Source organism: Drosophila eugracilis, unplaced genomic scaffold (genome assembly GCF_018153835.1).
Source record: "Drosophila eugracilis isolate 14026-0451.02 unplaced genomic scaffold, ASM1815383v1 contig_2154, whole genome shotgun sequence".
Classification (NCBI taxonomy): domain Eukaryota; kingdom Metazoa; phylum Arthropoda; class Insecta; order Diptera; family Drosophilidae; genus Drosophila; species Drosophila eugracilis.
Window position 1 is genome coordinate 6544806 of NW_024573038.1, and position 284869 is coordinate 6829674.

Below are 284869 nucleotides of genomic sequence, written 5' to 3' on the forward strand. Positions count from 1 at the left end.
ATTAATAGAAAAATACGTAACTCTTAATATACAAACTAATATTATTATGGGAAATAGAAAAATACGCGATCATTTTGTAATATTATTCTAGTTTTTATTATATTCCTTAAAGAAAGTTTATTTGCTTTCCTTAATTTTCCATGTGCATTGGACGGTCCCCTTCCCTCTTTCTCAGCAGGTTGCTGGGCATTCCTTGGAGACACCATTTGGCATTTGCATTTTCTGATAATTGAATTGTTTTTCAGTTGGCTTGAATGCAACATTTATGTGGCATGAGTGGCCAATCCCGCACCCGTGCAGCCCAAAAATGACAATTCCCAACAATCAGCAATAAAAATAAAAGGAACGCAAAGTGTCTCCTGATCGTAAGGGGGCATGTGTGGGTTATGCGGGGCAGCCCAGTCAGGCAGTTGGCCAACATGCAAAGCACATCCACAGAGAGATGCCAAAATATTTAAAAAGAAAAACCGGGCAGCAGCAGCAGCTGGATTGCATGTGAGGGCGCCGTAGGCAGATCAGAAAAAAAGGAGTAGGACAGATGTATGGAAAGTTTATAGACTTGGAGATACCTTAGAATTGTTAAGCTATTTGATGGTAGATTGAATATTGTTTAATAATGGGACAATTCTAAATTTAAACTTTGCTTTTAAGAGCATTTGGCTTCGCTTTTCCTATTACAAATAGATTCTAAATGATATACCGAATTTTGAAATATATAAAAACAATTGTTAAAATCCTTTAACTCATTGTACATACCCGATTTGCTACCCTGTTCATCATTTCGCATAGAAAAGCAATCAAAACATAGAAAAAAAGAAGTACGAAAAAAAAACGGCAGCCAGGAGACAAGACAAACGCAACAGACGTAACAGCAGTTGGCGTTGCACAGTTGCGCGATTAGTCGCGTGGGCAGACTGGGAGTCGGGCAGCTATATAGCCACCGATTCAGATTCAGACTGACTATGGGACTAGCATTCAGATGCAGATGCAGTTGCTGTTGGAGGCGCAGGCGCAGGCGCAACATGACGGCCAACACACAGCGACATATGCCGTTCGAGATTCAGATTTCAGAGACCAAGGCGGACAGGCAGACAGATCCGATCCGTTCCGTTTCGATCCCAGAGCAATACCAATCCTAACCATAGCGATCCCAACATTTTGTTGTTGTTTTCTCCTGGCTAGCTGGCCTAAACGATCGCCGTCCTACGGCTTCCAAAAACGACTGGCAACTTGCGCGGGCTTTTGTGATTGGATTTATGTTAATTTCTGACGAGATTTGTGCAATGCAGTTGCTGTTGCCGTTGTCACTGTCACTTGAATGTTGCTGCTGCAAGTTGCAACTTTAAACTGTTTTGTGTGCGTAATTAAATGGTGACATTTTCCGATTGTAAAGTGTTGTCTTGCATAATGCCATTGAGTACGATTGCCCAGGAAGACTTATTCATTGATAAGTTAATACTGTTGGTGGCGCTCAAGTAGTAGTAAATAGTTTAAAAAATAGTAAAGATTTATTTTATTAAATTAAGGATTTATCTGTTTAAGTTGTGAGGCGAACCTGAAGTCCTCACAAACATTTGATCTTTTTATATTTCATTTAGCTATAATTAAGTCAATACATTGAAGTCTGGCAGCACTTAAGTTCTCGATAAGTAGTTATAAGTCGATAGTTAGTCGATAAGCTACCAGCGCGGACATCGCTGACACCAACTCACCACACAAAACAAAACAAAGGAAGGGAAAACGAGACGCAGGCTCACACAAGAAAGCGAGAGGGATAGCGAGTGCCAGTAAGGAAAAAAGGAAAGAAAGGAAGAAAAATACGGGACCTTAATCGGCAGCGGCAAAAAGAGACGGGGACCTCTCTCTACACGGAGGCCGATTTGGAGACCTTTGTAGGCCAAAGATGAGAAAGGTGAGTAAAAAGTAATCCACGAATATGTACATTTTTCATCAAGTTTATGTTAACATATTTTAACCCCAGTTTTTCCACAAAAAAATGCCTTACTCCTTTTACAATACATTAATCTAAATGTTAACCGCAAATATGCAACTCCATTCCCATTGGCAGCATTTATTTTGTTGTAAAATTTATAAATAGCCCGCAAGCTGACAACGGCAATTAACAAGCCTGAGAATTTTTGTGCGGCATTGGCATGTCAGTGTCGGATCTAGTTTTGGCTTTTATTTTATTTTCAATTTTTTGTGATAATTTTTTTTTACTGAGCGGCACAGCTGCCTTCATGGAAATGGAACTGCTCCAATTTGCCAAAAAATCTCAGACCGCCGCTTTAAAATTCCTTGCTTGGCCGAGACATAATTGAACCGGATCGTATATATCTATATCTATACATATATGAGTGTACTCCGAATTAATTATCGTCTCAGCTGCAGAAACTTAAGTGACTGCCGAAAGCCCAGAAAAGCATACAAACAACAATAACAACAACAACAACAACAAGAAAAAATAGCATAAAACAGCGAGAAAAGTCAAAGACTCAAGGCATTTTCCAGCTTGCACCTGGCAACGGTCGCGACAGGTCAGGCTATGAAAACCCCCCGAAAATCGTAAAAAGAAAAATCAAACAGCAGAAAAACCGCTTCGCAATATTGCACAAAACTTGCAGTCACTTGTGAAAAATTAACTACAAGTGATCATTGTTGCTGTTGCTTTTGTTTGCAGCTGCAAGTGTTTGGCGGCACTTGCATTGCCACACAGACTCAAAAATGTCTCTCAAAAGTCCAAAAAAAAGAAAAAAAAAAAAATATATATATCTCTGAAAACTCAAAGACCCGACTATGCTGCGGTTTCTCCTGCTGGCAAAGACACGGCTGGAAAATTATATGAAAATTTATGATACATTTGCCTGCACTTGGTTGTCAACGTTTTGGCCTGTGGGCTGAAGATTGTCATGGTTTCCAACATTTTTTCGTATTTTTTGTTTTATTTTTATTTTTTCTTCTACTGCTCGCCTAATGATCGCAGTGGGGTTTGGGTTTGTGCCACTTTGACCCAGTTGGCTCCCTAAGCGGGCTAATGGGGAAAGGTGTAGCCAAACAAGCTGGCTACTAGCCACTGCCATTGTTGCTGCCTGTTTCTCAGATGCCGTAGTAGTTGATGCCGAAGTTTCAGTAGTTGAGTAGTAGTCGTAGCAGTAGCTCTAAGCTGGGGGCCAAACACAAAAAAATGGTAAAAAAAACACTGACAGAGACACCTTTTGTTTGCTCTGGCATTTCGGAGCTGGCTTATTAAGATTGGTGTGTGCTGATGAAAGGAAGGACTCAAAGGGAAGGGAACTAATTGCATTTTGGGGGAAAAGGTTTGGAGGGAAAACCATTCACTATTAATTTTGACATTAGTTTTTGTGCTATATATTTTGAATTGAATTGTAATACTAATTAAAATGTTTCGTTATAGTAATTAAATTCCCCAAATCTGACTTAAAATCCCTAATTTTCATGATATACCAGCTCAGCATTACGGCCCCCACAAAGTCACAGCCTTCAGCGTATTATTTATGCATTTCCCTTCTCAATATTTTTTGATTTACCAAATCGGAAACCAGCGGGCCATGCGTGAGTGCCGCAACTTTGTAGATGCCGTGTGGCCCACATTTTGCTGGGCCAATTCACACCGCAGACGGCAACAAACAAAAAAAAAAAAACAAACAGCAACAAACAAACAACAAACAAATAATAAAACAGCTGGCAAGTCGGCCAAGCCCGCACCACCGCCCACATCCGCCACCCGCTTGCCACTTTGCATAACAAACGACTTTATTAATTTTCAAATTACCGAAAGTCAGAGGCCGGCTGAGCTTTTGTGGCCTTTTTGTGGCACTCCGCGGTTACAAAAAAAAAAAAATATCTAGCTTATGAGCTCAAACTCTGCTGGCGGTGGGCGTTGTGAGAAAAATCTTTGCGCCAAATGCCAAAAAAATGCTGCAACGAATCGCCAAAGGGGGCCCGCTTTACAGATAAGAAATAAATTCCGTCTTATGCTAATATTGGCTAAAAGCAAAATGTCGCTTCGTGCCTTGCTGGCTGGCTAATAAATCAGCGAATTATCAAAATGCCCAAACGATTGATGAGCATTAACGATCTGACAAGTTGTCTCGGCGATCGAGGAGCGGGCAAATATATAAATCTCTAGTATGTATAAATAAAATGTTAATTTCTCAATTAACATTAACATAACGCGAAATGCTTTTGTGCAATGCCATAAATCATACAATTAAAAACTAATCAAGCGGTGACACAAGGCTTAAAAAATACAAATCACAAAATGCACAATTGCATTGCCAACTGCAACACTTGCCTCAACCATTATTTTTGTTTCTGTCGGTTCCACTTCAAAGACAAATTTATGTATTGTCAGGGCAGCGAAATACAAAGAAGTGCAAGCTGAAAGAAAAGGCAACCCTGCAAACTGCATAATTCCAGAATTATTAGAGCCATTAGAGGGGAAAAGGCAGGAACCAAGCCCTTAGGCATTTCCCTTTGGTCTGTAAGTTATGCTAAGTTATTTCTTGATTATCAAAGGACAATTGCAGTTTTTTAAGCTTCAAAAATGTTCATGAAGGTACAGCTATTAATTTGGAATGTTATCATAATGCATTTACTAAGATCTTCTTAGCATGTAAAATATTTTTTAGATTTAACAATTTAAATAGCATTTTCTTGCCAAACTAACCATAATTTATTATCCATTTTATTATTGTCATATTTTTTCGCAACGATTCCCATAAATATTTAGAACAAACATAAATCATTCTCAAACCGAAATATTTCAATCTCGCTGGAAAATAAATCGTTGGAGTGGCATTTGTTTGTTTCTGTTTTCAACACCTCCCCATCAGCTTGTATGGTGGGTGGCAACTGTTGGCTGTTGGATTGTAACATTGTTGGATTGCTGATACATTGTTAGTTGGCAGTTTCGTTTGGCAAAATTAAAAGCCGCCAACAGAAAATTGCTGGCTAATTAATGCCAATTGGCCGATGGCAAACACAGACACTTGAACACTCCAAATACAAAAACCAACGGCAAGAAATGTGGGCGCAACGTTAACTTTTATGCACGGTATTTATTATTAACTATTATTATTATTTCAGGCGGTGGCATTTGCATGTGACATAAAAGTGATTGGAGTAATTGATAATTGTTCAGAGACACGAAAACGATGCAATGGACCAAACGACCAATTATGGCCAACAGACGGAAGAGTTTTCTTGGTTCTCAGGCAAGTTCGTTGTTGAAGTTTTTTGTTTCTGATTTTTGTTTAATTTTTGAAGGTTTATATTTCTTACAGGGTAACGAGTGATTAGGAAATACATTAAACGAAAGGAAACGAATGCTAAAAATATTTAATAATCAACAACAATACTTTATAATTCATTAGTCAATATAAAAAGCAAATTACTTCCAATTAACTGAAACAACGAATGTTAATAAAAATGAAACTCATATATTTTTGTACTAAACAACCGATAGTGATTTATTATCTTGACTGAGCTTTAAAAATACTGATGTAAAAAAACCAATTACAAATGCAAATTGAATTAGCCAAGAGCAATGGAAACCAAACAATAATCCCCCAAACATTTTTCATTAAAATAAAACAGCCAGAAAGTATATTTACCGAAACGAGAAAAATAATATAAAAAAAAACACATTTATTGGGGGGAAATGCATTTGAAAAATGTATCTACAATTGCCGGGGCTAGTTGCTATTTTGCTGGCCAATCTCTTGCCATAAATCAAGCGGTAGAAATGACCGCAGGCGCCTTGTAAGCGAGTCCCAGTCACCGACTCTTTTATTTTCAGTCACAGTCACAGTGACTGACAGCCGTACGAGCCGAGATCTTGACCAGTCGAAATGGCCAGAAAGACAACCAAACAGCCAGCCGGACAGACAGACGGATCGATGTTGGCCCACGCCAGGCCTTAGCAAATCAAATACAAATTCAAAATCTAGCTAATTTCCAAAAGTCATTTAACTGGCCCCGAGTGGGACAACGGCAAAAAAAAGTATATCTAACCGCAAAGTTAATTTTATTTTCCACCTACTGGCAAAATCAATTTGCTTCGTGTGGCACGTGCGCCAAATAGAATGAAACAGTTTTTTTTTTTTGGGGGGGGGAGGTTGAGGGGGCGTTGGTGGTCCGTCAGTCGGTCATGTCGTGTGCGTCACTCCAAGAGAGAGAGAAAGAGATCTCGGACATTGGTCGTGCCAAGATTGGGCCACAACGGTAGCCAAGAGCCAAAGCGACCGACATCGACTTCTTGACCAACAAACCAACCGGCGAGCCATTTAAAAAGCAACATTTTGCAATGCCAACAATTACAATTACGAATTTTCGGTTCAATTGCTCTGGGCCAAAAAGAAATTCTACACTTTGAGATGAAATTTATAGAACTTACCCTTTATTTTGGTGTATTTTCGTATTTTTGATTGATCTACCAATAATCTGTGGTATTAATATTTGGATTTATCTTTTAACATAATAATATTTATTAAATTCGAAATAAATAGTTTATTTTTTATTGATTTAAAATGAAATTAATATAAGTATTCTAAAGAAAACATTGTCTGTAAAACGAACTTTCTTGTCGAACTTTTTTAGCCAAGTTCGTTGCCTAAGTCTTTCGGTTTTTTCATGTGTCAAACTTTTCTGTATATAAAAATCTATTAAGTGTGCTTTTTACTTACAAATCTCTGGCTTATTTACCTGTTATAGCACCAATTTCCCTTAGTGTATCGAAACTAAAAAGCCAACCCCGACGGACTAAATAAAAAATTACTCAATTGAATAATGGACAAGGCTACGCCTGCTCTCGGTTCGTTTTTAGCTCTCGGTTAAGTTATCCATTCCAACTTGCGACACATAACAAATGCGTATTTAATGTGTCGAGAAGGGGGTTAGGGGGGTGTAACGTCACTGGTAACCCCCAGGGGGAGGTAATTGCAAAGGAGACAGGGGTAGGCAGGGAGTAAAAATTCCCCACTTCGATTTCCATTTAACGCGCCCCAAGTAATTCGCTTAGTTTATGGGTGGTCAGCGCGATCGGCGAGCGTTGAAAGCCCTCCGGGGCCTTTTGCTTGCATTTTTAATTCGTTTTTAATCAACGTTGTTGCCGCCACCGCCGCAACCGGCGGTTCACATTGATATATGTAACCAGATTATAGAGCTGCGATGCCTCGGTCCGGGTAATTTGGAATTCAACACTTCGGACTCCGAAAAGCGGGCCCAGAAAATGGCCAATTGCAAAATGCTGGGTTGTCATTCCACGGCAGTTTATCGCTGCCAGAGATGGTCACTGGAAAATTGCCAATGACAAATTCTGGCCGGCAGCTAAATTGTATCAGAAATAAATTGGGATTTTCCCAAGACTGAGCTGAGCAAAAATCATGGTCGCCACAGTGGTGAATGTTAACTAAAATTTTATGGAACAAATAAAGACTTAGAAAGGAATAAAGATATAGCTTTAGTTTTTAATTAAAAAAAATACCGTAGCCTCATAAAAAATGTAAATTTAACCGCCTATAATGAATAGATCATAAAACATACTTAATAATTACACCAATAACTTGATAATTGGCCCACATTTAATACCTTTTATATGCATTTTGATTTTCATAATCCTATACTTGCGGTCAGCCTTAAGAAATTTATGACCCATTGCTTTTGATTTAATGAAGTGCACGAATATAGATATAAAATAATATCTTTTTAAATGTCAATCCCCTTGACAAAAACCATTATAATTTTAATTGAGTTAACGAGAGACCACTGTTCTTTGAAATTCTTAGAAAATAACAAACATAAATCGTGATATTTCCGAAATCAGGGTCGAACATTTCTGGTACTTTGGATGGAATTGTAAATTGCAACTTAATGAGCAATTTTTGTGCAGGAAAATCAACTTCAATTATATAATTTAAGCGTGAATTAGCAGCAGCAGCGATTGCAATAGAGCAATAGAGTTAGGGGAATTGAACAACAGCAACAACAAGAACAACAACTGGGCAACTGGATTGTGTAAGAACAAGAAAACATGTTAAGTGCAGTCGCATTATGTTGCAAAATGTCACTTTTAATTGGGCAACCTTGAAACATCAATGTGAAAAACGAGCGAAAGAACAAGCTAACAGCAATAGTATGGTAACAACACCAACAACATGCTTGCTGAAGGCCAAACACCAGCGGGCCAACAACAATGACAAAACGCTTAGCGATTCGAGCGGGCATCAAAAGACCAGGCCACGAATGCAGGAAAGGGACAGAAATTCGCACAGACGGGGCGAAAACTATAAAGTTTTCATTAAATTATAGTTTCTTAGATAAAAACTATAAATATTTGCATCGATTTAAGTGTTCTAATATAATCTTAGATAATAGTTACTAGTTGCTAGATTTTTATACGAGGAAATGGGCCTAAGCCGGAAATTTAAGGCATTCCTTAGCTTTTTTTTAAATAACTTTTACTTGTCAAATTATTTTTAGTAACTTTAGTACCTTTTCTCAAATTTGTTATATAGATTATTATTATTTTTTAAATCTTTTAAAAATTAAATAAAACTCCTTCTATATATTAAAGGCAAAACTGTAACCTTTTTACCTATCATAAAATTTTAAAAAATATAAATTTGACCTCAACTGTTATTACCTTAAAGAAGTGGTAGAAAAGATACCGAGAGGGAGGCCGACCGTTATGTGTTACAATTAGCAAATTGCACATTTATGCTCACACATGTGACCAAAAGCCCCCTTGGAATTGATATTCCCTCGGAAACCCCTCCTCCGTTCAGCTGACAATATAAATCAATCATTGGGCATTTGGCTCAGAGCCGGCGTTCTTATTGGAAAGGCAACCTTGAAAGCTGCCGACAAGAGAGCTTTTCGACTGGCTATAGATTGGCAAACAACATAAAAAATGAAAAATAATAAAAATAACATATAACATATGAAAAGCTTGGCAGCAAATTGCAAAATATTACTTGCATACGCTGCCAGACGTTCGCATTATATCTTAACAATAATATATGGCACATCATTTATAATTTCCGCTCAAAATCAACTTCAAATTCAAATTCGAGATTCAATTATTGTGCATTTCCTGTTGCCGTCATCGCTGATCACCAGTTTTACAGGAAATCCATGGCACTTCACTTGTTGAGCAATTTCTTCGATGCGTTTCGCTTCGGGCATCTCGAAGTGCATTTAGCACTATTTTTTATTTTTTATTTTTAATACTGCCATATCTACTTTGGTCAGTTGGTTTTTATGAACGGTGTATCTTTAGTATATTCGCATGCGGTTTCAATAATTGTTTTATTTACACTTTTTACAACACTTAAATTAAACTAATTTTATTTTTATGGTCCTCTAAAATGTTAATTCCTTTTCTTACAGAAAGGCCAAGATAAAGACAGGCTTTTATTGGCGCATTTTCTCATTTACACAAGTTTTTCCGCCGATTAGGAATTGTGCTATAAAAGAGTGCTGGGTTATGCTTCAAGAAATGCTTTTAATTGGCTTAGAAAACTGTTCCTAATTAAGTTCGTTTTTTATGATTTTTCAACACGATTTTTGAAGGTCCGTTAAAATAAATCCAAAGAAAGAGCGTAAAATATTTTGTTTCCTTGTTTTAATAGTAATTAATTATTATTAAAAACCTAAAATACTTCTCTTTGTTCTTGGCATTTTTCCATTTCATTCTTACAACTAAAATATTCAACTCTTTCAGAGCTAATATTTATCACCAATTAATTCCCGAAGAACCCATTAACATTCCTGTGGGTACACTTTCCAGTACCTATATCCAACTTCACCCCCTGGAATTCCCCCCACAACAATCACTGCCGAAATACCTGAGCAACAGCAACTATTTAGTGTGATTTGCAATATGTATTTTAATTATGGGCCACATGTGTGCGGCAGAATGGACCAGAAGACAGCAGCTGGCTGGGATGGAGGAACTTTCGATGGAGTGGCGGAGTCCACCTGGACGAGAGGCTGCGGTTGGTAATGCTGTGGTTGCCCTGTGGTTTAGTAAGGCACTGAACACAAATTTCTAAAATTTTAAAGTATTTTTTTTAACACTTTTGAGTCCCTAAACCAATTGTCTTAATAAAACTTTAAACTTTTTAAACTTTAGATCATACATTTAACTTGATAATTAATAAAGAAATTTTGTTTTAAATATTTTTCAAAAAAGACGTAAGCTAAACATGAAAATTATTTTCAGTGTGATGGCCAACCGTCAGCATCAAAGTTTCGCTCTTGTCATAAAAAATGCGCGAAATGCAACAATTTAAAAATGCTAAATATGCGCGTATGTGCGGAATGATTACTGCCAGAGCTTGAGACTCTGAATCTGGTACTGGATCTGGGACTATGGCTCAGATCGGCATATAGCAAAGGCTATGAGCTCTAGGTAGGGCGGGGGGAGGGGATTAAAAAGCCGCAGTTACTCACCGACTGACTGCGTTTAGTAATTATGCGCGCAACACGTTCAATGCGGCAGACCATTGCAACATGTTGCCATTGTTGCTGCTGCAGTTGCAGTTACTACTACTACTGCTGCTGCTGTTGCTACTACTGATGTGGTGACTGTTGCCGGTCATTGCGTAAGCTCCTTTGGAAAATTGCATTAGAAAATCCACTTGGCGGCAACAGCAGCAGCGGCGGCAGCGGCAACAATTAAAGCCGCAGCAGCTCGCATGTTTTGCGGCAAGTCGCCTGGGAACCACAAAAGCCAAAAAGTCTCGCTGCCAATTGGGCACCACCGTTAAGGCACTTTAACCGTCTTTGCGACGTTCTAAAAGAGGTTTATGATTGGGCTTTGAAAGGGGGCACAAAGCAAGCGGAATTCTGAGAAGCCAAGGAGGCGGGGGAAAGATGTGTTAACTGTTTTTTCCTGAATGAAAAGAAAATATTTCATTTAAATAAACTCAATATTATTACCAATATAAATCAATGAACCTATGAAATAAGATATCACAAATTATATAATAACCAATTAACCTTTTAATCTTAAATATATCTTTGTATAAATTTCGATTTTAAGCCATTAAGCGAACATGAGTTTAACTCTCAAAAACAGTGCCTCGTAAAAGTATGCATCGCATGGGAGTTGTGGCCCCTGATCCCTTCAACTTATAGCCAACCTCTTGGCCAATGGCTCACCTCGCCATAATGTGCACAATTTATTGGCATTGCGAATCTTTGGGGCGATGTTAATCGCCTTCGAGTGAGTTGGTAGTAAAAACCAAAAACAAAATAGAAAACCAACTTAGCCATGGTCAGAAAGGCAGGCAAGGTGGCTACCTGGCAAACCCTTTGGGGCAAAAAAAAAAAAAAAAAAACGCCGACACCGAGAGCGTGGAAAATCTTTGCTATTTTTCACCAATTAAAAATGGATTCTGCGCAATTTTCCATGCCATATGCAACTTGTAGTTAAGTGAAAAATGCCTAAGAAAATATTTCTCGCGTAGGACTCTATTTATGTGGCCCAAAAAGTAAGAAGAAAAACATAACCCAAAGTTTATTTATCACATTTAAAATGCAATAAAACAACATTTCTGTGGGCCAGGGCATAAATTAAGTTTATGCATTTTAGTTATGCATTTGCACAGGCCCTAAGTGTCAAAATAATTCATTATAATTGCCCACAGATCATTTTTGTGAACGTTATTTTTTGTTTCTGCTTTGTTTGCATGGCGCGTATTGCGTGCGTTTTCCTAGCGATTTTTTTGTCTTATTTTATTTTATATTTTTTTTTATTTCTTTATTTTCTTTTTTTTTTTGTTGGCATGTCGTCGCGTTTTGGCCCGAAAGAGCAACAAGCGAGTGAATGAGTGAGTGAATAATTGCAGGCATGCCATGTTGTTTATACTAAATTTAATTAATGATGACTTTTATTTATGAATGCGTGGCCAGGCGTCGGGCATTCGGTCACATAAATCGGCTCTTGGGCCACTCCCACAAACTGGCGATAAAAGGGGCAAGGGGATAGAGTTTATTCTTGAAGTGGTAAAATCTTCGGTTAGCCAAGGGCTAGGATTAAATTAAATTGATTAGCGGTGTCCTCATCTTAATTGAGATCTCTACTTCATTTATCATAATTTCATAAGCAATAAATTCTAATTAGGAGTTGGGAGACTAATGCGATTTTCTTCCTGTGCTTCTTTTGATTTTATTTTAGTTTTTAGAGCGGTGAAGATGGTTTTTGATAATTATTTTTGGGTTGTTTGATCAATTTTGATGTTTGTTTTTGATATTAAAGAAACTATCAAACACCAATCGAGAAACTATCAGTATAAATATATTTATAAATAAAAAAATATATATTATAATTTTATTTAGATTTTTAAGAATCATTTTGTAATATTTAAGTATTACTCCATTTAAAAAAACTCCAAAAAACTTGTAAAACATATTTCTTTGTAATACCCCTTCTACCCCCTTTTAATATTTTTCTTAATTTTTTAGTAATTTGGCCATAATTGTTTTTACAACGTTCAGCAATTTTAATTAGTTTTGTGCGGCTCAATGTATCTGTAAATTTATCTGCAACTTGCCCTGGCCCCTGGAGCGTTCCACTTAGCCCCCTTGGAAACGGCGGCAATTGGCTTTGCCCCCATATATGGACGGACGACGAGACCGCAAAATATTATTGCGCTGAACAAATTTTTAGTTTATTTTGTTGTGGGCCATAAAAATGTTAACATCATTATAAGACTTTAACACCTGCAACAGCTGGCCAGAGCATTTTTTCGCATCTCGCATTTATCGCTAATCGAATTGAGTTTGGCTGCCACAAAATGCGGCAGCGACAAAATGCAGCCTCTCCATGTCTCTAGGATCTAGAAAATGTTGTCGCTTCCACAACCCGCTTTGCATTTGCGATCGTTGGCGGCGCGTTTTCTCACGCTCCTTATTGGATTGGTAACGCAAAAGGGGTGTGGAAGGGGGACAGGCGGGGGGCACAGAGGTCGAATGGATGCTAGGGGAGGGGGTATTGGGGCACTGGAGATCGGAGACCAATGAACAGTACCATCCAGATGCCGGCTTTTTGCGTGCCCGACCGCAGGGCGAATGTTTTGACTATGCCACCGACGCGGCCTGCCGCCTGTGGACCGTCTCTTTGGCTTAACCCATTAAAAGTCACTCCCAAACCCCATAAACATAAATCGTACAAAAATCGAGAAGAAGTATGATTGTTTAGCAAATATTTGTAAACGACGTAAAATAGTGCCTTTCTTAAGAATAATTATAAATTTTGAAATTAAGTTGACTGCAAAGTAACTAAAAAACGCACCACTACCAAATTTTTATGTAAATCTAAAATATACTATAACTTAATATTAATAATAATAAATAAAGTAAATAAGATATTTAAATAAAAATGTTTTAGTACATACATTTTATGTGATTTTCCAGGCAGTTTCGACTTCCAGTGGACGATTTTCGATAAACCTTAATTAATGGGTTAACACCTTTTGAGCCAGTTGCAATCAATGCAAAGTGAGCGGCGGCCGTGCAACAATGTAGCCTGCTGCTGCGGCTGCCACACAGCTGATGTCTGTTGCCCGATGGTCGATGCCGATCCCACTGACTATATGATTTATGTCCCGGCACTCAGTTGGCGCCGCTTCTTTACCTTCATCCGCCTGAACGAAACGAAGGAAAATGTTTGTTTTCCCATCTCTTAGATAAATCATTGCCTGTGATTAAAGGGTCTTAACTTTCACGTTGCGGATTAATTTGTTCAATGCGATTACAGAATGAATAAACATGAAAAACAATCAATTATGAAATCAAAGAAAAAGCAAATCATAAGCAATTTCAAAGTAAATTAAGATTAACAATAAATATTCGTTTTATATTTCATTTATTTTTGGTAACAAATTCTGCACTTTATTGTTTGCATACAAAACATTCATTGTTCGTATTCCAAAATCTATAACAAGTTTAGGTTTATCAACTATCTTGATATTGAGTATTCAAGTGAAAGAAAAAGTGTTAACAGACTAGGATATAAGGATGTAAAGAGTGAGAGAGAAAGAGACTGATACAGCCTCTTGGAACTGTTCCATTTTGTTTCTGACCGAAGTTATTAGTTAATTATAATGCCTGAGTTTCGACTAGTTTCGCCTTCACAGCAATTTAGTTAGAGTTTTTAAAGTGATTGGCCACATGGTTGGCTATGAATTGGTACTGCGTGTTGAAAGTTTTCACCCACATAGACTGGGCACTATTTGCAAGGCTCTGTACTGGAAAGGCGTTAGTCACAGTAATCGATTCATCATCCGAAGACTCGCCGGTGCTGGTTAGTTCGACAGAGCCCTTAGAGCTTGATCCGGCCAAGCTGACGTTGCTAGCATTCTCATCATCCGATGCACTATCATCCGCGGTGACATCAAAAAGATAATCAGATTCACTATCAGAATTATCCGAGGTATAGGTAGATGGTTCTGTTTCGTAAACTGAGGTATCTATACCGGACGAAGCACTATCTGTGCTCTCTACAAAGCCGCTCGATGAATTGTGTTCCTCGTCGCTTAAATCGTCCTCATCATCATCATAGTCATCTTCTTCATTGCCGAAGTCCTCGGAAGCTACTGACTCGGATCCACTCCTTAAAGCCACTTCAGCCACGACAGCTTGTGGTAAAGGTGGAATGTCCATTCGATTGGTAATATGCACGCTCAGCTTGTTCTGTGGCTCCGGGTTTTCTAATAACAAAGATTCCTGACTCGGACTATATCCAATGGACACTAAATCCTCTTTTAGGGACTGTAATACTTTCTTATTCGACTCCATGGGATTGTCATAATAAATTGACAGCATGGTGGCATAAAACTTGTCCAGTAAGATGGCAGCCTTTGTATTATTCATATTTTCTTTCCTTCGCAAGTCCTGCAGCTTTTCTAAAATTCGTTCACGATTTTTGAATTTCTTAAGAAGATGATACAGATTTCCGCCAGTCAAAAGTGATATATTTGTATATAGCTTAGGTGTCTAAAATGGAAAATAAATGTTTTAGCTACTTGCGATTATAAATTACTTTATTAATGACTCACCATTGGTATAGGTTTACGCCTAACATTCAGGTTGGACTTTGGTTCAGGCTGCTGTTTCTGGTACAACAGCTGACGGCGTTTTGCCTTGCTTTTCTTCAGCTTACGCTTCTGGTTAGTCTCAAATCTCTCCCAGATGAGCTCCTCATCACTGGTTGTATAGATGGTATCGTAGGATTTATCACTGTGATAGCCACATCCCATGCTATCCGAACTGATGCTGCTGGCATCGTCCACGGTATTCGATATGACCATGTTTTGGATAGTCATCGAACTGGTCTGCGTGGGAGCAGCCAGGCAATAGGTCTTGTTGTTAATCGAATTGACTGGCGGAGCAGGTGGTGTCACAGTGGTTGGCGATGGCTCCTGGGTTAGGTTAGGTGTTAGTTCGGGCGATGTGATTTCTCCTGCGTTTAGGATGTTCTTTATCTGAAGAGGACAGCCTGTTCCATTATCAGGTTGATTCTCTTTGTTCCCCGTTGATTTATAACTTGTATCATCTTTATAATATTCATTTACTGTAATCACTGGCGTGAGCAGCCTTTCATCTTCAGTATTTTGTTTCTCGATCCCTGCTAAAGCATCTGTAAATAATTTGGATGGATTGATAGACCTATTTGGTTTATCCTGTTTCGTTGTTGAAGTTTCATACATTTTTAAGGCCTCCTCTTCGGCCAAAGGAACTTTTTTGGCTTGCTTTGAAATTTCCATTTTAGATTGTTTTGATAAATTAGTATTCTTATTTTTCTGTGAGGTACTTGGTAGGTTGTCCAAGTCCATCTTTTCTTTAGTCTCAATATTTTTTTTATTATCTATAATTTGTTTATCAACGTTTTCTAAGGCTTCAGGTAATTTTTCTCCACCAATTCGAGATTTATTTAAATCCTTTTCCAACTTTTTACGATTTTCTAAGGCCTCTGGTTTTTCAGTTTTGTCCAAAACTTTCTCCTCTTCCCCATTTTGAAGACTATACTTCCGTTTTTCAGGCATTTCCTGCAGCGGGTTGTCCTCCTTGATGTAATATCCGAAATTGTATTTATCGAAATCCCAGAAATTAAACTCCTTTGGCATTGGCTCTTTTGGAAACTCAAGGACAGACCAAGCCGTAGCTATTTTCTGGGACATTTGCTTAAATTTCTGGCTCTCCTTTTGGGAGGCAATGAAAGTGATGGCTATTCCCTTAGACCCAAATCTACCAGCTCGACCAATGCGATGCAGATAGGTGACATGATCCTGTGGTGGATCAAGATTTATAACCAGATTGGCATGCGGCGAATCCACACCGCGTGCCATCAAATCGGTGGCCACCAAAATGCGCATCGTGAAGTTTCTATATCCTTCAAAGACATTCAAGCGCTCTGATTGATCCATAGCTCCTGAGATTAAATTGCACTGGACACCACTGGCAGTTAGGTAGTTCCTATAGGAATCTGCTCGCATCTGGGAGCTGGCGAATAGGACGGCCTGTTCATAGGGCAACTGGTTAAAGATTTGGGCAAGTACCTCCAGCTTGAGACGCATTTCCTCCGCACTATTGGTCTGTTGTGGCAGCTCGTAGACAAACTGCCGGATACCCAACAATACAGTGGCCCTTTCGGAATTCGATATAAGCATGGGCTTGGTCATGATCTTGGCCAGACGTTCATCTAAATCTTGATCATAGGTTGCACTACAGGCTATAATTTGGCGGTTTTTGGGCAAGACTTCTATAAGTTGATTCACCGTATCCTGGAGGCTCTTTGTCTGATACAGTTGATCGGCTTCGTCTAAGACAAGCAGTTTCAGCTTCGAGACATCTAAAACACGATTTTGATACAGATGCAGCAGACGTCCTGGAGTTCCGATAATAATGCGACTATTCTGGATCCGCTTGCGATCTTTGGTCACATCGGTGCCTCCAATAAAAGCAGCAGATTTGAAGTCGGGATAGAACTCGCAAAGGTAGAAAAATGTGTCTTGCACCTGGATGGCCAGCTCTCGAGTTGGAACCACAATCAAGGCATGAGGTCGCGACATTTTGGCATGGTAGCTCTGCATGGCAGTAATGACGTAGATGAGTGTCTTACCAGTTCCACTCTTTGATTGTACAAGTAGATCTGAAGTTATATGGTAAGGATTAATAGGTTTCATGTATAATATATATAATACTTACCTATATTACTCAGTGCCATTGGAATGGCAGCCGCCTGAATCTTCGTTGGCGTCACAAAATTGTGGCGCTTTAAGCCTCTCAGTAGGATCCGGCTTAAGCTAAGTTCGGCAAAGGTTTTCACCTGACCAGGTGCCACATCGTTGGTGCGCTGCTCGCCGCCGGACAAGTTGTGCGCTATTTCGCGCTCCATCCTGTGTGATTTTTCGATTTTTGTTAGCAATTTCAAAACGTTTTTGGGTTCTTAAAAGTTGTATGACCGCATCGATACCGGCCAAATAATCCGTAGCACGCAAAAAAAAAATACTAGGCAATATACCAATGGATGTTGAAATACGGTCAGACTGGTTGAAAACATAGGCAAACAGAAAAGTACAAAATGTAGCGTAAACTTAATTTAATGAAATCTTATAATGTAATAGCAACAATTGTAAATATATTTTCTATTTTATATTAATAGGTCATCGCGAAAACTTTGACTTTTAAAACATATGACACAGCAATGTATAAATTTTTATCAAAGATCCACACCGTGTAGATATGTAAGTTTACGATACTGGTTTATCTGTAGATATTTGCTTATCACTACTAAAATACTAAATCGGCATAGCTAATAGTTGCTCTAAAACTGTTTAAATAGGCGGGAATTTTAAAAAAATTATCGACTTTTCTTGAAAGCTATGATTATTTGTGATCAGACTCCAAAAACGCAGTTGCTTTTAACATTCAATCAATCTTAAAATGTCACTTTCCTTTTAACCTATATAATAGTATAGGAAAATTAAATTTTTACTCTTCAAAAATACATTTTTTCAAATCAAAATTCTAAAAATCATGTTTAAGCCCAAAATTCGTGACATTGGATACTTTGGATTGCTTACTTACTTGCACTTGTGTTCGAATCTCCAGCCTGAGGTGCATGCACATGCCAATATCAAATCAGCTTATCCCTCAGTGGATCGTAATTTAACCCTGCAATTTCGCTATATCTTTAATCCCTGGATGGTAGTGAAGGCCATGATATATTCCCTACTAGTTATGATTGGTATTTGGTACTGTCGTCACTTGCAAAGTACTGAGCAGCAGAAATCTAAGGAAATTAATTGGGTTTTGAAGGCCACACAACTATTAACAGCTGCGGATGTGAAAAATAATTGGATCAGCAGAAATAAAAAGAACTCCGAACTGGAATTGAGTCCCTTTTCGTGGAATATATTCTCTCTATTTGCCCTGCCCTGGATATTGACTTTTATGGGCAGTGGATTTATCAACTATTTGCGGCTTTATATGGTGATTCAGCATTTCTGCATTTCCAACTGGAGAACCATTCAACTTTATGGACAGCTGCAATGGCTGTTTTGGTATCGTCTTCTATCAATGGCTATGATACCCTGTTGGTCCACAATATTCGGTGGAGGTGTATCCAATCTGCCAGAGAATTTCATCAACCTGGAAACCCATCTTTTGGACTGAGCATGCCCTTTTCGATTTAATTTTTGTATTAATGTTTGAAATTTAAATTTTAAATATATAGAAGTAGTATGGAAATAGTTAAAGGGTTTTGTTAATTACTTCTTAAAGAAATAAAGTATAAAATCATAAAACGTAGATTATGTTTTTTTTTTTAAATTTTCCCATATGCACATTTTGATTAACGTCGCTGACTGATTTTATTGCTGGTTTTAATTTGTCAACTGCATTTTTATTGTCCATTTTTCTGTTCTTTTTCCTGCGACAATAAACGACATTTTCTATCAACAGAGGAGTAAACTTTTCCATGAACTTTCCTGCAAGGGTTGGCAGTTTATTGTTGGAAAAAAGTTTTCCACCACGTGGGAAATATGCGGCAATCAGTTCTTCTTGCTTACTTTTGTTCAATTTGAATTTGCACTGAATAAAAGTGATAATAGTAAATAAATATGGAAGTTTAACCAGTTAGTGGGACAATGAACGTTGAGCCCTTTATTTTTAAGAATTTTGTCTTCTTTGACTGTAAAGTGACCCCTTAACCGATTAATAATTTATAAATCTCATCGTCATTGACATGACAGTCAACCGATCAAAGTTCACTTTACAACGAGAATTCCTCGAGAACATTTCAAAATTTTACCCGAATAAACATTTTATGTAAATTGCATTTGTGCCGAACGTAAGTCGCGTTGTGGACACTCAAAACAACGACAGGATTAGCAGGAGCTGTGTCGACTAGCCGACTGGATACAGGAAAGATTTCCAAAGATCGTTTCTTGAGTTCTCCATTGGCAAAACGCACACCATTCGGAGCCGTTTTCGATTACCCTTTCGGTCCACTGTTTCGACTTGCTGGTAAGTTATCGATTATCAAAATTATTTATGGTTGAAGAATTAGCTTTTGGGAAAATCGAAATAGTTGATGTAAAGGCAATTAAACGAAATTCCCTTTATTATTTTACAGAGTTATAATAGGGCTAATCGGATCTATTTTTGCCAAACATTAATAGTAGTGTAAAAATGTTGACAAAGACAAATTTAGATTATGTTAGTTTAATCTTTATATATTAAACAACATGTTATCTATATTAAATATTTAGTTTCTGACCAAAATAAGCTATATTAAAAAACGTATATTTTTATTACCAATATAAATTTCTTTTCAAATATTTATATAAGCCTGAAGATCCGCTTTAAGGTTAGTTGATAGCACTCTCCTAAAAAGTTTACCTCTTGGCTTACTATACACATTTTTCCATTCTTACACAGATTTCCATTTTTGATCGATCTAGTAATCCCTCTCTTTACAGTTTATGAAAATCCGTTCGGGTTGATTTAGTATTTCGGTTTTAAGCAAGGAAAGCAGTCTTGTGTTTCCTTTTGTTTTAGTTTTTACTTCATATTTGACGTTAACATATGAAATATTTTTGAACTTTATTTTTTTTTTTTGGACACTTGACACAACGTGTGAATTTGGCGAAATCAAAATTGTTCGAAACCAGTACCAACAAATACACTAAACAAGGCAGTTGTCAAAATTGTGCAGATAATATATAAAAAAATATATAGAAGTGAAAGATATATAATATCTTTTAAAACAATATGCGTGGACAACTGCTGCTGAAGGGACCGGCTTTGGCTAGGAGTTTGAGCCGCGTTCTCGTGAATCCCGCGCCGCAAATTGGTTTAGTTCGACACGTGACCGGTTGCGGAGCCGGTGATGCGGTGAAAGGTGGCAAAGGACTCGTACTTGGCCTTTATGAAAAGGAATCTGGCAAGGGTCCTCGACTAACACCCGCTGGCGAGAAATTTGACGAGCGTGTCCAGGGCAAGCTATCCGAATTGGTATGTGAGACCAAGTTAACTGGACGCTTGGGTCGCGGCAAGGTCTTCAACAATGTGGACACCGATTTCCGATCCGTTTGCGTGGTGGGTGTTGGTCTGGAGGGCATAGCCTTCAATGAACTCGAAATGCTGGACGAAGGCATGGAGAATGTGCGTATAGCTGCCGGGATTGGAGCCCGATCTCTGCAGAGCATCGGCTGCTCCGAGGTTCATGTGGATAATATGGACTATGCCGAACAGGCGGCCGAAGGTGCCGCTTTGGCCATTTGGCGTTTTGAAGAGAATCTGGCCAAGAAGTATCGCAGTACTATACCAAAGCTGGAGCTACATGGCTCACCGGATGTGGAGTCCTGGACCAGGGGTCTATTCAAAGCGGAGGCTCAGAATTTGGCCAGGAGATTATGTGACGCTCCAGCCAACTGTATGACGCCTACGATTGTGGCCCAAGCTGCCGTGGATGCTCTGTGTCCATGTGGCATCACCGTGGAGGTTCGAACCATGGAGTGGATTGAACAGCAGCATCTGAATTCGTTCTTGATGATAGCCAAGGGCAGCTGTGAACCACCCGTACTCTTGGAGGTAGCCTATTGCGGTACTGCCCCCGAAGATAAGCCCATATTGTTGGTGGGTCAAGGCATAACCTTCAACTCCGGTGGCATAAACCTGCGTCCTTGCAAGGGAATGGATGAATTCCGTGGAGATCTGAGTGGAGCTGCAGTCATTTTGGCAGCCATGCGAGCAGCTGCAGCATTATCCTTGCCCATCAATATTACGGCTGTGATACCGCTTTGCGAGAACCTGCCATCGGGAATGTCTTGTAAGCCAGGTGATGTGGTAACCCTACTCAATTCCAAATCCTTGGCGGTGCGTAATATTAGCAGAACCGGAGTGGTTGTCATATCGGATCCCATGCTTTATGGACAGATCACATATAAGCCCAGGCTAGTGGTGGATGTGGGTTCGATGTGCAAGGGCGTGAAGAAGGCAGTGGGCGGTGGTGCCACAGGAATCTGGTCGAATTCTCACTATATATGGAAGCAATTCCAGCGAGCTGGTTCCCTAACCGGTGATCGTTTATGGCGATTCCCCCTGTGGCGATACTACAAGGATCGTGTGGCGGAACATTTGAGCTTCGATCTCCTTAACGATGGCGAGGGTTATGCTTCATCCTGTTTGGCGGCAGCTGTTCTCCATGAACTGGTACCTTGCAGCGATTGGGCTCATCTGGATACCTATGGCACTGGATTGTTGAGTACCTATGGCCTGATACCCTATCTCACAGCTGGCAGGATGACTGGCAGACCTACTAGGACACTGGTGCAGTTCCTCTACCAAATTGCTTGCCCCGAACAGCCTAAATAGGTTGATATTCGATCGGTTTGAAGTCGGATAATTAGGATTACGTTGGCGTTGCTTCTTTGACAGACGACTCTTATGACCCCGGGAAAAGAATGCTTGGCTTCAAATAGTTTACGTATATATGTGGAGATGAGATGGTGACTATAATGTGCACCCAACGTTTTATGACGCTGACTGATATCCCAGGACTGGGGACCCTAGACTTTGTTCAATGTTTGTATTTGATGTTTATGACTCGGCCTCATCACCCCGGGGCTGAGTTGACTGGCAGAGAATGTCTACGAGTCCAAGATATTATCGAAATTGACACTAGATAAATCACTGTAAAACTATATTATAATCTATTTTGGCTGTCAAGCAGTTGTAATAAATTGTAGGGTCAAGAAAAGAAGTTAAGGTTATAGAATTCTCATTTTGAAAGTGGTTAAATAAGGTGGTTCTTGACCCAGCATTACTTTTCCATTAGCTCTCCCTTTTTAAAGGCTTTAATCTCGCTCTTCACCAGCTGGCTTTAACGGCTATTTAGGCCAACTATTAGCCACAGCTTCGACCAGTTTTATGTGCGTATTTGGGTGGAAAATCTACCCACTAAACTGCAGTCCAAGGTCCTCATACTAGGCAACGTCAAAGTCAGACAAACACAAAGACAAGCCACCCACTCACTCTGCCAACTAATTCGACTTTTGGCATATCAATGAGGCAACCCACTGGATGATGGGTTGGGAAAAGTGGTGAAGTCTAGGGAATGACAGGATATCCAAGAGTTTATAGCAAAGTTTTCAGCACGTTATTGATGTCCGGCTCAGCCTGGCTAAATTTCAAAGTTTCCCGGCACACACACACAAGACGTGCCATCTTGGCTCAGTTAAAATTGAAAGGTTTCCTCCATTGAACTCTATTAGCTCGGCTAATTCAATTGGACGATGTAAAAACGCTTTAGATTAATACCCAGCCATGATGATATTGCATAAAAACTGCAGTTCACATGCATTTTAAAACCATTTCTCAGAGAGCGTTGCCTGCAATTGACACCAAATCATTTATCATTTCGAATAGTTTCATTTGAGGTTTCCATTTCGAGTTTTTTTTGTCGATAAAGTACTAATTGAGTTGGCTCGTAATAACTATGAGAGTGCGCCGGGCAGCTAATCTGTCAATGTCAATATTATGTATGCCCCATGTTTGGCCTTAAAAATATTTTGCAAACATTTTTCACAGACCAGCGGAAATTTGTGGCAATGCACTGGGAAATAAAGGAATGTAGGGTGGGTAAAATTATGAGTAAATGAATAAAAAGAAAACTATTTAAGTAAGTTAACAATATGTTTAAAACTTTGCTAGTATATTTCATCAATAATAAGTTTTAAAAAATATATCAAAACTTATAATAGTTTTTGGGCATTAATTTCTTACATAAATGTAAAGCCAAGACTACGTTCCTCCCTAAAATTCAGCATTTTTAATAATTATTCCTCGACGCTCCTATACAGCAGTGTAGCTCATTCACCGCCCTGTCAACTTTGGTAATGATAAAGTGTTTCATTATGAGCCTGGCAACCCTCTTGTATGGAAATCGTGCAAAACTGCTGACAGCAAAGTGCCCCCACCCGAAAAAAAGAAACGATGAGGAGGCACTGCCAGAGGAGGAGCAGTAGGAGGCAGGTTGCCGACAACCTGTTCTCCGTGTGAGAGAGGTGTAAAAACTTTTATGGCTTAATTCTGCACTGCTCTACGTCCTCTTTTTTGGCAGTGTTGTCAGCAAGTTTGGTGGCCTGCCAAGTGAGCTTCTACTTTTCCGAGCTTAAAACTATTAAAGTGTCACGTGGTTAAGAAAAGTTGCAGCACTTTTTGGTTGGATTAATTTTTGGGGCTCATGTAATTAAAAGAAAAGGTCATGTCTGTCACTTTGATATGATCTGTTGACAGATGCTCAGAACTTTAAAATGATGTCTTAGTTAAGCAGACTCCGAACTGATTTCAACTTATGACGAACTTGGTATGGGTACCTTAACATATCTCTTGATAAAAATTTCTTTCTGCCCTTCCAGTCAGCTGAATTTTGACCTAAGATAATGAAAACCAAAGGTCAAGCTGTCGGATAGCTGCCCTTTGCCGTCATTTGGACGTCACGTTGATGTGATCTACCTCCATCCATCTCTTAGCCAAGTTAATTTCACCCATCCGACTGCCTTTGTGCATTGTTATTTATGACGGCCATTGGCAGGAAACGGATATGCGTGCTCGGATGTCAACGTGTCACAGTCAGCAGACGATATCCAAGTGCCCCGAATGCATTGGCATGCAATGCCATTTGGCTGGTCGAGTTGGCTGGCAGACAAATCGTTTCAACCATGTCTGCCGTACCTACCACCCATCACTCACCGCCCACGCCCTTTCAATCGAAGTACCACCACCCACATTTTGATGGATGCACCCGTTGGCCCGTTGTGATAGGTGACTGTCAGAAAGGTCAGTTGGCGAACTGCGATGCTGTCGATAAGGTTGCAAGGTTGAAGGCCGTAAAAAAGGAAGAAGGAGCAGCAATGTCATGGGAGTTGAGTAAATGGAAAGTCACAGGATGGAAATATTATTCTATAAACTATTAAAAATATTGTTAAATAAGTTAGTTTGCTTAAAACACTCAAAATCCCACCTGAAACCAACAAATTCGGCCAACGTTAAGGGCAATTTCGTGGTGCTGCGGCCCAGTCATTGCCAAAAATAAACAACCATAACAGGTCCATTTAAAGGGCATATTAAGCATACCGGTTGTGCTGCGTGTTTTGTGTGGTTGCTCCTCCAGTTTGTTTGCATTTCGATGCTGCACTATTCTGCGTAATGCCCATAAATGTTGTGGTCAGTGTAGCCCTGCCCATGCCCCTGCCACTGCCCCGTCTTTGTGTTGCATCTACAAAACCACAGCATAGCCGAGCGATGGGAATGAAGTCGCTTTTAATTAATGCCACAGCATATTCAGGGTGCATAATTTGGCATTTTAGCAGAGAGTAGAGTAGGGGACGGGCGATGTTAAATTAAAATTATACTCCCCCCCCACATTTTCTATTCAATTTCTGGCTGCCATTTTAGCTGCTATTTATCAGCAAGTTATTAAATGAAAATTAAACTTAACTTCAGTCCTTGAAAATGTTGTTTTAACTAACTACAAAATGCTCTTTTCATTAAATTGCTCTTGATCCAGTTGTTTGTATTTAATTACTTTCAATTCGGACTGCAGCCTGTTTTATTTTTGCCAACCACAAAAATGTGTGTAAACAAATTGCAGGCAATTTAATTAAAATAATTTCGGTAATGAGGTAAACTGTTTTGCTGAAATATTTGTTATAAATTCATTTTGTTTTTTTTGTTAACAACACAAAGAAAATATTTGCAAATCATAAAATAACCTGATTTACCATAATTTCCTGTCAATCTTAATAAAATTCAAATTCATAGCATACTTTTCAGCGAAGACTTACACTCAAAAAATGGGACAGCATTCCCGCTTAGCTGTCATTGGAAATCCACTTAAAATGACTGCCAACTGTCAAAGTGTCACCTGTTTGAGCCTCACGGGCAAAAAGGCGTAACCAGCGATCCGAGAAAACCGTGAAAATGGAGCAACAATCGTGAAAATGACTGCGATAGAACGCAATTGTCACTCCACTTTTTTTTCTCTGCCACTCCTTGATTTTATATTTTTTTTTCTCGTGTTGCCTGCTGCCTTTGTGCTGAATTTTCGCGCACAATTGAGAATTTATAAAAAGCGGATGTTGTGTTTTCCGGCGGAAAAAACTTGGCTGCATCCATGGCAAAGAAAGTTGGCAAAAAAAAAGCAAAGAAAAAATGATTCGCGTTCACCGGAAACGAGGAAAACTTGATTCAATTCACAGACGTAAATGAAAAACAGAATGACGGCGACGGTGGCCAAAAGTCAAGGCAACAACAACAGCACTGGAGCCTTGGTAATCAAAGCGCAATGAAAAGCCGGCGCAATGGCATTTGTGCCAAGGGTAAAAGGAGACAAGGATTGGAGGAGGAAAAGGGACTTAAAAAAAGTACTCGGATTTTGGGGTTTTTATTATTAAAGTGACAAGGAATTTAAGGACTTAAGGTAATTATATTTTTCTCGCATTTCTTTAGAGGAAAAAGGTATAACTTTTATATTTTGTTTTGATTTTTTAGAATGTTTTTTTTAACGAATAAATGCCACTTACAGCAATTTGAATTAACTAACAAGACATGTAAAATTACAAATATCAAAATGGCAATAAAAAATTACATGATTAAATCGTTTGCAATTTTAATTGTTGACTGCAAACATGAGTGTGACACGCAGAAAGTCATTGAAAAATCCAGCCGCTATTTATTGGTTTTCCACATAAACAAAAAATTGGTTCAAATTTTGCGCATAAATATTTCCAAACAATTTCCCAACGCATTACAACGAACTCAATATGGGTGGAAAATCTAGCTTTTGGTTTGCTGAAATTAAATTTTCAATTATGCGCAATGGATTATGTAATTCTGTGCCAAACACTGATTGCATTTAATATTGCATTTTAATGGTGTGCACAATTTTCATTTTGTTTTCTATTTTTTCTTGATTTATTTGACGGGACAAACCCCCGCAGAATCTCATTTGTTTTTATGCTCGACAGTTTTTGTGTTTTTGTGAGCTGGCTCATTCGGAAAATACGTTATTATTATTACTAGTTTTTCCGTTTTCTGCATAGCAAATTGATATTTTGACATAGCGAATGATAATAAAACATAAAATTTGTCAGACTGTGACATAATTGGATTTGATAAAGCTTATAATGAGGCACGTTGGGGCAATCACATTTCCTCAATAAATAAAACAGAAAAAAAAAGGAAAAAATAAATATTCACGCTTGAAAATATTTTCTAAGAGGGCGGAGTATAACAAACAACACAAGGCTTAACACGTTGATAAGCCGGTTTCTTATCCGCCGGAAAACCCAAATCAAAAGCACCGACAACTTGATCCCATTTACCCGAGAAAAATATCCCCAAAAAAAGAGGAAAAAAAGAGAACAGGAAACAGCCACCTAAGCGCACACATGGCCTATCAAAATATCCTTTGCTCAAAGTCCTTTGGCAATCCAATTGAATTATGTTGCCAAGAGTTGTGAGCCGAGTCCGAAGGCTGTCAGCCAATTGAGCCAGGTAAGAGCCAGCTTTATTTCTTCTCCTCTTTTCTTTTTTCTGCCAACAAGTTTTCCTCCTCTCCTAACATTATCGTTAAATATTCAATATTTTTCCTGCCTTAACTTTATCAATAAATCAATTTAATTAGGCAAGACCATAGAGTTCTTGCTTAATGAATTTTCTATACAAATTTTCATCTCAATATTGGGGCAAGTTTTTCCACCTTTCCTCTCGCTCTCTCTCTCTCTCTCTCTCTTTGAATGATTTCACTCTTTTGGCCAACTGTTATACGGAATTGAACACATTTGGGCCATTATGGCCAGCCTCCTTTTTCGGTGTTACTTGCGTTAAATTTTATGGCCATTTTTGGGCCTTTACAGACCTGCCAAGTGACTTGCCAAAAGTATTTTTTTGTTTTTATTATTTTTCCTTTGCAAAGGAATCTGCCAAAGGAAAATTAAAATTGATTTTACACGGTTGATTGGACAGGACTGTGGGTTTTGGGCTTGACTCTAAGGGTTATTGCTTAAAGCAGTCAAGCTGTTAATTCCCCAAAAGATAGTTCAAGAAGCTATCTAAGTTATTAATATGACAACAAAATCATCTGCTTAAGCTTAAAACTTTCAAACTTTCAAGTGCGTGTTTTCACAATTAGTTGAAATGTCTACCATTTTCCCTATCTCAACTGTAGTCTGCAGTTTGAAGTTTCTATTGTAAGGCCAAAACATTTAGCCATTATCTAAGCAAATAAACAGTAATCATTGGCGAGTCTCCCCAGCTCAAGTTTTCATTTGAATAAGTTTTTCGGCAAATGTTTGCCATCAACTTTAAGACAGACAAAAGTCCCCCCAAGATAAGCCAAAAATCTGCAGTGCATACATTTGCCAAAAAAAAAGAAAAAGAAAAATAAAGGAAAATATAAAAGAAAATCTGAAATAATAAAACTATGAATGGAAACTTTGGCAGAGACATTCGCTCACACACGAAGTAGTCATGGAACAGAAATTTCTATTTAATAACGCCAAAAGAGAAATTACACTGCAGCATTTTGGTGTCGAGAAGGATGTGAATGTGTGTATGTGCTTGGCTTTCTCTTTAAGTTAGTGTGTGTGAGTAGAGTTTCTGTGGGCATTGTATCACGACTGCATTAATTTATGTACGAAACGGCATGGCAATGGCATTACACTGCAATGCACAGCACGTACCGAATGAAACGATCTCCATGGAGCTGAATCTGCGGCCAAAAGTCAGACAGGCTCTATCTGCATGTTGAGGCCAAGGCACTGCAAGATGCAAAATCACTCGGAAACCGGAAAAGGAAGCTTCGGATGGAGCAAGGACAATGTGGCTGATAAAGAGAGTAGTGAGAAAAAAGCAGGCAGAGTTTTTGTTAAAAAGTTCTATAATTTCTGGAACTTAAAGGAGGGTTTGAAAAACAAGTTATTGGAAAGGTTAATAATTGAGAAAATATATCTCTTAAGCTTTTTCAAACTCTTAAGACAAGCTCCGATTTCTTTCAGTGTCTGATTGTGTAGCATTTGTGGCGAATGCTGATTGCAGGCTCATTATCTCGGTATCCACTTGCACATACCCACAGGAGTTGGTTTCTGAATCTGCATCTTTGGTCTGCCAGATTGCAATGCCAGAAATGAAAGCTCGCTGGCTTAAAGCTGAAGCAAAACATTTGGCCTAATGTATGCAAACTTTCTTCTTCTTTTTTTGGGGTTTCTCTGTTTCAAGCTAATATGGGTTAAAGTGTCCTGTCCGTGTCCTAAACAAACGTCCAAAGGACCCCACCAGTCAAACAATGGTCTACAAAAAAAAAGGAGGAAGCAAGTTCTCTCATTGTTTGCTTGTTGCTTATTTCCTTTTATTTCCTGTTTTCAGTTCGCGTTTCCAGCTTGGTAATTTACATCTAAATGGAATGATGGGCGTTGGACCGGTTGCTCTTTAAACACACATGACTGTTGGTTTTTCTGCCCCGAAACGGGGTGTGGCAAGTTGGCCATGGATGTGGAGAAGATTTCTGCAACGTTCAGCTTCCTTTTGGCTATCTGTGGTCGGAATTTATGCCAAGGGAAGGGAAGGAGTTCTTTGAAACAGCTTAAAGTGGGAACATTTTTGAGTATTTTTAGTAGCTGTGAAGTGGAGTAGAAGAAGGCTAGATATTAGTTAGAAGTAAGAACTAACTTCCCAATGCAACCTAATCCTCTCAAAGGAATCTCTCAATAATCGAAGCTACTTTACACCTTCCTCAACATTCCTAAACTGACAAAATATCGTATTTCCCATGCATATATAATTCCACAGACAGATTTGCCGCTTCCTGGCACAAATTCATGATCAGGTATTATGCCACCGCACATTATTATTATTATTATTAATTATTTGGCTAAGATAAAGGACAAAGGAAATTTCAGGTTGGACATAATTCGCAGGGTCACGCCCTCTCACCAATCAGATGATGATGACTGTGCCCGACATTCGCCAGTGTCAAATGCAAATAGAATTTGCATTTGAATGACTTCGCTCACCTCAGTGCTGCGAGTTATGCAACTCAATTTGAATGTTGCACGTCGAGTGGCGAGTCCTTGGCTTGTGGGTGGAAATCCTGTACTAAAACACATACTAGATTTACGGGTTAACTGTTTATAATGCACTGGCACTCACCAGGCAAGAGTCTATGCTAATTACGTGAGTGGGGGCTGGAGAGGGGAAAATGCATAATTGAAAAATTAAATATGCTAATGGAAAATGCATTTTGTTTACTCGTAATGGCAACTCTCCTCTTTTCATTCTGTTGACAAAGCATAATCGAAATTCGCATTGCAGTTGAATTCATAAATTTGTGTGTGGAAAATGATAAATGAAAAGCAATTGCTAGAAAGGAAACTCCAGCTCTGGGAAAACTTTAAAACAAGAACGGTATTTATCGCCCGCACACAGAAACAATCGCACAGATTGTCGCTATCTTTGGCCGGCAGTTTATTGTTCTCATAATTTAAAGCGATTTAATCCGGCTGTCTCGTTCACAATGGAAACCAATTAAGTTCTGTCACATCATTTTAATGAAATTAAAATAAAATCAGTGCGAATAAATAGGCTCCTGATGGATGGCTGAAAACCGCAGGCTTTGCTTTCCATTTTCTTTTTCTTATTTTCTTGCCTTGTCTCAAGGCTGAATTCTTTTCGTCGACGGTTTTTTAAAATTCAGGGCATGTCCGCAGGCGTCTGACAGAGGCCACCCCCCCCTCTCGGTAATAAACAAGTTACCCCCAACACCACCCACTCACCCACTGACTGAGTGACTACTACATGAACAAGGTGCTGCCTGTTTGCTTGCGGCTTCAGCTGCTGCATGAATCCTTAAGTGACTATCAACAATGTTGGTAAAACTGAAAAAAAATCAGTTAAAATGAAGAAAAAATAAAATGAACAACAGGATAAAACGGGTAACAGTAACGGATGCCAGGCCAGAGTAGACAAAACGCTTAGTCTACTCAATCCTCTGGAAAATTCAAGGGAAGGCGCTGGATCAACGCCCATTTCTTGTTTGCCTTTCCCCTCACTGTGTGAAGGTCGTGGGCGTGGTGACGACGGGTTGAAAAAGAGAATATGGCCAACTAAGTGTTAAGCATAATAATGAGAATAGCAAATGGAAAACGGAAAACTAACAGACGAGGGCAGAAAGTATTTACTAGAGAAACTTCATAAGGAAAGTAAAATAAGAAATAAATGTCTTACTTAACCTAACAAAGACATATTTCTCCTAAGAAATAAATATTTCTTAATGTAAGAATTCATTTTTAAAACACTTTAAGCCGTAACTACTTTTTTACCCACCACTGTTCTCCAAGAAATCCCACATATATGAAAGCCCGCTGTGATTCTGTTTGTATTTTCCGAGTCTATCCTCGTGCAACTTTTACTTTTCGCCAGTCGTCCGTTTGTTTTAAATAAATTATGCCTGACTACGAGCTTTATTTAACCTCATCATGTTAACGAGTCGGCTTACTCGGCTCCGTTCAGAGGGAGAACTGCTCTTCTTTATGTGCGACACACATCTGGCTTGCATATTCTAGTACCTTAACCAAAATGCAAATTCATTTCCTGTACTTTGGTCCCCGGGCAATTAGTGGGCCACTTTGGTGCAATTGGCTAAATTACAAGCGGCTCGATTTAATTTTTGCCAACTTGATATTCTCTTATTTTTGTGCGAAAAACCCTCGGCCACAGGAAGTCATTGTCATTGTGATTCGGGTTGGCTTTTTTTGTTGTGGCCTGATGGTGTCTGGCTGGCAGTCAAGTGAATTAGCATAAATTATTGGCCTTGCCGTTGGGGGAATTGGCCTCGCTTTTAGCCGGCTTCAATATTTGTTTGCCCTAAATGGAAATTTAATATTGCTACCAAAGGGCATTTAATATTTATGCCTAAGTTGAGGTAAGCGAATTAACAGATTTTTGGGTGAACAAATTGGTTGATCAATTTGGATATTTTTAGGGATTTAATTTAGAAAATAAATCTTAATTTTAAAGAGAATTTTGTCACTTTTTGATCACTTATATTTTGATATTTAATTCTAATTTATGAAAATATTTTTAAAAATATTTTTCTGATAAACAGAATTTGATTTTCATTTCAAAGTTGTTTTCAAATCTTAAAAGCTGTAAAAAGATGTCCCATAAACCTTTACAGATCATAAATATCTCCCATCGCCGACTTAAGCTTAACGATTATCTCTGATCTGCGCTAATTTCCCGGCAAATAATCGCCCCAATTAAATTTACGACCATCTTAGCTGGGACTCAACAAAACGCTTGAGCAAGCTTCAAATTTTTATTACCGCATTTCTTACGCCAAAGCCCAGCCCATAACGAAGCCATAAAATAGGGCGTGGCGGCACACTTTTCCCTAAGCATAAATCAAATAAAAAATATATATATAAACTAAAGCCGACTAAGGCAGAAGGAAAGTCAGTCATCTGCACAGCTGCTATTAAATATTACGCATACGCAATGTTAACACTTTATAAACGCATTAGCGACCATCCGACATCTTGTAAAAAGGGCAAATATTGCATAATTTGGAGTGTGTGTGTGTGTGGGTTCTCATATTAAAATACAATTTTCAAGCTGAACGACAGGAAAATTTGAAACAAAAATGTGAAAAAATAAAAGGCAGGCTGGCTAAATATTTATGAGCCAAGAAGGAAAAGGTTTACCCTGACCATTGTCAGACATAAATCATACGATTATTGGGTGAAAACACGTGCAAAGATATAGCTAATATGCAGTAAGTTTCATAACTATAAGGTTGTCTATAGCTTGGGGGATAAAAGTTATTTTAAAAATAAAAAATGTAGCTTAAACTTTCATTTTTAGTTAATTTGGTTTATAAAATAGTAATTATCATTTATTTTAAACAGCTTTAATAAATTTAAATAGTTTAATATTCAATTTTGAAACGCACTGTAACCACGTGGCAACGAGTCCTTATAAATGGCTATGCCACGCCCATAAGGCGCCGGACATTAAACTCAATGAGTTGAAATTATTTGCAGCTGAAGGTCAACTAAAAGCGGACTGAATAAATGGCGAGGGAGTTGGGGAGCAAAAAAAGTTGCTAGAGAAGTGGATGGTTGCCATGGTTCGATGGGCTCGGTGGGCGTGGCTGCTGGGGCGCCATTAAAGACAACTTCCGCAAACAATAAATTTTGCTTACCAAAGAAGAAGCTGGCTGCGTGATGGTGAAACGGAACCCAAAATGGTTTTTGGGGCTGCTAAGAGCTTAAGCGCTATTTTTTAAAAAAGAATTTTCGACATTTTTTTTTTTCTGGGCCACCAAGAAAACTGCTGTCGATTAAGCTGTTAAATATATTTTTTGCCGCTTTTGTTAGAGTTTCGCGGTTTTTGGTTTCATTTTTTTTTTTTTTTTTTTGAATTGGCTGGTGAATTTTTGGTTAGCTAAAATGTGCACGGCTGCGTTAATTTGTATGGATTATTTATGGTGGCCGCTGGCTTTTCTGCTGCTTCTGGCAGCAAATGAGGCCACAAAGGAAGTGTGGCTGGCGAAAACTCCGTCCGAGCGCGAGAAAGCCCGGATGAGCTGCAAGTTTTCGGCAAAAGTTTGCAGCCGCACAAGTGCCAACTAGAATTTATGGCAATGTTTTTGAAAGTTGGCAGAGCATTGCCAATGTTTCCAGCTCGTATACATTTAATTTCCCTGACTGTACAAAATCAATTAACAAGAAATGAAAGCCGCAGCTTCGACATCAAACTGATATCAGTTTTCTTTGCACCTTCGATCGAAGATGTTGCCGGTTCTTGTGGTTTTCCAATTTATAAGTTTTACTTATAGTAAAGCAGAGCTTAGGGAAATTTCACCCTGTGGAGATATGTTTAAGAAGGCTGATTCCAATCTTACCACCATTTTCCATTGCCTCATGGAAAATTATAATCTCACTGCCACTCTATCAGGTGTTTTATTGAAAATGGATCAAGTTGAAGTGCTGCTGGATGGAGTTCCCACTGATGAACAGAAATATAAGCCATCGCCTTTCGAAAACATAGATGATATATTGGACATACCAGCTGATGTTTCCCATAAAGATTGCCTAACGAAGCACCAAATTATGCAAGCCATACTAAGAAAACTGGAATGGTATAACCTAATGAACAACAGGGATAACACTCTCTACTCTTGGCCCTGGAAATCCGGTGCTTATAAACCCAAAATTGCATATAAAAAAAGAGATGAAGATGAGATTTCAACCACTCAGCCTGAGATTGGAGTTTCAGACATTTTGCATGAGATCCGTTGTCTGCTCGCGAAAGCCATTCGAAACACAGGTAATAAATTAAGCTTTTAACCTTTTGTTGGCTCAATTGATTGCGACAATTAAAAAGGCACAACAGCGGTGACAGGTGCGAAAATTGGCCAAAGGGGTGATGGGAAGGGGCGTGACCTCTACTGCATTTAAATTGTAAATAAATATGTGAGCATCTCCTGCCGCACAATGGCACGCAATCAACAAGCCTGAAGCGAAACTCTATCACAGAGGTGATTGCTGCACTGGGGGGAAAGTTTGTTAGATAAATAATAATCTAATATTTTAGAAAATATGTTATAGATGTCTTAAGTTTTAGGCTATTAATTAAAATTTACTTTTATTTTATTACAGATTCGTCTGGTAATGAGGAAGAAGAGCTCTAAATTTGCCTATTGGAATTAACTTACTTAATAAGCTGATTTTTATTCTTTACTTTATTACTTTCTTTCATTGGGTTTATTATCTTATGCCAGAGAAACCCATTTTAATTAGTAAGTTAATTAATAAGTTACGAAGTCTAAAATTCAGACCCGAAATATTAGATTTAATCTTAATCTTGTTTTGGTCATTTAAAACCCAAATAAAGATGTAATTTGAACAACTTAATTTAGCTACTTAATAGATTTTCTTTCAGTACCTAAGAGAACCTGCTGTGCTGGCAAAAAAAACTTGTGGTCACATGTCTGTGTTGGCTCCCTCCTTTTCCCTTTTCCCCCAGCCTGGTTTGGCCTGGTTTTTAAATTGAAATCTCAGCAGCGAACGCTGGACATTCTCCTGTTCCCCATTGGCTAGAGAAAGGGAGAGTTGTCTCCGCATTTCACCCGTCCTTGGTGCGCTTTAAATAATTGCTTAGAAGCCGAGCATCACACTCACACTCACACACCCAGACACACACACTCGTTACAATAATAACCGAGCAAGCACTCCGGCTATGATAATAATAGCAAATAGAACCTGCCGCAGATGGAGCTGCCACTACTCTCGGACAGCACCATTTTCCCACATAAGCCTTTGGCTTATGACCCCTACTGCAAATGCATTCCCCTTACGATATATATACTATATATATATATGTTATATGTAGTAGATGCGAAGGGATAGTTGGCGTGCATGTGTTGGTGCTGGCATTTAATGTGCCATATAAAATAATTTAATGACCAGCTGGAGGACGAAAGGAGTCTCTGTGGTAATGAGAAAAACGATTTGGGTCCACTAAAGCGGGCGGGACTGTAAACGATAACGACGATGGCATATTATGCTGCAGATAGCCGTGACAAATGTCTGGGCGGCATTTTAATTGGTAAACTCATTCCGCTTAGATCGACGTATGGAAAAACAATTAAATCCATAAATATTGACTTGTGAACATTTTGAAATTGAGTAATCAAGCCAATGAGCATCAAGTATACGCAATAAATGAGAATTGATGGCATTTCTAATGAGCAAGTGTGTCATTTTAAGATAAATATTAAACATAAAATGGAAAAGCAAATCGGTTTTAGCTTCTATTTAAACATTAAATATTTTTTAAAATCAAATAAAGAAGCTTTTTGGTATAGGGAGAGGTTTATGTTATTAGAAGTAGGGAAATCTCTATCCATGTTTAAGTAAATTCTTTATAAAATCCCAAAAATATATATTAACTTTAAAAATCATAAAGCAATGGTCTGACATTTCCTTTCTTTACAACTAAAGTCTACTTCCTATCAAGAATTTTCAGCTAAGAACTCATTTTATTCCCATATTTACGTTTCTTTTCTCTCTTGAAATTGCTTTCTTATTAATTTTCTTGATTTTAAATTGGCATTTTTAGCTTCCCTCCCCGAAACATCTTCCAGCTTAATCTGCAGAAATTTACCATCGGCTGCCTCAAGTCAACCCTAATTATGTTATTCCTGGCCCCGCCATAAGCAATTCGCGGGTAAATCCCCTTTTAAAGAGGCTTTAAAAGACGAAATTAATTTCGAGGATTTTTATTTTCATCGGATTTCCTTAGGTTTTCGGCTCTCCATTTTTGCCTTTCTTGGCTTGTCTCTTATTTTCCCGAGTTTTTCTTCTTACATTTTTACTGTCTCGGTCATTTTCTGCAAAATAGTTGCGCTTTATTTCCAGCCAACTCTGTCGCTCAAGTGACAGCTGTCCTCACCTCCACTTCCGCTAGAATGTCAATAAAAATTCAATTACGTTTTCCGCTGAAGAAAAGTTGCCGCTGAAAATACGCTTTTCTTTATGGCCGGCCTTCTGTTTCCATTTAAAATTGCCTCTCTTTGTCAAACGGAATTTGTTTGGCATCCTGATCGATTTGTGATGCTGGGCTGCTGGGCTGCTGGGCTTGGGCTGCCAGAGAAATCAGAGACACAAGGCACTTATATTTAATGGCCTAATTATGTAACCAAACGCCCACACATAAATAGGCTGAGTAAATAATCATAATCATCTCAGCGCGGAGGGGAGAAAAAGGAACCATAAAGTTCTCTCCGTTCAAATAAAAATAAATTGTGCGATTTGGCTTGGGCAATTTGGCTGAAATGTTTTCCCAGGCCTGAACCCATATGTTTATACTAGTTTTTTCTCACATTTTATTTTTTTTTTGTGGTTAAATAGTTGGCCAGGTTTATGCTGATGATGCCGAAGGTCGTTGTGCATTAAACCAAATTTTATGTTACCTTTTAGCAGGTGTAGTATCAAAGAGGAGCTCTCTCATCCTTATATATATAAAAATATTTATATATTTTTGGCCACTCTCTGGCAAAGACTAACTGTTATACTGCCTGTAGTGTTATACGTCGAAGGCTGCTGCATACTTACAGGCTCGTTTGCGCAAAAATTTCAGTCTCCCTTTGCAAGTGCTCAAGTGAGGACGGAAAAACTTTTTGCTCCAAACGCTTTTCGCCTCGCACTGGCAAGACGCGTAAAATTCTCGTGAAAGGAAAACCCAGGGAAAACCACAGAAATTCGACAAACATCCCCATTTGCCAAGGGAAAACCTGAAAATTCCTTTGGCCATTCGTATCAATCATCGACTAAAAGGCTTAGTCCTTCTTCGTTGAATGAGTGTGTGTGCGCTGTGTGTGTGTATGTTTGTTGTGCCGGCTTCAATTAGCAGCTTTTCCTCTTGTGTGCTTTAGATTAATGAGCCAAAAGTGTTTTATCGTGTCGTGCGTTAAATATTTAATACAATATCAGATAAATATTGCATAAGCAGCCTGTCATTTAGCATCTTGTGCCAAAGGAAAATAAAACGTGTAAGCTTTTACCACAAGTAATTCCGACAGACAGAAAGGGGATTCTTTTACCACAAAAACAAGTTGATCAAGTAAGTATTTCGGTATTAAATATCACAGAAACATACATGAATGCCATTTCATATATCAAGTTACCCATTTTGGGCCGCTGGTTACGTCTTTTATTGGTCTAAACTTCCGCTGAGATATCTTGAGAGTTTTCACATTTCCAAAACGCATTTAAACGGCATTTTTATTGCCCATTTTTGTCTTGTTTTTTATGTCCGGCATTAAAAAATCTCCTCGGCAGGTAGATCATTTTGATTTGATATTTGTGTAACTTGGTCGTTTGTTATTTGGCCGAATTCCTTTGTTGATAATGGTCCTGCCGAAAGGGAATTCCCCTTCGATCTGCCTTTCACCCTGCATTTATTGCCAGCAGCTGGAGATGCAAATAATGGCCGAAATGCCCGCAAAATACTTTTACAGCTACAGGACTCCGGGGCCGGTTTTCATTTCAAATTGCTGACATTAAGTTGCCACCCCGGGGCATCTCTCTCTCTCTATCTCTCTCCCCTTATCTCCTGGAAACACCCGCATCCCTATGCAACCATGGATAAATGTACATATTTCCCCTTATTGCCCAACGCAGAGAGTACGGAATTAATTGTAAGCAAACGTTTTGCTGCTTGCCACAAACTTACTTTTATGCTAGTTCATTTGCCACGCCCCTATCCCCCACGGAATGGACACGCTCACACATTTACAAGGTAGACACGCACATGAACAGTGAGAAAAATGGGTATTAGGGTATAGGAATTGGGATAGAGGAAGGGATTTCTTATAAGGATAACAACTATAAGCCTATATCATAGGGGTCAAATATTAATTTAAGTTTAATAAATATTATTTAAAATGTATTTTTAAAAATATTATTACCTTTTAAATGCTATTATCATCTTAAATGAGTTCTTTCGATGGATAAATGGCCAGCAATAGCCAATTGCTTTTCATTGCATACTTTTAGACGCACTTTAAGTGGTCTTAAAACTGTAGACAGAGCTGTAAAAACTTCTAAACTCTTTTAAGAGCTTAAAGATTTTCCCATTAAGACAACATTTTTCCCCCAGTGAAGTTAAACAAACACGTGCACACACGTACATGATGAGCATGAGGCAGGCAGCATCCCAACTAAGTAAATAATGCGTAAAACAAGTCAAGCGTTTTACAAACCCACCCATTTCGTCGCCACCCCTTTTGCCCGTTAAACAGGCGGTCTGCTCACTGCTCAAATGGGGAGTTTCCCCATTTAGAAACTGTAGAAACAGTCAATTGTAAAATTGCTGCAGCCAACAAAGCGTGGCAAGGAAGCTAAGCGAGTGCTTTGAGCGTTTCCATAGGTAGTTTTGCCCCGTGATGTTGATGATGGCAAGGATTGCCGGATTCCCGCTACCAGGATTCCTTTCCTTACCTCTGTGTACGTAATTCATTATAATGCTGACTGAAGCTAGAAGGCAAAAAAGGAAGCTAGAAGCCAGCAGTGGCAGAAAAAAAAATATTTGCGCACATGTGGCTAAAGTTTCCATCGCTTCAGTACGCTGCTGCTGCTGCTGCTGTTATTCTTGTTAACGCAAAAATTGTCTGTCACTTTGAGACTTCCGTCATCAGCAGGATAAAGGCTGTGGGCAAAAAATATGAGAGCGAAAGATGAGACTCCTTGCATCTTAGTTGTTTGCAAAATACTCCACTCGCTTTGGTTTATGCAATGGGGAAATCTTAAAAAAGAAAACACATGGGGTTTGTTTTATGAAATTAAGCTTAAAGGTAGGGAAAATTAATGGGTTTAATATGCTTTCAGTGTGATCAAACTTTTAAAATGTGACCTCTTTTGGTAATCTTTTCAAAGCTTCAATAAGCCTAAAAGAAATGCCACTTTCAACTAATGAACATGTCAAACCTTTGGCAAGCAAAAGAACAAGAAAAGGCCACAAAAAAGAGCAACAATTAGGCACTCCACCTGATTTTCAGCCAAAAATAAAACTGTCAAAAGAAGTAAGAAGAAGAAGCTGGGAAAATTAACAACAAAAAAAAACAAAAAAACACATAAAATAAAAGTTTCTTTCGTTCTTTTTTTTGACTTGTTTTCACTTTGACCCACCAAAAAGTTTGTTTTTTTGAGCCTCGAAAATTGTACGCCATAAATCAAGGGGCGTAGACATGCCACCCACACACAGTCGTATATGGGACAACAAAAGAAAAACTTGCACAATAATTTTGGTATAAACAGCAATTACTTTAAAAACTCCGAGCCTTGACTTGCTCAGCCATCCAATAGAAAACTTTATTCTCAACTATTTCGCAACAGCTCTATTTGCTTTTATTTACATGAGAAAACAGACATTTTTTTGGATGTGCAACTGCATATGCTTCCTTATTTGCCGCATTCTTGTGACAGTAAATTTTTGTACATTTTATTTCTCGGACAAAGTGATTTTTACCAGCCAACCCACTTGTTCCCCTCCCCCAAGTTGGGCATAAGTTTTTCACAGAATTTCAATAAAATAGAAAAGGAATTTTGTGTCCAAGATATGTTTCTGAGATTCCATTCTGAGCAAGCAATTTGTGGTTATTTCTGTCACAATTTATTTCTAGAAAAATGTGAATTGCCATATTCGGAGATTTAATGATTTTAAAATATATTTCGAAATATTTATAAAAAGAATTCCCATCAATTGCCAACCCTTTTTTCCCATTTTTTTAACACATAATTTTCCTGATTATGCTCTCCACTTTCGGGCATCATCCATCTTAATCGCTTTGGCTTCTTTTGGGTGGTTTTTCCTCGCATTTTTCTCTTCCTTTTTCCCTTTTCTAATAAGCCTAATGGCATTGCTGTAGCCTTTATTTCAAGGAAAAGCTTACAAATATAATTTATTCCACATAAACTTGATTAAATGCTTCTCTTTTCCACTCTTTTCCTCCATTGCATTAGCATACATAAAAAGGGGAAATGGAAAAAAATCCTACTTAAGTTCTTTTCTTTCTCAAAAACAGTCAACTTTCCGCACACGCAGACCACATGAAAAAATAAAGAAAACAAAAGGAATATAACTCCTTTTGTGGGACGATGATGATGTTGATGGTCCTGGCTGAAATCCGCTTAGCGAAGGATACTTACATCCTGGCAACCGCCACCTGCTGCAAGTCCTGCCATTGTAAGCCATCTATCCATCAGGCACTTCAACGAAAACCCTCCATTCAATCAGACATATCATCAATCATGCCCAGCATATTTCTACCGAACGCCATAACGAATGACAACGAAAATTCTGTTGAACCAACACACAGCGTAAATGTCGCATTCAAATCGCAAAAAGAAAATCTGCAAATCGATTCGAAAATTCCGCAAAAATTTCAATCATTTGCTTGAATACGATTTGTGTTCGCGAGATGAATTGCTTGCCATATCGAGATTTTGGGTTAACAAACTCATTAGATGTTTGCCATCGCTTTGCAGTGGGAGATAGGCGCACAAAAACACTAAGAAAAATAAATCCAAAAACTAGAAATATGCCTCAAACTGTACAGTTTTAAGGGTATTTCATTATTTTTAATTCTTTATTAATAATATCTAAGTTTTTTAATGTGTACAAAATGATATTTATAGCATTGCATTTTCATGCTAAAGTACTTTAGTTTTCCTTTTTTTAGTGCATATACACGCACCCATTAAGTATGCGCCGTGTGGTCCCACTTCCGCGTATCAATGCCGTCACAATGACGCTCCTCTAGCCGCTGCTGCTGCTCCATTTAGCGTGAAAACATTTAAGCCAACAAAAGCAGATACCCAGCACACCCACACACACACACACATACACCCACTAAGTGGCACACACACACACCAACACATAAGACACTTTTTCTGATGCTTAAAAAAAGAGGAAAGGAAAAACGAACTGCGGTAATGGTGAAGGTCAGGCCGTTGTTACGTTTTTTGGCCTAAGCCCATGGCCTTTTGCTGTTGTTGTTCTTGTTGCTTCTGGCATACAGTTAAATTGTTGTTGCCGCTGCCATTGCATCCGCCCTTTCATCTTTGGCTCTCTCTCTCGCCCTGTTTCTCTTTGATCATGCGCCCTTTGACCTTTTTTGGATAGCACACTTTTCGATGATGCTGTCTTGGCCATATAACAGTTTAACAATTGCAGACTTTTGGGCGCTGCTGCTCTGCTTTTCTGCATTTGTTTTTGTTCCTCCACTTTTTATTTTCATAACTTGCGTGGCCACAGGATACAGAGAGAGAAAAATAATACTCCGTGCTGCTATTTTTTTTGTATTTTTTTGATTTAGTTATTTGCGCGTCAAATTGCCAGTGGCGCCAAAAAGGAGAAAACGCTGTGCAAAAACCACAAATAAAATTATACGTGTGAGTTATGTTAGCTGGATCAACAAGCAGGGGGATTATTCTAGTGGCCCGCAGAGCAAAATACCACTTTTGTAATTTTGTGTGGCAAAAAAGCGGTGGGAACAGCTAACAAAAAGGTTGAAATATTGTTTCAAGGATGCGAAATATTGGTGGAAAATAAATCCTTTGGAAAAAATAAAGTTTAAAAGAAAGATTAAAGAGTGTTTCGAATTCTGTACTAGATTCTTAATCATCTTTAAATCCTAAAAAACTAGAATAACAAAAAGTTTACTGATAATAAATGTACATACATTTTTGTGATAAACTATTTCTAAGTTTGAACTTCGAACTTAGCTTTAGAACTTCCATTAGAAACTTCAAAGAAAACTAAGAAAATATTTTAGCTTACTGGAATTTACATATTTTAAAGTTTATCTCCTTTAATTTCCTTGAGATTTTCCTTTACCACCCCTAAGAACTCTTCAACCCCCATCAATTGACATTCAAAAATACCCACCCAGCCATGAGCATTTACTTATGCTGAGTAGTGCTTAACCAGCAAATCGTTTCAGTTCTCTGCATTTTCAAACTTGGAAATAATTGCCATTTTCTGCGCTGTAATTGCCTCCTTGCAATGAGATTTAAGAGAGGTAAGTACATCCCAGCAACGGCCTCTTCAATCCACTTTTTATAACTCTCTGGCCTTCTTTTTCCTTTAGTATATTACCTAACTCTGATGATCCTTTTGTCATTTTAATGTCATTTTCATAATGCTTGCCGGCACCTTCACATTTTTATTATCTTCCGAGTGGCCTGGGTAAATCTGTTTTTATCCAACCAACCAACCAACCACCCCACTAACACCCACTAGAGACTTTTACAAACTTTTATGACACGCTCTTCAAAATCGCTTTTGCTCACTGTGAAGCTGACAGGGCAAATGCGTATTTAATTCCACTTGTGTAGCTCCTGCCACGCCCACTCCATTGGCCGGAGCGATTGTTGTTGATGCGTTAACATTAATAAATGTCAGCGCGTTTTCCGCTGCACTGCCAAAAAGATGGGTTATCTCAGCTCAACGACACTAAGTTTTACATATTACTTGCTTTTAAGTTTTTCATTTCGGTAAAGAGGTTGAGGTAGAGGGGAAAGTTCACTCTTGGAAAAGCTGTTTAAGCTTAAAGTTAATATTAAAACAAAAATAAAGAAGAATATTACTCGTCTCTACATATAGTAAGTAAATAGTAAACCATTAATAAATATTTTAAATATTTTTTTTACTCTCTGCCAAACTTATCAACCAAACTGAGTATCAGTCAGCTTAAGTTTAAATGAATTCACAAATTAATTTTCATTAAAATCCGCATTAAAGGCTTACCATTTTCACTTTCAACACTTAATAAATAATTCTTAGAAATTTAAATGACAGATTTTCCCCAAGTGTGAGGCAAACAGATGCTGATTGTCAGAGCTTCTTAAATTAATTAGTCTCATTTTTTGTCTCACTCAATCTCCGAGCATGCCGTCTCTTTCGCAGACTGCTTCTGTTTGAAAAGTTGCTGACAAGTAGATTTTCGTCATGGGCCATTTTTCTTTTGGCAGTGGGTGGGGTGAGGCGGTGATACTATCATGACCAAAAAGGAAATTCCTTTAGGCATATTGCTTGCTTTCATTTTGGCCTTGGCCATAATCGGCTTATTTTCCGAACAGTGCAAATTGTTAGATGTTACGGAAATGAAAGCAAAATATTCGACAGTCGTTGTCTGCCGATCAATCAGTCTAATGATGAATTTCAATTAACTTAAATCGTCAATTAAAAAAAGAACTATTGATTGCCTGCCAACATGAGGGGGTAGAGTGTAGGTAAATCATCCCTTTTGGACAACTAAGCTGCAGCTTACTGTGACTAACACACACACACCCATGTGTTAGCCAGGATTTTTCCTTGCCTCCTGCTGGCATTTATTCGTTCTACTTTTTTTTATACGAGAGCTGCAACTTTTCAATTTGCCTGTGATGGAAAATCAGAGAGGGGGAGGGGAAATCAAACTACATATTTGCCTTCAATTTAAGTGATGAGAACATTTCGTTTCTGCCAATTTCCGCCTCGTCCTTACTCAAATAACTCAATTATTTATATATTTGCTTGGAATTTGCCAAACTTTAGTCAAGCGAAGTAAAAAGAGAGAGAGAGAGGAGAAAGTTTAGCAGACTCGGACTAAGCAGCTGGAAAGTTAGTTTGCTTAACCGATTTATTAAGCAATTAGAAGGGAGTTCCAAGGAGAAGTTGAATGAGATTGCAAATTTGTAGTTCTATTAGGAAAGGGAATCTATGAAGTTTTATCTTTGATCTAATTTAACAGAAGTTGAACTTTTTTGGTTTGAAATAAACAAACATTTTTATTCCGTTTTTACAAACTTAATTTCATTCCTGGAAGTGTCAAATATTCAATCCAGCCATCAATCAAATGAATATCAAATTGAATTCAGTTTAAAATCACATTAAATAACACGAATTTTTATCATTTCAAAAGTGTACAACATATCTGTGACCTGTTTTTGTCAGTTGGCTAACAAAAATGTCAACAAATCGGAAGAAAAAGAGAAATCTAACCAATAAATGCAGTTGCGAAAAAAGCCGCAAAATTGGGAAAACAAAAAAAAAGAAAATCTTATACAAGATATAAATAAAATGCGGGTCGATGGCAGTGACATATACTGCAATCATTTGATTGCAACTTTCAATAAAAAGGCAAACAGGAATTGGTTCACATTCAGTGGCAAACAAATGAATGCAAATGGCCAGAAGGAACAGCAAAAAACCAGTGTTCAAATGCCAGATGATGGGTCCTTCAGTGACTTTCGATATCCTGGCGAGTATCCCTCTCATGCCCCAATAGAGGAAAGTAGAAATTAAAAACACTCAAACTGTGTGTGTTATCCAGTCAGCCACTAGAGAACGAGATTGAAGATTGCCAAAGGACTCGAATCGGACCAAGGATAAGTGCATAAGTCCTGACGGGAGTCATGCTAAAACGAAAAAAAGAAAAAGATAGTAGGAAAAACCTCCAGCTGGGGAAATCAATATTATGCAGACTGGCAGACAAGTAGATATCATTCCTATACCTAGAATGAGTGGAATGTGAGTTCAACTGTTGCACAGACACTTTGCCACCGGTTGAAATTGCCACTTGACAAATTTCTACAGCCCATTCTCCCACCTCTATCCATCATGAAAGTTTTTCCTCTCCCCCCCTGGAACTTTGTTCCAGCCATGAAAATCACCGAAATATATATGTCTCTGTGTGTATGACCAGAAAAGTTTTTCCTTCCAACGGAACTACGGAACTTGACCAACCATTTCACATGGCTAATCGTCAAATACCAGGGACATGCGATCTCGATTTCCACCGACATGTCTCTCTCATTAAAAACTAAAATAAACAAGCGTAAAAAACTTTTCCGAATCAAATGTGAACTGCAAAAGCTGAAAGCAACAGCCAAAAACAGTGCGGCAAAAATGGGTGAAAAAAACTCGTAGAGAAAAACCACTTGAGAAAGCAGCAAAAGTTTTCCATTTATAACGAGCTCAGGCTCTCTCCAGTGGATATCAGAGGGCCAGAGTTCAGGAAGGGGGGCAGGGCCAAAGGCTGGATGGATGGCCTGACTGCTGTACAAATAGAAACAGCAGCGACTGCCTGGCTTAGTCATAAGCGAGAGTTGAACGCGAGTTTTTGCCAGGACATACATACATGGATGTGCACTGGAAGAAAAGGGGGATTTATGTAATAAAAGGCTTGAAAAATATTTCTTAAGAAATAGTTTGTTCGTTTCTAGTTGTTGGGTTTCTTTGCTGGCTCTAATGAGACGTGAAAACATGAAATTATATTAAATTTTAAGATTTCCAAAGTGACCAAGTTTGTTTATATCAATGTTAAAGTGACCAGATTTTTGGTTCTTAAACACAAATGACTTTATGACTTTTTTTGTCGTTTGAAAATGATTTTTAAGGCATTTTGCCAAAGTAATTTTGATTATCAATAAAATTCTTATCAATTTATGATAATTATTTCTCTCAGTGCCACCATCAAGGCAGCCATGTATCTTCTGCTGTCTCATTTTCAATGTGTGCTTGGCAAAACTTTAAATGTGGCGGTAATGAAATTGTTGGCAGCAAATGTTGTCAACACTAATACTAAAATATCTCCTCTACACTTATATATACATTTATATATGTGTGTGTGCCTACACATATGAGCCCACACTCAGACAGACATCATCAACACCATTTTATGACATGGTTCCGGTGAAGCGGTATCCTGCCGATTTGCCAAGCCGAAAAGTTCCTCTAAATGCCAACCCACCAACTGAAACAACAACAAAGATTCTAGCAACTTAAAGGGGAAACTGTTTTGAGCTTCAAGATACAGATACATTTTGTGGTAGCTTCTAGTTTTTGGCTTACAGAAGGCGTCAAAAGTGCTTCTGAAGAGCAATTTTCAATTCGATTATAGGAAAAGTTTTTGCGGGCTTTGCTGGTGGCTTAATTAAGCGAGTTAATTTATGGGCTTTAAAAAAGTTTGTAAAGAATTTTTTATACTTTTTGTAGATGTAAAATAAATATCGGTTTAGCAAGCTCCATTTAATTTAATTTAGTTTTTTAAAGTTCGGAAATGAATATATTTTTTTAACTTTCCACCCATAAAATATTTGCTTTTTCTTCCTCTAATTTCTGTTTTTCTGTTTCAAATTAAGCATATTAATCAGAAGCATATTAATGGCCAAGCTAATTACGTAAATAAACTGAAAATGTGTTGAAATTTAATAGTTTCATAGTTCTAGTTATGAAGTTTGGATAGTTTGATGGTTTGCAGTTTCAATCTGTAAATCATCTGGTTAAACATCAACATCGAAGGACATTTGCATTAATTATCGAGTTGGTTAAGTTTCGCGTTTAATTAGCCGCTTAAATCATTTGTACTCCATTAGTTTCACCTTTAATTATGCAATGTGGCCAAGCATAATTCAGGGAACAGCTGTCAATTGGACTGAGTCTCTTGGCTTGAATAACAAGTAGATGATTAACATAAAGCCGCTAAATGAATATTCAGTGAAGGAAATAAATCCTTTTCAGCAGAGAGAGGTTAAGGTGGAAGATAGTTTGGGAAAGAAAGGAATGCCAGGCTATAGATCTAGTCCAAAGCTCCTTATATACCTAACTCAGGTGTGTAGAACAAACACGCCACCGCAGATAACCAGATCACGCCAAGATAAAACCTCGGAAGCCATTATCATGACTTATTTACACCAAATCGGCGCTCTAATCTTACATACAAAAAATAAACTAAATTAGGACTAACGCTTACTCACAGCGGCTACGCAAATATGAGTGGTGTCTACTAATGACGTAACGTAATGCCCGTTGACTGCTGTTAGCTTACGTTATGTATGGATATACTACACTAGGCAAGCTGGTTTAAATATTTCCCATAAAAATATATTAAAATCAATATTTAATTTATAAAAAATGAAGCAGCCCTTGAAGCAAACTTCAGAAACAAAACTTTTTTTACCTCATGGATCCCGAACTTACCCTCAGTATACTCCAAGCTTTGAAAGTGTCGTGTGCCTAGTCTGTTTTTTTTTTTTGGAAAATATAGAAAAAAATCTATAATTTGTTTATCAAAATTCTTTGTCGTGTTTCGTGACTTGTATTTTCATGTACAAGAATCGAGTTTTCGGGTGTAGCCATTTGGACAATCGGTTCCCGAGTTTAATGAACGAAAGACATTAGAATTCGTAAACAATTATCATTTTGGCGACTACGAAATTCCAGTGGAAACTAAATTTGGTCCAAACAGGCAAATAGATAATATTAAATAATAACTAAAATGAACAAAATGCGAAATGTTTTGAAATCGATGACGCTTCGTCTGCCGCAGTTGAATCAAATACGTAATAGCTGCGGCGGTGAACCGAAGACCACGAAAGGTCTTGTGCTTGGCCTTTACCAGAAAGAGGGTGACAATGATCCCAAGTTAACGCCGGCTGGTGAAAAGATCAATGATCGTCTGCATGGCAAGTTGGCTGAATTGATTTGCGAGACAAAGATCACTGGTCATCTGGGGAAAGGCAAGGTTTTCAATAACATAGATCCAGAATTTCGCAGCCTGGCAGTGGTTGGTGTCGGCCTGGAGGGCATTGGCTTCAATGAACTGGAAATGCTGGACGAGGGCATGGAGAATGTACGCATAGCTGCCGGTATTGGTGCTCGATCCTTGCAAGAAGGTGGCGCTTCTGAGGTCTTTGTTGATGGCATGGATTATGCCGAACAGGCGGCCGAGGGTGCCGTCTTAGCCATTTGGCGATATTGTGATATGAACTCGAAGAGGAAACCACCACACATTCCCAAAGTCCATCTATATGACTCACCCGATTATGATAGTTGGACCCGGGGTGTCTTCAAGGCGGAGGCACAGAATTTGGCCAGAAGGATGTCTGAAACGCCAGCCTGTTGTATGACACCCACACTGTTTGCTCAGGCCGCTGTTGATGCTTTGTGCCCGTGTGGTATTACCGTGGAAATTCGTACCATGGAATGGATTGAACAGCAACGTCTTCATTCATTCCTTATGATCGCCAAGGGCAGTTGTGAGCCACCCGTCTTGATGGAGATCACCTACTGCGGAACGAATCCAGAAGATAAGCCAGTTTTGTTCCTGGGCAAGGGCCTAACCTTCAACTCGGGTGCCATAAACCTGAGGAGTTGCGAGGGAATGGATGAATACAGAGCCTGTATGTCCGGTGCGGCATCTTGTGTGGCCATGATGCGATGCTGTGCTGCATTATCGTTGCCCATCAATGTTTGTTGCATTATCCCACTGTGCGAGAATATGCCCTCGGGCATGGCCTGCAAGCCCGGTGATGTGGTCACCCTGATGAATCACAAGTCTATGGCTGTAAGAGATCTGGACAAGGCTGGTGTGGTTGTAATGGCAGATCCCTTGCTTTATGGACAGAGCACCTACAAGCCACGGCTCGTGGTGGACGTGGCCACTTTGGGTTCGGGAGTACAAAAAGCTTTTGGAGGCGGAGCCACGGGCATATTTTCCAATTCCCATTACATCTGGAAACAGTTTCAGTCGGCCGGAGCCCTCACTGGCGATCGAGTTTGGCGTCTGCCTCTGTGGAATTACTATAAGAAACAAGTCACTGATGAAATGGGCTATGATCTCAGCAACGATGGTAGAGGCCTGGCATCATCATGTCTGGCAGCGGCTGTACTCCACGAAATGGTTCCATGTGTGGATTGGGCTCATCTGGATACGAGGGGCACTGGCATGTTGACCAAATTTGGACTGATACCCTATCTGAGGTCCCAACACATGACAGGCAGGCCAACACGCACTCTGGTACAATTTCTCTACCAAATGGCTTGTCCCGCCAATCAAAAGTGATGAAGAAAGGATTTTGAAATGCCATCGGTAGAATCCGAACTCGAGATTTATGTTGGATGTATTTGTCAGAACCCGTTCTTTATGTGTAGCGTTTTGTAAGCAGTCCTGTTCGAATTATTGATGAGTCCAAAGTTGAGAAATTTTTGTGTGAAATAAAAGAAAAATGCAGATTTTAAATGCAAATATTTTCTTATTTATTAGAGGCTTACTCTCTATCTCTCTGATCTAATTTCCTTTTAAATACATATCTTTTCATCTTCTAATTGAATCAAATTCCCTTTTTGATTAAAGCCAGAAAGACACACCTGTTATTTTTTGGTTAACTGAAAGGCCCCCAAAATGGCAGGTAATGGCTAACCTAGCACACGTTTCCCTCCCAATTAGACAAACAAATTTTCCCAATTTTCACACATTTGACACGTTTCAGCCATTTCGAAGGTCTCCTTCGCAGCCCACCGTTATGGGTGGAAATGGTTATATGTGAGGGGGAGGGTTTGGGGCGCATCCTTGGCTTTCAAAAGGGATATTTGCATTTCCACATGAGCTCTCACCACCTCTCGTCCTTAGCCTGTGTCTTTGTTGATGAAATTGCTGCAGGATATTACTTTGAATTATCATAAATAACCGAGCAAGGCAATGGAAATGGCGATATGTGTGCCACTTCGTGTGTATCCTGCGGTTAGTAAGAGGATCTCAGGTGGTCCTTGCAACACATTCAAGGGCGGTGGGATATTAAACCGGGCTATTTTATGATCTTCTACACTCAAATTAAGTTTTATTTGAATAAAATTGTATTTTATATAGGGAAATATTTCGAATTTTGAAAGAAATTTATGGGCCTTGGTGTAAAAAATCGTTTTTTCCAACAATTTTGTTGGAACTTAATCTATAAAATCATTTTTTCTAGTGTAGATTTATGATAACCCCATAGACAAGACGCAAAATGTTCATCAGATAAACGGGGGCTGCCTTTCTCAAAATGTGTTTTCCTTACATTTTAAAAGCCACAAACCACGAGGATAAGTTTCCAAGTTGCCGAAAAGTTTATTGAAAGCTTTTCACTTGCTTTTCCAACATCTTTTTCTTTTTTTTTTGTGCCTGGGAAATGGATTGCGGCAATCGGTTAATGTGCGTTTCGGATTGCCAATTAAAAGTATTTGTACTCGTCGAAGTATTAAAACGAAGCAAGGCGGAAGTTCCGGCTCCCATTCTCACGGCGGCTTATACCGATTTTCCATTGATTGGCATTTAAAATTTCATTAAAATACTTTTCCGTTTACACAAGCATACTTTCGAACGACACTCTCTTCGAGATGGTCTTTATGTTTCTTCCTTTTTCTTTTTTTATGTAATTTCGCATTTTTCCAAGCGAACGGATATTAACCATTTTCATCATTATCCAGTGGGCAGGAGTTACGCCTTTACACGTGACATCGTTGGACATCATTTATCTATAGATCTTCGCTTATGGAGAATCCTTGGTCTTTGGTCCTTTGCTCTTGGCCACACGTTCAGGCGGTGGCCACAACGTTTTCAATTTATTTCCATGTTTTCCATGTGGGCACGCGCGGGTGGGTCGGGCGTGTTGGCAGCCATTAAATATATTGGATTGTACGTAAACCGAATTAAATTCACATTTCGCCTGGCCAAAGTGCCAAGAGCACGGCCAAAAATTAACATAATTTACTTCACTCTGTTATGGCCTCACTGGTTAAGTCAAGAATAATTTGTTTGTCAACAAAGGGCAAAATTCAATTACAGTATCCCAACGACGACAAAGCCTCTTTCGAACTTGAGCCACAAAAGCCAAGTGAACACAATGGGCTTAGGATATTTCCCCCCCTTCTATCATGTATGTGAGTGGCTTTGGGAAATGCGGAAAAACGAGGTAGGTCTAGCCATGCTTATAATGCCACAAAAGATGGTTATATGTATGAGTGTGTACGTCTGTGTGTGGCATGTAACTTTTTAATTTGATTTGCTTTTGGCCCCGACTTTTTTCACAGCTTTTTAATTTCTTACTTTTCTCCTTTTAATTACGCAAGGAAAAAGTTTTTCACATCTGCCGCCGGTCTTGGCAAATTCATATCCTTCTCTCTGTTAACTTGATCAAAGTTTTCGGGTTCGTTTCACTTCACTAGCACATTGATTGCAATTAGTTTATGCATTTTCCGGTTGTCTTTGTCTGCATAGGTTAGGTTCTTTCAGGAAGATGCAACGTTTTACCTTCAGTAAATGCAGAAACAAATATTTTATTAAAAAGATGGTTGTTCCTTTTATTCAAAAAAAAACTGTAGCGAAAGTAGAAATCTCCAGTGTTTTCCCGCTTATATTGGTTTGTCTTGGTCAGTTGCTCTCAAACTTTCAGTCAGTTGGTCAATTGCTCTCAAACTTTGCCAGGCCCCACATAAATCCCTCGCTCTTGCGAACTCCAAACTTGGCGTACTGACGGGCCCAGGAAATGTTGCCTTCATTCCCAGGTAATTTCAAAGCTAGCTGACATCGGACTAATTGCTCCCGGCTGGTCTCCTGAGGAACCAATGCCTTGAACAGCGCAAACGGTTTGGCATCATGGGGAAAAGCGTACAAAAAATTTCGATACATTTTGCTTGGGTTTTATTTTGGTTTGGCTTCTAAATAAATCACAAAAACTTTCACCGAAAAAGTGAATCTGTATCTGGATTTTGAGTTTTTCCTTGTTTTTCGTGCCTTTGTAATATATGAACTGAAAGTTTGGGTCTTATGAGCCTGACAGGTCAAAGGAAGGGTTTTTTTGGGGTTTTTTATGGTATTTAGATCTATGCTGAGAACAAAATGGAGCGTCAGTTAGAGAAAGATGTTAAATAACTTAATAACTTAATCACAACATAACCAAGAAGAATCGATTTTAATAGTCGAGAGCTTCGACTTAAGGATACCTTTCCCCTTCTAACTCAATGTTATAGACTTTTAGTCTATAAGAAAAAGGTATAAAAAGGGTATTTATATCATCATTAAATCAATTCCTTAATTACTAAGCCATTCACCTCACAGTTCTTCTGCATGTCACAGAAGCATAGTGTCAACTTGCATCCGGTTGACTGCCTTTGACGTTCGGCCAAACTTAGTTTGCTGCCAATAAATCAAATTCTCAATCACAGCAAGCTGAGAGCATCGAGGCAATTTTTACTTTGCCACTTCCCAGCTTCACGCCCACTTATTCGCCCCCATAAGCAACCCGACCATCCGAAGGCCATTAATCAATCAAATCATGAGATCTATATAAATATATATGGAGAGAGAGAGAAGAACCAACGCTCAAGCCGAAATGGGGTCAAACGTATGGCTTGCACATATGCAAATGACAGAGTTTAAAGGTTTTAGTTAATATTTCTGACTTAATTAAAGTGCACTTAATTAAGCTCAACGAGCGTACATCTAAATCGAGATACTATTGTGGGGATGTCCTTGGTTATGGCTAACCAGGGGAGACGACATCTGGCCAAACATGCCGGAAAACTCAAGCCCCAAAAGCCATTAAACGTTGCCAAGTCAGACCATGTCACATTGCCAGTGGCAATAATCGCAATTTAATATTCATGACGTTCTCACAGTCAATGTATTTGCTGAAATTTCCACCAAGAGTGGAAATAGTCGGAAGTCCTGCGGACACTTCACAACATGAGTACTTTTTTATTCACTTAGGTTTTATGTTCTTTTGCCAGGCGACAAGAAGAACGATGGTGAACTTGTGAAAAGTTTTTCCAGACAATTATAAGAATTATTAGATACAATATTAAGTCATCTTAGCTAGAAAAAAGGTTGAAGATTAGAAAATTTAAGGTTTTACAACAACCTCTTAGACAACTTTGAAAAATCAATTAAAAATGTCCCACTTTTTTGTGTTTTTTTTACATTTCTTAAATTCTTAAAAAATTTCCTAATTTGTTTGTCGCCTGTGCAGCCTTCATGTTTCGTTCTCCTGTTAGTGTTTGCTCTGATGTCGTACATTCAATAAGCAAAGAACCCAATTTTCCCGCTCCTTCTACTTAGTTTTCTTCCCTCCCCCCAAGGTTTTCCCCTGGAGCCAACGTGGAGCAACAAAGCTGACACCCTTTGCTCATCTGTTATTTATCATACTGTGCCATATCCTTGCTCTGCTCATGTCCTTTTTTTCGCCTTGGAAGCCCAGAGCGCGGGCTCTTCTTCTTCTGGCTCCTTTCACTTCCTCTCAGGCCTTTTGTTTGTGAGTGTGTGTGGGTGTTTGCGAGTGTTGGTGGGTGTTGGTGGGTGTTTGTGAGTGTTGGTGGGTGTTCCTAGAAGAGAGAGAGTGGCATTCTTTTGGCTTTACATATTTTTTTGAGCACTTCCGCCTGTTTCGTTCAGCTTCTTCCTCTAGTCCTTCTACTAAGGCCAGTAGTTTCGCTTGCTGATTTTCTTTTAGCGATAAGCGTGGGGGCGGGCCTTGTAGTTTTTCCCACCATGTCCTATTATCCTATTCTTCCTACACAGGGAAAAGCAATTGGGTTAGATAAATTGAAGATAAAATTAAACAATAAACAAACAGTAGATGAAAAACAGCAGTAAATAAATGAACCGAAGAATTTTTCCCAGCACACACTGCGTATACTTAATATTTTCCCAGTGTATTTGAAAAAATTTTCGATTCCATTTTGCTGCAATATATTTTCTCAACTTTTTCTAGCCTCTGGCTAAATTTATGACTACTGACGATTCAGAGGTCTGCGAATTGGTTTCCCCCCTCTGTTTTCCTCTGGTTTTCCCCTCGTTTTCCCCCAGGCCCCTGGGCATTATCAACGCATCAGCTGCTTATGCTGATTGGCGTATTAATAACAGTCCTGTTTTCCTAACTGATTTCGGCGCCATATGCCCAAAAGGAATTGGTAAATAGTTTGCGGGCGACTCCACTAGTTTATCAGCTTGGCAAGTTTATGCCTTTCGAATTTATCATCCAAGTGGAAGGAATATATTTCCCTTTTCCCAGACTGATAAGCTGAGTGAAATCTCTGAGGGAATTTGGTGCGTACTTTGTGGTAGATATTTAGGACAAACCCAGACAAATGATTAATGATTCTTAGGAATATTCAGCCATTGTCTAGAGTGCTTCGCCTTTCGACCCTTAAAATGTGGCCCATAAACAATTTAGCTTATTGGCATAATAGCCTCGTGGGAAATGATAAACTAGAAAAGGTTAGTACATGCTCCTAGGGCATAATGAGCCAACATCTGGCCTAGAATCAACATTTGCGCTGACCCCCGTGAATAATTAATAATGAAAATTAAATGTAAATTTTTAGCCCAGAAGATGACCGTTTGTTGGAGTAGGCGTAGGGCGTAGCGGCAGGGCCAATCTCTTTTTGCATAATTGAAAGCCGGCTCTCGAGGATGCTCCATTTTGTGGCAGTTGGCAAAAATGTCGCATTCGTTTCCGCCGGATGCAACGCTGCTCCCGGCCGGACTTTTCCTCGGTCCAAGGATCAGACAGGAAGCCGTCGCACAAAAAGTTTTCAGTCATCCAACCTCCCCCCCCAAGCATGCTAAATTTGACAGGGAAAACTTTCCCCGCTCCCTTATCCACACCAAATTGAAAATATCCACTCACTTCAGGAGGCAAAGGACCAACAATGGACCATAAATTTGACTAGTTGGGGTCTGAAAATGCTGAGAACTTAATCCAAAGAAGCTCTCACTTGGTTTGCATAAATTTCCCATATTTCTCGGGTTATCTATTTTCTTCATTTGATGTGGTTATGGTTTTTATATTAAATATAAGTTTTTCTTTATTTTTCAAACTTTTTAAAAGTTTCAAGTTAGCAAAGTCAACTGACCCTTGACCCAGCAATCAAAAGTATCCACAAATAACCATTAACTTAAGCTTTATGTGAGTTTGTAAACTTTAAATTGTATTAGTCTTAAATGACAAATGTTAATGTGATAAATCTTAATAAATAAACTAAACTTCAGGACATTTCTCTCAGACAAAAAAATTTCAGTTTATTTTTAAAAATATCCCCTAGTTTCCCATTGACTTCATTTTGGAGAGATGACGTACAGAGAAAACTTTTGTTCATCTTTTTCATTACATTTTCCCACCGCATTGCTGTTGCCGTTGTGTGGAAAATTAGCCGCATTTCTGTATAAACAGAAAACGTGAATTACCCCGAGGGATTTTTCGGTGGTGTTTACTATGGCGAGGTCGTTGTTTTTCTCGCTTCTACTGCTGTGTCTTTCTGACACTTCAAAGTTGCGCCTTTCAGCCATCCTGGATTTTCCCACCACCTCTGGTTATCTATTGTTGGCCAGAGGAAAAGTCGCTAGCTTGATGTGCCTCATTATGTGGCAGAAAGAAAGAGAGAGAGGGAGATGTAGAAAATAAGAAAAAATATATATCCCACTATATATATATATATAGGATACCCTGGTCGTTTCCTTTTGTTCCCGATGATCCAATTAAAATTTTGCGCCTGCGGGCAGCCGACATTGTCTAAAATTTGTTGCCAAATATTGTCTCTCTTCTAGCCAGGCAGTAATATGAAACCAAATCTCTGTCCACAAAAACAATAATTTGATTTCATATCTTTGCTTGTTTTGTGTTAGCTCTTCCCTCCTCCTTCTCTCTCTCTCTTTCTCCCTCTCTCAGGAAAGATATGCAAATATTTGTTTAGAAGCTAGAGAAACAAAAATTAGAGGAAGGATGGAAATGGCTTTCCTTTGAATTCGCATGTTTAAAATGGCAATAGCTGTGGGGGAAAACCAAGACACATTCTTTAACGAAAGGCATTTAAGCAGAAGAAATGGTTTAAGTGAGGGTGTAAATGAAAGGCAATTTATGGGGGAATTGATTTAAAATGTTTTCTTATCAATTATGATTGGTTTGGAAAAGAATTTTTAAAAAATTCTTTGACATTTCCCTCTTCTTTCATTGATTTTTAAAGTAATTAATACAACACCCATATCCATTTTTCGATTACCTTTTCCTTTAACTCTCTTAATCTTTTGATCTTTAACTAAACTCATTTTCCTCCCACTACGCTTCAGCCATTTACCGTTTTCCACAAATTAATTTAATTAAATCAGAATTAAAAAGCGAATGCCGGCGGAATTTAAAGACATATTTTTTGCCCATTCCGCTTTCCCCAGTTCACTGAAAACTCATTCTGTGCTCCTCCAATTTCCTCTTGAGCAAAGGAAAAACGAAATATTCATTGGATATCCACTTAATCCAGCTAAAAAAAATTCCTTCACTCTTTTTCCTCAGTTTTCGCAGCTCTAATGATGGACTGCCGCAGCTGCAGCCAACTCAATTAAAAAGGAATTTCGAGTGGATTTTCTTATAATTATTCGTTATCCGCTGCGGTTTCGCCTTTCTATATATCGATCCTTGATTGTGGTTAAGAGTTTGTTGACTTTTTAATTTAAAGCGGGGAAAATAATGAAACCTAAACTTATGCCTTCCATAACGTTATGTAAATTTTCAAATTTCTAGCCACTCATGTCTGGCAAATTGTTATCACTTATGTCCTTATTTCTTCTCTTTCTTTTTTTCTGTCTGTATTTTCCATGTAAATGGATATTTGCATATTTTCAAGGATTCTAAACTCGAAAACACGCACACACACTGTTATGTTAAGTCCTTGAGTTTACCACTGTATTTATGTGTTGCTTTTCCCAAAAAAAAATAAAAAAAAAACTTGTCACACAGCTTGGACATTTTTAAGATGTTTTTTACACAAAATTGTGACATGTGTTGGTCCTCTCGTCCCACGGCCACCCCACTTTTCATCCCCAAAAAATGAATTTTCATTCTCTGCTGTCGTTTAACATTTTTTGTTGTTGCTGGCGTCAACTGTCCACCTTTTTTGGCATGTTTGACCAACCGCATGTTGTTTTGCAGGACGATGGGTAAAAAGGTTTCTAGTAAAATATGTATTAAAGTTATTAGAGTTTCCCAACTTTCCAAAATGAAAATTTAACTTTAAAGGTTGAGAGTTGGGAGCTATAGAATTCTGAAAGGGAAGAAAAGTAAAGCTCAGAGAGTTTTTAAATTGATTTTATGGATAAAGAAGCTATATTACAAATTAATTAAAGGGATCTTAAGTGACTTCATCTTAGGCTTTATTTACCAAAACAGAAGCTTAGTAATCACATTTTTCAACCCTTGTCAAACAAAGTAAAGGTTGAAATCAATTTCGATAATTAAAGTTTTCCTTTATCTCCCAACAAAATAATCAAGCAAAGTATAGCTGATTAATTTTCACAAAACCATTAGCAAATTTAAAAAGAAAGAGCTTTTCCAGAGATAAAAATTACAAAAATTTCTACGATGAAAAGCAAAAAGCAATTGTCATTATATATAACAGCAAATTCTTTACCAATTTTATTCACTTTCATTACTTTTTGTAACCCCAAAAAACTGACGCTGAAAAGTATGCTACAGCGATTTCTAACAATCATTGTCAGTCCTTTGACATCCTCATGCACAATATAAATCACCAACCGAATGGTGTCAGTGCAACAATCCACCGAACAAAGACTAATTGCTGGCACTACCACAGCAACACCCACTTCACCGACGACCACCCACTTTGAATGCAGTTTTCCATCTCAATCAAGGCAAAAAAAAAACAAAAAAGAGAAAAAACCGAAACTGGAAAGCTGGGAGAACGGAAAAGACCGTTAATTGTTTCAATGTCAGGCAGCAGAGCACAGCAATTAATTGAAGGTCAAGCAATTGACATGGAAAGCAACAACGCTACAACGGCAACAACAACTGGCTGCAGCCAGAGGCAACAAACGATTTATGCACCAAGCGATAAACCTCAAAAACCAACAAAAATACCAACAACAGGGAGGAACCAGAAGTACTAACTACAACAAATATCCTGAGAAAATGAAAGCAAAAATAAGAAAATCCCTTTTTAGGAAGTAGTTTTAAGAATTTTGAAATAAATAAGTTTTTGGTATTTTTTTGGTATATAAATTTGGTATTTAAAATACCAAATTTTAAATTTTGGTATTTTTTAATTAGTAATACTTAACACTTAAAAAGTGATTTTACTTGTTTTTGCACTTAAAAAACTATACAAAAAAATATTTTAAATATAACAAATGTAAAAAAAATACCAAAAAAAAAGGGCATCTGGAACATATTTCAAAAATAGCCAAATTTTTATGTTTCAATCCTGCGCAGCAATTTGTAAATGTAAACAAAGCTAACGATGAAGCAAAGCAGAGAGCGGTTGGGAGAATTTTCCGGGGTTAAAAGAGAGCTGGGAAAACTGTTATACGTGCGCTCTCTCTCTCTCAGCCTCTGACGAAAACCGCTTTCCCTCAATTCAGTACGCCCGCAGAACTCGTCGGTGTGAGTAAGTGCAAGCGGAAGACACCCACCCACTTATTCTCAAAAAAAATACCGCCACTCTCTCAATTATAATGGTAAGACAAACCGAAGCGATTCTCGGCTTACCAGCGCGTTTTAATTTGATGCGCAAACAAATGTTTTTAATGCCCAAAGTTTGGGAACATAGCAAAAGTAGAATTCACGCGCGTAAATATTTGCGGCTAAATTAGGGGAAATTCCCCCCCAAACCGCCAAGCAGGTGCTTCCGTGGAAAATTGCTTTAGTTTCTCTATTTTCTTTATTTCTCAACATTTCCAAATTAAAATACCCCCACCAGGATAATATCATTTTCTTTTTTTTGGTTATCTCTTTTGTTACGTTTGCTTTTCGATTTCCTCGTTTTCTGCCAAAGATAAATAACCGGAAAAAAATCTGAAAAACAAACCTCGCACAAAACCAATCAGCTGCAATTCCCATGGGTGAATTTCCACCGCCCCCTAATCAAGAAACGGAAAAATCAAACCAAGCAGAGGAAAACCTGCAGCATCAGCTGCGTTAAAATAAAAGATTCATTCCGTTTATAGCCAAATGTGAAGGAAAAACAAAAGGAAATGGGAAAATGTCACAAGTTTTATTGGAAATATTTTCGGGAAAAAGTCTAGATGGAAATTGGAATGGTCTTAGAAATAAATCTTCCAATTGTCAGATGATGAAAATTCTGCAATCGAAGTTTGTTATTAGAAGAAGAAATATTCTTAAAAAATACACAATGATCATTCAATTATTTTTTATTTTCCAACCAAATATTTCGATTTAAAATAAAATTCCCTAAGCAACTCATGTATCATTTACGTTGCCATAAAATGTCAAGCAATTTCTCCAATTTCCATATTAAATTTCCCTCCATTTTCCTATTCAATTTCGCACAACCCATATGAACACACAATTTCCCGCATTAAATCACTCATAAAACTCCGTATGGGGTCCCCAAAAAGCGAGCTACAATTTTTCACTTCAATGTCAAAGGTTGTGCAAACATTAAACATGGGTTAAGGCGACGAGCAACAATTTCTCAGCATACGAAGGGCAGAAAAATAAGAAAATTGTCATAAAGTGAGTAAAGCAGCTTGGCAGGGAGTTTTGGCCACATATTGGGGTGACTCGGTTTCTTGTCAAATGGCACAGCGGGTTCACCCTAAGCATGAGTTTTAGTCAACTTCCAAGCTAAAATGTTGCCCCTTTGCCCCCCCCCCCAATGGCTGCCAAACCACTTTTGCTGCGTAAATTTACGGGCACCGCAGTCGCCATATTAAAAAGCATAAAACAAACAACGAAACTTCAGAAGAGAAGTAAAACAAAACATAAACTTGTGGCCAAAAATGCTTGCTTAATGGATGGTTAAAATATATTTATATAATATTGATAATATTTAAAATTAAGAAAGACAACATAATCAGAAATCAGCAAACTAATTCACTTTGAAATAACCAAAAAGCAAATTAAGTTTCCAAATTATTAATACCTGCTTTAAATTAGCTAATAATTTAAACAATATTGTTTACCTTTTACACATCATTAAAATTAGTCATTAAATAAGCTACAAATTGGAATAAATATTCATGCCAGAACGAACATTTCCATTTAATAGTGTTGATTTATGTCGAGTCTAGTAGTTTGTTTGTTTTTGGTCAATGGTTGGGCGTAATTTAATATGCAAATTATTAAATTAATTGAAGTACATTAATGGCATTTTCAATAAATTACACAAAGCAGAGTTTATTATTTGGCATCAAATTATAAAAAATAATATTTAATCAGAAATAATAATTTCTTCATTCATTTACCACTAACTTCAGTGTTTCATTAGATTCAGTTAATAATTTTGTTTACCTATAAAATCCTGTTTTTTACACTTTTGAATTGCATTTCCCACAAGGTGTTTTGCCTTCTCCTTAAAGTCACGTTGCATGCAATGAGTGGGCGAATATTTATGGAAATATTTTACGCGTGACAGCGGAACGTTTTGTTTTTCCTCGATGCGTTCGCTGCCTTGGGTTGGTTATACGCTCGACCGTTTTCCCCCAGCCGAACCGAACAAACAGAGAAAGCCAAAACGGAACAGTGCTGAACAAACAAAACAAACATCTCACAATGCAAACAACGAAAAGTTTTTCTTCATGCGCATAAAGTAAAGCGAAAAATAAAAACACGAAAAGAAACGCAACGAAATAAACAAGTAAATAAAACAACCCAGACGAAGGCAGCCAGTCAAAAGTTCATCATAAAGCAAAAAATTTACTTGCAACTTTGCCACCGAAGGCGAAATCCTTCAAAGTTTTCACGTTTCGTTTGCGGAAAAACCAAATGAAATGAATTTCTGGGCCATTAAGGGCTTCGACCAATAAAGTTCACGGGGTTAAAACTCAAAGTTGAATTTGAAAATGACAATAAGGACAACAACTTAGAAGTGGTTAAGGGTGAAAATCAGAGGGGAAAGTTTTTGTGGAAATCCTCGATTAAGTTTTATGTTTTTTGGTTTTTATGTTTCTCGATTTGGGGTTTTATTTTGAATGGATCATTATAGTGGGTGAGGGATAATCGGATTTTTTACTCTTAAAATAAGAGTAGTTATCGTTAAAAATATTTTTATAACAAGAACATGAATCTTTTTAACTCCAAATAGCATTTTTATACAGACAATATTAGTATTAAGTCCTTAAAATATTGCTAATAATGAGTTTCAGTCATAAAAAAAAAGAATAAAAAAGTAATAGAAACATTCAAGCTTCACCCATTACAAAATCCAGCCAAGCTAAAAACATTCAATGAAAATGTAACATGGCTAAAATGGCTAGGAAAAATCCACTTCCGAATTCCCCGGGTAGCAATTTCAGCTGGACTTGAGTGCGATAAGCAAACCATGACTGTAAAACACCATTCGCAACAACTTCAATTTGTTAAACCCATGCAAATCACATTCACTTTTCCACACACACACCCATATACACGTGTGGAAAACTCGAACGAACACTAAGCTTGTTGAGCAGAAAAATAAAGGAAAAGTCGGGTAAGGAGACGGTATACTTGTATGTGTACATAACAAATGCAACGAGCATAACTTTGTCTGCTTCGAATGGCCATTAGAAGTGCATTTCCATTCAAGGGTCGGGAAAAAGAGGTGAAAATGGTTTGGGGAAAAGGGCCACCTTAATGGCTATTGAAAGCGACTGATGGCAACTTTTACTGTTGCATTGCCTTGCTTCTTGGCTGGCCTTCTTTTTTCCCCTTTTTCTTTTTTTTCAACGTTTTTCCTTGCACATCCTGTTAACCGAATGCCCTTTTCATTCATTTATGTATAGACAGACACACACAGACACCCATATATCGAGTTAACTGCATTTTACATTTGCTAACAACATTGCTACCTCATATCCTACCTGAACTTTCCTTTACCACTCCCCCTCCTCTCCTTTACTTCTTGGGTGAAAATGGTAAACGGAAATTGTGCATATTTCACTTACCATCAACGCTGAAATGGCAAATGGCGCACTCGAGTTGTCAGCGGTTGTTGGCGGAATAGCGGGGTAAATCACAAGGAAAGTGGATGAAAATCAGGTGTCTGAAGGAATACCAGGAAACTAGATAGGGGAGGGAAATCAATTGAATCGAAGTTTAGATACTCTAATTTTCTATATTTATTCAATTTATATTTTTATAACAAATATTAGTTCTATTCCATATTCTTTTTTATTGAATTTTTTAAATTTCGTTTATAAAATATTTTTTACTCCCAAAACACCTCAAAATTTCCATCTACCTTCCCGGAAAAGCTGGAAAAACGAAAGTGCAAAAGCTGACTGCAAATATTTGTGAAATCAAATGGCAGCCTGGGGTCTCAATCGCATTCAATGTGTGTGTGCGTGTGTGTTGATGTGCTAGTGTATGTGTGGATGTCCCGGGCTTATAAAATGTTAACTGTAAATAAATTATTAGCCAACTGGTGCTTCGATGTGGAGTCCTGAAAAGGCAGGCGATAATGGGTAGGGTGTTGGCAGCAACTTCCGCCTCTGCTTTGGTACAGTGAAACCCAGTGTATGGGCGTTTGTTCTGGGCAGAATGTTTGCCAACAAGCAGCGAGTAACGAGACAATTACCACCGGGATGGCATTGCCTACCATTTTACCCCAGGGGTCCCAGTCAGATGCAACTTTGAATAGCTTTACACACTAGCACACTTTCACAATCGCAAATGTGTGCCAGCAGATGGATACAGTGGTCACTCGATATAGATGATAACTGTAATACTTTTTATAAAATGTTTTTATACCCTTAAAAATACAATGTAAGCTAAAAACCATAACCAATATTATTTAAAATAATTTTAAAAATAAATTCCCTTTCCATTATCATCTAGTGTTCACTGTACTGTACACACATTGATAAGCAAAAACTGTAGCGTACATTGCAGCATTGGCGAGAATGCTGTTTCTTCTTCTCCTCTGTGTGGGCGGTTAAAGGCTCAAAGGGGCGTGGCTGCAGGGCGGCTTGTCTGCGTAGACAACGTGTTAAGCTTCAGTGGTTCGCCACTGCAAATGGGACACATTAGCAATGTAGTATGTTCGTTTGGTATGGTTGAAAATGAGAGGTGGCGGGGTTGATGGAAAAACTCAGCTGCCGAGGGGGAAAAGTGGTGAAGTGCGTGGGTGGCGACACAAGCACCCACCATGTGCCAAATGTGTCAGCAGCAGTTTGAAGGCGCTTAGTTAGCAATATACTAAGTTTCTAAATATGATAAGATATATATTTTTTAATACTCTTACAAGTTATGGTGGTTTTTTTTAATATTTTTTTATATTATATATTATTATATAATCCTAAAAATAATATATAAGAATGTTAAAAAAGTTTAGAAATATCTTACATATAACATGTCAAACTTTTTACCAAAGCTAAAATACCCTTTGAAGGAATAGAACACTGAGAGAAGGCAACAGGAATGCCTTTTCAGAATTGCTTAATTTTTGCATCTCCCTGGAATGTCCCACTCCCATTACGAGCATTTTTTTCTGGAATTTCCCCCTCTCTGTTACCAAATGCAGCAAATGAATTTTTATGTTCTTGTTATTTATGCAAATTGCAATGCGAATGCAGAGGAACTGAAAAACGCGCGTATTTAAAACAAAGTGAAAACCGCGCCAACATAAATTGAAAAAAATTAAGGCGAATATGGAGGAAATTAGCCAAGAGAAGCATTCTCAAAGAGGGAGAAAAGTGAAATAAATGCTTCCCTTTTTTGTGGCTTTCTCTTATGGCTGTGCAATGTCCAATGACAGGAACATAAAATAAATTAGCCTTGCACAAGGTTGTAAAATGTTGGAAATGAATTTGTAAGGGTTTTCTTCTAAAAAAACCAAGCTTCGCACTTATATTTCAACTTTTTTTATACTTAAACAATTTCTATTGCTCGTTGACCTTTTTCAATTTGCCTGCGTCTTTAACCCATTTTCCTTTGCCATTTTTTCATCTCATCTGTCAAGATGAAAAATCTTAAAATGTCTAGCAATCAATTGAGTTTCCCTCACATGCCAATTCCTGCTAAGTTGGAAGAAATTTATTTACGTCCTTTGGGAGGGAAATATATCAAAGCACGTTATCGATCATTGAACTTTTAAAATCTTAAGATTAAATTTCAGTATTAACTTATTTTTATCTTTATTCCATATATTGGCCCAAGTAGCACTGAACAAATAATATAAAACTCCTTCCTGAAATACTCACTCCTTTTCCTCTTTCTTTATTTCAGGTATCTTAACATAAACAAGAGATGAGGCCACATCGAAATCCCTTAATAAACTGCTAGAATCAAGAGGTCAGCCCCGCCCTTACCACTAGCGCCCACTTGGGATTTACCGTTGGGGAAAATCACGTCGGCATTTTGTAGTGGCGACACGTTCCACTGGCCATAGTAAAAACCACAATAAAAACAACAAGAAAAGCCACAAGATAAACTGCAAAAATAACTGCGCTTCCTTACGAAAAAATCTCGGAAAATTTCAACGCGAATTCAATTAGGTGCTAAAATAGGCGAAAGCCTCTAAAAAAAAACTAGACAAATGTCAAATCACAAATAATTCAATAAAGTGTCAATTGTGCATTGATATTTACGTGATATAAATAAAGAACAGATAAAATATCTATTCGGACATATAATACACTTCGAAAATTGATCAAAACCTACAACAAATGTCTGCGTCGGCAGTGGAAGTTAATGGAAGTGTTCCGCCAGTGGAATTTCATATGAGAGAGGTAAGATTTCAAGAAAATTTTAAAGGTTTTCCCTTAAAGTTAAGCAAATAGTTTACTTTCATTCAGTTTTCATAGACGCCTTAAAAATTTTGGAATAGAAAATATTTTCTCATTCCGTTTTGACTCGAACCCTGGCAAACTGTAATAACCGTTAGATTTTCGCTCTATCTCCGTCTCTTTTGCGCGTTTTGTGCAGATTTTTTGGCGCTACTATCGCGTCAGTTGCTCGGTCAGTTCTGAAAACTTGGCAGTTTTCTAGCTAAACCTGGAAATACAAAGTATTCAAATTTTGAAAAAAAGTAGTTCCTTTTAATTTTTTACCAAACAGCCTCTCAGGAAATTATTGCCAACTATTCAGGTAACTAATATAATTAGCAAATACATGTTTGCATAATTATTTGTTGATACAAACATAGCTATTCTGATCCGTATTAGAGATTTATCAACTGGAGCTGTCATCACTAGTGCACTTGCGCGGACTTACAGCGTCGGCGTCAACGGCTCTGCTTTCAATCTCTTATCTCGCTTTCTCACTAGTGTCTTATTGGTTCTTTTTGAGCCTTATTTTTGATCATCTTTCGGTGTTAGGCCGCTGCTTTGTCTCTGCCGACTCCATTTTGAGTTTTAGTCTTCATTTTCGCAACTTCAAGCTCCTTCTTCAGTTTTGTACGCGTCGTGAACACGTTAACCGCTTTTATTCGCTTTGAAATTTTTTATCAATTGTTTTTATGTGTGCTGAAATCTGTGTAAAAATTCTAAGTGTTGTTAAAAGTTATTTTAAGCCCACAGAAATGGATCAGGATTGGCCATTTGAAATTGAAACTCAATGTGGTGCCGTTATTGGAAATTCCATAACGGGAAAGTGGTGCATTTTCTATCGCTGTTGTCAAATCAACGGTGAGTTGAACGATGAGTGGAGCAATTTAAATCAGGAAATTTGGGTTCGTTTTTTGTTATTATTCTTTAGTTGTCATAATTATTTTCCTTTTAAGATTTCGTTTTAAGATCTGGTACAGTTTAGTTGCTTTTAAAAAGTTTTTCTTTCCTTATTCTTCTTTTTTCTTATTCCACTTTGAGGCCTGGACTTCGGCACAAAACTTTCCGATAAGTTTTCTCTCTATCTCAGTCGCACTTACGCATGCTCTTGCACCTTTCGCAGACTGCTTGGCGCTACTTCTGCTCTACTTACTTTGTCAGTGCTGATAGCTGAAGCCTTTTATAGCTAAGGCCGACAAAAATACTGTTGTTCAATTCTACGGATAAATACTTAAAATGAGTAATATATAATAGCTTTATTTTGTATTATAAAGCAGCTTATCTAAAAAATGTTATAAAGTTTGGCTTTAAAAAATAATTTTTCTTATTAATCAACAAATAGCTATTTCTAGCTAAATTAGCTATATTTTTATTAAACAGTTTTTAGAGCTGTCATCACTAAAGCACATTTGCTGACATTTTTTTTGCGTCGAGGGCTCTGCTTTTGACATTTTCTTTGTCCAGTGTTTCTCTGGTTCTTTTCGCGCTCTATCTGTGATCCTCTTCCGTTCCTCTGTCATTGCTTTTGCCTTTGCTTACTCCATTTTTCTTATAAGCCATTATTTTCCATTTGTGTTTCTTTGTGATAGAGCTTTTATAACCTGTTGCCTTTGCCAGGAGCTTTAAAGCTTTTACCATGTCCGCTCTTATCCACCAGATGGCATTTGGGTAAAAGGACCAGCTTTGGTATTAAGTTATGCTGGTCAACACCTTAGGTGGAGCCACTGAACCAAAAGGACGAAAGTTTTCGACGGCGAATTAAAAAGCTTTCGGCTAAGGGCGAAGAAGTGAACTTATACTAAAGTTTAGTATAAGAGTTTTACAAGAAACAATATTTATATGCAGTTATTATATTTTTAATGGAAATAAATGGAAATAAGATAATAAACTTTTAAAGAACAATTAACTATAAAATTGGTAAATTCTCTTTGTTTTTAAGATTGGCCAATATGTTAATTTTTAATATATAAAAAACATAAAAGTGCTTAATTTTATCAACTCCTTATTAGCTTTTCTTTAAAGATAGTTTTTTAAAATGTACATATATGTCTGAAAATTGTGGTAAATTGTTGGAAATTGGACCATTTAAGGGCCCTAAATTTCACCTGTTCCGTAACTGCGAGCCCCGATCCCTGCTAATTTGGTTAGACTCTGTTGGCAATTCACTCAGACAGTCGTCCTTTTCGTCGTTCCACGGACTAGGCCAACTTTTATTGACTTCCGCCGCAGTTCGCAGCCATCGCAAAGTGCAAACTTCTGTCGGCTCCCAGGATCTCTTGTCCCGCCACGCCCCTCCCCCTTTTTTTTGGCCAACTCCTCTGCATGGCTAACACAATCACAAACAGAAGTGGAACGTGGAAAAGAGGGAGGGGGAATAGTAGACAGCGGCTGGCCAAAAGCAAACATCGAAAATCAACATCAGCCACCGCTGCCACCAACAACAGCAGCGGCAACAACAACAGCTATAGCCACTAAAATCACACATCTACACTGGGAAAAATAGTTGAGCAGCTTTAATAGAAACTTTAGGTAAATTAAGAAAAAGGAAATACGTTTTAGATACTTTTTAGGTATTTAAGAACTTAGTTCTTAACATAAATTTTGGCTCAAGTTAGATTTTCGTGTAGCTCTGTTCTACTACCTCATTTCTCTCAGTGCAGTCACACTTACTCCTTAGCACTCACTCACGAAATGGAATTTTCGGCGCTGCAAAATGCAAAAGTGAATTTAGTTTGCCATTAATGGGCCAACTTTTGAGCTAATGCCACGAACTGAAACTGGCAACAAAAGCCGTCAACAACAACCAGACAACGACAAGCAACGACAACAACAACAATTTCGTGTCTAATTGGATAAGCAGGCAGACCAAAAACAACAACAACAACAGCCCAGCAACACAGAGATTTTTGAAATTTTTCGGCTGTGTCCGAAATTCAATTAACTTCAGCTGCATTTCGCACTTTTTAGCGTTTTTTTTTGTTGTTGCTGTCCCTATTTGCGGTTGTGGGCGTGGCATTGATTAAGCGCTTTGTCGAAAAAGTTTCTTGTGAGCTAATTTCTATTGCTTAATTATAACAAATTGTTTGCGTTTTTGACCCTTTTGAGTTGGGCTTTATTTTAATTAGCCTAAATCGAGGGATGGAAAAATATATAAAATTAATAAGATAATTAGATAAACTACAATATAAATCTTGATTTTAAGAAATATAGAAGGAAGTAACTTAATCATTTTATGAAGTACTTCCTTTAAGAACTCTTCATGGACTTCACTAAAATAAACTCCAAATCTGAGTGTCAAAAAGTGAAATTATTTTTGCTTTTTTGGCCAGGAACCTGCTTTTGGGCCATCTTGCATAAGAAGGCCTCTTCTATTGACTCCATTTGGGCCTTTTTCTATTGGCCACTAGCCAAAATGTCAATTCCAATTCGCTCATCACGTTTTTACTTCCGTTTCCCCTCGACATCTTTTTTCTCTGCGTGTTCCTTGTTACTGATTTCAAAATCAAACTGACAGTCTGCCATTTGTTTCTTTTCTAAAATACTGCGGAAATTATCATAGCAAAAAGGGGATATATATATATATATCTATATAGAGAGAGATTTCTTGTTGGGAATTGTGAGAAAACATATAGTTTATTTATCTTTTTCTTTTGGCTTGCAGCAAAAGGCAATCAAGATTTAGTTGGTGGGGAAAATTGGGTGGAAAAGTGGGAGAACGACGATACACAGCCTCTGAAATGGAGGCAGACATGCATGGCGGCATTTCCGGTTGCTTGGCACCATTAGTGCAACTGCCACGCCCCCTTAAGAAACGCCTTTACGCCCTTTTTCTCTTAGTATTTTTCGACTATATATTTTTTTTTGTATTTTTTGTGACTTTTTGTTGAGATAAGCAGTTTTGCCATTTGTCCGTGCAAGTTTTTCGAAAAGCTTTCCCTTTAGAAGTAAAAACTTGTTTTTTTCAACCGAACTAAGGCGGAAGCGGGGTGTGGATGTGTTGGGGGGAGGGCATTTGACATGTGTTTGCTGCAGCAGCAAGCAAGCCACTTCTTCCTTCTTTTTCGCCCTTGTGGCTAAAAAGAACTTGGCAAGTTTTTCGGCGTCTCTAAGCTTCTGCCGGCCAAGAAAAGTATATTCATTATTTTGTTTTCATTTTCTGCGGCTGCCCGAGAGCGAAGTTTGCAATTGAATTTTATTGTATCTCCTTGGAATTTAGTCAAAAATAATACGGCCCTTTCAAATAGATTTTTATGCGAGTGTGCGAGTGCCAAAAGGAAGAAAGGGGGGGAAAATAAAGTGGAAAGCCCATTATGGAAGGCCTCTTAGTAGCTACTATGTAATGGGTTTTCTACGAATCGAGTGAATTAAACTTAATGTTTGTTTATTTATTTTTATGGCTCTAGTTTAGGAGATATATATATAGATACCTTTTGTTCACTATTTGCATTATCTTCTCAACTAAAATCAAGAAATATTACGCAAATCAGCAACGTAGCGAAAACCCAAAGAGACCACAGTTAAATACACATACAGAGCAAACCAAATGAAAGGAAGTGGGTGGAAAGTTGTGGGAGTTGGCCAGGAAAAACGAAGAAATAAACCCCAAGCCAGAACCTAAAAAATGCTTTTATCATTCTTCAAATGCTGCATACATTTTGGCTTTATTATACACTGAAAGGAAAATGTTTTTAGTTTTTTAGGTTCTGATAAATCGGAAAAGTTTTTAATCAGACATAAACTCACAACAATAGAAAATTCAGAATAAATAATAAATATCTTACCTAAAACATAATTTATTTTGAAATTTTTTAAGACAGTTCTTTCTTCTCTTTACTGAGTAATATTTATTTATATTTAATACCTTTTTTTTATAGTAAAGTATAATTTTTAGTGTAAACGCCTGCTCTATTTTCCCCCTCGAATTTTCCCTGCCCCTACATATGCCGCAGTTGCTCTTTGCTAATGGCCTGATGACGCGTCATCGTCGTCCCATGGGCTGCTTTTCTGTCTGAGAGTCGCTCGCAAATTATAATTGAGTGCATGGCGAGCGCATTGAACTGTGGGGTCTGCCTGTACCATCACTCCTCCACCATCTAGTATACATAGTATATATAGTTTAAACTGTATAGTTAATGCAAAGTACCCGTTAATTCGAAGGAGAATTGATAGAATTTTCAACAAATTAGGGAAGTAAATAGATTATTTACAAAAATACTTAACCAAAATTTTGTAAATAAATTAGAATTTGCTTGATCAGATGATAAAGTGAAATATATTAGTGATTCATATATATCTAACCTGAGGTATCTATAATCTCATCTTATGAATAACTTATCTTAAGATAACAGTAAGGATTTCCCATTAAAAGGGGTATCAAAGATCCCACTACGTAGACCACTTCGACCTATTACATACCTTTATTCCCCCTTTTTCTGCGGTAAAAAGTCAAGGCTCCAATGGGAATTCCAGGAAAAACCTCCAGTTAAAGATGTGAACTCGTCGTCTGAATATGGAAGCAGCTTCTGTTTCTTTTTATTTTATTTTTTTTTGTATTTTACCACTTGAGACGCACAGGTCTCCCTGCCATTTGGGCCATAAATTCGAGCGCCACATTTCGCCATTTTAATGAATGGTTTTTTTAATGCAATGGTTTTTGGCTCGTTAGGAAGAAGAGAGCGACCGAAACGGCAGCATTGCTCTGGCTGCTTTAATTTATTGACTAATTTAGGCGGCTGGAGCGGTAAGAGCTCTACTAGCAGTCAGTAATAGATACTTTTAGCCTCTGCTAAATGGGCAAACAGGCTTTTGGCTTTTTAATTAGACGCTATGTTGCCTTTTTTTTCGTTTTGGCAAGGGAATTTAATTTAATTAATGCAGATTTGATGGTAATACTCAAGGTCATTGGGGTTGGGGAAGTAGCTTGAGTGGGATAAGTAATCTCATAAAGTCACAATTAATTGGAGTGAGGGGAAGGGGAAAAGCTCAACCCAAGGGTTTCCAATTTGCGCAACAACCGAATGAACACATGTGTTTATGGCTGCCCCCGGAAAAACAGACAAACCCTTTTTCAGAGCCCTTTTACTCCACTCCTTTGATTCCCTTTAAGCTTGTAGACTTCACTGTAGAAGTACTGTTAAAAAATATATTTATTTTAAATTTTCTATATTTTGCTTTTAATTCCCAATTATATTTTTAATTCAAATTATTAAAATATATAAAAAACATTATAGTTTTAAAATCAATTTGTCGTTCCCATAAAATTTGTTCTTCTTTATTCACATGCCCCAAAAAGTATGCTTTATGTTTTCGGGGGAACACATTTAATTTGCTTCGTGCGAGATTTTATCTGCTTTCCACGCCATTGCTGATTCTCTCAGCTCACACCCTTAGAACTTCTCACTCCCTTAGAGTTTGGGGGAAAACCCTCCACCCCCTACGGTCTTTTACCCCCCTCCATTGGGCACCTTTTGTCATCGTTTTCTCCTGCTGTGCGTCCTTCGCGTTCTGGGCGCGATAACAGGCATCATAAATCCTTTGCTCCTTGTAAATGGCACCCCGACAGATCCCCCAACAGCAGCTGCCACGCCTCCTGCCTACGCCCAAAGAGGAGAGAGAGGATGTTTGTAGGTGTAGACTGAAACAGAAACAGCTTCTGTTTCGCTTTTGGCCATCGTTTGTTATTGTTTGCGGTTAGTTGGCCGCATTTCCTCCCCTTTTCCCTCTTTACATATATCAAATTCAGAGGCAGGTCAGCTCCCAAGAGTGGAAAGGGGGGAAAAGGGAGGTTAGGTGGCTTGATAGCTCAGAGTGAGGCATTTTCCTTTAGTTTTCCCCCAAGTCGCGCTTGGCTGAAGACTGAGGGGCTGGCGGAAACTTCAGGCATTAAGTGCGAATAAGCTTCAATATGGCTTTGAAATGCAACTAAAGGTGGTTTACTGGCATTAAAGTTGTCTAAGGAATTAAATGTCCTTAATTTAAACTGAAGACTTTAATATTTTTTATAAAAAAAAAGGAAATTATTGTATCTCACACACATTTTTCTTCATTCGAATCACTTTTCATCCCATTTTCCATTAAGCATATTAAATTTGATTTACCTCCTGATCATACCCCCAATTTGTGACCTCTTATTTACCATTCCATATTTAAGTTACTTTCATAACTTATTGGCTGATGTTTTATACCTAAACTTTTCCTCCGAGTTTTCCCTGAGCCCGTCTGCATTCAATTTTTCGCGATGCTTTGCCTGCCTCAAGGAGATTAGCTACGGAAAAAAGAAGGGAAAATCGTTGGAAAAGTGGTGAAAAACCTAGCCACGTTGCTCATTTTTGGTCGTCTAACGTTTTTCAGAGTGTTGGCGACAATTTGCCGGCCAAAAAGGGATTAAAAAGTTGCCACCGTGGGGACTTTTGCATTTATGCGGGTGGCGGGTGGTAAATCCAGAAACAGGGAAATCGAGGAGGGAGGCGGAAATCTAGTGGGGGGCGCTGTCACCGTATCATGTGCAGCCTTTCGTTTTGCATGCAGTGCGAAAATTTTCTCACTTTCTATGACTGACTATCTCTCTCGGTCAGCCAGCAGCTTTCTCTTTCACTCTGTTGGGGAATATCTATTTGAATTTCAAATCTAGGGGGCTTCCTTTTTTACCCCCCTCCCTTTCCCCATTTTCAACCGCTCCCCTACCCTTCCCCTTTCTCCACCCGCCCGGTTTTCCCCGCACGTTTTGCGTTTTCAAAGTGACGCCTGCTGCTGCCCGTCGCGTTAATAAGCCTCCCCGAAAAACCACGCCTACTAGTTTATGTTGCTAGTTATGCACTGCAAAATAAATTTATTTTTATAATTTAATGCAATTTGTAAACAAAAACTGATAAAAATGTACTGACTTTTAGGGAATTTAAGGTAATCATCATATCTTCCAGATATTATAATTTTCATATTATATTCAATCAAAGCATCATTAAAATGGATTACTTTAAATTACTCATTATACAACATTTTATTCCCAAATTTTATAGAATTTTTCCCTGTGTATTTCCACCAGAACCGTTTCGTTTTTCCTTCTTTTTCACCCAGCAACATGAGGCTAATGCAATCTTGACAAGCGTTGTCCTGGACAACCGAAAATGAGGCTTGACACTTTTGATTTGGTTTTACTGGACCACCCGACTATCATCCAGTATTTCCACTGCTACCTCTCCTCTTCCACTCCCCTCTACTGCCATCCCTCCCCCCTGTGCCTTTGCCTGTGCAGAAAACAAACCAAAGCTGAATTTTCACCCTTTCCAACTCATGGCGAATTTTTGATTTGTCGGTCCTCGGACGTTGTTTGTTGAGCCTATATGATGGGCGTATATTCTGAGGGAGGAGAGCGGTGAAGCTGGGAAAGGGGAAGAACTGACGGAACTGAGACAATGCCAGAAGGCGACTTTTTGATAGTCAAAAATGAGTTGAAAGCTTCAAGAGGGAGCGATGTTCTGAACTCTTTTTCTAGCAATAAAAACATGAGATACAGTAAAGCTGCCGGAATTTGGCTTTAAAATTGGATTAAAAAAGGAGTATTAAATAAATATATTGGATTTTATTTTTTTAAATTGATAAATTAGTTTATTTTCACCTGTTTTTTAAAGTTCAGCAAAAAATTTTACACCAACTTTTTGCAAACCTTATTGTGGGTTTTAAAAATATATATTTCCTAATAATTATATAAATTAAACTTATAAATATTTTAATTATAAACTTACACAAAAGCCGTTATTAAAATTTCAAAGTCCTCTAACAGTTCGATAACATTATAATCGATAACAGAATGTTAAGTAAAAGAGCTCATCTGGCAGCCGCACAACGGCAACGCAATGGTGAGAAATCCCATAACGCGTTCTGCCAACAGAGAGCGACGAAATAGAGTGCAAGGCGGGCGCTGAAAAAACGGTTATCACAGTTGCGTTCTCTCGCTCTTCGCAACAAGTCGTGGGTGTCGGATTAGCGGTAAAATCGCATTTCCCAGTGGAAATTCGGCACGCTTGAAAGTGAAAACAAAACGTACACGCACGCACACACATACGCATCAACGAATTAAATCACAAATAAAGCTGAAAACGGTACAAAATCAAAATAATATGCGAGGGAGGATGGGGAAAATTTAGAAAGAAAAAACGAAGGAAAAATGCGGTGTTTATTTTTGAAACGCGAAAAGTGCAGTGCCGAAATAAGCGCTAAAAGCGAATGAAATGAGGAAAACGCGCAGATAAATGAAATGAAAAGTTAAAAATAAATATATATGCCATGCGGCTGGGAGGAGAATCAAGCAGAAAAAGAAGAAGAGCCAGAGCAGAAGCGAGGGACGTGATTTCTCTTTATTTCGCCTGTCCGTATTCTGGCCTCCTATACTATACCCCTTCCCCTTCTTTTGCTCAAATGTACGCCCACCGACTGTCCGCAGCATCCAACCAAAAATTAGGAAACATTAAAAAAAGAAACAAAAATTCATTCACAGCGCACATGTTTTTGTGGCCATTGCTGTGTTGTTGCCTTCGCCGCCTCCGTTTCGTCAGCTCGTTTATCCTGCCATCCTTTTTGGCCGCTCTCCAAAGATTCTGATTCGATTTTTCCCACTCATCTGGCATTCTCTCTTGTTCTCTCTTATGCGACAGCATCTCAGTCGCTCTCTCTCGCTGCCTCTCAGCTGCTTTGTTTGTCCGCTTTTCGCCAAAAAATAAAAATAACACAAAAATATATAGAAAAACTTGTAATAAAATCGGTAATAAAGTCGGAAATAAATCTAACGAAAAACAGATGATGAATTTCGTTTCATAAGTCAATTGGACGGCGAATAGCAGGAAAAAGTGCAGACGCGCGAAAGAAAAAGTATCTCAGGGATGCGTAGTAACGCAGACAATCAAATCCCTTTGTGTGTGATCAAAAATCGAAAAACAGACAGCAAAAATACAGTCAGCGCAGTGTATAGTGAACATTTAAAGGCAGTCAAACTTATTCTTATTGTTAAAAATAAAGTAATATTATGTTAAAACAAGTGTGCCATGAAGTGAAGCTCGAAATATAAAATTAAAATAAACATAAAGCTTAAAAGCATACAGAAGAAAATATAAAATCCTCATTTTTTAATGTAAAGTTTATTATTTTTTCAATAACTGCAATTATCAACACAAATAATTCAGAAATATAATTTCTCTTATCAGTAAAGCGATAAGAATAAATATTTGACAAATAATTCTAATAGAACTTATATTTAAATGATTTTTGAACGTAATTTCCGGTCAAAATTGGTCTTAAAGGATTTGAAATTGCTTTTATGAGACTATTTTATTTTAATAATACTTAAAAAGGAATAGTTTTGATTTTTTATAAACGGTTTTTTAAAAGTTATATGACCACCAATCCATCTAAAAAACAAAAATAAATCGAAATAATCGTCGAAAATTGCATAGTTCTTACTGTAACTGTCTGTCTTTTTGCCGCCCCCTCTTCGATTCCTCTTATTCGCCTCTTTCGCATCATCTCTTTTGTCTCGCGTTTGCGCCGTCTTTTTTGCGCATTTCCCTTTTGGCTTGCTGTTTAGGTTCTGTTTTCGTTACGTTTCGAAAAATTAAAACATCCAGGGAGTTTTCAGTTCAGAGTTTCCCAGGAGGCCCACGGAAAGCCACCCCTATAAAAACAACAAAACAAGAATTTGTACTTTATATACGAGATATTGCCATAACGTCCTCGCTCTTTCGCTCAAATCGCGCCCCATCTCGCTTGCTCGCACGTGCGACATTGAAATATAACACACATATATGTATATTTTATAATATATAATAGTTTTGCGTGTGCGGGGCAAATAATTTCCACATAAAGTGCAAAAACGTGTTCGAAAACACAAAATATATATTTATTATTTTCCTTAATTTCTGACTTACTTATTTTGTAGTCAAATGTCAATGTGTTTCTAAACAAAGAAGGATACGAAAATTGTGCCAAAAAACCAAGATAAATAATCTAAATAAATCAAAAATAGTAATTTGTAAAAAAAAAACAAATGGTATATTTGCAAAAGTGAATGGAAAAATAGTGAACTACCCTTGTGAACAACCCCCTGCAAGTGCACGCAGAGAAATTGTTGAGTGAAAAACAGGAAAAAGAAAAAAGTGAAGGAGTTAACATCATTTGCGAGGCCACTGTGAACATAAAAAGCCGTCAAACTGTGGGGCTCAGGGGCATTTTTTCTTCCTCCGCAAGGAATGTATTATCCGGTAAGCAAAATCCAAATACAAAAACAAATCTAAAGTAAACCTTGGCTAAAACAAACATTGCCAAACATCGCGAATCGTAAATACCACAGGCAAGCAACAATAAAAAGCAAACTCAGCTCTATTACGATGTTTGCTTGCCCGTCTAAAGTTGCATTTTCCAGCTGGGCTTCACCCGGTTGTACAGTGGTAACTTGAAGAGAGTTACCTACTGTGGTTTGTTACAAAAATTACCCCATTTATTATGATCTTCCAGAAGGATCTAAACATTTATCTCTTGAAAGGGCTGTTTTCCCTTTGAAAATTTTGTATTTTTAAATTAAACTCCTCCTCATTTTAAAGATAATATTAAAAATAAAGCCTACCTTTCCCTAAGTGATAGTATAATATTTAACCAGGGGCCACTGTATTCCCCTCGCCACTATTTACTTTTTCTTTCATCCGAAGTCGCAGTCTCTGTGTGTTTTAGTCTCGATTTAAGGCGAATCTTAGCCCGTGCTAAAATCCTTATTAGTCAAACTCTCCGTTTTACACACCTCCTCTCCCTTTCTAGCCGCTGTTTCTGTCTCTGTTTGTTTACCTATTTGCTTAGACGACAGCAAATAATGTCTAATGTTGTAGTCACACGTGTGTGAGGTTCCTCCAAAAAAAAAAAAATCGGGAAAAAAAAGAGAATAAATAAAGCCCTCTTTGAGCCAAATGTTGACTTTGTCTTCGTTTTCTTTTATTTTCTTTATATATATGCGGGACAATTATTTGAGGGGGGTAGAGAAGCGGGGGGTAATTTGATAGCCAAACCAAAAATGCGGGTCGAATTTGCGGCTATTTGGATTTCTGATTTCGGATTTTCGCCTTCCCTCGACTTCCCCACTTGACTTTTGGCCATGTTTATGGTTTGATTTTCTCATTAAAATCAGATACAAATACAACACACAATAAGTTCTTAATATTATATAATTATCTGGCACCAATTTATTGCCTGTTCATTTGATACTTTCATTGTGTTAACAAGAATCGCTATTCATTATTCTTATTTTTTTTTGGCCATTTTCCCACGTTTGCAAATAAATTTGGATTTCTTTTATTAATTTATTTCATTTGTCTTGTCTTCTCTTTTCTTTGCAGGTACGTTTGATATGCGAATTCTATGGGTAAAAAACTACTCTAATGTCATAAGATTGATAAGGAAGTTGGCCTGGTCCTAAGCATAGACCAGATTTTGATGAATGGCCGTAGAAGCTGCTTTTGCGGTTAACGATGGGGTCTTAATGATGTCAGACCGGTGATTTGACATTGAAATTGGTTACTCAAGCTAGAATGGGTTTTTTTTTCGGAGTTTGTTTTTCAAGAAAATTAATGGATATGTCAGTTTAGTGGTTTTATAATGGTTAAGTTTAAGGAGTTATTTGGTTTTAGTAAGGAAAAGTTCTTTTGAAAGGGTAAAAGGCTTGAGGGGAAAGTGTTTTTATACAACTTGTTCTTTAGTTCTTAAAATATTTATTCGATATGACGACTAAAATATAAGTTTTATTCTAGTTCACTCTATTCTTGCCCCATTAATCAAACACCCATTAAAATTTCTTTAAGAATTCCCATTACTCAAGTCTCAACTTGCTTTATAGCGTACTTAACTAAAAAGACTCAACTTTCTAGACGACAGCTATAAAATTTTTTTTAATAATTTCGCAATTGCTCAATGTCGTTGTCAACGCCCTGAATCGATTTATAGTTTCAGTTTATTTCGCAAATGTCACTCAAATTAATTGCAATTAAAAGTTTGCCTCGCCAACTTGCACTAGTCGTAGTAGCAACTAAAATTTTCAAACGTTTCGCACATGCGAAATAAATCCCCAATGAACAGGCAGATACTAAGAGGGGGGAAAAAAATATAGTTTGTGTAAGAAAAAAAAAGAAATATAAAACCAAAATTGCGTCGCATTAAGTGAAACCTTCCTGGCCTGGTCCACCGATTTTTCAATTGAAAAATTGCACATAAATTGCATAAAACTGTTATACGTCGACGGCGGCTGGCATAAATTGTATTTCAGATGTGGTTTTTATGGTAAAGCAGTGTGTTTTTTATTATTTCGTTTTTTTTTTTTAAATTTTGTGGCAGAGAGATCAGAGGAAGTCCATTGTGCGTGCGCACTTAACCGCAAAGTTTTGGTCAAGATTTTGTATCTCAACTCGAATAGTTTGAGGCATTTACAAACAGTGTGTATCAAGATTGTAAAATTGCAAGATGAACTCTTCAATTATACTATGAAAAATCATAAAAATTTAGTAGCTTTCTGAATGATAATGGTCACGAAGCATAAATAATATGGTTATTTCTTGGCTTGCCACATAAAACAGCCTCTTAAATTAACGTAAAATCATGAAACGCACTGTATCTAAAGCAGATATCTCTTTGTCCGTCTTTATGCCTGCTATTAATTATGTTTATTTTGTGTTTATAGCGCTTTGAAGGTTGTTTGGCATCTCAAATGATTTTCATGTACGAAATGACTTTCACTCAATTAGTCTTACACACACATTTTATGTAGGCATGTGTCCGGCATTTTCTTAAGTAGATTTTCCATTTTTTCCATTACCCAGAGTGGCCATCAATCCCTCAACTGATTGGATAGATTCTTGTCATATTTCAATTTCTCATTTTACCCGCTTACCTACCCCCCTCTTGATTGATGGTGCTTTATAATTTTCCACGAGGGGGGAGGGAACCTTTTTTCGTAGAACAGGCAAAGTAAATGTAGAAGTGGCAGTGCATAAGGCCCGCATCTAATTGAGTCCATTTCCATTTTTCAGGCCAAATGATATGACAATTTATTTCAATTAAAGTTGATTTAAAAAATTGCCATTCCGCCTACTCGCTCGGGTTGGCTATCTCGCTCTCCAGACGCATATACAGCGATGATAGAAAAATCTATTTAAATTTCTTAAGTCAATCCAGATAAGACTCTCCCTGAAAGTTATATAAAATCTGGGTTACCTTTTACTTTCAAATTGTTTGTTGATAAATTAGCAACAATTAAGGTCGTCAAAAGTGTATAAATAAGGTGCTGACGATAAAGATCCCTTTTGCGTAATACATTTGGAATGTAAATGGCAAATAAATTGATATTATTTTCAAGTATTTTATTAAGTTTAAGGCTTAATTTAAATAGGTGCCTGGCGACTGGCTAAAAGGTAATTAAATCCGGGTGCGATAATCGTTAAAATGCTCTTAAAAATGCATGTACCAGTTTTGCACAAAAATTTCGAAAAATGGCTCTCAAATAAAATTAGCAAACGAGTAAATTGAATATTTAAAATTAACACAATGCAAATTTGCTGTAACTGACAAGTTCACAGCTCGAGATGAAAGAGCCAAAGATAAACAAACGTTGGCAGTGGAAAATACAACAAAAAACCTGAGGCAATGTGAATGACCGAAACTTTTTTCCCCCCTCTCTCTCTCTCTTAGCTGAGTGAAACGTTTAAGCCAAGTTTCATGCAAATTATTCGGTTCAACGAATGTGGGTCTACCAAGGGGGGGCGAAATGTGGTGGTAAAAAGCGGGGGCTAAAAGCTAATCGCAGGTGTCAGTCACACGAATATATTCCAGGTATATTCCCCCTCCCCACCTAACAATTAGCAAGATCGTCGCACGCCCGCTTTTTGTTTTTTTCTTAGATATATATTTTTTATGAGTCAGCAACAAGCGGACAAAACTTGGTCAAAAGTGTAACAGGTTTTCACCCAGGCTTGTCATTGTAGTGCAGTCGCCAAAGGTAACGGTATCTGTAGCAGCCAAACAGACGGATCGGTGTGGGGTATATGTTTATGGCATTATCTTAGTTTTTAGAGCGATTTCATAATACCTTTCGTTCCGCATGAGCGGTCAGCTCAAGATCAGCTCGATTGAAACTAATTTAATTAGGGGTATTAAAATGATAGTAGAATAATGTTTTATTAAGTGGATCAAGCAGTAAAAAATGTAATTTTTATTAGGAAAATTTTATGGAATTTAAGTTAAGTTGTAACTTTTATGTGGAATTTATTATTAATATGAAAATTTTAAGAAAAAATCTGATTAAAGGCATTTAAATTAGGAAAAATAGATTGGTCTAGTAACTAGACTGTAGTTAATAATAAATATAAATATTTTTAGCGATTGCATGGCATAACCCGAGGTTTATTTTAAATAATTTTCAAGCCACGATCCTCCAATTTACTGCAATTTGCACAATGTATAGCCTATAATGGGTACTTAGTTCCGCTCATTTTTACACTCGACTTTTTTATGGTTTTGTGAATTGTTTTCACTCCATTTCTCGGCTACCATTCAGCACAGCCATTAGTTTTCATTCATTAGCAGTACAAGTGCAGTGCATCAGTTCAGCTTCTTCGTTTTCTTGTATTGCAATCTCTTTCGGCCTCTCTCTCTCTCTCTTTATCTGGCTCTTTGTAACGCCCCCACGTGCTTTTTTGAACGCTTTTGATCGCTCGCTGACACAGTCGACAAATTTTTATTGCCGCCTCGAGTTGATCTCGGGCTTTTGTTTTGCTTTTTTTATTTATTGCGGCCGGCTTTTGTTTTCATTTATCTTCAATGCTCTTCTCTCTCTCATATTCGTTGGTATATATGTTCATATTTTTTTTATAGAGAATATTTTTCGGTTTTTGTTATTTCTATTTTCCTTTGGTCACTACTGCGCTGGGCTACTAAATTTACATTTTATTTGCATGTCATAAACGAGATTTTATTGTAGGCATGTCGTTCGTGCATATATTTGATATTTTTTTTTTTTGTGGGTTTTAGACAAAATATTTTGCTATTGAGTAATCCCGAAAAATGTCTATAAAGTCTGGCCAAGAACAGTGCGTTTCGTTTAGATATAGAAATATATTTGAAATATAAATATGTATGGCTATATTTTCTAAACTTTATAGAGGTTATAAAACTAAATTAGAACTTAAATTACTTAAAATATTTTTCTTGTTATTTATATAGTAATGTTACGCACTGTATTTCTATGGATTGAGTTACTGCTCACTTGATTTAGCATTGAGCAAGGTTTTTAAGTTTTTTTTTTAGGGTTGGTCAACAAATAAAAAGTGGGCAAACAACTTTTGCATGGATTTTTATACAAATAATTGTTGTATTACAAGTTTGTCAAAGTTTGAAGTGGATAGATAGAACTCAACTAAAGTGTTATTAAAAATGGGTTAGGTTTGGTTTAGGAAAAGGAGCTAAAAGTTTATGAAAATGTCTAAAAAAGTTAAGAAAATGAATTGAAATATTAAAGGTATTACCTTTTAATACCCATTACATGCATTTATCGTTTTGTAATTATTATTTTTCACTTAAAAATCTTTAATTGATTCTTCTGATTCATCAACTCTATTAAATACCAACCATGACATCCATTAGAGTGCTTGGTCTCACCTGAATCATTCCCACAACCGGAAATATCAAGAGACATGCAGTCTGTTACTATTTATAGAATGCTGCCTTAACTCTCTTAAATAACTTTGTAAATATCTTTACAAATATCTTTGTAAATAACTTGCATAATTGAAAAGTATGCATAATTTATGCAAATATAATTAATCAACGATTAATGGAGTTTCGTCTCCACCGCAAAGTGTTTTTTTTTGTAATAACAACGACTTTTAATGCCTGGCATATTTACACGATTTTTTGCCATAAATTTTGCGGTTTGAAATAAATGCCAAAAAGTCCGCGCAAATCACTTTAAACGATTCAAGAATGTAAAAGTTTATTTTGTATTTTGTGTTCCTTATAGCGTACTTTTTTTTGTTTGTTTTTTTTTTTAAATATATTTTTTAATGGTGTCTCGAGGTTTTCGCCTTTTCGATGAATTTAATTTATTGGCTAGCTGAAAAGTGCAAATTTGCTACTCGTTGCCACCCGTTTTGGTGGAAAAGTGTGCTCGGTTTGCCTTAACTGTTGGCCAATTAACATAAAACGACAGCACCGGCAACAACAAGGTGAACAAGTCAGGTTGCATTTGGAAAAGATAAATGGAAGATGCGCTCTGGGCTTATAACTAAACGGAAGGGAGGGGTATATACATATATATATTCAACGTCTGGCGCCATTGTTTCGATTGTCTTGACCATAAACGAGTTGCTGACATCATCACACCGGGCTAGTAAACCTGGCCAACTTATGACCTTTACAGCCAGTGACCTTGGGTGTATCACCACACCATCTCCTCCTCCCTTTTTATCGTTTTATTTTTTAAATTATTTGTTAACCTGCAATTGCAAAGACCCAGAACTTGAGTTGGTTGGGTGCTTTAGTAATATTTTGTATTTTTAGGGGTAATAAAGATCATTGATCTTTAGATATAATGCAGATTGAAGTGGCCATAAAGATTAGGAAGCTTAATGCAATGTTTAGATTGTTTTATTAACTTTTTTTAATATTTCAACTTTCATTTTTCCGTTCACTTCTGACTTTTTCAAATACTTTCATAAAACTTATAGGCGTTTAATCTTTGACACATGTTTGTACATAAATTCCCCCACGTACTCATATTGCCTGTGGGATATAATTTCATGTAGTAAACTTCGTTTCTTCCACTCTACTCTCCCCCTCTCAGTAATTTCCATTTACATTAAAGCTTGAATATAAATATATTATTTATTCTTTTTCATTTGACTTTTAGCCTCACAGCCAGTTCTTCTTAAATGTTGTTTTTTTTAATGGCCATCCGTCGGTTTTGTTTACTCAATTTATTTAGTTTTAATTTGTATAAATGTTTATTGAAGTTTAAAGCCCATACAAAGGCGACCTTCAACTTCAGCACGATTTTGTCATCAATTTTCATTTATTAAAAATGTAAAAAAATATTGTATGCCCATATGTGCGCATATTAAATTGCAATTAACATGGCTATTGTAATTAAAATATGAGGGGTTTGGAGTTTGCCTATAAAAAAGGTTAATGTACAGCTGCATTTTAAGTGCAATAAACTTAGTAAGATATTGTTACCTCCGACTAAAACAGCTCGGGAAATGTAGTGGCTACCTACCTACTGACATTTATTTTTATTTTGGGAATAAACATGTCTATTTCCCATCTATTTCCTTTCATTTATCCCTCTGATTAACACACACACACTCGACTAAATCTCATTTCGAACACTTCCAAATGGAAAACCAATCCTTAGCCTTTTCGATGGATTTTTTCTTGCCCTTTTGCTAATTCCCATAGATTGCGGATGCAGTGAGAGAAATTTAAAGAACTTTTACAGTTCGGATTTTGGGTTATAAGAAGTTTAATGTTTGATAATCTGAAATAATTAATATTATTAATGGTAATTCTTAAACAGCAGATAATATCTTATAACTCCGCTTTGTAGCTTATCTGATTATCTTTCCTTATCCTTTTTTTCCCTCTCTGTAAATGAAGTCCATCCTTGAGTTTCCTGTCGTTTCACCCTGCCTGCCAAAATAGACAATTTCCTTTTCTTATTAAATGTTATTTGTATTTCACTCACAGCGAAATGAACGACGTTGAAATGGCCGCCGCTTGACTATTTATTTGTTTTTAGCTTTGTGAGCAGAGCACCTCCTCCCCCCCGTTCCAGATTCACCATCATCATCATCATCATCCATCCATCCCAACAGCCCAGCGCAACCCAACATCCCAACATCCCGTCTGTCCTTTGAACATCATCCAATTACACAGCGAACCGCACCCGGGACACGTGTGCAGCATCTGTTACCAGTTTTGTGGGCCACTCGTCGTTCTCGGCATCATCGATTGATGATGGCGTCTCGCTGGAAACGGTGTACACTGTACCGTGATGAGGGAAGCGGTCCACTAAAATCGGTTTCCATTTGGTCTCGGTTCTGACTGAAGTTTGGCAACGTCGCTATCCATATATATATATATAGATCGCGCTGACATAGCTGAAATGGCTCCAAAACTGACAAACATTTTGTAATTGTGTACCCTGGCAGGCCCTTTACCCTGTCCATTCTTTTTTCTCTTTGCTTTTCTGCTTGCCGCTGGAAACAAATCAAATTGCGAGTCCGTTTCGCCTTCAAAACATATGGGAAATGCCATAGGCACTGAGAGAAAATGGGGCTATGCACTTTATGAATTGGTAAAATGGGAAGAATAGAGCCAAACAACAAGGTAGAATTCAAAATGAAGTTAAAATTTGTTCCTTGTTTTTAAGAACCTTTCATTTTAACCCTTATATTACCATTGGTTTTCTAAGTGAAGGAAAGGGAATAAGACCTAACGAACCGGAACGAAGACGTTGGCCAACCATGGGTTAGCAGTGGACCCGGGGTCAGGGTCGACCTTACGTTTCTCCGGCAAGTGCAAAATAATGGCCAAGAAAGAACAACAGCGGCAAAGAAACGCATACATATTATATTTGGTACCTCTCTAACCGAGTTGCACGGAAAAAAAAGGGAAAACATACACAGAAATGAATAAATGGCAGGGCGAGGGTGAGGAATAGGGGGGGCGTGGCTGAATGGGGTGACCTGAGTGCCAACCCCAAAGCAACTTGGCATCACCATTGTGACATTTAAGAGGCTCAAGAGAGGCAACAGCAGCAGCAGTGGCAGTAAAGCTAAAAACAAAACCCACGCACATCCCATCATACTCTTCCTCTTCCTTCGAAAGCAACCTCTCGACGTCTCCCCCCCAAAAAACCACCCACATTCGCAATTCCCAGAGCAACCCTCGGGGGAAGGCCACCGAGTAGTGTGAAAGGTGTGAGAGTCGAGTCCTTTGCTCAGTGTGTGGCCCCTCAGGAGCTCCATGGGTGCTGGATGCTGCTGTGGAAATCTATATATATAATATATATATACTATATACTATATATATATGTGTGTGTGTGTGTGGCACCTCTGGAGCATTGCATACTTTGTGGTATTGGTGCTGCTTAAAATAATTAAAAATCAATATTTAAACTATGCAATGAAGCCTATCAGGAAACTGAAAGAAGAGAAACAGAGAGGCGAAATGGTGCAGCATTAAAGCAATCAGGAAAATATATAGATAAAGACTGATGGGAATGGTAGAAATGAAAATATTTAAAGGAAATTATTTTAAAAGGGGTTTTTCCTTTAACTTTCTAAGTAACTTAATATCCTTACTAATAATAAGACTTCTCGCAAACTTGCAGACTTCTTTCCAAAGTAATGCCACTTACTTCTTCCTTAAATTATTATTTTAATTTACAGACCACCAACAGATCCTCCTAAAGAAGCCCCCTAAAACTACCATTTATTTAAATTTTCAAATTATAATATTATTCCCCTAGCATAGCTCTCTAATTTATTATTTACGCCTAAAATTTACAAAGATACCCAGCAGAAACGTTGACAACAGCAATTGTCCAACCTGCTTTGAAATTTTCTAGAAGAATTTGCATAATTTCTGATACGGCAACAAAAATGGGAGAAGAATTTAATTATACCATCTTGGTATTACATAATTTCAGCAATTTGCATAAATTTTCACAAAACAGAACGCCCATTTTATGGAAAATTCTACCCCCCAAGGCACAACCACAAAATTATTCCACGAAAACTCTATTTGCCTACGTTTTTTAAAAACGATTTTATTTCCTGTGGTTTTTCCCGCACAGCTTAACAGTCACCAATAATCGAATCAATGGAAAGAGAACGTTTTTCAGATTTTATTTCAATTAAAATGAAAGCAAATCAAATTGAGGTAGTAAAAAGTCAAAGACTTGTCTTAAAATATGCAAATCTTTTTTATTTTCATACTTTTGGCCAGGTTATAAATTAACGTTTGAGCTCGACTTTCTCACAGTGGGTGGCCCCAAAAGCCAGTGACTGAATAAATCAATGATATATACTTGCATATATGTACGGTATATATATCAAAATAAATACTTATAATTCACGAAACAAAAGGCGAGTATGCTGATGACAAGTTCAATTGATTTATAAAGTGGAGCAAATTTTGGAGAGGTATTTCATTGGCAATTTTTCAATTCGATTTATAGGCTGAATAACAACGGAAATGACATAACTCAGCAGGTGCATTTTTAAGAGTGAAACAAAGAATGTTTTGTAAAAATCAGTATTAAAAATAAATCACATTTAAGTGCAAAAAAACAGAGTTATATTGATTTTTCCATTGCTTTTATAGGGAGCTTCATCAATTAAGAGAAATAAAGTTTTTAAGTTTTTACAACGCTTTTTCATTTAACTGCTTTTTCGGTTGTGACTGGCTGGCTGGCATCATTTCAACATAATTAAAAGTAATAGTTTTAAAGTTTTTATAACATCATTAAATACATTTAACTTATTTCACCTATTTTGTCATTTTTTTAACAAATAAAAACTATTCGAAAATGTAAAAGTAAGCCTATTAAATTACCAATTTATATCAAAATATATCAATTTCCCATTCTTTTCTATATATAAACCAAAACCATAAAGTAGAACCACTAAATATTAAACTCCCCTACTAATTTGTAACCCGGAGCCACATTAATTAACGCAGTTTTTCCAATAACCGGAAAATCCCGCATTACCATTGTCATTTCGCTGATAACCGAAAAGTCCGCAGCAGGTGAAAGGCTAAAGGTTCATTAAATGCTCGTCACAGGATACAGGGGTGTGTTTTTCGGGGTCTCATTAGATAAATCCCACCAGTATTCAGATATATATATGTATATATATAGTCTATATTGGGTAACATTAACGCTGTCAGTCTTGCGGGCCAATGACAATTAGGCTGGTGATAAGATAAGCCGCCAGAAAGCTGCTGCCTAAACCAATTTCGGTTGGTTGCTTTTTTGGTTTTTGTGAACGGGTTGGGGAACCCCTTTTTATCTCAAAATTAAATGGTGGCAGCTGTCACACACACACACACTCCCACACGCCCCTAAACTTCGAACTTTGACTTTGAGTGCGTTTGTTGCCATTTTCAGTTGCCGCTTCAATCAAAAAAGTTTGCCATCCACACACGATATTAGCCTTTTTGTTGTTTTTCGCCGTTTTGTTTGTTATCTAGATATATGTAACTGTCAGAGGGGGCTAGCTAAAGTTTTATATCTATTAGTTTGCCTGCCAATCAGGGTTTTGTATATGTGAAAGGAATTTTATTGTTAGGTGCGGTGGCATGACAAGGCGTAAAGTATCTTTCAGATATCTCTCAGTTAAAGCTTCAACTTCGCTGGAATGTATCTGAGAAGAGTTTATAGCCCAAAGTGGATATTCCAAGCCAAATAAAAATTTAATTTCCAGAGAATTTCCAGCATAAATTTACATTATCCCCTGGCTGCTTGATTGCTTTTGGGTCTCAAATTTTAAACGAGTATCCCCATTTATTTTTTTTAACCCCCTTCCATGCGTCATATGTGCCAGCTCATCTCGGTTTCGCCTTCTTCTTTTTTCCTTTTTTAATGCCCCCAAAAATTGTTGTTAATTACGTTGTTGCAATGTGGCCAGGAAAAATGGGTTTCTCTACCATGAATAAAATATTAATTAAAGACTTTGCTTGGACATCCGCAACGAAGGCAAAAAAGTTGTGGCCACGTTGACCAGATTTTCGGTTTGGCTATTGAGGGCAGAAAGGAGGTTTTTTTTTCGGTTGTGACAACTTTCCAGGAAAATTTATTAAATGTCATACAGGCAAAACTGATAATGAAAAGACCAGCAGGGCAAGAATAAAAAAAAAACTATGTGTCAATTTTCCTTGTTTTTCGTGTGGTTCCCATCCAAAAGTAAATTAATTTAAATTTTTGAAAAAATGTGCTGACAGCTGGGAGGCGAAAATAAAAATGCCAAGGCAGCCGCTGACTCATTCCTTCGATTGAGAATTTTTTCCAGTTTGAATTTTTTTAATTTATCTAACGAATATGACCATTTAATTATAAGTTTATTTCATAAAAAGTGTGAAGTTTTTAAATAAGAATAAATTTAAATTGAACATTTAGCTAGTAATAGTCCACTTAACTCCGCTTGATCATAACACTTTATTAAGTTTATGTTTATGAATAACATTTAAATTTATTTATAAAATGAACTACAATGCTGTGTGTCTTTCAATTAAATTTTGATTTCATTTTACCAATACATTTTGGAGTGTTTTCTCGAGCAAATCCTTAATTAAGTTTGTCGTGTGGCAGCCGCACATAATTTTGAAATGCCCTGGCAAGGCAAGTTGGCATCTGTTTTCTGCTGACAGCTAATCTAATCTATGAGGATGCTTATCCTGTTCTCAGACACAGATATATATATAGGAGTTATATATATATATATATCATCAACATGGAGATGCAGCTTGCAGCTGGTGTAGAAAATTAGGCACTCGAAGATTTGGGGAATAATTTATCTCTACATATTAGCGCGTACATTTGTGTTTGTCAGAATACCGAGTTCCATGGGAAGTGTCGTAATAAATTTCTGACTGAAGACAACCAAGAACTTTGGCAAATAAACTTTTGCTGTTTGCGCACTTGGCCTGCCTTGGAAAATGCTGCCATGTCATGCCAAATGCAAATCCCCCAGTTTATAGAGATGCCAAGATGCTGTTTGGTGTGCCAAAGGTGTCAGATTCATTGACTGAGAAGTTTGCACAACTCAAGCGAAGCAATATATATATATATATCTTTTGAAAGGTCCAAGTTGGTTGCTTTGATGTGTTGTGGCTGGCGAAAATTAATTAACCTCACAGCATAATAAATCAATAATTAAAAGTCAAGTTTAGGCATAATTTCCATCATCTTTTTTCGTCTATTTATATACCTAAAAGCTAAACCATTTAAGCCATTTGCTATGGTTACCCTTAAGCCAAACTTCTGGCCGCTGCTTGTGTCAGTTCATTAGGTTAATTAAAAGTACAACAAATTTTCTGAGGGTTTCCTGCTGTCATCGAACCCATCATTAAGCCTAAATCGAAACCACAAAAACACAAGAAAAAATATAAGCAATTAGAGCTTAAAAATGTTTTGTTCTCAAACAGATTGCGTTACAGCGTTTTCAAGCTTTTGATTTATATGCCTGACTGCCCAAAAAAATGTTGTATTTTGAACATTTCAATCAACGAAAAGGAAACGCCACACACAAAAATAAAAAAAAAATAATTAATCAAGATTTCATTTTTATGTTTTTCATTTTTTTACGGCTTTTTTGTTTTGCTTTTTGCAATAATTTAAAAGAGAACGCTCGCCCAGAATGTATTCTTATTGGGTTTCGACTTTGAGATATTTTTGCACGCTTGAAGCGATTTGTCCTTGAGTCGAGGCTGTTCAAGTCGAGCTCAAAGCCCTCGAAGTTTCTCATTTTTTCCCTCCTTATATCTATATATATATACAAACTTATGGTCAACTCTCGCGGTTGTCTGGTCTGATTATGACACTACTGCCAATGCCTCTCGAAAAAAAAAAGCCCGGCTTCTTCGGCGTTAGAGGAACCGGAATAACCAGTGGAAAACTGCGCCGACATCATCCAACCAACAACTACAGTAAAGACTGGAGAAAAACAGCGCAAAACAGCGGAGAGTAGTAGGCAGAAAAGCGAGTGCATTAAACTCGGTTAGTGACAGTGAAAGTGGTTGGCGCAGTTACTAACTGGGCCTGTCTGTTGCCGACTGGTTCACGATTACATGACCAATTTTAATTTATGGAAAGGATTGTGACGCTCACTCCTAGGGCAAATAAACATGTTACCCAATGGAATGGTTTTGGGCCAAACAAAAAGTAAAGTTTAGATCTTGTAGAGATTGGAAAATGAGAACGTGAGTTTGGATCAGTTTTTAGGGCTGTCTATCCAGCTGTTTGTTAAAAAAAGAATGTTCACGTCTATTTGTTTGTTGTATTATTGAAATTGAAAAATATTTTAATGCATACTCAAAGACACTCTGTGAATTGAGAAAATTAAGTAAAGTTTACTATAAAAACCAGCTGCATTTTTCTTGTATTTGGCAATAGATTTTATTACTTGTAAATTGAGGAAAATTCATGGATGCATACAGCTGTTTATTACTACAAACTCGTACCTGCTGGCTGCAAAAATTTGCAGTTTTTCAGTATTGCATCACAAATATGGCGACGATGCGCGCATAATTTGACATTTCCGGTGGCAAAGCACACCTCTAGGTGCAGAGGGAGAAAAGAAGAGTGAGTCTGAAATGGACAGCAGTGAAATGACGGGATATAAAAGCCGAAGTGACAACGATTTTTTCTCATTTATTTAATTTGTTTTTTTTTCCTGTTGTGATTTTCTGTATGCACGCGCGAGTGGCAATAATTTATTCAATCAACGCAAAAGCCAACACCAAACGAGCACTCACATGGGGCACTCACAAATACCAACAGATACATGGATACTTGAATATACAGATACGTAGATACTCGAATACTCAGATACTCGAATACCCAGACACTTGGCACGCGGAGAGCCTAAATTGTCTAATGATGCCATCATTTGAGGCGGACACACAGCAGACAGCGTTTTACGATGGCCACGGATTTGGGCCTGGGACTTCTACTACTTCTACTACAGCCTGGGCTAATAAAAATTTACGCATTGTTGGTCGGGGCCATGAGGCAAAAGAAGTCAGCGGGAATTTCAGTTTGAGGGACAGGAAACAGGAAGCAACACTTGATGCGCAGTTATGAAATACAAAAAATACAATATCTGGATGAGTGTGTGTGTATGTTTGTTGTGCGCGCACATGGGTTCGAGTGGGATTGATGGCCGTGTGGCAACAATGGGAATATCTATGGCTACCTGGTCCTAAGTGGTGCGCAGATACCACCACGGCATTTCATAGATACAACATAAAATATTCAACAGGGGAATGGGGGAATGTCTGAGCAGAATATATGAGGTGCAGATAAGCATAATGTATCTGTAAATGGAAAGACTTTGCTTGAATACGAATGACGAAAGTAAATTGTAATTCCTTTTAGTAATCAATAATTATAATGAAGAATTTTAATCTTTTTTTTTTTTAACATTCTCATATTTACGTATCTTTTATTTTTCTGGTTCGTTTGTCGCCAACCCAATTGGCAAATACAGATTTTTTTTTAGACTCCCAGCCATCAGCAAATTGTGCACATGGCTAATTGCAATTTGTTGCGCCTCGCTTTTGGCACCTGATGGGCCATATTAAAGCCAAAAGCAACAAGAAAATATATATATACGCATAAAAACCAAGGTAGATATGTGCATATTTATGTGAAATTGAAACAAATTTGTAATGACAGATGGACGCAAATAGACCAGGGCGCTTGCACAAGAAGAAAATACGCAGCCCCAACTATAATCTATTGTTGGCATTTTATAACTAACTAAACTTTGGCAAAATTTTAAAAGAATTTTTAAATGCATTTTTGAAAATCCCCAAAAGATCTATTACCTTATTTACAAAAATCTCAAATTAGAACTCGAAGAGATTAAGATAAATCTTCAGAAATTCCCTTGAAGATTTCAATCTCTTGTGTAATCCCTTAAGGCCCCAACAAATTCCTTTTCCTACCTCATTTAATCTCTTGGAGGAGTTCTAGTCCCTCTATCATGTAACCCACTCATGTCCAGCTTCAATGAACTGACAAGCTCACATCATTAGCAAGATGGTTGGTTGGGGGCGGGAAAATGGATCCACTCCCCGCTGTCAGGGAACTTATGTGCTGGCATTTTTTTCCTCCCCCAAACTAACCAAAAAAAAAAAAGAAGTCCCACCAAAATCGATGAATCTCCAGTGCTGTTTTTATGCTTGCCGCATCGCTAATTCGAAATCATCCATCAAGCTGGCAAAAAGGCAACTGAGGCAACCCACCAAAGAGTCATTCAGTCACTCAGGGACCCCAACAAAAAATACTACAAAAAAAAAATAGGGGGGAAGACAAATGCAATCTCCTGACTGGTGTCTCCTGGGCGTGTCCCCCAACAAGGGCGTGGCAAGAGACAAAAAAAATAACTCCCAGCAACGCCAAAGTTAGCAACTCTTTTGTCTGATGACAAAAGTTTGTTGTAGGCGCTGTGCGACTTTGACAATGAATTTAGCCTTAAGGCAGCAGCAAAACAAAGCAAAATTCACGACGGGATAAAATCCTGTTTTTGGCCCAGGAATGAAGGCGAACTGGTTTTCTTTTTTTCTTCTTTGGATTGTGGGTGTGTATTATGGAACTGGAGTGCAGTCTCCGGCGACTACGTCATCAAGGCGACTGTTTTTTGTAATATTTTTTTTTGTTGCCTTTGTGGCATAGCAGCGACTATACAATGAGGCAACTTGACTGGGCGCTGACAAAGCGAGATTGATGCCCATCTAGGGCATGTCTTGGTCGCATTCTGGGCGTTGATTATATTGATGGGTGGCCTGGCCAGCAGGAGCATCTAGCTTTAGCTAGGCATCCTTGCCACGAACAGGTAACAAAAAAGACAAAAACCTGAATGAAAATGAATGAAAGTGGAGGAGTGGAGGAGGGGGCAGTATGCAAAAAAGGAAAGCATAGAAACTGCTGAAAGAATGTTGCATAAAGGGTGTATATTCATCAAGCAAAAAGTTACCATTTTGGGCAAGGGTTAATGGATGGGTTTTTGTAAAGGTTTCTGTAAAAATATTAGGCATTTTAATGAATTAAAGGATTTTTGAGAAGATAATTCGATGGTTTTGTAGGTCAGTTTATTCATTTATTGTTTTTTTTTTAGGAAAACATAGGATTATCCTAATAAGATCGGTAGCTTTAAGTCTCAGACAAACCATCTTTACAAGGCATTATACTTCCCATAACCATAGCCTAAGATTCTTTTTTGGCTAATTTGTGCTAATTACTTATTCTCTCTTCTCTTTGCTACTTTTTCATTACAGGTAAGTTTGAGGAACTCATAAAATTGCGTCAGGGCAAAGTTACCTTATGAGTGCTGGAACCCACGGGCAACTTTAATTAGTAACAAAAAAAAAAAAAAGAAATATAAAAAAAATCTTCACGCCTTCTGAAGGAAACTTTGGACTTAAGATTTGGTCATAAATCTTGCAAAACACGAAAAGCAACAGCAAGGGAAAACAGGGGGAAAAAAAACAGGTGCTCCAATGGCCAAAAGTCCAGTAAATTGGATTAAGATGAAAGAGGCCTAGGCAGTGATAGTGAGAGAGATAGCTATGGGTTGGAGGACCCCGGAGGGAGTGAGATGGGGAATCATCAACTTTTTAATGCCTTGGCAATTTTATGCTTAATATTTTCGTTACCTGCATCAAAAAAAGAAACAGTACAAGACCGAAGTAAAAGTCAAGACCCCTTGGAACAGATGCTCCAAGATTTCCTCAAAAGATAAACAAAAACCGAAAGGAAGCGAGAGAGGGAAATATAATAAGTAGAGTGAAAGGGGGGGATGGAGGGGTAGGGAAGATAAAGCGGAAAGGTAAAGACAGAGATGGACAGTTTTAAGCTTAATAAGATCAAAATCTCGCCGGATTATTTTATACCCAAAAAACTTTTCTTACCTTTTTCGAGAGCCACGCCTCTGTCTCTCTCTCTCTCTGTCTCTCTCCTGGGAACTCAAGGCCCCTTTGCGGTTTTTTGGTCAAGACACGAATTTCGTATATATCTTTCTCTTTTTTTTTATGTCGTATTTTCTGGTGTTATTTTCTTGTTCTTTATTCATTTTCTTCATTTTACTTCTCTTAAGTCAAAAGTTTGTGCTGTGTAAATTATTCGCAAAGCAAACAACTCAAAAGCCAAGCGGGGAATCCTCGAGGGGGATTGGAAAAAGTGTGTGTGTGTGTGAAGGGAGTCACTGTGGAGCCATGTGACATGTTTTGGCAGTTTTTTAACAGAGATTAGAACGTCGTACAAGTTGTAACTTTTTAAGAAGCAGCAGCAGCAGCAGAACGAAAACATTTCCCGAAGAAAGAGCGACTGCCACAGAAAAGTTTTATATTCATTCGAAACTTGTTCCGATTTCAAGTGCTGCTGCAAAACATTTCGAAGAATGAATATTTAATGCCCCAGGGGGGTTGTGCAGTATGGAAATCATTTGACACGTACGAATCTCTTTTCGATTGTACTAGTAGTAGTAGTAGTAGTAGTGGTAGTAATACTAAAAAAAAAAACAAATATAATGCAAATGACAAACTATGCTGTGATGCATATGAAAATCATGATTATGTTGATGATAATGACGATGGGGGATCGTAACCCGTCATGTTGCATAAATTGCTGCATAAAAAAAAAGGGAAAAAGGAAAGTATAGAGCTTCGCTGCAAATGCAACGCTTATCTTTTGGCTCTTTTCAAAACCCTTGGAGCAGAAAGAAAAATTGTCATTGTAACTACATAAAAATGAAATGCAATAAAAATACCCGCAGAAAGCTGCAGAACCACCAGAAGAAGAGCAAGGAAAAACAATAACAATTGGAACAACAACAACAACAAAAACAACAACAACAACAAAAACAAAAACAGAAGGCAACACATAAAAATAATTTCAAATGAGCAGTGTGTCCGGGGGAGTGAACGAGACAGGGCAGTGTGGGAAATAGAGCAAAAGAAAGAGATGGCGGGAAGGATGATTTGGGGCAACGGGAAGTGATACACGGAGAGAAATTAGATCATTTTTATTTTAAATAATATTTTTAGTTAAATTTTTAGTTCTAGAAAACTCAGAACATGTGTTTTTAATATTTTTTTTTTTTTAATATAAATTTATTTTTTTAATTTTATAAAATTTTATTCTTACCTTTACTTTACCCCTTTTCCCCGTGTGCATCAAATATAAATGAAAATTGTTCGCTTTCTGTTGTTGTTTTCGCTGTCGCTCTTTTCCCCCGCTTTTCCTTTTTTCCTCGATTTTTATTTTGCCACAGAAATGAAAACTATTGAATGTCAAACAAAACGTGCAATCGCAATCGACACAAGCACACGCACACCCATACATACAAACGTATACAAAAAAAAAATTCTGACAGTCGGAGATATTAAGGAAAAAGCAGGGGAAAAGCGAGTACACACAAGCTCACACGGCGTATACTTAACCAAAATATTTACTCGCTCAAAAATGGTTGTGGGTGTTGCGTATGGTTTTACCCGTTTCGTATGATTATACATTGAAGATTAAATGGTTTTTTATGTTTATTGCAAAAAATACTTTTGTTATTATTCCCGTTAGTTGTTATTGAGGTTGCTTTTCTTTTTGTGTACCAATAAGTTTGAAAATGGTATCGCATTTTCCATTTGGGTTAGATGATATTTCGATTTGTGCATTGAGAATAGGAATGGAATAAATAAGAAAAGAGGGGTTTCCATTTAGATTGTACATAAATATGAGTAAAGCAATTTAAAAATTAAATTACCGATGGAAGAGAGATTAACTTTTGATTAATAGTTTGATTTGTGTATAAAATTCGGATTGTTTGTTTGATTAAATGCTTAAGAAAGCATAAATATATATTCCCAATTCTCAAGACTATTAAATTTTATATATTTATATTCCCAAACATTAAGTAATGAATTTTTATTGCCTTTTCTAATATGCAAACCAGGCAATTGTATTGTTTTTATCGCTTGAATTATTTGAATTTCTAATGCCGTTCCTTTCGCAGCTCCCACAACTAATTTCGCGCACAATTAAATTCAAATTCCATTCGAGCTTCTATAAATAAAAAGAGTGCATTTTATTTTTAATCCACTACCTTGATAGAGAGTTATATATAATATATATTTATATACTTTTGCCAAATACCCAATCGATCAGTGCAAAATGGTTTTTCCGCCCTGACCTTGAGAATGATTTTTGGCAGAGCTCGTTAGACTGATAAATGCGTTTCGGTTGCAGTTTTCCCAGACAGAGACATTGAATATATATCGATGCTTGTCTTGTCTGAGGAAAATAGGAAGGCTTTTCGCCATGTCATTGTTCAATTAAAGCAAATGAAACAAAGAAGAAGATGGTATACGAGTGTGCATACATTTGCAATATGTGAGAAGTGCAATTTGGCTAAAGAACAAGGGTATAAACCAATGCCGTCTTCTATACTGTATGATATATATATATATCCCTTTGTTAAAGAACCCTTCTTAAGTTATTTTTTATCAGTGAAAGCTCTGCTGTGATAGCCCTGAAGATTCCCCTTTGCTAGGTGACAAATTACACCATCATTTAAGCCTGTCTCAACGCCTTTCTCGTTTTAATTCCTTTCCCTAATTAATTGACAGATTGGCTTACATTTTCCGGCAGCCAAGGCAAAACTTTTGCACTTGTTTTCACCAAAAACGGAAGGAAAATTCGTCAGGCCCTTGGCCATGTTTCGAAATCCACTTTAGCATAATTTTCCGAAGCCAGAAAGGGCGGAAGGGGGGAGGCACTGTGGAAAAGGAGCTCTATTAAATGCTTATCGTTCGCTTAGCTTATCCGCAGGCCAGAAAACCATCTAGGGAAACTCCAACCAACTCCACCCCAATTTCCCTTTTGCCCAAATAAAACTTATTGATTAAACGCGAGGCAAAACTAAAACTCAGCCAAGGCGAGGGAAAATTACTGAGGCGGAGGAATGGAAGTCGGGACAAAATACCGGGCCGACACGCGAGCCAGCAATTTTCCAGTTTAGTTTTAACACCAGCCCAAGGCAGCTGCCTTGCTTGTGTTTTTCATATATTTTTTTCTTTGTTATTTTTTGCTTGCTGGGTTAAAGGGAGGTGTGAGGTAGCGCTAATAAGCCAGTCAATTGTTGCTGTTGCTTTGGCTACACACACACAAACACACACAAAATTTGTGCTGGCTAATGGGCCAATACAAACAATTTACAAATTTAACGCTGAATTTTGTTTCTTTTTACGTCTCTATTTAGAATGGTTGGAGGGTTATAAAATTCATGCTTGGCTATAATGAAGTAATTAGTTTTAATTCAAACAAAACTTGATTTCATGATGAAATGCCATTCGAGAGGGGAAGTATTGTGGCTATTTATGGCAGTAGTAGAAATCAGTAAAAAGGTTTCTTAATCTATGAAAAAAAAAAGTAAACAAGTTGTATTCATGGGAAACCAAGGAAGTTACAAGATGTTTGTTGGATTTTAATGATCTTAATTAGAGAAGTTTAAAGTTTTGACATAAAAAACTCTTTTTATTAGGCAGTTTACTGGCTACAAAAATTTGATTTGCTGATAAAAAAGAGTATAAAATTAAAAGTAGCTTCCAGGGAAATAATAAAATATTTTTATTAATTTATTAATATTTTTAAAATTAGTAACATAAACCAATAACCCTTTAAAAAATCAAAATGTAACGGATATCATTATTTTTAATGTAAAAAAAAGTTATTAATCATTAAAAAGAGATTTATTTTTATTAATAATTTTATAAAAAATATAAAATTAATCATTTAAAATATTGTTAACTTTAATTATACCCAGAAGCCATTCATTCTTAAGGTACTTTCAGTAATCCTATCCTCCTGCAGCAGACGGAAGCTTTAATATGCAATATTTTAATTAATTTTTCGCACAGTCATGCAAAAATAAAAGCTACCAAGAGCTCTTTCCTTTGACTCTCTGTGTGGCATCAACAAAAAATCCGCAAAAAAAAAACAAAACCTGATAAAAAGCCAGGCAGAAAAAATAAATAAACACCACACGCCTTCTCTGCGTCTGGCGATGAATTAAAATTATCGTAGAACGGGTTTCCCATGAGCTTTAAACTTCAAACGAAATGGTTTTCCGAAATGGGCTCTGATTTATTCCATTTAAATGTATTTCATTTTTATTTCATTTTTGCCTACATGCGAGAGTAATTACAATATAATATTTGTTGCTGGTCTCTCCCATGGGAGAGCTGTCAAAAATGTTTTGCCAAAAACCCTTTTTTGGGGTTCTCCACTCTGCACTCTGCACTCACCTAACAAATTATGATCTAATTATTTGGCTTAATTGCCCTGTCGTAACAAGAAATTGAAATTGAGTTTGTGCATAAAATGTAATTTGAAAATTTGCAATCAGGCAATCAATAATAATTTCAAATTTACAATTTACAACATGCAAAATTAAATTTGTTGTCAAAATGAATTCGATGTTAGCATGAATTTATTGTCGGATCTATTTTTTTCTTCATTTAATTATAAAATTCTTTCTTTTGCATTTTCTTTTTTTGTGATTTTGTAAACTGATTTGTCAGCAGGGTCGAAGGTAATTTATTATTCTGTCAGAATTTAGTTGAGCTATGCAATTTGTTGGTTTATTTTTTTTTCTAACAATGCCTAATGCTTTTCCATAGCTTAACTTTGGCTCATATTTCAGTGACATATTTAATTTTAAATAGGTTTTCCATCTTGATGCTTTCAATACTTTTTGGCTTTTTGTTAAACTGCTGACAGTCACAAATTATTCTGAAGATATATTGACAAAGCAATTTCCACATCCTTCGGCCCGTCTCAAATTTCTTTTTAGGCCACAGGCGAAGGTGCATATATATATAGATTTTTCTCTATATATACTTTAACATCCCATCCATATACGAGCTGTCAATAATGTAGGCATGTGAGTTCAATCTTGTCTCCCAAGCGCCAAATGCTTAAACTCTTTGACAATTCCAACGATAAAAATCGAAAGAAAAAAAATGTGTCAGAAAATATTCCAATTTCCCCCCGCTTACACTTTTCAATTTTCATAAATTCTTTTCTTGTTCATTTTCTTTTTTTCGTTGTGTTGGTTTTTTTCTTCTCTTTTCTATATTTTGTATTGGCCATGTGCCAACCGACTGATTTACGGCAGCAGCTAGGGAAATGAAGTGGGGGTGGTGTATGACTCAATGGGGACTTTTTGGATCTGATGGATAGCTGATGGAACGCTGACTACGTAAGCGGAAGTTGGCATTTTCAATTATTTTGTTACGCTTTTTTCTTCCTAACATTTTAAATCTAAAATTAGTTGCTATTGTTATACAAGAAGCTAGCCAAATATCGTATTGTTAAGCAATTGTTATCCTATTTTCGGTTTATTTTTTCGACATTAGCCCTGGCAAAGTGGTGGACAATTGCAATTGTTGCGCTGACCTCGTCACCTCCCCTTTTGCCTGTACTGATCCCATCTGGGTTCTTTTGTTTGCATGTCAATCTCATGCTTATAGAGAGGGCGGCTCTGGCTTGTATGTTGTGTCATTTAAGTGCCTCATAAAAGTGTCAACTTGTTGTAGCCAAAGCCCCCTTCTTCCATTCACCATGTCCTTTGTCCAATTCGCTTACATCTATATATAAAGATATATATATATATATAGACCCCCTATATGGTCAGTGTGTGTGAAAGGATTTCATTTCGTTTCTTTCAGGCTTTTTGTTTTCCTTGCTGTCGGGTGTTATTTGTTCGCTTTTATACCTCTTTGCTAGCCAAATGTCGACTGCTGTCCTTCTGTCTACCTATCTCTATCTCCGCCACTCTTCACACCCTCTCTCTCTTTCTCTTTCTTTGACTCTCCATTGCACTTAATACATATTTTTGTCACCCTTATCTGGCCCATGGACGTCATGTGCCGCTTTTTGCCTCCACAACCCGATAACATTGTCTGACTTTCAGGCTCAGTGTGAAGTGGATTCTATGATGAGTGCAGAGAATGGTTCCTACTTTTCCGGACTATGACAGCCTGGAGGCCTGTTGTGATTGTCATGTGAATGAGTTGTCCGAGTTTTAAGCTTTTGGGCGACTCTTTAAAATGTTGGTCCCTCAATTTGCAAAGCTTTATTGATAAGGAAAGAGGAGTGTGGCTTGTAACTTAGTTCTTAATAAAATTACATTAATAGAAAGTAGGTATCATATCAAGATTTCACTTTCAGTTGATTTGTTATGATTGCTTGGTCACACTGCGACATATATTAGCAAAGAGTGTGACCATCTATTCAAAAACGCGACCAAATATAGGATTTTTTTAAGCAAGACCCAAGAAAGTCTGCTTAAAATATCCTTTTTCCTGAATAATATAAATTTTCCTTTTCTCCATGGCATTCTCTAGCATACTCATCCATTTCTTGGGGTTACGATGAGTGAGCAAAGTTTCGCTATTGCAGTTAACCCCTTGCTCTTTCATTTCCAATTATAATTTACACATTAAAACCATTTGTCTTCGCCGACTTGGTTCTTGGAGACGGCAACGCGACATTGCCATAATTTAGCCACTTGGCCATAATTTAAAGCGGGCGCTTTCTGACATTTCGTTTTTACGACTTTTTAGCAAGTTAATAAAGTGTTCTTTTCAGCCGTACCACCCACCCACACATGTGCATATAAGTTGAGCCCTCCCCTTGCAGACAGTACGTGACTTCCGGCCAAAACAAAACGGTTTTTTGTTGCTATTATTATTTTTTCCTTTCTGTTTTTCGGTGGCCAGACATTTTATGATAATTTATTTGATTATTTTCTTGTTAAAGTGCAAACTTTGTCATATTCTTGCTGCTCTCAGCTTGTTCTTTTCTTTGTTTTTTGATTTTTTTTCGCGCTATTTTCTTTGTTGGTTTGGTAAAAGTTTATGCATGGCGTATGAAAAATCGTCGACGGAAACGGAAATGTTGCACAACATATGCGCTAGTGCGGAGTTTTGTCTCCCACACACATGCATATGTAGATAAACACATACACATATGTATACGTATAGATATCCTTGTGTTTGCACAAGTGTGAGCAAATAAATTTTATTGCATATTTTTCGGCGCCACATGACGGGGCAGCAAACGGACTGGCAAGTGCTATTTATGTGGTGTCCTATGGCATTCTGATTTTAAAATCACTTTTTTTTTCTTCTTTAGGGCTGCCTTGCCAGCTTCCCGTGGGTGTGTGTGTGTGTGTGTTTGTTTTTTTTGTGCGGTTTTTCCTGCTCTCGCCATTCAATCAGCCAACAAATGAAATGAAAACTCGAGCCAAAGTTTTTCTCCCTCACCTATTTTCCATCTACTTTTTTTTCGCCCCTGTTTGTTATTTGCCCTGTGGCAGTCTAGTCAAAACTTTTGTTTGGCATCGGCAATATCCTGGCGGCAGCTGTGGCTCCCCTTTAACCTTTGCTTTCGTTTGGATTTTCCAGCTCGTTTTTCTCTATTTTTTTTCTTTTTGTAGGTGCATATAGGTGAGAGACGAAAAACAGCAATCAAAGAGATCCTTTCGATGCATTTTCCTAGCCGCAGTGCTCTTAATTAATTTTTCGGTTCTTTTGTGGAATTCCTTTTTTTTTTTTGTTTTGGCCGAAAAAGTTGCTCTGCCGAACGGCATTTCCTGCCCCTTGAAATTATTTGATCCCTCTCCTTTTTTTTTTCGGTGCCATAATTGAAATGCATAAATTTTATTTCTCAGCTGTTGGTTTTCCTTTTTTTTTTTTTTACCATATTAAAATAATATTTTTCGGTTTGGCCGCATTTCCCCATTTTGAATTCCGGATTTCAGTTGTCTGCCTTTGCCATTTTTCCCTTACCGCTTACTCGAGTTTATTTCTTTTGCTCGATTTGCGTCAACGAATTAAATGCGCATTTTGTGCTAAACAATTATTTTTTCTTCTTTTTTTTTATTATTATTATTAGGGAAGTTCTTTGTGTTCGATGGTGGAAAAAGAAGGGGGCCGTGGCATCATTTGTTATAATTCCGACTGCGGAAAAAGTATTTTCTTTATTTTGCTCTGGCTCACTCGACAGCAGAGTCGTTTCTTTCCGTTGTGCCACCTTTTGCGGCAAGCATAAAATACGCATTTGTGCTGACAGCCTGCCGCAGCTTTTTGCCAACTTCTTCTTCTTCTGGGTTGGCACCCCCCGAAAAAATGAGAATGAGGCATAAAAAGGCAATAAAACATACAGACTGGAGGAAAGAGAGTGAAAGAGCTGGTTGAAAAAGACATTTCCCCTCGCTTGATTCCATTTCCCCCATTTCCATTTCTCCATTTCTCCACCAACTAATTACACGCGTTTGCATAATTGCCCGTCTTTCGTTCAATTTGGTTTCATCGCTCGATTCACTCAACTCCCCTTCTCCCTTGACGATTCTCAGTCTCATTTCCACTTTTCCACTTTAGCATTCTGCGGTTCCCTTAACATTTTGTAAATATTTAAAGTTCTTTTAATTTTCTTTTCTTCTTCTTTGGCGCAGTTTTTCAGCTCGTTTCTCATGCATATGCAAATGGCATGCAAATTTCCCATTGCATACAAGCAGGCGCAGCAAAAACTGCCAAAGTTTTGCAGTTTTCAAAAACCCTTTTCCCCGCTTCCCATCCCGAAAGAACGATTTGTTTTGTTGCATTTTTAATTGAGTAACAGAATGCAGAACAAGCTCAAGGAAATCATTTCCCAAGGCGAGATGTGAGTTTATTTAATTGAAATCAGACTAGAAAAGTTTTTTTTTTCTTGGCCAGGTCTTGACAAATTTGCTGAAAGCAATCAAAGGAAATGCCTCAATTTTTTTTTTTGTCGTCGGTGAAGTGAAGCTGTCACAAAAGTTTTCCCCCAAAAAAGCAAAAAAAAAAATACGAAAATTTTGTATACGCCTTGATTTCCTGTTTCCACCGTTTTTTTCCCCTCTCGCCGACTGTAATTAAGTGGAGAAAGGAGTGGCGGAGGAGGCGGTGGGTGTTTGTTAAATCTGCTTTGAAAATGTCATTTCACTAAGCTCTTGCCACTCTCCCGTTCAATCCTGCTGAAGCGTAAATCTCATTTTAATGCCAAGAGAGTTCTTAATTTAGTTTAATTACACCAAACACACGAGGGAAGTTGGGGACAGAGCGGAAAAGCGGGACTCTGGCACACACGTTAACAAGTTTTTGTTGCTGCTGCTGCTGTTGGTGGTGGTGCTGCCTCAAAGGCGAAGTCTGGCTTGGCTTGGCTTTTGCGCACCCTTTGCTCCTCTGTTTCTGATTCTGTTTCTGCCATCGTTGCATGCTTCAATGCGATTTTAATTACAAGAAATATATGCAGCCGGAGCAACTCTGCAGAGTCAGCCAAAGTCGCGCCACGAATCCTTCGTACAACATGACGTATGCGTATTCCAGATGAAAGGGATAGATACACTGGACGAAAATTTATACAGAATTATGTTTCATTTATGTGAACATTACTTTTTGTTTATTATTGAAAAGATAGGCAAATATACTATAAAAATAAATCCTTAAAAATATTTTCTAAATCATTTTTTGTTCTGTATTAATTCCTTTTCTCTCAGTGTAGACAAGAGCTGGCAAAGCAGGGTAAAAAGTTGTGCTAAAAGGACACAAAGCCAGACAAGGATGCGGCTCCAACTCTGATGAGTTGACTGCCTGTTGGCAACACTTTTGTGTTTCAGCCGCTGCTCCTGGCTTGCCACGTAATTATGCGCACACAAAATTGCAACAAATTTTTGCACGTGGAAAGTACAACATTCTGCAGAGAGAGAGAGAGAGAGTGCTAGAGACAGGGACAACAGATGGGGCTGTTGCATTTGACTGAGCCAAACTGACTTGGCCATGTTCCTGAATGTCGCCTCGTGTTGTTTGCGTTTGTAACTCATCCTTTACAAGCTGCAAAAGCTCCGCAACTCCAAGGCACTTTTCAAATTTCGTATCCTCACTTTATTTTTTTTTTTTTGCAATTAGCAACAGCCGAGGGCCAGGCTAAATTGTTTGTGAATTTTCCATTTTCCAAGTTGAATATAGACAGGTAATGCACTGAGGGAAACAAGAGCTTATAGAGCTTATCATAAATCACTAGATTTATCGTAAATATTAAATTTAAATTAATATTTGATTCATGAAACAAGAATATATCTTCTATATCCCTAAATTATTCCTATTTATCCATTAAATATAAAATTCTTAAACGGATCTTAATTTCTCTTTGAGACTGATTGACAAAACGAGCGCGATAGCAAGTCAAGTTCTTTCGCTCGAAGTTTATGTACATTCATTTGATGGGAAACAAGTGGCCTGGTTGGTTGTTGGGTTGTTCGGATGGGTAAGTGCATTACCCCAGTTGGATGGGCGAAAAAGGGAAATGTGCGATGTGCGGGTATTTTCCAGATGAGGGTTGGAGGCGCTGAAACGTGACAATGCAGCGACATCCTCGAGGGCTGGGGCTATGGAGATGGCAGTTGGGAGATGGGCCAGAAGAATCTCCACTGCAACATCGCAAGGCAGTCAAGGCAACACTTTATCATGTCAGTTAGCAAAGTGGAAATGGAATAAAACAGAGCAAGAGATGCTAAGAAGGCCAGAAACGACACCCCAAAAGTTGTCGGGGGAATTTTCTGTTGCATTTTTGTTTTTTTTTTAATTTCATGTAACCCGCCCAAAGGTGGTAAGATAAATAAAACAAGCTGAAAAAAAAGTATCAACAAAAGGTGAAAAAATATGCATAAGATAAAAATGCCCTTTGGAAAAACATTTTAGAAGAAATCTTTCACAAAATGTTAGTTAAGGTTGTTGGGTAAAGAGGGAACTTACAAAATGGCATCAAAAAGTTAAGCTCAGTATATAAACTCTTGAAAAATATCTTTAAAAGGGGTAAAATTTGACCAAAAACATTGTAAAAGATCATTAACCCCTATGCAGTTGACAAACTTTGCAACAAAGTAAAGTTAACCCTTTCGCATCATTTCCCTTTTGGCCATATAAAGGTGTGTTCATGGCCTGTGCAAGTGTTGGAAAAACCAACGACAACTCGGCGAAATATTCCCTCTGAATATGCAAATGAAAATGCAGAAACAGAAACAGAAACAGAAACAGAAGCGTCAGGCAGCAGGACGAATAAGGTTAAGTTGAGCAGCGTCAATTGTAGCTGACGGAAATGAAAACAAGATGTGTGGCTGGGTGGTGAAGGTGTACCCTGGGACTGGGACTCAGAGACTGGGCACCCAGATGCAGATTCAGATTCAGTCAGAGATGGAGATGGAGGATGGAGATGAGCTAGTGGCAGCCCAGTGGGGGCTGCGGTGGTTTTACATTTTGTTGCCCCGCCTCTTGGGCATAAAATTTGAAATGAAAATGTCGCGAACTGTACGCAGGATGCAACAATGCAAAGGCGCCAAAAGAGGGTAAGAAAGGGAAATGAGGGGGGAAATAAAACAAAATTTCTTACACTTCAGAAAAAGCTGTTGAAGAAAGTTAACATCATTTCATACCATAATTTACCAATATTCAATTTTTCTCTGTGTAATTTTTGTTTTGTCGAAACTCCTCTGTGCGTGCCTGGGTCTGTATATTCCAACCTGAACCGAGTCTAATTCAAATTTTGAGCAACAATCCGATGAGGGAAAAATAGGAGAACAAAGTTTAATTAAAAAATCGACTAGAAAGGTTACAAATGCACACAAGGGGTAAATACTGGGAACTGAGAAACAAGATTGAGTGCTTGAAAACAAAGAAAACTGAAATGAAGTCAACTGGCAGCCTATCATTTCAGTCTAGAATTTCAAAGGAGAATCAATTTAAGCCTCCCTGCTTTCTCCGCTTCCTCATTCACATATTGATTGCCATTTCAGAGGGGGGAGTGAGTGAAAAAAACAAGACATTTCCCACTGGATATATCTTCTGCTTGTATTCCCCTATTTTCTTGTTGAATTTTTATGCCTAACTATGAAAGAAACAATATGGGAAAACTCATTTTGTGGAGAGCAAAATTAAAACAGAATTTCCATAGAGCCAATCAAGGCTGTGACCCAGAGACTTGAGGATGGAAATTATATGGTCGAGTTGGCCAATGGAGCAGATCCACTTAATACTTAAGACCACTCATTAGACCATCTGCAGGTTGCTTAATTTTTTCAAAATTATTGCTTTTCCCCACTTTTGTGAAGTGAGAGAGAAAAACATTATCCATTCAACTAGTTTTCTAGGCCAGCAAGGTAAAATCTTTTTCGTTACTTTGCTTTTAATTATGCCCTCGTCTAAGGTCTCTTTTTTTTCGGGGTTGGCTTAAAACTTGTGCGTGGCCAAAGAGATCATAATGTTGGCCGGCCCCAGGTGGTGGCTCATTAAAAGAAAAAAAAATCCAACAACAAGTCATCGCAAAGATTGGGTAAGCTTCGGCCACGTTTAGAGGCGCCTAACGAGTTCCGAAAAATAAAAAAGAAAACACAAATTTAATTTGTTTGTGCCGTGTTTTGTCATAAATATACAGAAGACGAGGTTCAAAAAACTGCTCGGTAATGCCAAAATATTTTGAGCATCGACTCTGACAATTGATTAAACATTATAGTTATGTTGTTATGTATTTTGATAGATGATTAAGTCGAGGAGTTCAAGTTTCAAGCATTAATCATAATTTGTCTTCCTCTATTTGCAGGTACGTTCATAATTTGGGTTTGGCTTTTTGGTTCTCACTGGAAAAGATTTATGCAGTGCTAAGTACAAGTTGTTTATAATAATGAATGGGCGTTGTTTGTAGACAGAAACAAGAGGGATTTACAAATTCCAAAGTTTAAGTTCAGTTTGAATGGTAAACTTACTTTTAAGATCAAAAATAATTCAAGTGATAAATCGATGGATATTTAACCTAACGACGCATAAAATTTAGGAAAATTTGAGGGAGAAAATCTAACATTTACATAATATTCTTTTTGTTTTTCTTGAATATTTTGTTATTGTTTAACTTTGTCGTGTTTTTTTTTTATATCCCAGTTAATCTTGGTCAACAGCGGATTCTATTTTTCCTTATTTTTTTTTTCGCTCGCTTCGATTATGGCCAAGTGTCTTTTATCTCATTTTCTAGAACAGAATTTTGCTGCTTTTACCATCGCAGTTGATGTTGGCAATATAAACAGCATCCTGTCTTCGTTGTTGACACATAACAGCATTGCGTACTTTAGCTGCCATCTATAAGAGAAGGTTTTTTCCCGGCATTTTGCCCGTCTTTCTTCCGACTCCAACTTTCATCGTTTTTGCCATCGCTTTTCCCCTCCTAACTTCCCATTTTCCTCACTCGATATCGCGCCATTTCGCCTCAATCATTTCAATCAGCTTTGGCTCACTTATAGCTTCACTTACATTGACTTGCCTTTTGGCTTCTGTCTGCCACCTCATTGCGGCCCTCCTGCCTTTTTTCCCTTTCTGGGAGAGCTTCCTGCTGGGTAAAAGTACATGGGCGTAGGCGGAGGGAGATGAGTTTAAAGGTTTATCAAAGCTGATAATAAGTTTTAAGTTAAGTTAAATACTAAGAGATTTTCAATCTTATTTTCGAAATTTGAGAAAAGTTACTTAGTTATCCACTCAAAAAACTTCCTAACCTTAAAATCTAAGAACCCCCTCTTCAATGTAAACCCTCTACGCCTCTGGCTATAAATATTTTTGTATCTGTGCTTACTTTGTGTACTCGGATATTGTGACTTAAGATCGAACTTTAATCAAAGTAAACTTTTATGCGCTTTGGCTTTGGCTGTACACAATTTGAAGGCGCTCTCTTCTACGTTTTTTCTTTTCTTGATTTTTTTTTTGTATGCTTGGGTGATGGATTTTGATACTCCCCCCGCGCCCCCCTGTGGCCCATCAACACATTGTGCGTTTTTCAGGAGTAACAAGTTGCCTGGCCATATAAAAGGGATATACGCTGGAAGGAGTTTTGCGAAATTGAATGGGGTACACCGCACCAGCAAGTCAGAAATAAGAAAGCGCTGTGTGCTCCAAAAAAAAAAAAAAAAGTGAGCGGGGAAAATAAGAAGCGAAAACTTTAAATTGAAAAGCGTTAAATTGGCTTTTTCTGCGTTCCTCCCTCTCGCTCTTGCACTCACACACACACACAAACACACATACATACAGAAAAAGCAGCTGGCTGGTTTCTATACCCGATCCCCTTTCACCTCTTAACCCCTCAAACAATTCTATGCCACAATGCACCTCATCCGACGCCTGCACTTTCGCCTTTCAGCTGGTGCAGGTTTTTTGTTTTTTCGGCGCTTCTATATGTCTGCACACACCCTTGCAACCTTGCCTCAAAGTATAGTAATTTTTCAAGAGCCTTGCTCTGGAGCAAAAAAATAAAACCCTTTATGTTTCGGTTTTTGGGAAATGCAAGCTTTTCAGGGGAAACGCAGAGGCCAAATGAAGGTATTGAAAATGTACACAAAATGTGTTTATTTAGCAATTTTGGTGGGAAAGTAAGATTTTGTTTTCAATTTAGAATAATGTATAATCAGGCTGATATTTAATAATCCTAAAATGAGGGAAAACAAAAAGGAAAGATATATATCCTTTCATTTTTGCAAAAGAAAGATATTACAGGGTATTTATCGACACATTCTCAATGAAAACTAAAAATCAATTTTAGCATTTTCCATTTTCGTTCAATTCGGAATGCTTAAATCAGCTTGACCAAGCCATTGAGGAGGGTTCTTCTCATCACATTGGCCTTACCATTTACACATCTGTCTGATTTTAGAGCCCCTCTTCTTCTCTTCTATTATTGTCCGGCACATAAATTCAAATAATGATTGTATGTTTTGCATGTTAATTATGCACGCTTTGTCTGTGATTCTCATCGATTGTGTGTGTGTGTGTGAGTGTGATTGTGATTCTGTTTTTGGTGCTGGCTTTGTCTTCGATGTTTTTGCAGCAGCTGTTGTTCACCAATGGCTAGCTACCGGCTGGTCGACTGCCTTGGTGCTTTATTGTGCTGTTCATGTTTTGCGTATTCAATAAGCTCAAAACGGCAATGCCAACACACAGATACATCCATAAGTGTGTTGTCGTGCCAAACCCCACTTGAAAATCCTGGCCAACACCATACACCACATACTACCACCCCCACCCCCCTCATACTTCAGTAGAATCTATGATTTTGACATTTGTTTTGGTTCTGCTCTGCATGCAAATGACATCGAAGCTCTCGCCACTACATAACCGATTGTCAAATGGGTTGATATGGGTTTGGATGGTCAACTCAAATACCTAAGTAGTTCTGTATATAAGCAAATAATAGAAATATATTCAAAAATTATAAAAATATGACAAAATTTGTCTCATTTTCGCTTTTAGAAAATTTAAACAACAAGCTAAGGTAAAACATAATGTTACTGTTAAGTTTTCTTAAGACATTTCTGACATTCTCAAACTTAAAAAGTTTGTATTTTTTATGACACACTCAACTTACTTTACTTACTTTTACTTATTAACATTTTTCCTTTCAAAATGAAAGTCACTCTCTTACTTTTACTTTTCCTTGGAAATTTGCACAACATTTTTATGTTTGCTCCTTTTAATAACTATGAAAATGATGAGAAAATTTCCATTTTCAATCTCAGCCCTGGGCGCTGATAATACAGTAGCCTACAACCTTCAGGGCAGACAAACACTTATCAAATTATCTTAAGACGAGCAAAAAAAAAAAGAAGGAAAATCAAAATATGTAGAAGATTGTAAGTTTTTGTTGCCTTCGGGGTCGTTTCGCTGAAGCGATTTGAGTCTTGTTGCGTGCCAGATAGCCATCAATATGCTTTGGCGATATTTATGAGGCGCGCCCGCAGGATACGGGCTTTAATGATAGCCCAAAACAGGGCACTTAATTTCCCCAGTCTCCTCGGGCATATCACCATCGTACCACCAAAAACCACCATCAACAGCAGCAGCAGCAACAGCAGCTCCAGCTCCGACTCCTTCACACAATCAATAACGATTTGATGAGGGCTCCCTTTTGGCAGCAGGATGCGAATATCCAATCCACCTAGGCCATGGCCACTTAATTGTGAATGTGTGTGAGAGTGTGTATATGTAGACATGGGTGTGTGTGTGTGTGAAACGAAAGCGAAATAATAATGAGGGTAATATTGGGCAGTGGCAGGATGGCATTGTACTGAAACAAAATAAGAAATTGGAGTATAAGAAGTTCGCTTCCTTTTTATACTGCCCCAAAAAAAACATACAGAGGGTGCTACAGTTTTTCGCCAAAGTTGGCAACACGTACCGAGGGCTTAATCAACCTATTACATAAAGTTTTATTAGTGGAAACGGCTCAACAGTCTTTCATTAACTGTAAATAGTTGAGAAACATTGTTAAAGTCTGTAAAGGAAAATGTGGTTTGAACTTTTAATTCTGCAATAAAATGATGTTTGCTACCCTATTCGGTCATAATAACTTCAGTTTTTTCCTTATAAATAACTTCTTAAAGGGTATTTCTTAGGGTTCTTTACTTTTAAGAACCTTTTCTCCTTAGTTTTTTGCTTTTGTGTCGGCCAACAAAGAAAATGTAGTGGTGTAGAAAAACGAAAACGAAAAAAGTGGCCACGTTCTTTTGCCATCACTATTGCTCCTGGCCAAAGGCTCCGTTTTAATGCGGCCCAAACACGCAAGCCAATTTGTTGTTGCTATTGTTTTGGTTAATGTTGTTGTTATCGTTGTTGTGGTTGTCGTTGTTGTTGCCGCTTATTTACAACCGTGGAAAACATTTATTCTACTTCTTAGGGTTATCGCCGTTGTTATTGTTCTCTGCCGGCATTCATTTCGCCCTGTTTAGTGTGTGTGAAAAAACTAATAAAGGCCAATTTGGGCAATTCAAATTTGATCGTTTGTGGAAATATGTTTTCTCGTTGTTGTTGTTGTTTCAACGCTGCGGGTCCTGGCTTTTTACGAATTTTTAATGTTATAATGACAAGTTTATTGAAATATGCTGGTGGAAAGTTAAGGGGCACGACGAAGGGTGGGTTGTTTACCATTGACACCCCGCATTACTCTACTTTTTCTACATGTGTTCGCATGTGTACCCAAAGAGGATACTTAATCAACGCCCAAACACATACACACACGCAGGACACCCACCCATTTAAGCCATAGATTTTTGTTAGGTTAAGGCATTTTCTGGAAATCAAAGTAATGCATAGCCTGTCATAGCCACGCCCCCGTCCAAGTCAGCTTAGGCTGGATATAAATTTGTAGCTACTAGAGAAGGTAATATTCTTGTTACGCTAATACCCTGTAATTGTGGTACAAATAGAGGCAATTATAAGCTGTAGTCTTGATACTCCGATTAAAAATGTGTTTCTTTATGGATAATAATCCTCACTTTTTTGATTTTTGTAGATATTTTAACAATAAAAGATAAAGATTTTATATAAAAGTTTCTTAAACTTGTTGATGTTATTCTAAAAATCCCAGTTTAAGTTTTATTACATAATATTTTTACAATCCGAAATGCTTTTTATGGCAACTTAAACTAACAAAACCTAAGTAAAATTTTTTACTTTTTAATATTTTTCTGCTCAGGTCACAGGGTATTCCACAAGCCTAACTCCCATTTAAGTAAGATTTATAGCTCTTGTTATTGTTGTAAAAAGCCATTACGTTTATTTATGTATTTGTATTTTTTTTTTGTTCGCTCGAAAAGAAGCCTCTTCATAGGTTGCCACGTCGACAGTGTCTATGCGCTGAGGCTCCTCCCCTAAATTCTCCAACCATATTCCTACTGTCTCTCGCCTCATTTGACACTGAGCGCTAAAATATTTTGTTTAATTTCAATGCTAGTCACGCATATCCTGCAGAAAGACCTCACCCCGCCCCCCTCCTGACTTCGTTTGTTATTTTGCAGCTATTTTTAGCGATATCTATAAGGTATTTTGCCTTGAATTTAATTTTTACGTTTTTTACAAGTTCTTTAGACGCTTCAAGCGATTTCCGGGAAAGCTATTATTACATGGCCGAGGTGTAAGTGTTGCGTAGTAGCCGCCAGCTCGGGAATGCTAATGGAAAATGCCTGCAGCTGGGTATGAAATTTATGATTTTTGAAAAATTCCTCAACGCTGTATGTCAACGTTTGTCTCGTTGTCGCATGAAGCCAACGCCCAGCAGCTAAACAAAAACAAAAAGGAATTCTATCTTAATGAATTTGACCCCCAGTGTCAATTTAAACTGATTAAACGGCCAGACCCGAGAGCTCAGCCCTCTCATTCGTAGAGAGATGAATATAAAAAAAAATATACAAAAAACAAAAATGGGAACGAGTGTCGTTGGCGGAAATGTTTCTCTTTCCCTACTATACCTCTCTCTGGTTTTTCATTATTTTGAATTTTGTAATTGAAACATTTTCCATAACCCCCCCACAAAAACCATTTGTTTACAAATTTCCAAAATGTTTTCGACTTTATAGACTGCAGACAATGCCGGGAACACAAGCACCCCCCGAAATCTGCTTTTGGCAGGGGAATTCCAAACAATTTACGCACATTTAAATTTATATATAAATATATTTATAAATAATTTATTCATTTTTTATTTCTGTTTTCGATTTGCATTTCTGTCACGCAGCAAATCTGCGCCAAAGTGCAAATGTGTTTCGGGTTGAATTTTATATTTGCTTTTGACTTTTTGAACTCAATTCATGTGAAAATAAGCGGATTTATGCGAATGTTCTGGGGCGTAGAATATTATTTTATTTTATTTCTAGCATCGCCCCGGGCGTGCATTTCATTTGGAAAATAAATTTCCATGAAAATATATTTGTTCCCCATTAATCTATAGTAATTTGGTGGAAGTAAAGCGGATCAAGCGGATCTGAATTAAGCTATCATTATCAAAATATTATTCGGCTGTGACTATTTGAAATACTAAACTAATTTTAGGCTTGACAAAAAGCTACTAGACTGCAGGGTAAATTAAATAAATCTGCCAGTGAAGTGAAAATATTAGTTTAATATTTAAGAAAATATAAATAACTAATTAGTATTTTTTCTCTATTTCTTTCAGGTATGTTAACAACATAAACAATTATTGGGAAATCAAGTGAAAACATAACTAACCTCTAGTTAAGTAGAACCATTTAAATGCTATCGATGAATCTTTGATTACTTTCTTACTCGACTGCTTTAAGCGGTTTTTAATAATAGTAATTTACTAAAGTACGGCCAAACTAGGGTTCAACATCCTGTTATGCGGAAATAGCTAGCTGGAAAGGTAGAAACTACTGCAAAGGGAGAGGGAGAAGGGTGGCTGGCTGTTTTGCCTCATTCATTTACTCGAACTACGCCTTAATTCTAGAAATTAAAATGCTGTACATGTGGCACGATTGCCATTGCCATTGGTCGCCTAATGAGCAAACTGCTGCCATATCGACAACGTCTGGAGTCTAATTTTAGATGCCTTTGGCCTCCGACTTTCAGGCCTGCCAAGGGATCTGGAATAGGCTGATGTTTTTGCTTCTGTTTAACCATAAGGCTGTGGGGATGAAATATCTACACTGGGATTTATGTTTTTTTTGTATATTTTTATGATAATTTAAAAGATTTTACTTCTTGTAGAAGTCAGAGTTTTGGGAGTTTTAGCAGCTTTTGATTTTAAAAATATTATTAAATACAGAGATCAATGAAAGCAGCTTTAAGGTTCTATAAACTTAAAGAAAGTCAAAAAAGTATAAGAAAATATTTTGAAATACCTTAAACTACCCAAACTACAGTTCAAATTAGGTTTCTAAGCCTCGAAAATCTTAGAACTTCCCTATTACATCGTCAATTTTTTCAACTGTACACTGCAGACCGTCAAAAACGCAGCATGGGGTTGTCCGCTTCAACAGCAGCAGAAAGGCAGAAAAAAAAAAAAGGAAAATAAACAGACGTCAAATCGGGGCATAGGGGCTAGGGGCTGGCAATGGAAAGGCTGAGGAAACTTTATTAAAGAGGTAGCCGTAGCCAGCCGGGAGCTGGTGCACGAGATGGACGAGAACACTCCACACACAATTTCGACAAATCCACAGCTCGCTCTCTCTCTTTCTCTGTCTCTACATATCTCTTGGTACTCGGCACTCGGAATCCCCCAACTCTTGGGTGATAATGCGAACGAACCCCAGAGAACTCAGAGAAACTCGGTGCTCGGGGATAAAAATAGCAGACAGCAGAAAAGGATATTGTAGCAAAGTGGAGAAACTCTAAGAGCCAAAGAACTTACAAAAAAAAAAAAAAGAGAAGAAAAATCACAAAAAAAACGGGGGAAAATACGGTGCAAAAGAGGAAAATCTCTGCAGTCTTGCCGCCATGTGTTGCATTTCAAAGTGTGTGAGTTATGGGTAGAGGGCAAAGTCGGGGGATAAATGGAATGGAAAACCCCCTGAGAAGCAGAAGAAACACTGCCAGATGAGACGACAAATTACAAGATGTCGAGGGGAGAGACTGTACTATGATGCCCTGCACCTGCGAATCAATCAAATCCCAGGGCAGCGAAACAAGCTAACATCCACTAATTGGAGTCTGTATACGGAGGAACTTGATAACGCGAATTAGGATTGTAGTTTGGCTTGATTTATGGACGTTCGAAAAGGGAATTAAGTTCTTAGAATGGTAACTAAGTATAGTCAGGAACTAAAAAGTTTACCTCTCTTAGAAATATCACCGATAAAATATTCAGAGGAAAACTTTCTGATTTATCTTCCCGTAAAACAAGCTTCTTCTGTGATTTTTTCTTCAGCTACAATTTCTGATATTTCCGCTCAGTGCTTTTTCCTGCTCATCTCGATAAATCCTTGCTGAATTGGTTACGATTACCCAGCAGTTTTGGCACAGCCACACCGTAGTTTCATGAGGGTCAAAGGGTTTCGTAGGCCAAGTACTTCCCGTATGCAAATGATAATTAAAATCGACTCCGTTTTGGCCCTACTCTTGCCAACTTCAATTGCATATTTTGCCAGTGCTGGCTTTCATATCGCAAATTCCCAAAATATTTGCCATTGCATACATAATGTTTTGGATCAGAATGAGGAAAAGCCACAAGGCACAAGTTATGAACCAAGAATGCTCTTGTTAGTTCGTGTTTGAGGGGGGAGAAAAATTAATTCAAAGGGCAGGATATGCATTACATTTTTAATTGCTTTTTAAGGAAGAAGATAGTTTCATGTGGGTGGGTGGGGGAAATGATGGACTCACAAGCAGCTTGCTCCTAAAGCATATTGAATTCCAATCAAATTGGATCAGGCGAAGCATGACAAAAGTTTCATAATTTTTAATTAAGAAAAGAATTTCCACATGAGCATAAAATTCTATCTAAAAGCTGGCAAGTTGCTGGGTTGTGCGATGTGAAAAGAGAATCAACATGAACCCCAAGATAATTAACTGACTAGGAACTAATAAACTAAACTTTTAGCTATACCTTTTTTCTATAGTGAAAAACTGCCTGTAACTCGAGGGAAACGTACTCGTGTTTCTTTTATTTGATGAATTTGTTTAAAGGCTTTGCCCCAAAACTTTCCACTTCATTTATTTAGTTAGACCGTAAACCAAATCCCTGTCTAAACTGCACTTTTTACCATAACAAAAGTTCAATGGGAGGTAGATAATAACAAAAAAGAAAAAAGAACTTCGTAGTTCTAATCCCAAAAGTTTTATGTAATTTTCACCGAAAATTTACTTCCCACTTCTGGGAGCGCTGTTTCCATGCAAATAAATTCTAGCTCCGTACACTTTAACTAAAAACAATTTCCATAAAATGTTCGGGCTGGCGGGGCTTGGAAAAGACCTGTGAAAGTCCTAGGGGAAATCCCCAGGACATTTATCAACCAAGGCTGGGCCAGCAGCTTATTATTCTTCAGCCGCATTTCAATGGGGAAATTTTAATTAAGGCTCGGCTATGGGCGATGGGAGATGGGAGATGGTCGATGGTTTGTCCACTCACCACTAAATCTCAAATGTCAATGGAGCTGTGGTCACAAATTTTTGCTCCCTAGCCTCTATGCATCCAAAGCCATTTGTAATGTGGTTCAAAGTTATGAGGGGAGGGGGCGAAAGGTGGAACTGCCACAGGCAGGTGTCGTTGTGGCCAACAAAAAATGGAGAAATCCCAACTCAAAGTTCTCCCCTTGGTAAAAACCCACCTAAAAATGATAAATTATCCGAAAAATTTTGCAAACTCCTGAAAATTACGCATTAAATCATGCAGAAAGCAGGGAAAAACTGGTAAGGATTCGCTTGAGGCGCGTGGGTCACCAAAGGGTTAAGCAGTGCCAAGTCATTGTATAGTTTACGACTGAGATTTTCCAGGTAAAGTCAAAGGGAAGTTGCGTTTTATCGCTCGCATGAGCTGCAATTTTATAACATTTTTATTATTATTATTTTTTTGTTGTTGTTTGTTTGAGTATGTAGGTGTGTGCGTGTGTGTGTGTGTACTTACCATTGTGTTTTATTATTGGCCAAAAAGGAAAATATTTGTATGTTTCTGTACTACCGGTAGGTCACGTTTGCTTTTTGTGTCGGCTCGTAAATTCGGGCAAACAAACTGCAATTGCACAAGGTGAAGCATCAGCCAGCGATGAATATTCGCCCGCCCCCCCCACTATTGTGGGCTATTTTGTATTTTCATTATTATTACCAGCCAGCTGGCTAGTCCGTCCAGGTGTATGTATAGTCGTCGTCTCCTTCTCGCTTGGCACATATTTCATGGCTATGATTTACTCCATTGTTCAGGGCTGTTGGCCACCCTCAAAGCACAACAACACAGCGCTCGAGCAGAACAAGTGCCCAGTTTTTGGCAACGCCTCCCTACCCGCCTCATAGCCTCATCATCATCATCGAAATGTTTGTTTTGGCCCCTTCTTGGACTTGGGTCAAAACTATAGTTGAGACATGAACCTAATTTACTGGCTGAGTGCCTTTCATGCTGTTGCTGGTAGAATTTCCAAATGTCTTTATCTCTCGTTGGCTCTGATTTTCTTTGAAAAAACACTCTTTTTTTTTTTGAGCATAAAACTTGTTTGGGATACTCAAAGGCTGACCAGATTTAAGGCAACTTCTATTTGTAAAAAAAAATTAATAAAAACTAAATTTATTTCGTTTTAAAGTTAAAAAAAAACTTTAAACTCAGCATAAACTTTAACCCAACGATTTCGTTGCTGCCATTAAAAAGTCAGACCACAACTTTTTATGGCTTCCTTTTACATTTTTCGACCCTTTAATTGCTTAACGCTTCGAATTACAAGAATCGGTTTGGTTAATTGCCGGGCAACCTGGTTGACCCAGTACAATGTCAATCGATGGGAAAATCCAAAGTTCAAAAGCCTTCGTTAACGTTTGCCTAATTGCCAGTGAAGGTAGGCAGGCAGCAGGCACATTTCCACGCCCCACAAAAAATTGCAAGCAATTTACGCCTTTTTATCAGCCAACAGTTGTTGTTGTTGTTGTGCAGGGTAAGGTAAACGCACTTCATGTAACCAGGATGCTTGAGCATCCTTGGAGCCACTTGATAAACCCCACACAAACACACAGACAGCCAGATAGACACGCTCTTAGTTTTTAATGAAGGCTCATCATCAACAATGTTGGCCCAAACCCATTGGAAGGCGGCTCACGAAAGGACAAGGCATAGTGATGATGCTGTGCTAACCAATTACTTAGTCATTGCAGCCATTAGGGCTGGAAAATAGTCGGGCGGGATAATTGACACTCCAGTATGAAGGGGATAAAACACTAAACGCCCAGTCGAAAACTACCGCCAGTACTTGGTTGGTGTGCGAAGACTACTGAAAGATGATGGTGATGACCATGATGTTTGGCCCCTGTGAATCCTTAGATTGTCCGACTCTGCACCCTTATCGCTAACGTCGTCGTCACCGCCCTCGCCAGCCCCATCCATTTGATGGCAGGTGAGCTGGTGCTTCTCGATATCCGGATCGTAGCAGATATTGTGCCGCCAGAAGGCGGAGGTCATGTCGAAGTCCACAGCATTGATGGGCGAAAGCATACAGACCACCACAATCTTATCCCTGCCCTTTTTCGAGAGCTCAACATCCTTGCACATCGTTATGAGGACATGAGAGTGCTCGTTGGGCTTCAGAATTCCCCAACGGGGTCGCATTTTAAACTTGCCAAACACTGTGCTTTGCAGCTGATGGAAATGGGGAAACTTAAATCAGTAAAAAGATTCTAGATTTTGATTTAAAATTATGGTTAAATGACTGTATTATTTACCTTGTAGGTTACCTTCTCTTGGGAAACATTTCTTATGACGATTTCTTGTTTATTGTTGATTTTGGTGAAGGTTAATGTTCCATTCGGTGAAATTTCCAAAGAATTTTTAGACATGTTGAGGAAAATTTAGGATTTTTGTTAAAATTTGTTAAAAAAAACTGTATTCCTTTTAGACATTCACTTAAAATTTGGTTAAGATAAAAACAAGATAAAAACTGATATTTACACCCCTGTTCTGAGAAACCTTCTGACTTTCTGTACAACCAAAATACAAAACGGGGTATAAAAAGCCTACCCTGTTAAAGAAAATCAAAACTAAACATTTCTGTAGATTTAATTCCTTCATAAAAATGTTCTCACAAACCCAGAAAGGCAAAATCCTTACCAGTTTATTTCCCAAAATTAATCCCAGTTTAATTCCCTCAGGCTTCTTAACCCTTTCTTGCCTATAGAGCCATAATAATCACCATTCGGCTACCGCATTGCAGAACAGCTCCTTTACACACAATTGACCCCGAATGTTGCCCAAGTTGTGGGCCACGTATTAATTACATTTCAACGGTCGCCGCTCAAGCAAATCAGAAAATCCAGTCAACAGCCAACAACTACAATAACAGCCAACAGCTAACAACAACATTTACAGCCAACAATTTGCTTTCAAAAACAACAAAAAAGGGGAAACAAAATTTCCCATATACACACGCGCACACATGCAAACCCTAGGGTTTTTCAGTTGAGGGAGGGGCATTGCAGAGGCTTCGCAATCCTTGGCCAGTTGAGCATTTTGAGCTTAGCTGGCGCTTAGGCTAAATGACCAACCAGCAGGTGGTGGCAGCAGTTGTAGTATACATATAGTATGGCCAAATGACCATTGCCCAGAACTACTGTAGCAGTGGCAGGAAAAGCAACAACAATAAGCTGTAAAATTAATTGATTTACAAGTGTGAAAATGCGCAGAGCGAGACAGGTGGCAATGCCAGTGGGTCATAACAATAACGCCTGTCGTCGGGAAATGGGAAATGAAAATGAAAACGTACTATAAGAATGCACATTTAGTTCTAGCTTAGTATATGCTGTGTGTGTGTGTGTGTGTGTATATGGCTATACAGAAAGAGAGAGAGAGGGAGAGAGAGAGCGTAAACTACAATCCGCTTAACGGTAATTGCCGTACAACGCCCACAACCTCATAACCCTTTTAGTACAGAGAGAAAAATATTAATAAAATAGAGGCTAAGGACTACTTATTGGGTTAATTTCTATGCTGAAAATAAATCGTAGTATACTTTTAAACAGTTTTATAAGTGATTTCAAATCTCTTGAAAATTCCTTTGATAAATTTGTAAATCAAAAATTTATCAATTTGGTTTATTAATAAACCAAAAATACATTAATTTTCATTTTCCTCAAGTGTATCGCTATTTTGTCGCGTGCTCTTTAAAGCGAACTTAATGGCCAACGACCACGCCCACTTCCTGCACCTGCTACATCCATAAATTGCGTGTAATTTTGGATTTCTTACTGTTTGAATGCGCACAAAGCTCATTTATATTTCATAAACTTAAAGGTTTTTGTGTTGGTTTTGGGGGCCAATGGGTGGGTGGCCGGAAGTAAGCTTTTGTTTTTCAGCCGTTACTTCCTTCCGCTTCTACTAGTTGTTTATTTGCCTACATTCTGTTCCGTTCTGTACGGTTTTTGTTTCGCTTTGTTTGTTTGGGCCTTGTTTTGATAGGCAATTTAATAAGCGCGTCTGGGGGATTATTTTTTGTTTTCTTGGAGTTTTCCTATAAAAAGCTTTAGGGCCTTAAAGGTTTCTATAGAAAAGTTATTAATCATTGATTAAGGATTCCCTGATTTATTTGGCGGGGGGTGTGTGTAGGGCGTGTCCAGAGGACAAATATTGTTAGTTTGATTGCATTTAATGGCTAAGCGGGGGAATCAATCAATGACAGCAACAACAACGGACATCGTCTCAATTTCACTGCAATCGCTGCAATCATGAGAGTCGTTTATTTGTTGCGAAATCACAGCGAAAATGCTGCTCAATTGCCGTCTAGCTTTTTCGGGGGTAATTCAATAGAGACAAGTGAACTCTCGACTTCTGCTTGCACAGGGAGAAAAAAAGTTAGGTATCGTGAAGGTAATAATGACTAAAGAGATCAATAAATGAGGGAAGTGGATTTCCCCTATCGAAGATATACATATTTATGTATCAGAACTTCTTTTCTTCCAACCTTATTAGAAAGCCCAAATAACTTTCGAACATCTTTCTTTCTCAGTGCACTCCCTAAGAGATATATATATATAAACCTAGGAGTCAATGTGCCAATGTAATGTGATATTTCTAGCTTGATTGCGCTCTTCGTTCGATTGGCGATTTCAGTTTGGTACTTCATCATTCCGTTAACGATGTCAAAGCCAAAATGGAATTTGGCCACTCGATAATCGTTAGCCAATTAAGAAAAGAGAAATCTCTGCAAGTGCAATCGAACGAAAACATCAAACAAGATGATTTCTGTTTTTTTTTTTAATAATTTTTATGGGGACACGTACTTAGCATGGGTCTCGCATCATTTCAAATGCGATTGCCTTGCTGCTGCAGCCCTTTTGGATACGCTTTCATGATGCCTGTTAGCCCATGAAAGAAGCCACATCAAAAATATATCTGCTTGGGCCAAATAAAAGTAAAGTTTATCTTGGTTTTTATGCTTTTTTCTATTTTTTCAGTGATGTTTTTTTGATGTTGCGCCAATTGACAGGGCCTTTAATTTCTTTGCTCTTTTTTTTATATTTTCTTTGGTCTTGTCAACGCATCGTTCGGCTGCCATAATTCAAGTCTTGCTGTCTGTCCGTTGGTGGCACGCCGTTTGCATAGCCAAACATTTGCTCTTAAATAAAAATTTATTTGGTATTTGTGCGAGTTTTTTTTTTCTCCTCACTCACATTTTGCCTTGTTTATTGACAAGCTGAGCGAACGTGAAGATTTCTGCGTTTTTGTTTTATTTTTCTGTTTTCTTTTTTGTTTTTTTTTTGGAATATTTGTCTTCATTTATTTTTATTGATTTTTCTGCTACTGGCGAGAGAGGTTTTTTCTTCGAAGCTGATTTAATACCTCGACTATGTACGAAGGGTAGACAGCGTCGAGTGGTCAATGGCCAATTTCGTTTTCATTTGCTAAGCCAGTGAATAATCACAATGCATTTATCTATCGACCTTTCGCTTAAACTTTCTTTCATCCCCACCTGCTCAGTTCAGCTCAACGCACACACACAGTAGCTTTTCAATTATTTAATTTTCCGCTCACGTTTTGTTAGTTTTTCACGTTGGTTTTCATTGGCCCTTCCAGCTAAATGCGACAAAAGGAAAATCCCATCGAAATTTGGCGATAAAAATCTTTCGAATAAGAAGCGAACCCAAAAGTGCATCTTCAACTCTCGAAGGCGGCGACATTCTCACGTTTCCATTGGCATTAAGGCTTAGTTGATCGCCTTCGCCACTTAAAGGGGGGTGGGAGCTATTTTTCGGGGATACACTTGGATTTTTTGGATATAAAAAAAAGTATAAAATCATTTTGCGAACTTAAAAAACTGTCTTTGATTTATATATTTAAATAATGCCTTAGATTCCTGAAATATCTATTATCTTTTCCTCCTTACATGGCGGATTACTTAACATTTTTAGGATTGCTGAGCCATAGTTACAATTTTATTGCCATTTTTCCCAGTGCATGTGTGGGTGTGTGCTACTTTTTCCCATTCACTAGCTTCATGCTTCATTTGGCAAAGCTGCAAGGCAATTGATGACAGACTCGGAGTCGGAGTTTCGACTTTGGGTAAGGCAGCATAAATTCCATTTAAATGGCAAACCAGTCCTCAGCGCTGCATCATCATCATCAGCATCAACCGACATGCAGCCATGATGCATCTTCAGCTTCTTCAGGCTGCCATTAACAACTATGGAAACTGCTGCTATGTGGGCAGCCCAGTGACACACTAAAGTGGCACCCAAGAAAGCAGCAGCAAAAAATCTTATTTTTTATATTAAAAAAAAAAAAAAACTCTGCACGAGGTAACAGAAACCGCATTTAAATGCCGGGCTGCAGTTCAAGTTTCGCTTTTGGTTTTTGCAGATGCGCGGGCAGTCGCGTCGTCAGGTCGTCCCCTTGTTTTCCCCTTCTACATATATCCCGATTTTTCAGCCAACCGGTTTTATGGCTTAGCCAAGCTTGCCTATGGCCATCTATTCTTCTCGCTTTTTTTCCCTGCAGTTTCTGGTTGGGTTTTTGCCGTTTTCCGTTGCCAAACGTTTTGCCGTTGTTGTGGATATTGCTGCTGTAGGCACCTGCATTTGACGTTTTAGGTTTACCGTTTTGCAGTGGCACTTTTCCACTGCTAACCTGGTCAGTTATTGCCCAGTGCTCTCCCCCTCTCTCTCTCTCTGCCTCTATTTGGCCTGCTGAGGCCGTAATTTCATTCATAAAGTTCCCTTACCATGCGTTTCGTAACTTTAAGGTTAATGGTGAAAAATGGTCGAGCAATTTTGGATTGTTGGCTTAAAGGTGGCCATAACCAAAAGTGATTTTTCACGGCTGGTTAAACTGGGTTTTGAGTTTGTTTTTGCATATTTTTCGGTGAAAGGCACAAAGGTTTCTTTGGGTTTTGGATATTTGGAGAAGATTTTCTGCTCATTGACTAACTTAACTGATATTCATCAGCAAAATAAACCATAAGCCATCGAAATTTTGAAAAATCTCATAAAGCCCAAAAGGAAATTGATGCCTAAAATGTGCCGAAACCGATTTTCTCATATTACCATGAAAACACGTAGAATTCTGGCAGCAGAGAGCTTAGAAATTTGATCAAAATAATTGAATCAATAAATGTAACAGTTTACCAAATGAAAATGTTGTTGGGAAGATATTTGAATAATGGTACTCTCAAATGGTAATTTTATCCTTGACTAGCAACGTGTGGCTGAGCCTTAATTATAGACAAGCAAGCTGGGGGCTTATTGCATTACAGTGCCTCTCTAGTTTAATATCCTTGGCTGGCTCTCTGTCGATTTGCAATTGCCATGTAAATTGATTTGGCACGTTCTGCATTTGCTTTCCGTGACAATTATGGTGATGTGACGACCTTCGACCAGGCCAAGTTTTTAACTTGACCGGATCAGATCAGATCTCTACCGAAAATGGGCAGTGACATATTGCCATGACATCGATATAATACTTTCCTTTCCAATTGAAAATCTGTGCAGCCGCCGACGTGACCTGCATCGACCCACTTGCAAAGCTATCCCGCCCATTGAGCAATCAACAAAAAATGTTCAAATGAAAACTTAAATAAAGGCGCAACTTTAATTCAAACAATCGGTTGGCGCGTGTTAGGCAAATTTTCAGTTTCAATTGGCAGTGTTTTTTGTTTCGTTTTTTTTCTGCTTTTTTTTTTGTTTAATTGGCATTCACGGCATGAGCAACCGAGTTGGCCCGGCTTTTTAACGAGCGTCGCCCCAAATTTTGCCATTGCATCGTAGACCAAAATTGGCGCTTCGATCGGCTGAATTGCGTCAGCGATTGAGCAATTGGTCAAATGCCTTCTGACTATGTCAGGTTCAAACTTGGGAGTTGGCATAGGAATACGTTATGGGTATATAATCGTATACCCGTTCATATATATGTATATATATATCATGGGTAATGGTAATGCTAATCGAAACGGACGCACACGTTCGGCCAAAACAAAAAAAAGAAGACTTTTTTGACACAGTCAAAGGCTGAGGAAAAAATTTCACTCACCATTCACGTCACGGTTTATTAATATTCCGTTGATGTAATGCGACTGAAACCGCACACATATTTTTTTTTTTTATATATAATTTGGTTTGACTTCTGACAAGTGTGGCAGCCTTTCGGGTTTGTTTAGTTTCTGTCTAAATATTTTGGTTCAATTTAAGATAACATTATTCAACGAAAATACAAGCTCAAATGTTTTTCTTGGTTATTTTTGTTTTACTTGGAAGGCGAATACAAGTGCAGAAAGCGGAAAGCAGAAGATCAAAGTGATGGCGTTTTTATGTACCAATAAATTTTTGTTAAGATTTTAAAAGCCGATTTCTCAATGTAATGTTAAGTTTTGACATTAATTTTTGTAAAATTTAAAACGGAAAATGTTTGCAGAACAGAAATTGGTTTTAAAACCAAACCAAAATGTCCAAAATGTGATCTTAAAAGAAAGGAAAAGACAGTTTCCTCTTAAAAATAAATATAAGACCTTAGATAAAGACTAATTTCTTAATGGTTCTTGCAATTTTATCAGTTACCTTTCATAAAATACTTAAAAAACTATAAATGAAAAGAAATTTTTATGATTTTTTATTTTATATAGTCCCCCCATCAAAGTGTCAAACTTGCCTGCTCCCCAGTGTAATTATATTTCACTCACTTTTCCAGTTTTTCTTCTGAAATGCATTTCCCAGCGTGATTTTTTCAGGCTGTCCCCCCTCCCGCACATATTTGAACGCATTTTTCTTTCATTATTTATGTTTTTTTCGGGGGGTATATATAGTAGTTTTTGCGGCGCCCATCAATCACCAGCTGTGGAATTTGTGACACACTTAAACGTAACGCATACGCAGCGTGTGCTGCCAAAATGCAATATATTTAATGAGAATGGAAAATTGCTCTAATATTTTGATTTTTTGTTGCATTGAAATGCCAAAAAATCGGCGGTAGACAAAACGCTTGAAAGCAAACACTTGAAAGCGCGCAGCAAGCGAAATTGTTGCAAAATGGAAACGTAAAGTGTTTTGTTGAAAATTCTCCAAAAACAACAGTGGCGCGAATGTAAACAAAAAGCGATGGCAGTTGGCGCTGGCCCCAGTCAATAAAACAGTGCCAGCTGCCTCTTGTTGTTTTTTAACATTTTCTTTTCTTTTTTTTTTTTATATATTCTGCAGAGTAACTACAAATGCAAATTGCCAGGGCCGCAGTGCCGAACGAAATATTTGCCATGTAAATATGGCCCCGAAAAAAAAAAAAGATATATATAAAAGGAATGAAAGTCCTGGGCCAGCGGTCCTCTGTTCAAGAGCAATTAAATGAAAAATATTTGCGAATGCAGCGAAGTATTTGCTTGAAGTGCCGCCTTTAGTGACCCCGCCCCCCTTTGGAAATGGTTGACAGAAAATTATGAAACTTATTGGGGAGTTGTTTAAGAGCGAAGAAGAAGTTTTCATTTTGAAAAGGAAAACTTCAGGCCGAGGCCCCAGACACATACGCAGACTCATTAAGAGAAGATGGTTGGGATTCTCAAGTGCAAGTCCCGGCACATTCCCTGCGTCAGCAGCTGTCGGCAAAGTAGGGGGAAAACATTTTCATTGGCACAACAGAATGAATTTTCATACAAATTTTATGTAAATTTAACATGACAAGTTTTTTCTCTATTTTTTTTTTCTTTTTGCACGCTGTGTGTTTTGTTGTATGTGTTAGGTGAGTATATGTATGTGAGAGTGCGCATATATCATGGGTTGGTGGCCAACGTGGCGGATGAGCAACATGAGCACCAATTTACACTGCGGATTATGTCACAAAATGTGTGATGGTGGTGTGAGGGTGGAAGAGGGGCCGTACAGGGGAATATCCTAGGGCAGAGATACTTCTTGCACCTCACCGACTTGTCATTTGTGGCTTGCATTTAATTAACAAGCTAATTTTTCAAAGCGCAAATCGCCAAGAAGCCAAAACACAGAGCGCACCACAAATATGACGACTGCAATTTGATGGCCTGTGCCAAAAGCAATATAAATAAAAATAAAATAAAAATATACCCATAGAGGCATTGATATATACAAACAGATATATATATATATATTCGTATATATTTCAGCGCGTTGAAATAGCTGGTTTATGGCCTGCTTGCCAAGATAGATGAACTGTGTCCATCGGATGAAATAGTTTAACGTCTAGGTATTTAAAATCGTTTTTGGTTATTTTTAAACTACACTAATTAAACGAACTTAAACTACGGCCGGCGCAGCATATTATTCAGTATGTTTTCGTAACACAAAATGTCATGTTGAACATGAAATGTTTTTTCCTAATTGAAGAGCCCAAAGTACTATATATTTAGAACTCAAGCCATCTTACTTACTAATGCATTTCTCTGACATTTGCATTAAATCGCAAAATTAATAACCATTTCATGTAAGCAGCTGGAAGCAGAGGGAACAATTTTCCCTAGCCAAAAACATATTAAAATGCCACTCACACGTTAAGCTTGGGTTCTTTCCATTTTGGCACCCAAAAAAAAAAAACATTTTATATTTCCCAAAAAAGTTTCCTTTTGCCTTAACGTTGTTGTTGTTCCCCCTATGTGTGTGTGTGTGTGTATATATATATATGAATTTAGCCAACAACCAACAATAAGCTGCAAATTTTGCATATTTCATAGCTGCTGACAGAGGTTTGGGTTGGAAATCCGGGCGAGACAAGCCAAATAATGGCAAAAAATTTATACAAATAAAACTCACAATTTAAAGCGCATTTTGTTATCCCCCCTAAAAACCCAACCAAATCCTAGCCTTTCTGCCTGCCTCGACCAGCCGCCTGACTGTATGTCTCTCTGTGTGTGTGTGTGTCTGCCTGTGCCTGTGTCCTTTGTCTAACCAAGAGCTTAATACGGAAGCTCTTTGGTCCGGGCTCCCGATGGGGTTACCACCTGCAAAATAAACTACCTGGATTTAATTTTGCACTTTTACGGCACATCCAGCCAGTCATATACACACACATACACACACAAATAGGAAAATGTTTTGCACGAAGGGTAGAGGTAAGACTAAGGAGCATGAAAAGTGTCTTCTGGTGAAAAACTAATATTCATAATGTTCATTTTAAATGTGCCCTGGCAAATTTTGTACAAGTATTTGGGTTGCTACTTTTAAAAGGAGTAAAGTTTTTATATTGGCAACTCGATTTTTAGGTTTTAATGAGCTTACTTAGTGTAAAAAATGAAATTTATAGTAAAATAATGTAAGGCTTTACTACTTTTTAACAAATTTTAAACATTTTAGGATGCAAATTATATATTAAATTGAAATTTTGAAGCTTTTAAAGTAGATTTTTCCTGGCTAACAAAATAGCTAAGTGAATTTAAACCTCTAAGATTTACCACATTTCTAAGGTAAATTTCTCGAAGTGTAGAATTGGGGGGTACTTACACTTTTACGACCATTACTAATCCATAAACCCATCTCTCTCTCTCTCTCTGCTTCTCTTTCCCCGTTCTTTCTTTCCTTTTTTTCTCTTTTGGAAATGCAGCACATGGTGCAGGCGGGCGTGGCGCCTTTTCCGGGCGCTCCGGCCGGCTATGCCGCCGCAGCAAATCCTGCAGCAGCGGCAGTTGCAGCAGCAGCTGCCGCCCAACAGCAGCAGGCACAGCAGCAGCAGCAGCAACAACAACAGCAACAGCAGCAGGCCCAGCAACAGCAGCAGCAACAACAACAGGTGGCCGGCGGAGCAGCACCACCCACAGCTGCCGACAGTTTGTCCATGGCTGTGGCAGCGGCGGCTGCAAAACAAGCTGCTGATCCAGTGACCCAATTGAAAACGGGCAGCGGTGGTGTTAATGGCGAGGCCGCAGGATCTGCCAGCAACAACAATAACAACACAGCTGGTGCGGCTGGAGCGCCAGGATCTGCCGGAGGATTGACCACAGAATATTCAACTGGCTGCGGGGCCAGTGGTGGTGGAGGTGGCAACGGTGTTGCAACATCCTCCATTTCGGTGGCCGTGGCCAGCAGCAATGTTTCCGACGTTGTCAATGCCTCGATGTACATGCAACAGAAGGTGAGTTGTGCCTGGTTAATTGTTTGACCTTTTCCCTCCCCCCCCACCTTTCTCCAATACCCCCTTCATAAACCTCTCTCACTACTGCCATTTCAACCAACTGAAGACAAACACCCATTCCACCTACTCGCTCTCACTATGTTTGTGTGTGTGTGTGTGTTTGATATGCATTTTGTAGCTTTGTTTGGTTTTTGGCTTTTGGGTTCGCTTCGGTTTGGTTTGGTTTGGTCTGCTTTGGTTTTTAGCTCTGCTTTGATTTGGTTACGCACACTCAATACACAGAAGCCAACGCACACACACACACACACTCAGACATATAGATATCAACGCTACACTTAACATAAATTCATAGCATTTTATCATTACACTGAGAAGTATTTAAAAAAAATTATAATTAAATTATTTAACTGATTTAAAGTTAGTCTGGTTGTGGTCTGTTCTTGTAGCATATTTATCTCAATATATTTGTGTTATTTTTCTTAAAAATGTATAAAAAAAAGAATTTTCTTATTTTAAAATTAAAGAAAAAAAGCGAAAAAGTCAACGAATTTTGAAAATTAAGATAAAATAAGACAATATTGGAAATGGGCACCTTAAATCAAAAAGAATTATTCAAATCTTGAAATATTTTATATTTAACTTCTCTTTAGCCAATTATTTTTGTCAGTGTATGCCGGGGCATACAAATGGAGGCCGTGCTTGATATCGCTGTTGCAGCTGCTCTTGTTTAGTAGTCAGTATTTGTTGTTGGTGTAAGCGCTTTGCTTTTACATTTTTAATTGCAGCGAACAGCACAGAGAAAAGTGCCAACAGCAAGCAACACTCACGCACTTTGCCATCCACAGACACACACACAGTCACACGTTCTCATATGTATACACCAACTCACCTGCAGTTGTTTGTGTTGGTTGTTTTTTGTAGCATACTTTTAGCCGTACAGCCACACTCTCGTTTCTCATTTGACCCTGGAGCTGGGTTTACAGAATGCTTTGTAGTTTATTGTTTCATCGCTTCTAATTAAAAATTGACTATGGCATAAAGTTGCATTTTGTAAAATAATAGAGAATTACATTTTTACCAACTTTTAAGGTAAGCAAAAACAAAATTTATTTTTGCTGGGGCATAGAATGTCGAGATGGAAAATGGTAAATCAGCAATTTTTGATCTAACCAGTTGAATAAATACAAAGTCTTGTTTGGCTATTGACCAACAGATATTTGCTTATGAAAATTGATTCGTGCATTTGAATAATTTAACAGATGAGAGCATTAGATGTATTTTTCGAAATTCTAGCCCATACACACACACACACACACACACACACACTTGCCTTGCAGGTGTAATAAATAAGCAAATATTGAATTAATTGCTATGAATGTGGTATGTGCTTTTTAAACTTTGACTGGCTTTATGTTTAACGTAGTTCACAATTAATTAAATACTATGTTAGGCTATGCGAACAATGCGCACAATATGGAATCTCACACTCTCAATGTGTTGTTGTTGTTGTTGTTGTTGCTGTTTGCTTTCTGGCCTGCGGGCAAAATTCAACGAAAATGCCAATTAATTTTCGATACTTAAACATGGGGTAGAATTTAATATGCTTATTTATGTGCAACAAAAGTCCGTGGTTAGTTAAAGCAAATGAGGTGAAAAATGTTCAGCCAGTCTTAAGGCCTTAAATCCCAGGCGGCTTAAGACACTTGAATGTGCAATAACTTTGGTCAGATCAGAATTGTATATTTATTTCACTTTTTCTTCTATTGTGCATTCAATCAAATGTTTAGCAATATTAATTGGCCAACAAAAGCAACAATTCAAATGGCCAACGCATAAATCAAAAATAAATCATAAATGAAGCAGAAAAATGGAGATAAAAAGTGAGAAAAAGGATATAAATCAAAAGGCAAACAAATGTGAGCAATTAGAATGTTCTTTTCTGGCTGAAAATTTTAAATAAATTTACATTTTCTCTTGATTTTAGTTAGTTTTTTGAGTTGTGAGAAGAGCTGTATGTAATAGAGGTCATTCATCTAGCTAATAATTGAACTAAACTTGACATAAACTTCTTAAAATTAGATTTATAAAATAATTAGGATATTATACAGGGTGGCCCATGTAGCGTTTGCCTTTTGAACTATCGAAAACTTTGACTTTGACATTTCGAATGTTAGTGTCAATGTGTTAGATAGTAGTAGATGGTTTGCGGCTTAAGAAAGGTTAAGTTTCCGCTCGAAGAAAAGGAAGGGAAATATTGATATTTTTATGGCGATTAAAGCAAATCTTACGTGGGCCACGCTATATTTGCAAACTGTTTATTATTTCCATAGATAGTTACCCTCCAAAAATATATTTACTAAAACTAAAGTTATATGTTTGAAAAATGTTCAAAAACAATGTAAGAAAAACCTTTATTAAATCATTAAGACACATTGGATGATTGTAAGCTGGCATTTAGTTTGTTGACCCCTTTGCATTCTGTCATGATTCATTATACTTTGATATACAAATATATATATATAAATATAAATCTCTATATGGTAACTGTATTCAAGATAATATATTCAAGGCATGTTCCAAGCAATTAAGCAGCTGTAAAACGGTTGAGAGTAAAAAATTAAGCTACCCATTTAAGCAAATTGTTGGTGTTGGTCGCCTGCCGCCTGTCTGCCTGTCTGGTTTCTTCTTCTCTTGTGTTTTTTTTTTTTAATGTTAGTCCACTCTACACTCTGTCTCTTAATCCAAGTCCTTCACACACACACACACACACACACTCACACATACTCGTACATATAGATGAAGATAAGCAAACACACACAGAGAGAGAGAGAGGCTGCAAGAACTGCAACTGCAACTAAAACGCAAATCCTTGTTGTTATCTGAAAATTTATCACAGACAAATCTGTCAACAACACAAACACAGACACAACAGTACGAGTACGAGCACGAGTACGAGTACAATGGAACCAGCCTCGCAGAACCAAGAGTCCCAGGTCCCATTCCGCATCCACTGACAAATGGACATGCCATGGACCAAGTGCAACATCAACAGCAGCCACCAGAACACCAGCACCAGCATCTGCAATCATCGCTGCCCCCACAAAATGTGCTCAGCATAGTGAGTCAGCCACCAACAAAAAATTATAATAAAATAAACAAACGAGCAAAAAATATATAAAAAAAAATAATAACTATATAGAAAAGAGAGAGAGAGAGAAAAAAGCCGGGCGGACAATTGAAATTTACGTGCTGGTTTCTTCTTGGTCTTACCATGTTTTCTTTTTACCATTTTTGCTCTCCTATTTGTTTACCAAGCTCATCTTCATTAGGCGACCAACCGACTACTGTCCAGGGTAAAGCTGCTTTTTGCCTCAACTTGAACTCTTTTGTAACTGAATTTTTCTATTCATTGTCAACGTCCTCATCAGGGAAACTTTGTTCTTTATGCCTGGCAAAGGCAGATGTTGGCCAAGTTTTTTTTTTTTTATAATTAATTGAGTTGAGGGAATTAAATTGCAGCTGTGGTTATCAGTGTAGCCGAAAAAACGTGATTAAAGGGCTTATAATTCTTTGTTTTGCACTATGAAAGTTTATTTGTAAAGAACTAAGGAGATTTCATAATATTTCTTTTAAGTTCTTTTCTTATATTAACCAAAAAGAAACCAATTTGAATCAAAAATGCGAAAGGAAAGCAAACATAATCCAAGCTAATATTATTCCTCAAACAAAAATCAGATCAAAACTTACCTCTTTGCCGTGACCGATTAAATTAAGATATAGAAAATAAAACCCTGAAATCAAATTCGATCTTAAGTTAGCCAGTAAGGCCCCATTCAAAGTTCAAGAATAATACCCCCCAAGTCAAATATTCAAATCAAAACAATTTAGAGCAAATTTCTTGCCTTTTTCGCTGGACGAATCGGGGGAAGAAAAAAACTTTTCAAATTTATGCAGAAATTCTTTTAATGCCGAATCAAAGCAAAATGCCGGCGACCTTTTTGCAGCCATTTCGCGTGCCGCACAAAGGCATTTCGATAAACTAAAAAAGCGTTAAATGTCATTTACGTGTAACCCGATACCCGAAACAATAAACCGCCCTCCGCCCACCCTCGCTACCTTCCGCTGTTTGGCCATTTATGGGGCCAAAGTTTTTCACGCCATTTCACTTTGGTCCCGAAATGTTCGGTAAACATGCAAACCAAACTCTGAACCAAAAAAAAAAAATAAAGAAATGTGCAAAGTGAGGAAAAAATATGTATTGTCAGGGCGGGCAAAAATTTGGTTTAGATTTATGTGTCAACAATGCGCAGCAAATTAAGTTAAGCGTTATTTCTATTGCCTACATTACGGGGCAAACGCAATCTCTACGCTGTTTTCCTTTTTTCTTCTTCTCGTTTTTATTGCATTGTCATCGAATTTGGTCGCCTGCGTAAATTGAGAATTTTTCATATTATTCCGTTTCGGATCGGAGTCTGCGGAGGGGGCGGCAGCGGCGGTGTTGAAACAACAATACCCTTCGATGGCAGTGCATTTTCAGTTTTAATAATGCAGAAATACAAAATGCAAACATTTCCGCGGGCTCCCTAGGGGATTTCTGTTGCACTGCGGTGGATTGGGTATATTGCAACAGTTTGCGCGACAGTTTTATTGCATAAGTCAACACAAGTTTGTGCCACAAAATATGTACGTACGTACGTATGTGTGTGTGTGTGTGTTTGCTGTTGTTGTTGGAGCTCCTGTTCTCCCCTGTCTGTCTCTTTAACGGTATGTGTGTGTGTATATATAACTTTTTTATTGGGTCAAACCCAAACCCAAACACACACACACACACCCACACACACACAGAGAGAGATATGCGTGTGGCCCGCTTTTGCGACCCCTTACAGGATTTTCATCTCTCCCGGGATGTAAACCACTTGAAAATTGTATTTTCATTTCAATTGTTTATTTATTGCGGCACTTGTTCGCATTCGATTTGCCAGCCATCGCTGAAAACTCAACGGCAAAAAAAATATCGAAGCGAAATACCAACTGCAAACATGAAAGGCAAACAGCTGGAGTGCTTTCGAAAGTTTTCGCAAAAATCGCTTTTCCACTAAATGAGATTGGAAAATTTAATTTTCACTTTTAGTGGCGTTTTTTTTTTGGGCAACACAATTTGCGGTTCTCCAGAAAAATTTGATTTAAAAAGGTGAAAATAATACTAAAAAATTGGGAAAAGAAATTGAATTAACTAAAAAATAGAATATTAAAAGCAAACAGCAGGCTAAAAAATATTAAAAAATAAGAAAAAATAGAAAAAATATGAATTTTGTAGAAAATAAATCAGTAATTTTTCTTAAGGAATCTATATTTTATATTCTTAAAACTTTAATAAATTTTAAAATAAGATCTAAAGACTAAAACCCATTTCTAATTCATTTCTTTTCCCTTCCTTTTTTGCAGTCCACAGTATTGATCGCCAATGAGGCAGCAGAAACACAACAGAACTCCGCCATGCCCAATTCTGGAGGCATTAATACTGGCGGCGGTGGCGGTGGAGGCGGCGGCGGCACGCCCAATTCACCGCTCAGCAGCTCCCCGTCCAGCGCAACAGCCTCACAGGCGGGCGGATGCGGACTTACCCTCAATGGCAACGCCACCGAGGGCAGTATGTCCGGTGATACATCGCCGGTGGCCAGTGGTGAACCGCTCCTGCAGACGCCGCCCGCCCTCCAACAACAACAGCAACAGCAGCAGCAGCAGCAGCAGCAACCGCTCCTGTGCAGCAGTCCCACATCGATGCAATCGGCGGGCACTTCAGTGACGGGCAGCTCGATATCAACTGGCACATTGGCATCAACCAGCAGCAGTGGCGTTGGACTTTTGCCCACCACGGGATTGGATACAATTGCCAATGGTGGCGGTGCAGCCGTGGTCCCAGCGAGCACATCACAGGTGATCGCCCACCTGAATGCTGCGGCAGCAGCTGCCAGTGGCATCATGTCGCCCACCTCGAACGTGGCCACCAGTCTCAGCAACGCCCTAGTCCCGGCCCAATCGGTAGCCGCCGTTGCAGCCGCCTCCCTCGATGCCAAGAGCCAGCCAAAGAGGCTGCATGTCTCCAACATACCGTTCCGCTTCCGGGATCCCGATCTAAGGGCCATGTTTGGGGTGAGTAATGGCAGAGAATTGTAGGAAGATGTATATTTAGAATAGGTCTATTCAGGTTTTCGATTTACAAAAATCGAATTAAAGTCAGAAGAAATCTCTTAGCCAGAAACTTAATCTTGAGAAAAGTTTAACTCATTAATATAACCCTTCTTAAGGCTGCTTATCTAACTTGTTGAAAATTCCTATGAACATAGACTACCCTTAGATAGACTGAACCCCTTGCAATCTTTCTAAATATTAATATTTATTATTTTTCTATTCCCCAGCAATTTGGCACCATTCTGGATGTGGAAATCATTTTCAACGAACGCGGCAGCAAGGTAAGTTTTCGCCAAAAACTTTCTATCCTTAGTAGAAAAGAGTTTGCTGCCGCCTTCCTCTGCACTTGCCTGCTCAACCTCTCTCTCTCTCTTTCTGGCCAGCTTAGAGCTCGGTCTCTCCACCAAACTGCCGCCAATTGTGCGGGACATTTTGCATCTAATTGTCGACAATTCATTTAAATTATGCACTTCAAGTATTCCCAGATGAGATGAGTCTTTGTCCGTGTCGCCAGGGCAACCTTGTTGAGTTGTCTTTTTTTCAAGGCATTATTATTATGCCCGGCGTGGAGCCTGGTGAAAATAATTGCATAGTTACCATAGCACCAGGAATTGTGCATAATTCAGGGACCAAGGCACCCCCCAAACACCTTGAGATGCTCAAGGAGAGAGTTGGTTTTCTTTTTTTTTACATTTTTTGGGAGAGAGCCATGGCGGGCAGAAGGAGGCGGACTTAGGAATAGTGTGTGCAAAGTAGGGCACGTGCATGTTGCAGTTGCAGTCGCCACCCAAAAAAAAAAGTCTAAAAGAAAGCAACAAACCCAAGCCCCAAAATCCCAATCCCAATCCAAGAAACCCAACCAAAGCCCAGGAGTAAAAAGATGTGCCAATGGCCCCTGTCCGAAAGCATGTCCTTGGCCGCCTTGTTGATGTATTTGTAGCTTTAGCTTTATCTATTTATAGTAATAATAATAATAATAATAATAAATACATATATACGAACTGCAACAAGATCCCGAAGAAGAGAACCGACTTTGTTGTACCAAATTGTTATAAGTTTTTTAGTTCTTTTTTTGGAAAATCGTAATCTATATATATATATATATATACTCTATATGTTTCTTTAATTGCATGTTTGATTGCGAATGGCAGGGATTCGGTTTTGTAACATTCGCTAACAGCAACGATGCAGAACGAGCACGCGAACGTCTACACGGCACCGTGGTTGAGGGACGCAAAATCGAGGTGGGTGCATGCCATATCATTATATACAACTTACCTACACACACACACACACACCCCTAACTAATTATATCTTATACCATGATATCACAGGAGTAGCGTAAAGAAATTGCTTTTCAACTTTTAATCCTTGCGTGTCAGAAGCGATATGGCTTTAAAAATCCTTCATACTACATTATCTTTATTTTTCTTTTACTTTGTTTTTTTTTTTACATTTAAGCCAAGGACTAGCGGCACAGTGATTGATTCTTATTTGCCTTTCATTAAAAATTAATTACACATTTCTCCTTTTCGCCTTCGTTTGCTGATTAATGCTCACACTGCCACTGAGAGCCGCAAATAATTGGCATTTAAAATATGCTGAAAATGCGCAAAGTACGGTACCGACTCGTCGGTTGGTTAAACAAATTAACTGAGCCGCATAAAAGGCTGCAACGAAATGTTATTTCCCTGCCAAATGGCAACGGAAATCGCGCGAGTCTAATTAAGTCCGTGTGTCCACAAATGGATTTCATATACATCTGTATATCTGTATATGTATGTGTATATATCGCGGAACCGGAAACGGAAACGAATGTCCGTCCGTTCGCTGAAAGCCTTCAAAAATTAATTTTCTTTATTTTTTCAATCGCAACAAATGAAATTTAAATAAAGTTCAGCTTTCACGCGAAAACTTTTCCACAATAACTCGGGCAAAATGTAGTCTTTGTTATTTTTGATTTCTAAAAGCTTAAACGAATAATAATCCTTTGAGGGTTTTGAACTATTTTTTATGGATATTATTAAATGTATTTTAAGCCTTAATCAAAGGGCTTTGAACCAAAAATAGTTTAAATTGGCCTTAAAATCCAGAAAAAAACATGTTTTAAAATTACCAAAAAAATCTTTTAAAATAGTTTAAACACCCTTCTAACACACACACCCCTCCACACACACACACTTTTACACAATTTGCAAAGATTTTCGTAATTGTTAACTAACACAAAATTTATTTCTACATTCTCTATACATGCGATCTTTTTAAATCTATATATACTCTGCTCATATGTGTGTGTATATGATCTTAAAAAAAATAAAATCAAATAAATCTTAAAACTCATCACCAAACCAACAACAACAACTACAACAACAACCACGCTCGCTGAACTATCAAAAAATCAAAAATTAAAAATCAAAATAAAAACGAAATAACCAATTGTGAAGGTGAATAACGCCACTGCACGTGTACAAACCAAAAAAGTGACAACAGTACCCAACGGTAAGTGACCCTAACACACTCACACACTATCTCATTCATACAGTCATATGTAATGTAATCTCACACACATACATACCAACGGCAGCTAAGTTTGTAAGCCACATAATGAAACAAGTTGAAATGTTTTTGGGCCAAGAAAACGCAATTACGATGAAATGCAACAGCAACAGCAGCAAAGGCTACCAAAATAGCAATAAAAGTCTGCTCAATTTAAGTGCGCATTGTTTTTGCTGCTATTGTTTAGTTTCTTAACATTCCTCAAGTTTTTTTTGTTTTTGTTTTGTTTTTGCTGTTTTTGTTTGTTTGTGTTTTTTGGAAGTTTTCACATCAACTTCTTTGGTGGCCAAAAACTGAAACTAAAACTGAGAAATTGAGTTGCCAGCCGAATGTGTGTTTCCCTAATGAAAATGTTACGATTTTTGTTTTGTTGGCAGCACACGCTAGAACATGTTCTCCCCCCTCCCCCAGCTTTAAGTAATCAGAAAAATGTTGCCACTAATTTAAGGGAAAACCATTTTCAATATATGTTTTATATATAAATCCATTTATCTGCCTTTTGTTATTTAATTTCTTGGGGTTTTGCGGCTGCCTAACCAAACGCACATTCAAGAAACACCAGAAAAATAATAATAATATTTAATACACATCAAAATTATAATGCGTATTTGTGGTTTCGATTAAGTTAATGTTTAATGCGTCTGCTTTTGACTATGATATTGATGATGATGATGATAATGATAATGATGATGATTATAATGATTGACCAGCGTTATTTATATGATTTTCATTTTGTTTTCTCTCAAACACCCCACACAGTTGTACTGACCAAAGATGGTGCCATACCGGCCCCAGCTCTAGGTGAGCCAAATCCAAATCCAAAACAAAAAGAAAAAACCCTTAAAAACCCCTCCCAACAAAAACCAAAATGAATTCTTAAACGTATTTTAGTTTTTGTTAGTTTGTGTGCCTGCCTGAAAAGAAAGTAAAAAAAACAAAAAAGAAAACTAAACTTAACTATCTTTCCCATGCGAATGCTCGCTGCTTGCAGCTTCTATATATTCGTTAGATTTAAATGAGAGGTCCTCGGAAATGCCTTGGCATGTTGCACGTTAACTGTTGCTAACTGTGTATTGTACTCGCCCTTCACTCCCCCCCCTCTATATTGGCTGAATGAAATCAAAATTTAAACTTGCCCCCTCAAACGATATACTCCATTAAAAATAAATAAGCTAATGTTTAAATCTGTCTCTGTCCCAGCATGTTAAAAACAAAGGTTAAGAAATGTTTGTAGGGATGCCCAAAAGTCATTGGAGATTTTATATTTAAGTTTAAGGTTCTTAAAATATAAAAATATTTGAAGATTTTGGATTACTAGAGATTTCTGAGAACCTTAAAAAAGAGTCTAAATAGGATACCAATGTCTGGCCATATTTTTCCTAAATGTTTTCTTAGAAATAACCATAAATCCAGGTTTCAGTTTCTTGATTTTATTTCTATTTCATTTAGTTTAATAATTAAATTTATAAATATTCTAAAAATAAATAAATATCCTGTCTGATTGCTAAGCCATTTACCTCAACTTTTATGCTCTTTTTCCGACTTCAAAATCAAAAATAGCCATCTTAAAGTTCACTCAGCCAGAAGTTCTTCGTTATTTCTTGTACCATTTGCAGTTTAAAGAAGTGCTTATTCTCCCTCACCCTTCTTTCCAGAAATAACTATAAAAAGCGAGATGAGTAGCAGAGCAGAGGGAAAGAAAAGTTGAAAGCAGAGAAAAGTTTTTCCATGCAATGTATATAATAAATAATACTGCTGATTAAATCGTCTTCTCTCTGTTTGCCATTAAAAAGTATTCACAGCGCAAAATCTATACTTTGGGTACGCTCAATACGATAAGCCGCTTACAAAACCGACCAAACCAAACCAAACCAAACCCAAAACCGAACTCAAGGCATGAGATTGGAAAAGGTTGAGGCTGTGAAACTGGTAAGAAGGAGACTGCTGGTAAAGCGGCTCAGGCAGGACGTTGGCAGCTTTTCTCCAGCTCCATCTGCATCTCCATCTCCATCTCTATCTCTGTCTCAGTCCTGAGTCTGTGCTCCTGTTTCCCTGGTCTCTGGTGGTCGGTTATCCTTTTGCTGATGCAAAATGCTTTTGTATTGCCAACAAAACTTAGAGTCGGACACAAAAAGGGCAATATGAACAGAGCCAGAGGAGCATGTTTGCCATTTTCCCAGGCAACTTACCCATCCTGACAGCTCACATTTTGGTCCTGTCCTATGCCGTCCCATTCTGTCCTGTCCTTGGCCATGTGCACGTGCACCTAATGCGCTTCATTTGCGTTGCACTAAATGCTGCCGGAGCCCAAGAAGTCGCAGGCGAGCTTAGTATATTGTACACCACAAAAAACAGTCTTCAGTTACAGTATCAGAAATGGCCATTATGTCTTTAGTTAGTTGAAGAAATGAACTAAAAACTTAAAAGAAACAACTTTTTAGATATATTTGTCTGCCTTTTAAACATTAGTAAAGTTTTTTTTAAGTGCCTTGAGAAGAATGAAATCGAAAAGACAGCTGTAGAGTATTTTCCGTAGCTCCTGGCAGTCACTTTATCACGTTTCGAACTGGCTTCTTCTTTTGCATGGCAAATCGCCTGCTGCATTATTACCCAGCCGGAGGACGCCACGCTCACGTCGTTGTCCTGCTCGTTAGGCGGCAGTCAGGGTTTCAGAGAAGTCACTCAGTCAGCCAGTCAGTCAGTCAGTCAGTCAGTCAAGCGGCAGTTGGGATAATTGCAAATAAACCACAAAGTTGCAAACATGTGGTGGCTGGCGCCCCCTGCTGGCCAAACAAACCTCCATAAATTTCGCAAAAAAAAAAAAGAGGAAGAAAAAAAGGAAAGTTTTCTGGTTATATCCTAGAGGCGGAGTAGCACCCTTTGCAGAACGTTTTATCCGAGCCCTGTGTTTTGTTATGGTATATATTCCCCCCTACACCCCACACCCCCCACACACACGCACGCACACACATACCTACTTTGTGCATTTGCAAGAAAATTTACTTCGTATAGGTTGATTTTCCCGCACAATTTCCCCCTTTTCTGACTTCAAGGCTCATCTTCTTGCCATTTGAACTTTCTTGGTGTGTGTGAGTTTCCTTTCTTCTTTCTTTTTTTTCTGCGTTGATCCTTTGACATGTTAAACTTAATGCCCTCTTTACCCCCTCCGCCCCCCCTTTCGTTTTTCTGTCTGTCTGACATGTCTCTTAGTGCATTTTTCGATGGTATTTCTGGGTATTTATTTTGCCATTTTCCCAGGCAATTGCAGACTCCTGTGAATTTCCATGGCACAAAGCGAGAGAGAGAGGGGAAACTCATTGTGTAAGCATTCGATCGTTGGAAGGAAGCAATCATTGCTTGCTTATTTGTCATTTTGTTAAGCATTTCTTTTGCATTTGCAATGAATGCAAAAGCTTAAAATTACAGAGGGAGAAAATATATGTATTTGGCAGCCATAGTTCTGTTAACTATCCTTTACCATCTGTCTAAGCCCCCCCCTGTTTCTCTATGTGTAAACCCTATTTTCCATTCACATATGTATGCAAATAAACCGAACATTTCCCAATGAGAGAAAACACAAGGATGCTGCATGCACCAGCAAACAGTGAAAACACAATGCCACAAATCAATTAGAATTCTACAGTATTTAACCAATTACCATAAGCACTAAAAAAGAAAATCAATTTAGTATCTGTTATAGAGCTGCCTGTTTTTTTTTTTCTCTCTATATATATATATATATATCTGTGCCTAAGACATGTATCCAACAAATATAAACCTGGGCAACCCAAACAATATAAATGCAACAAAGAAACCTCTTTTTTGAATGTGAAACTAATGAAAATATTTTCTTTTCCCTTTTCCATGCCAACAAACAAAAATATATATATCTATATATATATATTTCCCGGATATAGTCTGCGTACAATGGCCAGAAGGTAAGCGTTTCGTCTGTTTTTTTATTCTTCAATGTTTTATTGCTATTATTACGTATTTATTGCCTGCCGTACTTTCGTTGTAAATTCTCAAAATAATACACACAAAATCCAACACCACTCTGCGCGCGTCCATACAGCAAACCAATAAGTTATCATAAATGTACTATAATTGACCAGTTTTCGTTTCTGTAAACCTACTCGTTTACTACTACTGTATTTTTAAGAGTTTTATCAACGAATTTTTTTAGCTCGTAAGCCGAAAGACTTATATATATAAATATATTCTAGGCAGGGTATATATGTTGATATTGTTATGGCGGCTATAAGCCCATAGGTCATCGTTCAGGGGTAATGAAAGAGAAGTCCCCAAAAAGTTCACCAAAATGAAACCATTTTTGCGATTGCATTTGTTCGTTATTCTTAGTTATTATTTTGTTTGCAATCTGTGCAAATATGTTTGGACAAAGTATATATATATTTTTACAAGCATTTTCTTTCATTTAAATAGAAAAATTTCATTTTGATTTTTCTGGTAGGTCCCAACGAAAGTTTCGTTAATCTATATAAACTATGCATACAATCTATATATGAATATAATGCTGCAACTTATTTGGTAACTGTTTGTAAAAGTTTAATTCATTTTTTTTTTTAAGTTTTTTTTTCAAATATTATTTTCTCTCTTTTTGTCTGCATTTAACCAAAGTTCAATCAAAGTGAAAAATACCAAGCAAGCTAAAAACCAACAAACTGAAATGAAAATGTAATTTGTTTTCGAAATCATAAAAAGCCACATTAACACCCGCTCGAAAATCCCGTTTTTATAAAGCAGGCCCGTATGCCACTTTCTTTTTAGTGTCCTGATTTTGTATTAATAATCAATAATAATTGATCAAAATAATGCTGATGATGAGATGATAATGATAATGATGATGACTGATGACTGAGAGAGATCATATACTGGTGGTTATGAGTTTAGCATATTGCGGCTGTGTTGTCTTATGCATACCTACCTACTATTATATATATACATATATATACTTTATATATCAATTTAATATGCCAACTACTATTTGATCTACATATCCTTTCTCTTAACCAGTTTCGTTTCGTGTATGTGCGTTCCATTATTATGATTATATAATATGATTATGAATTTGAATTATTGACTTTGATTAATTGTGTATCTTCTTTGTTGTCCTTGATTTTTACATTATTTGTCTTATATTACACGTTATTACACGTTATTTTACGTTTGGTCTGGTATTCCTTTGGTCTGAACATGTCTGAGATGCTCTCCTTAGCGTAAAACTATTTATATTCGTACTCGTAACTGTAACTGGTAAATGGTAACTGGTAACTGGTAACTGGTAACCGTCGCGCGCCAAGTTCCAATACCAAAAGTCTAACTTAGCACTAGAACTAAGCAAAAAATGCAAAACAACAACAACAACAACAGCAACAGCAACCTCATCATGCATCCCTCGAATATGTATATAAAAAAAAAAGAGAAAAACAACCTTTCCACGCACACACTACTTAACACATTGCATTCTAAGTTCATTTCTAATGGTGACCAGCAAGAACCACAAAAAAAACCAAAAAAAAAAATATGAAAATTTATTGAAAAACAAAACCTGTATGCCAAATCCAAGGTTATCGCCTGCCGGTCGCCGCCTGGCCATTCCTGGGCGCCCCCGTTGGCGCCGGAGCACCCGCCCTCACCCACCTCCAGCTGCCCGTATCCATGCAGATGGCGCAAGCGCCGACAGCGGTCGCTGCTGGTACAGCGGCAACATCGCCGGCAACGGCAGCAGCGGCCGCCGCTCATGCAGCGGCTGCAGCGGCAGCCACGCCCATTATGCTAGCGCCACGCCCACCGCATACCGCTGTCCAAGCAGCAGCGCCCACAGCATCAACGCCACGGCGGAGGTACGACGAAAAGTGTTCGAAAAAGCGAAAAAAAGATTCCTGATCTCAGGATCCTTGGTGAAAACGCGCGCCTAAAAGCAGAATTCAAAAAGCATATAAAGAAAAGTCGATTACTACGTTTATGGGCAAGCTATTTGTTTGATAAAAAATGAATTTTTAAAAAATGTTCGAAATGAGAAACTGTTCAAAACGAAGAAGATATTTTTAAGAGTAAAACTTATCGAGTTCTTAAACCATTCAGCCATATAAGCTGACATCTGAAGAAGAAGAAGAAGTTATTTTTTAAAGTAAAATTTATCGAATTCTTAAACCATTAAGCCATGACATCTGAAGATCTAAAAGAAAAACCGCAAATCCAACTCAAAGGCTTACTTCTAAACGTAGTAATCGATTAACCGATAAAAGATATTAATCAAACACTGCAACAACAACTAGAACCAGAACCAAGATCACCAAACTTTTTAGCTATGAGATAATATCTTTGTACCATAATACAGTATAAATGTTTGTTGTCTTGTTACTTTGGTTTTACGCATTTGGGTATGAACTATTTGACTATCGATATATTCCATAACTATTGCATACTTTTTGCCGTCCTTGAGATTGCATTGTTCGTTAGGCACACACACAAACATCCACTGACACTCGATCGAAGCAGTATACATAATTTTGGAAATAATTTAAAAAAAAAAACTAGTGGCAACCACCTGAAACTGTAACCGTAACTAGCTGTTAAGAATGGCAAGGTCTTAGCTTTAACCTTAGACTAAATTCTATATCGTATATCGTATATATATCGAACATTTTTATATCGTAAACGTTTAACGGTAGCGAACATTTTGCCGCAGCAAGCATTTTTCGTAAGGCCTTTTCTCTTAGAGCATCACTATCTATCTATATCTAGCTACCATACTATCTTTCTCAACTATCCAAACTCGTTCCCCCCTATATATCTTTTCTTTAGCTCTCATTTGTTATGGGTTCTTCTTAGACTCTCCCAAGTTTGCACGTCTTTTCTGTTTGTCTTTCTAACTTGGCTTTGTGTGCGAATTCCATTTGCCAATCAAAATCAGCAAAAACCAAAACTTGAATGGAATTTAATTTATAAAAATTGATTTTTGCATGCCACCTAGACTATTCTCTTATTTCTTTGATAATTTTGTTGCCAAAGCATTTAATTTGTACAGCCAACGAAATAAGCACAAAATTTTCGAAAAAAAAAAATATTTATCAGCTGAAATTTGTTAGAAATTTTCTATGAAATTCTTCGGCACACACACACACACACACTCAGAGAGGCACACAAATGTTTGGCCAATAATTTGCATACAAATATGGCAAATCGAATTTTTAATTGCATGTTGTGTTGGTCAAACAAATTTTCAATTTGTGGCTCACAATGTTGCCAAATACAACGACGTTCAGAGGCCCAAAAAATAATTTTCATACATTTCAATTATGATTTGTGCACTGATTTCCGTACTCGGAAAATGTCACATACCTCTGCGGACGATCATAATAATGAGCGCAGGCCGGCTTTCTGGTTAACGGTCGGCTTTTCTGGCCAAATTGTTAATTATGAGAGGCCAGACAGGCGTATGTATGCCTGCAATTATTATAAATTGAGTGATAAAACCGCGTGGCATTAATAAAAGTGCAATATTTAAACTGCGGCTTATGTGGCCCGAATGCGAATTAAAAGCGATTTAATTGTATTTTTGTTTTAAATTACGGCAGACAGCCTTTGTGTTACTAATTTAAAGTTTAGTTAAGATTAAAAAATATATTTCTTTTCTCCTAAAAACCAAGTAAATGGAAGACAAATTCTTAGAACAAACTTTAACTTTATATTTTGATTTATTTGGCTTATAATTTACCCCTTCTGCATGAAGTTAATACCCTTCCCTAACCCATCCCATCTTCTAAAACCAAAAATCTAAACTCAAAACTCTTTCCTAAAACCTTAAAAACTGCATTTCCAATGGCCTTTCTTGTTATTTTTAACTTAGCACTTGGTAAATGTTCTTGCTAGTTTTAAATGTATTTGAGAGGTGCAAGGGTTAAGCGAAGAATTCAATGTATTTTATTTACTTAAATGCTTTTAACCCCTCTCACACACACACACACACACACATGCAGATGCAATTGCAGTTGTTGAAACAAAAAAACAAAAAAAAGGTCTTGCCGCATACGTACACATATGGATGTATGCTATATACTACTACTACTACTGTACTAAAGATCGGTCCAATGTTTTTTCGTAATGTTGATAAAATATCTCTCTCTACATACATATATATACTTATATATATACTATACATAATTATGCAATATAAAGTGCAACTAATGCGTAGCATTTCTTGGTAATTGAGTGTTCTAATGTTTAAGTATGTTTCGATATAAATCCCATTTACATTTACATATGTATGAGCTACACTACACGTATGTCTTATGTATTGTTATATGTATATACCAACATCATCTCAGCGCTATGAATATATATACCAAAAAAAAAATCAAAATCGTTACTACATAATGCCTAGATTTGCCATATATAAACTATATACTATATATATATAAATATTTACTTAAATATCAAGAGACAAAACTAACCGCATGCGTTTTATGTTCTTTTCTTTTCCTTTTTCTACTTTTTGCACACAAAAAAAAAAAAAAAAACATAACTATAAAAAAAACAAACACATACACTGGTCAAAAATGTTGTGTCAAATGGTTGCAAAAAAAAAACAAAACAAACAAATTTTATAAATCCCCCAAAAATATACGAATTTCCGTATCGGTTCGGTGATTCCTGCAGCCGCCGTTGCCGCCGCAATGCGTGGAGTGGCCATCCAGCGCGGACATGTGGGCGTGGTCGGCGCCACACCCTACCATCATCCCCATCATCCGCATCACCATCCGGCCCTATTGGCGGCCACCGCCGCCGCCGCCCAACAACAGCAGCAACGCCAACTGGCCGCCGCCGCCGTGGCCACAGCAGCAGTCGCCCAACAGCAGCAGCAACAGCAGCAGCAGGCCGTTGTCCAACAGCAGCAGCAGCAAGTTGTTGCCGCCGCCCAGCAGCAACATCAACAGCAACAGGCCCAGCAACAGCAACAGGCAGTGGTGCAACAGCAACAGGCGGCTGTGCAACACCAACAGCAACAGCAGCAGCAACATCATCAACAACAGCAACAGCAGCAGCAACAACAGCAACATGCCGCCGTAGCCGCCGCCGCCGCAGCTGCCGCTTCGCATCCGCATATGCATGCCGCCCATGCCCATGCCCACGCCCATGCTTTAGGGCCACAATTGGCCCAATTGCAAGCGGTGGCAGTACCCACAGCCGCTAGCAATGCTGCAGCATTGCAACAATCATTGGCCGCTGCCATACAGAATCCGAGCGGTAATCCAAATGCTGCTGCCGCCGCCGCAGCTTATGCCGCTCGCCTATCGGCGGCAACGGGCGCCACACAATCATCGCAAACGGCCGCTGCTGCTGCGGCTGCTGCTTCCATGGCTGCGTCGGCCAATGCGGCCAACAATGCGGCCGCTTTGCATGGATTCGCGCCGTAAGTAGAGTCCGCCGTGGACTTCACTCTCCGTCAAACACCCGCGCTCCCGCCGTAGCTTAGTCCGTTGGTAGCTGTAACTTTCTGTAACTTTTAGTTCGTTTCGCTGCGAATGTAGTTTCTAGCGCACCCTTAAATTAATATTATATATCAACTATCCATAATCCATATATACTACGTTTATACGCACGCCTTTCTAAACTCAGAATGCTGATAGTTTTGGTTTTGTTAATCTAAAGCTTATAGTTCTTTAAGTTGATAAGTTTTTTTGTGAAGGACATGGCTTGATTTTGTAAATATATTTTATGGCTCATCAGCAGAAAACTTTAATATTATATAAACATTTTTCAATTTTACCAGATTTTAATGCAATTTTGAATGATTTTCTTGGAAAAATATTTAAAAGTTTTCTTATTAATTTATATTTTTACGAATTTTCTAAAAAACATCAAAAAGCTGGCGTATAAACGTAGATTTATGTAATATTATTTACCCAACTTCCTAGTTTCCCTTTTGCGGTGTCTTAAACGCAACCGCAAAAGAACCTTTTAACCTAAAGCTTAAATTGTTTATAGCCAAAAGTTTGTTTTTCCTTACCCTTTTGCTATCTCTATCTCTCTGTGTTACTTTATCTTCTTGTCTCTATCTTGTTGGTGAAAAATGTTTTTTAGCTATCTTGTGTGTGTAAAGTTTTAATATCGCATATAATGAAACCTAGACTTTGACTTATTTTTGTATAAAAACAAAAAAAAAAAACCAGCAAATAGAAGAAAAGACTACAAAAAATTGCAAAAAAAATATATAAAAAAAGCAGCAACCGATTAACGCACGCTAATACACTGAAAAAAAACACACTATCCATTCACAAGAACTCTAAAAATATATATATATATATACACTCGACTATATAGTCTGACTGAGAGAAGTGTGTTTTTTGGCATCGTTTGACTACCTAATTATCGTTATTTTGGTTAAGGGACCTACTACTACTACTACTCGGTTGTATATTGTGTACCACTAGGCGTATGATGAATTTCGATTTGAATTTGACTTGAAAGTGTTTTTTTTTGAATGGAAACTGCGTCGCTCTCTGCCAGCGCCTTGCGTGCATGTTCTGCCCCCCGACATTACCCATATAAATATATATATACAAAATTTATATAGACCTTTGATTAACTTATTCTTTTGTGGCTGCTCTCTCTACACACCTACACACACACACACAGAAACACACACTCACCCATTTATCCCAAACCACACCATAGCGTACGAATGAATGCTACATTATTGTAAACTTACCCACATCAAGCCATGCCAAAGAACCAAAAAAAAAAACAAAAAATAATTCAAATTAAATAAAAAACAAAACTAATTAGCTAGGTGCATGAGTGTCTGTTCTGTCTAAAGATTAAATGCAATTTGAAACTTTGAAGCAAGAAGCAAGATCATTTTCGTAGTGTTTGGGTAATGGAATGAGAACCCCGATATGTATGTGGTTGGTTGGTTGGTTGGCTATCTTTGCTAGTACTACTACTACTACTACTACTACTACTACTACTACTTAAAACGACCAATATCTAAACCTTTTAATTTCCCTTTCGTTTCGTTTCCTCTGTCTTAAAACATTTCCTCCAATCAGTTCGTCATCAAGTGGGGATTCAGGTCAGATCAGGTCAGTTTTTCACTTAGCGCAGGCTATGCTAGCTAGGTAGGTGGGGTGCCAAGGTTTTCTGTTTTTTTTTTGTTTTTATTAGTTGCCCCTTAAGTTTCAGCCATTTAACACCCACAAAAGCATCCGGTACAGAGAAAATCAAAATAAACAAAACAACATTTAATAATAAAAAACCCAAAACAGAAAACAACACACCGCCGGATGTGGATAAAGTTTTATTGGCCAGCGAGAAAATATTTTTGTTCATAACAACAAATACAAACTTTATCCCGTCTGGCTTTTCCCCCAAAAATCAAAAGACCACACAAGTGCGTTAAAAAAATGAACCAAAAGAAAATTTTTGAATTTTGCTTTTAAGTGCCAACAAAACTGAAATGAAAGGTAAGCCATTATAGAGGGGTGTATATATAATATATACTCTTCCATATGGTTTGCCTTTCATTCAACTCACCTACCCAGAATATCAAACTTCTATATACACCTTTATTAATATATGATCTTGTTCTATCTATCATCTTGTTCCCCAACAACAGTGTTTACTATGATCCCTTCTTAGCAGCCGCTGCATCCGCTGATCCAAATCTACGCTTCCAGGTGAGTTTTGTATAGCCTTTCGTGTTCCCAACTAAGTTTGCCTTATGTCTTTAAGTTAGTCTGTAAACTCTAGTATAGAGCTGTAATAGAAAATCCCCTCTAACCATGCCATGAATATATATATATATTTGAAAATATTATATAAATCTTACAGGCAGCCAAACCGGTCACTGAAGTTCCAGCCGCTCAGCCAGCCGCCATATTAAATGTAATAAAACTTTTTCAAACTAAAAATATGCTAACCAAAAGAAATTCAAAACAATTCAGTTTTCTTAATTTATATAGTTTATATATATTATATATTGGTAGCTTGTGAAAGACACACACACACACACATCGTTTGAGTTTTGAAACATTTGACTTGGTTTTGTGGAAGATTCGCTTTTGAGTTCACTTTTTGCATTTTCCACCACGTCCATCCTGAACTAACGACGCGTCTACCTAATTTCTTGCTGTGTAACATTTTAACACAAATTTTATTTGAGATCGAACTTGGTTACTTGGTTTCTTGGTCGTAAATCGCATTATTTATCTCGACTTAAGCTTGGCTAAGCTTACTCAACTCAATGTCTTAAATAACTCCAACACTTGTGTATAAGCTCTCTCTCTTGCCCTATCAAATTGCATCCTTTGTTTGGTTTTCTTTTTATAAAATAAAAAATAAAAAAACCAGAGGTGGCATTAACTACTTTTAAACTATATACTTTTTAAGTACTTCTGCTAGTTTCCTTGATTTGTTACACAAATTTTTGCTTTTGCTGATTAACAATAACTACAAACTATTTATATTAAATAAGCTGTAAACATTTTGTAACTACTACTACTACTACTATTACTACAAACTCTTCTTTGGTTATCTTTCATCACTGTTAAAACATCAAAAACTCAACAACTAATACAACACAATTTGAAATCAAATTGAAAAAAATATATATATTGATTGAAAAACAAAAACCATAAATTACAGCGCCGCACTGTGACTACGCTAAACAGTAACCCACATACGATCAACCGCATTCCGGTTCCACAGAATGTTTTGGTAAAAATAATCATATATAGTTTTCTAGTTTTCTAGTTTTCTAGCTTTCCATTTGCCAATGCACCTTAGAATATTCTCCTCCTCTGATTGTTGTCACCGAACCTTTACGTTTTCCGTTTGCTCAATGCCTTTTCGTATGCGTATATATAATATATATATATTTTTGATATACTGTATGTCTATGCCTTAAGTCTTAAGTTAACCCTAGCTATTAAATTAAATACCATAAGTTATTTACTGGTCTTGTGCCACGCTTTTCGGTTTTAATGGCCTGGCATCTTGGGTTCTATGTAGCTCGCTAGGTTATAACCTTAACCTGGCTTACAGTTTTCTAAGTGTATATAGAATATTTTTGACATCACACTACTCCACTTGTTTGCGCACTCGTTTTTTCTGATTTGGTTTTTGGTTATGATATATCTTTGTGTGTCTATACTTTTGGCCTCCACCGGTTTGGGTTCCTAATTTTCTCACCACACTTGCTCTCACCGACTCCTCCGCTAGTCTTGTCGTTTGCTGTTGTCGACCCTAAAAAAAAACAAAAAAATATTAAAAAAATATATAAAAACAAAAAGTACAACCCCCAACCCCAGAAATCTGTAACTGCGTCTGTTCTACGAGTCGCCGTTGTCTGTTGTTGCCCCAGTTTAACGCCCCATTTGCTTAACCTTATTCCAGGCCACTGCTCCGCTGTTAAAGACACCGCTGTCTCAGGCCCAGCAGCAGGCGTATGCCACGGCGGCCACCACCTACACGGCGGTAGCTGCCCGTGCCGCCTATGGTGCCGCTGCCGCAGCAGCCGCACAGCCGGCACTGGCCGGCTATGCCACAGTAGCTGGGTAAGTTTTATATCTCAAACTGTATATCGTTGATCATCTCACCTGGAGCTTAGCTGCCTCCGAAAAACACTCTCATTTTAACACAAATCCATCACTAACCCTCATGATGACTTCAGTTGGGTGACCAACTTCTTAGGAAGTTGTAACTTTTTGGCAATTTATTTTTAGCAATTATTTAATACTCGTTATTGGCTATAAGTTTTAAGAATTTTCAGTTTTGTAGTTTTTGGAATTTGTTATTAATTTTTCCAAAATAAATAAGTTTAAGTTAAGCATTTACTTAGAACTTTATAATTTTTTAATCATTTTAGTTTCTTATTTTTATGTTAGTTTTCTTAACATGTTATTGTCTTCTAATTTACTAAAAATATATTATAAAAAGTATTTATTTTTGTAATATTTGTAACTAAAATTTAAACTTAAAGTAAGCACTTAATTTGTTAAAAAAATATTAAGAAACTTAAACCTATTTATTTAGTTAATAATTCATAATTTTTTATTTAAGTTTTGTAGTTTTGTGTATTTTATTTTAAATTTGTTTATAATTTTTTCCCCTTTTCAACATTTTTATTTAACCAAATTTTTAACTAAAAAGGTAACTTTTTTAATTTGATTAAAACTTTTTATTTGAAATTTGACTAATAATTTGATTTTACCTCTTCTTTTTGTATTTATTCTTATTTTTGCATTTGACCAAAAATATGTGTAATTTCTTAAAGTGTAGAAATCGAACACTGAAAACTGAAGAGCTACAGCGGTCGGTTGAAAACTTTTGCAAAACTTTGTGTAAACTAAATAATTTTTATTAATTAATTAAGTTAAAGAAAAACAAAAACTAAACTAATAAAACCAACTGGAATCATCAATCAAGAAAACATTTAACATTAAAAACATTTAACATTAAAAACATTTAAAAAATAAAACAAAAATCATTTAGTCTTACTAATCCGATGAACATCACAAAAATATTTATAGATATGCGCGCGAATATGCAGATCCTTATCTAGGACATGGCATTGGACCAGTTCCCGGCTATGGGGTAAGGATATTGTTAATTTAAAAAATATTTAAAAATATATAAAAAAGCTTATCATAGATTCAGCCTGTTTTTTCCCGCTTTAAAAGCCTTTCTTTCATAATAAAACTCTTATTTTTTTTCCCTAATATCCCCTTCAGGCAACCATGTATCGCGGTGGATTCAATCGTTTCACGCCATATTAAGAACAATCTACGCCAGTCAGCCAAATAACGCACTCGAACTACTCTCGATGAAAATGCTCAATCTATGAACAAGAAAGCAAAGCAAATAAGTAACTTAGACGTAAATACTCCTCCCCCTACGTGCAGTAAGTAGTAGAAGTTACAACTAAACCGATAGATCCAGGATACTCAACACCCAAAAAACAACAACACCAACAACAGACGCTCAAGGTCCTCGGAGAGTTGAAAATCAAAGCTAAGCAACAAAGAACATAAACAAATCAATGTCGTCCAGTAAAAGCAAAAAGCTAAACCAAAAATGAAAAATTATACGCCGCTAAACGCAGTTCTATGGAGTTTATATAAGTAAACCGAAACAAAAAACTAAAAACTAAAAAAAAGAAAACAAAAATATTAAAAACAAAAAAACATAAATTCAAAGTGCAAAATAGTTTTGCAGAGAATGAAAAGAGAAAAATGTGCTTCATGCGTAGATTTTTACCAGAACAAAAGCTGAAACTTTGTGCGGCAGATCAGAATTTATATATATACCGACATGATATATAGTTATTATATGTAGGCATTGTATTTGTATATCAAAGCAAACCAGGAAAAAGAGCAATGTTTTAGGTACTTTTCATGCTGATACATTATCTAAAAAAAAAACAAAAATTATATATATATAAAGAACCTCGGTTGTTGATTTTCGAAACTTCGTTGAACTAAGTTAGTCCTTATGATTTACAAATTATTCTAAACCATTAGCATTGTAGTTTGTAGTAAGGGAAGGCAAAAACAATGCAGCCGCAGCCGCCACACACACACATTAACAAATCAAAATGTATATTATTTGCAAACTGTTAAAGCACAAACAACAATATATATTTATTCGTATATACTTTTAGATTGATATCTCTAATTTGATTACCCAAAGAATACTCATTTCTGTATTGTACTGTGTACTGTATTGTCAACGAATTTAATTTTAATCACATGCTTGGTTGTTCCTAATAATTTTATACATATATTTTGGCAGCTAAACACCACACACACTCAACTCGAACACTCGACTCAATTTGAATTGCTCAAAAAAAAAAAAACAAACAAAAAAACAAAAAAGAAAAAAGAAAATTCTAGCGCATAGGTAAATGCAAAAGATCAACACGTAGACATATCCTTGGAATATACAATAATATTTACTTTAAATGCCGCCATAGCAGCAAAAGCGAAAAGAGAAAAAATTCAAAAAAAAAAAAAATATTAGTTTTAAAAGAGAAAAAGTCAAGCTTCCAGTGACAAAAAGCCATTGATGAATGCAAAAAATGCGGAAAAATCGAATAATAAGCATTAAAAATTACAATTTTTAGCTCTTACTCCGTAGCACTTTCCTTGTGTGTTGTGTAAAGAAAACAAAAAAAGAAAGAAAGGAAAAATCGTTTTCCCTAAGCAAACTAAGAATTTATTTTATACACACTCGAATCTAATGCACACACAAAAAAAAACCAAAAACAAACAACAAACTTTTAACGTTGTGTATTTTTCAAATGTTAAAATGATTCAAAATGCTCAAGTGGAAAAGAAGGAGGTCGTTCTCTATTTTGATTCTTAGGCAGCTACTGTCGTCAAATTTATACTAGTTGTTTATCAACCATACTATGCTAAAAACAAAACAAAAACAAAAACAAAACAAGAAAGCTACTAATTATTGTGTGTGTGTGTGTGATCGTGCAATTCTTTAGGTGTTCTTCGAATTTCCTTAACAAAAAACCAAACCTACTACCAATTACTTGAGAAGAGAGAGGGCAGATGTGAGGAAAGAGCTTCAACTTTGATGTTTTTTTTTTTTAATCTAATCACTTAGCAACTGTCTCGGATTGTACATATTTATGATGACACATTGTATTTTTACCTTATTCCTCTCTCAACGCACACACAAGCAACACTCACACACGCGCACAGGCAAAACTCCTGGGAAATCGAAGCAATTTATGGCATACTCACATATATGTACCACCCCCTGTTAAAGGTGTACTATTTTTTATTTGATTCTCTCACATTATCATATCGTATTGATATACTATTCTTACGTTGACATTTTTAAAGCCAAAGTTTATATTTTAAATGATTTTTTTAGTTAGGAACTTAGTTTATATGCTGACGACAGACGACACAAAATGGATGATTACGATTACGAACTAAAAAAAAGAAAAGGGAAAACAATAATAACAAATCGAACCCAACAATTGCCAAATTAAATGTAGCTTTCAAGTGAATTAAATAAATAAAGACGTAATTAAATTTAATGAATTTTTCAGCTAGCGCAGAAATAGTTTGCCAAAAAGCATAGCATACTTTTTGGCTCACCCACAATGATCACACACCACTCAGAAATTTTGTTGGGTTTGATGATGAGCAGGCAAATGCAAGATGAAAACCAAACTAGTTATAAAGCAAACTTAAATATATAATACGGTATGGTATATACATTTAAATTATGAACTCAACTTCCACCGCAAAACTTTTAAAACAAAATGAAAAACAAAAACGAGAAACAAAAATGTAAAAGAGAAGAAAATCTAAGGAAAACCACAATTTTTGTCTTAAGCAATGCGTTGAGGAAAGTCAACCTACAAGTAAATTATAAATGCAAAACGCAACTCAATCAAACACAGCAGCTATATGATAAACATAACGATATATGATGTATATGATAAAGTCTTTATTTAACCCCCGAACCCAAACCCGATCCATTTTGTGAACCCCTTAAAACCCCTCCCCCAAAAAACCTGTAATCTGTGTAGTCTAACCATAAGCCAGCGCCAGCTTTTGTTTTACTTTCACATAGATCAGATGCCTAGGCGTCATATAAAGTATAAATATAAAGTATATAAATATATATATATATATATATTATATGGAAACTCTAATCTTTAATGATGTGCCAAATTGTAAGTTGTACCATTTGTTTTTATGAGCAAATGCAAAAACACAAATTGAAATAAAAATATGAATTAAAACATAAAACATTGAAAATAGCATTACAGTTTTCGAAAACCCCCCTCAAACTTTGATTTTTAAACATTTAGATGGTAATGGAAGAAGAAGAATATTTTTTAAATTTAGCATTGTGAATAGGACAAGGGCAAGGCTAAAAAAAAAACAGAAAACAGAAACGGCCAAGCCAAGCGTTCTCAGGCGCTACCTTACAAAACAAAAAATTGATAATAGAACCGCAGAGACGATAAACAACAAGTATTATATTAGCAACAATCGCAGAACAAAGCCCAACCAACAGCAAACAGCAAACACAAACATAAACTAAAACCAAAAGTAAGGTAAATCCAGCTCAAATTTAATTTACATGCAAGCCGCAAGGTATGCAATGCGAAATTTCAATAATAAACGTACACAAATTCCGAAACTTATTGGTTTATATCAATTTTCAATTTGTAAGGTTGTGACAAATTGTAAACAAACATAGAAAACAAAACAAACAAACAAAAAAAAAACAAAAAAAAGAAGCAAAAAGAAACATGAAACCAATCCATGGAAAATTGTAATATTGTTTGTGAATGGCAAATAAAATGGCAAGGAAGTGGAAAACATTTGAGATTCATACAAAGTACAGAGGGAAAGAGCGAGAAATGCAATAAAAATAACTTTAAAAAATGCAAAATAATCGAAGCAATTGTGTTTTCATTTTCCTGGGAGGGGGGTCATAAATCTGCTGACAGATCTTCATAAATTACATTTTTCTTGAAACTCTCTTCCTCCTCCTCCTGTGATGGAACATTTAGCAGCAAACAATCAATCATAGAGGTAGGAAAAACTTATGACCTCCTCTTATCTAACATCTAACGGAAATCCTTTGATGGCTCACACCTCTATGGCAAACCTCTTCAGACTGACTCACACGCACACGTGAAAATTTTCATCAATCAACCGTTTGAGCCCCCTCCGGCAGTTTTTCTTCACTATTCCAAAACTCTATGGCACTCGGGCGGCGTAATTAAAGTTGATGGGCGGCCATTTGCATGCAAGTTTATTACAATGCAACCGCAAACATTTAACACCTCTAAGTCCCTCAAAACCCACACACACACTTGGTCTCTATATACATATAGAGAGAGAGAGAAGAGCGTACACCGCGACATGCAAAGGCTATTAACGTGATTAAATCAAATGGCTCTAGCACTTGAGGTCTGCAGTCAGGCTGGCCTGTAATTATACAAATTTTCGCATTTGATTGAAGAGCCCAACAACCGACAATCTGCCTGACATTTTTAAGGTTGAACAAACTGGAATATATGTACAGATATGGTAAAATAAGTAGAACATATTTAGACTGAAATAAAATAAATAAATAAAGGAAATTAAATTTGAAATTTTAGAGATTTTTTAAGTAACTTTCTTTATGGTTATCATTCAGAGTAAGTAAAAATATATTTATTATCTATAATATTAAAGTTCCTATCTTAATTTCCTGCACTGTATAAACTAGAACTGCAAGAGACAGGGCTCTATTTTAAACTGTGCCATGTCAAACCGACGACCGCAGGAAGTAAACGCCTCTCTGCCTTCTGATTTGATTTGGTCCTGCTGGCAGTTTTGGGTTTTGTGGCCAATGTGGCCGCTGTGTGACATAATAAATTATGCTGCTGCATGCCAATGATTAATTTTAGATGCATGCAACATGACAGTGCATCGTGTGGAGTATGGAGTATGGAGTATGAGGCATACGCAGTGCACCCAATCGAATGCATACAAAATTAACAGCAGTAACAGCAATTGGAATTAGCCAACTCCCGCACACACACACACACACACTCTACACACACTATCTCAGTACGAAAATCTGTGGCAGCCTACCCATGGGTTATATGCTTTCTTCTCCCTATCTATATCCATTTGAATGGCCCGATGGGCCCTCCATGAATTATTACGTGCAATTATTTTCTAATTAATTATTTGACAGCCCACCAGCGAATGTTGAGAGAGAGACAGCCGAGCGGCGATGGCATGCCATGGTGCGATAATTTTTTTCCCTTTCGGGGGCACAATTGGCCATTCGATATGGCGCGTAATGGGCGCCATTAAATTGGCCCGGTCTGCTTGCTGATTCTCATGGCAATGGAATGCGGCCAAAAAACACTTTTTGCTGCCAGCTTGATAGAAGAGATACTTAAATATGTAGGCCACAATTGTAGCAGGCTGGCCAGACAGCTAACAATTTTCGGGTGGAATGAAGTGGAATAATAGAGAAATCCTGCGATTCAAGGGGAGTTAAACAAGTCCAGTGGCTCTTGGATTATGAATTATGGCTTAATTAAAATGGGATAAAATTAGTTTCTTCTGTTGAGGGAGAAGATATGCTATCTTTGGTTAATGCTAAGACTGTCGAATGTTCGCTTATAAAGGCTTTAATGTCTTTAAGTTTATTTTGCTTTTTTGTGTTGGAAATAACAATTTATAAGAATTTAAAAAAAATAAATGCACTCCTTTAAGCCCAGCTATTGAAGTCCAAATCCATAGCATACTTTTCAGCTGCCTGGAATATTTTAAAATATATATCCCTGGCACTTCAATTATCTAATTGTACGAATGCCTGCACAGCTAAAAACATTGGAAAAGTGTCAAAATGACTCGGCATCTAATCAAAGCACTTATCATTACCAAATTCCAATCGAAACAAACAGTCCCAAAGCCACCTTTTTGGCAACTCTCTCTCCTCCGCAAAACAAACTGCTAACGAGGCCCCAAAAAAAACCAACATCAGACTCTGGCAAACTTGTCCGACCATTGCTGCTGCTGCTACTGCTGTTGCCCCAACGAAACCCCAAGCCGCATCAGCAATCCCCACAAACTCCAGTGCCACCTCCAACGAATTGCATCCTGCTGCCGACGACCGCGGCACAAAAACTAATTACATTATTTCAACTTGATGCAATCAGAGAGTGCGTATGCGTGCCCTCACAAAAACCCTCGCATGGGTTTACCCCAGTGACCATTCGCGTTTCGGTTCAATTGAATGCCAGACAGGGACGCGAAACTACAAAAACACTAGAAAGTATCCTGGCTGAAAGTGATGGACCGTGGGGATACCCAATAAGGTTTTGTTATTTCTATGTCTAAGTTAGATGTGGAAGTCATAGAAGGATCAAATAGTTATATGAACATAAAGTTTTGTGGTAGTTAAGTTAAACTAAAAGATAGGTATGCTTTCTTGAGGTACAAATAAATCTCTGCAAAACGAACAGCTTTATCCGCTGCATCATACTCTGCTCTCTGTCATGTGAGTAATGAATTAAGGATAAAAAGTTCAGATGGTAATCATTTAATTCAGGCTTTGAGTAACCTATTATAGATAGCACCCACAAAAAACCCCATTCACTAAGCAAACAACCGAAATACCCCAAAACCCCATATGACTCCGTACAATAACGAAACAACGAGAAAAGCCCCGTGGCCTGAGAGAGAGGTTAAAATCCTCGCAGGACATGCCGATGCACGCAAATCACTGCAACAGCAAAAAAAAAGAAAACTGAAATGCCCATTGGCCAGGGCTGATGTCGAACCCAAGCTGGAAATCAGACTGGAATGGGTCATCCGGATGGTGTATTGTTGGGCATTGTGGGTCTGCTTTACGAGGCGCATCGGTTAGATCTGTCTGTATGTGTGGGTGTGTGTGTGTGTATGTCCTGGATGCGAGCGTGTTGGATTAATGCCGGCAGCTGTGGCATGAACAACCGCCAATAATTCAACGGTCGGCGTTTGGGCATACAAAAAAAAAAAAGAGAGAAAATCGCAGCATCTGCAAACCTTGCCCGGGCCAGTTATTTGTTGTTATATTTGTCTGTTAATTGCCGATGCAGCGCAATAAAAACCCACTCCAGCACACAGCCATGGAAATTTATAATTAACAGTGTCGTTGGCGCCTTGTACGTGCCTCGTAACGCGTTTCAATTAAATGTTTTTAAAGGCTCGCCCCAATCCATACGCTGCCAGGAAGCAGATCTCATTTTCGATTATGCAAATTAAGCCCGGGTGGCGGTGGCAGGCAATGCACTTTGTCTCCAATAAAAATTGATTTATTTCTTCAAAATTTAAGCAAAGGAATACAGAAAGTTGTTGAACTCTTTAAGGTGAAGGATGGAGTTCAATTTTGATTTTTAATATTATTTTACTATAAGTTTTAGGTACTTACTAATTATAAGAATCCCTTTAAGTGTTAATTCCTTAAAGGATTTTGTTCTACCGAAAATACTGCACCCACCTTTATCCTGTAAACGTTCAATGGCCTACAAAGCTAAAGCCAAATGTCTAATTAATCGAACATCCAAGCAACATTTGAGAAGCTTTCACCCTTTGACCTCATTTGCACGTTTAATGAAAAATCCCCTTGGCTTTTGGCTTTCGGATTCCGCCTTTGACTTTGCTTTTTGGGCAACTTCGTGTGCCCGCCCTCCCCGCACCCCCCTTTTGGTACGTAGTACATACCATCGAAACCACCGGCACCGCAAAATCGGACAGCAAACGAGAAACGTAAACGAAATTCCCATGACTGCAACATTTGCCAACACCGCAAAAGGATGCAATGGGTCCATTCGAATCGATTGGGAAGGAAGCATCTTAACCACAAAATAAATAGCTTGCCTGCCGCAAATCTTGTTTGATTGTCTAAATATTTAGACAGCCAGTGGAGGACATAGCAGATTTTCAAGTTGCCAAAGGACTTCTTAACTCCTTAGAACTAACACACGAAGGATAAACACAGACATTTGATTTTACAACACAGGTAATGCCATATTTTCGTATCAGCTTTCATTCAGCTTTCACCAATGAACTAATCGAATGGTTAACTTATAGTTTAACCCCAAAATGTGTAAAATTTAATTTGACAGGAATGTCTCATCATGAAATATTACCTGCAACTCAAGTATCGAATGCATCATTTACAGCGTAACCCTTCGATTCACCAAGAACGCCAAGCCTAACCCAATTTCATGTGTAATCATTTTCGTATTTACAATCAATTGCCAGGCACTTGGCAGCCTCTCAACCAGGATCACTCGCACATCCTTGGCCAACTGTTATTGCCGCATCATTGCACTTGAGTCGAGGCAAATCCTCGAACACCTCCACTTCGCATGTCATTTGCCATGCATGGGAACTGTCCAGGGCTCACTTTGCCAGCCATCATCGACAGCTGCTCCTTCGGCGTGACCTTAGACGACTGTCATAACTCCTAACCGGCACCTTGCAGTTTTCATTCCACTTTTCCTTCCCTCGTATGGATGGGCTTTCCCCCCGCCCCACTAGCCCAAAAAAACCCAACTTGAAGCTGTCTGCAAAGGAATTATGCAATGGCTACTGGGTGTGCTAGCTGTGCTGTGCAGCCATTTTTCAAAAATTCAATTGTATATTCAATTCAATTTTTGTGATCAACAACGCCGACATTGACGGCCCCGGGAGATATGGTTGGAAAACCGATTACACTGAGGAAAAGGAAGCCAGTTTTAAATTCTGAAAAGTTTAAGACAACCTTAGATAGAGAATATATAAACTAATTTATCATAATCTATCTTAAAATATTTATAAAATGTTTTTTGGGAACCTTTTGATTAAACGACACTGAATATATAATTTTTCCAGTGATTAAAAGAAAACCGTCCGTGTTGAAAATGACTTTGAAGTGACAAGTAATTGAGGGATGTGCGCTCGAAAAATGCCAAGCAAGCCAAGACCCCAGCCAAATGTGTTTTTTTGAGGGGCTTAAATGGTAACACCACTCGCTGCTGCTCGCAAACAAATGGCCGAAATAATTGCGTTAATTAAGCATGAGTTTAATAACACACTCAAATGAATAGGACGACTGACAGACAGGCTAACATCCCGGGACCTTGGGGCCATCAATCAAGGAGATGACAACGGAAATTTTGTTTGGCAAATAAATCATAAAAAAAGGAATAACAAACGAGGCGGCTCTTTGCGGTTGAGGCTGCGCCTAGTTTAGTGCTTTGTTTGGGCTTCTAGTGTCTGTTTGTGTGTGTAAGTGTTGGTGTTAGTGTTGGTGTTATTGTTGGTCTGTTGTTGGTATCTGTATGTGTTGGCGGTTTTTGCGGTTTGGGTGTTCGCCCCCAAGCTTTACCTGGACAAACACCGGAAGTGGGTGTGGCTGCTGTGCGGGAACTGCGCTCCACTGCGTCCCCCCTCGAATCTCTGTCACGAACTTTCTCTTTGTACATATTCTACACTGAAAAAAAAATACTATATATTATATAGATTTAAAGTTTAGAAGGAGAAAAAACTGCTTTTTGATTTCTTCACATTAAAATTTGAACTCTTTTCCTGACTAGAGATATTTTCTATTTAAATCAGAAGCATCAATCCCTCTTAACTTTTTCCTGTATCTAAATATATATCGGAGCAGGTGTAAGTGGGCGGTTCTGATTGTGCATGAGTGTGTGTGTGTGTGTGGGTGTGTCGTGTTTCATTATAAGCTCAACGGCACTTAGCACACATTTAAGCCGCTTTGGATTTGCTCTCTTTTTGTCCACACCATCGTTTTTCTGTTCTTTTGGTCCTTGGAATTCGCACCTTTTAGCCGCCCTCGAAAAGACCACGCCCACCGGGCGTTAGTTGTCGACCCTTTTGGCTTGAATTATGCACACAAGTTTCAGAGGCATGCCTCATCCGTTTTGGCCACTTGCCCGATTCCTGCTCGCCAGCCATCTAGCCATCCAGTCAGCCAAGTCGACTTTGTTGGCAGACGCCTTCATTATGCAATTATTGCATTTTTAATTTTTGTGTCGAGTCATTTAAAATAATTGTGCGAACACTTTGTGACTGAAGTGGATGGCAGCAGGGATGCCCTGCAGTCCTTGGCGACTGCCAATGGCCAAAAAAAAGCTTTCAACAAGTGGCTTAGATTTTATCCTGGGCAACTTATTATGTCCCAGATGGCTGGAAATTGCAATTGCAATTAGCATTTCAATTTGCCAAAATCATCGAGGTGTGAATAAATTAAGATCTTTTAAGATAATTGCTAGGCTAAGATTTTAAAAGGTCGATATAAATGGCCTTTGTTTTAGTTTTAATAAATGAATGAAAATATTCAAATAAAGAAGGCTTAGCAGGGATTTTAACAATTCTTTTCTTTAAATTCTTTTTTCATGTATTGTCATAGAAATAAAATCCTTTTAGGCTTGAAATTTTAAACCAAAATCTCTAGCACTTCACTAACCTTTCTCACTTCTTGTTAAATTTCATTCCAAGCCATATTAAATTCAAGTTGAAACCACACTAAAGCCACTTTAGCTGACTAATAAATTCAAACCGAAGTCGGCATTTCAGATGTTTATCTTTTCGATTAGTCAATGGACACAAAGCAGATAGCCAGGCTGCTTTTGATTTGAGAGGATGCGTTATCTGCCTAATTATATTAGGTGGCTGCCTCCGATTTGCCTGACATTTCGCTGGACATAAGCGCATTATAACGCTTCACAAACCGCTGAACCGCCAAGTCCAAATTATGCATTGCAATTACACGAAACCGAATGCAATGGCGCGATATCAATTGCAGTCGCACCAACACACAGAAACACGTTTAAAGCCGCAAGCCACCTTGCTATTTTGACCGCCCACCCCTCCAAAAGGAAAATGGCTTAATTGTTGGGCACACGCCCACATTTTCCACCACCCACTCAAACAAGCCTAACAACCGTGCGCCTCAACAAGTTTGCAAACGGTAACAAAAAATCAATAGGCCTCAAAACAGCAAAAAGAAAGCAAAAAACAAGAAAAAAAAAAAAACAAGAGAGAAAGTAACAAAGTTGGGAGTTGGGGAATATTAATTGGCCGTTTCAGCGTTACGCCAAAAATGCTGAAAATACTTTCACGCTCGTTTCAAGGCAGGCAAAGGATATGTGAGCACATTCGTTGCCACGTGCCCGTGCATCCACCTTTGGATACCCCTTCTCGATGTCCTCGTTGCCCGTGTCTCCTCGTCTAATGGGCATCCTGCACGCAAGCCCAATACCATACCGTATCCTTAGACCCAAGTCTTTAGTAAAGTCGAGTCGAGTTGGAGTTGCTGCCAAAAGACAAGCATCTGGAGGTCCTTACTCGTCGGATTAGCCAAGCACAAATACATGTAATCAAACATGGGCACTGAGCAAAAAATTACAGGTTTTAATAAGTAAGATTAAGGGATTTTAATTCAAAATTAAGGATTAAGTTTTAAGAAACAAGCAAATTTAAGGGCAAAATGAAGGTAGGGATAAGATGCTGTCAAGGATATAAGAACTTAAGGCTCTTGGGGCTCTGGACTTGTTACTTTAAAGCAAACTAAATATCATAATAAACATTTTTAAATCAAAACCCTTCTTATTTATAAAATATATTTCAATGAACTGAAAACCTTGTTCCAAACCCTTTGACTTACTTTAAAACCGATTTGTTCTCCGTTTCCGCCACACAATCGCCACTTTAGTTTGCATTTTCTCCGAGTGCTCTGACAAACGCCTTGTGTATACTTAACTTTTCAACTTGGAACTGTCCTGAGCCACCAGCTGGTGGCTTTGCAGTTGAATTTATGCCTGCTACAGATTTGCCGCCGCCTCTCAACCGTCGACCATCGACCGTCGACTGTCGGTCAAGGCTGACACAATAACGCACCTGGGGCTTGCCAGGAGTGGTGACTGCCTTCTGAGTTTCCCAAGTGCCTTGCCCAACCAACGAGCAGCCCAAGCGATCCCAGGCTGGTGGCCTGGTGGCTGCTTGTAAATTTATGCCCATAAAAATGCACAAAAAGGAAGCGGAAAATGTGTTGTGTAAAAAGGACGACGGTGAAAATAAAATCAACAATAAATTTTGCATGCAGCCACATTACGAAACAATGGCCGACGGGAATGCCCTCCCCCTTTGGCACATGAGCGTGGGCGTTGGGCGAAACACGCTGCAATTGGTATTTTTATTGCGTGTTCAACACGGCGTATGCGTAATACAAGCGCATGCCTGGCAAGACGCATTTTTATGGCCGCTTTTGACTTATGCCCTTCAACCAACCGCCCCATCCCCCAGCCCACCCGCTATAAAATGCCATAAAACGAAATTAAATACGCGAAATGTAAAAAAAGAGAGATAATATTTTCCAGAGGCCGGCAGATCCTCAAATTGATTGGCATTTCTATCAAATATTTTGACATTTATGCCAAGCGAAGAGGAGTCCTTTAGGCCACTGCTGGATCCCCGGACATGATTCATGGGTTTCGGGCAAGAGATTTATGATCAACCCTTTTAGTGGTAATCGATTCGAAAACAATGACCATTTCCTGCTACAATTTTTATTAGCCATCCGTGTTTGTTCTCATTTTCCTTGCTTTGCCTTAAAAATAGGTTAGCCGCCCCGTAGTCCCCTTCAATTTAAAGCTTGTTTCTACGGAATTTTTATGTTTACGGCCGGAACAAGCTGCGGTGGCTAGGCCACGCCTCCGAGGCGGGTTCGGTTACGTGAGGCACATCAAAGTAACCGACGACCGCGCCCACCTTTTTCCAGCTGCGAAACAACGTCAAACGCTGATGAGGTGAGTCCCAGAATTGGGGTTGACATGGGACATCCTAGATGCCATTCTGTCCCCCTTCTCCCCCATCATCTGTCGCATCTGTTGATTAAGCTTTTCGGCCCCCTGAGTTTCTACGTTCCGCTCTGCTTTTCACGGAGCTTCCACTTTTGTCATCATTAATCAACTGCCGACAAGGCGCATCGACAAAGCCAAAGGAATGTGAGCAAATTGCTGAGCTCTCTGGGCAATACGAATTGGAATACGTATAGGAATGACTGCTGTTCATCACTCGCATCTCTCTATTTGCAGAAAGAACCTTCCTTACCTACTGAATTACAAATAACAAAGAGCCAACACATTGACACTTGATTTTGCACTGCACTGCACATCTGAGTCTGATTAGAGCTCACACTTTGCTACTCACTTTGAACTTGAAATTTGATACCGAGACACGGAAGCGGAAGTGGAAACCAGAAACGAGAAACAAAAACGCACACAGGTCGCTGGAGCTGGAAAAGCTGGAAAACTTGACAGCCGAGACGGCCTGGGGACAAGTTATCCGAAGATAACGCCTTCGTAAGCTGCCATAAGCCATTCCAAATCAAATGCTCGGAAATGGAACAACAATTACATAAACTTAATAACTTGATAGCCCCAAAGATAAGCTGGGCAGAAGCAAGAGGTGCACTGCCAGAAAGTGAAGTATTCTTTGACCAATTTACCATTTACAAAAGCAATAAAATCAAACGCTTAAATGTATCAAAGCAAAAGAGCTTTAAAAGCCTCTACTCTTATTTCAAAAGCAGTCATTTATATATTTCAAGTCCCTGGGGATTGAAAACAATTTGAAATCAGAGCTCACAGTGTAGATTGGCCGGCAGAAGGAGCGCCGAAAAGAGGCAACAGCATGCCCATCGGCCGAGAACGATGTCTGTTCGAGCTCATTCCCAATTACAACTTCAGCCTGGAGGCCTTTTTCGGACCTTCGGTTGCACACAATTTTATGGCCGCAAACAATTTTCGTAACGTTTTCCGTAAACTTTTCACCGATGTGCAGTTCTGTTTCGGTGGGGGTTGGGTTGGCTTGGGTTGGCTTGAGTTGGGAAAACGGTACATAACGAAGGGAAGCTTTTAAGGACGTGGGCTTGTTGTTGGGTAAATACACTTCACTTATTACAACACTTACAGCTGTAAACGAGCGAACGGCCCAAGGCTCGATTTGACTTTACTGAAGGTAGTCGAGAGCGCTGCATGAATATTGCAGGACGCACAGCCAGAGTAACTAAATGGAAGGCCAAATGCTGTGGGCTTCTGTTGGTCCGTTTGGTCCTTTCAGGGAATTAAGATGAAGCAGCTACCAGATGACAACGACCAAAAAGGGGGGGCAACGAGACACTCAGATGTTCTGCAAATTGATGATAAGCAAGGTGGTAGTGGTGGTGTATAAGACCCAAGGCCAGATCAATCATATGTGTAGCGGAAGGAGTGTGTGCTATGAAGAAAAAAATGTATGTTTTTTAAAATGTGCAAACTGACAGCAAACTGCCAACTTTTCCATGCTAAGAACGCTATGCAAATGAGCTGCAAAGTATGCAATGAAAGCTTGATTAGCATATTGCGTATACGCCACGGTGAGCAGTGTGAAAAATGTGCAAATTGTAAATGCTTAAAAGGGAAGTGGCAGCAACTGGGACAACCTCCGATAAGTGAGGATAAATGGAAGAGGCATATCGCCCACGCACCAACCACTCATCATTCATTTGCCTAACCCACCACCACCCCCCCTCCCTGAGGTAAAGGACTTAAAATAATATTACGCATACGCCACATGTTACATTTGCGGACTTTAAGCAATCCCTTTTTTGCCGCAAACAGACGTCAAAAACATTTCACAAACTAATTTAGAAACTATTTCGAAATGTTCTACCCATTTGCCAGGCCACAAAATGTGCCTCTTCAATGCGATGAGCCGGCAGGCGACGACGACGACGACTACGACTACGACCCAAGATAATCATTTACAACAACAGCGGCAGACAAAGGCTGTGCCAAACAAGAAACACCATATGCGAGCCATTTCCCAGGGCAGACGCAGAAAAAAAAAAACAGTACGAAATATATATAAAAATGTGTGTGTGTAAAATAAGAGAGAGGAAAAATCCCAAACAACTTTTTGCGTGCATGTGTATGCCCTTGGTGGCCATAATTTATAGACTATCTGCCAAAATATTCCAGCTGAACCATAAAGATTCAATTTCACAAGCAATTTATATAACTGAAACCCCTTAGCACTCTCCCTTCCTCTCTGTTTATCCCAAAAGCTCTCCACTCCCCCCCCTACCACAAAAACAAATGAGCAACATTCTCGGACCACAGACGGTTATTTATGCCCGGAAAATCACGTGGCATCCAAGCACCTCTCCACCTCACCCTTCCTAGAAAAATCTGCCATATCCAAATTAGTTTTAAAATGAAAACAAACCCAGTTCTGTTTGTGTTTGGCCCTACGCTGGCTGGGTGTAAATTGAATTAAAATTATTATTTTATTTCTAAGCAAACACAAACGGCCACGTGCAAAAGTTTAATTAAATAGTATTTTATTCCTTGGCGCTGTCTACTTGCCGCTTATGCGCATAACTCGTGCATAAGTTGAGGGGGCAAAGAAGGAGTTTCCCAACTCCAACTCCTAACCATCTCATTTTCCTTGGTTAGGGAGTGGAAAAAGTTTTAATTTGTTGACTTAACCGCAGTTACAGTTACACAGGGCTGCAGCACCAGTAGCACTTGGAGAGCACCCCCAGATCGGGCATAACTTTGCCTGGGCCCAACTTAACATGCATATCTCGTCGGGTTGCGAATCCTGGGAATCCCCATGGAAAACGACGAATCCCCGACCAGGCCAGTTGGACTCCTCCTCGTTTCAACTTCCATTTGTGTGTGCGCTTCCAGCTCCCAGCTTCAGCTCGTTCGCTTATCGTCTGTTGCACACGCAGCTGCAACGTTTTTGCATGTTACCGCCACCCCCCCGCCGGCCCCCTTACATTTTTTGCTACCAATTCCCGGGACTTCCTCTTCGCCGATTCCTAGCTATATAGCTTCAGAGAGCCAGCGCCCTGCTTAGCCATAAATATGCAGCTTAAAATGGCTTTCGACTGGCGGCTTTCGGCTTGCGGTTTACGTGGCGTATGATTGATGCCCCAGTCAGACCCATGCTGAAGCGGATGTTGTTGCTGATGTTGTCTCATGGTTGTCAGGTTGTTGGGCCATTAGCCAGCATTAAGTGCAATGCGAATAAGATGGCTGGAAATAAGAGAGAGCTCTACTTAGTCCATTGGAGAGAGGAAGAAGAACTGGCCAATGCAAAGGCAATCAGTGCTCAGCAGTAGCATTGGATGAGCCTTCTCAGAGCGTTTCCGATGGGTAAATGGGTGGAAAAATACTTTTATTCCTAAATAAATGAAATATTTATTTACCTTTTTGTATCCTTTGCTTGCCATTTAAAAACCATAAAGTTGCAGTAATTAAATGTCAATCAAAAATTAAAAAAAAAGAAAACCTTTGGCGATTACCCTGCCGCGCTTTAATTATGATCGAAATTATATATGTTGATTGCGCATATGGCCATATCATAAAACTTTCAATCAGTGAAAATGTGAAATAAAACCAAAAAAGAGAGCAACAAGCAACATTTGCGACTGTCGCAGGCATAAAGCATTCTTATTAAATATTCATATTAAATGTATAAATTTTTTCATTTCGATAGCCATATATTTATCACGCCTATTTGTTGGCGGAGTCTATTAATTATGCAGTGCACTTTTCGAATTAAATGTTAATTAATTATGCACCATTGACAGCCATCAATTGTTGTTGGCCCAGCTGTGGCAGGAATTCAGAAATTCTGTTGGCTGAATGATAAAAGCCAAGCTACCACCGCGATATGCCAACAATTTTCACGCTCTAATCAATCTTCGTGCTCTTGGCCAAAAGCATTTACCAAGAGTCACTCACTCGTCACTTATGCTAAATTAACAAAAAGCGGAATGCAGTGTTGGGGTGGGGCTAAAAAGCGCTAAAAAGGATTGCAGGAGGTGGGTGAAGGGGTGGGTGGGTATGCAAGTCGCAGAACCAAAATCAACAAAACTTGATGCTTCTTGACTCGGGGGGGTTTAGACACTACCTCCTAGCTCCAACACCATCCATCTTCCCCCCGCACATTTGTTTGAACTTTTCGCTTCAGTTTTTCCGCTGCCGCCGCTACTGCGCTACTTAGCCAAGTCGGAAAATTTGAATTGGATTGGCTTCACTGCCATGGCAGTGCAATCAACAGAAGGAATCCCTCAGGGCCATGTTAGATATTCATTTTTGTATTTAATACCCAAGATAGTAGATCGCCCGGGTTAACTATATAGAAACGACACTCAGAAATGAGTCTTTTGATTTGACAAAATAATAAAAAATATATTTTTATATTTAGTAACTAAACAAATATCTTTTTCATGGATACATTTTCTTTCTTCTACAAAAATGGCTACAAATTTAAATTATTTATTAAATACAAAAACCCCTTCTTTGAGTGGAATTGCATTCTCCTTTCCTATTCAAGCTTAAAATGGCGAAATGTCAATTTAATTGAAAGAAATTGTCATTGCAAATGCCATTTGAGGCAGTCAATGTTTGTTTAAGGCTTTGATGGGCTGCCGTCAAGAGGATTCTTATTTTTTTTTTTTTTGGAGCAGGTCCCTTAAAAGCGATAAAAGTCATTTTGAATTTCGGTTGCTGTCGCAATGGTTGCCACATTCATTAGACGACATCATTGTTGGGCGCATCGCAACAATGTTGCAGCAAATGAGTGAATGAATGAATGAATGTTAGAATGAATGACTGATGGAATGAACTGCCAGTTGGCAGGAGGAAAGTGCCAGTGAATGCACAGCGACGACAATGTTTTCAATTCGTTACAAAACGTGCACTTGCCATGCACACAGAGAGAGAGAGAGAGAAGGAGAGCTTCATCTCCGGCATTGGCAGCGGCATCAGCGAATTCCCCAAGCGTTGCTCCGGACTCCATTCTCCTCCTGTTGCTGTTCCCCCTCATTCATCCATCCATCTATCCAGCCATCCCACTTTGTCAGTCACGTGCTCCATTTGCAGCAACGCCATTTCAAACTGGCTAATCAGTCAAATTCCTGCAGGCGAGTTTCTACTTTTTGATCTTTAGTGGGGAGTTTATACGGCTGTGTTTGGGACTTTATGGAAAATGGGATTAAACTAAGTTCATTTTTAAGTAATGGGTCAGAAAATAATGAACTATTTCACGAAAAGTTGGGCATTTTTATGTTTAAATACCATTCGATCGAAGGTAACCATATCTGAGTGAGTACTTTTTCCAACAATATTGCAATGCATTCTTTATAAGGGATTATATGACGCTTTCCATATACTATATTACCAAACAACATTGATTTCTAACAACCAAAATGTACATACATATATGTAATCTTTTCACGCATAAACCCCCGTTTTTTGCCAACTAAATGCTAAAATGCTATGGCAACATAAATGAAAACAAGAGCTCTTCCCCTCTCCGGCACTCAATTGAAGCGAAGTTTTCCATTCATTTAATTGTTGGCCATGCAAATCCCCGGTAGCAAATTTATAGTGGCAGGTGTGATTACAATCGTGTACAACGGGGCTTTTGAAAAGTCGAGCTCCGCTCCATGCTCCTTTACTACATACTCCGCTTCAGCCCCCTTGGAGGATTCTTTTTGCCTTTAGCTTATTCTAGCTGGCGAAGCAACATCATTTAATGAGTTTAGTTTCGAACTGAAATTCAGTTAATACGCGTCTCTCATTTATGCGCTGCAGGAGCAAAGACATCGGGGATGCTCCAGATGAAGATAGAGCCCGATACAATTTGCGCTTGGCACTTTACCCAAATGAGTCGGGGGGCTTCTCGCTGCTTATCTGGAAACAAGCTACAATGGTCTAGCTTTACTTCCCTCTCTCTCTCTCTCTCTCTTAGTAACACACACGCATGCTGGCACATGAGAAGCTTATCTTTTATTACCATGTATTCATTAGGTTCCTGTTCTTGTTTATATACCCTTTTTAGGGGGTTATATACCCTATATGGGTGCTCACGAATAGATTGCCTAATTAAGATAATCAATTTGGAGGGGAGGAGTGGAATATTAAGCTATCCTTTCGCTGTTTACCTAAGCTTATAATTTAGTAATGAGTCAGGTGCACTTTTTTGCTGAAAAATCCAACACATTTCTGTACTGGAAAACTAAGAATTCCTCACTAATTAAGAATACCTCAACCTTTATTCAAGAGAACTTCAAACTTCGGTTTTCCTAATGTAATTGTTACTGTTCTTGTTGTCCTGACTTAAGCTGCACATGCAGTATATGCGTAAGAGAACGACTTTCAGTGAAATAATGCAGATCCAGGCTTGGCAAACTCTGATTCCTGGCTGTACGAGCCTGTGGTATTGGTATGAACTAGCCTGGGATGGCACCGGCTGCAAAACTAATGAAATAGAGTTATAGGACAGCTGCACATAAGCACAGGCTAACACAGACACATGCACACACACACTTACACACACACAGAAAGCCACGTACGAGCGCACTAACTTGGCTCTAATTATGCCAATCAACATGCTCGCCTTGGCCAACCGAAAAGCTCGCCTCAGACCGTCTCGATGCCTCAATAAAAGACGCCATCAATGTGCAAATTAGTCGTCTGATGGCTAATCAAGCGCAAGAGGAGGCGGACTATGACCACACACCACGCCCACCACCCCACCCGCAATAGCAGCGCAGTACATAATCTGATTAATAAAGCGATTTGTGCTCAGTGATTAGCAATACTTTCCATAATTAGTAGCCATTAAGTCAGACATTGGACCAAGTTAAAGCCAGCTGAAGTTAATCAAGGGAGAGAGTCCGAAACTGGCCAACGAATTCCTACTGCCCTTCAGGCAGTTCGATAAAGTTTCGATTGAACTTCTGGTCAGGGCCGAGGCAGTAAATAACTAAAACCGGAAATTTGCCAGCGAAAATTTCTTCCGTTTTCGATTTACGACAAAAACATTAACACAAATGAAAACCTGTAAAACTTTATAAAAGTTTAAAACTATAATAGATATCTCAGCAGTTTAAGAGTTCAATTTATTCGTGGTTTTAGTTAGGTTTTTCTATGCTTTCCCAAAGGGCTGTGATTAGTATTTAGAACAGGGAATATTAAATCCAAAAACTTCTTAAATCAATCTATATTAAACTCAAAAAAGTTTTTGTTAAATTTGAATAAACATTTCGTGAAAAGTGCGGTTTACCGAAAATAGCTCTCGCTGAATGGCATATTCAAAGTTTCAAGGTGGTTGCCAGGCCGGTCCGCTGGGTTTCTCCGATGGCAGCCACAACTTAGAGGCGTCGGCGGCCATTGGCAGCTCCGCGGAGAGTTGTTGGCCTGTTTAATTTAAACTTGCAACGCAACTAACGACAGTTTTTTAATTAAAATACCAAAGACAAAGCGTAAAAAACAAAAAATGCGAAACAATGGGCGCCAATGGCTGAAGCTGGGAGACAGCGTAAAAGTTGCCAAGAAGTTTCGGAAAACTTAAGCACCTGAAAGGGAAGGGGCAACGATGGGGGGGTTAGGAGAAGAAAGAAAAAGGACCAAACTCAGCCAGCTACAGAGACAAGCGTGTTAAAATATTATGAAGCACTTAGGTGAGCTACAAAATGGCAACCTGTACAGGTATGTACAGGTACAGTTGTGCTGAATCAGCTACTCCCCCAGCTTCCCTCGCTCTCATTCTCTCTCAGAAAACTCAACTCTACACAGCATTGCAACTTTAGTTTATTCATGGCAAACTAAGCGAAATGAAATTGAGCTGTTTGCAAAGGGAAAACAGTGCAAAATACAATGGAAAACAAGGCAAACGAAAATCAATGGCACAACTTAAACCCGTCCAATTGGCAAGGTCACGTAGAGACGTCGGCAATCCCGAAAAGGGGGGGGCGGGGGGGGAGATGGAGGCGAACTTGCAAATGAAAACCCCACACCCTTTCCCCTCCTTGTTTTTCCTGGCCAATTTGTATGCCCTCGAACTTGTTTGCATGGGTTTGTGGATGGGTTTGGGGTTGGGAAAAGGGCGGCCACTCAATGAATATTTAAACAGGACCCGGTGTCTAGGACCTCCTAGAACTGGATGATGGGGATAACGATGATGAGCTAAGCTACGCCGCCTGCACTGCACTGCACTGCACTGTCGAAGATAATGAAAGCAATTAGTTTTCGAAAAAATATATATATCTCTCTCCTCTCAAGTGCAATTTTCCATCGAACACTTGAAACTGCATTGGCCCGCCAATTTCTGCTCCCTCTCTCTCTTACTCTCTGTGAAATTTTTAGGGGGATGTGACTTTTAATTGAACGCTAAATTGTGCAAAAATGTTCAACCGGTAACATAGATGGAAAATTTCAGTACTTAATTACCTACCCGACTGCGGCTCTCAGCATACAATGTGGATTGTTTCAGGGCAAAACTTTGTTTCCAACAATGAACAAGTTGGAGTGTAAAAGTACGGAAGATATTCCCCAAATTTCCGCAGGTTTATGAGTGCTAATGGAAGAGGTAAAGTGGACAAATTAAGTTTTTTAATGGAGGAAATGAGGGGATAACTGCCTTAGGGGGTACTTTTCTTATTTAGAAATTAAATAAGTTAGAAATACAGGATGGCCCATGTAGCGTTTGCTTTTTGAAGTAGCGATAATTTTGACTTTGAATGTCATTGTCATTGTATCAGATATTTAGTGGAAGGTTTGTGGTTTTCGAAATGATTAAGTTTCCGCTCGAAAGAAAATTGGGAAATATTGTTATTTTTAAAGCGATTTTAAAACGCAAAACTTCCGTGGGCCACCCTTTAGTTAAGGTTAATATTTATTTAATTTTCTAGAAACAGTTTCTTTATTCTCTAAAAACTAATTATGAACTCAAAAATGGTTTATAAATGTTATTTAAAACATAATTCCAGTTTCTAGTTGCCTATCTTGGTAATTTATTAAACTAATAACTAGCTTTTGAAGTTATCTAAATAGCATTAATATTTAACTAATATCAAGGATGATAAATAAACACCTGTGATATGCAAACAAACATGAAAAACAAACATGCATCGACCCATAAGTGGACACCAATTAAAAAATGCAAGCAAACATTCATGAAAATTATAGAAAATTATTAATATTTAGTAAATAAACAGTAATAAAAACGAAATAAACAAATAGAAAATCAAATAACAACTTGTTATGGCTAAAATGAAAATCAAAAGATTGAAAGCGACGACATGGAACGGATGAATGGTATGAAAAATTAGCCATGAACCGGGTGGGCTAAGTCCTATAAAAATCTGTTGAAGTGCATCAGCTGCCAGGGAGCCTCCTCCTCCTCCTACTCCACACATGTGCAATGTTTTCACACTCTCGACTGCAACTTGCCAGCATCCTGCCCTGCTGCTTCGATGCCGCAAAAGGACATGCCATTCGTCTCCGTGTGTATTTGCCCAAATGACAAATTGCACAAACGCTCTGGCAGTCGTTGTCGTCGTCGTCCTGCTGAAAGAGGAAGCCAAATGCCATTCCTTGCCAAGGAGCCAAGTCAGCAGCGGAAGTCGTCTTGAATGCGCTTCAAAATGCTGTTAAATTATTTTAAAAACGTTGCAACCCGACGTTCGCTTTTGCACTCTCTATCACAATAGGCGCTACTTGAGTGCTTGCAATTATTTGTAAGTGCTGTTGCAGCAGCAACAACAACAACAACAACAGCAGCAAGCTAACAATGCGGGGGAAATGACTTTTTTCGGCAGAAATAAAATTAAAAATCCTTCTTTTTTTTAGGAGCTGCTTCGATGGCAATAAATAAAAAAGACATTTCGCCGCACGATTGGCATGTCATGTCATGTCAATCTTTCCGGCATATTCCCTTCCCGGCGCCGGGATTCGTTGTCCTTTAGGCCAGAGCCACGCGTCGGGGATCATAAATAAAGCATGATTTCCATTTGACCCCTTCCTGTCCTGGCGTGGAAATGTGCTGGAAAATGGGGGTTTGGGGTCCTATTTTATGCGGTCTTATGTGCATTGTTGTAACCCGATTTGCTCTTTTTTTTTTTATTATCAAATCCGTATGCGCCATGGCAGGCACTCAAACCGTCTGTGGTTCACTTAAATCCATGAAGCCCTGAATAACCATATTCCAATATAAGCCACCGTGTCCCACGCCCCTCTTTGGCTTTCCGGGCAATGTGAAAAATTTATATATTGATGTATGTGGATACATTGTGCTTTTTATGTTCACCATTTTATATTGCCCTGCAGTTTATTGGATTTTTGTAGGGACAAAAAACGCAGCAGCAATGGCAGCAGCAGCGACCACACATGGCGTATACGTAATTAGTCACATTTAGCTGGCTGCCTAATCAAAAGCTGTTGCACGATTTATGCAGTCATGGTTTTGGTATTTGTATTTACTTGGACATACACCGGCATTCATATGGAATAAAAAATGTTGATTGTATGCTCCTTAGTCCAGGAATAAAAGTCACAAAAAAACGATGGACTCTGGGGATAAAAATCTGATTTTTTGAGTGGTTTCGCATGGGGGGATACCACATGACGTATGCGTAATTAGTGGAATTCAGTTCGATTGCTAACTATAGTAAATTTGTAGGTTTAAGGCAGTCATTTATTTACTTAAATGGTTAATATCCTTGAGGAAATTTATACCTGATTTGCTACACTTTCTGATTTACTGAACTCGAAGTTTTCTTTACATTTTCATTTGGTATTTTGGATCAATGTTGTTCACTTCCACAGTATTTCCTATTATACGCAATTAGTCTAGCTTAGTTTACTTCCTGATCAACATGCAAATCAAGCTTTTGCCACTTCTATTTGCAAAACCATATATAGACCCCTTTCAATGGCTTTTATTCAGAATATAAATTGATATTGCATTTTCTAAGGCTACTTTCCTTCAACAGAGCCACTGAATTTCTATAGCACAAATCAATAAAGTACAATTGTAAGCTAGACACACACACACACACACACACACACATTGGCACACCATCAAACAATAGGTAATTTAAATTATGCCGAGAATCGAATGAAATATGTTCATGTTCCACTTGAGTGGGAGTCTCTGTATGCAAATGAGGCGGGGTATTAGCATAAAAAGAGCAATCGTGAATCGCTTTGGGTTCAATTCAGATAATTTAATACCTCAAAATATAATTGCTACATTGCAATGATTAAATGATAATCTACATTACATACACACGCAATAAATACAGACGGCTATGCAAATTAGATTGGTTTAACAAGTCGTAAAAATGTATGTGTTTTCGGCTTGGCCTGTTTTTTAATATCTGTTTCATTTTTGTTTTTGCCACATTAAGGCGATTAGCACGTGAAATGCTTGCGGTTGCAATTCAATTTATTTGGAAACAAAAGATTTAATTGATTTATACTGGCATGTCCTGGCTTATGTCCTAAACACAATATGATTTGCGTGTGACCGCAAATGAAAAAATTCAAACTTTGACAAAGTTAATTATTAAATAGAATTCCGTTTAATACAAAATAAAGGAAAAAAGGAACCATAATGCGAAACCGAAACAATCATAATTAAAGCCAGCACAGCGAAACGTCCACAAAGTTACAGTTTATAGACTATTAATTTGGCTTGGGCAAAAAGTTTAATCTTGTTACATAAATTAAAAACTTTTTTAGTGCAACTTTGCACCTAACTTTTTTATGCATTGCGTAGTCAGTACGGACAATTTGCATGTTTTTATGCAATCGTTTTGTGAGTGCAATTTAAAAACAAAACCCTAAAATGGCGAGCATTAAAATCAGTCGGAACAGTTGCATGCTTTTCGCATTATTTTGTGTTAAATGCCTGGGGTATATTGTAATTAAATGCCCCGGGTCATTGTCCAGCTTTGAAAGCACTTGCTGGAGGGGATCAACTGGAGTCCACTTCACGGACGACTGACTGAAACGCTTAAACGGATTGTCACGGCAAAGGAGCCACGCTTACCCACACGCTGCTTTCGCTGCACACGCTGCACACTCGGCCAACTTAACACGGACATGGACACAAACAAGCGCCATAACGTATGCAGCAGATTTTCACAGGATGACGTTAAGTACAGTCGGGGGATCAGCTTTACCTCTGGTTTAGATTTAATATAACTTAGGTGTCTAGGGGAAGAATCAGAAATATTATTATATATTCGAAGGAAGGTAAGGATAGTTCTTAATAAAGTTAGAATAATAAATATTTTAATTTTAAATAAGATAAACGTTATCTTTGAGGGGCGAAAAGTACATTTAATTACACATTATTTCAAGATAAACTTCAAGTTATCAAAATACTTCTTTATAACATCTTAAAACAAAGTAGGCATTCTTATTTTACCCTCATCTGTAGTTCTTCTCGATGATATTGTTGTTATTGCCAGGCATTGTAGCTGCTGATGATGTCAGGGACCGAAGTAGTTGCACTGTGTGTATGGCTCCTTTTGACTAACTTCCGACGGTCAACGCAGCCATTGGCAACCACTTCCAATGCATTGCCATAGATTATTGCATAATTTCCATAGGGCCATAGGACATACGGAGGCGACGGACGACTAGCTTGTGCGAAATGAACATCATTTGCAAGTGCAGATTGGACATGGGGGGGGCGTGAGGGTTAGATGGTGAGCTGCTTAACTGCCAGCCAGCTAATCTTGGCTAGGGCCAACGATGATAAATCGCCCCAGCCAGCCAGCCAGCCAGCCATGTAAATACTCCCAAGGGACGAAGTTTCATCATCGTTAAATTTAATTTGCAGTCGCCTTTTAATTAAAAGCGAACAAAAAGCATCATTAAAAAATAGTTTGCGCCTGCTAATTCTTAGCATGTGATTTACATAATTCAATTAAAATGAAGTTATGAAACGGGCGCACATTTTGGCCAAATGTTGTCGTCGTTTGAAGGCTAGTCGAGAGGGGCAATCCGCTTTGACGGCTCTGGACGCTACTTGGTTATGCAAATTATGAACGAATTGCGGACAGGCAGTACGCGTACGCAATGGGTTTTGTTTGTTCGAGCGGCAATAAAGAAGATGATGGCGTGGAAAAAGAGGTTGGAAAGCAGAGAGAAAAAATAGTTTCTTACTAGTAGATGTAGGGTGGCCCAGGGAAGATTTGCTTTTTAAAATCGCTATAAAATCATAACCATTAAGTAAACCGCAAAGTTTTTACTAAATATCTGATACAATGACACGGACATTCGAAATATCAAAGTCATGATAATCGACAGTTCAAAAAGCAAACGCTACATGGGCCACCCTGTATATAACCAAATTTCTGAGAAAGAGGAGTCTAACTTTCATTATGAACCTTTTAGAAAATAATATTTCTGACAGTAAAAATAGCTAATGAAGGCTGAATGCACTACTTCTGTTTTTCTTTATAATTCATGATTATAAATATTTTCCTTGACTAATAAAACACTTTTTTTGAGTGCATGCCTAGCCAGCAATTGTGAGCAGAATAATGATTCGTTTGGGAACACTTACAAAAGGATTTAAGTGTGAAGAGAATCTGATTGCCCAAGGCAAAATAAATCAAAATAAGGTTTCCTAAGACTATAAAGTTACTTCCCCTTGTTTACCTGATAGGCCAGCATTAAAGTTTCATACCCATCAAAACTTGACCCAGGGACCAACCAAAATGATAATCACAATTTTATTTTGTACCTTTTTGTCCAACAAATAGCCAGTGTAATCTCGAACTTCATCTTTCCATTGTCCGGCCGGCAATTTGACATGGCCGGACACATCGGGAGAGAAGAAGTACTCGATGTACAGGAACGCGGTAATGGCTTGGGCCAATCTGATGGCCAATCTGCAAACGCCCATCGCAGCCAATTTTCCCTCCTTACAAAAGTGTCGACCGAACGTACACCATGGCGACACAATTTACACTACATTGACTGGAGGGAGGGTTGCAGGAAAATCAGTGTGAAAAATGTAACAACGAGCTACGCACTCAATTACTTTTATTGTCTTACACACGCTCGGAAAATTCGGGAAGCATTAGGAGGCAGTTGGGTGGTTGATGCCAATCAATCTGCGGAAAGCTTTCAGCCCCAAAAACTTCATCGACGCAGAGAATACGCTTTAATGGTTCTTCTTCTCGATTCCTATTTGGCCTTTAGAAATTCAACAAATTTCATTACATCAAATGGCAAAAAGCAGTGAAACTTTTTTTTTCAAACAGATCCACAGAGAGAGAGAGAGTGGAAAAAAATGAAAAACTTTTTTGGTAGGAAGGCAACAACATAATTCACGTTAAAGTTTGAAAACGAGGGACCGCATGGCGTATGAGTGTTATCAACGTTATTTGACTATTCGCTGCTAATGCATGTCAGGCAGGAATAGAAAATCGTGTGGGCTATATACTATATACTATATATATACATATAGCAAGAAATCTGTTGCCACAGCTGCAGGTGAAGTGAAAGTTGACAACGCGACGTCAGCAGAAAATTTCGCTTTGGCCTCACGTAACTAACACGCGACGCCCATGACGCCATGTTGCCGACTATATCTCTCTATGTATGTATATATATATATGTCTATGTGTCTATATGTTTCATTGTTGTTGTTGTTGTTGCCACTAAAAGCAAATGCCAGGCTAAAATGCAAAGCCAGCAGGACACATACATCTCGCATAGTACATCCCATTCAGCTCGTATGTATAAATAAAATATTGAGCTACATAAATTTAAATTTTGCGCGTTTCGCTCTCCTAGAGATTTGCCAAACCGACGGCAAAAAGTTAGTCAGCAAAAATCATTGCCAGCGGGTAAAAAGTAAAAGGGAGCCAGGATGGTGCGAAGAATCCAGTCATGGGTCGCCATGGAATGCACTTGGTCGGGCAACAGCTGGCACGCTTTTCTTTTTACCTTTTTGACAGGTTTCCTTAGACAACTTCCGGCTCTAAAGTTTCCGGTGTAAAAAAATTAACAAGCATACGGGTATGCCTGTACTTGGGGAAAAGTGGTTATCAAATTAAATGGTTTTCCTCTCCTTTTAGTACAAAATATACTTAAGAGGTTTTCTGGTAAATATCAATCCATGTGTTGATATCACTTAAAACTTAACTTAAGTATATTTTTGTACAGCTTTTTATATCTGACTTTCAGCAAACTTAAACCTGTTTTTCTCCGTGTGCTTTTGTGGCCGCTGTACAGAATTAATTAAGGCTATGCCCGGACTTTGTCTAGAACGGTTTGAGTGGGAGTGCTGGAGTCCTTGCGGGGTGCAGGAGCAGGTGGTTGGCCTGCTAATTGCGAAATTAATGATCGGACTGCGTGAACTCAAACAATGGCCACAAAGCCAAAAGCAATCGAGTCGCTGAATTGGCAGCCACAATGGGAATCGTCGAGCAGTTGAAAAGTTTTAGTTAAGACAGGAAAAGTTGTAAATGGCAATTAGCCGGCTACGAAGTTGATATGTCTTGTGGGGTAAACTAAAGTGTTCGAGATCCAACGAAGTGTACACCATTTTCCCCTTTAATATTTATGGCATCCAAGGAGCAGGTTGAGCAGATTGAGCAGGTCACGACCTGCACACTTGAAGCTCCAATTTGTCGGATTAGTTAATAATCAGAGGGAGCTAAACCCAACACTAATCTCAGCCAGTTCATGGTCGTAATTAACGGAAATTCAATGCCTGGGCACATAACGAATTTGTTAACGCGAAAACTACAACGAGGGATGGCCAGGATATAATACTGCAGATACAGAATTAACTCTCAGTCCGGGGCAAAGTAATTGTGAAAGCTTTCTTAGGGCCGGGCCAAATCCTTACAACAAAACGTTGGCAGAGCCACACACAGAAAGTGATTACAAATAAAGAGCAGCAATGCCAGAGCAGTACACTGGAAAAAGAAGTCTGTTTTTAAGTTATTTTCATGTTGTTAAGAAACAAAACTACAAATCATAAAATAGAAACTACAAATCTGATTTAATTTAATGACTTTATAGGTCTGTTGGCCATTTTGAAGCCATAACAAGCTCCAAATTAATGACCCTTTTTTACCAGTACCCAAAGAACTTTCAAAGGGGGTGGCAAATTGGAAGAGACCAGAGTGTCGGTGGAAGTGCGCCCTATGCCATGAGCACTAATTACGCCCGGCGAACAAATGGCAGCGGCAATGGCAACTGTGGCGACAACGGAAGCTGCAGCTGCCTGCATTCTTGACTTGGTTAACAAAGCGCAAGCAAAAATAATAGCACCACCACGACAACAACAACATTATTAACAAAGAACCGGCTAAGGCAGTAGTAAAAAATGTAAAAAAAAAAGAAACCTAAAGAATCTCAAATCCAACTTTAAAAATAAATACAAAAACAAGACATGATTTAAGAATCTTCGTTGGTGCTACTGCTGCATGGCATGGCAACTTCGTTCTTTGCCAATTTCTGTGCTGCTCCATAAGCCGGAAACCATAAAAAAGCAATTCGTTATTAAAACTGCATAACAGAGAGGCAAAATATCCAATGCGAGTAAAGAAGGTGAAATAGTTGGAGTTCAAAACGAACTGTAAGTACTCTTACTTATGGGGAAAACTAAATATAAAACAAGTTTTTCTCTTTAAAGATTCCTGAAGCTTACAAGGCGGTAAGGCCCTTAAATAAATAAAATCGAAAATCGTAGGTATCCTTAATACTGTTATCATAATTTTCTTATTTATCATACTAACATCTTGCCAATCCTTGTAACTAACTTAAACCCAACACATAATCTCATAAGTAATTAAAATTTCTATACAAACGAATCCATTTCCCTCAAACATCATAACCTATCTGTGCTACCCAAATGGAAAGTAGAAGAAAAACGTTGGGAAAATATAAAGCGGCAGGAGGAGCCGCACAATGCATATTGATAATGCACATAACAGCCATAAGTAACTGGCATCCTGGCAGACAAACGTGACCCCAGCAGAAGAGGCTGGCAGGCAGAGGAAAACCAGGAAAACCAGGCATGAGAAAAGCAGGAAAAAGCTAAAGGAAAGAAAATGAGCGAACGAGAGAGAGAGGATGCGTGACGAGTGGGCGAGAGGGAGGATTCAGATGCCGGAGTCCGGAGCAAATGACATGCAAATAAATGAGAACAAAGGGATAAACGAATGGCCCAAGCCAGTTGAAGTTGGCACTGCATTTGCTATTTGCCATTTCGCCATCGCCATCGCCATTGGCTGTCCAATGTCCATTGTCCGTCCGCATTTCCAGGCATCGCAAACGAGCCGCATAATTTTTGCCGACTGCACTTTGCGGCCAAGGCGCCGGAAAAGGCCGCCATAGCCCCTCCAACATCCCTCGCCAGCAGGATCCTCTGATGGTTCCTGCTTTAATGAAGTATAACGCGACCAAATGAATGGCGTATTAAGCGAACGTCGCCTTCAAGTGCACTGGGAAAAAGCAGGGGTTAGAAGTACTTTCCATTACAAAGAATACGTTTCACAAACTTAACTTATCTTCACCAATACAGAGGGATGGTAGAAACTCCTTTCTGGGATATTCCAAGGTAAAAAACGTTTTGAAACTTCCTAAAACTTATTTTTATTTTACTTTTTCTGCAGTGCCCACATTGAAAGGTATGGATAAATCAAGGTGAACTGGTTCTGCTACTGCGGCTGAAGCTGAAGCTACCGGCCTCGGTTGCCGCCGTAATTTGTAAGTCGAGTGGGAAACAATATTTTTTCATCCGCCCTGGTGACCCGAGACAATAAGCATAAATAACATAAGCATGGAATATGGCATATGGATGGCATGCCAGCTGTAATAGACAGCGAGTGGACTGGCAGGAGAAGACCATGTTTGGCCATGCCAGTTGATGGGATTCTGGCTGAGATCCAGGAACCTCTAGTCCCTCCAGACATCGGTAGCTCTCTCTCTTTCGCACCATACCCATATCCCATCCGCCCCCATCCTGTCCTGATTAATGCTTGTTTGTTTGCATGGCCGTGTATCACTAATGGAATTCACATGTTGGGACATGACTGATTATGTACACATTAGTCGACTGATTTGCAATTCCAAGTGCGACAGTGTGTTAGTGAGAAAGTGAGTGAGTGAGTGAGTGAGAGAGTGTGTCAAGTCCTGTTTGGGGCTAACTTTTCCACTATATAGCCTGGGAAAACAATGTTGCAAGCCGTCGTACTATTAGGTGCGGGCTTTCATCGGCGGCTGACTGGATTCTACGTGTGAGTGTGGCACGTGTCCTGTCGCCTTTGCCCCCTCAAACAACCCCCGTTCCCCACCTCGCCACCACCCCTTAAGGTCTCCTCCATGACTAAGCACATTATGGAGGATCCAACTCGCGCTAATTGCCAGCCGCCTTTGTGTTCACCACCTTCGCCTAAAGCAATTTCGCGTCCTCGATTATTTGCCCCAAGGCAGTATGACAAAGTGCAAAATTTTGGTAAAGTGCATCGCGAATTCGCTCAGTGTACTTGCCCTGTATGGTATGGTAAAGTGCAGTTCACCTTTTTAAATGGTTTAATAAACATGCATGGCACAGGCAAGAGTTTGCTTTACAAATTGACTCTTTTGAAAGGCACTTTTGGATTCCATTTGCCGGAATACAATGAGTGCGCTGGCACAGGCGACAAAGGCTGCTAAAATGTTTTGAAGAATATGAAGGAAAATTGTTTACGAATTAAGAATTAGAATAAAACCTGAAAGAATCTTTAATGAAAATTAAACTTGCTTCTATAATATGCATTTTTTATGCAATACATTTTAGCCACCTGGCTCTCTACAGAGACCCAGATAGATAGTTATCTCGATTCTCCACCAACAAATGCAACTTGAAATGCCAAACTATATAAAGCGTGACTTAAGCTTCCAGCGGTGTCATTTCCAGTTTAATTGAGCATGTAACGAGAAGAGCTTTAGCTTTTAACTTGCAAACACATACGTGCTTTGCCAGTGCCAAGGATATGCAAACAAAGACCCCCGAAAACTATGCCAAAATGCACCATTCCCCCCGGTCCTCTCCCCCCTAAAAACATATCATCATGACAGGATGTTAGTTGGTGTGTGAGTGCATCGCGTTATGTTACTGTTTTGTATAGTATATAGATTTCGTCCATGTTTATGCTTGCCACCACAAGTACTTGTGTTCAAACTCCTGCAGGACCCTCACACACCTACACAAACACACGTGCGTTTAGTGTGGGTGTTTGGTATGGGAAAACATACGCCTTAGGGGGGTTTATGGTGCTGATGATATAGTGGCAACGTCTCCACCATCTCGTAACCAACTAATTGCCCACATTACCATTACCCCTGACCCAAGGTGTAATCCTGCCATGCTCCCTCCCTAAAATCTACTACAAAAGGCAATATTTTTCCGTTTTTCCTTGCTACCACGTTGCGGAAATCAATCAATTTCCTGCGTAGACTTTGCCATTCCGATGGACTTTTTTTCTTCACTCACCTACCTGTAAATGAAATGTATTGAGTGCTGAATAGTTGAGCAGCGGTATTGATTATGCCAGCGCCAGGTGAGTCAAGGTACTCCAGGGTATGAGTGTTCTTATATAATTTAATTAAAATTGCTTAGTGAATGGTGTAGCAGGTGGAATGTGTGGGCAACGACTACATTCTAACAAAGAAAACTAATTAGTATGGGAAAAACACAATAAAGATGAAGTTTTTATGGCTAGTTAGCAATCCCAGAACTTTTTGCAATTTGTATTTTCTGAGAACTCTAATTTAGGTTCTTACAGGTTGTGTTGGGCTGAAAATTAATCATTAAAAAACATTTGTATGCCTGTCATTAGTTTTAAACAGAACAAAAGTAACTTGTTATTTTTATTTGATTTTTAAATGTTTTGCAAACATTTAAGCAGCATTCTTTCCGTTATTTACTGACGTTTGCAAATTATTTAAAATTTGTTCAGTTACAGTGTGAAAAAACCTTTACATAGTTCAAGCAGAAAATATCCAACAATTACTGGCATTAAAATACATTTTTTTTATTAATCATTTTAAGAAAAATTCATTTTGATATATAACAGAATTTTTTATAATATATGTCTTTAGTTTTTTTGATAATAATTAATATGAATTATAAATTGAAATCACTTAAAACAAATAACTATGTGACCTTGGCTCTGCTCGCCTTTGACCCAATGAAATACCTTTCCTCCAATATCCTCCGCTCATTGCTCGTCCGCCTGCTCCACCTGCCCCTCCATCACCGCCCGTTCCACCAATGCCACCTGCTCCTCCTGGCGCTCCTGGACTTCCTGGTCTGCCTCGCCGGCCAGGTCGGCCAGGAATTCCATGTCCAGGTTGTCCAGGAATGCCTGGGCCAGGTCTACCTGGCTGCCCTGACCTGTCAAAGAAGCTCATGTCCGAGGAACCCTCAGCTACCATAAAAATTTCATCAGCTTGACCTAGATGCACTTTTTCAGTTTAAGTTAAAATAAAGATTTTCCATAGGTCACCTTTCTGTATTAAGATAAGGCAGCAGATTACAACCGATATGTATAATGTCCGCATTTTTCCAGTTGACTGAACTACTTAGCCAGGGAAACTGCTTTATATATAGCACTTCGAAGCTCTGACTCAGCGACAAACAGCTCTCTAACTTCAATAGTAGAGTACAAACCCACCTGGAAAGAGAACAACCTCTACGACTGAGAAACACAACCATTCGATCTTCATAGCTTAAAGTATATTATATTCCTCACTCCCAATTGTATTTCATTCAAGAATGACTCTTTTAAATACCTTTTATAAGCTGATTACCGAACGAGTGTCCTTGACAGAGTATCGACTTAAGTCAGACAACAAGACACGTGTTCCAAGAGCACTCCATCCTGAAGAGCGACTAGATTTCTGTGGAAAATAACGCAAAGCTTTTCGATATCTACGTCTGCCTTTTTTTGGGCACCCATAAACCGCAGTTTTCCGTTCGTCAACGTTGCTCTAAAATATTTGCTAATTTTTTTTTCTTTTTCCAAAATATGTTTCATGGCACATCAGAGTCTTAATAAATACTAAAAAGCCATGATGAGCTGTTGCCCAAGCACAAAAGCCATCAAATCCGTCCCAGTGCCAGTGTTACGCCCCCAACCGGATGTCCCCCAAAAGCTCTAGCCAGCCCGCATCCAAATCCAAATTCTGACTATGACGCTGACGAGCTGCTGAGATGCTGAAATTCAGCGATGCTCGGGACGCTATGCTGTGCATTCCCAATGGATTTGCTCGTGCGTGTCGACAAGAATTTCAATTTGCAAACAATAAATTTGAGCAGCCAGTCGCTCCTTGGAGGACGACCACTGGCGGGCATGGGACCCAAAGAAACCCACAAAAAAAAAACAAAGTATTGTATATATAAATAACGAAAAAAAAAAGTGGAAAAATAAACGGACTCCCAGCAATGTTTAATAAAGAAGAAATATTTTGCTTTTCACTTTGGCTTCGCGTTGCAAGTGACAGTTGACAAACCCCGCACTTTGTTCCGAAACTCGAAAGCTCGACAAATGGAATTAGATGCCGAATTAGGACTAATACAGCTTGAATTTGATTTTAGTTCTGGTGCGGCGGACTCAAAAACTGGTGATTTTAAGCGGCAAAGGAAGAGCAGACAAGAACGGAAGCGCAGAACAAAAAACGGAAATGAATCAATTTCCTGGCTGCAGACCATTAAAAACTACAAAAGCCCTCCAAAGATGAAGTACAGGAAAAAAAAGGAAAACAAGAGGCGACGGGCACAACAGATACAAAATATGTTCCTCTGTCTGAGGCTGCGTGAACAATGACCTATGACCCCCGGGAAGCTGCTGGCTAATGAGTTTGTGGTCTGCCGTCAAGATTCATATCACTACAAAGATAGATTATTTTATTTTTAATTTTTTCAATTTAATTTAACTTCTAAAAACGAAATCAACAAATTTAAATGTATTTCTTTGGATTAGAGATCATCCTTAGGGACTTTTCTAACTTTTCGCCCACATTGAACTCATCGTTGCTAAGTTCATTGGTTCGTTGGACAAGTTCAAGTAGATGGTATAAATGACATAGATGAAGCCAAATTCAATTCCTAAACAATAAGTATAAATCAATAATTAAATCATTTGCTTATCTAAAACTCACCCATAGTTAGCAGAGAGATCAAAATATTGGTCAGCGCTTCGATGACATCGCCCACAAAAAGTTCGTAGACCCACCAGAAAATGAAGAGGACATCGAAGACCAGGCCACAGGCGCACCAAATCAACCAAAACACCATAAGCTCCGGTTTGTGCTGAAACAAAATGTATAACCAAAATGGTTTTAATGGAATATCCCCGGGATATTTTGTTCACCCACCAATGAGATGCCAGCAATCATGAGCAGTGTAATCACAACCCAGACATTCAGCATCAACAGGTAGCCCCAAAATATCCAAACGTTTTCGCTCTCAGTCAGCCTTTTTCTGCTTAACAGGTCTAAAAAAAAGGAAAAAATGAATGTATATGTATGTTTTTTTGCTTTTCCTTACTGGGCAATGGATCTCTTTTGCTTTCCATTTGAGCTTCAATTGAGACGTCTTCTATGTCCTTTGCCAAGCGACGGCGTCTCATCATATAGAACATTATCACCTCGAAGAAAAACACGCCCACAATGTCCATCCAGCCAATGGCCATCCCAAAGGCATCCAAGGCATTCATCATGTTCACTAATTTTATACCTCTTCCCTTTAGTTGTTAGTTATGAAGTCTCAAATAACATTTTTGTTGACGAATTTTGCTAAGTTTTTCCTGAAAATAAATAAAATATTTAAAATAAACATTTGAATTTTGATTGCTTAATAAACTGTTTGGCATCTGCACACACATAGATGCTTAAAATGGCAGAAATAAACAATTTTATTGGGGTAAATAAACTCAATCTCTCTCTCTGAAGATTGAAAGCTTAAATATGTTAAGTTCTCATAGAATATGCAAAATATTTGTGAAATGGGAAGAAAAATTAGAAAAATTCTTTCTTAAATATCATAAAGAAAATATTAAAAACCAACTGCTTAAAATTTATTTTAAACAAGTGAGATTAACAATTTTAAATTCCATAAAATTAGGTAAAAAGCCAACCATTTTCCTTCTCAAGTTTCTTTCCTGTTGCTCCTGATGGGAAAACTTAAACTGGAAGTGAGATGTTTAAAAAGGTTTTGTCGCACCCCGGGGGATCGAGCCGGGCTGCTGCTCTCACATCTTCACCCGAGTTGCAAATGAGCGCGAAAAAAGTAAATTATATTTGTCAACGGGGATTCCCCTTGCTTTCACCCTCCCACGCACCCCCTCACACACACTCGCAGAGGAAGAGTAATGGCTGTGTGCGTGTGAGCTGCTGCCGCACGTATTTCATCAGCATGGCATTATGTATGGGTAAATATATTTATATATATATATATATATATCGTGGTATGTCTCATTTTTTCCCTGCATAAATAGATGCGACAGCCATAGCAGCGAGACTTGGCTGCCGTTTCCGTTTCCGCTTTGATACCCTGCCGAAAGGAGTTTTTTCGTTGATGAGAACTTGAAGTCCATTATCCTTTTATGTGATAGGTCCATGTTTTATTTCTCTGTCATAAAAACTTATAAATAACCCAGAAAAATGAAATGTATTTTTAAAAGAAAATGATCAGATTTGCATTTGTTAGTTCTTCAAAATCATATTTTCTATTTTCGACATGGATTCCAGCAGGAATTGGCTATTGATATGGGCCTATGCTATAGGATGCTTTGACCTGGCTGCCGCCCTGCTCTTTGCCATTGTCAGTTTTAAGACAATCTGCACACACGTAAGGCAATCTAAACTATAACTATAAAGAATCTCTAGGAATTTTCCCTCTTTCCCAGCTGAGTTGGCTGACAATATTCGCTTCTATTTTTGGCATTTTCTGGGTATCTATGATTCTGATGCTACTGATTGGCATTCATGGGGTATATAAAATGTGATTTCCAATCGAAGGCTGTGTGATGGTTTCCCTCGCCTAATTACAGCGCAAACCCAGTTGTGTTCGTGCCTGGCTTATCTTCTCCTGCCTTGGCATCCTGGTGGAGATGTGCCTGATTTTGTATGCCGTATTCAACGAGAGCACTTTCCAAACGGGTCTGGTCAAAAATGGATTGCTGCTGCTGCTGGGATTGAGTGAGTGCAATATTAGAGATCTCTTTTAATTCATTTTTGGTTTCTTTCAGTCGTGGAGTGCATTTTCCTTTACATAGTTCAACGATTTTATGTGACCTTGGCCTTTTGTAAAGCCTGCCACCAAGCTATAAAGTCGAAACTGTTACAAGAAGGTCATTCTGGTAAACATCCCAGTCGCCATCGGCTACATGATGCAAATGACCAGCCCAAGAAGTATCCTCAACTTCAACATCCTAGAGGAAAAATCGTTCATAACGCACCATCACATCCCATGAAGCTGAGTTTTCTTCGTTACACTGACGACAGTTCGGAGCCGTAGATTAAAGTTGTTTAATAATATTTAATGTGTAATAAAAAGCATATAAAAAAACATATTTTAGCGGTATCAAACTAACTACATTATTATTTCTTTTTGCAGGGTATTAACCTCTTCGTATTCTCTGAATTTTAACGTACATTTCTTGATTTTTTCTTTACTCGCTGTTGAGCAAATTATTTTAAAAGGATTTTGTGTTTAACATTGGCGCACGCAAGTCTGTGTGAGTGGTTTGTATGGATGTGAAGAGGTCCCCGCATCCTAGATGTGATAAAAGTTAAAGAGCTTTGCCCCAGACGCGAACGAAGACAAAGGACACTGCGCTTTTTAGAGCTCTAATTAAGAATGCTTTTCAAGAACCAAGTAAAACAGAGATGTTCGTTAAATATTTATCGTAAATTATATTATTAAAAAATATATCTAAACAATTAATATTAAAATCGTTTTAAAAAAACAAATAAGTTCACTTCTTCATTTGTTTTTGTAGTTTTTTGAGAACAGCTTTATCTTTCTTCATGCGCTCCTTGGCTTGTTTTTCCTTGCGTTTAAGATCCTTGCGATCCGAGGGCTTTTCCTTTTCTTTTTCTTCGGAATATTCCACCTGGCCGCCACTCTTTTCTCTGGGACGCTCTTCGTAGCGCGTTTCCGGCGGAATATAACCAATCATATCCAGATAAAATAGATAAACGATGTAGACAAAGGTCATTTCCACAGCTGTAAGGGATAAAAAAATGATCTTTCAAAAGAAAATTAGACCAATACCAACCCAATCCTACGAATGGCAGCACTGTTATCTTCACACCCTCCCAGTTCACTGATATGGCCAAAGTCAGACCATAAAGCAGTATAATTCCATCTAGAAGTATGCCCAGGCACGTGAACACCAACCAAAATCGCACCAATCCTAGTTTCCTCCTGTAGATACCCGCCAGAAGGACTATGATAATGACCATCCATAAGATGGTAAAGATCAGTGCCACCAAGGCTGACCAATTACCCTGGAAATAACCGAAATTAAACCATAATTTCTACGAAAGGATAAGCAAATCGTCTTACATGCTTGGCAAATACCACTCCTGAGATAATTGCGAATAGCACGGCGGATATGAAGTCCAGCAGTGCGATGCAATAGGCGCACGGCACTAAATATCCATCAGAGTTCGACCCCATTGCCCCGGCTAAGGTTCATCACATCACTGGCAATGTTGTCTACTAAATCAAAGCTATAATGATGATAAGCACGTACTTGCCAAGAGGAGAAGGGGCTTCGTTCTTGGCGGCCTGTTAATCAATGCCGTTTGATTGCCAAAAGTCCCAGACAGCGCACAGTGGTCAGGCGCGATTGGAAAGTGGGCAAGTGAAGTGATAACTGAAATTAAAACTAATTTGATCAAAGTATTATAAAATATTTGTATTCTATTTGGACAAAATAATATTTATTCGTTTATAACAAATTTTATTAACTTTCTAGATAAGCGGATTCCCAAACCATTCTTAACCAATGTAAATTGTCTTTTGCCAACTACGATATGACAAGTTTGTGCGACCATCTGTCCGCTCCTCATTTATGGCATTTGTTTTGTCAGCAGGCCCTGGAGATTGGATTGCCCTTGTCCTGGTCATGGTTCTAGTCCTGGTCCTGGTCCCCCGTTGGCAACGTGACTAGCTTCCGTTCTGGTCCTCCAAGGCAAAATCGGAAAATAGATGGAAAACTGTGTAAGTCAATTATTATTATTGTTTGTGCGGGGGCGGGAATTGATTTGCCCCTCCCACTTGGTTGGTAAATAGAAATCTAGCGATTACATGAAATAAATATTTTATTTTTTCTTTTATTTTTTGTAATTCATAAGGAATGTCCGCTAGTCTGGGACCATCAAAAGAACTTCTTCACGTTATCCAAGTTAAATTAATTTCTCTCAGTTGTCTTTTCAGAGGTCTTTGTAAATGATGTTGAAGAGGTTGTTTCACTTGCTGACTCTTTAGTATAATTTGAGGTCCAATCGTAGTTAGCGCCTTCCAGAAGTGAGTAGGAATATAATCTCTTAAAATATCTGAATACCAAGTACAAGCATGTGCACTCATAAACTGCAAGTACTTTGAATTAAATTATGTTTGAAATATTTTTTTTAAGAAACCTTACAAATTCCAAAGTATGACATAGTCCAGTGCTTGAAATGTTGTTCATCGAAAACAGGCGAAGCTGTTACATTCCATATCAGATAAATAATGTCCGTGGCAGTGGCAAAGCCAGAAAATAAGAGCCAAAAAACAAGAAGAGTTGGACGATTCTATATTAAGGATAAATAAAAATAAATGAATAATCATCTTTAAAGATTACTTACCTTCCATAGACCCACAGTAAGTACCACAACGGTTAAAATCCAAGCCAATGTGCTTATGAAAGCTATTATGGTGTACGAATTCGTCTAGTAATATATTATAACTAGTAATTATTCAAATTAAAAAAGGCTTTTAAATACTTACATGCACTAACATGACAGAAACTGAACTAAATGAGAAATACAGCGATCTTAATAACTCAAAGGCTGCAATCAGAAAACAAGTCCTTAGGAGATTATCCTTTGGTAAATTCCACTCTCCCCATTCAAAAACCATTTTTAAGAAATATATTTAGTCATTAAGTGAATTATTCAATTATTTTTTAAAATACTTATAAAAATATATTTATTTTTTGGTGAAAAAAACAAAGCCAACTGAACGTTTTTCAACTTTATGAAATAAACATTTATGTCTTCTTTTTGGCTTTCTTCTTTTTAGGACTTTTATTCGCCTTTTTCTTGTCATTATTGCCGCCACCTATTAATATAAAGAAATAAATTAGCTAGTAACTTATACTAGTTTAGAGGCAGCTTACAGCATAAGGTCCTTTTCTTTGGCTTTTCACCCATAACCTGATAATAGCGATGAATGAGATATATGCAGGCGCTTTCGATAACTGAGAGAAAGTTATTAAAAAGTTATAATTAAATGTTTGTAATATTTATGCTTAACTTACATATGCCAAGAATAATGAGTGAAAACTCTTTTAGCCGATCCCAATCCACAGTGATTGACGTTGCTATGCCCCAAAGAAATATTTGATATTTAATTTAATAACACCTACCTGCTTAACCAATAGAATCATGGCTTGAACGGTGAAATATAGGGCATGCAGAAGATCGGAGACAGCTATGAAGTAACATATTTTTGAAAGATTGGAATGTGAATTGTCTTTTTTAGAGTTTGATTTCTTTTTCGACTTGTGATCTCCGGTCTTCTTTTTTGGTGAATGTTTCTTCTTTTCGGTGGTCATTGTTTGAGCACAGTAAGGATTTTTTACATCGGATGAGCATTATTTCAAAGCACTTCGGATCGGAAATGAAATAATCATAGCTATGCCTTAGCAACATGTTGATAATATTGTCAACATTTCTTAACATTTCTGTTAGTAACTATGTATCCTAACATTTTAGTATCGACTAAAGCGCCACTGCGGAAAAAAAGAAAACATATAAACAGCTGATTGCTTTTAGGCTATGGTTATTGCCTATCAGTCAAACGAAGAAGAAGAGTTGACGCGGTGTGATATTTGTTTATATAGCGATTTAACAGCTACTATTTATTGTACCAACACAAAACATCATGCCCATTTTAGTAAAGACGTAAGTAAATTGAAATGCATTAAAAGCAGTGCTTTGTATAAGGTGTAATTAAGTATAAACAAGGAGCAGATTCTGGACTCCACAAGTGATAGCGTTGCCACTTGCGCGCCTTTTTTACAGTTCTTACTATTAATTCAATAATTTATACAATTGTTTGCTTATTCTATCATCGCTATAGCTAACTATTCTATTACTTCCAAATATAATGAATTAAATATAATTGTAGTCAAAATAATATAATATTAAACTTATCGATTGTGGTACGGTATGAATAATCGAAAACTATCGGTATATTGCTATTTTTCTATTTGCTTCGCGGATTTATTGTGAAGTTATTGTTGGTTTTTTGTTTAAATGGGGCCGCCAAAAAAATCAAAAAAGGATCGCAGCGGTGGAGAAAAGTTTGGTAAGTATGGGACAAATGGAAAACCATCCACATTTCGTTTAAATCGACTACTTTTAACCCAGCCAAAAAGCGGCGTGCCGAAGATGAGGCTTTCACCCAACTAGTGGACGACAATGACAGTTTGGATACCACAGAATCCGATGGTGTTCCGGGGGCAGCATCGAAAAATGCAGAAACCAACGATGAACATGTAAATACTGATGAATATGGGGCGAAGGATTACCGGGCACAGATGCAACTTCGTCCAGATCACGGCAACCGTCCTCTTTGGGTTGCTCCCAATGGTCACGTCTTTCTGGAATCATTCTCACCCGTTTACAAACATGCCCATGACTTCCTTATCGCCATATCAGAGCCCGTATGCCGACCCGAACATATCCATGAATATAAACTCACAGCCTACAGTTTATATGCCGCAGTTTCGGTGGGTCTGCAAACTCATGACATTGTGGAATATCTTAAAAGATTGAGTAAAACCAGCATACCCGAAGGTATCCTGGAGTTTATAAGACTCTGCACCCTATCCTACGGCAAGGTCAAGCTGGTCTTGAAGCATAATAAGTATTTTATTGAGTCACCGCATCCCGAGGTACTGCAGAAGTTACTTAAGGATCCGGTAATTCAAAAATGCAGACTGATACGCAGCGAAGGAGAGGATTTCATCCAAGGCTCATTAGATGGCAAGGCCATAACTCAATTTGGTGCAAAGGTGCCTCCAGGAGCTAAAGACAAGCCGGCAGAGGATCCTGCAGCCTCCGGAGGAGCCGCTACAGCTGCAGATGGTACAACCGCAGTTCCAGAGGATATCACAGACTTCTACGAGAAGATCGACAAGGAGGAGGAAGACGAGGATGAGGCCAATCTAAAGACAGTATCTTTTGAAGTTGCCCAGGAGAAGATCGAGGTGATCCAGAAGCGTTGCATAGAAATTGAGCATCCTCTGCTAGCTGAATATGACTTCCGCAATGATACTAACAACCCAGACATCAATATCGACCTTAAACCCGCTGCCGTTTTGCGCCCATATCAAGAGAAGAGTCTGCGCAAGATGTTTGGCAATGGAAGAGCCCGCTCGGGGGTTATTGTACTCCCATGTGGAGCTGGAAAATCCCTGGTGGGAGTCACAGCATGCTGCACTGTGCGAAAAAGGGCGCTAGTCCTTTGTAACAGTGGTGTATCTGTGGAGCAGTGGAAACAGCAGTTCAAGATGTGGTCCACAGCCGACGATAGCATGATTTGCCGGTTCACTTCTGAGGCAAAAGATAAACCCATGGGTTGTGGAATTTTAGTGACCACATACTCCATGATAACGCACACACAAAAGAGATCCTGGGAAGCCGAGCAGACAATGCGCTGGCTCCAGGAACAGGAGTGGGGCATCATGGTACTAGACGAGGTACACACAATCCCAGCTAAAATGTTCCGTCGTGTGCTCACTATTGTTCAATCCCACTGCAAGCTGGGATTGACGGCTACACTTCTTCGTGAAGATGACAAGATTGCGGATCTCAACTTCCTCATTGGACCCAAGCTATACGAAGCTAACTGGTTGGAGCTGCAGAAGAAGGGATACATTGCACGAGTCCAGTGCGCTGAGGTATGGTGCCCTATGTCGCCGGAATTCTACCGCGAGTACCTGACCACCAAGACCTCCAAGAAAATGCTCCTCTATGTAATGAATCCTTCCAAGTTCCGCAGCTGCCAATTTCTGATTAAATATCATGAGCAACGAGGTGATAAAACTATTGTCTTCTCGGATAATGTGTTTGCGCTCAAACATTATGCCATTAAGATGAACAAGCCATTTATCTATGGTCCTACCTCGCAGAACGAGCGTATTCAGATCCTACAAAACTTTAAATTTAACTCTAAGGTAAGCCGGTCTAGACAAAAAACTAAAGATTTTCTAATAAAAGAATATTTGTTTCAGGTCAATACAATTTTCGTGTCCAAAGTGGCTGACACCAGTTTTGATTTGCCCGAAGCCAATGTGCTCATTCAGATCTCATCGCATGGAGGTTCTCGTCGTCAAGAGGCCCAGCGTCTTGGTCGTATTCTACGTGCCAAGAAGGGTGCCATTGCCGAGGAATACAATGCCTTCTTCTACACCCTCGTCTCGCAGGACACCATGGAGATGAGCTACTCCCGCAAGCGACAGCGGTTTCTTGTGAATCAGGGCTATAGCTACAAGGTCATTACGCATCTTAAGGGTATGGCTACGGACTCTGATTTGATGTATGGCACTCAGGAGGAGCAGGGCCAACTACTCCAGTTGGTCTTGTCTGCCTCCGATTTGGATTGTGAGGATGAAAAGCTGCCGGGCGAGCCGGGCTTCCGACCAGGTGGTTCTGGCGGTACCGTGAGACGAGCCGGCGGATTGAGCTCTATGTCGGGCGGGGATGATGCCATTTACTACGAACATCGCCGCAAGAATGTGGGAAACGTTCATCCGCTGTTCAAGAAGTTCAGAGGGTAGACTTAAGAATGTAAACAGCTGTGAAGAATGAATAAAATTCTGAAAGAAACTTTCGATTAGTTTTCACTGAATAGGGGTATGTGAAATTGAAAAAGTTAATCTGAATTTAAAAAACATTCATCATTTATATTTTAGACATAACTCTAACAAAGGCGATTGGGCCATTATAGAGCTGCAAGGTGATTTGGAAGTTAGGAGCAACCAGAATATGCATGACCAGTTTATAGGTGATCTCTACTACAATAAATATGGCCAACCAGTAAGCTAATTTATCAAATTAACAAGCATAAAAAGCAATAAATTATTTTAATTTCTAATTATCAGATACTCATCATAGGCCATCACATTCTTCAGGGTCGTGAACAAAAGCTGGATAAACCATTTGCTGTGCTGGAAAAATCCAAGACCAATGATGGAGAACGACTTCTGGATACGAGTATGGCCTCCCAGGATGTTAGTATGCTGAATGCCACTACTGGAGCAGAGCGCACAGTGCTGGATCACACAATTGCTCAGGAGCACAAGAGTCGCCAGAGGACCGAGTATACAGTCCGCGCTGTTTGTACCAAAAAATTAATATTCAAATCGCGACCCAAACCAATTATAGCCAATGTGGCAAAGTCCGTTTAAATGTGTTTTAAAATATAGTTGTATTCCATTTTATGATAATAGATTCATAAGTAGACTCTTGCTTAAACTATTTCCATTTCCCGTTCGATGCCCACGAACTTCAGCTGCTCTGTGGGTCCATATCTATAGTCGAAGAAGAGCTCCTCACCAGGTTGAATGGCCCGCTTGGCAAAGATTCCAATGCGATGGTCTCCGGTGACCATCATCACCTTGGCATAGCAGTTGGGATTAATGGAATGGTTGGCAAATCGGATCTTGTTGCCCTTTCGGGTGGCATCCACAACGAAATCGTTGTTTAGATTAAAAAGGAAAGAGCACATATACTTGTCGTAGACCTTGCCACGGCGATCAGCTTCATCTTGGGAAATTATCTCTCCACAATATTCCGATATAAACTCATTTTTTTGGGCGCCCTCCTTGAGGAAGATACCCCAGCCTGCAATGTCAGAAGGTGCCATGAGCAAGTGTTTGTCTGAAAAAAGAGAACTAATTAATTAAATAAGATACATTGTTTGATAATTGTTCTTACGCAGTCCCCGCTGCACGCAAACATTCTTGCACGTGATTTTGGTCAACTTGAATTGATCCGCTCCACAGGCCTGGCACAGATCCGGATCGCATTCGCGAACCGCTAGGTAACAAGGGCACTGCTTCGTATTGCACTGAGCCTTGCAGCGGCAACCCGGAAAACGATTTTGGCAATCGCTGCTACAGTTGCAGAACTTCTCACAGAAGTTCTGTGTCTGAATGCAGGAGCAATTTGCATCGCACGGATGTCCGGGATGATCGCAGGGAGTGTAGTTATACACATGATTCGATGACGAGTCCTTCTTCAACTGAATCTTTCGGCAATGCAGAGACCATAGCCGTTGCTTCTTCTTCTTCTTGCGCGGAGGCGTAAAGTCCTGGCGCAAGTCCTCAAAGCTGAACTCTGCATCCTCCTTTTGAGCAAACTCATACACCTGCCGACAGGTCTTTGTCAGCATATTGTGGGCAATCGCGCAATAGTTCTTTAAGTAAACTTTGTGCAATACGCGATAGAGCGCCTGATCGGCGCCAGTCCAGACGCACTGCGTACTGGTAATGTTCATCATGCCAGCTGGAGAGGAAAAACAATCAGTTTTACAGTTGGAAAAATCTTTGCCTGAATTAAAACTCACCCATAATTGAGTTAATCTCGGCCACGGCAGCGCTATTTACACTCAAACCATTATCCTTGCTGTTCTCATGGTTAAAGTCTTTGTTACTAAACTGACTGTTACTGTCATTACTGTCTTCGGAGCTGGCCTCATTGCAGGAATCTATTGGTGGGGTTTTGCTATCTGCCGCCAGCTTCTCCTTCATGCCATCCTGGTATATTCAGAAAATATAGTAACATAGACATTTTTATTGAATATTTTACTTACAATCAACATATAGCAAGAGTTGCTACAGGGATCGGCGAATGTCTTCAACTCCGGATACCGCCGCTTCTGCAGATTGGGACCAGCATGTCCCTGCAAGCCTGTGGAAAGAGAGCAGCGGGATTAGAATAATTTAATCTAGCCAAGATTAATAGATGACCATGAAACGCTTTTGGATTAGGATGAGGGTAATCGGTTACTTTTCGATAGAGAGAGATATAGAAATGGTCTGGGAAAAGCCACACTTAATGAGGTGAGCAACACCGAAGAATCAATTTAGACACATGACAAACATAGCCAATTATCCACAGTTATGAGGGATTATTATAATTCATAGACAGCGAGATGAGGATGCGAAGGCGTGGACGGGCTAACGGCATGAGAGTGTGTGCGTGTGGTTATCGAAACAACAACTACAACAACGACTCACCCTGCACATGGTGACCTAAATTGCAATTATTTCAATACAACATTTTCGAATTTCGTTTTTTGGGTTTTTAAGAAATAGTACAGATTTTTGTTTTGGCAAGATAATATTGTTTCCAAACAAGAAAAGAAAAGCAAAAACAAAACGTAAAGTCATTAGGTAACCTAGCTGGCAGCAGTTCCCACAATTGAACTTACGGTGCAGGAAGCAGTCATATTTAAAGCATCTCCTACAGAATAGCGTGTGAAAGGAGTGCATAGTCCTTTCTCGAGAAACACTTTCGGCCTTGATGCCGTCTATGTTGGGGGTGCACTCCTGGGGACGCTCCGGATCCTGGTGCTCTGTTAGCTCAATATACCTAAGGGCAACAAAAAAAGTCAGTTTATTTATTTATTTAATCAAGTTTGATTATTAAAGATTCGTTTGATTAACTTACTTCTCTTTAAGTTCCTGGGCCGTGCCCTTGTCTGGAAAGTTAGCGCTGATGGCCTGGAATATAATGGGAGCAGGGAAGGGCAACTTATCTTTGACATCTTCCACGGCAGGCTTAACATCCGGGCCTTCAGATCCCTCCGGATCCTCCTTTTCTTTCTTCTCCACTATAGGAACATCCAACTTGCTTTCAGTTTTGTCAGGTTTCTTGGTCGATTCAGCTTCCTCGTCCAAATCCACTTCCTCATCGTCATCTCCTTCTTTTGGTTTAACAGATATTTCTGCTTTAATGGAAGTCGAAGTTCCCGGAGTGGCTTCTTCCAATTCCTTGCTATAGGAACGCATAAGGGCGTGGACCAATTCCACGAAAATGGCATCATCCATGAAGGAAGGATCCTTATCACCATGGACCTTGCCATCATAATTCTTTATCAGTTCCTCGATAAACTTGCCATCCTTATCAAGGACTTCGTCGCCCATATACGGAATATTATGAAGCACAGTCTCGTCTTCGACCATAAAGTTTTGCTGTGTTGGAGCCCACGTGTACATGGTGGGTATGGGAGTTACAGCGTTAATCACGCAGATGGGAATCTTTTGTGGACCGCTGGGAATGCCATTATAGCTGGTCACTTCCGCTCGTTTCACGCAGTCCACATGCGGCGGATCATAAGGTTTAGCCTGCCAAACTTTCGACTCACAATACAGATCCTGTACATTGTGGTTGTGCTCGTCCCTGTGGGTTATAGATAATAATTTCTACGATTCCAGACATCCACCTTCCCCTTCCCGCCTTTACCAGTTTTTAATCCACGCCTCCTTGATCTCATCGGCACGTTTGTAGCGCTTCTGCTGTCTGATTTTTATATATTCCGACTTGACACGCCTCTTCCACTCTGGCGGCACTTTGGTGTTGTTCATGGCGAAGTTTTAACACTTAAACTAGGCTAATTTTTCGCATATAAAACAAATGCTTTGCAAGGTTTATTTTCCGCCTTTTTTTTGCAACAGCTGCCTGAGTGTGACCGTTTCGTTTTGTAAGAAATAACCTTATGCCATGGGTGTGCGCGTAAAAATCATTTTTTCAGGGTATTATTTAAACTATGAAAAAAATATACATAATATACAGTTATATTCAGTTATAAAGAATATAATTTATTATATAGTTACTAAGACCAGTTAATATTTAAAATTACTACATTATTTTATAACATAACATACAATAATATACAGGAATATAAGGGGGCTAACATGATGCAGCCCCCTTCGCTACCACTATGTGTTTCAGTGTTGAAAAACGCCCGTTTCTGCAGTGCTAACTAACGTGGAATAACATCAAAAACATAAAAAAAAGGAAAGAAAGCTATGAAAATCCTATCAAAAACTATATAAAAAATATATAAGCTGGACAAATTTAAATTTAATCGTATCAAGGCGGCCACGAGTATCGAGGAAATAGCTGCAATGGAACCCTCAGCCTGCGAAGGTAGGTCACGTCTAAAAACCCGGAAAACGCGCAACAAACTGACTATGTTTACTAACTATAACAACTTGGTTTGTTTTCGTTGTTTCGATTTATGTATGTACATATGTATATACTATGTAGATCTAAAGGCCTTCGAGAGGCGCCTCACCGAAGTGGTTTCATCGTACCGGCCCTCGACGTTCCGCTGGCGCAGTAAGTTAGCCCCGGATAATAAAAAAGCGAGAACAGTACGGCCCGTAATAACAGTAGAACTTCTTGCAGTTGTCCTCTCCGCCATGTCCATGTGCACGGCCATTAGCGCCTGGTACTGGCTACGAGATCCACGCACCACCGTTGTACCACTAACAGAGTCCCTCTGGATCCATCCCATCTTCACAGTCGCCACGCTGACATTGAGTGAGTGTTTTGGGTTATAGTATGTGTAGTTTATTTCGTACATAGGTCAACGCATAGTTTCTGTATACATACGTCACGGAACTAAGACAGGGTCTTTACATTACCTAATCATATTTTTTGAAAGCTATTAGGGAAATGTATTCGAACAACAAGTAGTATTCTTATAAGTCTTATATTTAATATTTTTTTCTTAGTACAATAAAATGGTAAAAATGATATCAATAACCTTTTTGTACAGTATCAGACAGTATCAGAAAATCATATTAATAGAAACTTAATTAAGAAATACACTTAAACTTATCAATATCTTTTGTAACTCCTTATCAAATACGATTTCGCCTAATACGCTAATCAATTGCTAAGTTGGCCTGCTACCATTGTCAGCACAATTTAGATAGGTTAACTGATTAACACGAAAGCATTTCCCTGAAAAGGGTTACCTTTTATACATTTTAAAGTACTCATTCCAACTCAATTTTTACTTTCATGACACTAATTTAATTAACTTTGGCCACCTATATTTATTATTTTACATCTATTCCAGTCGTCCTCTTCATCGTGGGGATACAAAAGCTAGTCATAGCGCCGCAGATCATAACTTCACGAACACGAACGGTACTGGGAGACTTTAATATGAGCTGTGACGATACGGGGAAGCTGATACTGAAGCCGCGACAAAGCAACAACAACAGTACATGAGCTCCGGCTCGCTTCCAGGACATTTTATTAGTTAATGCTAGTTCCCTTCGCCCTTTACTTTGCCTATATGTTGATTTGGACACCCTCGCTTTGTAAGCGTACCCTCTTATATTTTTCCCATAACTTTTGTTTAATTATAGAAGCTCTATTGTACAAAAAAAACTAAAAAGGAAAAAAATCAATTGTTAAGCTTTATGTGTTTCGTTAATAACGTTACCCATCGCTGCCAAATACAACAAGCGACATTTCACTTATTAATTATTTTGAAACTAACGAGCTGCCACCATATTGTGCAACGACAAGTGTTTTTGCCAATTTCTGGGAAGGGTTTTTAGGGCCATGCAATCTGTATAAATAGGGAATCTGGGCAGTTCTACAGCATCAGAAGCAACCGAGCCATCTGTACAAACAAACCAGCTTTACCATGAAGTTCCTACTCCTGTGCACTCTCTTCCTGGGCCTCGCCTTCTTCATGGCTTCTGGCAAGGATCGCAATGGGTAACCCTCGGATTGCGCTATATTTAACTGGTCTTCCTGTAATTTTAGCTCTACCCCACACCAATGACAACATGGCTCCAATGGTTGACCATGACCAACATCATCACCAGGTGGTACGCAGCGTCAACCCAATCGCCGGTGGCAGTTTGAACCCACCACAGCAGGAGGATGTCGCCTGCTGCGGCTAGACTCCATGCTGACAAAGGCGTGACGACAACTTCATCGATCTTTAAACGCCTTTGAAATTTAATAAAGAGCAATATTGAAAAAGTACTTTAAATCATTTTTTAAATTTGAAAGGAACGATAACCGATCTTACATCTAGCCATATTCATAAAAACAAACAAATTTATGGTTGATTTTGTGTGATATTTATTTTGATTCAGCATTCTCTATAGTTTTTTCTTCAGTTTCTGTTCATTCTTATCGCATATATAAATCTTTATTTAGTTTGTGTGAATTTTCATTGTTCTTTTTTTTCAGTTTTTTTTTGGTACAAATCGTATGCGTTAAGTTTTGCCATTTCATTAATCTTTTATTTCTATTTGTAAATCTTAAAAATTACTATTATTGCGCAGCTCGAGTTTATTTTGTAGATTTGTTTAAATACGTTTATCAAAGTTGACGGCGTGGAAATATATACTTATAAATGCATCCGCTTTCTGCTTGTGGTTCAGTTGTGTGTAGGCATTTTAGTTCGTACAATTCGTTTGTTTAGTAATCAATTAACTTATGCATTGTTTAGATCTTTACACATCGTCGTCATGTACAAAAAAATACTCTAGATTTGATTTAAAAGTGTTTATTTTTTTTTCTTTTATATGTATAATCTCTGCTTTAGTGAAATTTAGGATTTATCTTTCATATCTCTCTCAACCATCAGTTTAAACTTTGCGCTAATTTGTTGTTAGGTTAATTGGGGTTTCTTTTCATTACTTAAAATTAGGGCTAGATTATCAACTAAATATTGTTGCTGCTGATATATACGTTCCACTTTGTTCGACTTCAATACGTTATAAGTGGAGGCTGGCTGGCTGGCTGCTGGAGTCTAAAACAGTACGAAACAAATGCTGGAAATGCACACGGGGTAAAAATAAAACTAGAGGCTGCCTCCTGCTAGCACAACACTCGCTCACAATTTTTACAAATAATACAAGAAAAGCCTACTAATTACATAAATAAAAGTAAAAACCATTTAAATCGATACGCATACACATAGAAATTAACGTTAATGAACTCTCCTCCCATCGATCCCCTCCGATATTATGCGGCCAGCAGGCGCTGTATGTTCTTCGGCGTATTCTCCCCATTCAAATGCTTCGTCGTGTACCGCAGGGCGTTGAGCAGCGGCTCCGCCTTGATGGCCGGCTGTGCCTGCAGCAGTCGGACGCACCCTTTTACATCGACGTGGGCGCCCCGAACGAAAGCTCCCTCTGGGTGGACATGGTCATAGAGAATCACCAGGCCGACCATTACGCGTAGCACCAACATTTTCGTGTCCTCACGCTCGATCTGTTGCAGGAGTTTTCTGTAACAAAGAATAGAGAATTTATTACAATATTTTCATTTTATTTGGTAAATAATGTTTTCAACTCACGGATTTTCCAGCATCCTTAGGCACACCTTGGCCATGGTGCCCAGCGTTTCCGTCGTGTTCTGGACATCATCGGCATTGTCATTGACGAACTTTGAGGTGGCCTCGCTCAGCACCTTGAGCATGGGCGTGGCGTGGGCATAAAACAAAGACATCCTGTTGGCCAGCTCCGTGCTGACCAGCATGTTCTCCGTGGAATCAACACGCTGCCTGCTGACGATGCGTCTGTAATAGCTAAAGTCATTCTGTATGGCGGGTGTTTTCATCTGAAATTAAAGATGGTTAAACTATGTTAATTTACTGATATATAGAAAATTCGCAAGTCCTATTTTTTTTTTTTACTAATCACCTATCACTTTGTATTGAAACATCCGTCAAAATGAGCAACAAAAACACAACAGGATTTAGGGGTATTTAATTTAAATTTGTTCAATAAAATTGTTAATTTTAAATATAGTTTTTAATTTTTTAAAGCAACTTTTTGGGATGTTGATTCCGACTGATCGCAGGCAGAGGAGCTACATTATGGACAGCTCCCAAGCGCCAAAATCCAAGAGCAGCCGAGATCAGGATCGCAAGGATCGTGACCAGGAAGGAAAGGCGCGTGACCAGGAACGCAAGTTGCGCGACGAGGAACGCAAAGAGCAAGCACAGGAACGTAAAAATGAGCAAGAACGTGATCGCAAACGGCAACAGGAACGACGAAAGGAAGTCGAACGGGAAAAGGAGCTAGAAAAGCAACGTCAGCTAGAATGGAAACAGGATCTGGAGAAGGAACGTGCCCGCGAGAAGGAATTGGAGCGGGATCATTCAAGGCATGACACATCCACTACAGCAAAAAAACCAAACCCAGAAGTCACCAAGTTTGACGAAGAATTCGAAAGGGACATCGAGAAGTTGGAGCGCAATATATGCCCTTTGGATTTTCGCTCCAAAACAATGGCCACCATGTGGATGGACAAGCTGCGCCAAACACCGCAAAATGTATCCGAAGCTAGATCGAGGAATATAATAACAGCCCATCTAATCAAATGCTGTGGCGAAAACATATTCAATAAGGAGCCCTTCAACCATCCACCGCCACCCGAAAGTTTGTCCGCCATAAGAGAGAAAATGGTTAGTGGCACTTAGGCTTACAATTTTGGAATAATTTTTCTTAACATATGAAAGCTTCTCAACACATTTTTAAATTTAATTTTTCAATTTAAAACATAATGATATTTTTTTCCATACAGAATGCACTTTTAGAATTTTCCTTAATTTTCGAAATAACGTGCCAAGCATTCCAAAGGCACTTTTATCCAAAGGTCAATTAAATTTCTTTCTCTTCCTTCCAGTACTTGACACGGGATAGTACGTGCCATGGAATGCCTGTGGCCAAACAGCGGGATCCAAATTCCCATTTAACTCAATTGTTTAACGATTGCCATGATGGCGGTGAATTCCTAAGCCAGCTTCCAGTGCCACGTGATGGGGCTTTCTTTATCCTACACTTGCACCCAAATTTATAAGAGGTATTGATGGGCTTTGCAAAGCAAGCCAGCTAAATTCCGAATGAAAACTCAATTTAATCCCCTTTTTATCGATCCCTCTTTTTAAGAAAACGTTTGTAGTTTTTTGAGACAAATAAAATGAGCTCCTATTTTGAAATCTATGAATTTTCAGGGAAAGTTATGAAACTCATAGCAATCAGCTTTACTAACAATATCACAAAGCAGCCAGTTTTGTAGCTATTAGTTATTGTCAACACTCGCTCTTGTTAACCTCTAATTAAGTTTGACTTGAAAATCTAATTACTAATTACGCGGTACGTGACACCGCAATTTGCCTGCTGCCTGCTGTCTATTGGCCGTGCTGCCACAGCCAAACGGTTTTCCACTTCGGGCCAGGCCCAAAACAACCAAGCCGCACTTAAGCTGTCAGGGCTGCATCGAAAACGTGCGTGAGAAAAAAAAACGAATACCTTACAGATTTGCCGCCGCGAAATTTTGAGTCAGGTAAAGTTGGGTTGCTCATCCAATCACCTTGACAAACGAACATCTTGCACTACTATACAATACTATATTGTACTATACTATATAGTGTCCGAGTGGCTGTTGTGAAACCTCATATAAATACGTTATTAGCATAAATCGTTCTGAACAGTCTGAAATGAAGCCGCGAACAGGACGGATCGTGAAGAGCAGTTCCCAGAGCTGGGTGAGTGCTTCTCGAGATTATTCGACACCCGAGATGATTAATCTATTAATGATTATTTTTAGCTATATGCATTTGTGGCCCTGATGATGATAGATGTAGCTTGGGGTAGAGCCCAGTATGCATCACCTTATGGCAATGCTTATGCAATTCAATCAACAGCCAACTACGCCCAATCGTATTCCCAACCAGAAGTGCAATCGATATGGTCTGGATCGCCTATTATTGTGAATGATAATCAGTATAGTGCCCAAGAACAGCAGCAATATCCAAAAAATAATGATTATTATGGAGGTGGACCTTACTACAGGCAACCCTATCCGAATTGGAGAAGGGAAGAGCTTCCGGCAACACGCGCTCCCAATCACAATTACAACAATGTACCAGGATACTATTACTATCAACAACAGGAAACTACACCCTCACCCCCACTTCAATATCCTCAATCTGTTCCACCTCAACTTCAACCCTATCCACACTCCAATTCAGAACTAGATTCCAGTGCTTCTCGTCGCGATGAGGATGAGCAAGTGGTCCAAATTGGTGGCAGCCGGTCTCTGGCCACAAATAACTATCAAAATATCTACAATAACAATGAAAACTTTTATGAACCGGCTCAACCCTGGCAGCGTCGTGAATTTCAAACCAAATATGCCCAACATTATGCGGAATATTTGCGTAAATATCCACGACGCCTGCAGCCAGTTTACAATACCAGTGAAGATTTCGATGAGAAGTAAGGAAAAACTGTGTGAATTTAAATCTGTACATAAGCCAAATTGAATAAATCCCCTCAAGAGCCATTAGCCTTTTGAAAGCGTGCCAAGAAAACAATTTTGTCTGTATTCTGGCCAGATCAATTGCAACCGATAAAGATTAAGATGCAGCTGCTGAAAAGTCAACATATAAGTAAATATTTGCTTGAAAGGGATTGAGAGGGTTCTTCCCACTTTGAATATAAATGGTTTACCATAAGAAGGAAGGTAAGCAAATTATATCAATATAATTCCAAAGGAACTATAGATCTAAAATATCTCATTTATGGCCAAAATATAACTTTATACCTAAACTACTTTCAATTTGTTATCCAATCGACTATCCCAGTCCCTATCCCTATCCAAACTCTTGGAGAGAAAAAAGCAATAAAACCTTGTTTATGGTTTAGTTTCAGTTTAATTTTGTAAAACTTCCTCTAGCCCATATACACCTTACACCAAACAAACACACTGCAAGTAAGTGCCTCTCGATTTCAGACGATTTTTCGCAATAAACTCGACATTAAAACGAAGCCAGTTACAACCAAAGTCAATAAATTGTGCAGCATACTTTGCGGCTGACTGGAAATAAAAGCAACAAAAGCCAAAAGACAATGGGGTCTCTTTATTGAGGAACGGAAGTAGCTTGGGAAGCACGTCTGGTCTATATACTCGTACACAACTTTTACATTGATATATATATCTGTGTGAGCCACCAGGCAGCTGACACTTTGAGCACACAATGAACGTGCAGTTTACAGCGTTTAACATCATCATCATAGGTACTATTATCATCGCCTTTGCCATCATCAACATCATCATTATCATTGGGGGCACAAAGTTGCAGACACTTAGACATCAGAGAGTAGAAGCCGACGACGATGCCGATGACTTGGCCATCCATCCATCCATCCATCCCTACACCTCCCAAATGTCCTAGATCCCTCCATTCTCCCTTTACTCCTCTAGTACATTCTGCTCCCCCCGGATCGATTTGATGAAAGTTTCGCCAAAACGGAAGCGAGCCATGGGAAATGCGCCATTCACAGGGATTTCCCATTAACCAAATCGATTTTGTTTGGCTCCGGACAAAAAGCCGACATATTCAACTGCCAACACAGAAAGTGGTGTGTTTGTAGATAAGATTTTAACCCAGTGCGGATACATTTGTTCGCATATTTCAGGCTTTTGTTTATGGTTAACACTTGAGGTAAAATAAGTATCTAAATACTGCTATTTGGTTTCAGAGAACACCTATACTTCGAAATACTACATATACTTTACATGATCTCACTATAACTCTCCTAAAATTATATTCTTTTTAATAATATATTATTCAAAATATTGTTATTAAAAACCCAAGTTGCCCTACTCAGCTGACCACCGCTGTTTGGGCCACCGGTGCCGGCTTTATTCATTTTACAACTTCATCCGGCCATCGGTCTTTTGTCGTGGGCCATTTGGCTTGCGTGTGCGTAAGTGCCTCCGATGCTCCACTGTGGCTCGAATGAATGCACGGATGGATGGCCTGAAAGATTTTTCATCAATGGGCCGAGGCACGCGCTAGTCGTCTTGGCCAGTCAGTCAGTTATTCAGTTATTCAGTCAGTCAGTCAGTCAACCAGGCAGACGGCAAGCAAGCAAAAAAGTCAGTCAATTAAAAATGCAACCACGCGCACAATGAGTTGGCAGTGGGACTTGGTTTGGCTTCATTTGACTTGGCTTTTAGATATTGCTTTGCTTTGGCTTGCCAGTCGTCAGACATCGCCCACATAAGGTAAACAAACAGACAAACAGGCAGTGAAGAAGACAGAATTTAACCCACTAATAACTCAGTAAACAGATGGAGATAAAATCAATTAAATCTTGACTGAGGTGTTGCCTCAGTTTGCATCTCTTTAGTTTTTGGTATGTGCAATGATTTACAAAAATTTCCAGTCTGCCAAAAAGTTATGCAAATATTTCGTTTAACACATTACAGAAGTAATACAAAGTTTGATTAACAAATATTCCTAAAATACTGGCCTTTGATAGAATCCATTGCCCGAAGAATTATTATTAATAAAATACATAACCCATAAATTCTCATTAAAATTCTACTGTCATACGCAAACAATGTAATGTTCGGTTTTTCCCCTCACTAACACTTAATGGGTTAACATGGTGGGCGCTGTACCGCCAAATATGGACCATGGAGCTTGTAACACCCAGCTGTCAAAGCAACTCACTCACCTTGTACTCATCGAACTTCAGCACGAACTCCAAGATCTCGGCCAGCTGCTTGACCAGCGCCTGCTGGGTCTCCAGATGCTGTGTCGGATTGAGTTTGCCGCCCACCAGCTGGCCCAGCAGTTTGGGCACAATCTTGTCCAGCTCCATGGAGTGCTCATAGCAGCGCTTCAGCTTATCGACCAGTGGCAGTACCGCCGCCCAGGCTTTGCCCGTCACCTCCGGGGATGGATCGGCGATGGCTTCTCGGATTTCCTTGCCGGCACCCTGTAAAGTTTAAGAAGGAAAAAAAAAACGTCAGTCAATACATTCGACTACGAAACTGGACTAAATGTGAGTTTGGCATGCGAGAGTCGTAAACGTTTGTTACACTTAAAAACTATTGGAATCCTGTAGAAAATTGTAGAAATTTCATCCAGTTCATTGTTTTAATTTGTAATTTCGGTTAAAAATTGGGAAGATAAATACGATTTTTTTTGGTAGTTTAGCTATCTTTCTTAATCAATAGTAAATATTTATTATACCCCCAATAACCCATTTTTTCCTGAGTGCACTTTTTTCCTGTGGTTTTTTACTGGCCTCTAAAAAAAAACTATGCCTGCTGACCGACCACATTTCAGGCATTTGTTTTATTACAATCAGCGAACTGTGAGCCATTGTGGCCGGCTAGTTTTCATCGAGGAAAACTCTGCGTCTTTATTTCTGCGGCACATGCAACAATAACGACGTCGAAAGCCGCGTGCATTGACCGGGCGCAGCGATTTTTATCGATGCTTTATGATCTACAAAAATTATAAAATACAAAAAAAAAAAAAAAAGTAAAGGAAAAACACACACGGCACCGGGAAACTGGAGCTAACGAACGGTCATTGCATGATGTTAAGAGTTCATTTTGTACTCAGCAAAATCAGCAAATGGCGTTGATTATTTCAATTGAGGTCTTTTGGCGTTTTTCAAATACATTTTAAGTGGCTAATAATGCCAGAAAATATATTATTTTTAAACTGCCATTTAGGTTGGTATTAGTTAAGTTAGAGAAAGAAAGTGCAATATTATTTGTTATTGGTTATTACTTACATTTTCTTATAATTATTTTCAACGTCAATAACTTTTAGAAGAAACAACTTTCTAAACTAGCTGCTAAATTCTGATGAAGCTAATCTTAAACAAAGGCATTCCTATCTTGAAAATTACACATGCCAGCAGGAAGTTATTTAGTTCTCAATACAAAATTCGCCTTAAAAGTTTAAACTTTTATCAGGAATTCCAAAAGTGTTGTTTAATTTCAGTTAATGATTTACTAGGAATAGCAACTTACGGAGAAATGCATTCAAAAAGTGCCTCAAAAATAGTAAAGATAAGTATTTAGGTTTCGGATAAATATTTATAGACATTTGCTTAAACTAAAACTCTTTAATTTTATAATAAAGCATTTAGAAAATATTATATAAAGTCTATTTAATGTAACTAACAGCTATTGAAGACATTATGTGTTATTCCCCAACTTTAACATCAGTCAACTCTCATACTTGGCTAACTTAATTATGGCTTTCCTATACATCTTTTGGTCAAACAACAAGCAACATAATTAGATAATTATATACCACCATATGATGGTGTTTGCGTGCCCACCCGATTATACCATATTGGCATACATTAAATAGAATTAAATATAGCCAGCCCCGTCCCCGGCTGATTCGACCTAAAACTCCGCTATTAAAACCACATTCGAGTTACGCACAGCTCAGTGGGCTGCGAAGTTCAAGCTCGGTGTATCAGAGTGTGAGTATCTCCTATAAAGAAGTAAGCGAGTGTTATTTTTGGTTTGCACACCTCTCCGTAATCTAAAGGTATATAGCACGTGTTGTGTGTTTATAATTAAATCGCTGCGCATATCAACAAACACTCAGACTGAAGGCAAAATGCAGAGCAACACTGAAAGATTATACTTAAGAAACTTAACTAATTTTTTGTTTAAACGAGTTTGAAGTATAAAGTTAAGGAAGAATATTTGTTGACAAAAGGGGATACTCTTCAAGGTCTGAACATCTTAAAAGATTTTTTATATAGAACTACCGATTAATTATGTGACAAATCAAACCTTAATCCCCAAAAATGAAATATATATATAAAACACAACATTTTCTCCAACTGTAGTAGTACAGAAGGCCCTCATTTCCAAGTATTCTACCATGAGTACTTTGGCATAATCATAATAATAAGAACGCAACTGTCTGCAGCCAGAAACGAGCAAACATTGCATCTGTGATGCTTTGGCTTTTGTTTTCGCTCTCGGGCTCTGTGCTGGCATTTCTTTTCACTCTACATAATTTACACCTGTCTGTAAGTCAAGATCTTATGTCCTTGGCTGCTGCACTTGAAGCATCCCAGAATGTTTAACGCGCACAAACAAGTAAACAAAACGTGAGGGGGAGTTGTGAAAAAAAAGAATAAAAAAGAAATACAAGTTGGGAGGGGATGAGGATGGCTGTCGTTGACTTGGACTTTGTGGTCCATTTTACACAGAAAGCAATGAAATAAAAACATCTTTAAAAATTCTTTAACACATTCTTCAGTGATAAAGAAAATAACTTTAATGGTCGTTTAGTAAACTATTTTATTAGAACTTTGAAAGATTTAATCTAAAATTATTAGTGCGGTTAGAACTCAACTTGTCCACTTTATCCAAGATCTTATTTTAAGTCCCATTTTTCCAGTGCACATTCCCATTTCATTCAGCGGCATTGTCTCGTTTACGCCAGTGACTCTCTAAGGACTCTCAAGCACACGGTCATGCAACGGAAATGGTTCTGGCCTGGTCTGCTCACATCTCCTTTGACTTGGTTCTGGTTGGTATATGGTTTTGAAATAAACGTGGCCTGTGTGGGCGTACTCTTCTTGTTTACTAGCATTCCATACCAGAGGAGATTGCAAGCTGAGATTTTCGACGAAGAGAAGGAATACTTGGGGTTTCCCTCACATATGGCCAAGTATCGTTAGGCAGCTCACTTTTGTTTATTACCCTTGCGGGTGGCATTATGATTAAGGGCGGCAGTTTACCCTTGCGATGGGGGAATAATAATTGATGGTACACAAATATTCAGAATTTGTTGCGAATGGAAAGATTTTTAAATTTAAATTTGTCAGTCTTACTAAAATCAGAAGCCCACTAATGGGTTTTAAAAACTTAAAAAGTAAATAAAACAAACTTGGTTTCTCCTTTAAATTTTCCCTGAATATGCAAGGGTACTTAAATACTTTTCAATACCAAAGTCTCTGCATTTTCACAGCCGTTTTCAGCTGATGTCGCCTGCATTTTATCTTGTGTCATGTGCATGTCAGAAGCAAAAAAAAAAAAGAAAAAGAACAAAAGGCGTAGGTGTTTGCAGGGAAACTTAAACTGAAGTCACATGAAACGGGATCGAGACCCCGCATTGCATCTCCTGTCCAGTGAGCAATTGTGTTGATTCACCACCGCATCCCGTCTTTACATATACACGATGGATGTGCTCCATTTGGAAGGCACGTGCTATCTGCTTGAGCGTTCGTTCTTACCAAGAAATGAAATGAGAAAAACCAAAGAAAGAAAATCACCCACAAGCACAGCCACAGCCACAACAAACTTGAACTTGTAAGACTTTTTCCTACATGCACTCATACTTGCTTGCTCAGATGAAAAGAAATCATAATAAAGCGAAGAACCGTTTTTCATTTTGTAACTGTTTCTAGTTTGGGGTTTAATTAACACTTGCCCGTCTTCTCATCAAGCAGCATAAAAGCGCAATCAGTCAGCGTTTCATTTGTTCCATCAAGCAGCAAAAAAGCTGAGAACCACTAACAATGCTAACCACACATAACCACAAAGCTACACTTAGATGAATAGTTAATTAACTTTTGGCGAGTGTTGCATCTGCCGCAGAATGGCAGTGTTCCTTTTTTTTTGATTTTAATTGAAAATGAAATTAGAGGCAGCAATGCGGAAATGCAGAAATGAAGAGAGAATGGCCTGCCCTAGATAATTGCCAATGACACTTGACAGTGTTGTTTAGCATTAGCGAACATGATCGTGTTTTAATCGTAGCCCCCCACACACTCACTCTTAACTAGGAACCTGCTCTAAGCTGCAGATCTATCGTGGAGACAAAACACGGAGAGAAAATTATAGAGCTTATAGTAGAAACACTATCTTTGGAGACGTGGAAGTACTAGATCAAGACCTTAACTTAAAACAGAATAGCTGATAGGGTAAGAAAGGGTTCTAAGGGTCCATATCAGAACTCTGTAAGTTTCTGTAAGCTTTTAATACCCAATGAAAGTGCATCAACCATCATAAAGTAAAAAACAATAAACCTTGATGTAAGAAAAAGCTGCTTTTAATATATTTATGCAGTTTTATCGTTAAAATTTCCCCTTGTGCAACTGTTTATCAAGCCAAGTGGCGCTAAAGTGCAACTCCGACTTGCTGTTGGACTTTCGCCCACAATGGAAACGCGTGACGCTATAAAATGGTTGATGTCATGCGTTTTTCAAAACGGGTAGGGGGTAAGGGAGCCGCCGGAAAAGTGTGGGTGTTGCAGCTGCTAAATGGAAATGTTTTCATGGATGCCACAGAAGTTGTTTACAGCTCTTGCAATGTGTTTAACAACAAACAGTGATCCCCAGTGAGAGGACAGACATGCCAAACATTTTTTTTGCTGACATTTTCATTTCCATAAAAATAAAACGACTGCGCTTTTCTAATTTCCCTGTGCTTTGCTTGCATCATCAAAGCGCCGGATTCGAATTCCCATCACGTTGAAATGAATCAATGAATGAATGAATCGCAATCAAACAAAAAAAAATGACAAAATATATAAAAATATTTTCAAAGAAACAGACGAACGATAAAATTAGCAAGCCACAAACCAATGCAAATGAATTCCGAGAACTTAAAAGGCCAAAACAATTTCCCAGAGAGAGAGAAAGAGCGAAAACTCTTTGATGACTGGTAATTTCTCATAATTTTTTCTATTTTAACAATAAAGGAAGGAGTCGAATGATAAAAACAGAAAACGAAAGCGCAGGCCAGAACAAAGGAAGCTGAACCCACAGACACTCTGTCGCCAGTCATGACAATACTAAAATATTTAAAGGTATATATAAAAAAAACATTGCAACTGCAACAATGACAACCAACGATGACAATTGCAGTCTACAATTTTCTCATAGCGCCACTCAAGATGACTAACATAATCATAAATGTTTCATAATTTCCAACAGCGCCTTCCGCTGACGAGAACAACTTAATAATTCCATGTCCAAACAGAGAAAAGAAAACTTAGCCACAGTTTTAATCCTATATCAAACTCGGATATCAGCAAACATAATAAATACATACACTTACGGAAACTCGGTTTACAAATTTACCATTAAAAGGGCTTCGTTTCTTGGAATCTAACTTTTTTCTATTTAAATTAAGATTTCAGAATTGTATGACTAAGTTGAATTTTATTAAAGTTCATTTCATTCCCCACAATTTTAAAACTTGACTCAGACGTTCCCTTGATTAAATGACTTTAATGAAAGTCTATTCAAAATATTTCACTTCATAAATGTCTAATCTAAAAAATGTAACTCATTTGAGATGTTTTGTCATTTTATGTATATATTAAATATATATATTATAATAATTCATGAATAAAAAGAAATTAATGATGTTCATTTGCAGACAGTCAGGAGATGAGAATTTAATCTCTATAAAAGAAATGAATAATAATTAATAAATATTTTTGTAAATATAAAAAAATGGGAAATGAGAATATTAATTGAGATTTAAAGAAATATTTCTGAACTGAAATCGCATTTTTGACAATTTATATTTCCGAAACCTCATCTTTTTCTTCCAACTTTTCCCCAGTGTATGCCTTGCAAAACTCTTTGTTATTGTTGATGTTGCCGCTGTTGCGTTACACTTGTAAAACTGCTGACTCGGACAAGAACTCGCAACTATGGCTTTTGTGAGTCACAGTTTTCAATCTGAACGATCGTTGTTGACTGGGGCTTTTGTTGAGGGACAGAGACAGGATGACCCACTGAGAGGGATAGAAAAAGACAGCCAGAGGTGAGAGGCAAGTTTGCCTTTTAATTTTCACAAGAATGCGACGATGCTGTGCATCATTTGCTGAACAATAGGATTTAACAATTAAGAAAGATCACTTACAGTTGAGGTAGCACTTTATAAATAGAGATTATCTAAAGCCTCTCGATATTGCGTAAATCACAAATGATTATGGTTTCCAATGAAAGTCATCTCTGCGACATATTTGGTCATTACACACTATATCGTAGAGCAGCAGCAACTCAGCGGCTGTAAATCAGTAAGAGCTTAAGGAATAATGAAATTAAAGTTAAATAACTTTTAAACTCAACTTTTATTCAAACTCTTATGGTGCGTGAGTTGTAAACTTAATTACCATTTACATTTAAATGTGCGAATGTGTTTATTATTTCAAGGGTTTCTGGCGCTTTTGCTTGTCACGAGCACAGGCATAATTCATCAAGATAATCGAAGCCCCAACAGTAAAAAAAAAGAGTCGGAAAAAACAGCAGCAATTACAACAATGCCAGCGATTGCCATAAAGATAAGATAAACCTGGGCATTATCAATGTCAGGTGAGCGAAAGAGAGAGGCATAATGGGCCATGGAAGGTTCAAAGAAGTCGGGGAATTATCGTAAACATTTTCCAGGGATTTTTCACCTACGCTTAATAGGATAAATCATATTTTAAAAGGAAAAGCTTTAAGCTTGGGTTTCAGTTATATGTTCCCAATCAGAAACGATAAACTTTTTGGACCATTATGGATCATAAAAAGTATTCTTCACTCTTTCAGTCTTCAGAATAACCCCTGCAGCACTACGTCTCTGAATTCGTAAAACAACAAACCGAACGATATGCTAAATGATTGCATTTAATTATCGACAGCAGTTCCCTTATCGGAAACCCAAGTTTGACGCACATCATCCGAGCAGCCAAACAAATGTCAATGTCCCCCAGGGGAAAATTCTGGGAAATTGGCAGACGGAAAAGGAAAAAGAGCTATGGCATTCCCATTTACCAACACACACACATGTCACTCCCTCGTTCTCAATTAAGGCGAGTAAATCACATTTGTCAGTCACGAGAGGTTGGGGCTTTTATATCGATTAAAAATCCATTCCAATATCACCACTACTACTGTAAACTCTCTCATAAACAGCTGTTCAAAAATTGGGTTAGCATGTGAATAAAAAATGAAATAACTTCTGTTGCTGTTGGCATTTTAATTGACAAAAGAAAAGCTGGGAAATAAATCAAAAAAATTACAGGAATTCCAGAAAAAATGCAACACTTTTCTTCAGGCACGAGATACTTTTTTATTTTGTGCAAATTACAAGCATAAACGGAGATGGCAAACAGTTGGCCATAAAAAAGTTATAAAATAAAGTAAATATACGAGTATTTCTGCACAGACGCCGGCAGTAAAAACTGAGCTGAAATGCTGTCTCGTTGTCGTTGCACTTTGCACTCCGTCTCTGTTTCTAAGCAGCTTAAAGGGACTCAGACACGGTCGTAGACCTTCCTCAGAAGTCGTAAATTGGTCACTCGACATCTTTAAAGCCACTTTTAACAAGAATTGTATTTAAAATGGCATTAACAGCATGGTTAGAGCCATTGACGAATGGTGGAACGTTGCTAATCCTGTCCTAGACATCCATAAAAAATGAATTTTCAAGGCTTAGCTTAATTTGTGGTTTTATCTATTATAAAAAACAAAACTAAAAAAGAAATATTCTATATAAACAAAATGATCCTGGGGGCGTTATTCAATTAAATTAAATTCGGTTAAATGAAATCAGCTCAGTGCCATTTTAATAAATCACAAAAATGTGTCATGCAAAGACAGTCCGTTTCATAGCCAATATAACAATAACAAAATGTATTTATGAAAACAAAAACAAACTTAAAATGCCAAGCACGTGTAATTTAAAATGTAATTTATTTTTCTTCATATATATGCAATATTTTTGTTAATTATGGTATAATTTTAAAACGCACTTTAGTATGTCGCAACTGTGTAGGCGATGCCACAATTTTTGGCCCCACTTCCCAAGCACCTCAAAAATCATTAAAAAAAATTATTTTAAAGTGCACTCAAAATGCCGAGAAAATGATACTTGACGTGGTTGTTTGGCTGAAACAAATTCCTCATTGAGCTTTACACTTTAAATGTGTGCACACTTTAATTTACTTCGATCTGTTTACTTTTCGAATTTTCTCTATTTTTGGGCGCAATTGATTTGTAGTTGATGACGTCGGAAATACGAAAAATAAATAAGTATTTTAACGTTAAAGCAATAAACAATTTGGAAATGGCCAACCAAACCCCAAACGGACTTGGAAAAGTGAAATGCAATGAGTGATGAATTTCAATTTTAACTGCGACTAATTTGGACAATAAAGGTTAGAAATGACGAAATCAAATCTAACTGCTTTGGGACGTAATTTACGATGTGGTTGTAAAATAAAACCTCGGGGGGTTCCCTTTATGGGGTGTACTAGCCTACATTTTAGGAAAAATGTTTACAAAATTTTACAAATGCGGAAGTTTAGTTTTAAGAGGGCTGCTGTTGGAAATGATAAATTCATTAAATTGCTGACCTTTAAAATGTTTGAAATTTTTGTTTATACTTTCAGCGTTGTTTATGTCTGTGGTTTCTCTATTTTTGGGGGAAATTGAAATTTGTGGTTTAAGAAGCAGGAATACACACACTGGAAAGGTATAAACTATGAAAAGAGGTTTGGAAAAGCTAAATGCCATTATTGATTTCCTATTTTAGTTAAATTGAGCTTTTAGTGGTCAATTGTTAATTACAAAACGTTTGGTTTTAATACATTTTGAAGCCTTTTTTGATGGTGTAATAAAATCAAACATTTTCTAAAGCGATGTATGGGGTTAAATTAAAATGAGCAATGTGTTATAGTGAATCACTGAACTAAAAGATAATATATTGTATTATTTTATGGCATATTTTAGCACTAATTATTAAGTATTTATAATCCCCATTTTATATTAAACAAATTTATAAAGACTGCCCAGAATCATCATTTCATAATATTCAAATGCCGATCTCTGGCACGAACATTATAGCGATTATATCGACTGACCAAGCGAATGACCAACCGGAAGTTGGCTTTTATTTCCCTCTCAGTCGCTTTTTGTGATTTTGCATTCGCGCACATCAGTTAAGTTATTCGTGGAATGGAAACTGGAAGAGGTGGTGGTGTGGGAGTGCCGGTATGGAGGTATGGGCTCTATCTAATGACTGCTCATTCCGATTCTGTGATTATTCTGACTGCCACACAACTTCTCTGTCTTTGATGGCCCTCTCATTAAATACTTAAATGTGCATATTTTTATATATATTCATATGATGCTAAATCGTTCTTTTTTCACGTATGTGGAGCACTCTTTTAAATGGGTCGCTTGTATATCCATTTTGGTAGAGTAGAGCTTCTCCCCCTTCGTGAGTGAAAGCAGCTGTGACTGAGTTTGAGGGGAAAATGGCTTGTAAATGGGGGAATATGACAAATCATTATATTATTAGGTGGGAAATTTGAAGTTGTTTTAGGTCAGAGAAAGAGAAATAAGTTATAGACTAGGTTTGTCAGGGAAAATATCTATGTTCGGTTTATACAATTTAAAGTGATTCACATGTTAGGGAAACTTAACTGCGGGAAGTATAAATAAAAGAGTCACTATTTAAGAAATTAATTAGTAACACCACAAATGTATTAATTAAACTTAAAATGATTATTTTCTTAGTCCAAAATAAACTTAAAATGAACAACATTTCAAAATAGTTACATCAACAAAGAACATTTTTTAAGCATGAAAACCAAAGAGCTAGATGATAAAAACATTTTGGTGACTCAAAATTTGTGAATAAATTAAAAACTCTATAAAACTGATAACATAATGACTCAATTGTTCTTGGCTGAGGCTGTAGGGCCATATCAAACATTATAAAACAATTCAAACCACACAAAAAACCGAGCTGATATAGAGTACTTCGCACTTGTTTTCCATAGAGGTTTAGGAATCCAAGGTTGCGTATTGGATTACTCCATGTGTTCGACATATGTTTTTCTATGACGATAGTCAGCTTATCTCCTCATCTGTCAGCGGTATGGAAAACCGCAATATTTATGTCTCAATTTGTATAATTTAATAATATTCCGAAGCAGTTCATCAAACTACAGTGACGTTGTCCCACAAACCCAATAAACTTTTATCTGTACAGTACCCACACGATGTTTATTGTTGTTGTTTTTTTTTACCATTCTTCAGGTGAATGCGTAAGCATCATTATTATGATTATCGTTGTTGCACTAAAATTGGGGTTTTTCCCTATTATTTTTATTTGTGGCCCTTTGTTGACCTTGTTGTTGGTGTTGTTTGTTGTTTATTACGCACACACACAATGGGCGCCTCTTATTCCGTATCTAGTCTGGGCCAATATTTGACAAAAGCGTCACTAACAAGTGAACAAGTGAACAACTGATAAATCAGATAGAAAAGCCTATTATAACAGAGGAAAACTCGTACAATGATGGTACTAGGGGAACAATTGTTAAAGATACTTAATGACGAGTTTATTTTAAAGCTTTAATCCTGACAAATAACATCATTAAAATAGCAAAAATATCAAAATATTTACTTTGATCTTTTTAAGTCAACAAAAGTTATTATATTTAACTTTTATTGCTTTTTAAAGCTTTGTTAATTTCCCAACTTGATTTAAAGAAACAAGAAATGCCAGCGGAGAAAGAGAAAAACTTTGATTTTTACTCATTGCAGTTTTCATTCTATTTATAGCAACCGACTTGTAAGAAGAAATACAGAAAAAATAAGGAAAAAACCAAACACAACATGAAGTTTTTGCCATTTTGCCAGCTTTTGGCGCCTGGCCAAGTATTTTTGTTTGAGAAGTGGCAAGATGGGGGAATCACCTACTCCGCAACCAGTTTGCTTGCCTTGACAACCAGTTGGTTCCAACCCAAAAGCCACCCACTCAATTTTCGGGGCAGCGGAAAAATAAAGAGACCGCGCGCACAGAGCAGTCGAATAAAAACTGCAATGAAAATAAAATGCAACCCACAGCCCGCAAATGAAGCGCATTTTAAATACCTCTGGGTTAGTTCTAGAAAAAGATATCAAGAGGGTCGACGGGAATCGGTTGCACCAAAGCCAAAACCATAAGGGTTAAATGCTCGACGAGGTCGTCTTTGTTGCTTTTTGGTTCCCCTCCATTTAAGTGGGTCAACAGAAAGGAAATGAGCTCATTGGTATACATTTTCCAGTTCATTTGCGTTGATTAAAGCTTTTCGGCCTGACATTTGTTTGTCTGCGCCCGCCCCTCAGTTTGCCCCTTTCCCTTTTTCTCGCCGCTTTTGTTGTCTTTTAGCGTCTGAAACCCAATTAATAATTTTGCACACACCAATGTGAAATAGAATTTGTCGCTAAAAGGTCAAATGCACAAGAAAAAATACCATTGATACAAATTCCGCAATATTATCTTATCTTTATGTGTTCAATAAATCTATTTTTTGACAGTAAAAAAATGTATGTTAATGAGTTCCTGAACAAAATGTCAAAAAAGAACTCTGATAAGAGCCTTCAAAGATCGAAACCTCTTAACAATTTCAGCAGCAAAGATAAAAATAATATTAATAACACATTTCTTATCTATTCGATGTGAGTATTATTAACCAGTCTCCACTCCTATATGACAAATGAGAGTAATCTGTTTTTTTTTTAAGTACCAAGTTATACTTGATAAGAGAATGATCATCAGAAATCCATCATAGAATTTTTTTTCTGTGTGAGTAACGAAGAATTCGGGGGGGTGACTAATTCTTCCCGAAGAGAAGAATTGGAGACACAACAGAGTGTGAAGAGCGGTGGCAAATGTTGGTTAATGACGTCAGTGGAGCAATGATAATGAAAGAAGTCCGTTTCTCGCTCACCGGATCGGATCATGTGGGCACGTGCGTGAGTCAGACCATTAAAGAGACCCATGGAGAGTTATGTATTCCGTATGAGGAGAGCAGAGGCTTACATTGGAGCCACTAGAAAATGCGGTTGACTTTATAGCTATTTTTCAGGGTTGTTAATCTTATCAGCTGCAGAGAGTAATACGACTATTTAAAGCCATTATTACTTTTATTATGTTCGCTCTAAGTGATTGATTTTATTCATATTTATGAACAAATATTTGTACGATAAATGGATCCTAAAAGGTGTGCTTAGAATGTCAATTTAAGTGGTTAATAATAATTAACCACTCTTGTTATGCTAATTTAAATGTTATTTTTGGTATTTGCTTTGTTTTTATTACCCGTAAATTAAATATCAGTTCCGCAAATATATTTTATATATTTTATTTTACATTTTTACTCCAAAGAGGGTTAAAGAAACACAACTGAAAGAGAGTAAAAACTGGGCAGCAAGATAATGCTCAGTGCGGCTCTTTTCTCACCCTGCCAAAGGTTAAATACTCAATTTGTTGCTCGTTTATTATTGCTCTTTTTGTTGCTGTTTATTTCCCGGCGATTGTTGTTATTTTTAGCAAGTTGTTCAAATTATCAGTTCTGTTCTTTACTTTAAACAACTTTGAAGAGTGGCAAACACAAATTGTAAACAATTCCTGTTAAAAAAGGCAATCAATAAAAGTTTGCCTTTAAAAATATTTCTTAACTGATTTAACCTTTTCTATATATACTAATTTTTATATTTCACAGCAATAAAATTACAAATAAATCTTTAAAATAATATATACCCTCCCTCTGAACAACTTTATAAACTATTATTTCAATCAAATAGTGCTTCGAACTATAGAAATTATTAAATGAATTCCTAGTAACCGGTTGTAGGCTTTGCGGTTAAACCCAGAGTAAATGACGCATTTGGCCAGTCGGCGAGACTCACCCGATAGATCTGTATCTCCTCGAGAACCACCTCCGATTCCCGGAGAACTCGCTCCACCTCGTCGTAGACCTCTCGCTCCGTTTCCGTGGGCGCGGCATTCTCGAAATCCAGGAAGACATCGTAGGATTTGGCGGCGCAACAATTCGAGTCATCGCGTGACAGCAGGCTCAGCAGCTTTCCCATTTTCTTTGATTAACTAATACTTATTGTGTTGTGGTGTATTTTTTGATATTTGTTTTCCTTTATTTATTTACTTTTCTGGTTATTAATTAGCACTTTTAGTTTTTTTTTTTTTTTTTTTTGGATCACTGCAAGGGATGGGAATACAAAAGAGAACATATAAGCAGCTGTTGCACCTGTTGTCACAAAAATGGTTTAATAAATTTTCTGGTTCCCCAAAACGCAGCTGCAAAAGTTGGATATAGTTGGTGGTGTTTGATGGTTGGGGAAGCTGCATTCAGGAACTTGTTTCATTTCTTTTTTGAGGACAATAGAGAACGGCAATCTCTCAAGGGTGGGAAAAGCGGTGAAAACAAACTCCTGCGTTTACTATGTTTTCAGCCCCCTTTTGAAAAGGAACTAATAGCACAGATGGTTTTGACTCAAAGAAATTCTCGGATTGCAGGCTGACTTTTAAAAAGGGAAAAACAAGGTTTTTTGATGTTCCAATATTTTTGATTACAAGTGACTTTAAGGAATCGGTTTAAAATTAATTATTGCATATTTCTTCTGTATTTACTGAATAGTTTAAAATATATATTTTTATTAATATTTTATGGTGATGGAAGACAGTTTCACAGGATAATAACTTAAAACGGAGTATTAACATTCCGCACAGTTCATTTTTAATGTTTTCATTTTATACTTTAAAGTTTAAAAAAAAAACCCTTGAAATATTGAAACAATAAATAAGAAATATATCATATTTTCCATGCTTTTTTGCTTTTTTCGCCCTTAACCGATATTTACTGTATTGTTTTCGACCTCTGAAATTGCACTGCGGGGGGTGAAGAGATGAGCAAAGGAGAGCGGAAGATGTAAAGGAGAAGAAAATAGCCATGTGTCTGCGGTCTATCTCTTTCTCTTTTCCTCTGTTTCCTTTGCAATATGTGTTTGTGTGTGTTTCGCAGGAAATGCTGCGAAATCGAAACAAATCGAAATTGGTAAACAAAAAAAAGAAGATGTATGGAATATAGGCAAGGCCAATTTTCACACATCGTTCGAAGTAGGAAAAGGCCATTTTCCTGCTCACGCAGCACATGTAAACACATATTGCAAAAAAAAAAAAAAGAGAGCAACAAAAAAACGGGCTTGTTTTTATTGAAGAATTGTTTCCATGTGTCTGTAAGACTTTTGTTTATCTGGCTTTTCGTTATCTCGCTCTTTGGCTCTCCTTTTTAGCGCCTGATTCGCTATTTTGCGCGCTTATCTTCACTTTTATTATTTATACATTTTCCCAATGCAAAAGGGTTCGTCTGCATTGGAATTTCTTTCCTTTCTGCCTTTATTTTCTGCACGCTTATCACCTTTTCCACTTAATGCGTTTTTTATAATTGATTAATTTTTATAAAAAGCGCGGCTGCGCCTAAAACATTGTTGGCACCTCGCGGATTTAAATGCTTATATTTGTATTTGATTTCGATTTAATTCGATTCGATTCGATGCGAATGCGATACACACGCCGCCGACACACAAAAAACACAACAACAAAACAATAGAGTGACCGTTGAACAGAAAACAGATTTGGACACAAGAGAGCGTTCGCTCAGTTGCAGCTCTTTTCTGGCTCTCTGGCTAGTTTTCTTTTTGACCACAGTGTCGCTTTCCTAACAGAAATTACAATTTTAAAATATTTCAATATTTTAATTGTACCAATTCCAATACCAATTTCTTTAATTCTTAAACAAAATCTTTTATCTAAAACAAAAACATATTAATATGATACCTTTCTTATATACTATTACCAAGCAGAATATTTGTTTTATATACATATAATTTTAAATGAGTACCACTTATAATACGATATATCGCATCCGAGACTGTGTTGCCTAACGTTACAACTATCGCTGTAAACCCGTGCACGCCGAAAACAGTGGAGTTTTCTTCTTGATTATCATTATCCGGAAAACCCTTGAAAATATCCTATAAAAACATAGTCACAATGACCGAGGAGAGCAAGAACCCGCAGCTGGACGACCTGCAGCGCCAGTTACTGGATAGCCTGGCCAAAAATGACACCAGTAGATTCAAGCAGCTGCTGGTCACAGTGAATAACGTGAATTTCGTGGACGACAGCGGGATGTCATGTTTGGCGCACGCTAGCTTTAAAGGAAATCGCGAGGCGGTTCAATTGCTTCTGGATATGGTGGGTATAATATGAGCAATATGAGGTTTTTACCCTTCAAGCCACAGGTGTTTCGAATTTGTGCTAAAAAACCTACCCTGAAATAGTTTATTGGGTACTAGACATCATGAGAAAACTCACATACATAGGTATTACAGAACCGCTTATAACTCTCTTTTTCCAACAGGGTGCCGATATAAACCTTAATCAACATGGAGCTGACTATACGCCTCTGCATTTCGCTGCTCTATCTGGTAATACACACGTGTGTCGGCAACTTTTGGATGCGGGAATCAAGCCCGGTAGCATCAATAGTGTCAATAGGACTGCTGCCCAAATGGCCGCTTTCGTAGGCAACCATGCCTGCGTGGAGACCATTAACAACTATGTGACTCGCTCAAGTTTGGAGTACTACACCCAAGTGCATGGCCAGCAAACGGAGCCACAAATACCACCGAGTTTACTAAAATCCTTCCATGCCTTTGTCACCGAAATCAATCTGCACCCTGTAAGGATTGCCTTAAATGTCCAGTCACTGGGATTGCTTAGGATCCTCTCCAGCCTGCGTAAGACCCTGGCTTTGATGTGCGAAAAGGAAATGCAGAAGTCTCATGACCTTAACGAACTGCTAGCCTTTAAATTCCACTATCAGGGTTGGATTTTGGCTGAATTGATACGCTGCGAGGAGCAATTCAAGGCCCAGCATAAGGAGAAAGGCGGCGAGGAGGCAACAGATGCCAACAAGAACGACTTTATTGAGATGTTCGTGAAGCGAGTGCTCAAGGAGAACAAGCTGGGCCAGCTAGACTATGTGGAATACACTTTGCGAGAATGTGCCAGGGAATTTCCAGTAAGGGAGTGCACCATCTTCCGGCAGATTGCAACACAATTTGGCGCTAAGGATGCACCACCTGCCCTGACGATCCTGCGGAATGCCATCAACGGAATGAGGGGATTTGTGGTGGGTTTAATAAGTTATATATTTTAATTAAATTTAACATTTGAACTTTTTTGCAGGACGAGGGAAGCTACTGCAGCACCTGCGGCGCTGAGAAGCCGGATAAAAAGTGTTCCAAGTGCAAGGCGGTGCAGTATTGCGATCGGGAGTGCCAGAGACTCCATTGGTTCATGCACAAGAAGAGCTGCGCTCGCCTTTTGGCCCAGTCCCAAAACCAATCGCAATCCCAGTCGAAGGGAAACATTGACACTGCCGAGCTTCGTGAGGAATTGGCCAAACTGACTGCGTAATTGGGTGCTTCATTTTAACGCTAATAAATGTAATGTAAAAACAAGGAACTAAGCATTTTCATGTACTAAATTAATGTTAGTACCAACTTGTCAGTTGACTTCACCAAATTATGCCACAAAATTAGTTTATAATAATTGTATCGGTCGGTTAGTAAAAGTCAATTTTAGGTTTTATACTAAACAACCAATTTCCTTAATTTTCAGCATTTTTATAAATATTAACAGAACAATAAAAGATTATATTGAAAAACATTAAATTCAAGCAAGCCTTTTATTTAAAAATATTGCACCATAAAAACAATTTATAAAATTAAATTTGGAAATTTTATTTATTTTCGAATAGTAACGACATTTATTTTACATGTTAACAGTTAACAGCATTAGTGGCATTCATCTGAGAATTCTGTTATCTAGTTCGAAAATTCGAAATCAACAAACAGCTGATTATAGTTTAATTTTCCACTTGTTAGTCGATTTTTGCCATTTGCTTGTTTAAAACCGCTTAAAAAAGTCGGAAAAATGGTACAAGTTTGGTATATGGATACGGAGGAAACCGATCAGCGCCTGGAGCATCATCGCAATCCCCCAGCTTACTTGGAACTAGATGATCTTTATAAGAAGACCGGTGTGGAATATTTTAAAGCAAGTGAAACTGCGACTTTAAACCTTTTGTGACCTTGGGGGCGAGCTTATCTTGAATATTCACTTTTGCAGATCAACGCGGACAACTACCAGAGCGATAATACTCTCACGGAACTGCGCGCGCAACGTGGTTATACCTATGATGATGAGGCAAGATCGATGTTTTTACTCAAAACAACTATAGATCCTGTATAAAACAAAGATTTATTACAGATCACTTGCTCGGAAAAGTGCCTGCCTGACTATGCCAACAAGTTGAAGGCTTTTTTCACTGAACACCTGCACACCGATGAGGAAATTCGCCTGATTTTGGATGGATCTGGTTACTTCGATGTTCGCGAGTAAGTTTGCCGGATTTTATTTGTTTACTTTCATTGCTGTATTATGTATTTATTGGTTGTTAAATTTAAAATATCTCGCAGTAACGAAGACAACTGGCTCCGCATTCTGGTTGTGAAAGGAGATCTTATTATAATACCAGCTGGCATCTATCATCGTTTTACTTTGGATTCCAACGTAAATTGTTGCTTTTCATATCCAAACTGTTTCTCTAAATGTATTTTTGTTTTTTGTTTTTAGAACTTTATCAGAACTCGTCGCTATTTCGTTGGGGAACCCGTCTGGGCTCCACACAATCGCCCCGCCGATGATATGGATTGTCGTAAATCGTACATCAAACATCAGGCCGAAAACTTCGTGCAATTCAACAAGGTTTAACATGAAAGCCGAAATATGTTATATGTTACCCAGTTTTTGATATTTGTATATACAAAAACACGCCAATGTATAAGTTGGGCGTTCTTTTATGAAATTTTATTAGCTTATTAAATGTCAGCATAACAAGAGAAGTCTAATTTATGATTTGTAATTTGAAATACAAAAAACGGTTTATATTAATTTAAAAGGGAATATCAATGTACTCTCTGTTTGGTTTATGTACTTGCTAAAGCTAGAATTCGAATTTGCAAACTGCAGTGTGACCGCGCGTATGTTACAGTAAAATAGCCAAATGGTCAACGATGTCTATCGATATTAATTAACGGATATCGAATAGCGTGCCAGCTCTACGGAGGAAAACAAAACAAACACTTTTTTACTTTTTCATCTCTCGGATCGTTCGGTCGTGTGCTACGCGGTCTCGTCTGTGTGAGTGAGTGTGCGTGAGTGGAGCGGCGAAAAGCACAATTAAAATTGAATCGAGTTGCAGCAAATAGTTAGTTATCAGTAAATTCGGCGGATATAATACAATATCGTATCGTTATCTATTTACAAACAAATTGAAGTGGATTAATATTAAAGCAGCACACAAGTGTATAAAGCGGTCTGTCTCTATGTGTGTTTGTGTGAGTCTCACTCTCTCTTCGAAATAGTAAACAAATTGCAAATATAGTTTACAGCGAAGCAAAAACAAAAATTTAAATAAATATATAAAACAAAATATATTGGAAAGTGCGGCTAAAAAATTTCGAAAAAAAAGCCGCAATAGCATCGGCGTCGACGTCAGCAGAGCGCGTGCTGCTAGTGTGTTGGTTAGGCGTATTATATACATACATACCAACGAATAAGTGCATATATTAAGTGTACATAAGCAGTGTATTTAGTTAAGTGAAATCCATATAGTTTTGTGCATGCGAAATTGGAAAAATCGAAAGGAGTTCCGCAGCAGCAGCGCAGCGGCAGAGGCGCCATCGAATAACGGATTTTCACACGCGGGTAAGTTTTCTTTTTTTTTCTTTCTTTTTCGTTTTCTTGCCCCAAAACAGTGCTAAAATTTTCATTACGCTAAAGAAGAAAAATTCAATATATGTATGCTCCATCTCCAATCGCTCTCTCCCGCTTCTTCTCCCCCTCTCTTTACCGTTTGCTCTCTCTCTCGCTCTGCCACTATCCAATTTAACCTCAACCGGTCTGCTGCTGCGGCGTCTCGTATGCATGTCGCCCATCTGTGTATTTGTGGACAATCGAGGTCAATGCAATAGTGGCAATTAAAAAAGTCATAGTCAATAAAACTCATGTAGGGCTGTAAACCTTTCCTATTGTACGATAAAAGACAAGAAGATAAGACTTCAATAAATTTCTTACTCTTCTTAAATCAAGCAAAATAGTAACGGATAAGTTACATATAGAATAATTATTTTAACACCATTAAACGATGAACTTGTTGCTTTTGTTTCGCCCTCGTCTGTGGGCATCTGCATAAATGGCTACTTGTGTTGGTGTTTCTGTTTGTGTGCGCTTGTCATTCGGCTCGTTAAAAATGCTCTGCCGACGTCGCAGTTGGCGTTGGCGGCTTCTTCTTTAACTCTCGCGCATTATTTCGCAAAGCTCAAAAGCCTGCTTCTTCTCCGTCTTCTTCTTGTTTTTTTTTGTTGCTGCCTTTCTTTCTTCTATATTGACAATTTTTACAGCCTTTATCTGCTGTTGTTGTTGTGACGCCATGCTTAGGCGCTTGTTTCAGCTGCTACCTTTTTTCTATTTTTTTTTTTTTGTTTTGCCGCTCGACTGGGTTGCCACGGTTTTTATTTTTGTTTTCGGAAGGGGTTGTCGCGGCTGCTGCTCGTTTTGTTCCGTTATCTATACACACATTTCTCGATTATGAATGAATTGTTGTCGGGGATTTAATTTTAACTGTGTTAATGAACTTTGTCAGTTTGCTTTTTGATTTCGTTTTTTTTATTTTTGCTAATTACCCGCACGCACTTTTTTGCGCTTTGCAACACTTGTTAATTTCTCGAATATTACCCCCCACGCACACGTACATACATACTACATCCATACAGAAATGCACTTGTTTCGTGAACTCTCTCTCCCAATCGGTTCTCTCTCTCTTTTTTTGGGTACCTTCCCCCCACTCTTTCTTTCAAACCCCGTAATACGCATTTTTCGGCAAAGTTGCATGCTCCAATATACAAACATACAAAAACCACCTTGCTGGCTGTCTCGTTCCCACACAAACGTGCACATATAAATACATATACATACGCACGCAATAAAACCCGGTTCGTCGTTAGTTTTAAACTTATTTTGGCATTCTTTATGTGCACTGCATTCTCGATGTCTCGTCGAGTTTCCCCATCCTCCATAGTTTCCTCTTTGCACTACTCTTCGTCTCGCCTCTTCTCTCGATTTTACGACCCAGACCCGCATTTCTAGCTGTTGTTGTTATAGTAGTTGCTGTAGTGTTGTTGGAATTTCAACTGTTGTTGTTTTGGGGTGCATTGTGGGAGAAACTATAATTTGAACTAGTTCACAGTGGATCAGGTCAAAATCAAAAAGTTTTAGGGGGTGTTTTAGGTGTACCATTAGGATATGGATGGAATTATTTTAAACCTAAACGATCAATCTAACCTTATTAATAGTTTATTGGGAGATTAAAATCGACCTTTAGATACTTTCATGTCGATACCAGCGAAAAGATACATTTTTTGGTAAGTTTTAGGTAAGCAACATTATCTGGTTTATAATTCTTAAAGAGACTTTGGAACTAGACATATATTGTATCTACCTAATCATAATGGTCAGATTTTTTTTAGGAAATATAAACTGATTATTATTAAATTCTTTGTCTCTATTTTACAGTTCATTAACTTAATCTAGTATTAATTTGAATCGCTTTAAATATATTAAAATAATTTTCATTCCTCCAAGTCCTCACGTTCAAGGCTGCCATAAACAAATGCCATTTCAAATCAAATGAAATAAAATTATCTGTTGGGTTGGAACTAGAATGCCCGGTTCTAGATTTATCGCTATGGATTTAGCGTTACCTTTTTCTGTTGCCGTGTCAGCTCCACACAGGTATCACTCACCCGCACACACACACACACACTTCGATTTACCTGAGTTTGCAGGTGAGTTTGACAGTGTGTGTGTTTGTGAGTTTGGGGGAGCAGCTCGATAGCCGAAATTCTCTTTTCGTCTTTTCGTGCGTTTTTGTTTGTGCAAGTGGAGCAACAAAAGTCGACAGCTTTGCAGTGCCGCCTCTCTGCCACTTCCTCCTTTCCCTTTCCCCTTTCTTAATTTTTCACCACCACCTGCCTCATTTGTTCTTGATATCGATGGCAAAAGATTATCCTAATTTGGGTTACGGGGGGTCAAGAGTTCAGGAAAAACTCCTCTGGCTTGGAAGTCATAAACAAATCAGACAGGTTTTCATAGATATTGGTAGTGTTAAAGGCAACTTCATATACTTTAATACAAATATGGGCATCGAGACTATTCAAAATATAACTTTTTTTTATTATTACAGTATGAAACATATGTTTGTATATGAACTTATGTTTAGGGTAGGTTAGTTAATAACATGCAGCTTTACTAACTAAATAAAGAGATTTTCTTTCAATACCAGTTATTCAACAGCTCTTCCAAAGTTTTCCCTATCCTATGCTGCTATTAGAGCTAACGATTTATAGATGACAACTGGAATTGGTTAGGAGACGGCATGTTTTTGGGTGTAAATGTCTGTTTTTTCGGTTGAATCTAACGCCTGCAATGCATCTGGGGCTGTTTTCTGGTGATTCCATTCTGCATTTGTGGGGGGAATCAAACATATTGCAGTTGTTTTCTATTTCGTTTGCTGCACAAGTAACCAACCCCCCTTTTTGGCTACACCCATGCAATCTCCTCTATGTACAGCTTACAACAACAAAGCATCGCAAGCCGAAATGCAGTTTAAAGCGCAACTAAAACTAAACAGAGCTTTCCACTCCAAGTGGGTGTCTCTAAAAGTGGGAGGTGGGGTTTTTGGTGCTATATATACATACATACATACATACATACGTACATATATCTGAAACAGTATGTGTTTGTGTTTGGTTTTCCATGTATGGGAGTGTGGAGTGGAGTGGATTTTATATCAAAAGTACAGTCGCTTATTTTGCAGATGTTGTTGTTGTAGTTGCTGCTGCTGTATTTCATAGTTCGTAGGTATATATGCACATATAGAGGTACATAAATTGCATGTTCATGCTTCAATAGTTGCATGCAGCGTCCGCAGCATTGTTGTTTTTGGATGGCCAGGGTAGGAGGGTGGGGATGGTAAAGGGGGTTTCTGTAGTACCTAGACCTAAGCCGATGCACCAAACTAAACCCTCTGTTGACAAGTAAAACAAAAGCCCAGCAAAAGCAACAACCAGAGAGAACAATGAATCAAAGTCTGCAAACGATTCAAGAGCGATTGTGATGGCGATTACGATAACACCGTAGTAGAGCTAGCAAAGATTTCCTCATTTATCGATAGAAAGAAATAGCATATTCTTTGTCTTTTCATGTTTACTTACAAGGTTTTGTTTAGTAATTAAATTTTTAATTCAAATTTTAACCCTGAAGCAAGACAGAGCTCAGAACTCAGTTTACAGATTCAAATTTGAGACCACTTTTCTGACTTTAAAGTTAAAAGTGAAACATTCAAAACTACTTAAGGAATGGGAAGAAAAAATCTTATATTTACATATATTAAATTTAACTTAAATAAACTGAAATACCTTTTCCGAGAACACAAACCATTATTGAAAGATCTTAAACAGATTCTTTTTACAGTAAGTCTTAGAATTTTATTGAAATCCCTGGTGGAATAAAAAAGGTCAGATGGCAAGAGCTTGTTCAGCCAAAGGAATTCGTTTATTGTTTGGATTTTTTCAAACTTTCCACCTTAACCCAACTTACCCACTCCATTTTTTCGCGTACCTCCCTTTTATTTTCTGGGAGTTTTCCTGTCTCTTTGCTTGTTTTTACTTATATATACATATATTTTTTATGGATCCCCTTTGGTGCTTTTGGGCTGAAGATGGGTGGGTGGTTTTAACTTGGCTTTGCGTGCTTCTGAAAAAATCGATTGTGCGCGGCCAAGAAGACCTCGAGACTTCAATTTAAAGCCGGAAGTGGAAATTAACTTAGTTATTAGTTAAAGGAGTTAGTTTTTCATTTCCCTATATAATTATGGTTATATTAAAAACTAAAAGTTATAAAAAACAATCACTAACTTTGCTTAAAAGTTAAATTATTGATTAAACATGAAAAGTCCGCCACAAAAAAAGGCACGTAGATAGTAAATGAAAAAGAAAAATTTACTTATTGATTTTGTAATGAGTTCCGTTATTCTGGTATTTCGAGGGGTGTTCTTTTTTTTGGGTGGAAGTTGGGGATTTTTCGTAAGCTTCCGCTTTATGTATAAAACTTTTTCGGCAGTTCTCCAGCAACAAGAACAACAATAAGAAGAAGACAACAACTATGGCAATATGAGAAGGCTGCTGCATTGGGTGGTGCGAGGGAGAAGGTGGGTGGTTTTGTGGGTGGCTGTTGGTTTTTTCCAAGTGGGTGAGGTGTGGGGGGCGCCGGGGGTAGGAAAAGAGAGGAGCCCTTGCCCCTTTCCGTTTGTTTGTGTATCGGGTGGCGTTAGTTGAAATGCAGACGTTTTGCATTGTTGTTGTGGGTGGTCCTGTTTTTGGGGGTGGCTGTGGTTGGTGCTTGGGTGGTTGCCTGGGTGGTCTGTGGCGGCGGCTCTGTGGCTGTAAAATGCCCCGAAACGGTACAGCTGTGCATGCACATGTATATAAACACTCGGCACACACACAAACATAGCCCCATACAACCAAAGAGCGAGCAAGAGAGAGGAGCATGCAAAAACAGATACATATACAAAACAGGATAAGAGGGGGCAACCATGGGAGGGGTTGAGGCTGGTCTAGGGGGCTTTCGGGAATGGCATGACAGGAGGGTCTGCTGGTCTGGTCGGTCGCCAGCTTCCTTCCTCGCATAGTTCAAGTATGCATATAATATCCGGGCTCGTCGGTACCCGAAAACGAAGGCAAAAACAACAACAAAAGCAGCAGCAGCAGCAGCAACATCAGCATCATCCGATGAACCCACCACCCTCCCCCTCTTTAACAGCCATCTATCGAAGGCCTACGCACAGCTGTGGTCGAAATTATAGCAAATGTCATCGTTCAGATTGTCAATTCTGTCAGATTTTATACAAAACCATATTTGGAAATGACCTCAGGGGTCTTTAGAGATTTGAAATCACTTTTGAAGGCGCCAAGATGTATGCTAGCTTTTCCATAACTTTATATTGATTTATTTATTTTCGAGGCAGAGTCACTAAAATTGTTTTTGCAATAAAGCATTCTCAGAATAAAAGTAACATTCAACTTCCTAGAAAATCTGCGGATGGTGATAAGACCTTAAAATATGTAAACTTAACTGTTTTACTTGTCGGATAACAAGGTTTTCGTAATTTATGGGCACGGTGTATATTCTGTGTTATTATATTTTGATATCAGCTGTATAATACAGTGGCGTAGTAGGGCGGACCAACGGGGAACCAAGGGAGCAGTTAGTGTTGTTGTTCGATGTGCTTGAGTGGATTTCCTACCTTTTTTGGGGTGGCCATCTGTGGGTACCTTGTGGAGTCGAGTGGCACAAATGTGTCGCCGCGAATGTGTGAAGCTATCCACCAACACCCTTCTCCTTTCAGTTTATCTCCATCTCTTTCTAGCCTCTGGTATCCTGGGAATAGTTGCGTAATCTATGCGATGATATGCCTACCATGCCATTGTATATCACTGAACTTCCTGCAGCAGGTCGATGCGAATATGGTTTATTCGTCGGGTTTTCGGGGTCAAGCACCCCCATATATGCAAATTTCCACAAATTGTAATGCCGAAAATCCGAATTTTGTTGATGCAACTACTACGTATGGTTTTGTATGGGTGTGCGCGCGTGTGTGTGTGTGGAACATATGAAACCTCGGACGGGAAATTAGTTTTAGCCACATAGTGACCCAGCATGCAACCCCTTCTATTCGACCATTAATATTACGCAATTTTAATGAAAATGCCAACGACGGCAATGGCAATTAGCGCAAATATCATAGGCAGTTTGTATTGGGAAGGGGGAGAGGAAGAAAGAAGGGATGGGCTTTGGGCACCTCAAAATTCAATATTCTGCAATTATTTATGAAACTGGCTTAGTTTACCCCAGGCCACCGAATATCGAACTACAAATTGAAAACGCAACTGTACCACCCACCTGCAAATGCAAAATTCGTGAGTAATCCTAAGCCGGAGGGGTTGGGAGTGGATTGGGTTTGGTTTGTGTAGCTTGGTGGGGGTGAATTTAGGGTGGAGTGGGCAGGTCGCCACTTCGATTTTGCGCGTTTGGCAATTATGTGGACATGTGTCTTGATGTTCCGCCTATGTATATCAATATATATATAGAAATATATATATATATCTACAGTTCCACTTCTATAACTCTAATCACTAGCATCTGCTATTTCGTTTCAAGGGATTTTGAGCTAGATTGACTAACTAAGAACGGATTTAATGTTTGAATTTAAAAGTTTTAAGATACCTTTAGATATGAAGTAACTTATGTAATGTAATGGTACTGGTTTTTATAAAATTTTCTATTAATAAACTTTCACAAATATATTTGTCATATTTTAAAACATATTATAGAACTTACTAATTAACTTGTATGTTTAGGAAGTTTTTGTTTTTAGAGGCTGATAAGTTTTTGATTTATAATAACATATCTTGTTGCATTTTATTGTGCAGTTTTTTCCTCCGGAAAGTTTCAGTTATAGCAAGTTCGACTGTATATATTGTGGGGATTTATATGTGTGCTGAGGTAGCGACATCTCCGCCTCACATAGCACACCCTGCCCCGTTTTTTCGGTCATAGTTTTGTGCCACCAGAAACACGCCCAAAACCAAAAACCAAAGGCAATAACAGCAATAGCAACAACAGCAACCAGAGCAGCAGCGGTTGGGTGAGGGGGTTGAACCACCCCCTTCCCCCAACCAACTCCACCTATCGGCCACCCCCACCACCCATGTTCTCGCCTCCCACCCCGCTGAAGAGTTGCCTGCATAAAATATTTCTAGATACACATTTTTGTGTTAGGGCAAAAAGCAAAAGAAGAAGCAGGCAAAAAAAAAAGTAACCCAACACACAGAGAGGCCAAAAAGGGGGAGGTGTGGGGTACGGGAGGGTTTTTAGGGGGTGGCGCGTGGGTGGCGCCATTGGGTTGTGTTGCTATGTGGGCATAACCTCCAAAGAGGCGGAGATGGCTAAAATGGGAACCCAGACGTAAAGGTTTTCCGCTCTCTTTTCCTTCCTTCCTCTTTTCCTTTTTTTTAAAGCACGTTTTAAAGGTTCGCGGAAAGTTTTGAGAACAGCAGCCGCCCACTTTTGGATTTTCCCAACCGCCTCGTTTCTGCGATTTTCTTCCCCTGCACTGGCAAACCGCATTAAGTGAAGTAACTTGTCGAATCTGTTTTCCTTCTTGTTTTTATAATGGTTTCTGTTCACTCGAGGGTTGTATTATTATCAAGGAAAACTAAGTGAAACTGGAGAGACTTTCCTGAACTTGCTACGAAGAGTTTCTTCAGACTAGTAATCCATTAGGTGGTACTATTTTTAGCTTCTAGATTTCTATGAACATATATTAAACCTCATCTTTCCATTTCGTGATGATAATTTGAATCCATTTTCGTAATTCTTTTCATTACTCATAAACATTACTTAAAACCAAATACCGTGTAAGGTTAATTAAACAGGAAATCTGTTTACAACCCTGCGAAAGCATTTATTTACATTAATCCGAATAAAATGTTTTTTCGATAAGCAGCTTATAAAAGGTTTCTAATAGCTTTGAAGAGGTTATAGGAATTTATTCAGGAACAATAAAATCAATTGTAAGGAGCGAAGGGATGCAAACATTTGGATATGTTTTGTGTAGAAAAGATAATATTCTAGTTTGTTTTTCTTAGATAATTTGAATGTTTTCTTGAAGGTTTAAAGAATATAACCTCTTTTTTTATTAAATAGCGTCATTGTTTATTTTAATATTTGTTAAATAAGTCTCAGAAAAGTAGTAATAGTATCATCGTTGAAATATAATATCCTCTAGGGTTGAAGAACAAAGAATAACCGGTATCTTTTTAGTCGTGTAGCTTAACTACGAAATACTTGTTATTCTTGTTGCTTTTTTGCGTTGTTTTCGGTGGTTGAAAATTGTTGAAAAGTGCGTGGCATTTGCAGGTTAACTAAATGGGTGGCTGTTTTGAACCCAAATGGGCTTAAGTGGGCGGGGCAGTTGAAAATACCACCCACTGTCTGCTTATGACAACCTCTTATATATACAAACCTTGGCAAATCTTTTGGGATTTAGTTAATTTTGCAATAATTATATTAAAATGAAACAAATACTTTATTTAGGATGTCAAACATTTAAGAATGTATGGCAAAAGTTTTTGTTTCTGTTGTTTAGCACATTTCGATGTCGATTTTACCTCAGTTTTTTAAATTGTTTCTCTTTCTTCTGGTTTTTGTTGTATTTTTTGTTGTTGCTTGGGCTATTTGGTGGCTCTTTAATTGCCTGATTAGCTGTCCCGATGCTTGCACACACAGCTGTACATAATGTCGGCTATATAGTATATATGGTATGTATATATACGAAAGTAGAACCCAAACGGCGGAATATATGTGTGTGCTGCGTGTGCACACAGGCAAACATTCCATGCCCATGTATATAAGGCGGCTCTCTTGACTCCTCTTACTCTCTCTCACTCTCTCAGTCTCTTTTTGTATCGGTCTGTCGCCTTCTCTCCCCGTTTCCACCTATACCTCTACCATACCCATGCCATCTCCTTCTTCTTGTTCTGCTTCTTCTTCATCCGAATCGACATCTTGGGGGCTGCTGCTGCGCTCCGGTAAATTATAATTTATGCACATCCCAATGTGGTTAACATTTTTTAATGGCCGTTCCTGAAGCACGTTTGAAGAATTTTGAAAGGCATATCATAGTCTCACAGCTACTAAATATTCATATTAATTTACACGGTATTTGTTTATAAAATACGTCAATGCGTTAGAAAACATATCTACAAAATGATCTATTAGCTTTAATGTCTTCTTCTAAAGATGTTTCTTTATTAGATACTTCATGATATATAATAACAAGATAAGATACTTTAATTCTTTCCTGTCTGTAAATACTTTAAAAATACATTATTTTCCATTTTTAAATCCATGCCACATGCCTAACCTAATTAATACTGTCTAGCATTCCAGAGGGATTTGTTTTATTAACAAACATTATTTAAAAACATATTTTATCTAATCGATCAATTGTTTTTATGAGACGCACTAAATATGCTAAAATATGTATTGTTAATAACTTCCTGTTGGGTCATAAAACATTTTAGTTTTTTGTAATTTTCGACCTGCAGTTTTTTCGCTGCTATTTAGCAGCTGTCAGCTGCTCTACCCCTCTCTTTCCGCCAAATGGTCACCCTCTCTTTCTGGCATATTCTCAGTGCCTCTCAATTTTATTTAGTTTGTGTTTGGTTTTTGTGTTTTTCTCATTCGAACATTTGCTTTTGGCCGCCTGAGGCAATTGACCGTTTAAATGACTTTTCTGTCGATTGTTTTTTGAAAATGTTTTGTTATTTGGTTGGATTTATCTTTGTACGATAAAAAGAGAGTTGCCAACATATAGGAAAGAAAGTTTATGGATGTTATAGTTATTTTCATGGTCATAAAGTTGCAGCAACATAATAATTGTTTATTGTCAACTTTAGAGGTGTTTTAAATCAAGTCTATTAAAATAACACTTAATATATAACAATAACTCTTTAATGGTTTTTCATGGAATTAGAGTAACAAAACATTCAATAAGCAATCACAAACAATAGTTAAACTGTAAATGCTCATTAAATTTCCACCTTCACAATTTTCCATTTACTTGAGTTAATACATACAAACTTAACAGAAGATAAACCGCTGCTGTAAACAGTTTTGCGAAAAACTTATATTGATTTCCTTATTTTGTGCTGATTTTCATGGTCAGCTCTTGCTGACTAATTATTTAAAAGGTATCAACGATAATTATTGTTGGCCAACAAACAAGAGGAAGAAAACCCGCCAGGCCAATTTGGTTGTTTGCTGACGATCATTTCACTCAAGAAAAAAAAATTAAACAAAAAAAACGAAGACAGACGGCTAAAAAAAAAGTGGCAAAGCTACTTTTTTGTTGTTATTTCTTTTGGTTTACCTTTTTTACCTGTTTATTTTCAAAGAGTGCCATCTCGCTCGCACGCACACCCCAGCTACTAGTACATATGTTTGTGTGTATGCTGGCCATATACAACCTATATATACATATATATATATGTGTATATATATATATAAAGAGAGCGAGAGAGAGCGCAAAACACGCGCGCGAGCTCGTTACACGTCATTAAGTGCAAAAATAAGAACAAGCGCATAAAAAAAAAAAAGAATTGTGCCGCGCATAGAAGGCAGCGACTAATACTAGTTTTAGTAGCAACCACTAGTGCCTGTATTAGTTGATGTAGTTGCAGCATCACTTAACTCGTTACCGTTATTAAGCTGCATCAAGCGATTTCTCTTTTTTGTGCAGGGTTCACCGACCTTGAAAACTATTTTACTTTGCCAAGATAAGAAAGAAAAATGCAAACTGTTTTCTGAGGGTATTCTTTACATTATTAAACTTATATCTTAATAAATAAATGTAATTTTTTCTTTGAAGAAATCAATATGGTCAATGGTTAATAATTATTGATTATTCTTTAAAATTAATTAAAAAATTGGTCGAAGGCAAATTTACAAGGTTCCTCAATAAATTTTTTAAAGTTAAATGATATTCTAATCTTATGCAAATACACAACTGTACATAACTCATATTATATAACTACCATTTCCAGTGAATAGCCTACAGTTAGCTAAGAAATATTTGTAGCAGTAGCTAAGTAACGATAGCGCAAAATGAATCTTTAGAGTTATCACAAATTGGATTAAGATGAAAGACCTGTGAATCAGCTTTAGCAAACAGTCAAATTGAAAGTATTACGTACTCTCTCAGACCCTAAATAAATACATATGCTTATATACTTGAGCCGTCCATATGTACACACATATATAAATGTATGTGTGTGCATGTAAGTGTCGCCCTGCTTATCAGCTAGAGAGCTAGAAAAAATGTTTTCTCTTTTTCCATTTTTTTTGCGCTGACATTTATTTTTATACGCCATGCATATGCACAGACAAATACTTGGACTATATATGTATGTATGTATATACATCTATATATATATATATTGAATCGTACATGGCCATGCAAACTATGCAGATCCAAAGGGTTCGATTTGCCAAATACCCAATCTTCTGAGTGGGGATATTTATTAGTATTTCGACTCGACTCTATGCCGGAAGTGACGTGGCTCAGATGTAATTATGTATGCCCCTTGGTTGGAGTACATAATCAGCAGTGGTCGCTCGATAAAGAGGGAAAGGGGTTTATTGGATGTGAACTTGATGAATGATGTCAGTGATATTTTATAGTAAGTAGGTTTTTTAGGTATACCCATCTAAGATAATATATCTGTAATTCAAAAGTATCTTATAAATTCTTGAAAATATGTATCTCAAAGATTGTCATGTGGCAACCCCCACTGTGACCGCATACATACTTTTATGAGAACCTACTCTATACACACCTTATGTGGATTGATAGGCGGGATATTACATACGAATGTACATACTATATATACCCCGCGGCTACCCTTGACAGAGTGCACAATGCAAGACTTTGGTTGGGACCTGTCACCGAGCATGCAGTTTGCAGGCGAAAAACGCGTGCTAAGATACAATTACACGCTAATAAGTGTATATAGAAAAAAACATCATTTGCATATTTACATGAGAGTTTCTATATATTATATAGGCATATTCATTTTTTTTTATTCGTGGTGGTTAGTTCAAGGCTAAAGTTTATTATTTTTATTGCATTGCCCGAACTGCTGCGCGTTGGCAGCTTTGATAAGCCTATTTATAGACTGATATTTACTTAATTATACTAATGGCAAACGAAACTGAAATCTCACCAAGAAATTGAATGAATTTCACGAATATTTTCCGTATTTTTTTATTCGCACTTATCATTGTAGTATGTCATAAAAAAGTTAAGTCTGTGTGTGTGGTGAGCGAGAGAGAAAAGTATCGGCTAACTGGTTTTTGTTATTTCTTTTTGGGCGCTGCTTTTACGCGTTACTTTTCGGGGTTATTCTTAACGCTTCTTAACTTTGTCTCCCTCTCTTTCTCTCTCATTTCCATTTCCTTTCCCATGCTGCAGCATTCAATCTTTGTTTTGCCAACCAAAAGACCAAAAAAAAAGGTAAAGCACGAAAGCCTAAAAATAGCCAAAAAATGGAAAAGCAACAAAAAACAAGAGAAAAGCATAGCAACGCGTTGGTAATTTGCTTGATTAAGTGGAATTTTTCCAAAGCATTCGAAGTGCAGGCGTCAATTGCTTGGCAAGCGAAACAAAAACAAAATACAAAAACCAAAAGAAAAAACGGCAAACAAAACAAAACCAGGAAGCCGAAATGAATTAAGCACGGCTGAAATTTTAAATGTGCCAAATGCAAATGCGTAATGATGTACGCTACACAGGGTGAATTGTGAATTCTGAATTGTAATAAATAGATCGGTTGCCTTTTCGCCGTTTCTCAGCCAAACAGTCAACGGCCACCGAATGCCGTAAAATACATACTTCACACTCGAGGCTAGAAATCTAGCTGTCTTTGAAAATTACAAAAAAAAATATTATACCTTATCAAAAACATGATTTCACTATATGTTTTTGTTTAAACAATTTGTTTGTATAATATAAGAAGGTTATAATTAACATTAGAAAAAAATATTTAGATATTTACTTTAAGAATTATTGAAGTACTTGTGAATCCTAGAAACTTGACTTGTTAATCCAGGAACTTAGAAAATTATTGCTTATCCCCAATTTATTGACCCCAGGTGTAATAACACACACTCACACACACAGGCATATCCAAAAAGAGGGTGAGGGTGAGAGGAGGAAAGGGGGCGCATGGTTGGATAGACAAAAGCAGAGACGGTGACGTTGGCAGCGACGTCGGCAGAGTTGGTCGGTCGTTTGGTTTTATATACAAGTTGAACCCATTGCCTATGTGAAATGCGGGAGTGTGAGTGGAAAACATACACATTCATGGATGGGACTGCTTATGTACAACAAAAGTAACAACAACAAATAGCAAAGACGCAACGTGGAGAAGAAGAAGAGATGAGAGGTGGGCAATTGCATATTTTGCCATATACATATATATACGAATATCGAATCAAATATTTATATATAAACATGGTATATATGAATGTATATAAGCACTACCTGCGCAAATGGGCAAAATTGCAAATTGACATGATATGTAAATTGTTAAAGTTTTCATTTGTTAGTTTAATAACATCAAATACTTAAAGTAATTTTAGCTAATTTCTTAACTGTTTAAGCTTGAAGTTCATTTTAATTCAAAGGGTTGCCAACTTAAAATGTTTATCATCTGTTGGCACACAAATTTATAAGCATAAATATAAACTGTGTATATATTGTTGGATAAACATAAATATTAGCTGTTTATATTATATTTGTGCTAATTCGTTTAAAGTAGGGTTACCAACTACCTTAACTAATTGTAATTATGTTATACTTTCACCATTTGTTTCCCACATGCAAAGCTTATCTCTCTATGTACATATACGAGTATACAGAAAATATGTTGAATTTAAGTAAAAACCTCAACGTTTTTTCTGCGGGAGGCGAACAAAGCATTAAATGATGCTTTGGCATCGGCTTCATCTCTTCTTCTTCTCTTATATTTTTTACTTCTCATTCACAACAACAACAACAGTAAACAAAACCAGTTTGAAAGTCATTAATTTTTAGCTTGTCTTTGCATTGTTGCTATTGCTCCTTATGTATTGTATTTACTGTTTATTTAGTTGGCAACACTGGTCAAGAGCACGAAGAAAAAACAGCTGTTGATCACCCCCTTTAAGATTTTGTTCTGTTTTGTTCTTAACTTGCCAATTACTCAGCAGACACTTTTAAAATATGTGTATACTTAACTGATAAGCAAGAAAAATAAAACCAAATAAGAATGAAAAGAATCTGTTGGTATTTATTTTCACTATTCTTTAGATTTGTCATACAGTGCAAGCAATTAATTTGCGCCTAATGGTGTAGTTAACCCATTTAGAACTTTTGGTTTTTTCTGTAAACTCATTTGCTTGCTGCTTTGAGTAGTGCCAGTGAATTGCTCAATGTGCTGCTTATCGGTTGTTATAAATAAACGGAACGAGAAAAAAAAAACGTTGAGGTACAGTGAACGATTTGAGGGAAGTGCCATCGGGCACTTAACTTGATTACATCAAATAGGAAACTTTCAGCAAAAGCCCTTTCTAATTGTTATATGAAAGAATCGTCAACAAGCTACTAATTTCGATTAGATTAGTTTAGTTAATTATAGCACGTTTTTGGGAAATGCTTTATTTATATACATATGCAGTTATTTTAGAAGAAAAAGAGGGGGAGATAAGAATAAATATAATTTCCGAGCAATGGAAAATGTATACTTAGTTCTCTTGGATTATTCTAGATGATTATTTTGTTGGGCTAACTTATTAATTTTACTAACTGTCCTGGAGGAATAATCCCTACTTCTTTCACATTTTACCAAATACTATAAGATGAATTTCTTTGTCTAAACAGCTTTGTTTTGATGTTTGGTATTACGAATTGATATACAGATAGAGATACAGATTTCTAGAACTTTCACATATTTCGCATATCCGTGCAATTGCAAGTCCGAACTCTTTGAATGCAATTCGATAGTTCTCCATAGTTTTCGATGACATCACTTCAATGCAGTTGTCGAATTGGCCTACGTTTGGTTTTGGGTTTGGGCTAGGGATTGGAATTGAAATTGTTTGGGATTGTGTTTTGAGCACCCTTTGCACCACCCTCCCAATTCCGAATCCAAATCCCAGCATGGATGAGTAAATATGTACGAAGGTCGGTCGCCTGCCTGCCTGCCCCCCTTCCACGTACCCCCACCCCAAACCATGTACAACAAGTCGTGCTCTTTCGCCTGGTCTCGCTTGCTCTCTCGCTTTTTCTCTCAGCAGCCAAGCAGAGACGACCCCCCACTCCACTCGACTAAACCTCGTACACCCATCGCACACCCCTCTCCACGCCGCCTATGTACAATGGCAAAAGATATAAGATATGCGCATTTCTTATAATGTCGAACCGAAACGTGGCGAAATAAATATGTTTGTTTGCTAAGCTGCGTCTTGCCTTTATGATTATTTTAAAGGTTTTTATATTATTCTTGTTGTGTTTTAAATTACTTTAAGGTGTATTCAAGTCCATAGGCAGGTTTCTTAATCAACATTCATAAATTCTAAGGCGGTTTTCATAGAGATTACTCTGCAAGAGTTAATGACAAAGACCTTGGGCTCTATTGATAATAATAATAATAATTAAATGAATTGTGGCAAATACTCCATTTTATTGTTTAAAGATTTGATGATTGTTAGGGATTTCGAAATTTTTAGTTACTCAGCTATGTACATTCATACACACATATGTATATTAGAAAGTATATAAGGGAGGTTTTGTGATATGATTTTAAAGTTTTAATTATGATTCTTATAGTTCTCAATCGCGTTTTTTGAAAGAATGAATAGGTTGATTCCTTTGTACATGAAGAACATTTGGGTGTTACTAAGCAAGATAGTTTGCCATAGAACTAACTTTTGGATTAGTTCTTGGAGCCCATAACCCTAAAATATTATTGAAAGTTTAGTTAAATCTGTATCCCATTGGTTTTGATAACCAACTAATATGCAAATCATTGGGTCTGAGGTGGGGGATGTAATAGAGTGGATGGTGGATTGGGAGGAGGGGGTTGTGCTTTTGGGTGGCCAGACCCCAAAAACTGCTGCCCACTCTCCTCTTTCTCTCATTTCTCGATGTCGTCTCGCGTGTGTGCGACGTGCGCTCTCTTCTTCCATCTTACTCTCGCTCTCCCGCCTTCCTCCTCTGGCTCTCACCGATTACTCTCTCTCTGTCGCTCTCACCGCAGCCACACTCAAACACATTTCGCTTGCTTTGCTGTGTTGCTCTTCGCTTTTGTTTGTGTTGTTGTTGTTCTTGTTGCTGCTGTTGTTGCTTTTGTTGGTGCTGCTGCTGGCCGCGCTATGTACACAACTGTACTTTTGATTTAACCTTATTTCTTTTGCTTTTTTGCGTCGTCGTCGCTTGTCATTCTCTTCTAAGTTGTTTTACCCCTTCCCCCACTTTCGCATTTTTATCTCCTTCGGTCACTTTAATATAACTCTAGTAGCGCCATTGGTCACTTTGATATGGATATCTTGAAAGTAATCCCCGTGAAATCATATTAACTTGGTTTTTATGAATTTGTACCTCTTCAGGTGCCAACGACCCTTAAACTTGAACTTGAGCATGAAGTGCACTAGTTCTCAAACTGATGACCCCACAAGATCATCAAGTATTTGTATATCCCACAACCCATTGTGAACCTAAGCTGAGCAACTCACACACGCTAATTGAAGCACATTTAGCGCGCTATTAAGCACAATTATAGTCACACAAATGCCAAACGTCGCAACAAATCGATAAAGTCTGCTCTTTTTCTCAAAAGCGGTCAGGGGTTAAAGGGTAAGAGGGAGTGGTGAAAGCATAAAGAAAAGGGGGATGTTGTCGGCAAAGGAGCACTCATCACGTATTATGATCGCGAACATTAAAAAGCATCTATAAAAATTTTAAAATGTTTGCATTAATTTAATAAGAAAAAGCTGACAATCATCAGAGCACACAAACTCACACACTTTGCCAAGCAAACATACACAATCTCACGCCGTTGAATTAACTCGCATACACAGGCCAACAAATTCAGGGCACAGTGGGAAGTAGTCGTTAATAATAATCGTAAAATTCTTCAGACAATGATCCCACGATAAAACAAAACTGATGTTATTATTCATGCTATAAAAAACGTTCTTATGAATTATTCTTATCGTTAAACATGATAAAAAAAATGATTATAAGGATTTTTAAATAGTTCCCTGAAGATGCTTTTCTATTAATAACATAATTTAAGAAATAACGAGAACAATACCTGTTGACCACTGTACCATTTCCACTCGATCTTATCGTCGCCCACTATCGCGCAGCACGCTTTGCCACCTATTATCATGTACACCCCGCGAATACGACCCACTGTGCACTGATAGCGGGCAGCGCAATCTGATGACGACACAAGTGTCGAAAGTAACGAGACTCTGCCGACAGCCCCATTTTCAAGGTGGGAGGGGGAAGTAGGCAGAATGAGGAACAGCATGAGGAGGAGGGAGAAAAAAAATAATAAAAAACAAACGAGTAAGCGTGCTCATACACTCTACTTACAAACATACATACATAGTGTGCGTGTTTGTTTGTGTGCTAACTTTCAAAGCAAGTTAATTTATAGCACGTTGGGGACAACAATGCCAAGTTGTTTTATTTTTTATTTATTTCTCTTTTTTTGCCCCAGCTTTGTGTAATTATGCCATTTGATTCGCTTTTCTTCGGAAAGCGGAGATTCTTCTCGGCAAACTCGGCCAGGGTTGCCACCTGCTTTGGCTTGGCGTATTTATTTTACGATCCTACGTTTATATTTCATTTTAATTGTGACGCTTATTGCTGGTTTATCGCTGGTGTCTTGTTAAAATGATTTTTTATTGACATTTTGATATTGTTTGTGTGTGCTTTTCAAAAACCAGCAGAAACAGCAGCAAGTGAATGTTTGTTCGTATTTGTTGGGCTTTGTTGTTTTGTGGTTTGGTGCAGCTCAAGTTGCTTGAAAGGTTTATTCACCTCTCGCTCTCACGTGTCAGGTAGCTGCTGTTGTTTTTGCTGTTGTTCTTGGGCCGTGATTGTGTGCGCCCGTTTTTGCTGGTTTGGATCTTAGCTAGTTATTCTACTACTAAGTACAGTGGAGATACACTAAAAATTCTGTATATTGAAAAAAAAATTAAAACCCGTTAAACACTATATGTCCTTGAATTTCAAGTCTTAAACCGCTTTTTATGCACATTTCGGAAAAATAAATAAGTGAAAACTTGAATCTGAGAACTTGAAACGAAATCATCCTTTAAATTCTTACTAGCCAACGATGACTGTCTTACAAGTTTCTCCACCCATCAACTAGCTCTCGGTTTTCATGTAAATTTTCTTGTATCCGCAAAAACCAGCGGCTTTGTATGCGAAAATTTGTTAAATCGAAAACGTGACTTGTTTGTGGATGTAGATAAGATGTCCAAATCGAAAGAAATTTTTCGCTGTGGCGCTTTTTTCACTCACACAAATGCCCCAAATCCACTTACACTTGGATATCTGCGATCAAATCGGATTTGATTTGTGATTTAGTGCAGCTTTCTCCCCTCTTTTCTTTATTTTTCCTCGAGAAGGTATATGTATCGGTTTCCGCAACAAGGTCGCCGCCTTAATAAATTGAAATCAGGATGTCTTTATTATATCGAAACACGGTGAAAAAGGAAAGAAACGGTGCTACAGATACAGATACATTTAGGGGTTAGACAGTCGCACTTCCGCTTTCAAAGTGTCATGATGGCAAAAAGGAAAACAAAACGAGTATAAAAACTCAGAAAAGGAAACCCGAATTCAACCCTTGGCAAAACACGAATGCCACAATATCCCCTTTCCCTGCCACGCCCTCTTAACCCCTATTGAATCACTCAGCTCCTTTTTGGATGATTAAACCCACAACAACAATTTTTGAAAATATTATGCTTAAATATGGTGCTTAAAACTATCAAAACCGAATTATATTTTTTTAACTTAAATTTCCTAAAAATTTAAAAGGAAAATATATTAAAACCTAAATCAAAACTTTAATAAATATAAAGTAACAAACTCCTTAACCTCCACCACCTTAATTAATCGATTTTCTCTTCCCTGCCCTTTGCAGTTAATCAACATACAGAATCACGACGACGCGACGAGCGAAAATGGCCAAAATGGAAGTCGACGACGTGGTCGACTTGAGTTTAGGGTCCGGCCGTGACCCGGCGTTGACCATAACGCCGGCTCCATCTCCGGCGACACTAAGTAATCGGGATCTGCGAGCATTAACGGCGAACAATTCGGGTCTAACTATCACTCCATCACCATCGCCGGCGACCAACAATGGCACTAGCACCACCAGCACCACCAATAGCAGTAACATTAACTCCAACAACAGCAGCAGCAGCACCAACAATAGCAGTAACACCAATAGCTCCAGCACAAACAACAACAACAGTAACAGCATTAATGCCAGTGACGGAGTGACAGGTGCGACAAGTGGATCGATAGGTGGAGGTCAAGATGAGAATAAGGTTCAAAGGAGGGTCCTGCGACCAAGAACCGAACCCAAATCCTATGCCGAGGCACCGGACATTGTGTTATTACCTGCTCGCACTAATGGACGTCAGCAGAATGGTAATATTGATTCAGAGACGGATGACGAGGAGATGCCGCCTTATGTGCCCATCAAAGAGCTCAGTCACGCCGAGCTCAAGGAGCGTGAAAAGAGTCTAAGGAAGCTGCGACAGGATCTGCGCAATGAGGAGACCAAACTGATGCTGCTCAAGAAACTCAAGCAATCGCAGCAGGTGATGAAGGAGAACTTGGTGGTCACACCCACTAGTGTTTCACCCAACAATCCACTAGCAGCGATTCCAGCCGCCCTCACTTCGAAGGGATCGCTAAGTGTGACGCCAACGTCTGCGGTACCACTGCCCGCCCACAGCAAGGGCAGCAGGAGCAGCTTAGGCGGCAACGGCGGACCGGCAGTGAGCATCAGGTGAGGATTTCATTTGTTTTGTAGATCTTTCTTTATATTAATTTCATTTTCCAATATTTAGCGCCACCAACAGTCGAACGGGAAGCTCGAGCTCAGCGGCGGCGGCTATTGCAGCTGCAGCGGCCGCCATGAGCGGTCAACATCGCAGCAGCAGCAACTCTATACTGCCACCGCCAAGGTCATCGCTGCCCGCTGGAGCCACATTAGCTGCCGGTACCACTATCACGCCCGCCACCTCCTCATCGCACCGCTCGAGCAATTTGCCGCCGCGCACCAACCTGCCGAATCTCACCATCACACCCTCGGTGACCATCACGCCCACATCGGCGCCGCCCTCCAGTCTGAAACCACGCAATGTGAGTTATTGTAATGTAATCGTTGCCGTAAGCGCCGAGTTTTTCTCTCACCTTTTGCCCAAAAACCACCAAAAAGACACTGCAATTTACTATTTCACAGCAAACAAAGCAAACAAACATTTTAGATAAAGAAACATATTCCAAGCACTTGAAAGACACAAAAACTCACGCTCACCGTCAACACAAAACACTCGTAAAACTAACAAACTAATTAAACATATTAGGCAGAAAGAACTAATGAAAAGGGGTCTTAATTTATTTTTAAAATATTTCTATTTAGTAACTTTAAATTCTATTTTATTCTAATTCTATTTGCTTCTAAGACAATGTATTGTATGAAAAACTTTTCGATAGTTCTTGCTGCCTAACACCACACAACACAAACAAGTCCATAGAAAAACTTTCCCAACATTGCTAACTAACACTACTCACCTGTCAAATCAGCCGAAGTCAGTCTCTGTATGAGGATTTTCCAAAAAAAATGAAAAGAAAGTAAAAACCGAGGAGACTTCGTGCAAGTGGCACTAAATATTCTTTCATTTCTCGTTTTCATTTAACTTGAACTAATCTCTCGACTACTAAAAACTCAACTTTGCTCTGTATTTGTATTTGCTATCCTGTAAAAAATAAAAACAAAACCAAAAAACCCAACCAAATCGTTGAAACATGCAGCCTAATATTTCGGATAATTCGAAGGTACCTGGGACCATAAGCAATTCTGTTTCCATCACGCCGGCGTTACCACTGTCCCAATCACATCAGAATCAGCACAACGATCAGAAGGTTAGTTAATCCTTTTAATAAATATTTTTATAGATAAATAATAAATTTATTTCTTAACAGAATGACCGCTCAACGCCTAGAGAAGATGCTCAGACACCTGCTCAGAGACAGGCGGCAGCTAAAATGGCTCTTCGCAAGCAGCTGGAAAAAACGCTGCTTCAGGTGAGCGTGAAAAATCCCTTAGAAAATATGGAAATTTTGGTTTTATACTTGGTTTGGTCTTTGACAGATTCCCCCACCCAAGCCACCACCGCCAGAGATGCACTTTATCCCCAATCCCAGCAACACGGACTTCGTATATCTTCTTGGTTTGGAAACTGTTGTGGATTATCTGACCGTCAACAAGAAGGCCAATGCTGTGGCAGCTCCATTCCGTTGTGCCCAGTGCAAGATTGATTTTACGCCCGTGTGGAAGTGGGAGAAGCAAAGTATGTATAACCTCATAAGTAATAGAAAGCATAGAATCTAACAATCTATACTTCCTACAGCCAACAAAGATCCCAAGGTGATTTGCGAGCAGTGTGTAACCTCGAATGTGAAGAAGGCCCTCAAGGCAGAGCACACCAACCGACTGAAACAAGCGTTTGTTAAGGCGTTGCAGCAGGAGCAGGAAATTGAGCAGCGTCTGGCCAGTCAGAGCAGTCCCTCGCCAGTGGACACCCATGGATCGAGTGGAAATTCTTTATCCGTTTCTGCGGTATCCAGCAACTCCTCATCGTCGCATATGCAAAGGGAACGAGAACAGCTGCAGGCGACGCATGCCTCGGCGGCTGCTGCCCTGGTCAATTTGCCGCCGTCGGTGACCGTGATACCCACCAAATGTCAGACGCCAACACCAGCGCCACCGCGTCCAACGCCACCACCACCCCAAAGTCAAGCTACACCACCACCGTCGTCGGGAGGATCGCGATCCTCACGAGCGGCTGCCACCGCCGCTGCAGCCGCTATTGCCGCCCAGCAGGCGGGTATCCTTAGTCCAGGACCGTCAGCAGCGCATCACCATGAGGCGGCCACCTCCTCACGATCCTCTCGCAACGATCGACTCGATCATCACCATCAATCGCAACAGCAACAGCAAAGGGATCAACGGGACAGGGATCAGCAGCGGGATCAGCAGACGCAACAGCAGCAGGCGGCCCAGAGCTATGACAAGTACTCGGCGGCCACGCTGGCGGCGGCTGCTCATTTGAGTGCCCTTGGCGGCATGGGTGGTTTGAATATCAATAGCCTGGCCAGTCTGGGTAATCTTGGCAATCTGGGTAACCTTAGCCAGCTGGGCAATCTGGCTGCTCTGGGAGGATTGGGTAACTTTGGAGGAGCCTCAACGGGGTCGTCTAATCCGGCGGCAGGGTTGAGCGGTTCCTCACCAGCAGCCACGGCGGCCGCCATGCAGGCTTTCCAGCAGCAGCTCTTTAGAGGTGGGTTTCGGTTTTAATCCGAAATTTTGTTTCTTTATAACTAATCTTTAATATTTTACTTTTAGCTTTGGGACAAGGACTTGGAGGCAATCCTCAGCATATGATGCAGTTCGCTCCGCTTCTGTACTCTTACCAGATGGCCATGGCGCAGGCGGCACAAGTGGCCGGTAAGTTGGGAATAAGAGATTAAGACAACGATTATGATTACTGATTGAAAATATCATTTTGTTACAGCCTTCAACAATAACAACAAGAAGAGCAGCTCGTCATCCGGATCGTCAAAGAATTCAAGCAGCGGCAATAGCATGGCAGAAGTTCAGCGGGCGGCGGAGCTGCAGCGTCAATATCTATTGGAGATGATTCCGCCCCAGCAGCAAAGCGGGGCCAGCGGCAGTCGCCAGAACAACTGGAAGGCCTAAAAGGCCGCCACTAACAATAAATTACAATTAACATCAACATCGTAAACAAACAGCAGAAGCAGCAGCAGCAGCAGTAACAACTATTTTTATGGTTTTCTTGATTAGGTAATTTTATAATTTAAACAAAACGGAAGAAAGAAAAAAACACACAAAACCAATTAATAAGAAAACAACATCAAATATACACGTAAATATTAATTATGCTACTTGTAAACAATAATTATACATAATTATACAAAACGAAAAGCCGATCTAAGCATAATTGTTAGTAGTTTCCTCTTTTTTGTTAACACTGCATTACATTTTTAAAATTAATTTGCCAGCCAGAATGAATAGCAGCCGATAAATGAATGCAAAACTTTAAAACGCTCCTAGTAATTGAATATTAAATATGAATAATATTGAATCCTAGCCAGTAAGAAGAATTGCCCCGTTTTTCTAGGGGCGCACACACAAACCACACAAACACACACACACACACCATTTACAACATCCTCGCCACACCCCCTTTTTGTAATTGTTACCCATTTTTTGGGAGTCCCAAATAGGACAGAGCTCCCTGTTTTTGGTCTTATTCAACAGATTTTGTCGTACAATTCGTTTAGTTTTTAGCATCGTGAATAAATCTATAAATATAAATATTTATTTTTTTAATCAATTTTAAGCATATGCATAGTATTAGTTGTAAACAAATTTTTAGGATATAATAAATTACAACAGAAAACAATTACATAAAACAAATCTTGCATTGCCAGACAGACACACACCGAGAATACACATAATCCACGTTTCATCATCGCTCATATATCATAATCATTTCCGATATCAAATCCTCCACATGCCTTATATCCATGTTACAGCTCCGATACGAAGTTAGTACTGTTATTTAGTTGTGACCGCAAGGGATCCAGCAACCATACAATATAATACCACGATCCTCTCTAAGGACTGTTTGATTTTGTTCCAATTCAAATGCAAACATACATCGAAAACTAAAAGCAAACAGAATATAACAAACGGTATAATAATTTGTACATATATATATGACAGATGAGAATATTCATCTTCGGTAAACCGAAATTTATATACTCTTCCCATTAGAACAGAAAAGAACTTCAGGTTTTCGATCCTCCATTGAAAGCGATATCTTCCCAAAAACCATTGGGAAGACGAGCAGACATGAATATATACAGTGGCTCCAAGCTTATTTCGTGCAAGAAAAAATCGAATTTTTAATTTGATACTGCTACTAAACCAGCAGAGGTATCAAAAAAATTTAAACGCAGTAATGTTAAGAATGTCGCATATTATTAAAATAATAACAAAAACTTTTACTAATTTAAAAAACAAAAGAATTTTTCATACAAAAACTAAAAAATAGGGCAGCTCCGACGCACAAGCTTATTTCGTGCAAGCACTTTAAGGGTTAATAACTCTAAACTAGGACTTTTAAATCCATTTTTTTTTCTTAATACTAGTAAAAATATATTAACAAAAGCATATTTATAAGTTTTCGAGGCTGGGGGCACCCAAAAATTACGGATTAACGAGGATTTTCAAACTATGGCGCCACGAATAATAGTCAATAGTTTGTTGAGCAAAGCGAATTAGTCCTTAAACATTTTTAGGATGGGAAAACCCAGGAAATGGTTACCTCAAGCTCTAGTACAAACCCATACATAACCCAAACGCTTTTTTGCGAAAATCGGGTGGCAGATAAGGGCCGTGAAGCTCCGAACACAATTTTTAATGACCAGGAGGAGAGACGTATTGTCCGAAAAGTGAAGGAAAACCCCAAGGTATCGGATCCTAAAATAGTTGCGGAGATTGAGAACGAAATTGGCAAAATATATTGCCCAGGTACAGTTCGGAGCACTTAGCATAACCACCACTTTAATGGTCGAGTTTGTAGAAATAAGACCTTCGTTAGTGCCAAAAATAAGTTGGCACGCGTCAAATTCGCCAAGGAACTTGAAACTCGTCCGATTTTGGTCTTGAACGACGTTATATTTGTGGACGTATCCAAATGTAATATATTTGGGTCCCATGGGAGGAAATATGTTTTGCGGCGTCCCAATACAGAGCTACATTCAAAAAATAGAAAAGCAGCGGCTAAGCAAGGCGGTGGTCATGCTATAGTTTGGGCATGTATGACTCTGTCCGGCGTCGGAAATTTGGTTTTTATTGACGGAATCATGGATGCCAATAAATATTCAACTATTTTGAAAGAAAATTTGGTACAAAGCTTGGGGTTTTCCTTCACTTTTGGGACAATACGTCTCTCCTCCTGGTCATTAAAAATTTTGTTCGGTGCATTACCGCCCCTTTCTGCCCCCCGATTTTCGTAAAAAAGCGTTTGGGTTATGTATGGGTTTGTACTAGGGCTTGAGGTAACCTTTTCCTGGGTTTTCCCATCCTTAAAATGTTTAAGGACTAATTCGCTTTGCTCAACAAACTATTGACTATTATTCGTGGCGCCATAGTTTGAAAATCCTCGTTAATCCGTAATTTTTGGGTGCCCCCAGCCTCGAAAACTTATAAATATGCTTTTGTTAATATATTTTTACTAGTATTAAGAAAAAAAAATGGATTTAAAAGTCCTAGTTTAGAGTTATTAACCCTTAAAGTGCTTGCACGAAATAAGCTTGTGCGTCGGAGCTGCCCTATTTTTTAGTTTTTGTATGAAAAATTCTTTTGTTTTTTAAATTAGTAAAAGTTTTTGTTATTATTTTAATAATATGCGACATTCTTAACATTACTGCGTTTAAATTTTTTTGATACCTCTGCTGGTTTAGTAGCAGTATCAAATTAAAAATTCGATTTTTTCTTGCACGAAATAAGCTTGGAGCCACTGTATATAATATTGACTGAATATTAGCATATACACCAGAGTAGTAGGAATCTAGCAGAAGCAGAGGCTTGCATAAATCCCTAAACATACGAAGTAAACATACATATATATAAATATATATATATTTTTGATTTATCGGACGGCAGTAGTAGGTTTATACATTCAGGCGAATCATTCGGAACACAAACCAAATTCACTTTGGGCATGCGAAATCAAAATGTGATCAAAATATGAAATTACAAAAAAACGTAAGAAATCGAGAATAATGAGAAGAAAAAAAACAAGATGAGAAGAAATTCATAATTATTTTAAGCTAAATACAAAACATAAAAACTAAAAATGCATTGTAATTCAGTCGGCATCAGTTTCAGTGTGTATGTGTGTTTGAAATTCTATGCTAAATGTAAAACAGTATAAGAATATAACAGTTTTTAAACCAAAAAACGTTTCATTTTAATTGGTTGCCTGTCCTGGGAGTGGATTGAGAAGTACATTGTTTTTGAACTTTAATATTTTTATTTCTTTTAGGTATAAAAAATTAAATTTTTGACTACTGGAGTAAGAAAAATGAAAAATATTCTCCGAGTTTTTCAACAAAGTAATAAATAACTAGATAGTTTTTCAGTTCATTGCTTTTAAGAAAAATTTAATTTTATAAATGATTTCTAACCATGTCATAAAACTGAAAGAGGAAAAATGGGTCTTTTTTATTTATAATTTAGTAAAATTGTATTTTATGTTTATGGACGAAAACTTAAAATTTAAATATAAGAATTATATATCTTCTATTTTAGAACTTCTAGAAGAGATCAATAGAAATTCGAAAATATGGGTGACCATAAGAGCAACCTCGCAAGTATCGCACAGAGTGAACTATCGATACCAATCGAAATTCGCCCAGCGCTGGCTCACATACACACACCTAGGCACTAGCACGCCTTCTCTTAATTTAGCCAAGCCAAATAAAAAAAGAACCAAACCAGCTTTTTCGGGCCGCATTTGTAGTGTTGTTGGTGCTTATTGATACGAATAAAAGGCCACGCGATGATAAGCTTTCTGTTCATTGTAAATCGCGCGCTCAGCAGCAGCACGGCGGCAAACTTATCCAGCAAGAAGATGACCGCCCCGGGACCACGCCCCCTCGTCCTCTGCGGCCCCTCAGGATCCGGCAAGAGTACGCTCCTCAAAAGACTCTTTGCCGAATTCCCAAACACCTTTGGCTTTAGTATATCCCATACCACGCGGAAACCACGAGAAGGTGAGGAGCACGGCGTGCACTACTATTTCGTGGAACGTCCAGAAATGGAGGCAGCCATCGCTGGAGACGAGTTCATCGAAACGGCTGAGTTTACGGGAAATCTGTATGGTACCAGCAAGGAAGCAGTTCGTGAAATCCAGGCCCAAGGTAGAGTCTGCATTCTGGATATCGAACAGAAGGGTGTGGAGCAGATTCGACGAACGGATCTCAATCCCATACTGATCTTTAACAATCCTCCGAGTATCAAGGAACTAGAACGACGACTGCGTCAACGTGGCTCGGAAACGGAGGAGTCGCTTGCCAAACGGCTGAATGCTGCCCAGGTGGAACTGGATTATGGATTGACGCCCGGTAATTTCCACAAGATCATTAACAACGTGGACATTGATGTGGCCTACGAGGAGTTCCGAAACTTTGTAGTAAAAGAGCTTAAGGAACAGGAGGCTCAGGGAGTGGCTATTACTCTGAAGTAAGATAAAGGTAGCTTTGAAAGATGATGCGATGATATTAACCTCAATAGGGTGGGGGTATATAGTTTTTTTTTTAAAGGTTCGTAGGCAAAGAAAGTAATCTGTATATGTTTATCAATGGAAACTAGGTTTTTTATCAAATTGTATCTAAGACTAAAAGGAAAACCAGGTATTTTGTTATAGTTTCATATTTAAGACAAACAAAAAGGTTTGATTCCTACAAACTTCTAATATTATTCTAAGTTTTGTTTTACAAAATAGGTTTTAAAATATTTTTTTTAACTTAAGACTTAATTCAGCCCTGAAAGATGTTCATATTTATTAATCTACTTAATTCAAAGCATTTAATTTTCTACAAGTAAGATTTGTTTCTTCCAAAGTTACTTATTTTGTAGATTAATATAGGCGTTATTCGACCAAGTAAATATTTGTGTTAAAGACCGCCAAAATTAGCCCAATTAGACTTGCAAACTTGACCTATAGTTTCCAATGAATGTGCGGAATATAGATTACTTTCCGTGTCCCCGATTCGTGTGGTGCACCCACCCTACAATCACGTTGACTAATGGCATTTATACTTAAGGAATGGCTTGTATTTATTATTCTCCTTCTGTCCACCTTACTGTTGTGCAAATTCGTTGTTGTAGTTGTAATTTTAAGCTGAAAGTTGTTGCGCTGCTTCACGGTCTCGGAAAACCGGGGAGGCAATTAAAATGGAATCAATAAAGCAAACAGTTGCGGGTATATTGTATTTTCACGAAGGTTCTATATTATATTTATTTTCTACAAAGCGAAGCTGAGAAGGTCAAAATGTTATCGGCAGTGGGATTGTTTGTACTCTGGCTGGATCTATTCCTCACGCAATCGCTCGATTGATTTCCCCTCCGATGTCTGGAACTTCCCCGACGTTCTATCTGTCGAATGTAATACGCACTCCCAGGCGAAAGTCCTGCTCTGAACCTTGGATTTACGAGGGATACGCATTGGTCTTATAGTCATGGTGGAGATGTAAGCGTGCCTGGTATTTGGTGCTTCCCATACCCGATTGTGTTCCCTGAGTGCGGTGCACCAAACTGGCGGATCCATCTATCTTTGTTCGGCTGTCTGCACTACTCCAGAGTCCAGCGATGGCCTCTAGTGCCAGTTCCGTCTCATCGTCCTTATCGTCGTGCTCCGCCGAAACCGTAAGATCGATCTGACGACGGTGGCGAGGGAGCGAAGCAGCAAAAGTGATGAAAATTACGAGCAACAGGAGGAGGTACTGAAGCGCCCGCATGATGAAAACAAACTGAGATCGCCACAGAACACAAAACGAACTTCAATAATTTTGTAGCTGATAATGCCTCTGACTTATCAACGGATTTATTGCTCTCTTCTCATTTCCATTTCGTGTAGAATAATTAGTACTATTTAAAAATCTTGAAGGTGTTTAAACCTTGGGCTCCAGGATCTGTGCAGGTGGCCAGTCCCACTGCTTGGGAGGTGCGGTTTGGACCAACTTCTCCCATGGTTTCCAGCCGAGCATTTTGCGGGCCAGCACCAACTCGTTCTCAGCCTGGACAATCAGTTCTTCGACTTGACCACATCCGACGGCTTTTTCCAGGGCAGCAATGTCCTTGTTCTGGTGGAATGTAATACAGTACATAAAAATCTATTATAGTTTTTGGATCTGAAATCATCTTACTTGGGCCACCGCATCGGCGCGTTGTTTGACCAACTGCTCCGTGTATTTCCGGTAGCTGGCATCCTGTGGCATTTTGGACACAGCCCGCAGGATCTTTCCATATAGAGCACTCAGGGCATGATGAGGATTGGACGACACGGCAAGTCCGGTTAAACCAGTGGACTGTAGAAGGAAGCGATGACATAACAATAACAATTGGTGGTACTATCCGATTTTCGTTTTTTAAGCTATATATCTATAGGTAACCGAAATGGGATTATTTATAACCTTCTTAAACTTACCGCTTTAACAATCCTGGCCATGTTTGGAATAGATTTTTAGCAGAAAATGCTTTATTTTCCGCACGACTATTTTGTAACAGCTGTTGCTTAGTGTTGGAAAATGTCAAAAGTTTAACCCAGTAATGTGAAATACTGATCTGTAAGCTATCGAAACCTATCGATACTTTGGCGCTATAGTGAATTTAAAAAGACATAATTACGATATTATTTTACTTAAATAATCAACATATTAGTTTTATAAAAACTTCTATTTGCATATTTAGAAGTTGCCAGCCTAAAACAGCTTTCTTAAGTTCCAAAATAATAATACAAAATATGAAAAGATTATAATTTCGAGTTGCAAAATGCTCATGGGATTTCATTTATTTATCACATTTAATTTTTTTTATATATAAAAAATGAGGCTCTTCGTGAATTTCAACAAGAACTGAACAGTGTGGCTGTGAGTATTACCTAACGATGCTATTATGCTCATAATACTACATTCTATATTAAATATTTATAAGCAGATCTACGTGGTATTGGCGGGTATAGCGACAGCGGCTATAGTATCTGGATCCGCAACGGTAAAGGCAGATATGAGAACATTGACAACCGTCACAATAAAAATACCGATGACTGTGTAATTGTTGACCCTGTTCGCCCGGCAGATATCATGTTCGTTTTTGATGTTGTACTGGCCATTTAGTATGAGACCCACGCCCACGGCAATCTGAAATGGGAAAGAAATTTTAAATATCATTGAAAATATGAATAAGAAAAAGTACAGTGAGACCTGGCTAAGTGTACTAAATAAATTATAAGTTCAATCAAACATCCTTACCTGGAATATAATGCTGAGTGAGATGAACAGCAGACTGGGATAGAAGTAGGGATGCTGGGAACTGGTCTCCAAGACATATCTCAACTGATTTGCATTCGCAGAGAGTAATGCCAGGTCCATCATTCCCTGGGCCAGGGTCTTCTTGTGCTGATAGGCATTCACATCGGGTATGGGCGTCTCAACTCCATTGATCGTCACGAAACCGGGTCCATTATATCCCGGAAAGGAGAAACTGGGTCGTCTTCCTCCATTCGGTACGAGAACATTGACACCACCACTGCCTCCTCCTCTGGTAACTCCTCCTCCACCACTCAGAAGACCGTCATCCACGCCGGGATTGTCACTGCCATCTTTAGCAAAGGGACGATCATCGTTGTCGTCATCATCGATTTCAGGAACTACCAAAATCAGAAAAAGGAGAAACATTTAACTTAAATTGATCATCACTCGCTTATTTTACTTACACAATAAAGTGGTTTACACAAATTGTTTAAAGATTGCGGTTTTTAAGCAGCATTAGTCACAAGATCGATTAACATATAGACAAGCAAAAAATATGGTTCTAGTTTTTTTTTTCTTTAGAGAGATAAACGAGTACGAACCTGCTCTGGGGACTCGAAGATTGTTACGTGATCGCACGTCCATTGCATCGCCGTTGCTGTGATTGTTGATATTTTCCTGTAAAATTTTAATAAAACATTTCCGGAATATTAACAACTTTTGCTGCCAAATCCATTGTTTATAAATGCAAATTTATTCATTAAAACAGCGAGCGATGCTTTTGTTCTGTCCCCGCTGATGATATAGAAATTTTGATAAGTGCATCTATTTTTTCTTTATATATTAAGTAGAAAGCTTATCTGTACATAGAATGTGAAATGTATATATTCTTATTCGAAAACTAAAAAAAATATATAAATATCTATATGTTATGAAGCTTATATGTTCATAAAATGTGCATTGTTAATATTCTTATTTGAAAACTAAGATAAGCTTCAAGGACAAACCATGCTTATCAAAGCAAGCTTTTAAAATTTTGAAACAAATTAAGTGATTAAAATATTCACCAATGACTTTCAATTAATAGTATCAAAAATTATTGAATAATTTATTAAGTAATCATATCAACAAGTTTAATTAAAATGAAAATCCACAACAGTTATACTCGAAATATTTTAACTGTTCATTTAAGTTTACATAAGAACACTTTGCATTTTAAGTTTAAAAATAATAATACAAAGTCATGCACTAAATTTACTGAAAAGCATTTATCCCCAAAAAAAGTATTAACAAAGTGCCAGGTATTAGTCACAAAAATAGTTACAGCATACATTGCAAGAAATTCCCCAAAAAATAAGTTAATATCATCCGGGAGGTTCCACTTCTTTTTTTTACAAGATGCAATTGTCATTCATTCAGTATAAAAAGTTTGGATACTCATTTGTTAAATTTTGATTAAATATTTACAAAGTTAGTAACGAGTTTAATGACATTTTGGGGAATTTAAAGCTTAGTACACCAAACATTTGTTTGATAAATCTCCAGGGGATCTATCTCTATGACTAAGTCATGGGTTTTTCCCCTGCAGCATTCGCTTTCCAAAAAAAAAATTGTGAAACTACCTGGGGGAGCTGTTGCGCTATTTGCACAAAAATTAACAAGCAAGGTGAACAAATACTTTTCAGCTTAGACCAGAATATATCTTCTTATATGTTAGAGTGTTCGTGCAAGTAAATAGAAATTTTAACGATCTATCAGCAAGATAAACAAATCACCGGTTTTTTTTATTTTTGTTTATCATCTCCCCTAAGGGTGATGATTATTAAGCTAGTACTCACTAGGTTTCTGGTCAATGTTTTATCATTTTCCAACGGCAACTTATCCATGTCCAATGTAATATGCTCTTGGTCATTCATTTTACAATTAATTTAATGCAATTAACCGTCTTTGGGCAATTATAAACGAAGAATTCCAATGCTAAGATACTTGAAGAGCGCCTTTGTTTGTTTGTATCTGTTTATATAGTATCTTTTTATCTTGATCTTTTCGGGGAAATCACTCTAGTGCTTATGGTTTATTTTTTTCAGTTCTTCAGTTTTTGTGTTAATACTCGTGCGCGATTTGCGACCGCTCAGCACGCTATTTCTCGGACAACTGACCGGAGATACGAAATAACATATTGCAAATATTCTCTCGGGTCCACTTGTTTGGCCGGTTGGTCGCCAGCGTTACGTTTCCCCAAACAATCGAGCTAGTGGGGATTTCACATTCTCAATCTACAGCTTTACAACAACTTACAAGTTTCTGTTGATGTAATAAAAAACATATCTGGGCACAGCGTTCTCTTTGTTGAAGTGGAGTAAATGCGAGTATATGAGTATACAGAGAAAAATTCCTTATATTTTTTAAAGTATATCTTAATCTTTTTTATTTAAAAAACAAAGTTTTCAAAGTTGAAAAGTTCAAGGTTTTAAAAACATTTTGTGTTCGTTATATGAGTCTTAAAAAATTTACACTTTCTTCGGTTAACATACTTAAAAAATTTAGTTTGTTATTAAATAACAGAAACTATATTATATTAAATATTTGACTTTAAAAATTACACTTTTTTATGTAAAATGTAAACGTAAATAAAATAATGAGTATTTTTTGTTTGAAGGTTTTTAAAAGGGTTCTTTTATGATTTTTTTCCTTAAGTGCCTTTTTCTCCAAGTGCCCAAACAAGTTCTTTGAAGATGGTGCCTCTCATTCTCTCTTTCAGCTTTCTCTCTCTCTAATACAATATTCCCCTCTCTTCCTCTAGCGAATTATTTCCGCAGTCTAGCACGCCAAGTTCCTCGTTCGGATTAAAATGCATTCGTAGTGCATTAAATGCAACTACGTCATTGAACTCAGCGCGATAACCCAGAGCACTATATATACTATACTATATAGACTAGTAGCTAGATTTTCTGCACTTTTTTATTGCTGCTGTTTTAAAAAACGCGATTTCTTGGAAAATGCCCAAATGAGCTAGCAGGAAAATGCGACAGGGAATATGTACGCTCCCCCGTGGTTGAAATTAGTCATCAAGTGGGCGCAAGGCCAAGTCCCTCAGAACTTTCACAATTAACAGAACAATCAAGTTCTTTGGGCCTTATCGAGCATAAAGAAATGAGAGTGTGAAAACCGGTTACCAAAGATATTGGTAGCATTAAACATTCTTACATACAAAAAATTTCAGAGAGCATTTTTATGACTTGGGAAGCTGGGAAGAGATGGAGAAATACCCAATGGCTTTCAATATTTCTTGGATTTATTTTTGGCATATGAGATTGTTGACATTGGTTAAATGGAAATTCATAACTGCAAGTCAGCCAAAGAATTTCAACGATAAATACATATAAAAAAGAAGCGTTTATGGGCAAACAAAAATATTAGCAAAATACTTAGAATTCACTAACATAACATTTTTGGGTTTCTATTGTTAAGATGTGAATAATTTATATATCACAAGAATTTATATTCCCAATATTAAGTGTAAAAATAAGTATAAAAATGTAAAGTAAATACTTTGCTAGATTTTCTAATTGTTTGCTGATAAAGTTATTAGAAGAGAAGATTGTAGCTTTAAATCTGTAATGTATCTGATTTTTTCAAATTTTGCCGCGTGTGATGTTTTTGTACTTATCAACACTGTTTCTCAAACTCGCGTTTATTCAACATTCAGATATTACAAATGAAATACGTTATTATTTCAAGTTCTTAAGTAAGTAAGTCAGTAATAATGTGATAATAACTAATATTATAAGCAACTTTACATACCATTTTTTTATTTAAACTTCAATATTAAATGGTGGCTTTCGAATTTAATGCGCCAAAGGTGACTTATACCCTGGACCCAAACCCTGCAAAAGCACAACTTGATTTCACCGCAACACAAGTGTGGTGAATAAGTGAAATTCAAATAAGCCCTAAAAAAAATAAGGAAGGAATATTAAGATACAAGCTTAAATAAAACCTGAATAATGTCAATCGTGTTCTCAGCACAATATCACATTTTTTGCTGCGAAATGTCTTTCATTTGATATGCATATGTAGGCTTTCAATTCAAAGTTGCGAGGTAAATGCAACTTTTGTTAATTAGTCGTTTCGGTTAATATGGTGCATGAATGTGCATGTACGGATATTCTCAACTATACATATGTATACATGCATGGCAATAATCTGGCAACTGTTATGTCATTGGTCTTGCATAAATTATGATTGTGGGCTGGGTTATTATGTACAGGGTGTGAGCATCAATTCCTTTGCCCCAAATCGATTCAAAATATGTAATTGAGAACAGTGAAGGTGCGAAATTTTGTTAACATATTAAATATTTTACTACTTTATTCTGTTAACAAGAACATTTTTTGGATACATTATAATTATTATTAATTATTAATTAATTAATTATTATTATAATCGGATGTTTAAATCAACCCCATACTTTTTTCCAACTTATTAATTATTCAGCCAAATTGTCCAATAAACGAGACCATAGATCAAAGAAATATTTGCATATTGCTACATAAAATCTCATTCTACAGAGCTCTAACCCTTAAGTTAGCCATCACTGCCATTATTTCGTCCCCTGGTGTACTCCTGTGTACAAGGACAAACAATCATGTCCTACACTTGTTCCCATACTCCAACATCCGCATGCATGCATAATCGGGCAGCCCCCAAAAACCGAAATGGCGAGCACGTAAACGGAAATCCAACGACAATCGCACATTTCCCAATAATTATATTTCAATGCATCAGAATTTCAGCAGGACAGTTGTCTGGTTTCCGCAGCACAACAACAAATGGAGAATAATAACAGCCACCAGCAGTGGAATCAACATCATCATCATCATCATCATTGGCAGCAGCAGGAGCATCATCACCATAGCCATTGATACAGTTATGAAAGCCAGGAAGCATAACAAAGGCCTCTTGGTCAGTTCAACTTCATATATGTATATACGTACACGTACATGTAAACCACCCACACTGACTGATTCCTGCACACCGCGCACCCCCACGAATATCCCTGCTGTCCTGCGGTAAGTTCAGGGGGTGGCCAATGGCCTTTTGTGGAACGTACACACACGCCGGTGTGGTGTGGTTGGTCATTATCTGTTTAACAGTTCCACATTTAACGATGAAACGTCCGCTGGCATTGCCAGCTCGTCATGATATGGCCACATTTGAGTGGGTGGCTCAGAATGGCTCGTATTCCACCCACTTTGCTTAATTCCCTTACGCCTATCTGACTGCTAGAGATGGTAATATGTAGTTAGCTCTTGATGAAATTTCAAAATAGGCTTTGATTGAATGGATTTATTTTAAGCCGAGTTGGTAAGGTGAAAAAGTTGGCTGACTTTTCATTAGTTAGCCTTTATGATCAGCTATTCTTGCATTTTTAGGTTAATAATGCTTGAATTTTGTATGATTTAGTACCCTTACTTAAAATTGTTTATATTTCAAGCTTATGCTTAGTCTATGTATGGTATTACTATGAGAACAAAACGTCAAATCTTCGTGTAATTACTCCTCAAAGTATGAATATTATATTTCCTATTTATTTCCTAATAACTTCACCACATTAAGCTAATTTATACCCCAGAAACTATAACCATTTTAACTAGATTATACCCCAAATGAGCATCCAATAAGTTTTCGGCCATCCCTGATATTACCCGCTCCATCTGGCATATCCTGGCATATTGTGTATTACAAACGGACAATCAACGGACAGGCATGGGGCCAATAAGTTTATTACTTACCTCGGCGCATTGCCCAACCAACCATGTTCAGATCGGGAAGGAAGGGAGATGGTTGAGGAGATGGAGGTGATTCAGGATGGCACAGGGCGAGTCCTTGAGCAGGAAATGGACATACTCACAAGCACATAAACATATTTGGACACACACACACACAGATGTTCGACATCGTAACGCATCATCTTGCCGTGTATAATTCATGAAATGCACATCATTGCCTCAATAATGATTGCCGTTACACACACACAAACATCCACATACAGAAGTACGCCTCAATGGCTGTGTATACAAAATGTATTTGCCTGTCATGGCAGGGGGAATCCCAGAATTCATCATATATGTTAGTGTGTGTGTGTGTGTGTGTGCTACGATGACTTGGTATTTGTGGGTATCCCGTTGCTTTGTTGATTGTTGAATTAGATGGCAGATACCAACTATATTCTATGTCAGTGATTCATACAATTTCCATGCTCTAAGTTGCATAGCGGAATTGAGAAAAACTTTCTAGATGAAAAATCTTGCCTTAGTTACTTTAAAAATCATTGATTTATTAAATTTCTCTTCTTAGTATTTTACTTCCTAACTTGGTTCCTAACTTAAAGTCAATCTATAAATGAAACCATCAGCTCTTCCATCCATCCTCATAATCAAATTACTTTCAATCGAAATTGAAACACTATCTTTAACCATCCTCTCTTTCTTTTCTTAAACAAATTGATTGCCATTGCAAATACTTTAATCCGTCTTTCACCTGTCAGTTGAAAACAACATTGCGTATACGCCTTATGGGTCATCAACAAAGTTGCCATCTTAACTTGATTGAAAATGAAACAAATTGATATTTGTTTAATAACAAGCATTTTAATTGAGGTTTTTGTGATGGGGCTTAGGCGTGAGAATATACCTGCCAAAACAATATGTGTGCGTGTGTGCGGTTTGATGGGCCAAAGGAGTTCCGCAAGCAGGCTTAAAGTATTGACGAGTGTAACTGACTGATGCTAACCCTCAACTCACTCATTTGCACTCGAACACTCTGTCTGCGGTTAGCATTCTGGCTGTTGAAACATGGAGTTTGCTTATCTCCTGGGCACTTGAAGAAAAAGCAAGGAAAATTATTTAAAATATAACATAAAAAATAAAATATTAAATATTTGATACTTTTCAAGAAAGAGCTTAACATTATGGGTTGCAAAATATATTACTGTAATATTTAAAATTCTTAATTAACATTACAAAGAATTTTAAAACAGTTAATCTTTATTTTTAGTGCACACAACGACAAAGACTAAGACAAGCACACACACACACATACGCACTTAAAGCGTCATTATTAGCACAACAGAGGAGAAGAAGAGAGGATTGTGTGGCACGTGGGGTGAGGAAGGTGAAATGGGTTGGCCATTATGACCACTTGCGAGGCAACAACCAGCAACCACCGCTTTCCCCCACCTGGCCACCAAGCCCATTCACCATCCCAACAGCCCCAAAAAACGGACATGGAGGCCGAGCCTCCTTGTTGACACACTTCTGCCAACAGTTGATCTTGTGGCCGACCGCAGGCATGCGGATTAAATCCATAAAGGATACGCACACATGTTCATTTGATATGCAGACGTGTGAGTGTGTGCGTACCTCAGTGTGTGAGTATGTGTGTGTGTCTATGAAATTTTAAGCACGTCCGTTTCATGCCTAACGAGCCCCATTTCCAGGCCCCGAGCGAGATGGCAAGTGGGGCAGCCTAAAAGAGATGGAGTGAGAGGGTGGAGGTCACAAGGATATAGAGCGCCCGAAAGTAGGCAACAAATTGTATCTGCTTGTGCGTGCAGTGCAAAATCTTGGGCAAAACAAAAACGGAAATCGAAAATTAGTTAACCAGAGATGGCAAATACTCTGAAAACAGAGACCAACTTTTTAGAAATAAAACCAAACTCAGCTTTGTTTCCCTAGAAATATTAAATAAACAAAAATACATTTTTAAAATAATTTAATAAATTGAAACACTTAAATCTTAATCAAAAATCAAAGAAATATTTCCATATCAACTTACAGAAAATAACACTCCCAATAAACCAAAAAGGATACCCAAACAGCTTATGCTACCTCTTAAAAGGACATACCAAGTACTGCCCACCCACACACACACACACACACACGTACACATTGAAGTTGTATTGTGTACTATATGTATTATGTTTACAAATCACACCTAATAACAATTGAGCAAGGATTTAGCACGTCCCTTTGGCCCTCCTGCTGCTCGGAAAATTGTTGAGAGTTTTGTGTGGCTTTTTGGGTTAATTAAAATATGCAAGCAAATAAAATGAAATTGTTTCTATGTACGAGTATGTTGGTAACCCTCAACCCTTCCTGCCAGTATTTAGATGAGGCGTAAATTGTGGTCAGGACTGGTTTTTTTTTTTTTTGATTTTGTTTACTTGTTGGCTTACACGGGGCCTAACGTTAAGCGGTGTATGGCAAGGTATGAAAATGCATTTTTAATTTCATTTAATTTGCTTCGCTTTCTGCTCGCCAGAGTGAAAATGAAATTGATTAACGCTGTAAAACTCTTGTACATTTTCATAATAACCCAGACCGACAGTGGCAGTACAAAATACGAAAAAAAAAAGAATTCCGGACGACAGTAACCGAAATGAATACAACAACAAAAACGGTTAAATAAATAAATTAAAATCAATAAAAACCACAAAAGCACACACATATGTGTGTGCGTGTGTTTGTGTGCGAGGGAGCCATTTTAACATGCACATTATTACAATTAAAATTAATTTAATAATAAATTCCAAAATAATTACATTTCACTTGTTTAAATAAACGTTTTTCGACCATGCAATGGACTCTGGCCAAAGGACCAACAAATAAAAATGATACGATTACATGACTGTGTGTGTGAGTGTGTGTCTGTGCTTACATTGTGTTCATGTGTGTGTGTGTGTGTGTATAGTGTCACTGGCCAATTGGCAATCTGCTGCACAACTTTCTACCAAAAAGCAAAAAAACTTTCAGCATTTAAATGAATTTTATGCCCTTAAAAGGAGGCGGGTATTTGTACTTTTTAAGGGTTTTTATTTGTGATATTTTGTGCTGAATTTAAAATATTTTTTAAATTTTAAGAATTAATAAAAGTAAGAGAATATTATATTTAAGATTTTCTTAAAAACTTTACCTTTTACTAGTATGTATTCCACATTTTATTTTTCTGTAAAAATTTGATTTATCTCTTTTAAGTAATCTACATTTACAAAATCCAATTTGTTTTTATTGCCTATTTTTTAATTCAAAAGAAAATTAACTTAATCTCTGGATAACTTCGAAAGTGTTATCTGAAAATGATACCTAACTCAGATATATATATCCATATACCATCCATATTAAAAATTCAACATTTTGCTTGAATCTTTCGCCCAGGCATCGCATAAATAAAATGCCATACAACGATATATATACCCTAGCATATACATACATATAAGAAGACACATAAATGGGAACAAATACATATACATATATATATATATATATGTATATATTTGTCAGTCATGTGCATGGTTCTGTATAAGTAAGTGGATTGTCCTGCGAATGTTCCTGTGCTGTTTGCTGCCCTTTTTGTGTGTGTTTTTATTTGTTAATTTGTATGGAAAATCACTTTTTGCCACGGCCCTGGGATAAAAGCAGGCGAAAAGTGTGGGTCTGGGCTGGAGTGTAAATAAAACCCATTTAAAAAATTACGCTGTTTTTATAAGGTAACAATGCATACAACAATTTACACACGTGTGTGCGGATGATGCAAATTTGCATAACATTTTTGCCAGGGACCACAGGACGAGGGCACCGGCCACGCCTCCACTTTACACAACCGAACGGTTGCGGCTGTTAAAATAGGGATGAGGTTGTAGAAAATTGTATAAAATATGGGAAATAGTTAGGTAAGAAATTAATAAGTAATATTAAAGATTATTTCTTAAAAGAATTTTTAAAAAATATTCACAGCTATGAAAAGTAAGATGGCCAAAATTACAATTGCTTTAAAAATATTTAATATTTATATATTATATCTTCTTGAACACCACTGTACTACATACATATAGGTGAGCTCGGGCGTATAAATTCACATAATAAGTCCTGCGTCCTGGCGCCCGTGTCGGGTTTCCTGCGGTTTGTGGATGATTCTGTTGTTGCTGCTCAACTCCACTTCACATAGTTGTTGTTGTTGCTGTTGTTGTTCAGGTCGCTGTTGTTAACGTTGATTCGTGACAAAAACAACAACAACAACTACAAAAACAACAATCAAAAGAGGAAAAGCGTATGACAGGGATATCATCCAGGGATATACAATTTGGTAGGTCATTATCCCTGCTCCTCAGCTCTGGCAGCTCCTGTTTTGCCTGTGGTTTCAAATATGGCAAATAATTGTGAAATGTTTTTGAATTTCTGCACTTCGCTTCCTCTATCATCATTATTATGATCATCATCTGGATCATTATTATGACCCGAACGCCATCTGGCGGCTGTTGTTGATGTTTTTGTCATTGTTGCCGCTGCTGGTTATTGGTTTATTGTAAATTACTGGGCTATAAATTAAAATAACATACTGACTAAATGTGTAATCAAAGTTGGTTAGCCAAAATGCTGACAGCTGTGCAGTGAGCATGGCAAAATGAATAATTTTTTTTTGTTTTATTCAATTAAAAGTAATAATTAAGTTAAATATTTAGATAAAGAGGGGAAAGGAAAATGTTAGTTATGATAAATATTGTTTATATATGTCTTTGCACGTAGAAACCTATTAAAAGTGTGAAGAATTGTGGTATAGACCCAACTTAGTAACTTAAACTTAAATCATTCTTTTAATTTTAGTTCTCTTAATGTCAAAATTTCAATTTTTCCCAACGTGTAAACTTTATTTTTGCCATCTTAAAGCAGACAATAGTATAGCAATAACAATTACGACGGCAACAAAGGCAAACTGCAATAAACTACAACGCAGACACCGTAGGACTTGCCACTCGGTTCTGTAGAACGGATCTTTCTCCATCCTATGGATTTTCCTGCCGCTTTCCACTTTCTTTTACCCAGCTTCTTGTGTCCTGTGTACGAGTATGTGTGTGTGTGTGTGTGTGTGTTTGGCAGCGAAATTGCGTTGAATGTTACCTGCCATTTGGCAGGACATACACACAAACACAATACATACGCAGGGTCTGGGATCCCTTTTAACCCGGGATTCTACGCCATATCAACCAGCTCCTCCCTTTGCCAGTGCCGTGTATTAAGTAAATGTCGGGGCCTAGGACCTGGTTCCACTCATATATGGTGGAAAGGAGCTGCAGGAACTGTATGTGGAGGCTGATGGAGAAGGACTATATACAAAGGAGTTGTCTACAGCATGCATATGCAACATGAAGGACTACTGTGTAGTCCTCGTACTCCTTGATTTCCTTACAGTCCCTTTCGTTATTGCGTTTTCGTTCTATGTGGCAGACAACAGACAGGACACCGGTGAAAGGATGCCAGGATGATGGGATGGCGGAGTAAAGGTGCTCAACGATGCTCGCTTGGCGTTTATTTGTTGCCCCCTTTTGGGTTTCGGTTTTTGGTCCGGCACTCGGTCTATTTGTTTGTTTGCCATGCCAGGCAGCCAGTCAGCCAGTCAGTCGACCATTCAGGCAGAATTCTGGCCCACAGAGTCCAACAGCCAACAGCGGGTGCTGCAACTTTTCCATTAAATCTTCTTTGCGGATTAGAGATGAGGCGTGATTATCTGGTAGAAATTAGTTCGAGTATATTGCGGAAAATGTCATATTTGTAAAGAAGTTGATATAGGCTACATTTTTTGGGGATGAGAGCAAGGGTCTAGGGAGAATATCTAAAGCTAAGTTAATAAAGTTTCTATGTATGAAAATATTTTTCAATATTATCAAGAAACTTAATGTAAATATTTCATTTTTTTATGGATATGATAAAATACTTCTTAAAAATTCCTTTTCACATAATCTTTTTCTGCTAGTAGAGGAACTTTAATCCATACCTTCACGATCCCATCTCTAAAGGATATCTGAAAGTCTGCCCGTCTCCTCTTTTTAATGTTGTTTAAGCGGTCCTTTTCTGCTCGCCGCCATTGTCATTGTCTAGACTTGTGTCTATTGGGTTGATAGCCTCGCTGCGCCCACTCTGAATATTATTTACCACGCCAGACCCTCCATGTCGCATACTTAATATTTGTCTGTAGTAAACTTAAATTAATCATACGCATCGTTGTGCAGCATAAAAATTGGCAAAAGTTTTGTGCAAGGTTCAAAGGGCATCAGCAAAATGTTCGAATTGAGCCATTGCAATTGCTGGCCCAAACTCCTGTTATCCTTACACTGCCACCTTTGGAGTAAACAAATAAGTGTGTGTCCTGTCCGTACGTGCGTGTCCTTTGCTGTCCTTGCTGTCCTTGCTACCTCTCTGTGCGACTATATTTGTTGACATGTAATTGTAACTAAATATTTTAAATTGCTTTAAAATAAAGAGAAAAGCTTAACGCCCGTTCCGTTCTTGTTTCCCAAAAAAGGTTATGCAAATGACAAAGTTTGCAGGATGCACACTCACACAGACACAGACACACTCACACACACAGAAATATTTATGCATTAAGAGGGAGATAGAAAGAGAAAGGATGCGAGAGATATGTGCGGCAGGTGAGGATGCAACGTTTGTGTAAATAACATAAAATTCGTATTTATACACAGCATGCAAGTAAACACTAAAGGGGGACGATGGCGGTAGGGGTAGCCCATAGAGGGGGGTGTATTATGCCATAGGCGGGGGCAGGAGGCTGGCAGGTTGCAACAGCAGCTGAGGAGAATCATGAAATTTCTGTTTGCATTTTACATTTGACTGCGTGTCGGTGTCAGGATAACTACGTGTCCGTGTCCTTGTGTGGGTGTGCTTGGATATGTAAGCTCATATATGTATGTGTGTGCATGTGACAGTGTATGTTTATGGTGGAGTGAGAGTACATCACTCGTAGTGTGTGTGTGTGAATGAGTGAGGTTGTGTGTGCTAGGGCCTGATATGTGGAAATGCTTTTATCAGTGGCAGACGTGAAACAAGTGAGAAATACTTTGATATTAACAATGATTGGACTTTGAAAATATCCTGTTATGGGGTAATAAATTAATAAGGAAACGTAATTTTAATGTTAATAATATGATAAGAAATGCAATCATATGATTAATTATCATAATAATTACATAAAATACATGCTCATACTAGATTACATTCATATCCCCGCAACGATATACCCCATCTTATACCCTCAACAAACATTGAGATAGCATTTTACAGCCATGAAATTTGCAGTTTATTGCCTTCGTTTTTATGTGGGCGGCAGAGCAGATAGAAAGAGACAGAGCGAGAGAGAGAGGGGGGGGGGGTGGGTTAAACCGCACACAGGCTGGTATGGATATGAAAGAGACACAGTATTGTTGCAGTTACAAATTAATTGCATTTCGGCAAAGAGCTAAAACATCGATTTGCATTTGTATTTTGTAATTTCTGATGTGGCATTTTGTGCATAATAAATGTCAACACATGGGGGGCTGTGCGACAGAGAGGGGGCGTGGCCGTGTAATTAACACCACAAAGTACACACGCCCATCGCACTTGTCAGCGAGATACTCACTTAAGTGACTCCACGCGACCTTCAATCATCAATCAGTCAAGCAATCAATCATTCAACGGTGACCACAGCGAAAAGAAAAACAAGTTTTCCAACCGCATTCTTCAACGCAAACTGGAGACAATTTAGAGTCGTAAATAGTTACAGTCGTCGACAGTTATGCGAAAAATATGATCAAGAGTTATCGATATCTAGTCAATAGATCGCCGGAAAGAGAGATATCATTCGAGAGTTATACTAAGACGTAGAAGAAGTAAGAGATTACAGAGAGAGAAAGAGAGAGAGAGAGGTAGAGGGAAGCTAATTAGGGGCCCGTGCTAATTGTCACAGTGTCTTCTCTTTTTCTCCACCTGTTCGTTCTCCCAGTTACTTCAATTAGCTTTACATGCACTTTGGCGCCTGCTACTAAAAAACAAACTGGTTTCTCTTTCTTTCTCTTTCTTCCTTTTTCTGATCGGAGAAAGAAGCAGGCCGAAAGAGCTGGAATTATATTTAAAGAAAGAGACAGAGCCCAACCTATCGTTGACATTTTAGTCAAGCTCATTGGCAATATTAATTAACAGAATTAATAAAACATTTGTACGAGTATCTGCAGCCAGCAAGAAATATTAATTAACTCGAACCGCTTTCAAGTAACTTGCTTCCGTTGCCACAGTCACCAGCAGCAGCAGCAGCGCCAGCAGGTGGGCAGGATTCGTTGGAGGGGTGGTGGTCTCGCGTCGTCGTTGTGTGTTATACAATAATTAAGTTTTCAGCACCTGCGTGAGTCCAAGTTGGAGCCGACGCTGATGCCGCTGCCGCTGCAGCTGCTCGTGTGCAGCTCTTAAGCCTGTCGAGACAACCAGCCAAAAGCCAATGAGCGGTTTCAAAGATCAAACAGCCTTGGGCGCTATTAGAAAGGGGCTCTTAAAATATTTATTAAATTTCAAATGTATTTGTTTGACATATCTTTTGGGCTTATTAAGTCCAGAAGTTAGAGTAAAAATCATTCTCAGAGAGATTTTGACAAAAGGAAAGTTGGGCGCCACTTACTAATCTCACATTATTCTATCATTTTTGTAGGCTTTTCTAAACTTTCTTTTATTTTGAAATCCTCTTAAACAAGCCCTTCTTTAGGCGCCTTTCAACTACCTCAACTCCTCTCCTGGACTCAGTTAACCGAAAAATTTCTTTAAAAAATTGTCGCCCGATCGCCTCGACCGACTGTCGCTTTTTTGGTGGCCACTGCGGCGCATGTTTGGGCCGCTTTACATGGCCCGGCCAGTTTCAAATTTCAGTCCTGTTTGGCACCCAAGCCCCCCGCTTCTCTCTCGCTCTCTCACTCTCTCCTTGTGGCAACTGTTTCTTGATCGTTTCCTTGCTCCTGTTTCGGGTTATGCGTGAGCGGCGCTGTTGACGTGTTTGTTGCACATGCGCATTAACCTGGCCGCAAATTGTAATTACCACAACGCATTACAACATAATTTCCAATTGCCCCGCACGGCCCCCTTTAGCCACCCATGGGTGTGAATTTAATGATATGAGACCGTTGGGCAAGAGAGGATCAGACAGATGCCGAAAGAAAGTTCGCCCCAATTGCCGTGTCTAAGTGGCAGTCAGTAAAGGTAAAGTGAAGGGCAGTCCTTTTGATAATAACATAATAAGCCAAAATATTGTTGGCATTGGAATTCAATTAGTAAAAATGCGGCAGAAAAATGGTGCATGTGAAAGGAAGCTGAACGAGAGATGATGTTGGCCCGTCGTCCGGCCCTCTTCTCTCACCCAGCTTTGAGGTCAATTGTCGAGATTCTCAGTGCAGTGTGCAGTGCAGTGCAGGGCCCTAACATGAAGTGCAACTTCTTCTGGTTCGATCCCAAGCACGTGCACTCGACCAGTTTTCTGTGGGCTGCTGCCCTCTAGACAAATTGACCAGGCTTCGGGATTCAGTTGCGGCTTCCCAGTTGCCAACTCCTCTTACCTGTTCCTGTTTTTTGTAACTCCTCATGTGTGTGTATATTATATGTGTGTGTGTGGTTGTGTGGATGCCATCAGGTGTCGTGTATTTTGTCAGATATATTTGCGTTTCGATTTTTCCGCCTCACTGCAGACAGAAGTTGTTCGACCGGCCATGTCGTGATCGGCAGAGGCAGAGAGAGAATGTTGGGATTTGTTTTAACGACGAAGAGCTGTTAGGGGGAGGATCCCATATCTGGCCAGTATCAGGGGGTTTTCTACCTTTGCATTGATTTCCTGTGAACAAAGATCGTCTATTATCTATGGTGCAGGCTGAGGTTTTGGCTATAACTTTACACGGTTATAAATTAAAGGTAAATTGATTTAGGAGATGATTTACAGGATAATAAGGTGATGATTGGATTCACTTTTCTTAAAAACAAGAATAGATTTTGATTTGTTAGTTTATTGAAAATGTTTTTGGTTTTTTTTTGGATCTTCTTGTCCATTTTTCAGTGCTGGGACTTTCTAGCTGTGTGGGAGATACTTTTCTATTGGCCAAAAAGTAAAAGAAAACTTGACCCAGGTCTAGACAACCGAACTGCATCGAAATAGAGGCAACTGGAGTGAAGCGGATTGGACTGCTATGGGTTTGGATGTTTGGCTGTGGCTATGGGTATGGCTATGGCTAAGGCTGTGGTGCCTTGGCTCAAACTCGTTTCAATTAAAATTCTTGGCCAAGAAGCGACAACAACAGAAGTTGGCAGCAAACAAACAAACCAAGCGACCGTCCAAGAAGCGGCCAAGAAACCAAAAAAAAAAAGAAGCGGCCAAAGGCAGCAAAAAGACAAATTAAAGGGGATTATGAGAGGAGCAGGCAAGAGGAGGCTATATCTTTTATATATATATACATAAGTATGGGAATGCAACTGGCAAGAGGCTTCTCTTTCTCTGCTGCCTTATGCGTGTAAGTAAATTTTGCAGAAATTGGTGCAGAAGACAAAGGAAAAGCACATAAAATAAAATAATAACAGACGCAATCCGAAAGGAGACCGAGACGATGATGACGACGGGCCAATGACTAAATGACTGACTAAGTGCCAAAATGGTGAAAAGGGGGATAAGAGGGATGCACTGGAAGAAAGTTAAGAATGAGATATCTAAGCTGATGTACTAAAATCGAATATCATAGCTTACAGATCAACTTTAAACTGTTTCTTAGTATTTTTGGGAAAATACTCCCTCATAAGTTGTTATTTCCTTACATTCAGTTTTGTTTTTTTAAAAGGATTTTCTTGAGGTTCTTAATTTTACATAACATACTTTATTTTCTGTGTAAGACACAAGGACTTTTGGGACTAAATACGAAATCGAAACGAGAGATCGAAAGGTAGGGCATATGTATACGCATATATATATAAAATACGAGTGCCGCCTTCAACGTCTGTCCTCCCTCTACCATTTTTTTTTTGTACCTCTATATATATATATTATCTTTACCCTATAAAGCTGCCCGATCTTCTTCTCATCTTCGATCCATTGCCAGTCGTCGCCGTCGCTGTCGTCGTCGTCGTCGTCGTCGCTCATTATAAATTTTTTTAATCGGCTGCTTTGCTGCACAGAGGAAAACATCAAAGATCCGTCTGCCAGAAGCGACCATATCCTCGGGTCGTCTCCCCCCCACCCTTGCGCCAGAGATCCTGCTGCAAGTTTAAATATTTAAAACAAAGTCTCCTCCATCTTCCCGGAGGCTTCTGCATCTGGAACATTCCTGGCGATCGCTCGCCCCCACCTCCAATTGGGACTCCTCCATCTTTTCCTTTTGGTTTTTGCTGACCGCATCCTCGGAGTGGCCAAGACCCAAACACACACAAACACACACACCCTGCACATGGTTAATATTTTCCTTTATTTCTGTTTATTTGTTGTTATTGTTGTTGTTTTTGTTTTTTTGGATGGACGGACCTGTCGTCGTCGTCCGTCTGGAACTTGGAGTTTGGGTCCGTTTCGGTTTCGTTTCGAATTGGCAACTGTTGTCGTATTTCACCTGGCAGCGGTCATTAAATGCCCTCAAAATGCATTCAACAAAAGAACTCAACAAGCCAAAAGGGCACAAAGCCAGGGCCTTATGCATATTTTTTATTTATTTAATAATATTTATGTACAATACAAATTGTTCAGGTGCATTGGGCAGGTGAGTAATGTTAAGCTGTAATCAGATGAATGGATCGAAAGATAAGGGAAAATTTAGACCTTTATAAAAAATTAATAAGTAGTTAAATTATTACATACAATTTGTTGTCTGTTAATATATTTTTTATCTTTTGAAAACAAAAAAAAATAAACACAAATTAATGTAAATTTTAATTCACAACGCGCTGCATTGCCATCTGATGACTATTCAAAGAACATTTTGATATAATTACCTTTTAATGTATAATTTTTGCCATTCACTTTACATCTTTACCCCCCCTTGTTTAATATTCATATCTGCTTAATGCACTATAATTGAATCTGATTAAATCATTCAGATCATCACTCAATTATATACACAATCATCTACATCAAGGAATTATCATACGCGAGTTCTTTTCATTCACAAAACTCTTTATTAATTTTTAGCTTAATCATTTTTATTGCCGCGTCATGTTGCTCTTTTTTTTTTTTTTTTTTTTTGGGACACATTGCATTTCATATCTTGACTTTTGTTTTGTATCTTTTGAGTGCTTCTTTTGTGGCAAGTTTTACATGCTGTACAGGAAGAGAGGGAGGCGGGGTCGAGGAAGAAAAAGAATGTGCGTGTGTCGAGTGGCCGAAAAGTGCCTGCAACATAAAAGCGAGACAAGAGACAACAGGAAGCAGCTGCTAAAAAAATTCTTGGAAATATCACATTGCTGCGTTAAACAAAAAAAAATAAAAAGAAAATATATAGAATACATGTATATAGCTTTCCTTACTGAGCCTTGAATTCGTGTTGCATATAATTTAATAAATTCAAAATGAGACAGAGATAAGGCCAGCGGAAAACAACTTCATTATTAGAGAGAGGAGAACACAGAAATCTTACGACTTTGGGGTCAATAGTATCCCAAGGAATTCAATGGGTTCTTTGCATTTGTTGTTACCCAGGCCCAAAAGAGCTAAGGCCAAGGCAAGTTGGTCCAAAGCAGAAGCTGAAAGAAGTACCACCCCCCTTTCAAAGCCTATCAATGCTGCACAGAGAGGAAAAATGTGTTGATAGTTTATAGTTAAAGGGTTATAGGTTTGTTAGAATATATAACATATTTAAGGTATAAAGAAACTATCATTTCTATGCTGCAATCTCAACTAGACCTTTAAAACACCCCACAAGTTAAACCCACAACGACAGATATCAAGTAGTTTATGGCTGAGGAAGTTTCCCAACTTGGTTTAAAGTGATCTTCTTTTTTCTGTGTGCACCCCTCACAAGGAAGCGCATTTTTAAATGCCAAAACAAATGGAAAAATTAAAGCCAACGAACGAGGAAGCAAGGGCCGCGATGGAGGGGAAAAGAGATGGCAACTAAACCTGCCAGCCGGAGAAAGAGGGAGATGGGGCAACCGAGAGTTGACTGTAAAAATGCATCTAAGCCGCTTGTTTTTTTGCTATCTTTCTTTCTTTTTTGCTGCTGCTGCTGCTGCTGCTGGTGCTGGTGCCTAGCTTCTTTTGCTTTTTCAACTTTTACCAACTGGTTTGTGACCACTCTCCTAACCCAAGCTCACCCACCGCCACCCCCCTGGATCCAAAACTGACACAGCAGCCGCAACACTTTTATTATATGCCTTCATCTAATAAGCCAAAGCCAAAGACCAAGTCGAGCTTCTGCTGAATCCGTTGCTGCAGAAACGGCTGGCTATTGAGCTATCCGTGTCCAATTGCCAACTCCAACTCCAACTCCAACTTTAACTCCAACTCCGACGTCTAACTTCCCCAGATACATACTCGTACATACATTCTTGTACTCTCTAGCTGTGGTTCTATCGCCCGACGATGATCACCAAACATGATTGTTCAACTTTGCTGTTTTAACGCCAAATAAAATAAATCAAATTCCTGAGCGGTCGTCGACTAGACGTATGAGCTTTATTTAGCTGGAGGATGAAAAGAGTTGGCCATAAAAGAGACCTGTTGCCTAGCTATTAGTTAACATAGTAAAGGAATGGTTTTGCTTATCAAACATAAGCTGCGATAATAGGGAAATAGATTTATTTGAATAAAAAGAGGGCTATTTTTGAAACCATTTTATTTTTAATAATTCTAAAAGTCGCTTTTGTAGGCTTAACAGACAATTTTCTAGTCATACTTTAACTGGTGAAGTTCTTAAGTAAGTTAAGTTCAAAAATGAGTATACCTAAGTTAATTAAAACATCATCTCCCGAATAAAGTCATATACTCTATAAATACTGTAAACAAATATATGAAAAAGGAAAGAATAAAACCAAATCCCCTTTGGCTGGCCAACAGTGCCAAGAAAAGCTGTTAAAACGGAGTCCCTCACTAGATCGGTCTCAAAAAGGCCCCCTGGCTTTTCTGCTTGACCTCACTCAGCAGAACCACCTCCTAAGACCCCGTCCCGCCTCCTGTGCCAAACCCCCGCCAAACTCTTGGCCAATGGCACCAAGTGTCGATCGATGTTGTGGTGCTGTGGCTGTGGATGTCGATGTCCTAGGCCATATAATAAACTTGAGGAATGCCGCTAGTAAAAGATCGGCAGCAGAAAAGGGGTAGAGTCGAATCCAAATGCAAACGGCTACCAAAACGGCAATGAAGACTCCACTAGCTTTAGCTTCAGCATCAGCATCAGCATCAGCTTCAGCTTCAGCTCCCATGTCCATGTCCAGCTTCAGTTTCAGCTCCAGTTGGGGCCCCGAAACATGTTAAAGGCAGAGATTAAATTCAAATAAATCGACATGGTCGCCTGGAAATGAAAACATTCACAGAACACACGAGACAATAACAACAGTAACAGCAACAGGAGCGGAAGAATGGCGACGGGGGAGGAGGTGAGGAAGTTGTGGAGTCACAACAACGATAAGCAGAAATGATCAGAACAGAAGGATGCGAAATTTGACATACTCAACCAGGGGAATATCCAGTAATGACTAAATCAGAAGACAAACTTTACTTATTTTTAATGTTTAAATATTCTTTACTTAATATATTTATCTTATTTTTTAGTCACAAATCAAATTTAAAATAATTTATGAAAACATTAGAAGAGCTTAATAAATTCAGAAACAAATCTAAAAAAAAGATCAAACTAAGATTATTTCAGTACCATGAAACCTCTAAATATATATATACCCTACCATACCCTATAACAAAACCAACGATCCAAGGAAATTTTGCCTGCTGCCTGACGATTTGCGTGGCTCAAACACACAAAGAAAGAGAGAAGAACCCAAAAGGAAGGCAGAATGAAGAGAACGGATTTCTGGCGATGAAGGGCAGCAGGAGGAGGGCCTCATCAGTGGAGGGGGCGCAGCCAATTTGCGAATATTTTCATTTCAATTGCGCGACGGCTCCCAGGATTGAGCCTCCTTGCCATTCCACTCCAATGGATCCCCCCTCTTAACTCCATGGATCCATATCCAAGACCAAGTCCAAGTCCATTTCTGATTCCAAGTCTTCTGCGGCCATTGACACACAACATACAAAACACACACTCACACACACACACATTTCGAGGAAAGAAGACTCGGATCCCGAAGACCCAAACACAGAAGACAGCTCAGTTCGCGTTCTTCTCGGGTCACACGTCCCAGGCAAGGCCAGCCCATCAATAGAAGGGGGAGGGAGGCTTACGGATCTCTCTGATCCCCATGCAGGTACACAAAACGTCACTTGGTGGGATGATCTATGTATGCAAAGAGTTTTCGGCACCAGTCACCTGTGCAGTCTCCTCTCTACGTATATATTATATATATATGGGTGCTTAGTTTGTGATCCCCTTGGTTAGCCTTTGGGTTCGAGGGCTTTCAAAATAAGATCTGGGGATCGAGACCTCTGAGAAACCCCATCAAGGCTATCATTAGTCCATAAGCCTCGGGCCAAAACTGTTTCGGCTTTTTATTTCTTCTCCTGGTCATGAGGGAAAGATACCCTGCAGAGCTTAAACTTTTAAAATGGGGAAGGATGAAATCAGGTTAAATATAAAGATTACTAGTATGACTAGAAACCATTTTCAAATTTAACCTAAAAAGGATCTAAATTAAGGTAACATATTGGTGGATTAAAGATCTCAAAGTTTACGTTTTTTCCAGACTTGGACTTTTGGTCTTCATAACACATAGTGCATATCTTAGTCGTTATTAATAATTTTCCCAAATCATTCTAGTCGCTTATTTCCTTATACATCATCGCCTTTTGTTTGTGCAAAACTTTCTTAAAAATTCATTTCTGCAGCGGCTTCTGCTGTCTGCAGTCGACGTTGGCAGCGCTGCCGTGGCAGACTAGTTTGGTATCTTGAAGTTGAAATAAAAATTATTTACGATCGTTTTGTCAGCGGCCAAGAACTGGACGGCACAAAACAGAACTCCAACCGCAGAGCGGACCACTAACCACTGACCACCGGCCAAAACGATGACGATGTCGACGACGACCGGTGTGTCCAATGTCCGGTGTTCGATGTTCGGTGGTCGGTTCTTGGTGCTTGATAGTTGGTACTCGGTGGCTTTGGCCACCTTTAGCACAACTGTCGCCGCCCGTTACCGCCCCCTCGACAGCCCCCTGCCACGCCCTCTTTACCACTTGTTGCCAGCTCTTGACTTCGTTGTATTTCACGCTCATCAAAAGCATTCAGCATTCGGACAGCGACAACTGTTGTGTCTATCTAGGGATGGGAGAACTTTGGCTGGAACTTTAGATAGTTATGCTAGTTCTGGTTAACAAAAATTACTTAAATAGTAAAGTAAATCAGTTTTAAACATCAATTTGATGGAGTCAAAGGTGAAATTAATATGAATTTTAGTTTATAATAAGATTAAATACTAAAACTGTTTGAAGCTAGGTTCAAAATCAAAAAATTAAGTGCCTATTGAAAGTATTTAGATACAACCATCTCGATACTGTCCATCATCTGTCTTCTCAGTTTCGGATTCTCATAGTTGGGACTCCCAAAGTTCTCGGGGTTCGCGGTGAGCGAAGTGGAGATCTCTTGACTGACGGTCAGGTTCGGTCGGTGTCTTGCGTGCCGCTTTGGTTAATCGGCTATGAACAGTTATCGGACTGGTTTTATATTGGTTAGCATTTGTTGTGTGGATAGCGGCTAAGTCGAGACCGAGCTCCTCCGCGCTCACTTCACTCCGCTCCTAACCGCAGCTATTTATAGTGGAATTAGTGCGCTTCTGATTCGATAAGCGAATTGTGCGAGTTTTAATAAGCGTGTTCAGCTGGACATTTAGATATGCCCCGGTGTCGTCGGGTATTTTTCTAGTTTGCAACAGAATTTATTATCAATTATAAAGCGACTGGGAACTGGGAAATGAAAATCAAATTAAAAGTGGTCAGTTAGATGGTTTTCCAACTTAAAACCGTGGCATGCGCTTAAGTTCTTAAATTTTCAGCTTTTTAAGTCTTAAGAGTTAAGTTAACTTTCTTAAACTGGCACTTCTTTAACATATAGAATGATATATAGTAAAGATATATAGTAGGAAAATATTATTTCCCATAGTTCCCTGGCAAATGGACTTGGGTATATGAATAGTAAATCCGCACACAAACACAACAGGCACACAGACGGTTGCAAACTTATCGTATTTATGGGTCGAGGCTACTCGGAGACCGTTAAAAGAGAGCGAAGGTTGCCACCGGCGGGCGGAGGCGTTTAATGGGTGGCCCCGGCTAGGTGGGCGAGGTCGTTTCACTCTAACGGTTCTCAGTGGATGGCAGGTTGTGGGTGGCCTGGGTGGCTTGTTATTGCCCGTTGGCTGTACAACGTACGGCTATGTATATCTGTCCTCTGTTTTAGCCCACACAAATACACTCACAGACACACACACACACATATATATATATTTTCTTTATGAAACCATCGTTTCTAACCAGAGAGACAGAGAGAGAGAGAGCAAAGGAGGGCCGGGTGTGTTGTAGGTCGCAGGTCGCGGGGTCGTGGGTCGCTTAGAACCTCCGAGGGTGGCTAACTGACGAAGGTTAACAATAAGCTGGCGCGCCATCCTTGCGGCAGTTGAAGGTTAATAAATATGCATGACAAAAACACAGCAGAGGCAAAAATTTGTTTTCATTTTTCCACTCGCTTTCGGTTCTCTTAGCTTCCATTTATAGATTAAAATGCTATCTTTAATGACGTCACTGTTTTCGGAGCAATGACGTAACGAATACCTACGCTGTAAAAGCCTGTTATTGTTGTTTCTGCTTTCTTAACACAGAAATTGGTTGCCGGTGGCATTTCACTCATTCTCCAAATTTAACGGCGCGCCGTTGCCTGGAAATGAAAACATTTGAAGTTATTTATAAATCTTTAAAATATACTCGTATAGAGGCTTCCGTTACCGTTGAGAAATCAGAAAAATGTTTAATAAAATATAATAGCAAATCTTTCGTTATTCTTTGCTATTTATTTTGAATTTGCTAGAAATTGATTTAAGTCTTAAGAAAGAAACTCTTTTAATGTTCCAAAACCTTAAGACAGCCTCTATCTTCGATGCGCTTGACTAAATATATACATATCCCTTCATACCCCTTCGTCACCATAATAAACCTACAGTTTTGCATTTAAAATCGACTGCGAGTTGCAACCCTCCTTTGAAAAGGTTGAAGGTTGCTAAATTGACATTTTCGCTAGAAGACGGAGTCAGCAGGTGGCGGCTTTTAAATTAAAATTTCTATCGTTGTGCTTTGTGCTAATTAGCAAACCGGCGAAGCGAGGTGAGCTTAAGCAGTATTGTTTATCAAGAGTTTTGGTGGAGTGGAGGGAGGGGGAGTTACCTTTAACGAAGTTAGCTTTTTATAGCATACTTTTCTGGGGTATCGGAGATCAACCCCTTGCATATGAAATTCTTTACGCCTGCTGGCAATGTCAACACATGCGCCACCTGTCGCCAATTTTGCGCTACCCCAAAACCATCGACATTCCTTGCCGAACCCCCTTGGAAAATCTGCAACCCCTTTAGGATACCACCCCCCAACCCCCGCCTGGAGCAATAAAAGTCGCACGCAGTTCACCTTTTTTAGCCTTTGGGTCTCTATTGCCTTTTACATTAAAGGGCGGCCCCCAACCAATGCCAGTTTACAATGCACAAGGACACCCCCCGAAGGATCCCTACGTACGCTCATTCTGATTTTTCGACACTGGGGAAAAATAGTACCTTAACTAGTGGAAATTTCATACTTTCAGATTTAAGTTCTTTAAATATAGTTCAAAAAAAGGAGTCAACAAACTGGCATAGTAATTATTTTTAATATATTTTTTATGTTTTCTAATCTTTCAGTGTAGTAGGAAACACCTTCCCTGCCTGCTCTTTTGCAACTGCTGCTTTTTCTTCTTGGCGCGACACAAATTGCCAACGTTTTTGCATCCTTTTTCCATATTTCTTGTGTGCACCCACACCATTCCGTTTGTATATGTATCTGTGTGTGTGTGTGTGTGTGAAAGTGTTTGTATGTATATATAGTCGAGTGGCAGTGGGTGTGTGCGTTTGTGTCGGGAACATAATTACATATTGTGCGCTGTCACTTTTGGCGCTCCCGCAGCCTCGAACAATGACAAAAAACCCGGCACTCTTCTCCACCCCTTTGTCACTGCTTTCATTTATAGCTCTGCATATATACATATATATATGTATATATATATATAAACGGGAGTTACCCATTTTCTCTGGAAAAATAAAATCCCTCAAACCCCCCCGGTTCTCCATCCGTTTGCCATCTTTGTTTCGCTCCTGTTGCCGTTGTTGTTATTTATGTAATTATTAACATTTTCGCTGTTATGTTCGCTGTTGGCATTGTCACTCTGTCGACATTATCGTCCTTGCCACGCCCCCACACAACCTACACCGCCCCATTCACCTGCCACCATTTAGTTGTTATTGCAATTGTTGTCATCGTCCTCCTCTTGCCAACGCCTCACATTTCCATTGCTGTTTCCATTTAAATAATAATTTCATTGCAAAACGCCTTCGCCGATGGCCGTGGGGCTGCCGTCAAGGGGTTAATGTAGTGGCAGTTTGGGTAGAAGGCTTGGGAGGTTTGTCAAGACAAAGGAACTGAAAAAGGGCTAATGAGTGAAATGTTTGCTCTTTGAGCAATGGCAAAATGTGATATTTAAATTCGTTATTTGCGTATACGTAATATTTGTAAAAGAGGAGAAGAGAAGAGACTGGAATTAAGACGATGAAAGCAGGAAGGGATTTAGATGTTATTTTTATAATTTATTTATATTAATAATATTTTTATAACTTTTAATATTTTTTATTATTTTTTATTTTAACATTTAAAGTCAGATTAACAATCGAACAACTTGAAATTCACTTTAATAATTATATGGCAATTTATTCTTATCCGGCATTCAGTCACACCCACACACACACACATAGCAACCACCTCACCCACACAAGTACATATGTACTCATCGTTTTTGTCGTGGCATGCAAAATCTGCTCAACTAATGAATTCAAGCGTATTAATTATTACGCATACGCCACATTGTGCGAAGGCCGTTCAGCACACAAGCACCTCCCCCTACCCATTCTCACACACACACACACACGCAGGCATACACACAAACAAACACATACTTGGAAAGGCGCAAATTGTGCCAGGCGTTTTTGGAGTTGCCTTTCCTTCTTTTTTCCCCTGTTTGTTTTTATTTCCTTTGTTCCCTTTTTTTTTCATTTTATTCTTTTTTTTTTTGGGTGGTAAATGGTGTTGGCGGTGGTGGTGCTGCTGGTGATGCTTCCTGCGCTGCCGTTTAGAGAGGCTGCCAAAAAACATTTATACAAAATTTCGCACGGAAATACACACTCACTCAGCCACGCAAACATATATGCATACACACACATACAGACACACTCACACTAATACACATATACGGAGCGCATAAAAGTTTAAGCAGAGCAGCAAAAATGCCAAAAAGTTTCGCACAACGAGAAAAGGAAGACAAAAAGTATAAACGTAAAGCGGAGCAAAAAACCAGCAACAAGAAAAATCTATGAAAATGAAAATTAAAGCAAAGCTGTTTGCCAGGATTGGGGGGAATTGGGGCTAAGGGCTTGTATACTTTGGGGTGTGATGCAGATGTTGCTTTCGTATGGTAGGGTATGGCAAATTTATTTCTTTTCTAGGGAAAATTAAGGTTAGGTCTAAAGGCTGGTTGAAAGAAATTAACATGTTGACATCAAAAGCTAAATACTCGTCTAAAAAGTATTGCTATGGCAACTTTTGATTTGCAAATTCTATTGACTCTCGCCTTATTAGAGGAGGGTTATTGCAAGAATAAAAAAGGCTTTCAAAAGTAAAATTATATTTCCTTCCCAACTCAAATCAACCAACTATATTTCCTATAATCCCAGAAACATCACATCTTCATGATACTTCTAACAGATCTTTCGCATCCTTGGAGGCTGCAAAAGTTTTAGTGGTTCGACTGAAGGAGAAGGACTCTGAATTGGATGCGAATATTATGCATGCTTGGGTTTGTTTGTGTGTGAGGCCTGGCAACTTTTTGGTGACATCCTTGTGTTTGTATGTATGAGAGTGTGATTGTATTGTTGTTGTTGCTGCCATTTTGCCTGCCACATGGCACAATGCAGAAGAAGAAGCAAAAGTAGAAGATGGAGCTCCATAGTTGGCTTTTGCTGGTTCGACTCTGACTGGGTCCTCGTTTCAGTTGCTCCAGCGTTATCATTCAGTGCGCAAGCTGTTTGCTCATTGTCTATTTATGCAAACCCATACAGCTGCAAGTGAAAGAGATGGGGGATATAAGGGAAGAAGGAAAGAAGGAAAGAGAGAGAGAGAGAGAGAGAGAGAGAGGGGGAATACGAGAGATATGGGCACGTAAGGCAGCACACATTGTCTGCCTCAAAACTTTTTTGCAGGTTGATGGCTTTTTCCTCCTCTTTTCCCTAGAAAACCGAAATGGAGAGCAAGGGGGCCAAGTAGATAGGGATACTATGAGTAGATAGGGACTGTAGTATCCTCACACACACACACACACAACCAGCTAGCAGCCAGAACAGTTACAATTTGCTCGTATCCATGTGTGCATATTCGCTATTGCAATATCCTTTGCTCCCTTTTTCGGGCAAGTGTCGAGTGTTGTCTATATAAATGTTGATCTCAAAACTCCCCTCTGCTATCCTCTATCCCCCCCTTGGGTACATACTATGTAAAATAGACATTGACAATGCATTTGCAATACCCCTCTTGCCGGGTACGCCCCTGTAAACATTTGCATGGCAAATGCAGACAATCGAGTGGATGTTTGCTGGTTAATGTTTGCCTTGATACCAATTGCTGTTGTCTTTATTAATTTCAATCGAATTTTCTAAAGGGAATTGAGGTAAAAAGGTTCGGAAAATGATATAGAATGGA

The 284869-nt window shown here is 38.3% G+C and overlaps 28 protein-coding genes across 58 annotated transcripts; 16 read left to right on the forward strand and 12 right to left on the reverse strand.

Annotated features, from left to right (window-relative positions):
* Positions 1-13877: 13877 nt before the first annotated feature.
* LOC108114703 (probable ATP-dependent RNA helicase DDX20) lies at positions 13878-17509 on the reverse strand. The gene is made up of 3 exons (XM_017225801.1): positions 17236-17509; positions 15087-17179; positions 13878-15024 (listed from the first exon to the last, which is right to left on the reverse strand). Exons 1-3 carry the CDS (start codon positions 17423-17425, stop codon positions 14170-14172), a joined length of 3138 nt encoding a protein of 1045 aa, XP_017081290.1. The 5' UTR covers positions 17426-17509; the 3' UTR covers positions 13878-14169.
* A 472-nt stretch (positions 17510-17981) lies between these two features.
* Positions 17982-18780, forward strand: LOC108114042. Its single transcript, XM_017224790.2, has one exon. The coding sequence runs from the start codon at positions 18067-18069 to the stop codon at positions 18703-18705; it is 639 nt and encodes a 212-aa protein (XP_017080279.1). The 5' UTR covers positions 17982-18066; the 3' UTR covers positions 18706-18780.
* A 525-nt stretch (positions 18781-19305) lies between these two features.
* On the forward strand, positions 19306-22297 carry LOC108114731 (cytosol aminopeptidase). Its single transcript, XM_017225841.2, has 2 exons — positions 19306-19557; positions 20013-22297. Exon 2 carries the CDS (start codon positions 20305-20307, stop codon positions 21907-21909), a length of 1605 nt encoding a protein of 534 aa, XP_017081330.1. The 5' UTR covers positions 19306-19557; positions 20013-20304; the 3' UTR covers positions 21910-22297.
* Positions 22298-32469: 10172 nt separating this feature from the next.
* LOC121530001 lies at positions 32470-34072 on the forward strand. Its single transcript, XM_041818288.1, has one exon. It carries the CDS (start codon positions 33387-33389, stop codon positions 33942-33944), a length of 558 nt encoding a protein of 185 aa, XP_041674222.1. The 5' UTR covers positions 32470-33386; the 3' UTR covers positions 33945-34072.
* A 2683-nt stretch (positions 34073-36755) lies between these two features.
* Positions 36756-154772, forward strand: LOC108113975 (ecdysone-induced protein 74EF). 26 transcript variants are annotated; one of them, XM_017224694.2, is made up of 18 exons: positions 36756-37221; positions 42104-42181; positions 64131-64633; positions 127035-127562; positions 130459-130680; positions 133008-133715; positions 133982-134035; positions 134906-134998; positions 136199-136253; positions 137070-137111; positions 140228-140248; positions 144996-145749; positions 147955-148015; positions 148170-148223; positions 148983-149054; positions 149733-149893; positions 150869-150932; positions 151070-154772. In XM_017224694.2, the coding sequence occupies exons 3-18, from the start codon at positions 64571-64573 to the stop codon at positions 151112-151114; spliced, it is 2997 nt and encodes a 998-aa protein (XP_017080183.1). In that variant the 5' UTR covers positions 36756-37221; positions 42104-42181; positions 64131-64570; the 3' UTR covers positions 151115-154772. The 26 variants fall into 26 exon arrangements, 24 of the variants coding, with proteins under 24 accessions (XP_017080183.1, XP_017080196.1, XP_017080182.1 ...); XM_017224707.2 differs by lacking the exons at positions 42104-42181; positions 144996-145749 and adding an exon at positions 141901-142177; XM_017224693.2 differs by lacking the exon at positions 42104-42181.
* Positions 47131-49165, forward strand: LOC108113976 (cytosol aminopeptidase). The gene has a single exon (XM_017224717.2). It carries the CDS (start codon positions 47423-47425, stop codon positions 48986-48988), a length of 1566 nt encoding a protein of 521 aa, XP_017080206.1. The 5' UTR covers positions 47131-47422; the 3' UTR covers positions 48989-49165.
* LOC108113977 lies at positions 117032-121111 on the reverse strand. Its single transcript, XM_017224718.2, has 2 exons — positions 117725-121111; positions 117032-117641 (listed from the first exon to the last, which is right to left on the reverse strand). The coding sequence occupies exons 1-2, from the start codon at positions 117836-117838 to the stop codon at positions 117243-117245; spliced, it is 513 nt and encodes a 170-aa protein (XP_017080207.1). The 5' UTR covers positions 117839-121111; the 3' UTR covers positions 117032-117242.
* Positions 154773-183571: 28799 nt separating the features above from the next.
* Positions 183572-184324, reverse strand: LOC108114050 (uncharacterized PE-PGRS family protein PE_PGRS10). The gene is made up of 2 exons (XM_017224803.1): positions 184245-184324; positions 183572-184193 (listed from the first exon to the last, which is right to left on the reverse strand). Exons 1-2 carry the CDS (start codon positions 184297-184299, stop codon positions 183880-183882), a joined length of 369 nt encoding a protein of 122 aa, XP_017080292.1. The 5' UTR covers positions 184300-184324; the 3' UTR covers positions 183572-183879.
* A 1329-nt stretch (positions 184325-185653) lies between these two features.
* Positions 185654-186550, reverse strand: LOC108114079. Its single transcript, XM_017224834.1, has 4 exons — positions 186287-186550; positions 186115-186233; positions 185899-186049; positions 185654-185845 (listed from the first exon to the last, which is right to left on the reverse strand). Exons 1-4 carry the CDS (start codon positions 186456-186458, stop codon positions 185742-185744), a joined length of 546 nt encoding a protein of 181 aa, XP_017080323.1. The 5' UTR covers positions 186459-186550; the 3' UTR covers positions 185654-185741.
* Positions 186551-187468: 918 nt separating this feature from the next.
* On the forward strand, positions 187469-188310 carry LOC108114075. The gene is made up of 4 exons (XM_017224830.1): positions 187469-187588; positions 187647-187730; positions 187791-187938; positions 187989-188310. Exons 1-4 carry the CDS (start codon positions 187478-187480, stop codon positions 188255-188257), a joined length of 612 nt encoding a protein of 203 aa, XP_017080319.1. The 5' UTR covers positions 187469-187477; the 3' UTR covers positions 188258-188310.
* Positions 188311-188696: 386 nt separating this feature from the next.
* LOC108114083 lies at positions 188697-189428 on the reverse strand. Its single transcript, XM_017224837.1, has 3 exons — positions 189311-189428; positions 189021-189252; positions 188697-188968 (listed from the first exon to the last, which is right to left on the reverse strand). The coding sequence occupies exons 1-3, from the start codon at positions 189422-189424 to the stop codon at positions 188718-188720; spliced, it is 597 nt and encodes a 198-aa protein (XP_017080326.1). The 5' UTR covers positions 189425-189428; the 3' UTR covers positions 188697-188717.
* Positions 189429-190047: 619 nt separating this feature from the next.
* On the reverse strand, positions 190048-190866 carry LOC108114072. Its single transcript, XM_017224826.2, has 4 exons — positions 190739-190866; positions 190597-190680; positions 190395-190542; positions 190048-190339 (listed from the first exon to the last, which is right to left on the reverse strand). Exons 1-4 carry the CDS (start codon positions 190748-190750, stop codon positions 190161-190163), a joined length of 423 nt encoding a protein of 140 aa, XP_017080315.2. The 5' UTR covers positions 190751-190866; the 3' UTR covers positions 190048-190160.
* A 104-nt stretch (positions 190867-190970) lies between these two features.
* On the reverse strand, positions 190971-191605 carry LOC108114086. Its single transcript, XM_041818325.1, is given in 4 exon segments — positions 190971-191071; positions 191130-191210; positions 191271-191366; positions 191369-191605. Coding segments are annotated over 4 exon segments (447 nt in total). The 5' UTR covers positions 191568-191605; the 3' UTR covers positions 190971-191000.
* Positions 191606-191800: 195 nt separating this feature from the next.
* On the forward strand, positions 191801-195461 carry LOC108114575 (chromosome transmission fidelity protein 8 homolog). Its single transcript, XM_017225627.2, has 3 exons — positions 191801-191916; positions 194934-195057; positions 195123-195461. Exons 1-3 carry the CDS (start codon positions 191897-191899, stop codon positions 195426-195428), a joined length of 450 nt encoding a protein of 149 aa, XP_017081116.1. The 5' UTR covers positions 191801-191896; the 3' UTR covers positions 195429-195461.
* On the forward strand, positions 192203-194847 carry LOC108114573 (general transcription and DNA repair factor IIH helicase subunit XPB). The gene is made up of 3 exons (XM_017225624.1): positions 192203-192322; positions 192385-194195; positions 194253-194847. Exons 1-3 carry the CDS (start codon positions 192271-192273, stop codon positions 194796-194798), a joined length of 2409 nt encoding a protein of 802 aa, XP_017081113.1. The 5' UTR covers positions 192203-192270; the 3' UTR covers positions 194799-194847.
* LOC108114574 (histone-lysine N-methyltransferase E(z)) lies at positions 195430-198719 on the reverse strand. Of its 2 annotated transcripts, XM_017225625.1 has the most exons (8): positions 198490-198719; positions 197695-198426; positions 197456-197616; positions 197262-197276; positions 196835-196932; positions 196589-196778; positions 195958-196527; positions 195430-195900 (listed from the first exon to the last, which is right to left on the reverse strand). In XM_017225625.1, the coding sequence occupies exons 1-8, from the start codon at positions 198609-198611 to the stop codon at positions 195491-195493; spliced, it is 2298 nt and encodes a 765-aa protein (XP_017081114.1). In that variant the 5' UTR covers positions 198612-198719; the 3' UTR covers positions 195430-195490. The 2 variants fall into 2 exon arrangements, with proteins under 2 accessions (XP_017081114.1, XP_017081115.1); XM_017225626.1 differs by lacking the exon at positions 197262-197276.
* A 291-nt stretch (positions 198720-199010) lies between these two features.
* On the forward strand, positions 199011-200529 carry LOC108114354 (nuclear envelope phosphatase-regulatory subunit 1 homolog). 2 transcript variants are annotated; one of them, XM_017225294.2, is made up of 4 exons: positions 199011-199176; positions 199297-199368; positions 199426-199572; positions 200117-200529. In XM_017225294.2, exons 1-4 carry the CDS (start codon positions 199155-199157, stop codon positions 200269-200271), a joined length of 396 nt encoding a protein of 131 aa, XP_017080783.1. In that variant the 5' UTR covers positions 199011-199154; the 3' UTR covers positions 200272-200529. The 2 variants fall into 2 exon arrangements, with proteins under 2 accessions (XP_017080783.1, XP_017080785.1); XM_017225296.2 differs by having other exon boundaries at positions 199014-199176; positions 199438-199572.
* Positions 200530-200633: 104 nt separating this feature from the next.
* On the forward strand, positions 200634-201042 carry LOC108114355. Its single transcript, XM_017225297.1, has 2 exons — positions 200634-200753; positions 200818-201042. The coding sequence occupies exons 1-2, from the start codon at positions 200696-200698 to the stop codon at positions 200955-200957; spliced, it is 198 nt and encodes a 65-aa protein (XP_017080786.1). The 5' UTR covers positions 200634-200695; the 3' UTR covers positions 200958-201042.
* Positions 201043-201117: 75 nt separating this feature from the next.
* LOC108114350 (CYFIP-related Rac1 interactor B) lies at positions 201118-222278 on the reverse strand. Of its 2 annotated transcripts, none has more exons than XM_017225291.2 (5): positions 222077-222278; positions 220551-220858; positions 207546-207809; positions 202367-202629; positions 201118-202297 (listed from the first exon to the last, which is right to left on the reverse strand). In XM_017225291.2, exons 2-5 carry the CDS (start codon positions 220731-220733, stop codon positions 202033-202035), a joined length of 975 nt encoding a protein of 324 aa, XP_017080780.1. In that variant the 5' UTR covers positions 220734-220858; positions 222077-222278; the 3' UTR covers positions 201118-202032. The 2 variants fall into 2 exon arrangements, with proteins under 2 accessions (XP_017080780.1, XP_017080779.1); XM_017225290.2 differs by having other exon boundaries at positions 220551-220906.
* LOC108114352 (intersectin-1) lies at positions 202737-204027 on the forward strand. Its single transcript, XM_017225292.1, has 3 exons — positions 202737-202773; positions 202838-203479; positions 203701-204027. The coding sequence occupies exons 2-3, from the start codon at positions 202850-202852 to the stop codon at positions 203872-203874; spliced, it is 804 nt and encodes a 267-aa protein (XP_017080781.1). The 5' UTR covers positions 202737-202773; positions 202838-202849; the 3' UTR covers positions 203875-204027.
* LOC108114353 lies at positions 204444-205723 on the forward strand. Its single transcript, XM_017225293.1, has 2 exons — positions 204444-204562; positions 204625-205723. The coding sequence occupies exons 1-2, from the start codon at positions 204515-204517 to the stop codon at positions 205297-205299; spliced, it is 723 nt and encodes a 240-aa protein (XP_017080782.1). The 5' UTR covers positions 204444-204514; the 3' UTR covers positions 205300-205723.
* A 322-nt stretch (positions 222279-222600) lies between the features above and the next one.
* LOC108114349 (ankyrin repeat and MYND domain-containing protein 2) lies at positions 222601-224186 on the forward strand. Its single transcript, XM_017225289.2, has 3 exons — positions 222601-222915; positions 223082-223855; positions 223912-224186. Exons 1-3 carry the CDS (start codon positions 222712-222714, stop codon positions 224140-224142), a joined length of 1209 nt encoding a protein of 402 aa, XP_017080778.1. The 5' UTR covers positions 222601-222711; the 3' UTR covers positions 224143-224186.
* A 395-nt stretch (positions 224187-224581) lies between these two features.
* LOC108113991 (1,2-dihydroxy-3-keto-5-methylthiopentene dioxygenase) lies at positions 224582-225638 on the forward strand. The gene is made up of 5 exons (XM_017224734.1): positions 224582-224784; positions 224857-224934; positions 224998-225125; positions 225207-225300; positions 225364-225638. The coding sequence occupies exons 1-5, from the start codon at positions 224662-224664 to the stop codon at positions 225499-225501; spliced, it is 561 nt and encodes a 186-aa protein (XP_017080223.1). The 5' UTR covers positions 224582-224661; the 3' UTR covers positions 225502-225638.
* A 225-nt stretch (positions 225639-225863) lies between these two features.
* On the forward strand, positions 225864-250169 carry LOC108114425 (dual specificity protein kinase splA). Of its 2 annotated transcripts, none has more exons than XM_017225412.2 (9): positions 225864-226497; positions 245679-246554; positions 246616-246910; positions 247583-247693; positions 247754-247855; positions 247923-248121; positions 248182-249111; positions 249177-249278; positions 249346-250169. In XM_017225412.2, exons 2-9 carry the CDS (start codon positions 245719-245721, stop codon positions 249528-249530), a joined length of 2760 nt encoding a protein of 919 aa, XP_017080901.1. In that variant the 5' UTR covers positions 225864-226497; positions 245679-245718; the 3' UTR covers positions 249531-250169. The 2 variants fall into 2 exon arrangements, with proteins under 2 accessions (XP_017080901.1, XP_017080902.1); XM_017225413.2 differs by having other exon boundaries at positions 247607-247693.
* Positions 250170-253277: 3108 nt separating this feature from the next.
* LOC108114664 (guanylate kinase) lies at positions 253278-254860 on the forward strand. The gene has a single exon (XM_017225743.2). It carries the CDS (start codon positions 253426-253428, stop codon positions 254110-254112), a length of 687 nt encoding a protein of 228 aa, XP_017081232.1. The 5' UTR covers positions 253278-253425; the 3' UTR covers positions 254113-254860.
* Positions 254852-255385, reverse strand: LOC108114667. The gene is made up of 2 exons (XM_017225745.2): positions 255151-255385; positions 254852-255069 (listed from the first exon to the last, which is right to left on the reverse strand). The coding sequence occupies exons 1-2, from the start codon at positions 255383-255385 to the stop codon at positions 255020-255022; spliced, it is 285 nt and encodes a 94-aa protein (XP_017081234.1). The 3' UTR covers positions 254852-255019.
* Positions 255386-255431: 46 nt separating this feature from the next.
* LOC108114666 (NADH dehydrogenase [ubiquinone] 1 alpha subcomplex subunit 5) lies at positions 255432-256187 on the reverse strand. Its single transcript, XM_017225744.1, has 3 exons — positions 256075-256187; positions 255794-255955; positions 255432-255730 (listed from the first exon to the last, which is right to left on the reverse strand). The coding sequence occupies exons 1-3, from the start codon at positions 256093-256095 to the stop codon at positions 255539-255541; spliced, it is 375 nt and encodes a 124-aa protein (XP_017081233.1). The 5' UTR covers positions 256096-256187; the 3' UTR covers positions 255432-255538.
* Positions 256188-256404: 217 nt separating this feature from the next.
* LOC108114737 (ninjurin-2) lies at positions 256405-259059 on the reverse strand. 2 transcript variants are annotated; one of them, XM_017225850.2, is made up of 4 exons: positions 258736-259059; positions 257500-257575; positions 256898-257247; positions 256405-256786 (listed from the first exon to the last, which is right to left on the reverse strand). In XM_017225850.2, the coding sequence occupies exons 1-4, from the start codon at positions 258811-258813 to the stop codon at positions 256586-256588; spliced, it is 705 nt and encodes a 234-aa protein (XP_017081339.1). In that variant the 5' UTR covers positions 258814-259059; the 3' UTR covers positions 256405-256585. The 2 variants fall into 2 exon arrangements, with proteins under 2 accessions (XP_017081339.1, XP_017081338.1); XM_017225849.1 differs by having other exon boundaries at positions 256898-257295.
* Between the last annotated feature and the right edge of the window lie 25810 nt (positions 259060-284869).

Bases quoted from the DNA above. Each gene is read 5' to 3' on its own strand.
- LOC108114703 (XM_017225801.1), bottom strand. From the start codon at position 17,425: ATGGAGCGCGAAATAGCGCACAACTTGTCCGGCGGCGAGCAGCGCACC. The intron at 17,180-17,235 runs GTAAGTATTATA...ATATAACTTCAG, and splicing joins AATGGCACTGAGTAATATAG to ATCTACTTGTACAATCAAAG. The intron at 15,025-15,086 runs GTGAGTCATTAA...TTTCCATTTTAG, and splicing joins GGCGTAAACCTATACCAATG to ACACCTAAGCTATATACAAA.
- LOC108114042 (XM_017224790.2), top strand. From the start codon at position 18,067: ATGTTTAAGCCCAAAATTCGTGACATTGGATACTTTGGATTGCTTACT.
- LOC108114731 (XM_017225841.2), top strand. From the start codon at position 20,305: ATGCGTGGACAACTGCTGCTGAAGGGACCGGCTTTGGCTAGGAGTTTG.
- LOC121530001 (XM_041818288.1), top strand. From the start codon at position 33,387: ATGTTGCCGGTTCTTGTGGTTTTCCAATTTATAAGTTTTACTTATAGT.
- LOC108113976 (XM_017224717.2), top strand. From the start codon at position 47,423: ATGAACAAAATGCGAAATGTTTTGAAATCGATGACGCTTCGTCTGCCG.
- LOC108113975 (XM_017224694.2), top strand. From the start codon at position 64,571: ATGTCTGCGTCGGCAGTGGAAGTTAATGGAAGTGTTCCGCCAGTGGAA. The intron at 136,254-137,069 runs GTAAGTGACCCT...CACCCCACACAG, and splicing joins AGTGACAACAGTACCCAACG to TTGTACTGACCAAAGATGGT. The intron at 148,224-148,982 runs GTAATAAAACTT...CATAAATTACAG, and splicing joins AGCCAGCCGCCATATTAAAT to CGCCGCACTGTGACTACGCT.
- LOC108113977 (XM_017224718.2), bottom strand. From the start codon at position 117,838: ATGTCTAAAAATTCTTTGGAAATTTCACCGAATGGAACATTAACCTTC. The intron at 117,642-117,724 runs GTAAATAATACA...CATTTCCATCAG, and splicing joins AAGAGAAGGTAACCTACAAG to CTGCAAAGCACAGTGTTTGG.
- LOC108114050 (XM_017224803.1), bottom strand. From the start codon at position 184,299: ATGCGGACATTATACATATCGGTTGTAATCTGCTGCCTTATCTTAATA. The intron at 184,194-184,244 runs GTGACCTATGGA...AAGTGCATCTAG, and splicing joins CCTTATCTTAATACAGAAAG to GTCAAGCTGATGAAATTTTT.
- LOC108114079 (XM_017224834.1), bottom strand. From the start codon at position 186,458: ATGATGAATGCCTTGGATGCCTTTGGGATGGCCATTGGCTGGATGGAC. The intron at 186,234-186,286 runs GTAAGGAAAAGC...CCTTTTTTTTAG, and splicing joins CAAAAGAGATCCATTGCCCA to ACCTGTTAAGCAGAAAAAGG. The intron at 185,846-185,898 runs GTGAGTTTTAGA...CTTATTGTTTAG, and splicing joins GATCTCTCTGCTAACTATGG to GAATTGAATTTGGCTTCATC.
- LOC108114075 (XM_017224830.1), top strand. From the start codon at position 187,478: ATGGATTCCAGCAGGAATTGGCTATTGATATGGGCCTATGCTATAGGA. The intron at 187,731-187,790 runs GTATATAAAATG...GCCTAATTACAG, and splicing joins TACTGATTGGCATTCATGGG to CGCAAACCCAGTTGTGTTCG. The intron at 187,939-187,988 runs GTGAGTGCAATA...GGTTTCTTTCAG, and splicing joins GCTGCTGCTGCTGGGATTGA to TCGTGGAGTGCATTTTCCTT.
- LOC108114083 (XM_017224837.1), bottom strand. From the start codon at position 189,424: ATGGGGTCGAACTCTGATGGATATTTAGTGCCGTGCGCCTATTGCATC. The intron at 189,253-189,310 runs GTAAGACGATTT...GGTTATTTCCAG, and splicing joins GAGTGGTATTTGCCAAGCAT to GGTAATTGGTCAGCCTTGGT. The intron at 188,969-189,020 runs GTTGGTATTGGT...TATCCCTTACAG, and splicing joins GCTGCCATTCGTAGGATTGG to CTGTGGAAATGACCTTTGTC.
- LOC108114072 (XM_017224826.2), bottom strand. The intron at 190,543-190,596 runs GTAAGTAATCTT...TCCTTAATATAG, and splicing joins TTACTGTGGGTCTATGGAAG to AATCGTCCAACTCTTCTTGT. The intron at 190,340-190,394 runs GTAAGGTTTCTT...AAGTACTTGCAG, and splicing joins TATGTCATACTTTGGAATTT to TTTATGAGTGCACATGCTTG.
- LOC108114575 (XM_017225627.2), top strand. From the start codon at position 191,897: ATGCCCATTTTAGTAAAGAC. The intron at 191,917-194,933 runs GTAAGTAAATTG...TTTATATTTTAG, and splicing joins ATGCCCATTTTAGTAAAGAC to ACATAACTCTAACAAAGGCG. The intron at 195,058-195,122 runs GTAAGCTAATTT...TCTAATTATCAG, and splicing joins ACAATAAATATGGCCAACCA to ATACTCATCATAGGCCATCA.
- LOC108114573 (XM_017225624.1), top strand. From the start codon at position 192,271: ATGGGGCCGCCAAAAAAATCAAAAAAGGATCGCAGCGGTGGAGAAAAG. The intron at 192,323-192,384 runs GTAAGTATGGGA...CTTTTAACCCAG, and splicing joins CAGCGGTGGAGAAAAGTTTG to CCAAAAAGCGGCGTGCCGAA. The intron at 194,196-194,252 runs GTAAGCCGGTCT...TATTTGTTTCAG, and splicing joins ACTTTAAATTTAACTCTAAG to GTCAATACAATTTTCGTGTC.
- LOC108114574 (XM_017225625.1), bottom strand. From the start codon at position 198,611: ATGAACAACACCAAAGTGCCGCCAGAGTGGAAGAGGCGTGTCAAGTCG. The intron at 197,617-197,694 runs GTAAGTTAATCA...TGTTGCCCTTAG, and splicing joins GCCCAGGAACTTAAAGAGAA to GTATATTGAGCTAACAGAGC. The intron at 196,528-196,588 runs GTGAGTTTTAAT...TTTCCTCTCCAG, and splicing joins CGAGATTAACTCAATTATGG to CTGGCATGATGAACATTACC.
- LOC108114354 (XM_017225294.2), top strand. From the start codon at position 199,155: ATGGAACCCTCAGCCTGCGAAG. The intron at 199,177-199,296 runs GTAGGTCACGTC...TATACTATGTAG, and splicing joins GGAACCCTCAGCCTGCGAAG to ATCTAAAGGCCTTCGAGAGG. The intron at 199,573-200,116 runs GTGAGTGTTTTG...CATCTATTCCAG, and splicing joins AGTCGCCACGCTGACATTGA to TCGTCCTCTTCATCGTGGGG.
- LOC108114355 (XM_017225297.1), top strand. From the start codon at position 200,696: ATGAAGTTCCTACTCCTGTGCACTCTCTTCCTGGGCCTCGCCTTCTTC. The intron at 200,754-200,817 runs GCAAGGATCGCA...CTGTAATTTTAG, and splicing joins CGCCTTCTTCATGGCTTCTG to CTCTACCCCACACCAATGAC.
- LOC108114352 (XM_017225292.1), top strand. From the start codon at position 202,850: ATGTTGATTCCGACTGATCGCAGGCAGAGGAGCTACATTATGGACAGC. The intron at 203,480-203,700 runs GTTAGTGGCACT...TCTTCCTTCCAG, and splicing joins CCGCCATAAGAGAGAAAATG to TACTTGACACGGGATAGTAC.
- LOC108114353 (XM_017225293.1), top strand. From the start codon at position 204,515: ATGAAGCCGCGAACAGGACGGATCGTGAAGAGCAGTTCCCAGAGCTGG. The intron at 204,563-204,624 runs GTGAGTGCTTCT...GATTATTTTTAG, and splicing joins AGAGCAGTTCCCAGAGCTGG to CTATATGCATTTGTGGCCCT.
- LOC108114350 (XM_017225291.2), bottom strand. From the start codon at position 220,733: ATGGGAAAGCTGCTGAGCCTGCTGTCACGCGATGACTCGAATTGTTGC. The intron at 202,630-207,545 runs GTGAGTGAGTTG...CTTTAATTTCAG, and splicing joins TGAAGTTCGATGAGTACAAG to ATGAAAACACCCGCCATACA. The intron at 202,298-202,366 runs GTGAGTTGAAAA...TCTTTGTTACAG, and splicing joins CTAAGGATGCTGGAAAATCC to AAAACTCCTGCAACAGATCG.
- LOC108114349 (XM_017225289.2), top strand. From the start codon at position 222,712: ATGACCGAGGAGAGCAAGAACCCGCAGCTGGACGACCTGCAGCGCCAG. The intron at 222,916-223,081 runs GTGGGTATAATA...TTTTTCCAACAG, and splicing joins TTCAATTGCTTCTGGATATG to GGTGCCGATATAAACCTTAA. The intron at 223,856-223,911 runs GTGGGTTTAATA...ACTTTTTTGCAG, and splicing joins ACGGAATGAGGGGATTTGTG to GACGAGGGAAGCTACTGCAG.
- LOC108113991 (XM_017224734.1), top strand. From the start codon at position 224,662: ATGGTACAAGTTTGGTATATGGATACGGAGGAAACCGATCAGCGCCTG. The intron at 225,126-225,206 runs GTAAGTTTGCCG...AATATCTCGCAG, and splicing joins GGTTACTTCGATGTTCGCGA to TAACGAAGACAACTGGCTCC. The intron at 225,301-225,363 runs GTAAATTGTTGC...TTTTGTTTTTAG, and splicing joins GTTTTACTTTGGATTCCAAC to AACTTTATCAGAACTCGTCG.
- LOC108114425 (XM_017225412.2), top strand. From the start codon at position 245,719: ATGGCCAAAATGGAAGTCGACGACGTGGTCGACTTGAGTTTAGGGTCC. The intron at 246,911-247,582 runs GTGAGTTATTGT...TGAAACATGCAG, and splicing joins CCAGTCTGAAACCACGCAAT to CCTAATATTTCGGATAATTC. The intron at 247,856-247,922 runs GTGAGCGTGAAA...GGTCTTTGACAG, and splicing joins TGGAAAAAACGCTGCTTCAG to ATTCCCCCACCCAAGCCACC.
- LOC108114664 (XM_017225743.2), top strand. From the start codon at position 253,426: ATGATAAGCTTTCTGTTCATTGTAAATCGCGCGCTCAGCAGCAGCACG.
- LOC108114667 (XM_017225745.2), bottom strand. From the start codon at position 255,385: ATGCGGGCGCTTCAGTACCTCCTCCTGTTGCTCGTAATTTTCATCACT. The intron at 255,070-255,150 runs GTATGGGAAGCA...CGTAAATCCAAG, and splicing joins CACTCAGGGAACACAATCGG to GTTCAGAGCAGGACTTTCGC.
- LOC108114666 (XM_017225744.1), bottom strand. From the start codon at position 256,095: ATGGCCAGGATTGTTAAAGCG. The intron at 255,956-256,074 runs GTAAGTTTAAGA...TTCCTTCTACAG, and splicing joins TGGCCAGGATTGTTAAAGCG to TCCACTGGTTTAACCGGACT. The intron at 255,731-255,793 runs GTAAGATGATTT...ACATTCCACCAG, and splicing joins GCGCCGATGCGGTGGCCCAA to AACAAGGACATTGCTGCCCT.
- LOC108114737 (XM_017225849.1), bottom strand. From the start codon at position 258,813: ATGAATGACCAAGAGCATATTACATTGGACATGGATAAGTTGCCGTTG. The intron at 257,296-257,499 runs GTTCGTACTCGT...TGATTTTGGTAG, and splicing joins TCTTCGAGTCCCCAGAGCAG to TTCCTGAAATCGATGATGAC. The intron at 256,787-256,897 runs GTAAGGATGTTT...TTCCCATTTCAG, and splicing joins CACTCAGCATTATATTCCAG to ATTGCCGTGGGCGTGGGTCT.